Source organism: Drosophila willistoni (assembly GCF_018902025.1).
Source record: "Drosophila willistoni isolate 14030-0811.24 chromosome 2R unlocalized genomic scaffold, UCI_dwil_1.1 Seg200, whole genome shotgun sequence".
NCBI classification, from domain to species: domain Eukaryota; kingdom Metazoa; phylum Arthropoda; class Insecta; order Diptera; family Drosophilidae; genus Drosophila; species Drosophila willistoni.
In genome coordinates, this window is record NW_025814051.1 from 6,894,958 (window position 1) to 7,181,819 (window position 286,862).

At 33.3% G+C, this 286,862-nt stretch overlaps 30 protein-coding genes, 3 long non-coding RNA genes and 1 pseudogene across 43 annotated transcripts; 13 read left to right on the top strand and 21 right to left on the bottom strand.

The window, feature by feature from the left end:
- Positions 1-41,077: 41,077 nt before the first annotated feature.
- On the bottom strand, positions 41,078-91,984 carry LOC6643679. 2 transcript variants are annotated; one of them, XM_023176515.2, is made up of 8 exons: positions 91,963-91,984; positions 83,920-84,016; positions 53,008-53,216; positions 48,567-48,702; positions 45,021-45,154; positions 42,187-42,309; positions 41,928-42,126; positions 41,078-41,772 (listed from the first exon to the last, which is right to left on the bottom strand). In XM_023176515.2, exons 2-8 carry the CDS (start codon positions 83,987-83,989, stop codon positions 41,417-41,419), a joined length of 1,227 nt encoding a protein of 408 aa, XP_023032283.1. In that variant the 5' UTR covers positions 83,990-84,016; positions 91,963-91,984; the 3' UTR covers positions 41,078-41,416. The 2 variants fall into 2 exon arrangements, with proteins under 2 accessions (XP_023032283.1, XP_046866918.1); XM_047010962.1 differs by having other exon boundaries at positions 41,078-41,799.
- Positions 91,985-98,691: 6,707 nt separating this feature from the next.
- Positions 98,692-102,227, bottom strand: LOC6643680 (ubiquitin conjugation factor E4 A). Its single transcript, XM_002066379.4, has 3 exons — positions 101,381-102,227; positions 100,935-101,314; positions 98,692-100,873 (listed from the first exon to the last, which is right to left on the bottom strand). Exons 1-3 carry the CDS (start codon positions 102,132-102,134, stop codon positions 99,002-99,004), a joined length of 3,006 nt encoding a protein of 1,001 aa, XP_002066415.1. The 5' UTR covers positions 102,135-102,227; the 3' UTR covers positions 98,692-99,001.
- Positions 102,228-104,223: 1,996 nt separating this feature from the next.
- Positions 104,224-106,557, top strand: LOC6643681 (retinol-binding protein pinta). The gene is made up of 4 exons (XM_002066380.4): positions 104,224-104,412; positions 105,172-105,512; positions 105,579-105,951; positions 106,026-106,557. The coding sequence occupies exons 2-4, from the start codon at positions 105,196-105,198 to the stop codon at positions 106,287-106,289; spliced, it is 954 nt and encodes a 317-aa protein (XP_002066416.1). The 5' UTR covers positions 104,224-104,412; positions 105,172-105,195; the 3' UTR covers positions 106,290-106,557.
- Positions 106,558-107,960: 1,403 nt separating this feature from the next.
- On the top strand, positions 107,961-109,458 carry LOC111518764. Its single transcript, XM_023176372.2, has 3 exons — positions 107,961-108,065; positions 108,127-109,216; positions 109,281-109,458. Exons 1-3 carry the CDS (start codon positions 108,007-108,009, stop codon positions 109,389-109,391), a joined length of 1,260 nt encoding a protein of 419 aa, XP_023032140.2. The 5' UTR covers positions 107,961-108,006; the 3' UTR covers positions 109,392-109,458.
- Positions 109,459-109,571: 113 nt separating this feature from the next.
- Positions 109,572-110,896, bottom strand: LOC6643683 (40S ribosomal protein S2). The gene is made up of 2 exons (XM_002066382.3): positions 110,819-110,896; positions 109,572-110,436 (listed from the first exon to the last, which is right to left on the bottom strand). Exon 2 carries the CDS (start codon positions 110,433-110,435, stop codon positions 109,629-109,631), a length of 807 nt encoding a protein of 268 aa, XP_002066418.1. The 5' UTR covers position 110,436; positions 110,819-110,896; the 3' UTR covers positions 109,572-109,628.
- A 3,794-nt stretch (positions 110,897-114,690) lies between these two features.
- Positions 114,691-119,491, bottom strand: LOC6643684. 2 transcript variants are annotated; one of them, XM_002066383.4, is made up of 7 exons: positions 119,161-119,491; positions 118,986-119,079; positions 117,450-117,597; positions 117,157-117,355; positions 116,605-117,087; positions 115,336-115,548; positions 114,691-115,272 (listed from the first exon to the last, which is right to left on the bottom strand). In XM_002066383.4, the coding sequence occupies exons 1-7, from the start codon at positions 119,314-119,316 to the stop codon at positions 115,048-115,050; spliced, it is 1,518 nt and encodes a 505-aa protein (XP_002066419.2). In that variant the 5' UTR covers positions 119,317-119,491; the 3' UTR covers positions 114,691-115,047. The 2 variants fall into 2 exon arrangements, with proteins under 2 accessions (XP_002066419.2, XP_015033624.2); XM_015178138.3 differs by lacking the exon at positions 117,450-117,597 and having other exon boundaries at positions 117,157-117,386; positions 119,161-119,488.
- A 40-nt stretch (positions 119,492-119,531) lies between these two features.
- LOC124460353 lies at positions 119,532-125,375 on the bottom strand. Of its 2 annotated transcripts, none has more exons than XR_006954276.1 (3): positions 125,115-125,375; positions 124,272-124,487; positions 119,532-119,652 (listed from the first exon to the last, which is right to left on the bottom strand). It is a non-coding gene; the product is annotated as an uncharacterized LOC124460353 (long non-coding RNA). The 2 variants fall into 2 exon arrangements; XR_006954275.1 differs by lacking the exon at positions 119,532-119,652 and adding an exon at positions 122,270-122,383 and having other exon boundaries at positions 125,115-125,373.
- Positions 125,376-127,105: 1,730 nt separating this feature from the next.
- Positions 127,106-131,680, bottom strand: LOC6643727 (SWI/SNF-related matrix-associated actin-dependent regulator of chromatin subfamily A containing DEAD/H box 1 homolog). The gene is made up of 8 exons (XM_002066384.4): positions 131,426-131,680; positions 131,187-131,347; positions 130,391-130,959; positions 129,993-130,325; positions 128,658-128,925; positions 128,451-128,597; positions 128,080-128,382; positions 127,106-128,016 (listed from the first exon to the last, which is right to left on the bottom strand). Exons 1-8 carry the CDS (start codon positions 131,538-131,540, stop codon positions 127,384-127,386), a joined length of 2,529 nt encoding a protein of 842 aa, XP_002066420.1. The 5' UTR covers positions 131,541-131,680; the 3' UTR covers positions 127,106-127,383.
- Positions 131,681-132,004: 324 nt separating this feature from the next.
- On the top strand, positions 132,005-133,913 carry LOC6643728 (probable splicing factor, arginine/serine-rich 7). Its single transcript, XM_002066385.4, has one exon. The coding sequence runs from the start codon at positions 132,119-132,121 to the stop codon at positions 133,721-133,723; it is 1,605 nt and encodes a 534-aa protein (XP_002066421.1). The 5' UTR covers positions 132,005-132,118; the 3' UTR covers positions 133,724-133,913.
- Positions 133,914-134,378: 465 nt separating this feature from the next.
- On the top strand, positions 134,379-136,675 carry LOC6643729 (3-ketoacyl-CoA thiolase, mitochondrial). Its single transcript, XM_002066386.4, has 5 exons — positions 134,379-134,515; positions 134,791-134,957; positions 135,454-136,227; positions 136,292-136,446; positions 136,513-136,675. The coding sequence occupies exons 1-5, from the start codon at positions 134,497-134,499 to the stop codon at positions 136,592-136,594; spliced, it is 1,197 nt and encodes a 398-aa protein (XP_002066422.1). The 5' UTR covers positions 134,379-134,496; the 3' UTR covers positions 136,595-136,675.
- A 1,065-nt stretch (positions 136,676-137,740) lies between these two features.
- LOC6643730 (translocon-associated protein subunit gamma) lies at positions 137,741-138,768 on the bottom strand. Its single transcript, XM_002066387.4, has 2 exons — positions 138,502-138,768; positions 137,741-138,426 (listed from the first exon to the last, which is right to left on the bottom strand). The coding sequence occupies exons 1-2, from the start codon at positions 138,647-138,649 to the stop codon at positions 138,002-138,004; spliced, it is 573 nt and encodes a 190-aa protein (XP_002066423.1). The 5' UTR covers positions 138,650-138,768; the 3' UTR covers positions 137,741-138,001.
- Positions 138,769-139,149: 381 nt separating this feature from the next.
- On the top strand, positions 139,150-140,626 carry LOC6643731 (enoyl-CoA delta isomerase 1, mitochondrial). Its single transcript, XM_023176399.2, has 4 exons — positions 139,150-139,211; positions 139,556-139,794; positions 139,855-140,001; positions 140,063-140,626. Exons 2-4 carry the CDS (start codon positions 139,570-139,572, stop codon positions 140,528-140,530), a joined length of 840 nt encoding a protein of 279 aa, XP_023032167.1. The 5' UTR covers positions 139,150-139,211; positions 139,556-139,569; the 3' UTR covers positions 140,531-140,626.
- Positions 140,627-140,639: 13 nt separating this feature from the next.
- LOC6643732 (ZZ-type zinc finger-containing protein 3) lies at positions 140,640-141,753 on the bottom strand. The gene has a single exon (XM_002066389.3). The coding sequence runs from the start codon at positions 141,681-141,683 to the stop codon at positions 140,640-140,642; it is 1,044 nt and encodes a 347-aa protein (XP_002066425.1). The 5' UTR covers positions 141,684-141,753.
- A 271-nt stretch (positions 141,754-142,024) lies between these two features.
- Positions 142,025-143,166, top strand: LOC6643613 (hydroxymethylglutaryl-CoA lyase, mitochondrial). The gene is made up of 2 exons (XM_002066390.4): positions 142,025-142,098; positions 142,151-143,166. Exons 1-2 carry the CDS (start codon positions 142,036-142,038, stop codon positions 143,087-143,089), a joined length of 1,002 nt encoding a protein of 333 aa, XP_002066426.3. The 5' UTR covers positions 142,025-142,035; the 3' UTR covers positions 143,090-143,166.
- A 5-nt stretch (positions 143,167-143,171) lies between these two features.
- On the bottom strand, positions 143,172-146,466 carry LOC6643614. The gene is made up of 4 exons (XM_047010961.1): positions 146,288-146,466; positions 146,096-146,221; positions 144,191-145,958; positions 143,172-143,453 (listed from the first exon to the last, which is right to left on the bottom strand). The coding sequence occupies exons 2-4, from the start codon at positions 146,167-146,169 to the stop codon at positions 143,220-143,222; spliced, it is 2,076 nt and encodes a 691-aa protein (XP_046866917.1). The 5' UTR covers positions 146,170-146,221; positions 146,288-146,466; the 3' UTR covers positions 143,172-143,219.
- Positions 146,467-146,757: 291 nt separating this feature from the next.
- LOC6643615 (oxygen-dependent coproporphyrinogen-III oxidase) lies at positions 146,758-148,373 on the top strand. The gene has a single exon (XM_002066392.4). It carries the CDS (start codon positions 146,944-146,946, stop codon positions 148,123-148,125), a length of 1,182 nt encoding a protein of 393 aa, XP_002066428.1. The 5' UTR covers positions 146,758-146,943; the 3' UTR covers positions 148,126-148,373.
- A 1,881-nt stretch (positions 148,374-150,254) lies between these two features.
- Positions 150,255-151,155, bottom strand: LOC6643616 (small ubiquitin-related modifier 3). Its single transcript, XM_002066393.4, has 2 exons — positions 151,038-151,155; positions 150,255-150,882 (listed from the first exon to the last, which is right to left on the bottom strand). Exon 2 carries the CDS (start codon positions 150,788-150,790, stop codon positions 150,500-150,502), a length of 291 nt encoding a protein of 96 aa, XP_002066429.1. The 5' UTR covers positions 150,791-150,882; positions 151,038-151,155; the 3' UTR covers positions 150,255-150,499.
- Positions 151,156-152,977: 1,822 nt separating this feature from the next.
- Positions 152,978-154,879, bottom strand: LOC6643617 (U1 small nuclear ribonucleoprotein 70 kDa). The gene is made up of 2 exons (XM_047011105.1): positions 154,769-154,879; positions 152,978-154,692 (listed from the first exon to the last, which is right to left on the bottom strand). Exon 2 carries the CDS (start codon positions 154,607-154,609, stop codon positions 153,197-153,199), a length of 1,413 nt encoding a protein of 470 aa, XP_046867061.1. The 5' UTR covers positions 154,610-154,692; positions 154,769-154,879; the 3' UTR covers positions 152,978-153,196.
- Positions 154,880-155,350: 471 nt separating this feature from the next.
- On the top strand, positions 155,351-174,662 carry LOC6643618 (protein cup). The gene is made up of 8 exons (XM_023176470.2): positions 155,351-155,372; positions 155,460-155,949; positions 156,626-157,504; positions 162,314-162,949; positions 163,006-163,759; positions 163,835-164,115; positions 164,291-164,783; positions 174,067-174,662. The coding sequence occupies exons 2-8, from the start codon at positions 155,464-155,466 to the stop codon at positions 174,078-174,080; spliced, it is 3,543 nt and encodes a 1,180-aa protein (XP_023032238.1). The 5' UTR covers positions 155,351-155,372; positions 155,460-155,463; the 3' UTR covers positions 174,081-174,662.
- Positions 158,514-160,522, bottom strand: LOC6643619 (probable galactose-1-phosphate uridylyltransferase). The gene is made up of 4 exons (XM_002066396.4): positions 160,175-160,522; positions 159,941-160,110; positions 159,662-159,867; positions 158,514-159,258 (listed from the first exon to the last, which is right to left on the bottom strand). The coding sequence occupies exons 1-4, from the start codon at positions 160,191-160,193 to the stop codon at positions 158,583-158,585; spliced, it is 1,071 nt and encodes a 356-aa protein (XP_002066432.1). The 5' UTR covers positions 160,194-160,522; the 3' UTR covers positions 158,514-158,582.
- On the bottom strand, positions 165,954-168,380 carry LOC6643620 (polycystic kidney disease protein 1-like 2). The gene has a single exon (XM_002066397.3). The coding sequence runs from the start codon at positions 168,300-168,302 to the stop codon at positions 166,089-166,091; it is 2,214 nt and encodes a 737-aa protein (XP_002066433.1). The 5' UTR covers positions 168,303-168,380; the 3' UTR covers positions 165,954-166,088.
- On the bottom strand, positions 171,225-172,878 carry LOC6643701 (serine protease inhibitor 27A). The gene has a single exon (XM_002066398.4). The coding sequence runs from the start codon at positions 172,744-172,746 to the stop codon at positions 171,406-171,408; it is 1,341 nt and encodes a 446-aa protein (XP_002066434.1). The 5' UTR covers positions 172,747-172,878; the 3' UTR covers positions 171,225-171,405.
- On the top strand, positions 173,928-174,662 carry LOC111518775. Its single transcript, XM_023176472.2, has 2 exons — positions 173,928-173,994; positions 174,067-174,662. The coding sequence occupies exon 2, from the start codon at positions 174,067-174,069 to the stop codon at positions 174,286-174,288; it is 222 nt and encodes a 73-aa protein (XP_023032240.1). The 5' UTR covers positions 173,928-173,994; the 3' UTR covers positions 174,289-174,662.
- Positions 174,467-176,461, bottom strand: LOC6643702 (protein cortex). Its single transcript, XM_002066399.4, has 6 exons — positions 176,286-176,461; positions 175,869-176,226; positions 175,627-175,809; positions 175,190-175,558; positions 174,974-175,123; positions 174,467-174,913 (listed from the first exon to the last, which is right to left on the bottom strand). Exons 1-6 carry the CDS (start codon positions 176,388-176,390, stop codon positions 174,636-174,638), a joined length of 1,443 nt encoding a protein of 480 aa, XP_002066435.1. The 5' UTR covers positions 176,391-176,461; the 3' UTR covers positions 174,467-174,635.
- A 797-nt stretch (positions 176,462-177,258) lies between these two features.
- Positions 177,259-178,204, bottom strand: LOC6643703 (non-structural maintenance of chromosomes element 1 homolog). Its single transcript, XM_002066400.4, has one exon. It carries the CDS (start codon positions 178,135-178,137, stop codon positions 177,430-177,432), a length of 708 nt encoding a protein of 235 aa, XP_002066436.1. The 5' UTR covers positions 178,138-178,204; the 3' UTR covers positions 177,259-177,429.
- Positions 178,205-178,353: 149 nt separating this feature from the next.
- LOC6643704 (sodium/hydrogen exchanger 6) lies at positions 178,354-187,013 on the bottom strand. 7 transcript variants are annotated; one of them, XM_023176412.2, is made up of 15 exons: positions 186,531-187,012; positions 184,587-184,711; positions 184,332-184,520; positions 183,972-184,261; positions 183,764-183,905; positions 183,215-183,523; positions 183,040-183,151; positions 182,820-182,973; positions 182,696-182,747; positions 180,975-181,010; positions 180,625-180,824; positions 180,450-180,558; positions 180,238-180,384; positions 179,355-179,380; positions 178,709-178,746 (listed from the first exon to the last, which is right to left on the bottom strand). In XM_023176412.2, the coding sequence occupies exons 1-14, from the start codon at positions 186,811-186,813 to the stop codon at positions 179,363-179,365; spliced, it is 2,166 nt and encodes a 721-aa protein (XP_023032180.1). In that variant the 5' UTR covers positions 186,814-187,012; the 3' UTR covers positions 178,709-178,746; positions 179,355-179,362. The 7 variants fall into 7 exon arrangements, with proteins under 7 accessions (XP_015033622.1, XP_023032178.1, XP_023032180.1 ...); XM_023176413.2 differs by lacking the exon at positions 178,709-178,746 and adding an exon at positions 179,138-179,160; XM_015178136.3 differs by lacking the exon at positions 179,355-179,380 and having other exon boundaries at positions 178,354-178,746; positions 186,531-187,013.
- LOC111518766 lies at positions 183,493-184,346 on the top strand. Its single transcript, XR_002724070.2, has 3 exons — positions 183,493-183,560; positions 183,632-183,686; positions 183,759-184,346. It is a non-coding gene; the product is annotated as an uncharacterized LOC111518766 (long non-coding RNA).
- Positions 187,014-187,175: 162 nt separating the features above from the next.
- LOC111518770 lies at positions 187,176-188,510 on the bottom strand. The gene is made up of 2 exons (XM_023176450.2): positions 188,131-188,510; positions 187,176-188,070 (listed from the first exon to the last, which is right to left on the bottom strand). Exons 1-2 carry the CDS (start codon positions 188,324-188,326, stop codon positions 187,406-187,408), a joined length of 861 nt encoding a protein of 286 aa, XP_023032218.1. The 5' UTR covers positions 188,327-188,510; the 3' UTR covers positions 187,176-187,405.
- An 83-nt stretch (positions 188,511-188,593) lies between these two features.
- Positions 188,594-190,618, top strand: LOC6643706. Its single transcript, XM_002066403.4, has 3 exons — positions 188,594-188,790; positions 188,973-189,452; positions 189,517-190,618. Exons 1-3 carry the CDS (start codon positions 188,725-188,727, stop codon positions 190,525-190,527), a joined length of 1,557 nt encoding a protein of 518 aa, XP_002066439.1. The 5' UTR covers positions 188,594-188,724; the 3' UTR covers positions 190,528-190,618.
- A 2,879-nt stretch (positions 190,619-193,497) lies between these two features.
- LOC6643707 (cdc25-like protein phosphatase twine) lies at positions 193,498-195,763 on the bottom strand. Its single transcript, XM_002066404.4, has 2 exons — positions 195,388-195,763; positions 193,498-195,317 (listed from the first exon to the last, which is right to left on the bottom strand). Exon 2 carries the CDS (start codon positions 195,295-195,297, stop codon positions 194,017-194,019), a length of 1,281 nt encoding a protein of 426 aa, XP_002066440.1. The 5' UTR covers positions 195,298-195,317; positions 195,388-195,763; the 3' UTR covers positions 193,498-194,016.
- Positions 195,764-223,303: 27,540 nt separating this feature from the next.
- Positions 223,304-226,043, bottom strand: LOC6643713 (pickpocket protein 11). The gene is made up of 7 exons (XM_002066405.4): positions 225,746-226,043; positions 225,198-225,458; positions 224,626-225,136; positions 224,225-224,364; positions 224,029-224,159; positions 223,723-223,963; positions 223,304-223,664 (listed from the first exon to the last, which is right to left on the bottom strand). Exons 1-7 carry the CDS (start codon positions 226,024-226,026, stop codon positions 223,403-223,405), a joined length of 1,827 nt encoding a protein of 608 aa, XP_002066441.1. The 5' UTR covers positions 226,027-226,043; the 3' UTR covers positions 223,304-223,402.
- A 17,990-nt stretch (positions 226,044-244,033) lies between these two features.
- LOC6643714 (zinc finger protein Elbow) lies at positions 244,034-277,208 on the bottom strand. Of its 2 annotated transcripts, none has more exons than XM_002066406.4 (3): positions 276,918-277,208; positions 246,185-247,013; positions 244,034-245,231 (listed from the first exon to the last, which is right to left on the bottom strand). In XM_002066406.4, the coding sequence occupies exons 1-3, from the start codon at positions 276,984-276,986 to the stop codon at positions 244,429-244,431; spliced, it is 1,701 nt and encodes a 566-aa protein (XP_002066442.1). In that variant the 5' UTR covers positions 276,987-277,208; the 3' UTR covers positions 244,034-244,428. The 2 variants fall into 2 exon arrangements, 1 of the variants encoding a protein (XP_002066442.1); XR_006954278.1 differs by lacking the exons at positions 244,034-245,231; positions 276,918-277,208 and adding exons at positions 251,004-251,446; positions 251,502-251,569 and having other exon boundaries at positions 246,951-247,013.
- Positions 251,155-253,076, top strand: LOC26529195 (annotated as a pseudogene).
- On the top strand, positions 263,827-264,381 carry LOC124460358. The gene is made up of 2 exons (XR_006954279.1): positions 263,827-263,903; positions 263,979-264,381. It is a non-coding gene; the product is annotated as an uncharacterized LOC124460358 (long non-coding RNA).
- Positions 277,209-286,862: the final 9,654 nt, after the last annotated feature.

Genomic DNA, 286,862 nt, shown 5'->3' on the forward strand with positions numbered 1-286,862 from the left:
TTTAGGTGTTTGTTTCATTAGTTTATACTATGTTAAAATTAATTAATTTTAAATTGTGATCTCTTTCCGTTGAAACCATTGAAAACTTTTCGTTTTTAGGAGTATGAATTTGCCTATAATTATCGATACTAAGCTTAATTAGAGATACCAAATAAAACAAGTGTATAAACATACATAAATTAGAACCATAATAGGTTCGGTTTAAAATTAACACACATAGCCCTAAAGATAAAATTAGTTCATAGGCGGATTCAAGGTTTTGGATTGGGAAAACTTTGCTCTTTAAAGTATGCAATTGGACGTGAAAGTATTCATTGTTTTTTTCAAACTTATAACTTTTCATATGCCTTGTAATTAAAAAAAAACTGTCTATGAACAATATATTTGCTTTAAGAATTGTATATTTTTCACCACAAGACATTTCAAAACTGCATTATATGTTTCAAAGCGGAAATTTATAAACTACTTATTGCATATTTTAGGGAACAAAGTTTCCCGACATAACACTAAAAACCATCTGTAAGTATTAATATTCTCTTTAAAATTAATTGGATTTTCAAAATATATTTTTTAATACTTTTTGGGGTAAGCTCAAGTGAACTAATATGTTTATGACCTCATTTTGATAAACTTGTTTAGCTTATGTTCAATTTTTGGGGAAACATCAACGGTTAATTCAATGTGGTCCAAGCATCTGATCAATTGTTTGCCATTCTATGGAAAAAAATCAAATAGAGAACCACAACAACTAACCCACAATTTCTTTTACTCTTTGTGCAGCTGGGACTATGGTGAAACGAGCTTCTATGGTTGATTTATTTTACATGTCACGACATAAGCGCACTTCCCCAAGTGCTGCCAATCGCAGCAGCATCCCCATGAATCTACCCCCTCAGCCCCTCCGACATCCCTTTCCTTTCTCTATCAGAAAAAAAGTCCCTGCAAATGTGACACGTTTGTGTGTTTTCGTGCGTGTAATAAATTTTTTATATGCATTGCGTACAAGCAAAAATAATGCTAAATTCTTAATCGACACCTGTCAATAAAGCACTTTTTCTTTACTGGGATTGATGTGCGTGTGTTGGCAGTATTTGCTTTGGATTTTTGCGTACACACATACACATACATATATGCATGTATGTATGTACGTATATATTTTATTAATATGCCTCCCATGTGCTTAATGCTTTGTACACTTTCTCTCTTTTCTTTTTGCGGTGTGCTTGTATATATGTACAGACCTCATAGATGGGGTTTGACAACTTGCCACAATGGCTTCGTCGTTATCGTCTTTCCCGTTTCTGATTAATATCTGGTTGTATTGACAGCTGAGATTTTGTATTTTATTTGGCATGGGGAGAAGCTAGACAGAGTTAATAAAACGCAGAGTGACATGTTTTAGCTACGCTACGTGCGTGAAATTCTAAAAAATAGAGAACAAAAAAAAAATTACAAAAAAAAAGGCGAATACGAATAAAGAAAAATCCTTTCGCCAGTCTTTTTCCATTGTGTTAGGCTTTGAGTATTAAATTATTGTCAGCATTTGTATATACATATATACATATATATATACTTATATATATATTTCGAGGTATATATGTATACATATATTTTTTATTATTAAATATTCTGCACGGTATGCAAGTTTTATACAGAAACAGAGCAAACATAACTCATACGCCGTGTATTCCGCAATAACCGCAAGGTACTTTGTTGGGATAAAAGCATGAGGAGGAGGAGGAGAAGAAGAAGGGGGCAAACAAGTTGACCTCGGCACTCGACCTGTTTGGTTTGGGTTGAGCCGAGAACACTGAACACTGGCCCACAAACAAAGTCTAATGACAGAGATTTATGCTGTAATTGCATTCAGTCGCCGGTAAAAGAGTAAGCAATTAAATTGAAGACCAGAAAACTGAATTTTATATGCTCTTGACATTAAGAAACTTCCAAATTTTTTTAGATATATTGTAAATTTGAAAAGAGAACATTTAGAATAATTTCTGATACAAAACGATTTTTTCATTAAATTTAAGGGCAGAATAAAGTCTTTCATCTTATATTCAACAAATTTAATCATCAAATTTAATCCCAGCAGTAGTCGATAGATAAGTTGCCTAAATGACCGAGTTAAAAAGGCAACCCTATAACGACGATGTATGGATCTAGCTCTCTTCTAAGTCGAAGGCCATAGTTGTCTAGTTCCATAAAAAAATAGTTAGGTTGATAGGTGATGTCCTATACTGATAGCAATAATAAATTGATCCTTTAATTACCGTCTTTTATCCTTTCAGTTTAAGTTTAACTAAGTTTAAGATATATCAACTACATCGATATCCATTCTACTAACTTAATTCTATAATTCCTAGGTTATATTTTTATTTGGTAGGTCTTGTTCCAACTGATAAATTTGTGTGCTAGTCTTAATAGTAAACTGATATAATATAAACTTAGCAAAAGAATAAGTGAGACGTATAATAATTAGAGACTTCTGAAAAAGGTTATTTCATTGAGGTATTATATATTTAATTCGTTATGTTTAAATAATAATTAAATGTATTCGAAATGAGATTCTTTTTTCTAATCATGTTCTACACATTTACCCTTCAAGTGTAAGTTAACTCTCAGTTAAAGGGTATTGCAGTTAAAGAAGAAATGCGGCATAAATAAGCAGTAAAACCAATTATAAGTTTTGTTGTTTTGCGGCTATTGCAATTGCACATTTAACATTTGCCCAGTGACATCGGGCAAATGGCCGGGCACAAAGTTTAATGAAATTGAAAATAAATGAGAAAACATTTTACACGGGTGCAAAACTCGTTCTGATTCTTTCGTTTTTAATTGCAAAATGGCAAAGTTAAGCGTTACTTGCATAAGATGAGATGAGACGAGATGAGATGAGAGCGAGACGTAGCTCAAAGCGAGTGCATCCACTTCCACTTTCTCCCATTAGCAGACTCAAAAACAAATGGACAAATTAGCATAGTTCATGCATCCGTTTACCCGGCTTCCTGCCCCCCGTCCATCCCTTACCCATTCCAGTCCTTCTATTCTCATTTCAAAACCTGATGCTTTCACACGTAAGCACTTCATTTAGACTTCATTGCACTCTTTGGGAGAGGGAGGAAGAGAAACACTGGAGTGGAAGAGGTTTAGGTACGTGGCAGTTTATGGGTCAAGTGTTTATTACGCCCAGGGGCGTGGCTCAAAGGCGTTTGGCTAAATTGTAACACATTGTTCCAACAAACAGAGGCAAAGAGAGAGAAAGAGAAAGAGAGAGATCTTGTAGAGCTTGAGGAAAAGTGTTTTGTTTACTTATGTAATTGTTACATTTCCTGTAGTGCCAGAAAGTAGGCAACACATTTTTTCCTGTCTTACTGTCGCTGCTGAATTGAAACTGGCTTTAATTGAAAGCTAATTGTGCGATCATGCGTAACACTGACAAATGCTCACACACACAGATAGTCAATCAATCAATTGACTTAGAAAGTAACCGAAACTATTTATTGAATCTTCTAACATCATTTGCCAGAGTGACTAATTAAGTGCAACCATCTGAAAGAGGCAGTTCTGCCCTCATATTCTCCATTTCTGTCCACAAATGTGTCGTTTGTCGTTTCCTTTCTCTAATAATTGCAGTTAATTGAACCAAAATTGTTATTTGCCATGTTGCAAAGATACATTTCTGTCTGTCTCTGACTATACCTATCTCTCTTTCTCTCTCGCTCTCACTCTCTCTCTCTCTGCGTGATTCAGTATGCCTTCGGCTTGCCTTCTGTTTCTACATAGGAAAATGTAAGAAAAATATTTGTAATGAATTGATTGGCAAACAAATTGGCCTACCAAACGATAATTGAAATTTTCCTATATATTGGCAGCAACAACAACAATAAAATAGCACACAACAACAGCAATAACAAACATTTTAGGCCCAAAATCAAGAAACTTAATTGATAGTTTTTACCTAAATTGATGTCAACATAAAATGTCGCTTCACTATTGGGCTTGGATAAGTCAGTAGAAGGCAGAAACATTAAATGATTAATTCATTAATTTCAATTTATTTCAAGAGGTCCTCTCTTCCGCTGTGCTTAAATAACAATTTTCCATTGAAAATATTTTGTTGGCAGTAATTCCACAGTGTCAAACCGCCAGACTTGTAAAAATCGGTTTTCATCAAACACCATTTAATCCTTTATTTCATTACGTATTAACACATTTATTTATTTTGCTCACAGTCTGGCATAATTAACTAATTAATTACGAAAGTGATTAACGAGTAAAACTCCCCAGGCATAGAATGGAAATCAATTTATAACGGCTTCTTGCGCTTTTCATAACTGGCAAATTGAAAATTTAACTGAGCAAAACGTCGCGTTAAGCGACTTTCAAGTTCAAAGAGGCATAAAATGACACAGCGCAGGAAAATGAATGCATCCTTTCCATTTTGTTAGTCTAGCATGAAAATTAGTTAAATCTCTTTGACATTGAATGAGGTAAATTATACGAAAACTTGTCGATGTTCTTAGAAACTTGATGAAGTCCATAAACACAGTGAGAATAAAGAGAGGGAGAAGAAGAGGGAGAGAGAGAGACAAAGAGAAGAAGGGGTAGAGAGTTATTGAATGTTATCTTCAATACGTATCCAACTTTCATTTTATCTGCCTCATCAACGTCACATAAAAGTCGTAACAACCATCATCTCCACCTTTAGTTGTTTATGTATGATATTATTAGATAGCCCACAGCTTTCCAGACAACCAGAAAAAAATAAAAAGAACCTTTATCAAGCATCAGATACAACTACAACTATTCGTAGGTTGCTGGCAAAGCCAAATTGGCTAATTAACTAGAACAAAAACCAAGCAGAAAACACACAAACACACACACAAACCGAATTGTCTTCATATCCTTAGGCCGTTTTTGTGACCTACCTAACAAGCTCATCACAACCCCAAAAACACACACAACAACAATAACAAGGATATGAGACAAAAGACCGAAAACCTAATGACAATAATTTGGCAAAACTCTCAGAGACAATAAAATAAATATACTCACACGCCAGTTGTTGTTGTAGCTGTTGTCCTGTATTTTGTCACTTATATGTCATTCGAAGTAAACTTTTTGTTAGATTTTCCCATTGTCTTTATTTTTGTTTAGGGGATTACAAAAAGGATACGTGGTGGCATTATGAACGGAAATCAACTGTTTCCGGTCCCTTTCAATTTGAAATGGAAATGAAAATGAAAATGAAAATTTGTGCATTATTTGTCACGTATTGCAGTAGGCAAATAAATAGTTTGCATTGGCCAAACACACACACATATGTATATAGACAAAACAACCAGCCGTATACGTGATGTTATTTTATTTGCAGATGATGTTCATCATTATCATCATCATCATCATCGTTGGCATTATCATGCTCATCATTATTGGCAGTCAGCGGAAGTGTCGAATGCAATGTCATTGAGCTTTATTGTTTCACAAATCGAATTCATTTGTATTATTCGCGCTTCGATAGTCATTTCCCGTATATACAGATGTAGAGAGCGAAAGAGAGATAGACATAGAGCTTAATTTATACAATGCTTATATCAAAATTCGACCACGAGTATACAAAAACAAAAACAAAACTTTATTAAACTCTGCACTGCTTTTAGATCTCGATTCTATGCATAATCATCTCTAACTTTCATTCAATTATAAACGAAAAAAAAACCCATCAACGTTATAGCGAGGGTTGGTTTTAAGTCATTAATTATTTAACTTTTTGAGTTGCTTATTTCCTACTGACATTTTTAGGGAACTATCTCCTTCACTTCACTTTCACTTTAATTGCCATCAATGACATTTGGAACGAAAGTGCTTGACAGCTTCTTTTTGTCTATTGTATTATAGGAATCCTTGAGGAACTAAACTATTGGAAACTAAACCGTTTGTATAGAAAATTGTTTATATTTTGAAATAGGGTTAGTGAGCCTTAATCAACTTCTATATACCATTTCCAAAGCAAAATAATCGATAACAATAATCAGTATTACCTACATGAAATTAGATAGTTTCACACCTTTTAATTTTCACCGCATTTTTTAGATGATATAAAACAGAATACTATGTACAATATAAGGTTGTGCTTCAGAGTGGAATGATTCATCTAGAATCCACTATAGCGCTTTACTAATTATTAATTTACGATCCAAATTAAAATATTTATTCTATTAGTTTTTGATAAGTTGCAAAGCTTTTCATTTGATGCTCATATTTCTTACCTAGACCTTATTAAACTACTGAAAACCTAATTGTAACATACAATACTATTTTTGGATATGATTCTATAGAAAAAAGATTTCATTTACCTCATAATCAGGCCATAAATATGGCTCCCAAAATCAAGATTAACTTACTTAAACCTTAATAATTTCATTCTATATTGATTGATTAACCCAAGTCCTAAGCAAGGAAACCCTTGGGCTAAACAGCTACCAAAAAAAAAGCACAACCTATCCTTGTCAAAAGTTAATATACCATAACGTGGCCATAATGTCATAGCAAAAAAGCTAAAGTATCACAAAATGAGTTTATGTTACGTTTCATGAAAGTAAAATAAAAGGGAACAGGAACAGGGGAAGAGTGTTTGCATCCCTTTGGCAATGGATGCTGGGGCAAAAACAGGACCTAATTGCTTGACGGTCTTCCATCTCTATTGTCCAGTATCCAAAAAAAAAAAGATTCATCTAGCCACTGTTTGTGTGTGTATGTGTGCACTTTTTTTCTCTTTTTTCTAGCATGTGCCCCATTTTAAATGGAATATTGAATTACGCCTAATGGCCAACTCGCACACAATGCCCTCGGACGACAAAGAGCTCAGTAATAACTGCAGAGAAAGAGAAAGCAAAGAGGAAGAATTATTAAAAATAGAGAAATATTTTAAATATTTGTCAACCTTAAATATTTTACTGCACCCGAACACACAAAGGCAGGAGCTCAAAAACTATGGGAGTTTATTTGAAAAACGAACTCGAACTAGGAAAAGAAACCTCTTGAAATGTATTTACTTGTCTGTGGCCTAAAAAAAAAAATAAAAAAGTTGTGGTTGAATCATGACTTATTTTAAAATACTCTATAGGCCAAGACATTAATTAGAATCTGAATTGCCCTTTCATACAATAGATTTTGATGTCATAAAGGTCGAAATGTATTTCAAGCTAATCGCTATGATTTGTTTTGCAGTTCCTTTACTTTATAAAAATATATTAAAATCTTTAATTGAATCGTAAATATTTACTACAGAATATGTATTAGTTTTGAAACAAACTTTTGGTAATTTCTTAAATAGATACAAAGTTGAAAAGAGGTCTTTAAAAAATATGTGCAATATAAATATTTAAAAAAAAAAACAATACATTAGCAGCTTATCGACACAGATTTAAGGCCAAGTGAATCTAGTTTAGGTAATAGAACTTTAAACTAATAAAAATTTAGATCGATTCAATTCGACTAACATCTCCAAAATCAATATTTTGGATGAAATCTAGAATAAGTTTCAAAACTTTAATCTAATATTGTGAGCTAAAATCATTCAGTAATGTTTTAACATGTTATATTCAACAAAGTTCTTAAAAATGCATAAATACCTCATCATTTATCAATGTAATTTATGGGTAAAGGATGCCCTCCAAGACCTTTTCTGTGTGTCCTTCACCAGATCTAATAGAAGAAGCTTATTGAGAATTTCGCATGCCTTTTGCTTGATGGCATAATAAATATTTCGCTTGGCCTTTAGTAAATAGTGCAAACAATGAAGTCCCAAACTAAGACCAAGCTGGAACTGCCCACACACATATACATATACGCAAACACTCATACACACACACACACACACATACACATAAACGGAAGTTCAATATGTTTGTATAGGGTCTAAAAGACCAGAAGCTAGACAAAGGTAGCTTCAGAGGACATTTTTCCGCTGCCTTTGTCAAAGGGAATCGGTTTTTTATGCCACATCGTTCAATGCGTTTGTTTGCTCTCTGCCTCCGTTGCTCCTTTTGTATGAGGACATTCCTTTAAGATCTGCACAAAAAAAAGTGAACCACTTAATGGCAATCAATTAGCAAAGATTGAACTGGCAACCAAGCGACTCATAAATAGTCCAGTTCATCTTTTATCCTTTTTTACAAGTGTTTACCTTCAACGAAAGAAAAACAGAGGAAAAGGCGTTTAGGTTTTCCCTTTTTTTTCCACACTGTAAACACTAACCAAAGCAAAGAAAAAATTTGATGCTGGCAGGGGTAAGGTGAGGTAAGAGGTGCTAAAGCTAAATAACAAACTTGTTTCGGTTGATTCCTTTCTTTTCTCTTGCCACAAAGTTTCAATGACAATGGGCGGCCCCAAGTATAAAAAAAAAGAAAGGAAAGGCAGGAAGGAAAATGCTACGCACACGGAAGTTGCCTTTTCATCGAGTTTGCCGTCTTCTCACAGCATTCTTGTTTTTATTTCTTCATTTTCTGGATTTTTTTCAGCTTTTTCGCATTTTTTGTTCATCTTTATTTTTTAAGGTACTTTGTGTTGAAAAGTAAATGAAGCCGTATTTGTTGAAGGGCTTAGGTCATAATAAAGATAAATGATAAGCAAGTGATAAGACTTTTTTTCTTCTTTCTCAAAAAACATGAAATAAAGGTGGCCCAGGTTAGGAGAGACAGAAACTTTCCAGCTTACTCTGGTTATTTAATATGAGAAACGAAATGGATTTCGTTTTTATGAATAATTAGATTTCATAGCGAGAAAATTTCTTTATATAAAGCGATGTCTTTTAAGTGAACTACAATGTCAGTAGTTTTTTTTAGAACGCTTTAGGTTTCTTAAATATTAATATTGTTTCCTCTAAAAGAATATGAGGATATTAATTTTAACTTGGTTCCTAGACCCAGAAAAGACTAAAAATCTTGAAAATACTTGCCATCAGTTGTATGGAAATATAAACTGTAGTCCGATTTAAACAAAACTTAGTAAAAGGAGTCAAAGTGATACGTACTTAAGGCGAGTTTGCTTCCATAAATAAATTTATCGACAGATTGATTCAGTGAAAACTATATATTATAGTATATTATACTATCTATGGCAAATAAAAAAAGAAGTTTCATATTTTTAGATTTTAAATTGAGGTCAAGAGTTTAATGAAAACACGGACAGGCAGACATCCCGATTGAGAATGTTTATATTTTATGGGTTCGAAAAGGTCCCTCTGCACAGGTAAAGAAAGATATTTTAGGGAATCCCCAAATATATTCTTTTGGAGTAAAAAATTTCTAAAAATCGTATATCTGATATGAGACAATGGAAAAGTTATATTGATTCGATTTCAACCTAAGTTTTTTATGTTTATGACAAAGCTGCAACCGAATACTATAGAATTTTAATCCAAAATTCGATGTAACAAAGTAAACTGTTTACTGTATGCCAACTACTAAAAATGTAAAAAAATTTGCTGCCCTTTTCTAAAGCTTTCTTACCACAGTGCCAGTGCGTTATTCCTTATCAATTTCTGTAATACAAAACACAGAGCTTGGATAATATTTTTGGCAAACAAGCGCTAATCCTTTGCAATTCTTTGGGTATATTTCTTTCTCTTTTTTTTGCCTTGTCGTAATATTACAAAAAGACTTCTTGGCGATAAACTTAGCTGTTTTTTTTCAGCTGTTTGTGAATGGTCGGAAAAAGCGGCTTAGAGCAAGCGAAATTCGATTATGAAAAGTAGGGAAAAAGGTCATAAACAGGAACACACAAAATTGAAATAAATGATTTGTTATGCGGCACAAGAAAAAGTTTTAATAAAGTGAATGTTTTAAAATCTGTAAATGTTGCCCGAGGGCAATTAAAATCCCCCCCAAAAATATTCCAGAGAAGACCAATATCCGGAACATAAAACAATGGTCCAATGCCCACTAACTTTACTTAATAGCCACCAAATATTTGCCAAACAAATATCAAAGAATCGCCCTCCTAGCCCGACTTTGGACAAATCAATTGATTTGTGTCTTGAGTCATTCCTACCCCCCACACAGCTCCACACAAGTCTTCCAGGAAAATGAGAAGCCACCCTCGTTCAAAATACTCTGACTCTAGGACTTATGTATGGAACTTTCGACATCGTCATGCTTACAATTTACTTCGATTTCCATGGAGAGAGGGGGGGAGTAGAGGGCGGCATATCTGTATAATGTATTAATTCCGTCTAGTTGAAGAGGGGGGGATCCCATGGATATGGATTAGGGGAATGTGACTTGTACTCTAATAGAGGGTGGGTGCCTTGTAATAAAATTGCAAATTTGTCTATGCGTCTGGCAAAGTCGTTGGCCAAATGTCAAAATTTGTGGCTATTGATTTGACTTCCTTTCAGTCGTTCGTTCGAATGGGGGGAGGGATATGTGCGGAAAGAATCTATTGATTTGATGACAGGGGTGGAAAACTATGCGTCGTATATAGAGACATATATCTGTTGAATTGACAAATTTCTAGTTGTCGTGTGTGTGCATATTAAAATGCATTTTAAATTTGTATTCCTCTGAACTCAAAATGGGGTGCAATCCTAGAAAAGGGCGACCAATATGGCAGGGGTGCTAATAGCAAGATAACCATTAAGGATTTAAAACTAAATTGCTTGGAAGTGTGGCGGATGTTAAGTAGTCCAGAGATATGGTAAATAAGGAAAAATATCTTAAAAAATTATGTCAAGCAGTTGAACCAATTTATACTACAAGAGGGTTGAATGTATTAAATAAAGTGTATAACTCAAGCAGCTTTAAAATTGTTAAGATCCTAAACATATCTTAGAGTAGTTTCAATATAATTTCTTATAAATTTGTTTTGGAAATGTTTAAGTTTCATCTTAGTTAAAAACAGACTTTGGTTTTCGATAATAAAAAAACACTCACATTTGGAATTTTAATTAAAAATATCAAAGAAGCTAACATCGGCTATGCTCTTTTATATACCCTTGCAGTCCTTGGTAATAATTTTACATGTTCAAAATTTGTTTTCTGCAACTCAATTCATCTATATACAAACAAAACAATTTTACTCTCTATTTTACAATTTGTTCTTCTTCTTCCCAAAGCAAAGCAACGCACGCATACACATACAGTTTATGTAGCGTTGCGTCTGTGTGTGTATGCATGTACTCCGTTGATGACGAAAGACGTAGTAGACAGCAAGCAGCGCTGCCGGCAGAGCTGGGAGCAGAGCCGATTATTATATTGACTGTAACTTGTGTTATATTTGTCCGATCAAATTCAAATTTTGGGATCTGGGGTTTTATATCACATATGTAAATTTCATAGCATACTCCAATTTTAATAAAAATGTTTCTTCTAGTTCTTCTAGAGCTATATGATATAGTGGTCCGATCCTGACGGTTTTCATACTTTATTTTTCACGGGTAATAAAAAACCCCGAAAACAAATTTCAGCCCGATAGCTCTTAAGACGGCTGAGTAAAACGCATACGCACAGACGGACGGACAGACGGACATGGCTATATCAACTCAGCTTCTCATGCTGATCAAGAATATATATACTTTATGGGTCGGAAACGTCTCCTTCTGTGCGTTACAAACATCTGACCAATTTTATAATATTGTGCATTAAATTTATATTAAAAATGGTTCTACATTACTGTTCCTATATTTTATTCCCATTGCTTTTAAGCAGTGCTGGATTAGCCATCTAGCAGGATAATCAAATACTATCCGAGCGCTGTTAAAAGATGTGTGAAAAGTTAATTCAATGTTCGTTGTTATATCAAACTACAGTAAAAATTCGGCAAATTATTAAGAACTCCTATTTAGCGAATCTGCAACTTTGCCAAATTTTAACCGATTTTCGAAAGTGATATGTAATTTTAGTGCTTTTAAATTTGAATTTTGAATGACGAGATCAACAAAGAATTCCAATTAACCTTAATTTCTTGAAGCTTTAATTTAACCAATCTTTGGTGTACTCGAATAAGTCTGTGTATTTTTAAGTTGGAATAAAATTATAAAATTAGAATTTAAGCCTTAAGAAATAAATGTGTGTAAAATCATAAAATTAGACTTTAAGTCTTAAGAAATAAATGTGTGGCCAATTTTTGGGGGAAAAAAATTGTGATGTCAAGATGTTTTTAAAAATCGGATCGAAATTAATTTATTAAAATATGCAAGGACTAAACACCACTTTAATATGTACTGAATTGCTATCAAATTAAGATAGAACTTTTTGAAATTTGCTGGAAAATGGCTAAAATACTTTTTGAGGAAACTACATAGAATCTCCAAAGATTTTTTGAAAACATCTTAAACAACTCTAACTTTGAGAATCTCAATTTCTGTTCAATTTTTGACCGATTTTAAAAATGCATATATCAGTCTTACTATTAGACAATAAGCTTTAAGTTTGCATACGCTCAAAACTAAAATTTGGCCAATTTTCGTAAAAAATCATGATCAGTAAAGTAAAGTGAAGTCCCTATTACTAAAGTATCTTGAGTCAATATATTAGGTTCTAAATTAGCTTGAAATTCTTAAAATTTTAATAAAATTAAAGCTTAACTAAATTTGTTTACCATAAAATTTTCCAAAATATTTTGTCTTCTTCTGCAGATTTGTTTTTGCTATTACCAATCAAAGACACATCAATGTTTTCAAAAGTTCTGGCGGGGAACAAAGAAAAAAAACCCTGTCAACCAATTTACGATTCTAATCCATTTTATGTTCCAGCTGTAACATCGAGGATATCAATCAACGCGGAAAAAAGAGTTTTCACTAGAGACACTTTAAAATTCACAGTAAGAGAGAGAGAGAGGTGCCCAGAGAGGGAAAGGATGAGAATTGGCGAATGTCTGGAAAAGTAAACACTTTAAATGCGATTGCTGTCACTTAGTTGATGACTGGGGCCGAAAACTTGAACCTGGACCAAGGGCTATCAGTGGAACATACACACACCCACACATATCTACACACACACACACACGTCACGCCTCTGTGGTACCGCCTGCCGCGTTCTTGCACCATGTCAACCAATGCGATTTACGACCATTATTCAATCAGTATGACTGTTTGTCATTTTGTGCAAGAACCTTTCTCTGCTTTTTATTTTTTTGTCGTTAGTCTCCTGGCTAAGCGGAGCAAAGCGAGTGCGAGAGTGAGGATACACACAAAGTGATGGGTGCACAGTGGCGGGATGAAGTCAGCTTGACGCCGTCTCGTCTGTTGCATTGGGGAAAAACATTTGCTTGACGACCGACTGGGCCAGAGGCATAACTAAAAGGGGGGCCATTAAAATCCTTTTTCTTCTTTTCCTGGAGACAAATAAATAAAACTCATTGTACTTGTGTCTCGGTAAAATGCATTGAAATGCTTCTCACTTATGCTAATTCACAATTGTGTGTCTAGGCATCTGCCATTTAATTGTGGGTACTCGTGTCCTGGCATCCTTCGTCCTGGCATTCGCCTTACGCCCCACCCGTGCCGTCCTGCAGTCAGTCAACGTTGACGCGCGCTTTTAATGCATTCTTATGTCATTTTTTTCACTACACTGCACTCGAATGTCATTTCTTTTGTGTGTTTGGTTGCCAGAAACAACTCCCTTCCTTTTGGCTCCAGCCGCTGCTCCGCTCCCTTCTAGCCCTTGCATTACTTTTAATCCACATTGGATGTTGTACTTTTCGCTTTTCATTCATTTTATACTTTTTAGAGTTGTGAGACAGAGAGGTCTCCGTGCCGCCACACCAAACTTGAAATTGTGGGCGCAATTCATTTATGTTGACAAAAGGGTTTCTTTTTTTTCATTCATTTTCCTCTTTTCATACCCTCTATATAACAGAAGGCAGAAGGGTTTATGTAAATTCCATTTGGTTTTGTTTTCTGAGGAATTTAATTATCAGCAAAACATATACTTTAGCAATTTGTGTATACCATTTGAAGAAAAGTGCTTGGAAATTCTGATGTATGTTAATTTACATATAGTAGGGTATCTTAAAAGTCGTCTATACAACTCTATTTGGCATTCATTTTTTTTTTTTTTTTGCTTTTATGGTACCCAATTTGGAGTTTCTCCCTTTCTCGTCATATTCACAACATTTTTTCTTGGCCATTTTGGTTTTTGGCTCTTGCTCGCTTTTTGGCTTCACATTTTGAAGAGTTGATGCCTTGCGCTTTTGTTGCCGTCCATTGTCATTGTTGATGTTGTTGCACTTCGAGTTGTTGTTATTGTTTTTGAATTCTATGGCGAACAACATATGACACGGGCAACATGGAATGTATGAATATACATTCATACAAATATACAAACATATATGTATGGTATGCATGTAGATATGAAATGAAATGGCAACAAGCTGCAGCTTAACGTTGGCGCGTTAATTGATTTTGATTGAGATACCAAGCACGGTTGGCTGAATCTTTTTTTGAGCCATAAACGAACCAGAAAACAGAAAAAGAGCACAAACACATACAAACACACGAAATGGCGAATAGCGCAGAATAAAGCAAACGTTGGTTTAAACAAGAATATGATACAAAATAAAAACAAAAAAAAGAGAGTCCTGGACTATCTTTAATCGAAGTTTGCATACCCTTGACAGGCCTTCTCTATTCATATTTATAGATAGAAGAGAATAAAATAGTTAGGGAAATAAAATACAAGCAGTTTTTCTTAATAAAACAACTTGTTGTATTCAATTATTCTCATATCTTGATTTTTATGGCTCTAGCTTTAATAAATGTTTGCATTTTCTAGCTAGATCAGCGCATCTAGTGGCAATTCAAGGACTGCGAATAATTGTTGAACAATTATTAACCTTCTGAGCACACAATAACTCAAAAGTTTCTTCAAAACAATAATGCAACTTTTACAGCCTCTAGCACACTTTAAGGAGCAAAGTATCCCCCATTTTACAGGCTGTGAATAGGTCAAAGTAAAGCACAACTAAAGTAGATATATCCTTATTTTGTTAGGGTATACAGAATGCAAGTGAAAATCAGATTGATTGTGAATAACAGCAAATAGAGAAAATATTTAGTAACGAGCATTCACCGCGTTTCACAATTTCATTTCTCCTTATTTTTCTCTATCAATAACTCAATTAGAATGGAGGTAAAAGATATTTAAATAAGGTACCTTTTGTATATAGATACTTCTTATTTCAAACATTTGCTTAAAATAATTATAAGAAATTCAAGTAAATATTTCAATAAATATTCTCACATTAAGACTATAAATATTTTTCAAGAATCTCTTGTCTGCCATAATAATCTTGACTAAGTAGACAAGCAAAAAAAGAAGAAGCTCAAGCCAACCTCGGCAATTTGCTGTGGCTCAATTCTATCCAACGTGGTCTGCATAAACAGAGGAGAAGAAAAAAACAAAAAAAAAAAAAAATTCCAAAAAATAAGCTACATAAACTCGCTGCTCAAATTAATACGAAAAGTTTCTTGATTATTTGCGAATTACCTGAAACAGGAACAAAAGCAAAAAAGAAACAAGCAACAACAACAGAAGCAGCACGAAGAAGCTGCAAATGTTTTCCGTATTTCGCAAAGACAAATTCACATGGGAAAACTTTGGGTCAAAGGAGAGACAACACAGAAAGTAGTCAGGGGACCCTGAAATGTCAAGTAGTTGGTCTAAACCTGACAGAACACACGGCTGGTTAGTCAAAATAACCAACAAAATACAAAATACAAAAACGAAAAATGCCAAAACGAAAACGGGAATTTTGTCTTTGACTCAGTTTGGCGGCTTGTTGCGCGTGCCATTTAAAATTGTGCAACCGTGCGTATGCGTAATGTTTTTTCATATGAACTCCATGGCCTTAACAACTCCTGGGCCTTAAAGTGACAGCCAGGGAAATTGAAATTCAGGCAACACACAAGACCCAGAGAGTTGGACTATATCTCAGTTGCGATGAGTAGAGAGTTGAGTTTAGTTGAGTTGAGTTGACTCAACTCGATGCGACTGAGTGCACGAAATGATGATGTTTTAATTCTTTCGGTTAACCAAACTTTGAAGCCGAAAAATCTTTGCTGCAGCATCTCTCAACTAATTTGTATGCCAGGCAGCAGAAGTCGTTAAGTCAAAAGTCGAGTTGACTGACTTGACTCTCGACGACTTGTCTTTGAAGTTTTTTTTCACAAAATTTCTTCACTGTTTGCTTCTGCTTGGCAGAAGTGCACAAATTCAATTAGTTTTCGCTTTTTTTTTGTTTTTCTTTGGTTCGCTTCGTTGTTGTTGTTGTTTTCAGCTAATTAAAATGCCGCACATCATTTACTTGAAAATGCATTTTAAATAACACTTGAAAAACAATGTGACAACGTGCCATAAAAACGCATTTGCAGCAGCAGCAATTGCAATTGGCAAAATGTTTTTTTTTAATTAAAATTTTTGCCTTATATACTTATTTATGTATGTACATAAAACTTGATATACCATATATGAAAAATGAATATGGAAACTAAAGTTAATGCCTTTGATTATGCTTGAGCATAATTTAATTGTATGATACACAAAATATAATGAAATTATTTGAGCAGAAATCAGTTTTGCAAGAAAATTTACTTCACTGAATAATCATCATCATATTTCACATTTGCATTTTGTTGTCAAAAATTTCATATGCAAGAAATATTTACGTATTCCCCTTCAAGTCAATATGCAAATCAATTTTATAAAACCAAAACACAAAAAAAATCTTAAAAAATAAATTAAGAAAATAAAAGCACGATTTTTGAATACCCTAGATTGTAAGTTACAATATTTAACAAAAATTATATTATTATCTATGTATATCTTTCTAATATTTTTAGGAATATAACTTAATTTTTTAACATTTGATTTAACCCCTTTGAAAAGCCTTTTTAAAAGATTGATGTTGTAGAAGTCATATAATCATCTTTTGTATGTAAAGTAAGAAACGATTACTGATCTACGATACTATACAATTTATTTAGGCTTATATAAAAATTACATTAAATAGACTTTTTTTTAGATACCAATATCATTGTTTCACTATATTACAAAATAACTATAAACATTGTAATTCACGATATATTTATAGCCAAGAAATAGTTGTAAAAAAGGTTATCCAAACAATAACTAATTACCTAATGTAAAGAGCTTTAAAAAAAACTACAAAAATCATAAAATTAATGCAAACCAAATAGAAATTTTAAAATTCTAAATTGATAGCCAATAATGTTCCATACCAAAACTGTTTTTAAGCCATATTTGGCCATAGTTTGACTTTTAAAATGACAGATTTGAGCTTGTTTCAAATATTTCTTAAAGTTTTCTAAAGTAAAGTAAAGTTTATTGTTTCGTTGGTTTAATCCAAATTAAAAATAAATTTTTAACTGAAAGTTTTAAAGATGTATTTCTTTTAAGGGGCAGAAGAAGATCTGCTGTTGCCTTCTCTTTCTTTATGCAAAAGCAGTGTATTATATATTTCTGTATAGGTGTATATCAAAAGTAAACTTCATCTAATAGCAATTAGTTATGCAAAGTAGCTGTAAATCTCATACAAATCCCATGCCATCACATAAGGACATAAAAAAGGAGAAGCAGAATTTTATTACTGTTCATTTTTATTACTGCTGCCTTGGCAGAAATCAAAAAACCCCTCCCACATGACGCATCTCGCATCCCTCAGCTCGCTGCTCGCTCACTCACTCAATCAGAATCCCAATTTGACTCCTCAACCATTCAATCTGGCAATATCAAATGCTTTGCGTGTCCTTTGCAATTTTTCTCATACATCAATTTTCATATTGTGCAATATTCTTTGCCCACTGGAGGGGAAGTAGGGGCAATGGGAGTGGGTGGTGGAGCAGCAGAAGAAGTCAGAGCAGCGGAAGGAGGAACAGCAGCAGCAGCAACAACAGCAACAACAAAGGCGACCAACAATTTTGTTGTTCCTTTTGTGAGCATTTTACGCACGATTTCATTTACATTTGTGTATTTCGGGGGCTTATGTTTTTGGCTTCTTTTCTTTATTTTTTTCACATATATATTGTACATATATTTTTATTTTTTGTCTTTGGTTACTTGAATTACGTTTTATCAGTTTTCATAAAAATGAATTAAATCTCAGCTGTTGAGTAAAAATTTCCTTTTTATATCTTCTTTTGCTTTTGTATTTTCCATTAAATAAATTTCATGGAAAAAGGTTGATTGGCTACACTGGCAAGTATATAAGCAAAAATAGAACCCAAATAGAAGCAAAAAATCAAGAGGAATCGGTTATTCTTTTTATTTGGTTTTGCTGTTTAAAGGATATTCTTTTAACTTGTTTTTTTTTAAATCAACATTGCTTTTTTTCCTTAAAAAATACAAAAAAAAAACAATAAAATGCTTTTGGTATTTTCTGAATTTATACAATTATTAAACTTTGTTATTTTTTTTACTTAAAAAAAATTAAATAAAATTCCCTTGATGATTTTTTGAATTAATACAATTAATACTTTTTGTAATTTTAAGCAAACGATTTTATATATTGTTATACATAGGTAAAACAAATGATGAATACAATAATATATTATTTTTAAAAGCGATTATTTTGCCAAATAAAATAAGCACACATTTGGTTAAAATGAATTAAATAAAATATTATAACCAAATGTGTACTGGAAAAAGAAAACTTTGAACCCAAAATGCTGGTTTTATGTCAGAATATTTAAAACGAATAAAAAATGTTGTTAACTTAATACTCTGCTTGAATAAAATAATTCTTACAATTATTTTTGTGTCGTTTAAAGAATATTCGTTTGAAATCCATGGTAAAAACTAAGCAGAAAATTGAAAGATACAACTCGATAATTTTTAAAAAATATTATGATTTATTATGACATTTGAAAAAAAAAATTTGTTAATAATTTTAAATTTGGTCTTGAATCTTATCTTATTTAATAAGGTGAAATAAATTTTGTCGAGTCATTAATTGAAATATAAGGACATTGTATTGCACAATTTTAATCATATTTAAATAATATTGATATAAATATGTTTCCATAAATTTGAGTTAAAGTTAGCAGAATGTCGTTGATTTGTTGGAAACAAGAATAATTTTCAGATGTCAAATTAGATTCCTTTGAAATTTGGTATTAAAACTTATTAAAATTACCAACAATTACAGGATTTTACCAATTTATTTGCCTTAATAAGGATTTTTATACTCTAGATTCAGTAAATTTATTAACATCTAGAAATGACCTAATGATAAAGCATTACCAAAAAGTTCACGCTTTGGCTTTTGGTATTCTAAAAAAAAACAAATTGTTGCATATAATTGGGTACAAGTTCTGCTAATGTTTTTCTCGGAGTATTGGCTAAAACAGAGCATCTTCAGTTCGTAGACAATTCTTTGGATTTGGCACTTAACATTATCTTCATGCCCTCCGCAACAACTTTATCCATCCACTTGTTGTTATATTATTTATTACACGAATATCTTTGCCACATGCTGTGCGCCCAGGGAGGACCCAGAGCGAGTGTGAAGTGTGTCGGTTGGGATTGGGGGGGTGTGCTGGAATTGGGTGGAATGGTTGAATGATATTTTTCGGCTGGTTCCATATTGCACGTGTGCTCTTGCCCTGTCTCTGTGACATGGTGGAGAGAGTTTCTTTTTATTAAAATGCCTTCAGGCTGGCGTGACATTGAATGTGACAGAGTCATGGGGCGATGAAAGTACACACACACACACCCACACCCACACACACACACACACACACACACACATTACTAAATTGTTGCTTTAAGTGGCAAAATCTGCAGAATGTTTGACTAATGGAAGTTCTGTTAGTTATCATTTTGGCTAATGAATGAAACAACAAGCCCACACAGACATTTCAATTAAAAAATACAAATGCAAAAATTAAAAAGAAAAAAAAATTCGCATAAACTCGCATTTGTACATTTTGATTAGTAGTGAAAATTCATTAGACCATAATTTCATTTGCATTTGCATTCATTATGGAGCGAACTTTTCTCTTAGCCAATTAATTTGTTGGCTGCGGGCATTGGGCAACATTTTTAAATGACTGAAAATATTATTTCAGTCAATATTATTGACAGCTGTGGTATTCCGTATAAATTTGCATATATCATTTAGAGGTTTGCTCTAAACTAAAAGTGTTTACCAAATAACAAACAATTGACCACATTTGGTTACTGGATTATTATTTGGCCAAAACGCGACAGTTGAAATTGGCAAAAGTTGCATTGTCAATGGTTGGTTGATTGAAGTCCGTAGTCCGTAGTCTCTCTAATTTAGATGTGCGTGTGGTAAATAGAACTTTTTGTTTATTATAGTTAAATGGATAATAAATATGATAATGTTACGATTACACACACAGACACACACACATAGACATAGAAAAGATTTATAATGATTGGTTTTTATGAAAAACAAAATGGCAGGATAAACCATTTTCCATCTATTTTACATCAAATGTTAATGGAATATGGTAATCATATAATTCAACGTTTTGTAAAATGATTTTTCATATTTAGACTAAAATTAACATGATTAAATTTTTGGATAGAGTGTTGGAATAGGAAGAACATAAAATGTTGTCACAGAGAAAGCAAAATACAATTTATTCGCTTCGTTCTTTTTAGCTTGTAAAGCCATGGAATCGTAGACAATTTTTATTTTTTGATGTTATGCTTTTGATCTTTCAAAATGTGCTCAAATAAAAAACTCAAAAAAAACTCTCAATTTCTTCTTAAATTTTATTGTTGAAATTAAAATAGTACAAGTCTTTGAATTAAAGCAGTTCTAAATATATTTAAAGGCTTTAAGGCTCTGCCTTTTAATTACTCAGAAAATTTTAATGGTAAGTGCATTGCTCCAAAAAGTAGGCAACTTTTTTTTGTATATGTATTATGTCTCTAAGTTCCACCAACTGAATTGATTTTATGTTAAATTTTATCAGAAAAGAACTTAAAATCATGATTAATTATAATGCTCTTTGTTTTTTGCGATTTGTATTGCCGTTTTTAAAAACATGTGTCAAAAAACAAATTTAACAAATTTTTTTTTAATTAATAGTTTGTTTTTTACAACTTTTTAAGAGAATTTTTTGTAAAGTTTAAATATTCACTGAAAATTTTTATCTGGACATCGACCTTTTTGACGATAAGCCGGGTTTTGATATTCACCTAATATTATAAATACTTATTCAATTTATATAGGAAACGAACTGTAAAGTTTATATAAGTTTTTCTTTTAACCAATAATCTAAACTATTAGAAACTTTAATTTCATTAATTTTTAAAAGGAAAACTGCAACTAATTTTATAGTGGAAACTCTTGTTGTTGGATTAAATCGAAAATAGGTTGAGCGATATGAGGAGTCAGACAACCATTTATCTGCGCCACATGCAAATGTTGAGGTCTCTTCATCTTCTTTCAACTTTCTCTCTCTGTCTCACTCACTCTTTTTCTCTGTTGCTTTCTCTTTGGTTGTGTGAGAAAAACTTTTGACTGCATTGTCGAGAGGCGAAAGCGCCAAAGAGTAAGCCACACAGATAAAACTGACATGAAATGGGTAAAAGTGTTTGAGAGAGAGAGAAAAAGAGTGAGTGAGTAAAAAAAAAGTTGCAAATGTCATTGTCATTGTTTGCGATACAATTGAAAAGTATAATTAATTAGACAGACGCAGTGTTGGTCTGCACATGCCAGTGGGAGTGAAGCATAAGAGGGACCTTCGGTAAAGCGGCTTAGGGCCATAATAGGACAGTGAAGAAGGTCCCGATACCGTTATGTCTCTCAACCTGCACAAATCCCCAACAAAAATGGACGAGAGTCAACGCATTGCAGTTGCATATACAGAAGCGCACACAGATAGAGAGAGAGAAAGAGAGAGGGGGAGACAAAGAGGGAGCGAAATGAGAGAAGAGACGAGCTGGTGGAGAGGTCAATGGTAGAACATTGTTGCCTGCAGTGTAATTAGCATATTAGACAGCTCAGTCAAGGAGGATGAAGCCGGCAGAGAGAGAGAGAGTGAGATAGAGAGAGACAGTGTGGGCTAAATAAAGGTGTTCAACCTGACCCATTCAATGCAATTAACGTAAGGCGGCATGAGCTTGAACAGTTAGCCCCGATTCCATTTCTGAGCATTCAACATTGTGGTATGGCTCTGCATTCGTTGATATGACAATTCGGCCTACGAGAGTGTGACAGTGTGTGCATCTGCTGCTGTATGTGTGTGTGTGTGTGTGTGCATGCAATGTGTTTTGGGAAGAGGAATGCAACTATTTCACACACATCAGTACAAATATTTGACAATGCAGTAACTGTATCTAGAATTGTTTAATGTACATTTTGGAATCAAAGGTGTAGCCAAGGAATCATTGTCAAAGGGTTAAAATAGCATTCTATAAAGTTCTTAGATGACAAAATCACAATAAAATCAAAAAACAAAATTCAATGACAGGCAAAAAAAAAATATTTAAATTCAATCAATAATGCCTTTTACTGATTATGTGGTAAAGGAAATAATCGCTTAGTGCCATCACCACTAGAGGTGGAAAATAATCTATGCCTACCATCATCGATAGTTATCGATTGTTATTATAGAAACATACAAATCAGAGAATACTTTTTTCACCAAAATGTCAGATTTTATTATGCTAAGAGAATTTTAAACGCGGCAGTTCAGGCAGTTAAGGTTCTTAGTGTTTTAAAGCTCTTATTTTTAAACAAAAGTTTATCTTTGTCTTTGATTGATTTAAATTCATTAACCCTATCTACATATGTATGTATCTATTTCGGTTTCAGTCTTAAAATATTGACAGATTTTCCCAAGCAAAAGTTAGTGGTATCAATTTTCTGCGAAACCTTTTTTTGTATTTCATATTTTTACCTACGCTCCTGGTTTCATCAAGCTGCTATATGATTTATATCCTGGCCAAATTGTTGTCCTAAATTACGAAATGGACCAAGGGGTATTTGCTACGAGGTAGCCCTACTTGGGCAAATAGCAACTGTCTAATGTCTTCTTGCTTCTCTGTCTCCTATGCCCACTCCGGTGTCTCGTTATCATCTTAAGTTTTTGGCTTTAGGTTGGCCAAATTGAATTGTATTCCCTACAGATGGCAGAAAGGGACGTGCAGTAGGTGTAGATGAAGGTCGATTGGAGGTTCACCAAGTCAAATATAATGTTTGCTGTTAAATTTATAGACATTTATGCATATAATTTTACACTTTTGGATAGCAAAGCCAAGCCCGACCGCACAATCAACCAAAAACAATGAGATAAACTGGCAGTGGGGATGCTATAGGACGAAAGGCAATGAAAACAACAATGTCAAAAGGATAACCAAAATAACAATAAAATGCCACAACGAAAACAACCGCAGCAAATACCAAACTATCCAAGCAAATGGGGCAAGGGTGAGGCATAGGAGAGACAAGAGGACCAATGTCCATGGTCTCATTGAGGCAGGATAACGCGCCAGGATTGCAATACGCGACACTTGCAGCGAATGTCCTTTTCAAGTGAAACGTTTGTGTTTTGTTCGGTTAGTTTAGCAAGAGGCAAACCAAAGAGTGGCCATTGAGAACGGTGGCGGGGAAGGAATGCCAAGGATGCGTTTTATTTCTATTGGGGTCATCGCGTTGAACGCGTCTGGTTATTGTTCAGTTGTCTGACTCGTACCCCAAAGGAATAACTATTTGTTTTCAGAGAGAGTTCTTTGGATTCTTAATTGTAATGCCCTTTTGTTTGGAATGTTTTTTTTGTTCTCGTTTGTTTTTTAACAAAAACAAAAAATTATAATTGATGACAAAGATAGCAAATAGGAAGGGAAGAAAAAGTTTCTAGACGATGAAAGTGTAACAAAATTCCTCCCTTTAAGGTGAAAGACTAATAAAATAAAATTAAACATTTACAGCTGAAAACAAAAGAGATTATAAGTAACACAAATGAAAGGAGAACTTACAGGAGATTAATAAATATTCAAAAACAAAATTCAAACTATAAAATAAATAATCAAACAATATTTTGATTAAAATTTGAAGCATTTTAAAGAACATTAGATTGCCATTTGAAATGATGTTGAAATAAAAGGTAGGCTTCTAAAATCATGAGCAATTATCCACTGTTAGGTATTAAGCCATAATCAAAGTTACATATAAGCCACACAATAGGTTTAAAGGGCATTTACGTACACTCTTATCATCTTCTTAATGGAGAATGCTGTATTAGCTTTCCTTCATATATGTAAGTAATTTCATATGTGCATACATACATATATGTATGTATGTTCATAACAAATGGCCCATAGCCCAGATAATCGCCTTACAAGATCAAAAACAACATGAAATCGAATCGAATCAATGATAAAAACGCCTTGCTCCTAATTACACACAATGGGCAATAAATAAAACATTGACAAATCAAGATGTTTTGTATCCCTGCTGCTTTGTTGGGGTCATTTCTCTTTCTCTCCCCATCCTATTAAACGACTACAAAAGAACCACGCCCACTCACAACCCCACCCACCCCAACACACAAACAACATTACACACAGAGCATAACAAAAGAGAGCAAAGTCAAAGCCAAAAATCACTTCATTATGGATAAATTTTTGTTATCATTAATCTTCCACAAGGGAAAATACTTATATAGCCTTAATATATAGATTGTGTTGAGAACCCTAAGCTAAATTAACTAACTGATATAACTATGACATACTAAATGTGAAAACTTTGGCAAGGAAAAAAGGTGGTTGAAATTTAAGCAGGATTGAAAAAGATCGGCCGAATTAATCTTTACTTATTTAAGTATGAGTACTAGTATAAGTTATATCCAAAAACTTCCTTAAAAATGCTAATCCACTCATTTTAAAAGAGGAAAGCGTATTGAGTGTATGATATAAAAAGTAATACAATATAAATATGTGTATTTTAAGATGAAAATGAAAACTCTCCCCTAAATGTTTAAGTGGCCGCGAACTCTCACTCTTTTTTCACTGGGATTTCTTTTACCCGCACCTCTCTTTTAAGTTGAACCTGTTGGCAGTTTAGAATGCAAAAAGTGCATTTCAGCAGGAATTTCATTTTTTTTTTCTCAAAAAGCTTAATGGACATTTTATAGCACTCTCTAACATAGTGAAAGAGGGGGGACAGGAAAGCGGCAAAGGAAAAAATAGACGAAGAGCTCCATGGAGGAAGAGAGAGAGAGAGAGACAGAGAGAGAGATGAGGAGTCAGTCCTGGTTCCTGGGACCATACATCATTTTAGCATTTCAAATACGTAGGCACATAAAAATCTCTTAACACCAACTGGCGGAGATGGGCGAATGCATAGAAAGAGAAAGAAAAAAAAAAATGAAATTGTAATTCAACTTTAGTGTTTTTTCAAACTGTCTGCAGGCGGCGGGGAGTATGTGATTTTGGTAGTCTCAGCAACTGTGTGTGCGAGTGTGTGTGTGTATGTCTGTGTGTGAGAAGCAAAGTTGGCTTTCAAAATGAAAAATTGAATTTGTTGCTTGTTTTTCCCGCACCCCACACAAAAGCCATGCTTCAGTTGAATGTCTAGCTCTTAAATTGAAACGCTCGTTACGCACACTTTTGCACTGTTTATATGCGTGAAAATTCGCCTTGATTTATGCAACAATTGCCATGCCTCAAAAAATATATAAAGCTTTCCACTCATTTTTGTTAACTTTGCCTTTAGTTGCCTTTGGTTGAGTTGCATTGTAAAGATATATAGTTAAGTTCAAAGTGCATACAACTTAATAAAAATGAATGTGCTTTCTCCCTCCTTCTGTCTCTCTCTCTTTCTCTCTCTCTGTCTCTCTGAAGAACTTATTCAGCATGTGAACATAATTGAATTTTATGACTACAAATTTGCCAGTAAGGTGAAAGAATGTAAGATAAATTTTAAAATTTTCGTGCTCTGCAATATGTAAGTGTAAACAAAAGCTCTTTAACACTACACAAAATATAATTTAGTTTAATTTAAATGAAGATAATGTTAAAAAAAAATAAAAAGACTCAACCAATTTTGTCTGTTTACTTTATGACATTCTTGAAATTTAAGTCAAGCCTTGCTTTTAAGCCCGCTGGAAGTCACTTTTCAAAACAAGATTATTTCAAAGGCAGCACAAAAAAAGGCGAGCAGTTTGTCTTTATACATAATCTATTTCAAAAACCACAAAGTTCTATCATCAGCCGACTTTGCTAAGGAACTCGAGAATTAAAATGGCTATATCATGTCTTCAACGCTAAAACTAGTTACACAAATTTTGATATAAACATTCATAGAGTTGTATGGTTTGAAAGTATAAATAGATTGTAGTTCATTAGATTGTAGTTCACCTTTCATTAAGTGAGTGAGATTAAGTACCTTCTTTTAGGAAAGGACCAGACTGGAATAGTCGAAAGTACTAGTTTTAACTCGTAATGCTGTCTTACACTAAATCCAACTCCATGTGTGAATTATAATCGACTCAATTGTTCATATTTAAAAGAACATTACTTGTTATATCAAATTGCAATTAAATTGATAACATAGGACAATAAAAAATTAGTATAAAATTTTACTTTTTCGTCATTGCATGGATTTTTTGTTCAGTTGTTTGTTTATTCATAAATTTATATTTGTACGCCTAAACGAACACTTTGGCAAACTAAAACATTGATAATATAATTAAGAATGGTTCAGAGACGAACCTTTTGAATATTTATTTTCATATAAGATTAACAAAACAAATATTTTTCTTTAGCTAAAACTTCTTCACTGTACAATAATCACAGCCGTGTGCTTGTTTTATTCCAATCCATATCCAAGACTTCTCCCAATTGGTGTAAAACTATGTTACTCTGCAGAAAACAACGAAAACAATTTAATTAAGTTATCCTATAGTTAAGTTATAAGTCGATTCAACTTACAATTATGGTAGAGGAGACAACTTAGGAGACCCACAAAGAACAAAACACATCCAATCACAATAACTGACTCTGTACTAATTATTTCCCCGAATGCATTTACATCTTGTTTGTTACTATCTAATAATACGATCGATCCACCTAAAATGCACAATATTCCTCCAGCCATAAAGACCAGAATGAGTAAGTACATAAGGCACTTGAACATCGCTTGTATTATTATTTCTTTAATATTTAAAAACTTTTGAGTTCATGCTGTGTGCGTTAATCCACTCAGGGCAAAGGCTCTCGAGAAACTAAAGTCATGTAATCATACCGAGTTTGAGAATAAACGAAACAATAGCCTTATCGCTTTGTTTTCTTTTTTTTTTTTTGTAACTATAATCACTGAATTGATTGCTCTGTTTTTCAAATTGTTTATCTCACAAAAGCGTGCTGGTTTTGTATGCCTGATCTTCAAGAAGTGAGTTCAAGTTGAGATTGAGAAGCAAAACGAGAAGTACATAGCCAATCATAATATTCTGATAACTTTAAATATAATTGGTGAAAGAAAACAATGAATCAGCTTCATATTCATCACTTGATATTTAATAACAAATAAGTAAACTAACAACAAAAAACAATAAAAATCCTTTTCCAAAAAGTAATTGCAGCGAGTTCTTCTCTGTAGCTATAAATTGTCCGTTTGCCGCAGTATAAAAATTGAGGCTATCCATATAGACAATCAATCCAATCATAGAAAATATTCAACCAGCTACAAAGACCAAATAAACTAAACATAAAAAGCTTTTGAACATAGTAGATAAAAATAAAATCTGTTATCGTATTTTATTAATACTTACTTAATTTTGCGTTAGAAATTGTAAAGGCATTAAAATCATCAAGGAAAGCCGAAATTGATATAAACTATATCTTTAATCTGCCCCTTGGCTATCCAAATTTGGATATATTATAAATAGAAAACTTGTTAATATTTCTTCCATTCAAATGTGTCATAACTTCTGACAGCAATCATTCATAAATTATATTTGGTTTTTCAAGAAAGCGCTGGCTTACTAACTGATAAACAATTTAAAAAAATCTTACTCATGGCTTTACTTGTACCATTTATTTTGTATTTATAAGTTGGCGGGTTTCTCTGGTCTTTCGGTTTACTACTGATAAGAGGATATGAGAAATAAATTCATATATGTTATTAAGTACTCATAATAAGTATTAGTCATAGCGTTTGAGAGTCATTTGAACCAATTTTTTTTGATCATAGTGATATAATTAAGCGATTATTTATTAAACCCTTTAACAAACAAATTTCATTCATCAAATTGGTATAAAAACGATCTTTAAAAGAATAGTTTCAAAAAGATTTAAACAATCAAGCATCAGCTTATATACATTTTTACGAATAAACTACAATAAATTATACAAAAAAATTTGATAATTTGTATTAAAAAATATTTTCCTTATCAATATCCCCCATTGGATGTTTTATCTAAAAATAAACCAAAAAAATTTGTGTTCTGTGCAGGGCAATAAAAATCGAAAGTTTTGTTGTAGGAGAGAAGTTTAACTAGCTACAGGAGACCAAAGAGAACGAAAAGAAAAAAGTCAAACAGACTGCTGAGGGAATCCGAAAATCAGTTTAAAAAAGGCAGAACTTTCTTTGCTATTATGTTGTTTATTTATTTTTAACTTTATTTTTTTTTCTTTTTTTTTTTTTTGGTTTTACTTTTGTAAAGTGCGTCCCACATGGCGTATGAAAGTTGGCAACTTGTTCGCGTGTTTCGCACTAAAGGAAAAGAGAGGAAAAAAAATGCCATGGAATGGAATGGAATGAAATGAAATGAAATGCAAAGACAGTAACCAAGGGAATTGTTAAAGAAAAACGAAAGAGAAAGAAGAAAAGCAGGAAAAAAATTGCAGTAAGCTATGCAAATTTGTTGTTGTTTTTAGACAAATCAAAGCCAAAGAAGAGCGAAAGCAGCCACTCCTGTTGGATGTGCTGCTGCAAGGAGCAAGGAGATAGAAGCTGTTCTTACTGTGCACAGTAAGATTTCCTTTCTCTTCGGTTATTTTCTTTTTGTTTTGTTATCCCTCTCTATTCTCTATGTCTGTGTGTATGTGTGTGTGTGTGTGTGTGTGTTCCCCATTATATTCTGCATGCTTTGCATGGCGCATTGTCCTGTGGGATTCCTTGCCGCTTTTGTTTGCCCAGGCTCCTCCTCGTATTGTCCTTGTTTGCTCAGTGTTGCTACTGCTGCTGCTGTTAGCAGCTATTTGTTTGATTGTGGAAATATTTGCATGCAAGTATAGTTTTTATTGGCACAACGTTGACACTGATAAGTTTCCCTCGGGGGCTTAGCAAGACGTTGCCTCTCACTCCCACTCATCCAACTCCAAATCCCTATCACCCTCTCTCTCTCTCTTCCTTGTTATTTGTCGCAGAACGTGTGTATGAAATTAAATAACAACAACAACAAAAAATATAGCTGAAGCGAGCAGCCAGTCAAGCTCACTTGAATATTAATTAATGCTTTTGGGTTTCATCTGTGTTTTTTTTTTTTTTTTTTTGTTTTTTGTCTTTGTGTTCTGTTGCTTTTCCTTTCTTTGGTCTTTCTGTTCTTTCTATTGCCCCCTTTTGGTTTTTGTCATTCGATTTGCATAATAAACATTTTGTCAGAATTTGTCCAGAGGGAAAGTTGCTTTCCCATAAAAAGTTATTGAATTTCAAGTTTTTTCAATTCAACGGTTGGCAAAAACAATTAGAAAAAGTACAAAACAAAAAATGCGAAAACAATCGCTTCAAACAAAGTTAAATACTTTGATCAATTTTCATTAAAGTTAATAAAAAGTTATTTACCAATTTGAAATACCAGTCAGAGAGAAACCAGTAAATTTTCCAATTAATTTTCCAAAAACAATCGCACAAAAAAAGAAAAAAAAAAAAAACCACAAACAAATGATAACTTCAAAAGAATCAAAGTAAATTATTCGACTCATCGATTTCCTTTTTAAATTTTAAGAAAATTTTGTTACTAGAATACTATTAAAAATTATGCATATGTTTGTGATGTAGGGTAATCATAAAGTCTTTGAAATTTTGAAAAGATAGTCAACAGACTATTTCTTTTAAAAGCAATAGTAAATAATATTCTTGGGGAATCCTAGGAGTAAAATTTATATGAGTGTCCTAGGTGGCAAATATGTTCATCAGAGGCAAACTATGTTTATACAGAGGACATATAATATTTTATCATCATTTTTACTCACTCAAATCCATGTACATTTCAATATGTACATATGTATATGTTATTATACATTTCATTGAAAATGAAATAGCTGAGATGAGCAAAATATGTATTGAGGCCGCAAGTCAACCATCCAAATTAGGTAGCCTTAAATTTACTTCATACTAGGGAAAGAAACTAAAAAATTAAGAGAGTCCTCATAAAATATCTTCCAAAAAGATTAAAAAGGATTGAAATTGATTGATTTAAATTTATAGCATCCGGTGTAAAATCAAGTATACCGAAAAATCTGAGCTGCGCATTATAGAGTTAAAATAAAATAAGAAGTCTGAAACTTGTCGAACTCATAATATATTCAGCAGCAAGTTATTTCATAAAAAATTTTAAAACTGACTCAATTAAGACCTGAAACAACCTCACAATTACGTGATAAGTGTAGACTTTATTCCAACTAATATGCCCCTTTTACAGTGCAAGGTATATTTTTTCAATTCAATTTCTATTCACGCCCTCCGGCTTGGGCAACAATCTTCAATTTCAAAAAATTAAAATAAAATAAAAAATAAAAATTGAAAATATAAAATCCGCAACACGTATCAGCTGATAAGCACGCACATGTCACATTCACAAACCCCCTTTTCACACACACACACACACCACACATGGACAGACACCCACGCACCTAATGAAGTGCGCGCTAAAAATCATTGCATACTTATGCGCGCAATTTGGCATCAAATGCCAGAAACAATTTCCATTTTGTTCAAATATTAAATAAGAAAATAAAAAAAAAAATTACCACACAAAAAAAACACAAAATGATTATATAAGCAAATGCGCAGGTTTGCCAAAATTTTTTCAACAAATAAAAATAAATAAATAAATTACACCGGCTCCCAAATGCGAGTGTATATATGTGTGTGTGTGTGTGTTGGAGTGCATTTAAAATTTCGCACCTGTTTTGCGTTGAATAAATATTTGATTAACCAGGATCTCAAACAAAAACAAAGTTTCCCCATTTACACGTAACCGAAAATGTTGATGATTTTTGTCAACTAACTGCCAATGTGTGCGTGCGTAAGCGTACATATATGGTTACATATGTATGCATGTGAGAGTATATGTGTTTATTCGTTTCTATTCAGTCGCGAGATATGCAATTTTAAATTCGAGAACGAGAATGTGGTTTGTGTGGGACGTCTGACGAAAAAAAACTACGAAATGTGATTCCTGAGTGAATGGCTGTCTAATGAATGGACGCATACACTCACTCACACATATGCACAAGCAACACTGTGCGTGTGAGTGAGTCTGTGTGAGGGCTTGGTCTATTTCAATTCCATTTTGCTTGCTAACTAACAGCCCAACTACCATTTCGAAGCCTATTTTTAGTCAATTTCTCTTTCACTTCTTTTGAGTTTCTCTCGAATTGCATTCCTTTTTTCGTACACTTTGTCTATTATTAGGGTGAGGAGTTAAAAAAAAAATAAAACCCAATACAGTGCACTGTTTTACCATCGATTCAATTTCAAATGATTGTTTGCTTTGTGATTGTTTGCGGTCTTTAAATTGGTATTGATTATCTTTGTTGTTTTTGGCAATGATGAGTTTAGTTAATCCCTCGATTCACTGCTTTGCAGTAATTAGTAAAATTATAGCCTATCAACAAAATGTAAAAATGTGTAATTCGAGATTCTAAATAAAGTTTTCATAATTGCAGTATAAATTTTATTGTATGCCATAATATTTAATATCTTTACTTTTTTTATTTGAATGCAAACTGCAAATTTAGCATGAGAAAGTCTTAATCAGCTATCAGATATCACATTTCATCAAAATGTACTTGAGGTAAGCCAAACATATTCTCATTTCTATTTAATTGGCATAGATTATTTCACACTTAAGCTTAAAGCCGAAAGCTTATTTAAATTTACAATAGACACAACAACCTTTGAAGTGAAACTCTGCAAAAACTCTTTAAAATATTTTCTGCTACTGCTATTTATATAAAATTTGTCTACACTCTTGAACGAAAATTTCACTACAACCTTCTTGAATTTCAATTCGTAAATTTTATATACTCGACCAGCCACAAGGAAAACTTTCTTAAAAATGCACATTTCACTTATCTTGCGTTTTACACTTGACATTTTTCCTGTCTAAGAGAGAGAGAGAGATCTAGATAAAGTAAGAAATAGAAAGAGAGCAAGATAGAGCCAAAAAAAAAGAGAGAGAGAGAGAGAGAGTCAACTGTTCACCTTTATTTTTTTTTTGCCAGCTCAAACCACTGGGAAAAGAAGCATAGAAAATAATTTGTTTATTTGTGAACATATCTAACTATGTTACTTACATGAAGCTGCATTTCCTACATCATCCTCTACATTTGACTCCAGCCAAAACCCCAGTCGACCCTAGTGTTGAACTTTTTTCTTGCCCCATCCCTTGTTTGTTTTTTTGTTGTTATGCCTTTGATTTTGATTTATGTTGCAGCAACCCCACACACCACACACATACACATACACACTCACACACACACTTACACACAGACATTGCAAATGAAGCTGAGGCAGAAGCCTCCAAACTCAGACCTAGGCAACCTCATTTGCTACTTTGTCGCATCATTTCACCACACAGACATAGACATAGAACGGAAGACAGAGGATGGAAGCCAGTGGTTGGTGGGCGAGGAGTGGCAGAGGGTTTTGGAGTATAGTGAGTAGAGAAGACAAGCGAAACGCGTAGACTGTAAACCAAAACCCAAGGCATGCCAACGCCTAGTTGGAGTTGAGGTTCTGATTTTTTGTTACCCCTCCCTACTCTAAAAATGTTTTTGCGTCTACACACACACACACCATATAAATGTGGTGTGAGTCTCAGCTTACTCACATTGTGAGTGTTTACGCCTTATAAAACGCAACATTTTCTGTAGAGGACGACATTAGAATTTCGCTGGCATTTTGGCAACGCGACAAACTTGCTTTTACCCCAACTCGAAAAAAAACACGATTGTTACGCTTTGTTTGACTTAAATTTATGTTGATGTTTCTTTTACTATTTTTCTTGCATTTTCAAAAAGTACAGGGTATAATAGACTATTCAAAATGCATTAAGAGTAAAAAGTGAGTTTAACTATATTATACAAAATTTAGCAAAATACTTAAAACAACACAAACATTTAGTAAAAATGTTGCTCGATTGGAAAATTAAAATTATAGTTCAGTCTAACTGATATGTTTGTGAAATTTCACGGCTCCATCCTTCATTTTAAATGTGATTATTGGTCCTTTGTGTGACCTTTGGTCAGCACAGAAAAAATTTTTGGCAGATAACCTCGTGTGTCTCCATCAACGATCCAAATTGAATCCACTCATCATAATTTAGAGCATACTAAAGGGTATTCCAAAGACGATACACTAATTTAACATGAGAATTCTTCTTTATTTTGGCTTCACCAAATCATGGTTTGAGATTTTGGCAGACAGTCTGCCATTTAGTCTAGTAGTATTTTAAAAATGTTTTAATTCTGCCTGAAATAATAATTTACACAGCAAACTTTTATCCAAAGAATTATCGTTGTTGATTTTGGCATTCCTGCAATATAATTATGCTTAAATTCACAAGTACATATTTTAGTTTTTTATGCTTACATATTTTTTGTTTTTAGTATGCATTCTTTTTTGTACTTCAATTATTATTTATGCTGGGTTTCTTTTTACGACTCGCTTGCGATCAGAGTCTGTATATGCGAGTAGTTTCAACATACGCCTATCAAACTTGATTGCTAGCCACAAAGAAAAGAAAAGAATATGCCATAAACATTCCATGGATATTTTTTTTATTTTTTACGATTTTATCAATTCATTCATAAATTTAAGCAACAAACACAGAAATTGGCACTCTTGGGGTTGCTGTATATAGAGAGGTTGTTAAAGCTTAAGTAAAGCCAAAGGGCAGATTAAAATATATTAAAAACTAAATGTAAAAACAAATATAAACCGACATCTCTCTATTTATGTGGCCATTGGTCAGAAGTCAGTAGTAATTAGAGCTACAAAATAAAGCTGGACATAATCTTGCACACATAAAATGCATAAAGAAAGTTGGTTTTCAAACTCTGAAAAAGAAGAAGACAGAGATCAAAATTCTTTAGAAAAAAGAGATTGTATTTATGGTTTTTCTTTTTCTTTTACAAAGAGAGAATATGCCATTAGCTCACGTTTGTCGAAATGTGGGAAAGAGGCAAAAAGAGAGAGAGAGAAACTTTTATATTTCCAAGTTGAAGTTGACTGACAAAACCTCAACATGCCACTAAAAGCATAATCATGCACTTAACTAAAGCCCAGGCCATGTTTGGTAAATGTGTGTGTGTGTGTGAGTGTGTGTGGGGTGTTTGTGTGTGTTAGATATGTCAGAGGTTAGTGTATAGAAGGGGTAGCAGGTGTTGTAACGCACGTAGAACTTAAGTCATCATCATATAAATAAAAATTTATGAGTGCGTGTGCATTTGTGTGTGTGTTCAAGTGAGTATGAGTGTGTTTGTGTGTGTGACCATATGCGGTAGACCCAGAAGTCATGTGGTGAATGTAAGAAGAGAGGTTAAAAAGGTGGATATGCGTGTGAATTTGTTAAACAAAAAAAAAAACCCCAAAGGATATTACTTTATTTGCACCTATAACTGTTGAAAGTTAGCTTACATTTTTTTCAGTTTAACTTTAACTAAACTTGTTTGTATAAAGACGGCAATTAAAGTGCCTTCTTAACCCTCTAATGTCCAAGAGTGCCCATATCGGTACTTTATGAACTCATTAATACTGACAATTTTTTATAACATTTGTGAAATTAATTTATGTTAAAAAGTTTGAATTGTTTATTCATAACTTAACTAACTTTTCAAAACTTTCAAAGCAGTATTAGTTCTTTTTTTTTTATCATTATTATTAGAGGGTTAAATAAGAACAGTCTGCATAGGAATTATTACCTCTTAAGTTACTTTTTAATTTCTTTCATTTCAGGTGCAATGGAAAACCCCCATTTAATAGAGTATTATGTTTCTATATGCCACATTTTGTCAGAAACGACTTAATGCATTAGTTTTGGTCGATTTAAACCACTAGTTTCATCGATTAGTAGCATTGCTTTTGTGGTTTTCTCTGAGTACATTTTCCTTTGAAAATCCTTATCTGGATCCATTTGCTATAGATATTCAGGTAACAGTACACTCTATCCAAAAGCACCCATGAATGAATCAATTTTTAATTGTTATCTGCTCATCGCTTATTCATACTTATTCCAGGTAATAAAGAAAAATCAGGACGAGATTAAAAAGTCTTTTTAATGGCCTATATTACATCCTTAGACTCCAAGATTTACGTATACCTCAGCCATCTTAATGAAGTATTATGCATATAGAAATAAGAATCGGTTTGAAAAATAGGTTGTAAAAGTTGATCAACAATTTGGAGGTAAGGATCAAAAAGAACCCAAAGACAGACGTTACATTACATGTCGATCAGTCGATCAAAGAAGCCGTTAACTTATTGAAAGTAGCAAGTCAATATTGTGGAACTGGAGTATTGATTAAAGAATAAACACAGGCCCAGCTACAGTTTTATAGTAGATTTTTAAGTATAAGATTTGATTGTAGAATTCTATATTATAGTATATTTAAATGAATGAATGTTTCATGTCTCTCGAAGTTTTGTTAACTCTTTTGTTGTATTTTTCGTCATAATGTTTCTGATTCTTGGCTTAAACTCCATCTTCTTATTATACCATACACCCATAGGGTGAAATGGTATATTAAGGTCGCCAAAATGTATGTAACAGGCAGAAGGAAGCATCTCCGACCCCACAAAGTATATATATTCTTGATCAGGATCAACAACCGAGTCGCCACCAAATTTGGTATGTAGACTCGTGTAGTATGTAGAGTGATCAAGTTTATTTCAAATTTTTGCCACGCCCCTTTCCGCCCCCGCAATTTAAAAAAAGGGTTTATCTCAAAAACTATTCCAGCTAGAGACACCATATTTGGTATGTACATATATTCGCTTTGTAAATGCACACATTTTGTATGTATAAAAATTTTGCCACGCCCTTTTCCGCCCCCGTAATTTGAAAAACTTGATTAGTTAGTTTTTTACCTTATCCAATCAAATTTTGATCAAAATCGGACAAAAAACAGTCGAGTTATGCATATAAACGTTTTTCCATAAGGCCGGAGTTGGCTGGTGGGGGCGCTAGGGTGCTCGTATGATTGAGTGAGCGAGATACTAAGATATGCTTGTAAAAAGCATGTGAAAATGCATTTGTTTAATAAAGTTAAAATATATGCTTTACTGGTGTATGGTATACCTAAGTCGGCGAGACGACTTACTTACTTCATTTTTTGTATGTCGTCTTACGCTCCGTTTTTTACTTACTATTTCTGATCAGCTTTTCAGAATGTCCTGATTCAACTAGATAAACTGGTTAAATAGGATTTCTAGATAATTTTTACAATATCGTTGATTATTTATTCCCTGTAATGTATAAGGAAACACTTAATGGTTATATATCTATATGTGAACTCTTAACAATAATCTTCACTCGATCTTCTGTGCAGAATTTAATTCTATATTTTTCTATTATCACCTGTAAAATAAAAGACATTTAGGAATTCTAAACTGGATTTTCCATCGCCTACTTTAAAAAGTAGTATCCTTAAAGAGGCTAAGCAATAATATCAGTTTCTTCTTGTTTATAAATTTATTCCCTTTTGATCAGAAGATACATGTCTTTGCTAAATTTACAGTCATCACGATGCATCGTAATGATAAACAAAAACCAAAGATACACATGAATATTAATATTTCTCCTTTTTTTTTTGAATTTTTTTGTGTAAATTCCCCTTACAATTATACGATTCATGGGTGTCCCTAATCGCATAAAATATTCAAAGCATTTGCTTCTTGACTACTATTTAAGTCTCTCTCTCACTCTACTCAATTACAACTTTTACTTTTTATTTCAAAGATCGTGAGTCCTACTTAAATGTAAATTCAGTTTCATGTAATATGAGAGGAAACTAACAAAATACAAAAGCCGCTTGCCAAGCTACTTTTCAAGTTAAAGTTATTATCCTGAGGGGATGCAGTGGCAAGAGAGAGAGAGAGAGAGATAGAGAGAGAGAGAGCAGCCACTTGCAGACTTGACAAAACTCGGCAGACTTTTGAATAAATTTTCAATCTCCAGGACAGCAACGATTATGAATATGTAAGCAACATCATGTTGAATGTGTCTCAGGATGAGGTTGAGTGTGGCGAGGCGTCGCTAAGTGAAAGAAAAAAAAAGCCAAAGGCAAGTTTTCCTTGAAGAACATTTTTAAAAGCCGCTTAACTGTTTTCTATTCTTAACGTTTTTTCTTTTCAATTTTATTTACACTTTTTTTTCTGTTGATGCTTGTTGATGGAAAGTTTTTGGTAAACTGCAACAACAGAAACAAGTAAATAATGTTTTTTTTAAGAAACTTCTTAAGTCTAAATGGTTTCTGGCCTGTTTTTATGCACCCATCATAGAAAAATCACTCAAAATGTATATGGTTCAACATTTATAGTCACACTTTTAAAAGTGCAATAAATACCTTTTTCTATTTCCTTTATTTTTTAAGAACTACGGTGAAAAAACTTTATATTAGAAATTTTCAATACGTTCACAAAATTCCTTAAAAGAACAAACTTGTGTTTAGAGAAGTTCATTTTTTTGATTTGTAAATACTTTTTAAGTTTGAATAGTGAAAAGATTGCCAATAACCTCTTAACTTTATCGTTTATTCGTTTATTATTAAAAGTTAAAAGGCTGTCAAATTGAGACATTTAATCTAAATGTGGGATACAAGTTTGCTCCAGTGTAAATACTTTACTACGATAAAATAAAATCTCGATGAATCCTTACCATAGAGATTCCAAATGACCCACCCTACAAGGTATAATTCATTCGCAGGGAATAAATTATATTTAATTACTACCTATAATATAACAGCCTGACAGTCTCGACAGCAAATGATAAAATCATCAAAGTCATTGGAAGGTTTTTTTAATTCTAATAATGAAAGCTAAAAACAGAAACAGATATGTATCAATGGGTGATATGATATAAAGCTAAGTTATTCTTAAGCATTTCATGTCAGCTATGTTAAAGTCTACAACCTTTTTCTTTGATAATGATGAATTTCAAAATATAAATATGAATTAAGCCCTTTAAATATAGTGATAACAAATCTGCAATTAAATAAAGACAATTAAATTTAATGTCTTTCAGTTGCTAATCAAGAGAATTGCCACAAACAAAAAAAAAAAAAACAAATAAAAAAGAACCAAGCAAAACAAAAGCACAAAAAATAACGAAATTGTGAAAAAAGAAAATGGGCAAAAAGAAAAGAAAATAGCAAGTGGCAGCAATATCTCTTTGTGGTCAACCGCCATTAACGTTTATTACACCCACAAATCGCCAACAATGAAACCACAAACTGCCAACAAAAACCAAAAAGCATACACACACACACACTTACCACTTACCCAGACACACACATCTAGAAGAAAAAAGAGAGAAAGAAAGCGAAAAAATATAATTAAAAATAAACATTACGCAAGTAGAGACAATGAAAAGAAAACCAAAAAAAAAAAAAAAGAAAAGCAAGCCAAAAAAAAAAACTGTGCTAAAGAAAATGTGTAATAAAATAAAAACCAAGCAGCAAGGTGAAAATTGCATTAGACAAGGCAAGGCAAGGCCAGGGAATGAACGTCCACTCCAGTGAGTTCAGGCGAGTGTCCTGGCTACTTAGCACTCAAGCTCCAGCATTTTCTGCAGCAGCATTTTAGGCGCTTAATTGAGCGTTTTAGTTATGCTAATTGTTTGTGTGTGTGTGTTTGTATAAAAGAAAGAACCCAGGACAGCACAACAATCAACTGTGAAAACAGGGAAAAGTCTTCAGCCCATTTCACATTTTATTGTTTGTAATTTATTTCGAGAGAACTGAACACATTTTGATGGCAGAAAGAGAGAGATGGAGAGGCTGTTAGATGGTAACAAAATGGCATCAGGTGGGCATAAGACGTTGATGAATTTGTGTTAATTAATTATATTATTATGTTATGTTAGTGAAATAAAGCAAAAGAAGTAATAGTTATCATTACAATTAAGAAGAAAACTTTACATATGTATAAATACAAGCGAATTAATGTTGAATAATTTGAAGAAAATATTATATAGCTACCTAATTATAACAATCGAAAAATAAACAAAGACAATATCAAGCTGTGAATGAATTGTCTTGCAAAGTACAATGTTATTAACTGGGTCCAATTAAACGACTTTTAATATATGTATAATGGTTCATTGTAAGCATAGTTTGTTACTTCCTAAGTATGTAGTCATTTCAAATTTATTCAGTTTAGCCATATCTCCGGACTCTTTTTTATACAGGTCACAAGATTTTCTGAATTACTCGAAACTGAAAGTTCATTGAATGTTAGGAGTTTTTGGAAAAAATTAAACAAATTAAGCGAATGAAATTGTCATTGAAGAATTCGTTAGCTAAATTTTTGAGCTGCCTGGCAAGTTCAAAAAACAATTGTATCAGTTAAGGATATGATCAAAAAGATGGACGTTGTTAATGAAGGCTTTGTTACTCATTTTGTTGTGATTCCCAACTAGTTTAAGCATTGCAAATATGGTAGGGCCATTCCAATATAGAGTTGGTTAGCAAAGTCTGTTGAAAAATCTTTAACAATCTACTCACCTTTTTCTGCTACCTTTGAAATAATCTTCTTGAGAAAATTGACTACAGCATGGTTTGACTTACAAAAAAACACAAGTCAAGTTTTCATTGGCTCAATTTCTTATGATCTGATTATAAGAAGGGTTTGAATTCTTCAAGAATTTAAAGAATTGCATCAGCTGAATATTAAACAAATGTTTAGATGGCGAAGATTAATAACACGTCCACGAAGGCTTTATAGTAACCTGATTGCAATTGATAGGGAACGTTAAAAAATTCTTATTACCCATTAAATATTTACCATATACATTTACTTAGTTTTTTTTTTTGTTTTGTTTTATTTTGATTATCTACCGTAAATACTTATATTTATACATTTTCTCCTTTTGCTCTTTGGTTGTCTGTGTCTGTGTGTATTTGAGTGTGTTTCTTTTTTTTTTTTTTCTTGAATCATTTTTCAACTTTCACGCATTTTTCTTTCTTTATTATATACAAGTACAATACATACATATATACTTTGACATACATATATAGGCAAATATTTTTTAAACTTACAATCTAATTGCTCTGCTTTCGGTTTTTGCCTTTTTAATTATTTTTTTTTTTCGTTTTTGGTTTGAAATTACATTTAGGCATAGTATATATATATATAACTTTATATAGTACATATACATATAAATATCAATTTAATATAATTTATATAAATAATCTTGATTTTAATATATATAAATATATATAGATAATAATTGTAGGGAACCAAAGTGAAAAGCTTAGCACAACATTTTACTTTTTCGTAAATATTTATTCAATTGCGACGAAGATGAAGAGTGACATGAAAATTGAAAAATTGAAAACATATTGGTAAATATTTTTAAAGAAATCTTTTAAATTAATCTTCGATTTAGAATTCACTTAATTCAATTCGTTGAATTAAAGAATAAGAGACTTTGTCTGTATAAGAAGTATAATATTATGAAAAAATGAGCAAACCATTTGAAAGTTTTGAAATAATTTAGAATCACTCTTCATCTTCAATTCCGTCTGAATAAACTTTTAGCTCAGCTGTTCTTTTTTTTTGTTTTTGTTTGTTAATAAATAGCTTTTTCTTCATTTTGTCTCTCAAAAATTTTTGTGTATTGCATCTTTCTTTTTTGTTTGTTTCTCTTTGTTGTATTTTGTTGTAAATGCATTTGAAGTTACTTTGAGCTAGCTTGAAACGAGTGTGTCTCTGTATAAATGTGTGTATTTCTGTATATATGTGTATTTGTGTGTGTGTAGGTATGTATAAATATTTTAGATACATTTTGCAGTTTTGCTTTTTAGCTGCTGGGTCTGGGCCTAGGGCTGAACTTTCACATTCACCATCTGCTTTTCGTACTTCTCTGTCCTGCTCCCGCTCCTGCTCACTGCGGCTTCTGCTGCTGCTGCTGAGCACTTCCTTTTCCATCCCTGAAGTGTGGCACAAGAGTTGCATGCGAATTGAATCATGTTAATTGCCTGATGCATCTGCTGCCTGTGCATCCTTTCCAGCTGCACGGGGCCAACACCCGTTGGCATTGTCGTCGTCGTCTTTTTGTTGTCCTGACCCGCATGCCTTGCATCCGGAGGCTGTCGACATGGCTCAGCTCATCCATACCCCTTCCATGCCGCACGCGTCTCGTCTCGAATTCCTTTGTTACCGACACTACTAATTGCTTGCCCAGTGTCCAACTGAGTAGTGCCAGCAGCGATGCACTGACTGCCAAAGATTGACTAGGGCAACCACTGGACGAGCTAACACCTCGCCAAGCGGCACCGCCATCCTCTACACCATCCATACCGCCATCATCATCTCCTTCGCCTGAGGGTACAAAATGAAAGAGAAAGTCTAGCGAGAAATAGAAAAATGATGCAGGCCATGTAGTCTGGATGGGTTTTCTTTGTGCTTTCGGTGTGTGTTAATGTGTGTAGTATGTAGTATCAGTAGGAAACACGCTAATTGGCTGCTCGACTTACCCTGCAATTGGGTCAAATAACTATTCTTTTTGCTCTGGAATTGCTCATCTTCGTGCAGTGTATACTGATCGTATAGTTCATCGGGACTCACACGATTACCATTAGCCCCATTGCCATATTTAGTGAATGGATCTGCCTCAAGTATGGTCTTCTCTGTGGTCTTCCAATAGATATCATGCAACTGGGCACTGCAACGAAGCTAATGGCCAAAAACTCATATAATATTAAAATCTTAATTCATTTGTTATGTGAGATATACCTTTAATTTGCCATTATCAAAATGCTGATCGGTAACCACAAAATGAATACCTACAATGGCGGTTTCCATATCATTGCGCACATCTCGTATTATCTTATGATGTCGTACATGAGATGGATTGACCTGAAAGTGAGAATTATTGGAAATTAATAAGTAAAATTTAATTCAATTCCCCGGATCGGATCGGATCTTCGACTGCAGAAGTCCACTGTAATAAAAGTTAAGTTAGATTAGAGATGTTCTATTACAACTAAATCTAGGTAAGTTTCCTTATGAAAACTTTATAGTAAACTTTGAAACCTATTCAAGGTGAAAATTAGATGTTCCATTGAAAACAATGCTTAATTTGGCATAAATTTCCGCTAGGCAAGAACCGACAATGGAAAATTAAATAATAAGCGCAGCCAGCTAAATAATTAGCTTACGAACACACACAACCAATATATAGTGATACAAATTCACACACGAACCCACACACTAACACACACACACACACACACACTTACAGTCATTCGTGCTTAGGTTCAACATCACTCAACGGCAAACAATGCTTATTGATGCTGCATAATAGTCAGAGAGATGTGGTTCGTAGAGGGCCAAGGGAATGGGTGCCAACAAGGCAACAGCAAAACAAAGCTCCTACACATGCCACACCCTCACGTAGCAGTCACCCACACTACAAATATATGTGTATGTATGCATGTCTGTATGTGGACCACAATTCCGCGTTCGGATTGAATGAAAAGGCGCGCATGGCGTTGAATTGGTTGTCGAATTGAGTTGGAAGAGTTTTGGCCCATGTTTGGTTGATTGGATATACGAAGCTGTCGCTATTTCCTCCATACCGAACGCTTCACTATCCTCTTCACCTACCACAAAATGCGCTTAAACAATAAGCCAATAACAGCAGCAGCAGCAAGAACCACATATATTGGCCAACCAACAAACAATCAACAAACTAAAGTTCTCTTCCAAAAGAAATACCTCAAGAGAGACTCGCCAGCTATTTTCCCTTGTTTCCCTTCCTTTTTTTTTGCTTTCTATTTTTCACAGGCAAATTAATTTGCAGCCATAAAGTCAATCAAAGTCAAGGGAATGCAGGAGCCAGGAGGTGCAGAAAACTAGGAAAGGGCACTAGGGAGCTAGGTGGGTTGTTTTGGCTAGTCAAAGAATTTATTTTAAATGCCAATGCGAGGAACAACAACAGCGAAAAACAGCAGAGAAAACACCTGACCAAAAAAAAAAGATGCGAGAAACGTGACCCAGTTTTGGAATGAAATGGTATTGGCATTCCAATTGAGATTTTCTTCTCCTCTAAGCTGAACACCTTTTGGTATGCAATAGTTTTCTCCTTTCTTTGCGTCATGGTGTGGGTGTTTATGTGTGTGCGGGTGTGGGTGTCTCTATATAAAATGACGTAAGCAATTCAAAGAGGAAAAGTAGCACATTGTTATTTTTAATGAGCAAAATCAAGTTTTAAGTAAAACTGTAAGCTAATATTACATCTTATTTTAGTCTATACTTATTAAATTTTATTCCATTGGGTTTTTATAAGCAGAAAAACAACAAGCCTAGTTAATGCATTCCAATTTGTTTACTTAATATTCTCGCATGAAGAAGTTTAATATAAAATGATTTTACTTGAGAGCATTTAAAATGATTATATAAATCCGTCTTGATGCTTTTACTTCTAGTCAGAATTGCCATAAAATTAGTCATGGGACTATATAATACTTTTGATCGGATTTTTTGCTCTACTTCGTTATAGAAACGATGGTTTATTACTCTGTTGCTCGAGTGGGGTCTATATTTCCTCAATAAGTACAAACATTAGATTTTGTCCGAAATTTCAAGTCCATAATTAGAATTCTAAAGATAGCTTATAGTGCACACAAAAGGGTAAAAAAAAAGTTATTTCCAATTTAAAATCAAGTTGATTTTGTTAAGAGCCGTAAAGAACCATTTATAAACTTGAACTCAAATATTCAAATAAATTCAGAATCCATCCTCCATCACATTATTAAGCTATAGTACATAAACTAAAAAGAAAATTTGAGATGATTCAGTTCACAGCTATAAAACTTAATCAAATTTTCTTGACAAATCAGGTCTACAAGATGAAATCAAAAACTTCATAAAAACTGACATAGAAATCCTCCAACATTTTTGCCAAAAACTGAATGTGAAAAAAAATCTCAAAGCCAAATCTCAACTGACTCAATGCGCTTCTTTTAACTTACGCTCTTCTAACGCATAAAATTGCTGAATTTTACTAGCCAAAGCTTCTGAATTTGTTATTCTTGAAATGGGGGAAACATTTTTTGTGCAATTGACACTTACCGCCTTCAACATGCATTTAGTGGGCTTAAATCAACATTCGCAAACAAACCAAAAAAACAAAAAGTGAGTGGGATACTCGAATATGCAAAACTGTGAAAATTGTTCCGCAAACCGAAAGGTTTTTACCATTCCCAATTGCCACATTGCATGCATAAAACTTTGCCTAAAATTTATTCCACATGGCGAGATGGTGTTTAGTGAAATGGGCGTATGGGATTGTGGGCGTGTCAACATACAGTGCGTTGATCTCCATGACTGCGTATGCTTTTCTGGTAATTACAAAGCAGCGCCCTTAACCATTCTCATGAACATTCCAGCATACACCGGATCGTAGCCAAAAAAAACCCCAAAGTCCGCCCTCATACCCACCACCTACGTACATACATATATACACGCATAAATTCCATGCAGATGCCTAAAACGCTCGAAAAACAAGAAAATTGTGTTTGCATAATTTCCAGACGCGTTCACCATTTTTGGTGGTTTCCACTCACCTCTTCATTATTCACCGTCCATGTGAGATTTGCCGCTGGCCGGGAATGTCGCGATGTGCAATTACCTCGCAATATGTCGCCAACCCGGTATCTGGGACGTATACCCGTTATGAATGGTGCATTATGTGGTGTCTCTGTAAGCGGAAAAGAGATACACAATGAGATACTGTAGATAGAGTAAGAGAAAGAAAGATAGAGAGAGCACGAGTGCATGAGTGCATGGCCATCGATTGTCACTGTATTTTTGATACACTGCAGGTACCAAAAAAGAGAAACGACAAAACCGTCGTCATCCTTCCTCCCGCCATCTGTCTGTCTGTCATATTGGATCTGTGTGCTGGAATTGCGTTTCATGTGTGTGTGAGTTTCCTCCCATTTTGTGTAATGACAATCGGAGACCATCCTACATACCCATACATATGTACATGTACATGTGTGTACACTGAACATACATGTGTGGTAGTATACCCTTTTCATAATTGAATTGCATTTTTGCAAACTTAAAGATGTGTTTTTAAAAAAAATGTAATCATTTTGAACTGATGATTATAGATATGATTGTATAAATAAAAAATAGTTAGAGACAAAGTATTTGAATCAATTTTGTATTTGCTTTGTACCCAATGGTGTTAAAGAGATAGACAGAACAAACATGAATTGCTTTAACTGAAATCACTTTAAAAAGGTTATTTGGATCCGTCTTTTAGATAAACAATAGATGATATATGATTAAAGCCAGAGGGCCGGGGCTAACTTCGACCGCGTCAAAGTTTGTATACCCTCGCAACATTTTTGGTAACTCTTTCCTTACCTATAGCCATCAAAGTGATAAAAAACGTTTAAGCTAAAAAGGCTAATGTTTGCGAAAGAACGGCCTACAATCTTAGCATAGGAAATAAGGAAGATATTGATCAAAGTCACTGTTTTCCACCGATCGTTCCTATGGGAGCTATATGATATAGTTACCCGATCCTTATCAAATTTGGCACAGTCATTAACAGGTATATTAAACTAACAAATGTTTAATTTGAAAGCAATCGCGGCAAAAGTAACGAAGTTATTGACAAAAGTCACTGTTTTCGAAAGATCGTTCCTATGGGAGCTATATGATATAGTCACCCGATCTTGATCAAATTTGGCATAGTCCTTTAAATGCGTAATTAACTCACCAATATTAAATTTCATGACAATAGCTCAGAAAATAACGAAGTTATTAAGAAAAGTCACTGTTCGTGACTTTGCCATTTGTATGGGAGCTATACGATATAGTGATCCGATCCGGCTGAATCCGAGATATACAACGCCTGCAGTATATACAAGCCTACATGCAAAATTTCAGCTCTGTAGCTTTTACGGTCTAGGAGGAGTTTGCGTTGATCCAGACGGACGGACGGACATGGCTATTTGAACTCGTCTCGTCGTGCTGATCAAGAATATATATACTTTATATGGTCGGAGATGCTTCCTTCTATGCGTTGCACACTTCTGACCAAAATTAATATACCCTTTTTGCAAGGGTATAAATATGACTCAACATTGATTCAAAACGGATCAAAAGAAGGGGTCATAAGAAACTCATCAAGCGAAGCGACCATAATGTGAGCTTATTTATGACTATTTTTATCATATTAAGTATATCAAAAACGATTGACACATGATCGCAAATTTTATTATATTCAGAACGAATTTAAAGTATTTCCTTTCTCTGAACAGTCCTACCCAGCATTTGGAAGGTTGATTTAACAGAAATCACCTAAACCAGTTTATTTGGAGTCCTCTTGGTTAGTAAAATACTTTTATTTTGGAATTTGGTTAAAAAACGACAGGACTCAAAATGTGTCTCTAAAATGAATGGTATATGATAGAAAATATAATTTTACCGATTTTTCTATAAAACTATTCGTAAATGATTGCAAATATGAGTCAAAAAAAAAAATCAAAACTGGATTAAAGACAAAAAAGTTATTTAGTGTTGAGAACGAACTTATTTATGACTCTTTCTAGAGTAACAAAGTCTTACGAGTTATTTGAATAACTTTGGCATTGATATCAACAACATCGGAACTATGACTTTTTAGTTATTTACTTGTTGTCATTCAAAACGAAATCAAAAATTTGGTTTTTTCATTCATATACGTTAGTTTTAATTGCTCTAATTACTCGAAGATATGGAAATAAATTTATTTCGTCTTCACATTTATACAGACTTCTGGTATCTTTAAACTTTGTTAAATACACTAAATCTAACAAGAATAATAGAATCGTACATATCAAAGTTTAACAGAATCTACTCCAAGAACCATTTATCTAATCTAGACTTAGAAAATAAACCGCATTTGGTCTATTTGTAGCATTTAAATGTAAGAAAACTGATCTGAAAATAAACTGTAATTTTCAGAAACAAACTAAATACATTTCCATTAAGACTTTTGCAAAGTAATTTTCCCACATTTAAGTTGCTTAAACTTAGAATAAAGTCTCACAAAGGCAAATACAAATATATTGCATGAACCGACTGTCATATGTATACTACCAAAAAAAAAAGGAAGCAGACAAGAGTCAGTTGGCCAAAGTTCAATTGACCACGACCAAGTCATGTGTGTGGGTGTATGTGTGTGTGGGAAGTGAAGACATAAAACTTAAAAATAAACTTCTAAATGTTTAAAAATGTTTTCAAGAAGACATCCAAACGTCTTGGAACGACAGACAGACAAACACAGACAGAGCACAAACAAATTTACTGGCAAACGAGATGATGAAGGATAAAGATCCTTATTTAAGCAAGCAAACATAATAAATGCCAAATACGGAGACGGTCAATAAACTGAGTAGCTCTAAATATATCCTGCCATGTCTTCATCACGTTGCCAGTTTTTATTTCCACAAACTTCTACTAAAGTGTCTATCTCAAGTTTGTTGTGTTTGCTTTTTGTGGCTTACAATGTGTTATACAAAACAAACTTTATTTCTCAAGCTTATTTAAGCTAATTTTGTATATTTAAAAAGGAATTAATACAAAAATATATATCTAATCACTTTTTATGCTTATTACTTGAGTTTATTCAACTTAAGGAAAGAAAAACTATTAAGGATATTTAAGTTAACGAACTAAAACTATGGCCAAATGGTGCGAAAGTATAATACTTTTTTATCTTTTGAATTTAATTGTATTCTCCAGTCAGTTTATTATATTTGAAGGCATTTCATTTTCAATGAATTTTAAGCCCTGTTTTTGTTCTCATATTATTTTTGGCATTGTTAAGACAGAAAAAAACCCAACATTTAAATTTTGTAAAACACAATAAATTGCTGTCAGTTTGCTGTGTAAGGGTTTCTCTTAAGTAAAGAAAATATTTGGTTGAGAAGATTGGTTTCAGATGTCCATGGAGTTGCCATTTGGGATCTTCTACCGTTTTCCTACCAGAATAAGCGTTTCCGTTTTAAACGGCAAAAAGATATGGTACTTATATTTTTCTCTTGGCTTTATAATTCCAGTTTCATTTTGTTTCTTTGGTGGGTTTTATTTTGGCTTGTTTTTTTACTTACCAATAACTTCCAATTCGGCTGCTGCTATTAATGTATGAAATGAGGGCGCATCCGCAGATACTTCGCAACTGTATTTACCGGATGTTGCCATTGTTACCACATCGAGGACCACTTGGCTCTCGTTCGAGGACATGCGCTGCAACATAACAGAAAGAAAAAGAACAAATTTCAGTCCAGTGTATGGGTGTGAGGAAGTGGCGCAACGCGAAAAATGAAAAACAAAAATTGAAATAAATTTGTTAAAAAATACCCAGAGCAAACATAAATACATACGAATATAACTATATTTATATACCATATGAAAAATTGTCCAACAAACGCAGAATGTTGAATTGGTTCCTGGTTGCATCTCTTTTTCGGGACAATGGAAATAACGGGTGGCTATTGAATAATTAAGGTTCTGTATAAAAACACATTTAAATTGTCCAACTTTATATGAGGCTTGACCCATATGGCAATTACAAGCTATATTCTGTATGCATATATACACCTATATTTATGAAATCATCAGAGAGCCTTTAATAATAAAACCAGAAAAAATAACACCTCAGTTGAAGTGCCTTTTTTATAATTGTTGAATGGTTTTTTAATACTTATTTATTGTCTTGTGTAAACAACATGGCGTATGCTTAATATACCAAAAGCTATTGAGAACTATTTTATATCAAAAATTGACCACACTATTGTAAGGCCCATAATCTTAATCAACTCTTTTAAAATGACAAATTTTGATACCCATTACATGGCAATTTTATATATAAACTAGCGATCATTTCAAAAAAATAAGATCTAAAGCAAATTTCCAATACACAAAATAGCGAAAAGTTTTGGCTTCAGAAAAACGTTGTTTAGTAGTTTTTAGCAAAATAAATGTTTATTCTTTACTGGATATAAATGAAAATCATCAAAGATAGAGTTTTATTTTTTAAAACACCCAGAGGCAATTAATCCAATGTTTTATCAACAACAATTTCAAAAATTATCACTACGTTTAATTGATCAAAATGTAATTTATATTATAGATCTGCATTTCCAGCTCTACTGTACAGTACATAGTTTACTTTTCAAAGAAATACTTTACTCTTTTTTTACTGTATCGAATATTCAATTTTTCAGAATGATAGAGTACAATATTTTGACTGCTCTCACTTAGAGCAAGTAGTACTTGTACTTGTCGGAAGTATGTACAATACTTTGCCCCGATTTAAACATTGTATACTACACTAAAAACATGTATTCATTTTTTAGAATGAATGATTCAATAGAACTTTTGAATACAATCATGCAGCTGTTCTATTTATAAAATAATATTTTTTACCTCAAATCGATAAGATGCAACAATAAGATACAACATTGTAAATAGATAGTATATATATGCTTTTCAATCCCCTTATTTTAGTTCAAGATCCCGCTAAATATATATATTTTTCATATATTTTAACCCAGTTTACTCTTCAACTTAAGCAAATGATTGTTAAATTTCTTTCCACTGCCTTCTAGAAAGTGCATAAAGTCTTCGGTGTGATAGATTGAGATTCATATTTAATATTTTTATAACATTTTTCTATGTACATAAAATGGTGGCATGCATGTTTTATTTGGGTTTTTATTTTATTTTATTTGAAATTTGAAAACAAACATTTCTATTTCCATTTAACGTTCGCAACGTTTTTTTCAACTATTGTCACATGAAATAAAAGAAAACGTTGAGTGGAGAAAGAGAGAGAGAGATAGGGAGAGCCGGATTTAAAAAATAAATAAAAATTGTCAATGTATTTTTCTTTATATATGCCTGAATAAATTTTTCGAAAATTGTGAAACAAGTTAAAAATGCCAATATTTATTGAAAAATATTGCCAAGTACGAGAAATGGCAAAACAAAAATAAATATAACTATATATTTTCAATGCATGTGTGTACGTATGTGTATATTGTGTTTGTGTGTGTGTGTGTGTGGAGTGGGAGTGGATAGGGGGTTTTCCGGTTCGTAACTGCCATCAAGCGGAAGTTAAAATACCGTGTTTTGATTTGATTGCGCATTGAAATTTCTCATGTGTCTGTTGGCCCTTTGAAAATCTCCATCTAAATTCAACCAGGTTTTGGTTAACTGAAGCTTGCGAAATATAAATGTTTTACATTGTTGTAGCCGCAACGCGTTTAGTTTAATTTTTCGTTTGCCCTTTGTATAGACTAACACACACACACACACACATGCTCGCATAAATCTGTGTGTACTCGTCCTTTTGATTGTCTGGGTAAAAGTCATAAAAACCTTTGCCTCTGCCAAAATTCAAATCACAAAACTATAGAAATGTTTAAAATGCTATTGAATTGGAGTTGGAATAAATATCAAAAAGTCACATTTACACGCTTCTATTTTATTTAGATCTTTTCCAAGATAGTACCTATAAATATAGCTTAATAAACTTAACTATAATTTCAATAAATAGTTGTACATATTTTTTAAGAAAATTTTGTTTAACAAAAGTACAAGTTTCATTGGGTTTTTGAGAATACATGTGGGACTATGTTGGGTTTCCGTAGAAATAAGTAGTCCCGTTTGATTTATATTTAGTTAAATGATAATTTTATTGTAGATTATAATTAGGTTTTAGTAACTATAAATTGATTGAATTGAATGGTACTTGTTTCGTCTTTCTTTTTAATGAGAGCGTCGTTTCTCATTCGTCTTTACACGTCTTTCGTCTTAATACTTCTTTTAATACACGTCTTTCGTCTTTAATACTTCTTTAATACACGTCTTCTCGTCGTTGGCTCGTCTTAAAAGTGTTCTTCGGCGTCGTTTTGTAGCAGTATTGCCACATCGTCGTTTTTGTGGGTCGCTTGCCACCTCGTCTCATATGGATCGCTTTCCACACCGTCGTTTAACAGCTGTTCTGAGATAGACTGGCCATTCGGCGTTTCCAGCCCAACCCCACATACACATACGAATAATTTTAATTGAAGCAATTCGAACACTTTCGTTTAGGGTTTCTAGTAGCCTTAAAAAAGAGTAGGAGCTAATTCAATGTTTCTTCAAAAAGTCCTTGGTTTTGAATATAGTATAAAATATTTGAACTTAAATCAGAAAAAGCTAGACTTTTAGAGATAACAATAACGATAACAATAATAATAGCAACTGTTACTTCTTTAAGAAGGCTAAATTGATTTGATAGAGAAAAAAACTATATTCACATTGCTCATAAAACATTAGAATGGCAGAAAATATTAGAGAAATCGAAATCATTGTTTGTAAGCACTTATTTAGTTGAGCTATATCAATTTTTGAAACAAGTGTCTTGTTTAGTCTCTTTAGTCACAGTTTAGTCTCTTTAGTTCATTTTTTTTATTTCTCCCAACCAAGCAATGGCAAAAATTTACACGGTTCCAACTAAACCTGCCACTTAAGTATGTATCTAATATTGTAACTTTACATTAAATTTTTTTTAGCAGAGTTATGAGATTGTTAGATTTAAGCGTTGATCTGGAAAATATAAATACAATTTAGTTTCCATGAAGATATAGTATAAATTGTTTCAAGTGTAAGCTGTTAGTTTTTTACGAGCATTTCCCCTTTGACATGCTTTGTTGCACTTCAATAATGGAAGAGAGAGAAAAAAGAGAAAGGATGGATTTCTTTTTACGAAACCATACTAATTACAATTTCAGACTCGTTTTCCAAAAGGAAGAAAACATTTCCCCGAAATCAAAATAAAAAAAAAAAGAGTCCTTAAAAAAACACTCGTTTGCTCTATGAAAATTTGTATTGTGGTGTGTACGTTTGTGTGTAAGTGTGTGGTAGTGTTTGTGATGTCGTTTCAGTTGTTATTGTTGTTAGTTTTTCTTTTACCCACTCACTTATCCCACTTCCTCCCCCTTACCAGCACTTCAGTTGTACAAACATTCTCGCGCTTGGTGGCATTTGTATGCCTCTTCTCTGTTTATTTTTTGCTTTGAAATGTGGCCTGAGCACTTGCCACATGTGATTTTTGTTACTTTCACTCCCAGATTTTTGCATTGCAACACACAACACTCAGATGTTTGGATGAGGGGGTTGAAATAGGGAGAAACGAGTGTAAATATTTGCTAGTTGCTCTTTTAAGCTTCATTGTTGGTTATCCTCAAAATTTAGTTGTCACTGTTTTCCTCGTTTTGCTGCAGAAAAAGAAACTCTTAAGTGACAGATTGAGGATAATTTACGAGATGACATGTCAAATGGTTGAAATGGAAGTGCAACCAGTCCGAAATTTTCACCACAACGTCAAATGTGGAAACTTTGAAACCTACTTAAGGTATGTATCTATCAATATCTCTATTTTCGGAAAACCTTTATTCCGTTTTTTATGCATAATCATCGTTTAACAATTTCCTATTCCGTGGTTACAGTAAAAGCTAATATAAAACTGTTTCGACCTATTAGGATAGAGTAGTTTTTACTTACCCGTACTTTAACACCTGGAAAGTGAAATACTTTCATTGGTGGCGTCTCTTTTGGTGTATATCTGTAGAATTCCCTTCTGCCCTTATACCATTTTACCGAGTATAAACTGTCATCTTCGATGTCGTAAAAGCATTTGAGTATAGCCTTCTCGCCTCGGCGCACAGCGTGAGGTACTCGCACTCGAACATCTCTCAAAGCACTGCTGTAATCTGGAAATAAAAAAAGACAAAAGAGATGATAATAGAAACAATTGTGATGTTAATATTAATAAAAACCTGTTTCAATTATGTTTAATTATTTAAATCTATAATGCTGTCAACACCCTGGCCCTAAGCAAACAGAGCCACTCCCTGAGGGTCTGTATCAACAAAACTCAACGGGCAAACATTTCTCATTTTTAATTTACAATTTGCATTTATTTTATTATCAATTTCAATTCCAGTTTTCATCTCTTTTTTAACGGTGCTTCATTTTTTTTGTGCAATTTTTTTTTTTTTTGTTTTTACGGCATTTGGGCATAATTTATGAGCAACATATTTTTTAGGTTGATTTTTATTATTTTGTATTTTGTTGTTGCTTTTTTTTTGTTTTGTTTTTATTAAATAAAGGCCAAACGGGCTTTTTATTGACTCAACAATTCCCACGATATTTGAGATGATTTTTATTTGCCTGCACGATTTGTGTATATGCATTTGTATGGGTATGTGTGTGTGTGCTAATGGTATGTATGTGCATATATGTATGTATATTCTACCGTTAGAAAAAACTATGCAATAAAATTTTAGTTGGATTGGAATATAATGAAACCCTTTGTGATTAATTTCCATGAATTGTTTTCCTTATTATGCCCTTGGCTTGTATCGAATAGTTTCACATACTTAAAGATCAAAAAAGTGCTAAATTATTGTCAATATAATTAATAAAATTTTTCCTCTGCCAACTCATAAATGAAAACAAATTGCCCTTAAAAGTAGGCAATGCTTTAAATGTTCATTGATATCAACGTTCTTGTTAAAAGTTCATATAATATTCTCTATAAAGTTCTCTTTTCACACAACTTTAAATTTAGAGTATATAGAAGTAGGTAATAATTTAATACTTCTGAAACTATTGACATTTTTTCATTTTTCTTGTTGCATTGCATTTAATACATAATCTAGTCCACTCACGTATTGGCATTTCTTTCAGCATGATTTCACACCGCAAATCTTCAACAGACAAACATATATACATATGTATATCTATGAACATAGGAATTATTTCTACTCTCATGTATATGTATATCTATGCATATAATATATATATTGTCGAATGTCTGTTGTCTGCCACTGACATTTGTACACATGTCCATTCGCTTGTTTTATTGCCACAACGAGAACGAGTTTTGAAGGCCGTGAATTTAACGGGCTGTTGTTGCATTATAAATCAGCTTACACAACAGACAAAAGCCAGGAAAAAAAAAATCCAGGCAAATCAACCAAAACCAACCCAAACCCAAACCGCCTTTGCTTATGCCATGAAATATAAATAAATTTTTATTACATTTTGATTTGTTGATGCCTGATTAAGTGTGATGAGATTAAAATATATCAATTTTGAATATCATAAAATGCAATGAACAAAACAAGATTTGCCGATTATATGCTTGTCAACATTCGAACTTAGCGAAAGCCTATAGAGTAATTGTCATAAATATGTATATGCAGCTTTTTGGTTTTGTTCTTTTTTATGTTTGGTATGTATGTGCATTCCCTTTCATTGGATTCATTTTCATTAGTTGTCCTCTTTTTGGCCATGTTGGCCTTGTCTCCATTTCATGGCAGACTAAATAGACAAGGTTGTAACCATTCCGGCAATAAATGTCCAAACAAACAGGCAAACCAACTAACCAGCTCAAAGCTCCAGCCCCCACATTCTCATCATCATCATCAACATCAGCCAACATCGCCACCAAAGGGGCCAACAAGAGAGAAAAAAGGACTTGCAGTTTTGTATGTTGCCATTGCAAATCCCATCAAATAACTGTAATTGCAAAGTTTTTACAGCTAGATACGAGGGAGCACGCCTACCACCAACCAACCGGACGGAATCGGATAGCAGCAAGAACAATGCACATGCAACCCAGCCATTTGTCTACAAAACTCCTCCAGCTCCAACTAACTCCGCCTCCGCCTCCTCCTCCTTCTCCTACTGCTGCTGCTTTTACTTCTGGGTAAGCTTCCTCCTCACAACGTGTGCAATAAATATGAATAACGAGCACAACGTGAGCGGCACACAAAGTAAAAACCAAAGGGGACTACTCCCCAGACCCGCCGAACCGGGTCCGACTCCTCAGTCCTCAGTCCTCAGTACTTCTTAGTCCTTAGTTGGTGGTTGGCAGTGAAATGACAGAGCCACAGAGCAGTGAGGGTCTCCAAGCCGATTCAAACCAAGTCCAACCACCTCGTGGACGACACGCGGCGGTAAATATTTGTTTTTGTCTAAAGGACATGAGGGGAGTGGGGGCGGGCCAACTCTCGCCCTTTACTTGTGTCTAAATCTTTGTTTATGCAACATGCATGGCATAATTTAAGTAGTCCATCCTCATTCGAGTCTGTCAAACGAATGTCCAGTAAAATGTTGACAAAAGGCTGTGATTTACACCCATGCACATGTCGAGTAAGGGCAAGTGTTGGATGCAGTTAACAGATTGCTTAGTGAGCCTGTGACTAAATCTGTCTAAGGATTAGCTAAAAATGAAACAGAAAGAGCAATCAAATGGGTGTTTTGTTTGCTACTGGAATAATGATGTATGCATCCAGAGTCTAGCAACGGTTAGGAATACAACTAAATAAAACCACAATACAACAACTTATAGCACAAAACCGATATGCATAGACCAAAAGCGTCTCTCTTTCATATATTTTACATTTAAATCCCTTTAAAGACTTAGAGTTTTTACAAGTTGAGCTATAATAAATTGTCATTTAATAGCATTGACTTTAGTTTTTTGCTTTTAGTTTTAACTTTGTAAATGGCTATGAGACTTAAAAAATTTACCTGTATTTTCGTAAAATACATTTTCAAAGTTCATCGAAGACACATTTAAAGTTTTAATTCCTTGGTAAAATATTAACCATTTTAATTTGGATTTTCAATAAACTTTGCCCAAACATTCCAAGATTGCGTGTTTACTTTTCAAAAATATAGAAAGTCTGAGGATATAGGGGCCTACTTCTTTTATAAACTCGACAAATAGTCATACAATTAAGTAATGTAAACTTTATGCTATTTTCTATGCTCTATGCTAACAAAGGTTTTGTTTTTCTTTTTGAGAATAAACTTTATATAACTTTACATAACTTTATGTCAATAAGTTAATAATCTTTTGCTCTTTACTATGGAAATAGCAAATTTCAAAACATAAGACCATGATTCTCCCAGTTGATCTAACCCTATAATTTTGTTTATTTTTTGAATTCTTAACTTAATTGAATTGTATTACAATATTGGTGAAACTACTTTGAATAAAGGTTTCAAAAAATAATAAATAAAAATTAATAACTCAAGGGAAGAAAGATTTAACTGCAAATGGTACTTATAATACTTATAAGTAATGATTAAGTATCTTGAATAAAAATTGTTTGCTAGACCTACAATCTTTTTAAAAACTTGTGTTATTTCTCCAATTTGTGGGCGTAATATTATATGCACCTTTAAACCCCATTTAACTTTAAAACTTGCAACTCAATTGCCATATGTCCTATATTAAGATGCCATTTCACTTATGCTTCTTAGTTTAACCAATTTTAAACTGCTCGATTTGCACTTCACTTGACCTGAAACTAACCTCAACCTCAGAAGGTCTTTTTGAAAGTTTCTAGCCAATTGCAAATTAGTTTCCACCTTTACTTGCTCTCACAAATTTTGGCCTTAGTTTTTGGCAATGTAGAATTATGACACATTGTATCAAAGATATTTTTCAAAGGAAAAGAAACTAACAGCTTACCAACTGCTAATTGAAACTTTAAACACCAGAGTGAAAGTTTTAATTTCAGGTTATGTTTTTTTTTCTATTACATACAAACACTCACATAAGTAAGTAGTAAGTATATAAACTCTTGGAATGAGGGATGCTTCACTCTCTCGCCTCGCCTCCTCAGGCCATATAATTTCTTTCCACATGAACTCTTGCGAAGCAACAACATTTGCCTGGCTGACCACACAGTTTACACGAACAAGAAGATGAAACTAACGAAAAAGTATAAGTCCTGGACCTGAGCTTGAGCCTGAGACTGGGAGAAACTTTTGCAACGTTCAAGTTTATGAGCTTTTGGCTGTTGGAATGTTGCATAATGTCAAGTTGCACTTATGCAACAGATGAAACATGGAGTAAAAGTTGAAGGACGAGATGTTGGAGACGAAGAACGCGTAGACCATGATGAGGAAGTTTTAGCTATTTAAATTTTCTATTAGCAGTTGGGTGAAAGTTCGCTGAGAAGTTTCAAACTGGGTGGGGTATGCTTTTTATTTGGGGGATGGGAGGGAGAGCAGAATGGGTGTTACTTTTATCAAGGGGCAGCTGCCATTTCACACTTTTTGCTGGCGCCAAATACATCATCATTTCCAGTGACATTTCGGAACCATAAAAAATTTAAAATCGCATCAAATTGTAACCGGAGATTATGGAATCAGGTCTCAAACACTCGCTCCCTTCCCCCATCATATTTCTTAGCGCCCAACCATATCAAACACTATTAGTGTCTGGATGGAGTTCAACGACGACTTTGTGCAGTCATTATTCAATCAGATTTGACTGTTGTCTGGCTTTACCGACTTCACTCATTCCTACAACCCCAAAAAAAAAAAAGAAGAAAAAACAAAGAAGGAAAACCAAAAACCAACTCCTACTCCATCCTCCTAAATAAAACTGACTCACTGACTCCACTCTAGTGAGTCGACATCCATCCAACCACCCAACGACTGTTTATTCAAGCGGACTTGACGCCATCGCGTCGGGGATGCTCAATGGTTGCTCTGTCAGTGTCCTGTTTTCTGTTCTTGTCCTGAGGGTGGCTTGAAAAATTGTTGACAATTTTTGCTTAATGCATTTTTATGTCAGCTTTTCCCCCTCGTTCTTTTTTTTTTGGTCCTGCATCCCAAACACACACAGAGAGAGACTTCGAGCAGAGACAGACATGTGGGAAAGTCACCATTACTTCATTCATTTCATGCATTTTTAGCACCAAACCCAAAAACTTCAGCATCGTATCGTCGGTCGTCTCTCCCTGTTGTGTTGTCTTTACCGCCGCCTCGTTGGAGCCATTCAGTAAAGATTCTGACTGTGACTTCGTTGTTGCCGCCATTGACTATGGCCACCCACCCATAGAGCTGCTTTGTGTTGATTATGAAATTTAAGCACAAAAACCTTGTGCCTTTTGTCCCCTTGTACCCTTATCCCCTTTTTACCCATCATTCTTTAAGGTTGTCGGTGTGTGCATCTGTCGCTCGGTTTGCTGTTTGGCATTTAATGGCATATTTTCCGGTTTTTCCTGTGGCAGACACTTACGGCTTTTGGTTTGGTTTTCATTAAATTTAATGCATTCTTTTCTGTAATTGTGCACAGCTTGTTAATTGGAATTACCAATGTTTAAATTACTTAACAGTTAACATAAATTAAATATATGAAGGGCAACTTTGAAGAAAAATTTAACTTAAAATCATTATCATTTCTTGATTCACTAGTTTACGGCAAAAATGTGCCTTTAAAACGATAAAGTGTTTGCAATAATTTGAGGTATAGGGATTTATTTGTGAAATTCCTTATCAAGTTATATACAAGTTACAAATATTTCTAGGTGTCTCGTGAATGGTTTTATCTAGCAGCATATATCGAAGGAATATGTTGTTGAATCATCAATATCTGGTTTGTGGTGTAAATTTTATAGGCTAAAAATATACATATACATATGTCCAAGCTAAAATGGCAGATATTGTTTCCGATTTTATCGAAAAATTTCCAAACCTACTACTTCTATTATTTACCTCATTGAAATTATTTTTGGTATAATCTAATAAAAATACCAACCAATTAAATTCATTAATTTCCAAACCTTAAGTTTATCAAACAATTCTATGTAACTGAAGTTTGTATAACACCTCGAAATTTCGAGGAGAAAGTTTTTTTGGTAAACATGGTAAACTTTTTTTTTTTTTGTTGTGACTCTAAATTCCTAATTTCAAATACCATTTTTTTGAGAGTAAGAGAACTAACAAGCTATTGAGTTCATTTCTAACCTTCAGAAAAATTGATTAAACTATTTTGAAAATAAAAGGAATACCTAAATTTTTTCGTTTTCTGTAAAACATAAGAATTTAATAAGCCAATAATTAATTAATAAAAGTTAAAAGAAATTTATTTTTGCAATTGAGATGGATTCCCTTTCACTTAATATAAACCACAAGTCTGTTATCTATTTCATTATCCAAAATGCTTCAATTTATCTCGAGCCATCTGGTTCACACCGTCTTCTTCATTTACAGTCAACGAATTTTCCAGTACCTATCGTTTTTTATCCCGCCCGCCTTGACCTCTGCACCATGACGTTGCCTCTGTCTCTATGTCTACAAGGAGAAGCCAACTTAACAACCTTGGCCATTTATTTAAAACTAAATAAGACAAGCATCGCTAAATCGCCAACTAAGCTCATAAAACCAACCCAACGAACAAGTGGCCAAGTGTAAAGCAACATGGGAAATGTTCAAAATAAAAGAAAAGAAATAAAAGTGAAAAGACTGAATGAACGAATGAAGAAACGCAAAGGGAAAAGCGACTGGGCAGAGAGGTGAAATAGTATGAAAAAGTGCAAAGGATCAAACAACTGAAAGCGAGACACACACACAAACACAGACACAGAGTGTCTGACCGAATAGAAAGAAAACCATAGTGAACAGCATTTTCTGTGTCGCTCGACGGTTTTCCCTCGCTCTTTTGTAAACCGTTTCTAATCTAACACTGAAAATTGTGCAAGAATTTGTTGCAATGAGCTTTTTATTATCCATTTTCGCCTTTTTTCCCACCCCATACGCCCACTCACAGTAGCACGCCGTTCCGCCTTTGTGTATACCATACGATTTTCGTTACCTTTTCCTTTCTTATTTTTTTTGTCTTCCTTGGTGGAGGTTTTAGCACGCTTTTGCATTCCTTTTACCTGGTTTGGAAAATTGCAATGCCAGCATGTTCGCTCCATCTAGGTGAAAATTTATACTCTGCATTGTGTGACCCGCCTGAAAAATACTTTCCCAAGCTCGTCCCATACATGCATGGGCGAAAAAAAAGCCGCCTTGGCCAGACGTTCAAATTATTTGCGGATTTGTTAAATTTTCGACATTTTTTTCGCCCTTTCTTTCCTTTTTCTCCTCTATTCCATTTGCTTTTTTCTTATTTTTTTTATATGCATCTATAGAAATTCCACAATTTGTCGTGTCTGTTAAATGGTCGTTAAAAAGAAAAGGGTAAACCAAGGGCTTTTGGCTTGTTGACCTGTAAATAACTTGACTTCAACGAAGAGATTAACATTTGGGAGATATTTATATGAAGAGATAGTGGAAATAAAAATGAAAATTTGTAAAGTAAAACTTTAAAGACTTTGAATTTAGAGCATTCTGAATAAAGTCCAATCGGGGTATAGATGAAAGTATTAAGGTATTTGTTTTTTTTTTTTTGGGAATGCACAATATAGTTCCAAACTCAATCAAAATAAAGGAGAAAAAACTTTTGATATGGAATTCTTAAAAACTTTTAAACAATTTTCGGTTATGCAAACACAAAAAGGAACTTTTTATGCGTTAGTTAGTTATGATTCCCAACAACTTTTAGCATTGGCGACATCTGCTGATTGACTTAAACTTACTCTATATTGGCTTAAATAAATGACCTCGATTCTGTTCATTTAGAAGATCGAAGATTTGTATAGAAACGAAATTTATCTCATTATCTAATAAATGATTTTAGTCATAAGCAAAGTTAGGGTTAGTAAATAAGCACGAATTGGCTATCAATTCCAAAAATAGGTGATAATACGAAAGGAATAAAACATAAACAGAAAACATACTAACCAAAATTATGTTTAGGTCAAACTAAGCACAAGATTCCTAACATTGGCTGACATTCAAATTTTATTGATAGAAAATATATAATCTTTATGGGTTTGAATATTTATTTGTGCGTTAAATTAGATTATAAAAACTTTGAGCTTATGATATTATTGACTTGTAGTAAAGTTGCTAATCTCAACATTCTCTTAATTAATTGAATTTTCGTTTTGGCAATTAATCATCTCTTTACTCCAAATTTAGATGCATATTAAGGAGTTTCTTGTAACGTTTCTTTTATTGTTCCAACTAGACAAACAAATCAAAGGCATTAAGACAAGGGAAGTCAATAAATTGTCTGCACCCCCTAGCATGTCCCCTTCTCCAACCACCCACTGACACAAAGACAAGCCAAATAGAAGCAGAAAATAATTTCGCCCGAAAATTTCCAACTTTACTTAAGTTGTATTGCCATTTCTAGTTGAACGCATGTCGCTTTAATTTGCAATTTCCATTCATTTTGGTTCTCAATATTAAATCCTTGCCGATTTCTAGACAATAAAGCACATTGAGTGCATGTCGAGCATTAATATATTAAATGAGAAAGAACGGGTCGAGTCTGTGCCAACCCAACAGTTCACCCTGTTCCAGGCCAACCCCCGGCTAAATCATATAGAACAATCGATTCCTAACAAGAGCTCTACCACCCCCATCGCGTGCCTCTGCCAAATTTTGGCTAAAGGAAGTGATGACAGGCAGCCAAGGAATAGAAGAGAGAGCCACGACGTTTGGATAGATGGGAGACGAGGGTGAGGATATGAGCTCTATTGGCTGGCAATCAAAACGCATTGCCAATCAATTGATTTACACAAAATCCCTCATCCCCGCCCACACCACACCACACACACTCTCCCATCGAGCCCAATCATGTTTGATTTGCAAATAGCTGTCATTGGGTTATCATAATGTCACTCACAGAAAATCAGAAAACCAAAAAAATACCACCAGAATGCAGACATGTCTCCATGTTCCTATGGCTGGCCATGAATTTATCTAACTAAAATTTTAATTGCATTTTGGTTACAAGCCAAACGAGTGCAAAATTTATTTTTACTTGCAGTTAAATATTTATTTATTTTATAGCTTTTGTCTTTGACAGCTTTAGGCATCACATAAATAATTTAATATGAGGTTTTCTAATTTTGAAGCAAGCTAAATTTATTTTCGTTCAGGTCAATATCACATAAAATTAGTTGGAAATTGGGTTAAATAAATATTATCATTTCTATGTAAACTTTTAATCACAAAATATATCTACATACATACATACATATACATATTCATTAAAATATATTTAGAAAAATTAATTAACTATTTAGAAATTCTTTGAATAAATTTACAAATAAACTAAATAAATTTTGAGTCTGAATAAACAAAACTATAACTATTCAAAAATAGTTTATGTTGGAAATGGGAACCTAGGGAGTGACAGTTCTGTTTTGTCAGCGGAATAAAGAGCTTTAAAGAACTATCGATAAAATTTGAAATCCTTAGATGAAAACGGAAGACATTTCGTTTGTAAGCGCTGGCATAGTTCCTTATCAGGAACTAGTACTTATTCAAAAGATTTTAGGCACTAGAGTTTTAGGCACTAGACGTTAGACAATCTCATAAATTTCTGTGAGTCGAAGGTATTAATTGTAGAATGAATAAAGTTCCATATATATTTTTAAATTAACTATTCATGTTCATCTAATTTATATAAAACTTTGATTTGCCCGTGAAGAGGTGTTTCAGTAGACAAAGGTGTTTTGTCAAATAAAGTAAATTTTTACTGCTTATGTCTTCAAGTTTTAAACTTAATACATGAGAAGCGATTTCTCACCAATTCTTTATATCAAATTTCTTATCCGATACTTTATAAAAATGAGAAGACTGAAAAGTCTCCCTCATATCGTCATGCTTTTAAGCCTTATGATAAAATGTCTCATATATCATAATTATCGTAAATCTGTTTAGCATAGAAACTACTCTAAAAATTATACATACAACAACCCTCTATTCCCTTCTTAGAACGCTTAATTTTCTTATCTCTCACTCCATGGATATGTGTATGGACTCATACCATTACCACCACCATCAGCAAGTCGGTTGCCGGTATTAACCCCCGTATACGTAATTTTTAATTTACCATGACATAAATCGTATAAAACTGTCAAAGTCACTAAAAGCAAAGAAGCAACAGCCTGTCCATCCCCCCATGGACTAGTCCTTATATACTCTCTGTACTTCCTGTTTTTCTACTGTCTCCTGTTTGGAGCACAAATTATGTCTCAAAACACAGAAGGGTGTCGAAAGTCAACAGAGAGACAACAAAGGCAAAAACAAAAATAACAGAAATATAGCAGCAAACACTGAAGGAATTGCCAGGATGCCAAGCCCCAAAACGAAAGCCAAAGGACATACATTAATAAGTAAATCTTCAACATGTGACGGCTATCAGTGGCATTTCCGTCTCCGCACCCTAAAAACTCAAGTCAACTCAACTGAACTGAACTGAAGCCATTTATATTTTATCTTGCCGTTGTCATCGGAGGTTCTCTTGCTTCTCTAAAGTTCCTCCATTTGCCCTGCCAAGAGTGAAATGAAGTTGCCATGTTGTGCAGAGAATTTCTTCAAAATGTATCCTCATTTTGCTGTGTGTGTGTGAGTGTGTTCTGGCTTGTCACCACCGGAAGTTGCAATTCCTGTAGTCAATGCCTATAAATTTAACTTGGTCTTTTGTAGAATTTCTTGGTCTGATTGTTGTTCTTAGAGTTGACCATTGCATGATATGTTTGTAGTCTGCATTTTCTGTGGTTTGAGGTTGACTTAACACTATGGTTAGCATTAATTTAATTAGATGAAAGCCATAAAAGGAAGGAAGTGTATATAGTAAGTATTAAGAAATGACTTAAAGTCATCATATGTCTTTGTAGTTTCAATCTCTGTTTACTAAGAAATTAAATACACTTTATGGGCAAGAAGAGGCTTTACCTATTAGGTGTCCATATTTCAAGTAGATTTTTAAAATGGTAAACAAAGTATATTATCTTTTATTCTTGCCAAATGCATTGGTCTGGTTGTGTTTGCGATTCAAAAGACAAAAAAATTATTATTGAACAATGCAAAACAATAAAACCATTTTACAACAAACAGTTTAATTGTTAATTCCATGCTGGAATAAACTTCAAACTATAAAAAAAATTTAAATTCAATCTCTGTCTATCCCAAATAAACAACAAAAGCAAAGAGATTCAATAAAATTTATTTTGACAAGGCCTAACCGATTTTTAGTAGAATTTTGCAGCAATTGTTTGAATATTCATTTCAGTCTGTCCCTCTCTCTCTCTCTTTCTCTCTCTCTCTCTCTCTCTCTCTCTCTCTCTCTTTCTCTCTCTCTATCTCTCTCTCTCTCTCTGCTCTCTCTCTCTCTCTCTCTCTCTCTCTCTCTATTTCTCTCTGTTTATATCTCTACTAACCATTTTTGTTCGTTTTACATGGTAAAAGTAATTTTATTAAAACAATAAAGCGAACACACACTAAACTGATAAGCGGCTCATATTGTTGCCTTTAGCAGAGGCGCACACACTCAAAGTACAAAGGAAAAACAGAAGCAGGTCCTTGCTTATCTCCATGGTATTATAGTATATTTATATTTTTTTTTGTGCTCTTTCCTTCGTCTTTGTTGAATATTTCATCACACACACACTCTCATCCGCTCATTCGGTTGTAAAATGCATTTGATATTAGTTTATGTATAATCTTTGATATGTTCCAAACAAAAGTTATTGGATATTACCCTGACAAGAAATTGCATTTTTCTTTGGCTTGTTTTGATAAATAGCTAAAGCTGTTTTATTTATAAGAAAACATGGTATTAAAACAAATAAATCAAGTTAGTTTTTATTCAAGAATATAAATTTTACAACAATTTAAATGTCAAATTTTTCTAAAGTAAAATGAAAGAGCGGAATATTAAAAATAAATTAATGTTAATATGGCAAAATAATTTAAATTTAACGCATTAATAAGTATTAAAATCCTAAAAGAAAATGGCAATTTATGACAAAATAAAAAATTAAACATTATACATATATTATAATTTTTAGTAGAAAAAATATTTAAGAAAGATTTAAATATTTAAGAAAACTGCTTTGCAATCTCTCCTCATTTTTGCCAAAAATCGTAGCATTTATTTATTTTGTCCAAACAAATAACTTGTAGTTATTCTATAAAATCCAGAGTTAAAAATCAAAAGGATGTTCGTTTAAGCTAATTATTATATTTGATCATAGGAGATTTATGTAGTAAGTTGAATTCTTAGAAGATTTCCCCTCTTTCGTGAGATTAAGTTCGAGTTTGTCGTCCCCCCCTACGCAAAATTTTAAGTCAAATTGCTTTACGAATTTATTTAAAAAGCAGGAAACTAATGAAAAATGTAAATCAGTAACAGTTTTTGTACTTTTAAGTGATTAGTTTCTACTTTTTTCAAGTTTACGTGAGATTTTCGAGAGTGTGTTACCATGGTAGGATGTGACTTGATTTTCCTGGAGACCTCTTACCCCTTCGAAAGCTTTCGTAATTAGGGAATGTCTAACACTGTTAATATTTAATTTTAATTTTACATAATTTTTTTTTTTGTGTTTTTTTTTTAAGAAGGCGTTATTTTAATTGGCTCCAATTTTCGAATTGTAATTATTTAAGTTAATTATTTGCTTTAAAAAGAGGAGAATGACACAAAAAAACACTCGAAGCATTTCTATCTGATTTTTATGGCAGACCTCGAATAATAAAAATTCAAAGTAAAGTGCCTGTTTTTCTTTTCTTAATTAAGATCTGATACTTTTCTGGCAGACATGTCAAATTAATGGACAAAATATGTCAACTGCCATTAAATGCATTTGGGACTGATATTTCAATGGTTAACTTTAAACATGCAAAATACATATATTTATATAAGTTTGGACAGGTTACTATTTTAAATACAATAAAAGCAATTTTTCTTCAATTTTGAGAACATTGCATTAACATGAGAGTTAATTGCAACCCACTTAACTCAGGTCAGATGGTTTTCTGGATCACTCGAACCAAATAACTTTTTTAACTTCGCAGAGCCATAAAAAAAAAAAACAATATTAAGGCACTCAACGAAATCAGTTTAAATGAAATTAATATGCCAGAAATGTATGAAGCATTTCACACACACACATACACACCCACACACCACATACCACACACATATACAGGCAGAAGCCACACACGACGAAGTTGTACCTCTGATAAAAAATGTGCTGCATAATTTTTGGCGTAAATTGAATTTGGTCTTTCAACAAGTGTGTCAGTTCAAGAGGGGATAAAAAGCACATGCGCATGTTAATTTTTCTACCTGCTTTTTTATGACAGACCTCTCATACTTTTACTTTATAGAGTAGTCGTATTATTGCATTTTTTATAAATAAATAAAAAGCGAGAGTGATGTCTATCAAAAAGTGCAACATGCATTAAATATTGAACATGCAAAAGGGAGAGACAGAGACAGAGAGGGAGAGAAAATTGAGTACCAAGACTAATAAAAAACGGGAGTCGTATGGTGCACTTCCGGTTACACACATCAACAGCAAATGCGTCTTGTCAGTCTACAAGCCAAACACGCACACAAACACATAGGAAACGATATTTGTTGCCAAAAAAAACATAAATAATAAATACGCCATGGAGTAGTAAATGTAAATGCGCAATGAAAAATTCCATAAATTCAATGGCCCAGCTGCGTTTCCCTTCATGACATTTAACACTTTGGCAAACAGGCAGCGAACGAGTCAAGTCAAGTGCGAAACAACGAATGGGAGCAACTGAGGTCCTCCTCAAAGCCATTCAAATGCACTTGAAATTCTTAAAGCAACAGCTGTGACCCTCTAATGGCAAACAGTAGGGATATTTTCACCCAAAAACAAATATAGAGATGAAAGTGTGACAAGCTCTCTCTCTCTCTCTCTCTCTCTCTCTCTCTCATGTCTCGCTGTCTCTTTTGCCTCATTTCATTTTCAATAAAATTTTCTCGTATTCCCGAATATCCCTCTTCCTTTTTCTCTCTCTCTCTCACTTTTTGCCTTACTTTCAAGCTTACATCTCTAGCCTGTAATAGAGATGTGGGTGGGTGGGGCAAAGGGGTGGGCGTTGCTGATGGCCAAATTGTTGTTAGCCGGTGTGAAAAAGCGCCAAAGCCAAATTAAATAAGATTTGTTTGGCTGCCGTTCAAAGATGCCGTAACCAAAGTCAGGCAGGTCAGGACGGGCCATATCCTTCACCTAAGTCCCCTAGCCCTCTCCGCCACCGAAACTGTCTATCGTTTTGGTTGTCGTCCTTTTTTGGTTTTAACTTTTGTTGATGGCAAGGACTTAACGCCGCGCATTTTAATGAGTCTGGGAGGCGTGGCCTCACTTTCGGTTTGTTTGCCAACAAACATGCGTCAAGTTCAAGTTGGTCTACAACGACAACAAGAACACAAAACAAAAAAAAAAATAAGGAAAGTTTTTATCATGACGTCTTGGCCTTAATTTCCACTTTTTCCACAGTCTTTCCTTCTTCCGTTTGCCACCCTCTGGCATTCTACCTATTCATCTATCTCTATCCAGCTTCAGTTTTCTTTAGCCACAATGTGTCGCCTTAGACCCATACACGCCCCGTAGGAGCATGTTTGTTTGCCACGTGGCCAGAAGAAAAATGTGTTTAGAATGCGGAAAAGTTGTTGAAAATTGAGTTTTGTGTGCGTGTATGAAGTTTTATTCATTGATTTGTTGCTATGTCAATGTGTGTACGTGTGTGCATGTGTGTGTGCTACATATATATCACATGTGTGCATGTGTATGTGTGTGGTTTCCTTGAGCCAAGGTGTGCAAAAAGTGAATTGGATTGAAAACAATAAGTATGAATCAGAGAATTCGGCTATTGCCATAAGACCTTATCCCTAAAAATGTTAGCGAAACTTCAAGTCTTCTTTTTTAAAATGGTTTTTACTGTAAATGTTATCATTTTCGAAAAGAAATGATTATTAATATTAAAAATAACATAAAAGTATTCAAAAGCTCCTTGGAATAAGATTTCAGTCTAGTTGTATCTTGAACTATTAACCTTTTGAAAATATAGATTTGTCAATATACATATATCTGAATATTAGATTTTCTAAGTCAGTCATTAACTTAAAATCATATTATGCAGAATTTTTGTTTACAGAAACTATTTTCCTATCTTTAATTTTATTCGATCAGTCCATATTTAGGTCTATAATTTAATCCTACATGGCAAACCTTTCGTGCTTCATACCATCTTTAGCTATATAATTGAACTAATTTATCAGCGTGAATATAAGGGAAGTTTTTTATTACCTCAATTTTGATTCTTCACATAAATGTAAGAATTTTTTTTCCTATGAAATATTATTTATAAGTTAATTTTTTTAACTCTGAATCTTTTTCCCTTTATATATCTGAAATTCACAACAATTTATGCCCTTTGTAATTCTAGAGTATTTAGCAATACGATAAGGCAACTTAAGCTTATCATGCAATACATTACCTAAGTAAAATGTAATGTTAAAGAAAATTAAGGCAAGATTTTTGTGTAGGTTTAAAAGAAAGATAGATCTAAAACACTTTCTCATAAAGTTAAACCTTTTTTATTGTGTAGTTCTCTTCAAGCTCTATAAAGATAAAAAAAAATTACCCAATTATTGGTCAGAAAACAAAAAATACACCGATGAAAAACCTCAAGTTTAATCAAATTATCATTATCAGATAACTCAATGCGATCGATAATTATCGGCAAGTAATTTTTACAACATTTTCAGGACAAATTTCATTGGAATTTTAGTGATGGGGAAATTTCATTTTATATGGCATTAACACATATACATAAAAAGAAACGCATTACACATACTTAACTCCCCATACTCCTCTACCCATGCCTTCTTTGGTCGTTGAACAATTCAAAGTCAATTCCAAATTCGAATGGCAGAAACAACCGAAAAAGTAAGCTCGCAATTTCTAAGCTAGTGACCCATTAGACGTAGTGCCATTCGATACGTACGTGTTTATTGGCAACTCTTGGTTTTTACGTTCATTATTTGAGGTCATAGCAACAACAAAATTGTGCAATAATTTTTCCTCGTGTGTGTGTCTTTGTGTGTGTATGTGTTTGCATTTGTGTGTTTTGTATGTTTGCAAACTTTGTAAGAATCGAAATGTCGACAAAACTTCGACTGCAGAAAATTTAATCAATAACTTTGATTATTATTATGGGTGCAGCGAGAGGGGTAACGGGTATAAAGGTGTGGGGGATGGGAATGTACCTACAAATGCCAACAAGTTTATTAATTTCACAAACACACAACAACAACAAGAACAACAACATACACAATTCCCATGTGACGCTCCACACTCCTTTTCTTTGCCATTATTTCTTGCTGTTGCAGTTCACGTCCTGTTGCAGTATCTCGTAAATTTTTTAATAGGGAAATATGCATGTAAAATGCTTTCATTAAGTTTTTATTGCTTTGCCAGCACGTGGATAAGGTGACGGGCTGAAAATATTGTAGAGGAGGGAGGCCAAGAAGGAGATGCCTTTTGTTGATTGCCCAGGACCTGTGAATGTCAGGCAATTTCATATGTGCAAAAGGTGATATTGTTATTTAATATGCACCCAAATACACACCAAGGATAGCTGAAAGAAGCACTGAACGTACACAAGGCAATAGCGGGAGCCAAAAGAAAAACGGGTTTTCTCATATGAAAAGGAAATGCAATGCATATTGTAGTGATTGTGGGATAGTAAATGGAATACAAAAGGAAGATGGTTGTAGCTGCAAAACAGCAACAGTGAATTTTACAAAACACTCATATATATCAAAGGATATATGATACCTAAATTTAGGGAAATGCTTATATTAGAAAAAATGAATTGAATTAAAAGAATTCATAAATTGACTTCTGACAGGACTGACTTTTGACTTGAATTGACTCTAAGTCAAACGACTCACAATGTCGAGTAACTTCTCTGGAAAAATGTTAGAAATTCAAATATTTAAATCAATTTGTTCTAACAGAAAAAATGCTAGAGATTAAATTTGAATATAATGTGACAAAACTCGATTCCTTTTTTATTTTTATTTTTGACTGGTCCTTAATCCTTTCTACTAGGTGATTAGTGCTGTATATAATTTCAAAATAAAATGACTTAATTTTAAATGATTCCACATTAATTGATAGATATAAACAGTGTGAAAGTGAAGCGTATATATTTTCATCTTTAGCTAGTTTTCCTACACTTTTTTCTTCACTTTTCTACCCATTCAACCTTATATCCGATTAGCTTTACTTAGCTAATGGTGTAAATTTCAAGCACAATTGAAGCCAATTGCCTTCACAATTTCCTCTACACCGCTTATTCTCTTCCTTTGTCCTTGTTTCCTTCACTTTGACCTGACATTTTTAAACGCCCATTGCAAGCAAGCCAGAAAAATAAAAAAAAAAACTGATGGGAAAAGGACGACAGACTGTCCAACGATGTCAAGATGGGGTAAATTAAGTTGAAATTAGCAACGTTTAAATTATAATGAGCGTATAAATGATTAATTTGGTTTTACCGAAATTGATAAAGTAAGTCCTTCAATGCTTAATTAACTTGGCTTCTTTTGGACATAGAGCCATGGTTAGATACGACACACACACACACACACAAAAGACAGACAGACAGGGAGAATTAAGCTAATTGCTTAACTAACGCCTACCTAGGTGACACCTGAAGGAAATCTTAGAACATTTTCTTACCATTTAGGTTTTTCATTTATCTCCTTCTTGTCTTGCCCCTCATACCAGCAGTCTCTGTGCCTCAGATGTCTGTCAACGTAGACTACAAAATTAAATTATCTTTGTTCAATTCCCAAGAGAAGACATTGTAAGAGGAAGGCATAGCAGAAGAAAATGAACAAGTTAGTGGTCGGTCAATGGCTTTTCAACGATATCTGCTTATTTTCACAATAATTCTATTTGTCCATTTGATTGCAAAGCCAAACAATACAGGGCTAAGAAAATAAGTTCTCCATTTACCAATTGTCATGCTACAAAAAGGACCAAAAAAAAAAAAAAATAAAATCACCAACAATACAAAGTACAGAAAAAAAACTTTCAATTACTTTAACTAATTTATTAATGTTGTTGAAAATGTTTCGAGGGATTTGGTATCTTGCTTTTCTGCCCTGTCTCCATTGTCTCGGCATACTTTACAAATACTTTTCTATAAAAGGCAAAACAACAAAACAAAAAAAAATGAAACTGAAGATAATCATAAGCAAGTCGAGCGTATAAGAAACGAAGAAGCAACGCTGTCTAAGTAGATGAGGGTTAGACATTTCATTTTAATTAAGTCCAGCAAATTGTTGAAATTGTATCTAGCGAAATATTTCAATATGTTCCTTACCACATAAAATCACAAGTTAAATAATTTATGTTTACCACAATTTGTATACCCTTGCAAAAAGGGTATATTAATTTTGGTCAGAAGTGTGCAACGCATAGAAGGAAGCATCTCCGACCATATAAAGTATATATATTCTTGATCAGCACGACGAGACGAGTTCAAATAGCCATGTCCGTCCGTCCGTCCGTCCGTCCGTCTGGATCAACGCAAACTCCTCCTAGACCGTTGGAGCTACAGAGCTGAAATTTTGCATGTAGGCTTGTATATATTGCAGGCGTTGTATATCTCGGATTCAGCCGGATCGGATCACTATATCATATAGCTCCCATACAAACGCCAAAGTCACGAACAGTGACTTTTCTTAATAACTTCGGTTTTTTTTGAGCTATTGTGGTGAAATTTAATATTGGTGAGTTAATTACACATATAAACGACTATGCCAAATTTGATCAAGATCGGGTGACTATATCATATAGCTCCCAAAGGAACGATCTTTCGAAAACAGTGACTTTTGTCAATTACTTCGTTACTTTTGAAGCAATTGTCATAAAAATTTATATTTCTCAGTTTAGCATAACTATTAATGACTGTGCCAAATTTGATTAAGATCGGGCGACTATATCATATAGCTCCCATAGGCACAATCGGTGGTGAACAGTGACTTTGATCAATAACTTCGTTATTTCCTAAGCCGTTCTTTCGCAAATATTAGACCTTTTACTCAAAAAACTTGCAAGGGTATACAAACTTTGACGCGGTCAAAGTTAGCCCCGGCCCTCTGGTTTTTTTTTTTCAGTTGCTATGAGAGGATAAACTGAAGTATATTTTTTTAGAAAATTAAGACCCAATTTTGTCTTATAGGGGGAGATAATTTTTATGATGTTATGATGTTAATTTGTATAAAAAATATTTACTAATTATATGTCATAATTCTCTTTTATTTTTGATTTGTTTATAAATATATATATATCTTTGAAGCTAAAACTCCCTTGCTCTTAGGCAATAAAAAATACTTTGCGTATACGTAACTTTTGTGGTTACGCCGGAAAGCTCTAAAACTCAAGAGTCTTCCATCTTTTGGATCAATTCGTTCTTCTAAACACTATAAAATTAGTTTTCGATAAATTTTCTTTCCACTTTTAAAAAATTACGATCCATTGTCTTGATTTCTATAAAAAGGATTCATAATGCTTAACCTTAATTAAAATGAATATACCCATAAACATTTCTATGGCTACAGGGTATATAAATCTTATGTTCTCAGCCTTATGAACAATTACAATTCTTCTCTTCTATTCTGGTCTTCTTCTTCGTTGCAATTACCGTCATTAACATTTATGGTGTTGACCTCAAAAAACAAAAGCTGCCAATGGAACAAGAGAACCCGTTAGAAAATTAAGTAGAAAATTGCAAAAATTAACAACAGCATGACACTCACACACAAACACACACACACACAGACAACAAAACCAACAACAACAAAAACCAAAACCAAATGCACAAAAATTTCATTCTTCTATTTCCTTCTTCTCATGTTGTGGCTTGTTGGAAAACGACAAAAAAAAAACGAACAGTTTTCTTTATTTTGTTTTTTTTTTTTGTTGGACTTTGCCAAAGGGAGCTTAGACTGCTTAAGGAAAATTAATTAAAAATAAACATGGCACACGCTTGTACTATAGGAATGTCGACCAAAATAGACCACAGGCAAAATAAAGAGTCAGAGTAAGGGACACGTAGAAAAAGAGAAAGAGAGAGAGACGCAAAAAAATAAAACCATAGCCAGACAAATAAGAAAAATGAAACCCAGTCTCAATGCCAATCCTCGACCGGACCAAAACGGACCAGACCAGAGCAGTCCAGACCAGGTCCAAGCCAAATTCCAGCAAAAAGCTCACGAAACATTTTGCGGCCACAAATCCGAGACGATAAGAAAATAAGTAGCAAGTAGAGAGTGAGACAAAAGACCACACCTACCCAACATCTCTAGCCCTAGGTAGGACTGAACGTAAGCACCAAAAGTATTTAGTAATTACGTCAAGGCAAGAGAACGAAGAGTATCCGCCCCCTCCGCTTCCGCAAAAGGTGAAAATTGCATTAAAAATGTTTCGGTCTAATTTTTTTTTTTCTGTTAGCGATGACAAAGTTTTTAGGGAATTTAGTAACAAAGAAATGAAGGCATAAGAATTTGCCTTTTAATTTGTATTTGTCATTTGTATAATTTATTGTTACTTTCTTATTATATTTTCAAATGATAAATGAATTTTCAAAATTATTCATATCGTGGGGATTTTTAAATGTATCGTTCAACTCTCAAGAACTAGACTAAGTAAGTAAGTTTGTTAATAATAATTAGTTTTCATGATTAAGAGGCAAAAAGAGGCATTCTTTTTTAGTCTAATACAATTTCTGACACTCCTCCTAGAGCCTTCAAAATCTTAATATTAAATTTGTGATGTATCAAACAATGATTATCTTGAAAGTGGTATTAAATATGGAGGCTTGACTCTTACAACAGGAAACTTAATATACCAAATTTTGCTTTTTTTTATTGTGAAATGTTTCTTCTCACGTTACCATCTCTAATATTAAATAATCCTAATATTGTAAGCATGCGAGGTTATAATGAAAAATATACAAAAGGACCATAATACAACTCGATTTGGCGCATTAAATAGGCATGTGGGAGAAACTTGTTTTTGGTGCTGAAGTTGTATGTGTGTGTGTGTGTATATAAGTGTTGGGGTGTATGGCTAGGGAAGGACCAGACACATGAAAACTTTAGCACTCAGGAAACAGGAAACTATTGTTTTGCGGTTCCAACCTCATGGCCTCAACGGTAATTGTCCCTACCGTGCTATACACCATTTGATGTTGTTTTTGTGTATGTGTTTGATATGATATGTGTATTTGTGTGTCTGGGTGTGTGAGCCATGTCAAATTGTCTGATGTTTGATGCATGTATTGTACAACCATGAAAGAATTGGGGTTTTATTTTTATGTTCATTCAGGTAAATATGCCTTAGGGAAGGCTTTTTGTATAAGTAAAAGTAAAGTTGGACAAATGCAATTTGTGTTTTGAGGTCAAGTTGAAGCAGAAACAAATCTTGGTCCAGTTTTATTCTAGAATTAAAGCTAAACTTGAAGTTAAAGTTTTAAAGTTTTTTAACTTTTTGATTTCAAATGTTTATATGATTTTAAAATTTTTTCAACGTATCTTAAGACCTGATGTAAGCCCTTTGAAGACATTCTGTATCTATGGTATAAGCCTAGTCACTTGTCACACAGTTTCCGAGAAGAGGCTAAAGTATTGTATACTAAATGAGGGCAAAAAGGTAAGGATACAAGGGAAGTCAAAAAAAAAGGCAGACAAAAACAAAACAACCTAAATGGCAGGCACGTTAGAAGCATTTATCAAGGCATCACAGATATACACACACACACGTGATGCCATGTGCTAACAAGAAGATGAGCATGTGATACCAAACTACAACTCTTTACCCTTCCATCTGCCATCTAACCGAATTCTTGCCAACAAAAGTGACAAAGAGTCGAAAATTTCAGTCACGCGAAAGGATTGACTGCCATTTGATGTACATTCTCTGTCATTTAAGTTTCTGTTGATAGAGTGACTGATAGATATATATGTATATAGATATATCTATATCTGAATCTTGCATTAGTTATACACTCACTTTGATGGCACTGATGCCTTGGTGCCTGTTTTTCTTTTTTTTTCTCTTGCTTTATTGACATGTGTCCTGCTGTTTGGGGACGAACGCAAAGATGCAGATAAAATTTAAACATTAAAGTCAGGTGAGATGGCACCACTAACTTCTTTATATATATATTCATGTCTCTCTGTCTGTGTGTGTGTGTATGTGTGTGATTTATTGAATAAATCAGTTTGGCTGTGAAAGTGCCCTTACTCAAACCCTTCTAAAATATTTATGTGTATGCTTGTGTGCGTGTGGTTTTCAAAATTTATGTTCTCGGTTGAAATCAAAATCAGTCCCTACGAATGGCGGCGAAAGCCGCAAAAGACGCTGGCAATAAAAAATCGAAAGTGTGTGTAAAACATTCGCAGGATGAACTTCAAGAAGATGCGACTACAGACTTAACGTTCCATATTTGTATACTCTGTAAGCCATAAGCAGAATGTAAGCATATTTCCGGCATATAAACTTGGTTTGCATTGACAGGCGATTCAATTGAGACTTGTTAAAGATGGATTTTTTCTTCTTCAAGGGCTGTGCCGTTTAAATAATCTAATCTAATACTTATTTACATAAACATATTTTTAGGTCCTGGCCTCTATTTGGTAGATGCTTAAGGAAAGTAGAGTATTCAACCAGCTTCATATTTTTTTTTGAGAAACAAGTAATTTATTGCCTTGAAAATATATGAAGTTATAAAAATTTGACTGGAGGCAAAAGGATAAAATATCTAAGTTCTAGAAAATTAATATTCTTAAATAAATTGTAATATATGTATTTCTGACGAATTAAAGTTTTTTCATCAAAATACGAATGATGAAGATGTAAAGTAATCTTGGTTGTAAAATAGAAATGAAACTGAATTAGAAATATTGAGAAGGCTTAAAGGTAGAATGTTTGTGATGCATATTTCAAAATTTCACATTTTTATTGTATACTCTAATTTACAAAATTGATATGCAGACTAATCTCAACTGTATAAAACGCATAGTTTTGATAGGTTTCACAAGAGTCTCAAAAACTAATTTCAAGCAGGGAAGCTTGACTAGAAGTCAGCGAACCGTTTCTAATTTTAAGAAGGTTTATGCCAAACCATGCCAGCAATTTTGTCCAACCGAATCTCTGATAATTTGAAATGATTTTCCACCCACACAGAGCTTCCAATTCATGTTCATGTCGCATTTTGTCAAACTAACACATCATTTTCCGGTGCATGCTTACCTGGGAAAATCACACAAAAAACAACAAAAAGAACAACAACAACAAAATATCAGCTTTTAGATGTTTTCAGAAAATGGTCACATCAAGCACGCACAAACACACACACACGTATGCATTGAAATTGTTTCCTGTTATTATGTAAATTTGTTTGCAGCTGCGTCCAGCGCCTGAAAGTATGCAATAGGAATTTGCTCTCTCCCATAGGAGCTAAAGCGCGAGCATCCAAAATTGACCTTACCAACAATTAAGCCGCTTAACCCATCGCACCAGCCCAACTCGCTAAGTCTCCTCCCTGATACTGCTCCCTCTCTTTTTTTCCAGATATTTGCCCTCCCCTTCGAAACCTAAGCTGGACACTTGGAAAAGCGGTTGGAAAAGTTTTTTCCGGTTTTCAATTTTTGTGTTTTTTTTTTTTTTGCTCTGCCTTTTTGGTTGGCATCGAGATTTTCGTGCATTTTATGTAACTATGGAGGAATCATGTTAACCACCATATCCCATACACGTTCATTCGCTTAGCTCCACTTCCTCCTTCTCCTCCATCATTCCTATTCCAACTACTCTGTATAGAATTTCAAATTCAATAATAGTTGGATTGTTGGCTATGATTTTTTTCTTTTCTTTTTCAACTACTCATACCATTTATATACATATGCATACATACAGAAGGAGAGACGAAACGAGTCAAAAAATTCCAAATCTCCAACTACTCACACTCTAGAGCTTGAGTTTATTCATATTTTGCTACCATTGATTCGCCCGTTAGTTTTAAGTATGCCAAGCGAAAGGCAAAGCCAAGTCAAGCATCGTTGTTTTGAAGGGCTTGAAGCTTGGATACAGGTATGGGGCAGTGGAGGGCGTTGCATTCTCGTTGCTTGTCTCGAGTGCAGTGAAGGGAGGTGACATCCGGTTCATGCTATGCAATCCTCTGTAATTGGTTCGATAATATATACAGAGATTGATTTTTTTTTTTTTATCCCCCTCTTTTACATTTTTTTTCTTTCCACTCTTCAACATTGCTTCCATTGAGCTTTAATTAAAGGCAAAGAAAGGTATACCAAAGAAAGGTATACCAGTGGCAGTGGGTTAAGGGAGAGAATGGTAGTAGAAGAGTGCAATAAACGGTAACGATGCCAGGAAAAAGAAGTGAGATAAGGAAGAGATACTAAACGTCACTTGACGTGACAATTTGTGACCTGGTTGGTTGTTTGTTGGCTTAACGCTGAAGACGAATTATAACTTTCATCGGCAAAATATAGAAATAAATGATTGAAAGATTAGACTACAAATAAAATTTAATCAATAAAAAATTCACAAATATTAATTTGGAAAACTCATTACCAATTTAAGCCTCTGAAAGAACTGATTAAATCACTGATTAATTACTCTTTGAAAGACAATGAATTGTTTACAAAGATATATAAAATTTCACGATAAGCTTATTATAAGCTGCATTAATCTGATTTTAGCAATATGTATTTGATTAACATCTGAAAGAGCTCTACCTTTTAAAGTACATAGAATTTCTATCATAATTTGATATACGGGCACAAATCACAATGTTTTTCCCTTTTAGGTAGTCATTAGTAAAAATTGTTTTACACGGAAATTTTAAGCAGGAGTGCATCTGCTTGAATTGGCAGTCCAATTATATATTTCAAATGCCGATTTTACTAATAAATTAATGATTTGAAAAAATATATAAATGAATTCAGTTCTACCAATTGTTTTTATAGTTCTTAAGAGTTTCAATACAACAGAAAATACATTAAAAAACTAAAAGAAAAGTTCTTGATTTTTTAAAATTGTTTTCCCTATATTGCCACAGCTTTATAGTCACTCGAACTGCTGGATCTGCGGAGCTAATGAAGAAGGATCTAGCGCTTAAAATATAGGTGACCTTTATATAAGTATACATTTCATTCATTTCCAACCTTAAAAATACTGTACCCATTATATATATAAGTATAACTTATGTAATATACCCTGGCATATTTTTGCCTAGTTCAATTATTTTGAAGTGTCTACTGGTCAAGTCATTCTTTCTTAAACATATCAAGTTACGTTAATAAAAGATCACATTCTATCACTTCATATAAAACTACTTGTCGTTCTATTAATCCGGAGTCCGGACCTGCACATGGTATTACACATATCACAACAATATGGAAAATCAATAAAAAAAAAAAAAAGTGAACATAAAGTGAACAATCAAAACGAATGTCTACCGCCTATTGCAATTTAATTCTCATTTACAGTCAATATAAATCACATTCATATGATAGCCACTAATTTCCTCTTTGACTTCCCCCTGACTCTAATTAAATGTCAATTTCCACAGGCAAAAAAAAAATACAAACCAAACACAATAAAACATTAAGACACATTACCAAAAACAAAAAACCAACAATTGTAATAACAAAATTACATTATTTTATTATTTCCCCCATGTGACAAATTTGCAAGGGCGTCAAGGTTAATAGAAAACATTAGAAGAACAACATAAAGCGGAATATTAAAGCAACGACTTCAATATACCCTATATTTTAGTGATTTTTTTTGATTTGCTAACTTCTAAAATTTTAATTTTTAAATAAAAGTTCTTAAGAAAGACAAAGGTAAACTTTCTTTAAAGGAAATAAAAGCAGGTTTGGATATAAAATGATTTTGAAGCAACAATATATATATTAGCCATCTTTCACTTATGAAACCAATATCATAAAAAAAAAAAATTGTTTGCCTTCATATTGCAATTGCTTTACAGGGTATCCAAATGAGAAATACAAAAACTAACAGTTTGTGTTTGTGGTTATTAAACCTATATCAAGTGCTCCACCGATTTTCGACCCCGACCTAGACTAAGAAGTAATTAGGGATTTGAATTTGTGGGTTGGCGACAATTCCCTTTGTATGTTGCAATTATTGTTGTTGTTATTGTTTCGAGTGCGTGGTGAAGATTCTTATCGGTTACCTTGTGTAAATTGTGTGTGCCTGAAAAGGTCCCCGAAGAAGGCATTTGCTTTTGCCTTCTTTTTTGCTCCGTTTGGGTTTTTATTTTTTTCTGGGGGAGTTAACTGAGCACTAGACTTGTCGTCTACATGGGAGTGCATTGAGTTTGCCCGATAATGGCAGATTAATAAACGTTTTTGTGTCGACTTTGACACAAGGCTACACATTTTGTTCAAGACATTGATGGCGTGGGTTGTGCACAAAACTCGTTCCTAAGTTTATTGTTCCTCTGTTTTTTATTTTTTTTTTTTTTTTTGCATATGTACATGCATATAACCGTAGGTTTGCCAAAAGGTTTTTGGCCCCACAAATTCAATGCACGTGTCCCGAGTGAGCAACAGATTTTTGCAATAAGAAATTACAAAGAAAATTGCAAAGAATGCAAAGGTTAAAGTGTTTTTTACAATTTGAAAAAATGAGGAAAAATCAAGTTGATATGACAATTTTCTTTATCTATACCTAACTTAAAACTTATTCACCTTTATGAATGAATTCTGTCGTACGTGGCACATATTCTATAGACAAAGAACTCTCGAAGAAATACAAAGAAAAGGATCTTAAACGACTTACAATAAGAGTTCATAAGTGTTCATTTGTGCTATCACCGCACAAAATTCTTCAAATAAGCACAAAAACATAGTCTAATACGCCGTTCCACCTGGATCTTTAAAATTTATGCATTGAGAATCTTTTTTAAAAAATCAATTGTCATTTAAAATAGCTAAAAAAAAACATTTTTATATGGCTTCCCAATTGTTTACTAATCTCTGATTTTGTCAGGAGAAACTGTATAGATAAAATTAGCTCGACATTCTCTAAGAAAAAGGATGCATAAGATTATAATTAATAAATGTCGAAACTTTCAATATGCCTATCTTGAGAATGACCTTCTTGAAATCACACCTTGCCTTCAATCATACTCTTAAGAACAAAATCGGGTTTCGCTTTGTTTACTTTTAATTTTTAACTAGTTTAAGAATTTAGGAAATGGAGAAACCATTGTAATTTTGGACTTCATTAGTGAAGTTTGCTGATCATAGAATTTGTAGAATTTTGCAACAAACTCTAGCCATAGCCATACCATGTCTTTAACGCTAAAACTAGTTGGGAATTGCAATCAAAAGAAGCAAAAAAAGATTGCCGAAGCCTGCAATATCGAAATCCGAGTTCTTTAGCAAAAACTGCTGATGATAGAACTTGGTGGTTCTTGAAATAGCTGTACAGCTTCTCACCTTTTTGTGTTCCCTTTGGAAAAATTTTCTTTTAGTAGATTGACTTCGAGCCGGATTAAATGCAAGGTTTGACTTAAATTTCCAAAAGGTACGACCTTTAATCAGATAATGGTTACCATAAATATGTTTTTAAACATAAAATATTTATTGAACAGCTCGCTCTTGTATTATGATAAATTTATTGAAGACAAAAATCATATGAATTAATTTTTCTAAACGAGTTTTGCAAAACATTATTATTTTTACCATTTTAATAATGGTTTTAAATGGTTTTTAATATCAAATGACAAACAATGCACAAATGAAAATTGATGTTATTGAAATGCAAATGCAAAGCAATCAATATTTCTTAATACTTATATGTATATTCATATATAATCTACATGTATGTACATATATTTTTCCATTTTCTTTTGTATACATTCGAAATATTCATACATATATTTTCTAGTTGGAGTATATATACATACAACCTATATATATTTTCATGCGGGTCGCACACGTGCGAAAAGTTCGTTCATAATTTATCAGCATATTTAAACACTAACGGCATGTTATTGTTTTAAAAACACACTAATTATCAGGGTGGGCAGGATGGCAATCAGGCATATCCTACACAGTTTAGCACTAGAATATATGCAAGGATATATACGTCGATGGCATTGTCTGTTGCTGCTTTGGCTCTTGCCAGTCTGGTAAATAGTTAATAAACATTATTAATATTTACGTGGCAAATTCCTGGCGCACAATAGAAAATGGTTGCTCATATACCCCAACAATACGCACACACACACACACACACACACACACATACACACACGCATTGATACATACACATACATGAAGCGAAAATTACTCTGGCCACATTCTGTTATGCACCTGACGACCCGACCTCCATTCTTATTACTTCTCTCCCATAGTAGATTATGTCAGATTTCTACCCATTTATCAATAATGCAAAATTTTCTGATGCATTTCGCCTGATCCCACAATCGGCTGAAAAAAAACCCCATTTAACTTTATTGATGCATTGCTAATTTTATACTCTAACAATTTTATAGCTTTGAGTTTAGTGAAAAGAATAAATGAGGTTTAAAATCTGAGTTAATGAAGTAGTCAAACTTTAAAATTACTGGTTAAGGTTCGGAATTTGAGACAAAATATAGAACTTAAATGATGAAAAAGTTAAAGGTAATTATTATATTTACAATTATAATTCAATTGGTTTTAAAATGTCAAGATCTTTAAACTACCAAACTTCAAGAGATCTACGTTTCAATGGCTTTGTACGAATATATATTTATTCATTCGGTCGCAAGAAAACACGCATGTGAAGTGTTTTTTAAGTTCTCATTCGATTATTCGATTTTGCTTGTTTCAGGAGAATTTGGATAACTGAATCTTTTGTATTTGAATGCGAGTAATTAACGAGTTTTCAGATTATACAAGCTATTGTTTAATAAGAAAAAAATTATTCGTTAACCATAATCGTTTCCATTAAACCCGACGAAACTACCTTTCAGTATTGCTTCATCAAGGGGGAAAAGAATTGTAGATTTAGTAGGTCTTCATTGAGCCACCGACTAGGTGTTATTATTTAATAAGAGAGAAGACATATCCATTTAGATTACAGGACAAAAAAGGTGAGATATATCTATCTAAAATTTCAACAATTGATAGTTTTAAGTAATTTCTCGTGAGAAGAATAAATAGAAACGGCTATCGCGTTAACCTTTAAAATCATATTTTCACTTTTAATGCAACTGTTTGACAGCAAATCAGTTATACAAGAATGTTTAATTTCTTAACTTCACTTTGTGTTCAATTTTACACTCATTGTTAATGTAATTGATTTTTAAGCTATCTTTAGTAAAAATGCCAAATGCCGTGTTTGGAAAAAAAAAATAGAAACGGAAAGTTTTAAGCACTTTATAAGAAACTAACGCCCATGAAACCTAATAAAATAGATCAAATTATGAGGGTCTTAAGGCCTGGTAGATATATCGCCTTCAAAGCTGAGCACAGCAACAGAAACTGATTTTTATGGTTGAGGTAGTAGACATTTTTTTCGTCCAGCACTGTAAAGTGATTGTTTTATTCTTCATTTTTAAAGCAAAAAATCAAATTGAAATTCTTGTTTCAATCTATCTACATTGCAGTTTAAATTTTGTGGAACATACAGACAAGAATTTAGCTTTACTCAGAACTTTTCGACTAATTTAATTAATGAGACTCTTTTTATAAATTCACAACTGTCTTATAATTTTTCTATCTAGTTACAAAATGTCATGAAAATCAGTATACCCCTTGCAAGGCTATTAATATGTATATAAGGTTTATATTTTATGATTTATTATTCATTTTAATAAAATGATTATAATGCACTTTATTTTATTGTCAATGCATTTTTCATATGAAATAACGTGGTATGATAAAAACTTGTACTACATTGGAAATGTGCAAATTTTTGTAGCAAAAATTTTTCAATGGCCAAATATAGTTTAAACGAAATATTATACCTAGTGATTTTTTTGTAATTTCATTCTTTTGTTTTTGATGAAATTGTGAAATTATTCGAATGAGTTTCTATAATCGGGCAATTAATTTCAATAAACAAATTGCTCAAAAATCAAATATACATTTCATAATTTTAAAGGTCATTGACTAAAAGGGGAAATGCACTCTATTCATTATAATTATGGATATATATATATTTGTATGTATATATTTGTATACATATTAAATTTATTGCTTAATTCATTTGGTTTTTGTTATTTCGCATAAATTTTAATCACACCGTATTTCTAGGACATGAAATTTAATTACACGTAATTAGCATAATTTGAAGTATAAATTATATTGTGCAAATTAATATGCATAAATCTGTGTAAAACTTTTCATTGCTTTTATATTTCATGTCCGATTGCTCTTTATTTTGTTTTCTTTTTTTTTCAAATCTTTTTTGTTGACATTTCATGAAGATTGACGACAAGTTTTTAGTCGAAAATTGCGATTGACTCTTCATGCTAATTGGTACTCTAATTGAACCAAATTGATCACTCAGATGGTGAATGACTCTGAATGAGTTTTAAGTATTCATGAATTGAAATAATTTTGTCAGTCACAGTTCGAAAACATTATTTTTTACTTACCAATTGTGATTGTCACCAGCAATGCTATTGTGGCCAAAATAGTTTGATAACAATTATGTGGAAACCTCATGTTGATTGAATTTGTATTCTATGCGATCTGTAAGAAACGATATGTAATTAGTATTTATTGATTGTTTTATTTGGCTTTGGTTAAAAATATTATTGAACTTTAATCCAAGATGTATATGTATATAAAGACATACGTATAAAAAAAAGTCCACTGTACATGTTTCTTTGAGAGGCCTTTAAACATTCAAAGTTAGCATAGTAGAAGTTTTGGTTTACCCCAAGACTTATAAAGGGACGAAGTTTTTTCAAGGGACCAACAGTTATTGAGGTTTTCCATTTAGCGGGGTACGATTTATCGAGACTCGACTGTAATCAGAATTTCGATTTTGGTGTTTTATATTTGCAGTAAAATTGATTAAATTGTTATTTTATTTTTCTTATTTATATCTCAAATAATTTTGGTTAAAGCTTCACTATCTAGTGAAAAAAAAAACAAAAGGCGTATTATAATTATAATTCCTTTTTTTCGCTTGCAAACTTTTGCTTTCTTCTGCAAAACTTTCTCAATCTCAGAGTTCGTGTGGAAATTGTTGTCTGAATTTATGATATTACATAAAAGCCTTTATACCTACCACATCAAGTTCAAGCAACTTTCATGCAAAGACCAATAAAATACAAAAAGAAAAAGCCAAAAAGTGGAAAGGGGAACACCACCGAAACCTCCCCCGACCTAGACAACAACCAACATCAGTTCTTAATGTGTTAAACTTTTGGCTGCAACTCAACTTGAGGGGGCTCGTTGCAGCAGTTAACTGGTCAGGATCCTTTTTGGCAGGTGTGCCAAAGTGAGTTTCGCGTTCCTTGTAGATTTTTTTTTCGATATTTTGTTAACCACAGAAAAAATTTGTATATATTGAAAGCAATTTTGTAATCAGAACACAAACAATTGCTGTATAAAGTAATAACTATAAAGAAAAGTGCAGCGATTTTCTATACACAGAAAAAGTAAAAAACAAAAAAAAAAACACTTTGCCATTACACAAAAGAGCCAACATACGAAAAGCTGAACAAAAAATGTTCATATGAGAGAAATATGCACAAAAAAACAAAAAAACAGGAAGAAAAAAGACAAAGAATCGGATTATAATAATCTGCTTTTTGGTCAGTTCTGGGGGTAACATGGTAGGAAACTTTAACAAGTTGTAATCCTTTATGGCAGCAAATTATATTAGGGTAAGCATATATCTATCTTATATGGCTTCTAACCTCCTTCCATCCCTTCTCCCCCCACTCAGAGAGAAGAGGTCCTTATTTTTGTTTGCCTTCATCTCTCTTTCTCTCCCCCTTTGTATGCGCATTGTAAAATATTTGTTGTCTTGTCCAGTCCATTAAGTTTTTGCAAAAACCTTTTCTTAATTGCTTTAGCTTCATTAAGACCAAAACTTTTAACTTTTTTAATTTATGCATTGACAAAAACTTAACCTGAACCGAGAGTTACAAACAAAGGCCAAATGCCTGTTCTCACTGCGATAAGACCTCAGTTTGGTTGAGTTTGGCTCAGTTCAGTTCAGTTTAGACCAGGTCAGCCACACACACAGACACACACTCACACTGCAAATTGCATTCGCTCTACCCGCCGCTTACTAACACAGAGAGCGAGAAAGAGACAGAGGCAGTGAAAACTACTAACAGATACCAAAAATTGCTCGCTAGGCAAAAGTGCTGCATCTTTTCTTCTTTTCATGTCTTTTTTTGTTTTTTAATTGCTTTTTTGGGGCTGCTTCTTTAACCGTTTTCCTTTGAGTTGACTTGACCACTTGGCTGCCATTTGTAAACTATGCCAAAAAAAAAAAACCGGGGCAAGAAATGGAAACAAAACAGAACTGGCGAAAAAAATTTGTTCCATTTTGGCCAACTGCTTTTATGGCAGTCAGGCTTTAAGGGCTTTACTCTAGACGTAAACAGGATTATGGCACGTTTTTACGAAGCTATAGTTAAACTTTGGAAAGGAAAGGTAAAGCAACTAGACAAATTTCTCGAGTGAATTAAATCGAGAAAGAGCATATCAAAATTGGACTTCCATACGCCTTGGATAATGTTACAAAATGTATGTTATTCAACATAGCAGAATGTGACATTTCTTTGGAAGTTTGAAACTACTACTTTTGAGATCCGTTTTAATTACTTTTAAGAAGAAACTTGTTACCTTCTTTTACAAATTGGTCAAAACTTTCTGAATTTGTATTAAAATAACAGATATTTAAAAATTGTATTTTTTCTTTTAAAATTTATACAATTTTGAACTGTGAAGATGTGAAACTGCGGCCACTAAAAAACGCTTAAAGCTTTGGACGATAAAGAGAGTGACTATATTCGGGCTCCTTCTTAAAAAAAAAAAAAAACTTTTTGTGAGGTGACAAAGTCAAGTCTAACTATTTCTTAGCCAATCTGAATGAAAATATCACATTCGAGGGGAACGTTAATAACCTATAAGACAGGTAAGATGTTAGAAGCCGAAGGTCAAAAAAAATGTATGAAAACCCCTTATATTGGCCCTCTTCATATATTGGCATGCAGTTCTGACATGCAGTTTTTTTTTAGTTCAACGCGGTTTACAATTTCTTGATAAGATTTACACATATACACCTATGTGTTTAGTAAGTTTAAAGATTTTGAAAAAATTTACTTGGAAGTCAAAAAATTCAGAATTAAAAGTTTCATTCTCGATTGTTTCAAACTTATTACCAAAGCTAAAATATAGAGAAAACTATTCAAAAAACTGTCATCAATTTAAAAAAAAAATTTACGTTTTATTTTTGGCATCTCAAAATAATTATAATTCTTTACTATTAAAAAAAATACTTCAATCTGAAAACAAAGTGTATTATTTTTTTTTAGGAAACTTCATTGACAACTTCCAGTATCTAGAAGTTGTCACATATTAAAAGTAACCTGATTTTTTTGTTTTAAACATTAAAAACTCAGTGTTATATTTGCTTTATGGATCCAGTTAATTTCAAAATTGTCAATAATATATTTAAATACAGTTTAATAGGAGTCTTTAGCAATATATTGTTCCGATTTTAAGACTAATCAGATTCAAAATATCTAATTAAAAAAATTGTATCAACTAAAGTATAATTCAGTTTTCGTTATGACAATAAAATTTCAATTGAACTTGTTTTCATTTAATTATTTAGCAGTTGATAAAAACCAATTCAATCAGAAAGGCATTTTCAATTTCAACAACCAATTAAATAACATAAAAAGAGTCAATTTAATTTATGTTGTGAAATATTGTAAGCATTCCAAAAGCTTCGAATATCTTCTACCAACTATTTGTCGGATTTTTACAAAACAGTTTTAGCAATCATTCGAATGAGACAAAAGAAAAGCCAGGCAAAATGTTGGTAGTGAATGCTACTGCATTGTTGGGTGCTAAATCAAAAGGTAACTTTAAGAGCTTTGAAATGGCTTTTACCATTGAGATTGAGAGCAAACAAGAAGACGAGGAAGTTTTGTGAAAATTGGTAAACAATTTATGTGGTCAAATAAAATGGCAAGGAGTATGGAAACGTAGTTGGAAAAAGGAAACAAATTTATGGCAAGAGAAAAAAAAACAACTCTAGCTATGTATAGGAGTAGGTATGTGGCTCCAATAACTGCATTGAGATAGAGATACTGTTAGGGAGCTAGGATATAAATTACATGCTTAGGCGAGCCACTCATGTTGTGCTCAGTTCTCATATGCAAAAGACACAAACACACACACACATACATACTAGAAAACGGAAGAAAACTTTATATATATGTGTGTGTGTGTGAGGTTTTTTTTTCTTCCTACGGATTATGAAATAAATTTCCACATGCCACAAAATTTTCACAACCGCAGAAAACTCGAATGCAACTTTCTAGGTAGACCAAAAGACTAAAATGGAAAGAGTAAGTAAGTGTATGAGTGAGGCAGAGAAAGAAAGAGAGAGAAAAGAGTAAGTAAGAAAGGGACAGAGTCTTTTCCACTCAGCGAATGCCTGGGTAAATTTATTATTTGTTGCTGTTGCACTTGAGATGCGGCAGACGCCCGAAAGTAGGCAACACAAATCCATATACACATATACAAACACACATACATACAAATATCGATATATGGGCTCTGGCCACTACCAAGAGAACCAAAACCTAAAACTCTGAACCCAGAAACCCATCCAACCATAACACCAACACCAATACGAAAAAACAACAACAACAACAAATTTACATATGAAAATATTTTTCAATCGCCCCAAAGGTTTTTCCTTCTCTCCATAGCAAAAGAAGTAGCAGCTCTGATATGGACAAAGTTTTGCTTATGGGCCACAAGAAAAAAAAACACCCATACACACACACACGCATAGGAAAAACAAAAACTTTATTCCATGCGAAATTTGTAAAGTTTTTGCCCGTTTTCAATATTATAGAAGAAAAAAAAACTTCCCAAAAGATAAGAATGAAGAATTGCCAATGTGGCAAATATAAAATATATATAAGTTCAAATAGGCAAAACATAGCAGAATTCAGCTCAACTGGAGTTTGCACAATGATGAATATCAAAAGTGACATTATAGAAATTGCAAAAGAAAGAAAGACAAAATACTTTCGATATTGTAAATTCATTCTTTACCCATTTTTCAAATGCATTATCATCATATTTTTGTGTGCGTTCAAGTCATTTAACAAAAAGTCAATTTGTTTTGACTAATCTTCAAATTTAAATTGGGTCAAAGAAATTAATGTTAAAATGGTTTTTTGATATTAACATGTAAGGTTAAAGTTTTGACATGTAAAGTTCAAGTTAGGTAAACAAAGAAAAATTTTTGGCTATAGGATTAACTTTTTTGTTTATTGCGCCTGTTTTTTTTCTCCAATCTGTTCTTACCCCTTACCCTTAGCAGATTTCACAATTGCATACACAATTAAAAAGCTATGAAATAAAAACAAAAGGAGAATAGTGAAATAGTGTCGAAATGAATGAAAAATGTTTACTCATTGCATCTTCTCGGATGAAATTTGACTTCATTTGTTTTCTTGTTTCCGTAACTCGCTATTTCGTATACAAAATTATTATTATTTTTTTAGAATATTTTTTTCATTTTGAAGTCTTACTTAAGAATATAATATAGGTTTATTAAGCAAATGCACTACCTGCAGGTAGAAATTGACCACAAAATAGTGCTTGTAGGTAATCAAATCTGTATCCGAGAGAGAAATCAAGACGTTAATCTGAATACGTTGGAGTATGAGAGGAATTTCTCTTTTAGAAGATAGGATACAGGCTCCCAGGCTATGCCATTGTATTAACGGGGGGACTTGCCAGAGGAGAGAGGGAACTTGAGGAGAAGTTATTTTGTAAGCCATGCAACTCTGCGGAGTTAATTGGTTCATTCTTAATTAATCTCTCGTCACGTTTGCCTGTGTGCTAGGATGACATGCCGTCAACTAACGCTCATGTAGAATCTATGATATCATAATCAAGTCATTTAAAAAACGAAAAGTATATTTATGAATATTTATTATACCATGCACTCAGAGAGTGATGCAAATTGTATGTAACAGGAAGTATGAAACTTTTAAACGCTTCATACCCTGAAAACGGCTTGACGACTTACTAACTTAAATTCCGATTATCCTTTTTGTTAAATTCGTATACATTTGTGACAAAAAGGTTTGTCTATTTAAATCCATTATCAATAAAGGTTCTGCTTAATGTTACATTTCCATGATACAAGTTAGAAGAAACACAGGATTCATATTTATTGAAATAAGTCAAATCCACTTTCATGGCAATTGGTGTCAAATAATGTCAACCAGCAACGCCTTAAGCTAAAAAAAATTTTTTTACAAACTATAAGCAATGGATAGCAAAAAAACAAAATCAAATTAAAAATTGTTTATGCATTTAGCTTTATATCAATTTGAGATAGAAGAATATTTTTAACCTCAACCACAATTCAAATAATGAATTTCAACTTGCAAACAATGAGAAAAAATTTGCTACAAAAGTATTAATTTTTTTTTATATATTTTAAATTCTTGGAAATGGCATTGAGGACCATCTTTAGTTCAAAATATCTTTCAAAAAGCGAGTCCTTCAAATGCATATTGCATACTTTAGAGCGCAAACGTCGTCCGTTTAACATGACTACAAAGATTTTAAGTAATGTACATGTTTATTCAACTTTAACAGATTTCATATATAGATTCTAACTATTTTTTCATCGTTAAATTCTTGGTTTTAATAAAATGAATTAATTAAAAAACTTTATGAAGGAAAAGTTTTTCATAATTCACTTCTCTTCCAGGAAACAAAATCCTACCGAAAAAAAGAGTCTTTTCTCACATGGAGTGAGGTTAAACTAATTAAGCTACAGGTAACCACCAGAGCGGCCACAATTGGCAGATGAAGATGGAAAAAAAGCGACGACACGGCAAGCAGTGTTAACCCCACCAAAGAGAGAGACAGAGAGGACCCAAAAAGAATAACACAAAAAACCATCCCAAAGAAAAATAAAAGAAAACGCCATGGCATAAGAAGAATGTGACGCCGTTGCAGGTGGCAGTAAAAAATTGTTGAAATTTCTTTAAGAGAACAAGATACATGGCTGGCAGAGAGGCAGAGAGACAAAGCACAGAGGCAGAGGATGGTGCTAAAGCGAATCGGTAGCTGGACGTCTGCCCGCGGGTCATGAGCACCATGGATCGCGGGGCACAGCTCATTAAACGCCTGTCACAGTTTTCCCTTTCCGTACGTTTGTTTCGCCGTATCACGTTTGTTTTTTTGCTCTCGGTTCTTTTTTCCTTTTTTTATTTGGCTGCTTGTTTGCCCTGTTTCGGTTGCAGGATGGATAATCCCGGCGACAACTTAATGTGCCTCTCGGCTGTGCTAAATAGCTTTCATTATTTACTTTTGCCACATAAAAATTTACGCGAAAGAAAGTTTTTTTTTACCCATCTCAGACGAAGATTGGGCAAAAGGAATACATTTTACTTCTCTTTACTTTCGTTCTACTTTATTTTTTTTTTGTCCTTGTTTCAAAACATTGCAAAAAAGTTTCTCAAATTTTTTGGCCTTTAAGGCCTGGCCAATAAATCATTCCACATATCAATCAGTCAATCAAATATTGATTGTTCCATTTTTTCTGCTGACTAAGCTACACATCCCCTATAAAAGAAAAAAAACCAAAAAAAACTACTATGCTATGTATTTGACATTTTCCATGAAACGAACCGAAAAACATTCTGTGGCAGAAGGATAGAAAAAAGCAAAAAAAAAAAAAAAAAGCACAGCAAGAACTCAAGAAATTGTTGCATGAGAGAAGCAACTTTTTTTGTTGCCGTTGTTATGTGCAATTGACAAGTTTTGTTTAACGGAAATTGTGAACGGACACGCCCACTACTTGCTTTTGGTGAAAGGTTATCCTGGCAATTGGCTTTGGCTATTGATGATAAGTTATTCCGGATGAGATATAATCATAAGTTATATAAAATTAGCAAGTCATGCAGTAATAGCTTAATGGTTTAAGTCCATCTTTAAGACACTTTTTTTATATATAAAATCACATTAAACTAGTAGCCCAATTTAGTGTTCAGGTGGCTTTAAGAAGGTAGGAATTTTACTTTGGTAATAACAAAATTTAACAAAACTAGTTGCTAGTTTTTTTTGAAAACCAGCTTTATCATAGATTTGAGAAAAATTAGATGTCACAAAGTCTTTTTGACCTTAAAACTTTTAAAAAACCACATATCTTTAATCAAATGAAACCAAAAAATATCGGCAACGGTTGAGGACTCAGCGCATCATAATTCATTAGAAAAAGTTCATTTTGACCCCTAAGTCTCAGTTTTGCCTGCCTAAAAAATTGTTTAAAAAACAAAAAATGTCGAAACAAAAGAATGGGTTTAAAACATATGATTATTTTCTCTCTCGAAAATTCTGTGCTACAGATATGATCTTAAGCAATTAGATAAACATACATATGTATTTATATATATTCCCACCTTTTTGATTTTAAATAGTTCTCTAGTTGCAGTTGCAGTTGTATTTTTTTTTTCGAAAACTTTTAATGGTAGTCACATGACTGCAATTTTATATGGATGTGCACATTTTCTTTTTTTGGCATAAAACAATTTTTATGCAATTTTTGGTAGATTTGTTTATGGTGCAGCAGCAGCAGCAGGAGCATAAGAGAAAATCCTTCGAGCTAAACACATGCGAGTTTCCGTTTTTCTTGTAGTTGTTTTGTTTGGTTATTTTCTTTTTGCTTGGTTTCTTATCTTATTTCGCGTATCACGGAACTCGTTAAAATCACCTTAGAACACGTGACTGCACACAAACACACACACACACAAATACACACGCACACCGTCCGTTACTCTGCGATAGGCAGACATAAGAAGCAACAGCGTCTTCACACACCAAAAGCAACAACAACACTCACAAGAAGTAGGAACATGGACATGAAAAATGTACCGGGTCCTTGGTTTTTGGTTTAGTAGCAAAAAATCGGAATGGGCCAATGTCAAAACATAAGAACAGTTTAAATTGCATAAAAGAAAAAAAACAGAAACCCGAAAACGAGACAAGCACAAGAGTACAATCTGTGCGGTTGAAACGTCCTCCTTTTTTGACGATCTTTTTTTTTGTTTTTGTTGGACGAAAAATGTGAAATATTTTTTTTTCTTATTTTGGGTTTTGTTTCGATTTTGTTCACGCACAAAATGTTGTTTCTACGCACGTCTTTACGCAAAGGCAACGCAATGAAAACTGCAGCAGCACCATCGAGGACTAAACGAAGCGAGTCCTTTGCACAGATTTTCCAAGACGAAGTCTGACGAACTGTAATAATACCATTCGGCCAGCCAATACGAACAAAACGAGTGTCGGCCATACGAAGGTGAATTCACGAAGGGGGCTGACTGAGAACGTTAAAGTGTGTCAGTCAACAGTTAGGGGAAAATTGTGCCCAAATGCAAAGGGTTCAATGAAATGCAATGAAGATATTCACCACGGTTCTCAAGTGAAGTCGCAAGCAGTATTAGGGGAATAGTAGCAAAATAGCCTTAAGCAGTTGATTTCCCTCGGTTTAACTCAACACAATGCACTGCTTTATGCAGGGTAATACATCAAGCAGTGAACCTTAACACTGCTTTCTAGCCAAATCCATATAAATTCTGGAAAACCATTAATTCTTAAGTTTTATAGTTTCTTTTTTGAATTTAATTTTTATTTCTTAGCTATTATTCAGAACTTGTCACAAGAGTTTAGAAATCTCTTTTTTTAAATTTACTAAAAATTTCAATCGGAATTCCATATTTTATTTTTTTCTTGGAAACTTCTACTTGTACTTGTAATCCGAAATTCATCGCCTTTGGCCAACTATAATTAATTATTTATTATATTTCTCTAGATTTCGACCTTTGAAGTTAATCAAAAACAAAACTGGCAGACTTCGCTAAAGAATCCACAGTTGTAATGGCCATACAATATCTTTAACGCTAAAAGTTGTTGGGAATTCAAACTACATGAAGCGAAAAAAGAACGGCAAAGCTTGAAACTGCAGATTCCACCTTTTTTGTGTGCATACCCTTGGGCGTCAGCTGAATTAGTGTAAAGGGCTTCGCCTTAATCAACTAACCGTCGCGCCCAAATATTTTGTAATAGTATATTGTACTATATGCAAAAAAGGGGGTTTACAGCAAGTGTAAAACGGCGGGCCTTACGTTTTAAAATCTTACAAATAAATTAGTAAGATTTATTGACCTGAAGCCCCGATAAAACCCAGTTTTTAATTATTTATTATAATATAATTATTCATATTTTAAGAGAAAAATGTTTTCCTTCAAATAACTGTAAACTTTATTGGGCATTAAACAGAACAATTGGTTTAGGAAAATCCTTAAGAACTCAGACGAAAAAAGGAAGTTTTATATAGAAGATTTCCAGTTCTTTAATCCTATCTAGTCATGGTGTTTTTTCTTACCACCAATTTAAATAGAATGTCCTCGACTCTAGAGCTGAAATATTTCAATACTTTTAGTCAATTTTATTATGTTTTCAATACCATTATTAAATTTTTATTGAATTGAATATTAAATCGTCTATAAAATTTTATAACTTAATAAGATTTTTAAATTAAACACCATATATTGGACAATTTTGACAATGTCGTTCTCGATTCGACAAACAATGACGGTCTAGAATTATTGTATTGTTTAGTCACTTTTGGTTAAGTTATTGTTCAAAAAGATACATAATCTTTCCTCTAACCAACAAAAAGAAATTGCACGATGTAGCTCTTTAAATAAACTTTTAGAAAAAACAGTTTGCCGTCAAAAAGGAACATTTTAGTTTTTTAAAGCTTTGGTAAATCTTCAACACCTGTTAGACACATTATAATTTTGGCATACAAGCTATTATAAATCAATTCCAAAAATAAACCTTTATATACCTTTATATACATACATACATATGTACATATGTGGGATTTGTGCCCACTAGAATTTTATATATATGTTGTTATATTTAGTATATTATTTATTTATAAGATAGGATATAATATGTATGAAATGGATTTCAAAAAACTTAATTATTTAAATGAAATGTTCTAGCTTTGTTTCGTCGTTTACACACACGTCGTCGTTCGTCGTTTTCTCTAGAGTCTAGACTCATCGTTGTAGATTTTGCCTTGCCACACCGTCGTTTCTGTTTTCCTTGCCACCTCGTTGATCAGCTGCTTCGTGATCTGGCCTTACAGCGCTACCATACCATCCCCACATAAAAATATTTGAATTTTTATATTAACCAGAGGGGCAGGTCTAGCTTCGACGTCAAAGTTTGTCTACCCTTGCAACAAATGTTTAATTTGAAAGCAATTGCGTGAAAAGTAACGAAGTTATTGACAAAAGTCACTGTTTTCGAAAGGTCGTTCCTATGGGAGCTATATGATATAGTCACCCGACCTTGATCAAATTTAACATAGTCGTTTATATGTGTAATAAACTCACCAATATTAAATTTCACGGCAATAGCTCAGAAAATAACAAAGTTATTGATTTTCACTGCTCCACTGTTCGGGACTTTGCCATTTGTATGGGAGCTATATGATATAGTGATCCGATCCGGCTGAATCCGAGATATACAACCCCTACAGTATATACAAGCCTACATGCAAAATTTCAACGGCTCTAACGGTCTAAGAGGAGTTTGTGTTGATCCAGACGGACGGACGGACGGACGGACATGGCTATATGAACTCGTCTCGTCATGCTGATCAAGAATATACTTCCTTCTATGCGTTGCACACTTCTGACCAAAATTAATACACCCTTTTTGCAAGGGTATATCAAGTTTTCCGTTTGGAAAACATAAGATATTTTAAAGTTTAACGCAGATCTCTCTAAATAAGGATACTTATGGCGACCACTGTGTAACTCCCTACAATTGCATAGATCCAAACAAATTAATTGAAGTTAAAATAATTGAAGCAATATACGGAATTTAAATTACACATTCCTTAAATTATCATAAAGCAGTAAATAAAATCGAAAATAAATTATATTTGTATAACTAAAATTTTAAATTAAAATTTGAAGATCTTCTTTGGTTACCGCCTTGAGCTAAAGTTGACAAGTAGAAGACATATTTTTATGACTATGACTTAGAAGCAGGTTGGCTGACACTGGTTAAGGCCAACTGACACTTATCTGTCTAAAGCAACGCCACCTACAACACATACATATGTACATACATATGTAGTTTGATTTTGCCTCGTTTTTGTTTAGAAATTAAAATTATTCTCGTAATTTAAATTTTAAAGATGCATATCCTCATGTTAAGCTCCTTTATCCTAATTCAAATGGGGCTAATGACTTTATTGTCTCCAGTTGTCTGCATAATTTATATTTGTATTGCATTATTTTTAACCCTTGGAGACATTATTGCCCATGTACGAGAAAGACCTTGCCAAGAAAATCTCTGCAAAATGTTGTGTATGTGTGTGTGTGTATAAAGTCTGGGTGCAAAAATGGGCGGTTGATAATGGCTCAGGCTAATGAACTGGAAATATGCTGCTTGAGTTCATGTTATTGTTGGCTCTTGCCTGTTGGCTGTTGCTGTTGCTGTTGCTATTGCTGCGGTCATCAGCATAATTGCAAATTTTTATGATTATGACAATTTGTTCTTGAAGTGCCATTTCTGCCGATGGCAACTAATTTACCGTGTACATTTGCTTGATAATTCTCATTCAAGCGTTCTATATTTGTGTTGCATACATAACTTGTCCGAGTAATAGGCTTTTATATTTTTTGGCATAGATTTTGATTTACAATTATGTTGAACCAAACCCAAAATAAAATATGAATTGTTATCCAGCCAAAAAGACGCCTCGTAGTCTGTTTGGCCACTGCTAAAGAAGTTATGCATGCAATTATTCTATATAACTAGCATATATATTTAGTTAATATCATATTTTATTCGCCAAATAGTTTTGGTATTTGGTTTGAAATTTCAATCAAGCACACCTAGACCTCGCTTTGGGTCGTTTCGTTTTGGGTTTTTTCGAAGTTGCGTCGCTGCTTTATTAGTACTAATTTTCACTGTGCGTCGTTATATTCTCGTTGTTGCTTTGTTTTGAGTTCGACTGTTTAACTTTTTTGTGCCATTGTGGCAACGCCAATATAAACTTTAACCAACATTGCCTTTAAATTTTTGGCAGTTTTACGTTTTTCAACATCTAGCTTACCTACTTCTGTTTATAATTGCGTCTTGCTATCAAAACTCGGGGACGGTTTAGTAGAAATGTTCGTAGAACAGGGTTTAACCTCCAAACAAATTTTAAAAGGGATGGGCTTGATTGACGAAGCAATGGAGAATTTTTATATAAAACGATCCTGACAATGACAAAAGTTCTAAGGCGGTAGCTGCAAACATCAACTGCTACCAAGAAACTAATTTAAATTTACAAAAAAAGCTATTCACCAAACTCTGGACAAATTTTTGGTATTTTCATAAAGATAAATAATTGAATAGGTTATTTTGATTTAATGGAAGCAGTTTTTTTTTAATGAATGAATGCAATAACATTTTGGTTTTTAAATGTTTACTTTGTTCAATTTTTCTTTCTAGAAATTAGTATCTTCATAGCCCGGGAACCTACCTGTGATCTTTCCATGGTTGCCTATAGAAAATCTTAATTCACTTTGCGTAGTTTCAGTTTGCGTCGTGTTTTTTTGGAACGTATCCCCAACGCAAAGCGAGGTCTAGGTGTACCTGATTGAATTATAAACTATTGAAATCCAGCAGCAATTGAAATATATCTAATCATGAAATACCTTAAGGTAACTAATCTGTATCATGTATGTATTCTAAATCATGTATTTTAATCCACACTTTCTATATTTATACTTATACATATTTTTCAATTGTCTTACATTAATTGGAATATTATTAGTTTGAAAATAATTCTCTTCAAAATGTGACAAATCAGAAAAAAAAAAACAATATTTAGATTAATTTATAAAAAGAAATGTGAAAATTGGAATCCCGAAACTTTCCAATACCTCAAGACCGAGTTTCATGCTGCTATTGCATAGATAAGACTTGAAACAATTAAAAATGTTTACAAAAATTGTCTTAAAGCACTTAATGAGATAAGGAATCATCTTTTAATAAGAACAAAACTTAGTGCCGGGTAGCCATATAGCAGATAAGCAAATGGTCGAGCGAAGTTAAGAATTTATCGATTACTGAAAAGTTGATTAAATGTTGATTAATTCTAAAAATTTCTAAAAACTCCTAACTTTACGAATCCGTAAAGTAGCCAAATTTTAAGCGATTTTCGAAACGGAAATATGGGTAATGAATATGGGTAATTGAATCGATTTTCAAAAGAGACATATCAGTGAATGAAAATGTAAATCACGCTTTTGAGAAAATGCAATTGAAAAGCAAAATATTCAAATAAACCATCAAGAAGCTTTAATTTAGTCAATTTTGGAAGTATTTGAAAAATTCATATCTTTATTTTCAAGTTTCAAGTAAAATCTCAAGAAAGACTATTGCCAATTTTCGCAAAAATTTTAACGTTTACATTTGTTTAGAAAAAACGGATCGAAAACAATTTTTTGAAGCATCCAACTGCTTAATGTCATTTTAAAATGTACTACATAGAAATTTTTTTCGGGTATAACTTATTAAAATAAATGAGAAATTGCCCAAATTAAAGGTTCAGAAAAATACTACCTATTTTATTGACAAAAAAATGTGTTATTTTTTTCAATTCTAAAGAAAAATCATTACGAATCGTATTTAACCGATTTTCGTTATTGCTTTCAATAACTCTCTAATTTGCATTACATACCCCGCAAATTGATATTGAGGTTTTTGAATTGCTACAGGCCCCGCATGGGCTTAATCCGGAACTGACAAAGATTATTATTAAATGATAATACAAACTTACCGCTCTGAAACAACAACCGACACAGATAATCTGCAAAAGTCAACTGAGAAATCTGAGAGTAAGAAGCAGTATATAAAGCCAATCAAAAGCTGAGGTTCCGAAATTCGAATTTATAAAGTTTGAGCAATAATCGTGTAATCGAGGCAACGCCGTCTTTAACTTACCAAATATCTCAGACTAAATAGATGACAATCATTAAAACAACTAAATTTTACACTTACAAATTTTATTTGATATTTATTTGATATTTATTTGATATTTATATGCCATCCTTAATGATTTTTAAATGTATATATCTATATGTAAATATATATCAATAAGATGCTATAACCACAATAACAAAGGCAGATTCAAAAATTAAAAAAGAAAAAAACAACCCCATAACAAAACAAAAAAGAAAACATTGAAAGAAATATTAAATGGGGGCGGGACACACTCCTCGTCGTCTCTAACTGTACACACATATATAGTTTACGGGATGGACAATGGAATTCTTAAAGAAAAAACAACATTTTACTACTGACCGATGGCAGAGCTAACTCTTTGGTAGTGCCTACACTTTCATCTCATTCAAAATGAACTCAACTCTTTGTACGTGCTGCACTGCGTTTGCCTTCGATCCATTGGTCAATTTCCAATTTAAGAGCCTCATTGGATTTCACTTTATCCATGGTCAGGGGTGATCGATTAAAGGGATCGGTTTGATCGCTCAGCAAATGACGAGCAATGGTCGAACGATCGACAGTGACATTGGAACTGGGTAAAATAACTGGATCAGTCATTAGCGTGGAAATAATTGGATCCAGATACTCATCCGGAGCATCAGCTAACAACTCTTGCTCTTCCTTATATTGAGCTCCCATTTTTTGTACCTTTGCTGCAAATTCCGACATGTCACCAATCAATTGACCACCTCCAATGCGTATTAGAATATTTTCGGCATAGCTAAACAATTGCTCACTATACGAGCGACCATCTTGAGATACCGCCAGACAAAAACTTTCATCGCTGCTCAAGTTGATATAGATATGAGAGATTTCCAGCACTGTTTGGGCTGGATCAAATTCAAATTCCTTCTTATTCTTGACCTTAAAACGTTCCTTGTGGGGACCAACCAAATGCAGTAGGAAATAATTCAACATGGAGGCAATACGATCCACCATGCTGTTATGACAGAAAATGCTCTTGATTTCGGTAGTCAACAATTTCAAAATATTGATAGTATCACGTCCCAAAATATTATCAAATCGTGCCAACATTCCCAAATGACGAAGATTTGATATTTGCTGTTGCCTTTCATTGCGCGACAATTGATTCCATTCACCATTGTCCTGGGCCTGTTGCAATTGCTTGATCTGCTCCAAATTGGACAGCGATTCATCGAGCAGGAAAATGGCATCGTTAATTAATAAATTTATGAAACGCAAAAACAATGGCGGCTCTGTGGCTTCAATATTTTCTTCGGCTTCTTTGGCCAAATGTCGAAATGATTTAACATGCTCCTCTTTGGTCCATAGAAATTCCATTATGGCATACATGGGACGACGATAATTGAATTTCTGTTCAAATTGCACCGATTGCCCAGTCATTTCGATGCTAACGAAAACATGCAATAAACTTCTCACACATTGCTTACGATCCACATGACTATCAAAGATATTAGTTACAAAACTCTTAAGATTCTGATCATATCCTTGTGTTGGCAATAGATATTCCAAAGCCTCGGCTAGTTTTGCTCTCAAATGTGGATTCTTTACCAACTCGGAACTGCCCATGAACAAAAGAATCATCTTAAAGAAGGCATCATGTGAGGATTGATACATATGTATCGATTCAGTACCATTCAATCTGCGACAGAAATTCAAATAAGCTGCTATATTATCAATAACAGCCTCTGGTACTGATTTCATGTATGGAGCAACAAATGGCGGTGTAACCGATAGCAATTCCAAATTTCGTAACATTTGTGGTGAAAAATTACGCTTATCCAGGCATTCTTCATAACTTTCACGAGGCAATAGAGCCACTTCCGTTAACCAAATGGCTGAGGCTTCAAAAAATTTCAATATTGTAGTATCAGAATCCGGTTCGGAGAGAACATTTCTAATGCACAGAACTCGTTGCCGTTGATCGAGTAGCATACGCTCTAGATTTTTGACCAACTCATTGTTCGGATCACCTTGTACTAAATCTTCATAGGCTGTTTGACTGTTTTGAAATTGACGCATTTCCTGGGTTAAACGCTCAATACACGGCCGATTACCCAATTCGAAACATTTATGTGCCATATAAAAGATTTCCGTTATGAAATGATAATTTTCTGCCGTGATACGAGTTTCACCATCATCAATGGGCAGCAGGCAGCTTTCATCATAGGCTTTTAAGAGATTAACACCTTTGGCAGCACGTTCGTCATCTGGAACAGCACAGTAAGTGGGATCCACTAGCATTACCTGTAAATTGGTAATATATGTACAATTTTAATTGGCCCATTTTATACGCCCAGAGTCTTACCTTTAATGAGGGCAAGCAAAGGGGGGCACACAGACGCATAAGGATCGCACACAAATTAATCATAAATGCATCACTGGCAATACTATGAACAGTTTGCTCAAGATTCAGATTCATGGTGCTCCACAATTGACCTCGTGATACATTGGCATCCAGACAATGGGCTATCCATTGCAGAGTTTTCTTCTTGCTTTCGGGAGAGATGACTAGCAATTGTTTCACTACATCGAATATCGATTGCTGATGATGTGATAAAAGTGTCCAAAGACCTGGATCCGTTTGTTGTGCGGTATCACGTAGGAATTCAAAAGGACCAAGCTGTGTTTTAGGCAATATGGAAAGGCAAAGTAATTGTCCCAGCAAAGTGTCCATATAATCGCCACCTAAAAGAAAGAGTAATTTTTAGTAGTAGTACCACAGAAAAATGCTTCAAAACTATATACACATACCTTTTGCCTGGGGATTGGGTGTGAAATAATCAATCAGCAATTCACCCAACACGGCAGCACGCTTATCACTTACAAAATAACCCAAAATAACAAAAAGTTGTTTCTTAATTGTTATTAAGTTATCCTTAGCTATTGATTTTTGCAGATCCATTAGCATAGGATAAAATATGGCTTTAAGATTACCCAAAGCCTCCAGATGATCAACATCTTCGAGAACTTTTAAGGTGACGCGCACTAGAAACTCTTGAACACTGGCATCCCGTTCATCGTATACTTCAAATAATTGCTTCCACTGTTGGCCAAATATTTGGGGTGAAAAGAGATCCGGTTGACGCATACAAGTGCTAGCATTGTTAAGAATCATTTCCAGCAGTTTGCCAGATCCGGGCTTCTCCTTCAGTTGCTCACATTTGCTAAAGGCTCGATATAGATAAAGAATGGCATGTGTTTCCAAGGCTTCATCGCTCCCCGTTCCACCCTTGCCAGGGACTAGATACTTCTGGGTATCCGTCAACATGAGACGTTCAAATAGTGCATGGGCAATTAAGTCCTCAGACACCAGATCCTCACTGGTGTCGACCACGACATCGGCTAGGCAGAGTATTGGCCTTGAATCCGTCACCACAGCTGGTGCTCCCTTGCTGTCCAATGTGAACAATAGAACATCTTCAATTAGTCTCTTGGATACGCCTCCAGTTTGATCGGTTCGATCCTGCAGGAGGGCAGCAAATGGATTATCTTCAGTGCTTGTCATTTTACCGATCTCTGGTCAATGTGTTTTAATGTGCAGCCTACGAAATATAAGCTGTTTTTTTCTGTTTCCAATTAAAATTCTGTTTTTGTTGTTGTTGTGTTCGAGAGTCTAGTGTGACCCTTTGTCTTACCAGAGAAAAATACCGGCAATGTAGCAGTTAGTGATGAGCATTTAAAACTTTAACAGTTTAAGACCTTTTTTTATAGCAAAATGATTAGTTGTTCAGAGTTGGATTTTTTGTTCTCACAATTTTTTATCTTGTTTAATGTTTAATTCATTAAAAAATACAAATAAAAAATAATATTTTACTTTTTCATGTTTAGAAGGTCAAATTGTATTATCTAAAAATTTTCGTAATTTAGATAAGATATATTTTTACTTTATTTAAGCTTTTCAAATTTATAATATTTTCTATACAAACTCTAAAAATTCATTTGACTTTCTTTCGTAAGATAAATCTTTTCTTAAACTTTAACATCAGTTTGTTCGTTTTATCGTTGTATCAGGCAAAAAAAGAAAAAATGAAGAGGAAGGAAAGTAAATTGTCACTTTGATTTTATATGTTATATATAAGTCAATCCTTTTTTTGTCTATCGGTATTTAGAGTATAAACCAATGTCTCATTTTCACTGACTAAGGCGTTCAAATCGTTAACTGAATCAAAAATTCTGCTTAATTGTGACAAAATGCATACAATGAACAAAAGTGCGACTAATTGATTAGCAAATCGCGTAAACAATAGGACCATTGAAAAAAAAAATATACACTGTTGGAAGGCTTGTGATCATTTTGTGTGTTATCTATTTGCCTTTTGGATTGATAACTGGTTGTGCCAAGGACATTAAACATTATAGACCTGGCTAGATTTTTAATATGGCTAGAAACTGTCATTAATATTGTTGAAGACGCTGGTTCTCACATAAAGCTTATTTTAATATCACAAGGCTAGGAAGTTTCTCAGATCATTGTAGGAGTCGCCATTGGAGTATCTATTACGGCTATTTCTACGCCATTCCATTTATCGATTGGCGTTCGAGCACGAAAAATCTATGGATAGTTTTATCCTTTAAAATTATTTTTTGATCATTTGGAATTCAACGAAAAAGAGTTGGTAAACTGCGCACAAATCCCGAGGAGACGGAACAGGAAAGTTAGGAAGAACTGTTTAAGTGAAAATCGAAAAATAATGTTTTATTTTATGTTTAAGTTTTACATTTGTTTTCTTCATTTAAATTTACCGACCAGATGCAGTCCTTATTTTCACTTTGTAAAGTCCTGTATTATATATTTGTATTTTATATACATATTTTATATACATACAGATCTTAAAACTTTAATTCCTAGCGATCTTTTACTGCATTAGTTAGAGGTTGCATACGATTAAATAATAATAACTAAGCATAAATGGGTACTGATTATATAAATATTTCCATTGGCATACAAAATTTCCGTATTATTATCTTAAAATATAATCGTCTAAAATAAAAGAAATAAATAACATTATCAATTTGTTTAATGAGGAGCAAATATGCACTGGATTAACCTTCTTAATCAGTAAAAAAATATATACAATATATGTACATCAGATCAGAAATCAACCACAGAACAAATTCCTCAATTAAAATCAATGAACTCAATTCAAAATACATGATGCTAACAACAAAAAAAGCAGCACCTGCAGGCCTAAAAAAAACCTTAAACTAGGGCAGGGTGAAAGCAAAATCATTTGGGTGGGGGGGAAATTGGACACCCAAAACGTCAATTGCAGCCGCATGTACCCAAACCAACAGAAACCAAAAAAAAAAAAGAAATGAAATGAACAAAAATTAAATAAATCCAAAGCCAATTAAGACAATCAATCGCAAAAGCCACCCATAAGAAACATAACTACTGGCTTTTGCAGCAATTGGCGCCTCCTGGTACACGCCAATCCCTCCCCTCCCTCGCCAAACCACTGCAATCGCTGCTGATAAAAAAAAACCAAACCACTTCGTGCCTTCTTCAAAATCGGCTTATGATCAACAAGTGTTCGAAAAGAAATGCAGGCACGATGGGAAGTTCGTTGATTTTTTGTCCATGTTATATCAGTTTGTCAGTCGATGAGATATTTTCAAACGGTAAACATATACACGCAATGCCATTAGTGTAGGCTACGAAAAACAAATACACAAACGAAATAGACCAACCGCAACTCAAGGCAATTGCAAAACAGGCATATCGGATTACCATCAAAGACAAGACTAAAAAGTTTAACGATTTTTCACGGAAGTTAGTTAAGGTGAATATTTTATTAATTTATAAGCATTTTTTTGATTATAATCGGTATTTAAAGAAAAATGAAAAACCAATATGTTTACATTTTTAAGTGTATAGCAAAAATTGGCTTAGGACAAAATATTTATTAGTTTTTTTTAAATAAAATTAGAAAAAAAAATCAATAAAAAGCATTTAAAGAAATTGCGTATAATATAAACATTATTAAATAAAATCAAATTGAAAATTAATCCTTTTTAACTGACAGTCATTTTTAAACTAAGTAGTAAAACAGGATTTACCTCTAAAGTGCAACATAAATAAGGTAAACTTAGATCAAATTTACTTCTAAACCAGGAATATTGTAACATTTTTTACAATGATAAATTTGAATAAGGAATCGCCGTTTTAACTTTTTGTCTTTGGCGCCAAAACCTCCTTGACAGATCCACGTTGAATAATAAATCGCTTACAAGTGGAAAACAGTAAGGTTTTAATAATAATAATTAGAGTACATTTTTAAAGACTATTTACTTTTAAATGCAGTACACTCTATGTATAATTTAGTTATAAAATTTTTTAAGGAATATTTTTCGTCATAAATTTCTATATTTAAAGTTTAAACGTTTTAAAGTTTAGTTGGGGGATCAAATGAAATAATATTCCTAAAAGATTTCCCCTTTAATCTTAGCTTCAACCACTTGTATTTTAAACTTCCTTCGTTTAGAATAATTAATTCGTTTAATATTTCAACTAATGATTTCAATATTTGTATTCCTTTCAGCGTTTTCTTTTTTGTTTGCCCAAAATGAGTATTGAACGTTTAAGGATACGACCATTACACCCGGCATTACAGGAAATAGCCATTAAGGAACTGAATGAAGTGCCGCAACGTCTGAGCGAAGATATTGCCGCTCTAAGGGATTGGATATTGAAACAACCTCATTTGCGAGCCTGTACAGATGATCAGTTTCTATTGGCTTTTCTTCGTGGTACCAAATTTAGTCTGGAGCGAGCCAAAGAAAAGTTTGATCGTTTCTACACATTGCAGGCGTCAATTCCAGAGGTTTTCAACGAAAAACGTTTGGCTACAGATCCCTTGACCTTGGATATTATACGAATGGGGTAAGAATCGAATGATCTTTAGAAAATGTTGAACAAAATTATCAATCTTTCTTTTATTTCTGTTAGTATTATTTTACGTATACAACGAGATGCTGATGATGCAGGACCATGTGTGACCATTATACGTGCTGGTTCTTATGATACGAGAAAATATAAATTTCAGGATATCATACGAGTGGGCTCAATGTTTGGAGAAATTATGATGTTTGAGGATGAGAATGCTACAGTTAGTGGTTATATAGAGATCATGGATATGGCTGGCATCACGGGAACACATCTTTTTGCCCTTCAGCCGCAATTGCTAAGCAAATTTTCAACTTATGCCGATGAAGCAATGCCAACACGTCAGAAAGGGATACACTTCATCAATGTACCATCGGCGTTTGAGACTGGTTTCAATTCCTTGCGTGCCTTATTTCCTGCTAAAATTAAATCACGTGTGAGTAGAGAGATATGTATATGTCTTTGTGAAATAGTTCTCTTTTATTAAACTAATAACTTTTATATTCCCAGATCTCTGTAAGCTCTGATCCAGATGCAATCTTTGATATTGTACCTCGTGAATATTTACCCAAAGAGTATGGTGGATATCGTGGCACTATGCGGGACATTAGTCTAGAGATGGAAGCAAAACTACTGAGTTATGGTCCTTACTTTGCCGCCTCTCAACACTTTGGGTCAGATGAAAAATTACGCGAATTCGGTGATCATGCAAGGAGTAAACAGCGTTCTTCCTTTGGTACTGTGGGTTCATTTCGAAAATTGGAAATTGATTGATCAACAATCTACTAAAAATGCGAACAATGGATTAAAAATTTAAGTATAAGTGATAATTATTGATTATTTATGTGGTTAATCTTATCAGAAAAGGTGGCCAAAGTAGGTGAAGCAAAACTTAATTTGGGTTGTAACCATAATTTTGCGTTATGCATTGTGCATGAAACGTTTTTCCAAGGTCAATATCGAACCAAGTTTAGATCTTTTGCTTTGACGTTGCAGTTTTTAAATGTCGTTATATTACATGAAATGTAAAATATTTAAAATCCGATTTTATTTAAAATTTATTGTGTTAAATAAATAGCACAAAGTTGCAAAAAAAAAAAATTTTTTTGAAAGGAATAATCTGATTATCGGGCACTCGATAATATTTTTATTATCTACAATTTCATCATTTGTTTATTTACAACTTGGAGATACATTAAAGTATTCTGTGAATGAGTTGAGCATTGTTGAGTCAAAAAACAATTGCGTGAAGACGTCTTCAATACAAACGCTTCTGGACTTTTTTACCCAAAAGCAAGGTATAAATCTCAAAGCGTGGCTTTAATAAAAAAAAATTAAAAACAGACAGTTGCTCCCACGTCATACAAAACTCAAAGTAAAAAGTTATATTTTTGGATAAACTTTTTTACTTTTACACATTTTAAAAAATAGACCAAATTCATTAATTAAACTGATATGCCATTGAGATATAAAAGAAATGTTCGGACCGGATTTCAAATCAATTTAATCTTTTAATGTTTAGGTTTTAAGCCTAGTTTAAGATTTTAAGAGTTATTATAACTAGTTTTGAGAATGGACTTTTAATTTGTGGGGTGAAAATTCTATAAATTTGAAAATATATTAGTTTTAGAAAACTTGATTAGAACGATAATCCAGAATATCTACCAAGATACCAATTAACCCAAAACCAGAGGGCCGTTTGAATACCCTTGCAGTCAAAGCGGAAACACATTTTATATAAAACCTTTTATGTTCGGGAAAGAACGGCCTATATACAATCTTAGGTTATATGACAACTATATAATATAGTTGACAATAAATTAGAAAATAACGAAGTGACTCATAAAAGTGACTGTTTTCAGCCGATCGTTCGTATGGGAGCTATATGATATAGTCACCCGATCCTGATTAATATTGGTACTGTCATTGATATGTATACAAAACTGACAAATATTAATTTTTTTGACAATAGCTTAAAAAACAAGGGAGTTTTTAAAAAAAGTCATTGTTGGTTACTTTTCCCTCACAGTTTGTGAAGGAAAAGTCCGTTTGTATGGGAGCTATGTGATATAGTGATTTAATCCTGCAGTAAATAGAAGCTGATGGCTACATGAACTCGTCTTGTCTGATCAAGAATATATATTCCTTTTATCGTCGGAGATGCTTCCTTCTATGCGTTGCACACTTCTGACCAAACTTAATATACCCTTTTTGCAAGGGTATAAAAATTAGTGACTTTTCCTTTAAACTAAACTAACAATAAAGATTACACCATATTATTTGGCTTTAATTATCAAAAGACAAGTGAATTTTTCAATTTCGTTGGAGATAACGTTGGCCAGATAGGCAACAAATCGGTATTAGAGCTTTCTAAGAAAAAATACCAAAAAGCTTAAACAGCTGATATATTCAAAGCTCTTTGTAATTTCACCGATTGAAGTAAATTTTTAAAAGAGTGCAAACGCATATATTTTTATTCTATTCAATTCAAATGGCTGACAAATCGACAAGTATTGCTTTTATTCACGAATTAAACGAAGATTGCCTGCTGTAAGTACTGCAAATCCCACATCTAGACAATTCCTTATCTAATTGTGAACATCTGTTTTAGTTCGATTCTAGAGTATCTGACTTTGGAGGATCAGGTGAATTTGTGGCAGGCTACAAAATCTGCTATTCCTGCAAGTCGTTTAAACTCTCTCATCACCTACAATTGGCAAAAACAAACTAAACATATTATAAAAAGAGACATTTTCCAAGAGCATTTGGAATATTTAGATGATTACTTAAAATGCATAAACGAATCTGTTGAAGAACTTGAATTGTCTTATCTACCCATTGAACTTGTTGAAATATTTCGTCAACACAAATTTCCTTATATACAAAAATTATATTATTACGCCGATGAAGAGGATAATGAAAATGGTGACAAGGATATTGCCTTACTTACAGAAATATTTCCATCCTTGAGGTCACTTGTTTTGAGCGGGATGAGCACAGGCCTTTATATTAGTAAATTTGAAAATTTAAGTGAATTGGATTTGGAAGAATGCGTATGCTTGAAACCGGATAACTTTCTGGATATTTCTGAGCATCTCAAATTAAGGAAATTAAGCATGCAAGTTCTAGCCAGCAATGGACCCCTTTTCATAAAGGCTCTGCCCAATTTGCAGGATATCGAAGAACTTACCATAAGCATGGATCTTCTTACCGAAACGGATACAGTACAAATTCTACGTTTACCTAAATTACGTAAATTGCGTTATAACAGCGATATAGTACGGCATATACCATTTAATAGCATTGTCGAAATCCGGGGATTGGATATAATTCGTGCTACATTCCATGATTCCATTTATATCTGCAATCCAGAAATTTTTCCTAAACTACAGAATTTACAAGCCCTCAGCATTATCGAAGACTATGGCTGGAATAGAGAAGATCTTATGAAAATCCTTCAATGCTTATCCTCTCTAGAAGCATTGCACTTGATTGAGACGGAAATTCTCCGTAATGACGAGCATCTTTGGGATGTGGTCCGCATTTGTCCAAAACTTAGATTAGTAAATTTAACCAAAAATTGTTTTTACCAACAATTTTTTACCTCTGAAAAAGAAATAATGGAAAAAACTTTAAATGGACGCAAGGAGCGATTGCAAGTGAATTTATATCAAACGGATTTAGGTTTAAATACAGATATGGTGAGTTGTAGAAGGTTTGAATAATAACAATTTATGTTATCGGAAATATTTTGTCTTCTTGCAGATTCTGGAGCATTTTCGACATCCCAAATTGAACGTTACATATCAGGATATGGATATAGAGCATTTAGCCGAAAGTGATATACAAATCGAGTTTAAGCCTTTGGCAGTATAAAGTATTTTGAGGATCACTATGTAGGAGATAAGGCTGCCTAGAAAAGTAATTTGAATCCATTTCAAAAATGTAATCTACCTCTTGAAAATTGTATTATGTAAATAAATTTTCCCATATCCTAACAAAAACCCAATAGAAAGTAAATTTTAACTCCACAGATATATAAAACACAATACAAAGTGTTGATTAAAAGCAGTTTCTTTTATTCAATTCAAGAAAGAACTCTCTAATTGTCGCTTAGGCATCGGCGTGCAGACGAGCTGTGGGCTTGGACAAGAAGTCAGAGTATGCCTGGTATGGGGTAGAGCCCAATGGCATTTCCTTCCACAAATCTGGAGTCAGATAGGCATAGGTCTTGGCAATGGCCGCATAAGTGGCCTTGGCAAAGTTACCCAAAGTGCCGGTGGAGCCACGAGCCGATGTATAACAATCCTCAATACCAGCCATGGTCAACAGCTTCTTGGGAACGGGAGCCGAGACAATGCCAGTACCGCGGGGAGCTGGAATCAGGCGCACGGAGACGGAACCACACTTGCCAGTGACCTTGCAGGGCACGGTATGGGGTTTACCGATCTTGTTACCCCAGTAACCACGACGCACAGGCACAACAGACAATTTGGCCAAGATAATGGCACCACGGATGGCGGTAGCAACTTCCTTGCTGCACTTAACACCCAAGCCAATGTGTCCGTTGTTGTCACCAATGGCCACAAAAGCCTTGAAACGGGTACGCTGACCAGCACGAGTCTGCTTCTGCACAGGCATAATCTTCAAAACTTCATCGCGCAGAGATGAGCCCAAGAAGAAATCGATGATCTCAAACTCTTTGATGGGCAACGAGTAAAGATAGATCTCCTCCAAAGACTTGATCTTGGCATCACGGACCAAACGGCCCAATTTAGTAACTGGGACCCATTCCTTGGAATCCTCCTTGCCACCACGTCCACGGGCGCCACGTCCGCGACCACGACCGCGTCCTCCACGGCCACCACGAGAGCCAAAACCACCTCGGAATCCACCACGGGCTGGAGCAGCGTCCGCCATTCTATAAGAAATACAAAAAAAAAGAATGTGGTTAGACACGTTTTTTCAAAAGTATGATTACGCATATATTCAAATGTTTTGGAGAATCAGACACCTTTGGCCATCTTTAGGCAAATAAATGCCTTCTGGTGGAAACCGCAAAAGGAAATTCAAATAATCATCATGTTAACTATCAACACATTTTTTTCGTTTGTGTCTCGACGCCATTTTGAAACACGTGGTTAGGTCAACCAACGAAATATTCATTTATTTTATTAGCCTCATTTTAACATTCATGTTTCAATATGTCCGCAGTACACATAATATAGTACTCAATTGAATACAATCGATCTAAACGCTTTAATTTACTTTTTTCACCATTTTCTTAAAATTATTTTTCTTACTTTGTAGGTTTATTAACTGTATGGGGGAAAGACAAAAAACCAAATGGCCGATTGTAGGGTAGAGCTGGAGGTGGTAGCTTCGGTATTATCGATGTTTTTCTAAAGTATCGATAATTGTATCTTTCTGGTATTTTTTTTCTCCAGCTCTAATTGTAGGGCATTGTGCTACATTTTTGGAACCAGAAAAATGGAATGAAACGATACTTTTCATAAAAATGTCCGTTATAATTTTTATCCGATTTTAAATAAAAACATGTCATTCCACGGTAAATTAACCTTCTTTCGTAGTTTAAAAAATTACTTTAGTACAAATTAGTGTCGCACAAAGTACCAACAAATTCCATGAAAAATTCAGATTATCAATTATCTCCAAATTGAAAGATGGCGCTGAATTAAAAAAATGCTATAGTGCTCGTATGGAGACAGAGCTACTTTTTGTTTATTTATAAATCTATTTCAAAATAATATTGGAATATGCAAAAGCATAAATAAATAAAAAATTTTAAAAAGTTAAAAAAAATAAAACAATAGTCGAGGAGGTAACTTAACTTTAAAATATAAAAAAAAAGCTAACTTCGGCTATAAGTTTATATACCCTTGCAGTTCTTGGCAATAATAAATTTACATGTTCCAAACTCTTTTTATGTACATAACTGAATTCATCACTGCACAATAAAACCTTTAAGGTATCACTCTGTCCCTTTTGAATTTGCTATATTCGCAATTTCTTTTTCTTCCCATAAAAACTATTTGTATGCGCACGTGGATATTATTATTATGTAATAAAAAACCGAAACGACACAAAAATAAAGCACAGATTCGAGACAAAGATACATAATACAATACATTTCATAGGCAAAACTTCGACTTTTTGATGCTCTGCATTGTATTTAGCCAAAAAACATTAGTAATTTTTATTCAAAGTTTTCATAATAACAAAAATGATTGTAGCCAAACTAGTAAAAGCACTCGGTGTTATCTTAAAAAGTTTTATTTAAAGCATTTTACATAGTCTGGTTGTTTTTTTTCTCCCCTCAATCAACAACAAACGACTCAGAATTCGTTCTTCCTGCCTCAACATTTGTTTCCTCGATAATCCCACTCCCACATCTGAGATACGCAATTTACCCTTTGAATTTAAATTATTGTATTGGCTATTTGTGCCAATAAAATTTTAACATTTGCACTGTGTAGTTATGTCTTCTAAGTGAAGTATTTGAAGCATATGAATCAGAGATTATATAACTTATTAATAATTCTTCCAGCTTTATATTTCGTCAATAATACTGGGGAAACTCTTAATTCGTCATCCACTTTTCCACAACATTCAATTGCCTCATAAAAGTCACTACAGAAAATGCCAATTTAGCCACCTTTTGGTAAAATGAAAAACAAAACTGAAAATTCCGATACACGAATCAAAATTTATACTTTATATTACCTGGATATTGGTTTGCATGCAAATGGGAAATATGGATCCAGCTGTAAAACCAATCGGTTGCTGAGCATAATGAAGAAATTGAATTATAGTAGATTTATAGCGACGACTCGATCCTACCCAATTGGAATGAAATATGGCCAATGCCAATCTATCGCAGTCATCTATGATTAGGTCGCAGGTGTAACAAAATGGAAATGTCTGAGCGATCAATGCTATTATGAGCACAACCCGTGACAATCCGTTCCAGAAGTCAGAAAAGAATAGTAGAGTGACTAAGGTACAACCCAACATAGTGCCGATCAGAACAAATTGTATAAAAGTATTAATTGAAAATAATGATCGCATGAGGTCGGCATATCAGAATAAAGAGAACAAATGTAAACTTTATCTTTCCAAACCTCATTCAATACATACTTGAATATTAATTTATGATGCGTTATGCATTTGAGTAGTTCCTTGTAACTTTCCTTTTCTCCCTCCTCCGGATCTGTATGCAATTTACGAACTCTTTGTCTTAAAATTTGCAAGTGCGCTCTCAACATTAGACAATAATTGATATTAAAAACATCCACCATCATTTGTTGTTCAAGCTCAAATGATAAAATGATACATTGAAGAAAGAATACTATCCAAAAATTTGTCGTACTGGTACGCCAATTGATGAATGGATTATAGTCTGGATATGGTAGCACTTCAATTAGGGCCAAATTCAGAAACATTATGCCACCATATGAGTGGTAGAGAATTGAGTATATAATGAAGATCAGATTACATCGTGCAACCCAATAGCGAATGCTACAACGATCTGCTTCATCTGCGCAAAATTCATCCATGCGGTTCATCAGTTTCTTAGCCTTGTCATATTGCGATAGATATATATAAAAATTCGTAACTTTTAGGGAACATCCCACAATATTAATAACATCTGTAAGCAATGATAAGAACTCGGTAGGACTAAAAGATGTAAAATATTTGACCAAACCCGTGATTATTCCAAAAGGCAAATATATAATCCACAACAAGATTACGAATCCTCTAAACATCATATACAATTTTCGACCTTTCGATGGCGGCAACCAACCAACCACAGTCATTCCATACTCGAAATATGCAAAGGATTCTCCAGATGACTTCATATCTTGCGGTCCAGGATTTCGCAATAATTCAAAAACCATTTTGTCTAGTTTTAGTTTTCTATTGATAAACTTCTCCTGATGTCCTTAGGTAACTGTGGACAATTGTTGGTATATACTAGTATTTATGTCATTTACTGGTGCCAATGGGTAAGCAACTTTCTAATCAATTAGCAACACTTGTGTTCACTGTAGAAGTTTACCCACAATTAAGCGGAATTGTTTATTCAATAAACGGTTTTTACTTTACGTTTACATCGCAGGCAATTGGTATGGTAGAACTGGTAGCTATACAGATTCTCCCCTCAGTCTTTGGATTATCTAAAGGGGGCCGGTGAGAAATATATCAGAAGGCCCATTAATAAAATTATAATATGAACACAGGCCGACATGCCTTTTGGTGAGGTTAACTTGAGAGAGTTTCTTAACCAATTAGGGTACGCTGATTCTAACTGTATACTCAGTTTTTGCCCACCACATCCTGGTTTTGTGATATCAGGGGATCTGGGGTTAGAAATCAGGTTAGCAATCAAAAGTATACTATAGAAAGTTAAAAATTGTTTTTCTACATTTTTAACAGATTTAAGAATATCCTATCGAAGAAAAATAGCTCTTGTCTGCAAACAATACTAATAAACAATTTGTTAGATGCATACGATTTCAATAATTCTTTAAAATTAAACAACAGCAAATCCTTGGAATTCCTAAAGAATATTTTTTAGTTCAAACTTTACTCATTATGGAACTATATCTAAAGTGTACGATATTATACATTATAAATAAGAAGCGCCTCTTTGATATTTTGTAAATGGTTTTTAAATCATACCTTATATATTAAAAGGTGAAAATAATAACGTTTTTAGTATAAAATTTGGTTTATAATATATAAACTTTATATTATACTATAAAATATTGCAAAAGAAGGTCATGTGAAATTATTCCAACGAATTTTTTTTCGAAATCATGACGTGATGGACAAAAACCGAGTAGAGCCGTGATCAGCACCCCCAAGTTTCTAAAAGAGACCTATTGAACTTAAAACCTACCTCTTCCGGTTCTGCTTCTGCTTCTTTCACCAATTCCCTTACCAGCTTTATCTCTGCCTGCTTTACCTTAGCCAGTCTCTGCTGAATATAACTCTGGCATCGTTGCCTGAGGTGGACTTACCTGTTTATTGAAATTGAACTACCTCCAACACCGCCTCTTCGTCCCTGTTACCCCTTTAAAGGCTAGTTTGGAAGAAAATTAATTAAAAAAATTATTAAAATTATTGATTAACAAAAAGGTACAACAAAAAATTTGACTAGCGGTGATTTATTACACATAAATATTGATTTCACATAAAAATTGAGCCTTCTAACATCCGAGACGATGGATGATCTCTCATTCTGATACTGGTTAGCATAAGGATTGTGTGATTGTGTTAGTGTCTCATCTATTTCAATTTTGTTTTTCCCAAAATTATAATAAATATGTCTTAACTCTAGATAAGAATAATGGTAAATAAGAAAGTATTGCAGGCGAACAGACCTAAATGCAATTTGATAACAAAATAATATGAAATATAATATAATGTCTTGCAAACAAATTGCAGTGCGCCTGCCAGCTCCGATCCCAATCAGATTGCTCTTGTTGTTGTTGTTGTTCCTTTTCTTCTAATTATTTGTGTGGGTATAGTAGAGTACTGTATTGCCCGGCAATTGCCAATGAGAAGCCTTCAATTCAATCAATTGCAGCAATGTTCGACGTATGGCTGCTGCCGAATCGCCAACATTAAGAAAAGCATCACGCACCAGAGCCATCAAAAGTTCCAATTGTGTTGGTAACTGTTGCTCCATATCCTGTCCAATGCACGTAAGGACGTAAAACAAACACTCGATCTGCAAAAGTTTCATTAAATAAAGGTTCCTTCAAGTTACTTATGATCGTCCTTTAAAACTTACCTCGGACAATGAACGCACAGGTGGCCGTACACAATCTTCACAACATTTCGATAGAAGGCTAAGTAATACCAAAGGCGGTGGGGTTCCTTCATGATGGGTCCGCAGTTGAAGTTGTCGGCGTTTTAATTGGCAAAACATTTCCGTTAGAAAGGCCATAAATGCGGTAAAACGTACACGCGATGGCGACTTCATGCCTTGTATGGCAAACAATAACTGAAAATGCGAAAGGAATACCGATAAAATAAAGTTAAAGAATATTGTTAACGTATCAATCATAAATCTCTTTAAATCTGAGATACTACGTAAAAGTTACTAATATCTACTAGAATCATGCTAGGTAATCAATCTTAAACTGCTAAACTTTCTCCTACTCAAACAGATGCCAGAGATAGGCTATATTTGTCCTAAATGAATTCAGAATTCCTCAAATTATAAATTTTTTAGTTATACTGGAGATGACCTATATCGTCTTAAATTTTTTACCATATACCATGGCAAAAGAATAAATAAAAGTCACTCTCATCTCGAAAGACTATATCAAATCCACATTAAGGGGTGTCCTATTCAAGTAGAAAGGAGTGTATATTATTATTGTGTGTATGCACTATACAATGCAATTAAATTTTAAGACTATTTGCGCTCAAAATCTTTTACAAACTTTACATAAAAAAAAAATTATAACTCAGGTTATTAGTTCTTAGAGCCGAATAAATTCTTATTTTCAAAATTTTGTATATTATTGAGATATTGGTTCTATTTGCCCATCCAAAGCCTGAGCTAAGATAAATATGTAAAATATTTAAAATCAATAAGATAAAATGAAGATTCAAATTGTGCTTTTGCCTTTTTATTCCTTTAGCAAAAGATCCTAAAAAACCTTTATCAATAATCTCAATACTTTTCTAATGGCATTCTAAAGAATATTCACGTCTTGGTATAAAATGTCCAATAATATGATTAAGAGGATTATTATGTTGGCAAAATATTTCAATTTTAATTAAAGTATCTTTGAATTAGATTTTGAATTATATTTACCGATGCCATTTGCTTAACTCTTAGGCGAAAATGGAGAATATAGTTCAAAGACTGGAGTTAGATGCAATAAACTTTTAGATCTTGTTTCATCCTCCAATATTTCAGACTACAATCAGGGAGGGGTCTAAATTACAAAATGTGGGGAAACTACATAGATCTACGAATTGGATTCCTAATTTGCTTTGGATGAGCAATCTCAGTTAATTCTTTATATTCTACTTGAATGCCACTCACCTTCTCCCGTTCCTGATACCATTGTCGGCATGTATTAAGCAATGCCTCCAAAAATGTCTCCTTCTGCTCTTTGGCAATGATATTGAGACATAAACGTGAAATGGGCAATGCAAATCTGCGGCTTTCCACCGCTCGTTTAATAAACTGTGATGTCAATTCCATGAGGCAACGGGAATTCAATTTATTCGGATCCTCGAGTGCTGTATCAATGAGAGCTTGAATTTCTGGTGTAAATTGTCCAATATCGGCCACTTCACTGCCCAAGCCCAGACCTAAGCCAGCCATGCCACGAGTCAAGGCATCAGCCGAGGATAAGGATTTCGATCGTTGCAATGCATTGCCATTCAAATAGGGATCCAGGCCATTAAGATTCGCCTGATAGGGTTGAGCATATAGATTGTTATTGTTGTTGTTATTGTTGTTTGTAACATAGTGTTGCTTCTGTGTCCTTGGCTCTGGTGCAAATTTGACACGATTTGTTGACTATAAAGAACAATGATTGTAAATGAAATTGAAAATTAAGTTAATGTTCTCCTAATAACTCTTACTCACATGTAATATATTTCCACTAGATGGTGAATTCATCAATGGCAATTGAGTGGTCAATGGACTTATCGGATGGGTTACCAATATCGAACGATGATGACCAGCCGTTGGCATATTACCCAAAGACATACCCGCCTGACGTCTATATTGTTGCTGCTGTTGCAGTGTCATAGATGGACCATTTGTTGGATATATCAGAGATGAACTGGAAGAATGTTGTATATTGTAGTTTAACTCTGCAAGGAGATGGGAAAACCCAAAAGCGGAGAAGGTGACATTAAAAGTAGTTTGTGCTTTACCGATTATTAAGTGCCTCATTCGCCGACGTTGGCGTTGACATTGTGAACTCCTGGGCATTTGCATTCAATTTGTTGGGGGCGACACCGACACCGATACCAACACCATTACCAGCACCAATACCCAGACCCGCTAATTCGCCGCGTACATCTGATAGAATCAATATATGTGGGGTGTTTGGGTGTGTAGGATATATCACATAGGGAATATATTTTGATGATTTTAAGGACAAAGGACAGGGTGTGTATTTGTGTTTGTGTGCGTGTGTTTGTACAGTATGAGGTATGGATTGGGTAGAGGAGGTATATGAAAAAGAATATACAAAAGAATAGAAACAGATTTCCGCATAAATACATCATATTTTAAAAAAACTTATGCAAACAGTGCAGCAGCCGGCTTAAAAAAAGGTCATTAAATAGTTTAAACTTGTTTTCGTTTAACTAAAAGTACTAGCAAATAATTTTCTAAAATATTTTTCATCCTAAGCATAAAAGTATAGAATTTTAAATCAAGGTTTATTTGTAGAAGTTTTTGATCGATTAACAGTTTATTTCACTGTTTCAAAATTATAGCAATTTAAGGGAAACACATTGATAGAGTGAAGTTGTTATATGTACCTACATATATAGTAGTTTATAAATTTATGTCATAATCAGTTCCCTGTTTAGGTTCTCTTAACTTCTGAAAAATTTAAATTTCTGGAAACAAGAATGAAGTACATTTACTTACATTTATATGAGTTTTTAACTTTAATAATTGTATATTGATGTACTTATATTTTATCTCTATTTGAAATATCTATTTATCACTTCCAATATATGTAAATATTTTATAAGGCATAACTAGAATAATATCATAATAGATGATAGATGAATAGACGAATTTCATGACTAATCACAATCAGATTGAAGAAATTTAACTACATTTAACTTTTACATACATTCAAACATAATAATTTAAATACTAAAATGAAAATGCCCCAAAAACAATAATGTACTTTTTAAAAAATTCAGATATTTTATGCTCGAGATGTAATTTGAGGCAAGACGCCATAATAAAACAGGTTAAAAGAAATGAACCGAGCATCAGAGACCTGGATCCTGATCTTCTAAGCTAAAAGTACAAAAGCGATCTTAAATCTGTATCAAACTAAATAGTTTTACAACAAATTCGAATGAAACTAAACAGTTTTGCAACGAATTCGGATTAAGCATACTCTGATCTCTGAGTCCATGTTTTTATCGGTCTTTGTAATTGCTAGAAACACTTCTTAAAGTGTTATTGCTGGTTTCAAGTGTCCTCTTACAGTTTTTCATAAATTTCACTTTAAATATGAAATTATTTGACTTCTTTTACTATTAATTGCCTTGTTTTATAAGTGTTCGTTTCATCAAGGAAACTACAATTAAACAAGCATTATTTACTTCAAATTTCTCAGAGTTCTGTGGAATTCTTTGTAAATCAAATAAAAGTTATACATATGCGTTCTTAGGCCCAAGCAAAATGAAAGCTTACAATATCAAAGAAAAATAACTTACTTGGCGGTCTGTATATATCCATAGCTGGTTTTCCACCACGAATCTGTCCAGTTCCAGGCACATTAAATGCCAAACTACGCCTTTTATTTATATTCTAAAGAAAAGAAAATTGAGTTGAGAAAATTGGCATAGAAATATTGTTTTTTTTTTTTTGAATTTTTCTAATGAAACTTACCTGCTGATTTGATGTGCGTACAAAACTTCGCTCTCTGGATATAACGCCTGGCATTAGATTCGATTGAAAATCGGGCGACTTGCGCACTTTTCGAGCATCATTCTGTTGATTGTTATTTAAAGTGACTTGTGTTTGTTGTTCCACTTTTTCAGCCATTTTTTCTTTTGTTTTTTGTTTACTACTTCTTCTAACTGTTATTAATAGGTTTTGTTTTTTGTTTCTCACTTTCTTTAGATCTTTGGTTGCTTATTATTCTTGTTCTGGTTTTTTATATACGTTTCTTCTTCAGTATTTGAGTAAATTTGTACATATCACAATATTTGTTTTAGTTTTTTTTTTTTTTCTTTTCTTCTCCTCTCTTTTTTTTTGTTTTTAGTTTTAATACAATTTTTGTTTTGTTATGTTTTCATTTTTCCTCTTTGTTTAAAGTTGAATTCGTTGGCTTATATACAAAACAAAAGTAGGACCTCTTCCTTTTGTATATTGCTTGGTCTGAAAATAGAAATTGGTTTTTGCATTTAGATGTCTTTTTTGGTTTCGTTTATCTTTATTTATAGGTAGTCGTCCTAACATGTTCACCTACTCATTGAAAACCTTAATGTGTTGTTTTTTGTATTTCTCCTACCTATAAGAGAAACCCATGGATCAGTCTACCTGCTTCTACTCTTCAGTTTGAGACTCAAGCCCAAACAACCGGCTTTATATCTACGCGTAGGAGTGCATCTGGTTTTAGCTTCGACCAGCACTTCAATCTCTGTATACAAACGTTCCGTATGACATCAGCTTAAAAGCTAAATGGCTTGTCGAATTTTTTTTTGTGTAGTGATTCAAGTACCATAGATTCGTGTGGGTACCCAGGTACATACATAGGTACACTATAAACATGTGGGTGGTTTATGTGTACCTAACTGATCAACACATACAAGTTAGAGATGCAAAACTATGCGACTATCAAATATAAAGATCTATTATTAAGTACTTAAGGTAATTTTTTTATACTCAAAGGGTAAAGGGGCATATTAAGATGTTAAAATGTTTTAATATAAGAAATATACATACGTATGACTTATACTATGTGTGTATGTACTTATATATGTATGTATTTTTGTGTTGAGATAATACATTTGTGACTTTATAAGTGAATAATCCAGGCCGTACTTAGATCATATTTTGCTATCACATATGAAATGAAATATGCATATTAAATTAGAGATATCTTTATTTAAATACTAAACAATATTTGTTTTTCGATCTTGACTCATAACCTAATGAGCCCTTGAAATAAATTTGAACCTCAAGAAAACTGCGTCACAACCACTCAAAATCTCTTCTCATAATTACATAGATTATAGTAATTTAGTTAATTGTTTTGACTTCTAGGGCTTCTATTAATATTGAACAGCAGTAGATCTACTTACTAATACACATGTGACATATCTAGTTTGGGTATTTAAAATGAGAAAATGGATCATTAATAGACCATTTATCTACACCATTTACGTATTCAAATATTTTTAAAAATAATTACTAATTAGTAGAGTTTTACTGATCTACATAAAAAGATACTTTTTTGCCGTCGGAATTCAATTCCAAATAGTAATGGAATACAAATTTTATGGGATTTTATGGGTTTTTACAGATTGAAGTAGCATTTTATTAAAAGTTTTCCATTTTTTCCATTATGCCCCATAGAACTGTAGTACTGTTTCTTTGGAGGGATATGCAACTTAAGTCGGGGTTCGAGAAGTCGTGAACAAGAGTATTATGTTTGAGTAAGTTTCCATTGAGCCACCGACTAGATCACACTAATAAACAAGTACATAGATAAATAAAATATATGTGACATACAAGATCGTTTCATAGTGGGCAAATGTCATTGTAATCTTATAATAATGGAGCAAAAGGCTTTGAAATCTTGTACATACAATACATCGTATCATTTTTCAGGGCATAGAGGAGCTTTTTAATAATAAAAAAAAGGGAGACAAAATATTGAAGTTTGCCTATAGATTGTTTTAGTTTAAACTCAAACTTGTTAAAATAAATTTTGCATAATTATTTTGACAAAAATACAAAAAAAAACTTTTCTTTTTATCAAATTTAATAATTGGCTAAGCCAATAAGAAGCTTGGGTTTCTTTTTATAGGGGAGACAAAATTGTAGAAAACATTCTATATTCCTTCTACTTTTTAAAATCTAAAATATCTTAGAAATATGTTTAGGATAAACATATTAACCAAATACAACTATTTTGCAGAGAATTATAAAGGTTTTTTAAAGATTTTTTGGGATTTGACAGCAAAGTTCTATTGAAGTCTGATTTCCCCAAATCATTAATTTTATTAGAATACAAGATCCTTAAATTGAAAATATTACAAATTTAAACGTTTCCAAATTAAGAACTAAAGAACTCATTAAATAAGTACAGAACAAACTGTATTCAGAACAAACTTTTTGTTTTTACATCCAAATGTACATATGTATATCAAAATACACAAAACAACTGTTTCTAAAGTAAAAAATTGCTAGAAGGGTATACAAAGGTCAGGTTCTATATGAATCGAAATGTCTTAAAGATCTAATGGAGCTCTCGAGGCCATAAATTATCGTGACTAGTGTCTTAGCTATATTAATTGTGACAGGTTGATACATCATTTAAAAAAAAAAAAAAAACACTACATATTTGATTCATCTTAATGAATGAATGAGTAATTGTAAAAAGCAATTTCCAGCTGAGATCGTGGAAAATCATTACAAAAACAAAAAAAAGCAATGAATAAAATTATATCGATTTGCCTGTATGAATTAAAAAAGCAAAAAAAAAAAAACCCCTTCTAATAATTTCAATCTCTGGTTTTAATGGTAATCGTAAAGAGTATAGAAATAACTCACCTTTTCAATGCAAACAAAACTCTTGCCAATTTACAAGTATTTTGATTTTCGTTGTTGTTTAAAGAGATTGTTTATATCAATCTCTTTCAGTTTCTCTCAAGTATTTCTCTCTCTCTCTCTCTCTCTAAATATCAATGAGAATAGTATTTTTGTGTCGTCGTTTCGTTTTTGTTGTTGGTGTTGCTTCTTTTTTGTTGTATTGTTGGTATTTTGTTTATTGTGGTTTTAGTTGTTTTTTTTTTTTTTTGTGTTGCAATGTTTTTGTTCAATTCGTAAAAAGATATTTATCTACTTTATAGATACGCTCTTTTGTCGTCTCGTTTGATTATGCCTGGCATGTGCCACAAGACAAATAAGAAAAAAAATAATAATAATTAAAAATTACTATGAGGCAATGCGATATGCCATATATGTATGTATGTATGTATATATCAATAAATTTATAATCTAAGCGAGTACAAAAACATATGAAGCCAAAAAAAAAAATGTACATTGACTAAGAAGTTTAAAAGTTCTTTAAAGTTTACGATAAAATGTTGAATATAAACGAAGATATACACTTAAGAAAATTAATGGTTTATTGGCAAAAATCGTTTTATTAATTTAAACTTGTAGATGTAACTAAATATTAATATAGCTTAAAAATTTCCAGCCTAGCAAATAAAGTCATGCTGACTACATTTGAATATTAAATTGGAATTAACATCGAAATTTACACTGATACGAATTTAAAGGGAATAATTTCAAGAAAGAGTTCTCAACTCTGATTTAGTTTAATTAATATATTCTTATTAAAACGTTACACTTTTTTGCAGAAAGATTTTCATTCAAAAATTCTAATTTAGAAAAAAATAACAATTACGTTTATAATTACACTCCCAATAATTAAGGTTCAGTTGGTTGGAATTGCTTATTACCATGATTAAATAGAGTTTTAAAATTTATATATTTTTTATCTTGCTTTCTTTTTTTTCTTGCTCTAACTTTCAACGATTTGTTTATTTCTAGGGAAATTTTTTATATAGTTAAATCCAACAACTATAAATACAGTCGATTATGAATACAGTTATCATTCGATATAATGAAAAACGTTTTCATTTTGCAATTTTTTAGAATGTTTACTCAAAGAAGCGTTAAAAAAATGGACTCATTATATTCTTTTATTTTCTTATAATGATCTTTTGAATTTACAATGACAAATCTAGTAATGTCAAAAGGTAAACATTTTACTTTAGTAAAATACTTACTTTAGTACTTTACTCCTTAAAGTATGCAATAGGTTGCTAAAACTTCATTGTTATCAAAAAGATATATCAAATTTGGTTTGCCAGTAGACTGTGGTAGAAATGTGGTATAATTCTAGACAATTAATCTTAAACATCCAACAACATTCAAAAAATCACAAAAAAAAAAACGATATTATGGGAACTTTCTTTCTTCCCTCTCTACTAGGAAATCCTCTTCGATTAACGCATTCGCTGTTTTTATGATAGGATTTTAAGATTCCCATAATCGCTGGAAAACGGAGAAACTGAGATCAATCTGCATAGTGAATTTTTAACAAATACTTATAAGGAGTTTTTTAACATATAATGGCAAACTCTAATATAATAAACAGAATTAATACTGTGTACTAGCACTGGAAAAAATCTACTTCATTTTATATCCAAAATTTAAGATTCGACTGTGTTGAAATTTAAAAAATAATTTCGTTCTTCTAATTTTATAATTTTGAACAATTATTTGAAATCAAAACTCATATTCTCAAAAGGTTTTTCTCTTCACGATTGAGAATTTATAAGTATTTTTTCCAACTTTAGAGGAGAGCTTGCACTCCGAAGTCGTATGAATAATATTTTTGTCTTTATCTGATATTCACTTAGTTTAGTTAATAGTTTCACACAATTTGTTTTCAATAATTTTCACACAATGTTGATATTTAGCTGGCATTTGTTCAGTTTAGAATGTGCTATATCATATCATACATAAGTACTGGTATATTGCCAAGATCAAGTAGGTACATATTTATTTTGAATCTATTTTTTCTCTCTGTGCACACACACACAATGATACACACGCGATGACACGCAGTCACAGATACAGCAGCAATTGATTGTCTGTCTGGCTGACTGGCTCTCTGTTGTTGTGGATGATGTTGACGATGAACTATGTATGAGTCAATGTGAGCGGGTGGTGGCCGGGTAAATAAGTATACGCACCGTTGGACTCGATCGTCAGCTAGCTAGCTAGTTTTTGCTATCGCTTATCTCTTTTGTCGTCTATTTTTGGTTTGTTGCTTTACGCTCTTGTTCTCGACAATTGTTAATTAGATTTCTTTTTGTTTTGTATTTTCCTTTTGAGGTTTTTCTTTTCGCATAGTTTTCGTTCGTTTTTATTTTTTTTTGTTTTGTTTTTTTTGTATTGTAGACCGCTCGCTACTCAGATACATACATACATACATACATACAGAAATAATTTGTTGTTGTTTGAAGATTATTATTAATTTATTTTTATGTTTTTTTTTTTTTTGTTTCTTGCACGCGCTACTTTTTCCTTCTGTTTTCAGTATTTTCTTTTAACTTTTGTTCAGAATTTGCGTTGCCAAAAATTCTATAGAGAAAAATATTCTTACGTACACATAAATTTATTATAGATGACTATAATAGAATTCTCTATACATTTAGCAGGTCTATTGCATTTTGGTTTTGTTGCTTTTCGAGGCACGCCTGTGTTTTCTTCCGTTTCCGCTATGACGTAGTCTCGCGAGAGTTCGTCGCCAGCAAAAAGGAAAAACAAAAAAACAACGAATAATGAATATTACTAGAAATTGGCCTGTTTGACTATATTGTCTATTTATAAAACTAATTCTTTCGGCTTGCCTCGAGGCTAAGAGACCATACATACATATGAATGTAGATACATTACACATACATACATACATATTTAAACAAATGTATGTGTCTGTGTACTTAAAAGAAGAAAAAAATGAATCACATAATAGCAGCAAAACAAAAAAAAAACAAATTTATATACATTTCGTTAGAGTTAAATAGAAAATTTACCAGTTTGGGCCCTCTCACTGAGCACATACATATATTTAAATTTAGAACTGCAATTCTTTCGTTTTCTTCGCTTGGCTTTTAACTAAATTGTTGTTGTTTTTTTCTGTAGTTTTCTTTACTATGTATGTTCGTTGCAAAAAAAAACAATTTTGTTTCTTTTTTTTTTTTGATGATTCGTTTTGATTTGATTGCCGAATTCAGTACGAATTGTGAAACAATATAGTTAGATATATTTTATTTATTATTCGCACGTATGTATGTATATATGGGTATGGGTATATATATATATATAAATATATATATATATCTGTATGAGTAGTTCGCAGCGTTTAAACTTAAAAATTAAATCATCGGCGCGATTCTGCGATCAGTTAAAGACTGAATAACACAAAAACTTGATGAATCGTTGCCGCTGCCGCAAAGCGTAAAAATGTATAGATAGAGAGAGAGAAAACGCGAGAGAGAGAACAAATTATGATCTGATAAAGAGAGTACATGAGAGAGCTGGGAAACGAAATGAGAGAACTAACGCACTTAGCCACGCCAATATGACACTATGAAATGGAAACAGACCCACATGATATCCCACCTAATGGATACTCAGTCAGTCTGTCAATTTAATAAATTAAAGTCTCATAGAGTGGACATTTTGGCAAAAAGTTCTCAAGATGGTAAATATAGTTAAAAAAACCAAAAAGAGGTACCTCGCTGTTTGAAATTGGAAGAAATTTATTCTGGTTAATGTTGATTACTAGAAAGAAATAGCAAATTAATACATTAATTGTTTAATTTTATTAATATTAAATAAAAAAAACATTCCCACAATAAGACTAGCAATCCAAAAACCTAAATATAAGTTAAAAGAAAATCTTTTTCCAATTTAAATATTAGCACGTGAATGAAAATCAGTCAAAAACGATTCGCAAAGATAATTTAATCTTAATCAGATTTTTTTTAAACTGCATTTTGTCCAATTTCTAGCTGATTTCAAAAATTTGTATACTCACATATGTATATACTTATTTTGTCAAAAAAAAAAATCTAAATCTAAATTATTCTTAAGGTTGAGACCAGAATTACATCTATGCTGAATTAATTTAAGTTTCGGAAGATCCTGCGTCGTGTTATCCTTGCTACGCCTTTTTGGTTTTTTTTGCATTTTTTTAAACTTTAATTTGTTCTTAATAAAAGAAAATAAATAGCAATAACTCTTTCGTTTTTCAAATAATAATTTGTTTAAAAAGTGTCATAAAAACAGGCTCCCATACAACAATATCCCCTTAATAGTTTGCGTAACTAAAATTTTAATTTAAAATTAATTTAAAAAGCATGAGATATTACTTTCAAAAATCGATTAGAATTTGGCTACGTTTCAGATTTGCAAAATTGTGAGTTTTTTAGAAGTTTACGAATTTTTATCAATTTACATATTTTTTTAAGATTAAACATAGTGTTCATCAGATATAAATATACAAAACAAAAACATAAAACAAAAATAAGTCATAAAGATTCATATGACAAGTATTGCTTAAAAGTTGTGGTTTTGAAATTTCCTATTCAATATTTTTCAGCGTTGTGATAGAAAGGAGTTAGCTACTAAAATCAAATTTTTGAAGCAAAAGAATTTAAATGTCTTCAATGAATTCTATAGTTTACCAGATTGATGAAAAAATATACACACATACAACTGTACTTTGAAAAATCGACAAAACTCTACGATCTTTACAATTAGTTTACACATAATACACGATAGGATACTAACATATGCTTTTTAAGCTTTAAAGCATCTGTCATCGTTTTAGAAATATTTGTTCGTGCATTGCCCTTTTCATAACATTCTTAAGCATAAGAAGCCTGGCACTACAAATAGTTTTGATTTCACATTTTGATTCATTGACAAAACACATTAGCAAAGAAAAACAAACATTCCTTTAGATTCAAAAAACAGCTGGCAGTTAATCATCAATTGATTTCACAATAAAAACACATACTTTTCAGCTGAATTTTCATGTTTATAATATGATAATTTAATACAATATTGATTTTTAAAATTACGTGGAAAAAAATCACACAAATAGTTTACGTTACAAAAGAAAAAAAAAAAACAGCGTGCTAAAATACATACTATGGAGAAGATTTTGGAAAACAGGTAAATAATGAATTGGTGTGTGTGTGTTTGTGTGTGTATGTGTGTGTGTGTGTGTAATCAATAGCGTTATAATAAATATGGGAGGATTAGGACTTAAGTGTTTGTTGATTGGTTGTATGGTTACTTGGTGGGCGTTGCCAGGGAATTATTAAGTGAATTATTTAGTTGTTCCTCTTGATCCTTATCGAGACCCAAAGCCAAGGTCAACAATTTTACCACACAGCGCTGTTCATGGACATCACCCTTGTCACCAGCTGTCGATGTGATATCCTTTTCTAGTTTTAGCTTCTCTTCGGCAGCCATTAGTATACCCTCCTCAATGGTACTTTCCGATATTAAACGATAAATACTAACTGGTCGCATTTGACCCATGCGATGACATCGATCCTCGGCCTGTTTATCATTATATGGATTAAAGTCAATATCATGTATTATGCAAGTATCGGCTGCGGTTAAATTAATCCCCACACCACCAGCCTTGGTTGACAGTAGAAAAACAAATATATTATCATCCACATTGAAATCGGTAATTAGATCTTGTCGCTCTTTGACAGCCGTACCGCCATCCAAACGACAAAATCCATGCTTTCGTATTCTCAGATATTCCTCCACAATGTCCAGCATCATGGTAAATTGGCTAAAAAGCAATACACGATGTCCCTCCTCACGAAGTTTGGGTAAAATCTTATCAAGATAACTAAATTTGCCAGAGTCAACGATTAAATGATCGGGAATTTTTACATCATACAATTGCTGTCAAAGAAAAACAAAAATATTACCAACTATAACATCTAAAATCAATCAAAATTATCTTACATATTTGTTGCACAGCTGATATACTTGAAAATCTGACATAACAGCCAACTCTTCAAATATGTATTGCTCATTGGTTTTCTTATAGGAACTGCTACTCGCCAGACGTTTGGAAAACACACGCAATTGTTCATCGGTAAAATAGTGACGCATCAGCAATGGATGATTGGCAATTCGACGCATTTCCATCATTATGGCAATGCCAGCTCGATCACTGCTACCACATACAACACCTTTGTTATTGGAATAATAGTCAATGAGTTCATGATAGTATTGCTTCTGTTGGCTACTCATTGGAACTTTTTCCTTTAAGCAAAAAGCAAAATAGTTAAAATCTATAATGAAAACGGAAAAGAAATTGTTTGCTTTCTTACCACATAGCTAGTCTTCTTAGGCAGGTTTTTAAGAACATCTTTTTTAAGACGCCTCAATACAAATGGTTTCATTATACGTTTAGCCCTCTGTATTTGTGTCTCTTGGAATTGCGATACTTCCTCCTGATCGCCATCACTTTTACCTTTCTACAAAAGACAATAACAAATGATGTTTTAAGTGCTTTTAAAAATCTTCTTTTCACTTACTTTGACAAACAATGTTTTGATATCTTCAATGCTTTTGGCAAAAAACTTGGGCATTACAAAGCAGAGCAAAGAGATTAATTCCAAAAGATTGTTTTGTAATGGTGTACCAGTTAATAAAATACGTTTTCCAGCATTAATTGTAATTAAATTGGCATAACGCTGTGTTGTCATATTCTTTAACATGTGAGCCTCATCAAAAATGACATAGTGCAGCTTACAAACACGAAACATTTTTCGTTCCTCTGGTGTAGAGCCAACTATGTGGTAACTGCAAATAGAATTAAATAAATATATAAACATATATGTGAATGATTATTAAGGGATGTTGCTTTCATAAAGCAATGTTGATTAAAATCTACCTATCGCCCCAAGACTACTTGAAATGAAGTTTTACTTAATACTTAATATTATACCTTAAATTAACGTCTTGAATGGTATGTTATAAAAAAGAACAAAAGAAAACGTTCTAGGTACAATTTGTAAACCCCTTTTCCCAAATTTTCCAAGAACTGTGCAACTAATAAATATATAAATTATTTTTTAAGATTGATATGCTAAGAGATGAGAAATATAAACAAATCTCATTTTCTCTTGTAGTTTTTGACCAATGCATAGGATACATTTTTAGCAATTTTTAAAAAAAGAAAAATAAACCGACTAGATGTTATACATGACTAAAATAATCAACGGTATGTATCGTACCCGATCAAGTTAGATTAAGATTTTGTGTAATTTAGTTTTTAATAAGTCAACGGTGAAGTCATTTCTACTAATTTACTAGATAATCTATATTTTTGTGTTCCCTCACGTATCTACCCATACCTCGAAATGTCAATATTTGGAATAATTTTTAACTTTTTCAACTGTTTATACCCCCAATTAGTAAATCTTCCGAATTGTCAGGAAATTTTGATAATTCTTAGTCTAAAAAAATGCCCCTCGAATTTACTTCATTTTCTTAGATTAAAATCTTAAGTTTTTGATCAGACACTCTACGAAAATCTTTTCTAGATCCGTACATCTTTTCGTGTTATCTTTCTACCTCTAACTACAGTCAAAATCAAAATGACACTTAAAAAATATATAAAACAAAACAATCCTATTGAAAATTTAGAACTTAAATGCGAGTCTTATAAAAATATGATATACGAGAAATTCTAATTAAATTTAGTAGTTGAAATTAAAATATAAACGACACAAATTGCTAATAAAAATAATAGACTGTTATTCTCTTTTTTTATTATTTACCTTTTCTTGTTAAATTGGTTTTGCCACTTTCCAATTCTTAATATTATTTAAACCTTAATTCTTATGCGTATAAAAATGATTACTTACGTTGTTAATAGAACATCAAAACCTGTGAAACCATCCTTAGCAAATTTCGCACGCATTCGACGCCTTTCATCCTGAGAGCCATGATATTTCATAACAACCAAATTGGGACACCAACGTTCAATTTCGGCCTCCCAATTGTCCAATGTGGATGAAGGTACAACAACCAAATGCGCCGCCTTGCTTAGGCAATTCTCTTTAAGATAAGCCAGAAATGCTATGATCTGTATAGTCTTGCCCAGACCCATTTCGTCGGCCAGAATGCCATTCATTTCCTGTTTATGCATCACTGTAAGCCAATTTAGGCCAATTATTTGATAGTCAGCCAACTGTAAGCTAGGAAATCAAAAAAAAAATTCATTTTCTTAGATCAGTTAATGGGAAAAAGGTAATTTTCTTACCCGCTTGAAAGAATTTTTGGCTGTTCGACTATGCCAGCGCCATTCGCTATTGCCGTTTCGAGACGATTAACCATATTGTTGCATTTATTTAAGATTTCAGCGACTGTATTTTGCTTGTTAATCAACTCCTGGGCATAATTAAGCAAATCCCCAGACATTTTGTTACTCTCCAGCTTGCTGCGTAATTCGGACCAATCGTTGAATGGACGCAATTCCATAATGACAGCTGCTTTCTTCTCGGACAACGTTTTCACCGATTGCAATTCTATTATGCTGGCTGAGTTCATAAATTGGAATACTTTTTTACGTTGGCCTGTCATCTTGGTGGACATCTCAGTGTCACTGTCATCACTGTCATACACTTGATCCTTGGATTGTTTAACATCTTCATCACCAGAATTATCAGCATCGGAGTAATTGTTTGTACTGGATTTGGTTCCATTTGAACTGGGCTTCATTTTGGGTCTATCAATGGGACCATTTTGATGCTTCGGCCTGCAATGTTCCCTCAGATATCGTATGGAGGCAGCCACATCCCAATTTGTTCGAGATAGTGACTCTTGAATGGCCTAAAATGAAACGTAAAATAGTTTCAGTTTTAATTTGGTTGCAGCAAAGTTCGCGCTAAAGTAAACGAATGTCGATTAATAACTGACCTATGTATATCGATAAGTCGATACACTCTCATTGCCACTACCTCCCTAACCCCGCGCGCAAAAAAGAAAACGAAACCAACCGATCGCATCATGATTTCTGTCTCGTGGGAAAACCTTTATGCTATATTACTTCTACATACCATTGTATCATAATTTGGCGAGATTTTAGCAGCTGCCATGTAGCGCTCCTCCTTTTCCTTAACCGAGAGCTCTATTTTGGTTTTTTTCGGAGTCTGGCTATCAGCACCGTCGCTATCGCTGTCCGCCATCACCTGGATACGCTTCCTGCCTGGCAGACGCTCTGAAAAATATGTTATTCCCCCCCACACACACTTAGTATTCAAAATCATTTGACCTGACTAAACATCCACAACAATACCAGTTTTACTTTGCGAAGCTGGGGACGATGCATTTTTGTTAATGCGAAATTGCCGCAAATCACTTAAACTTGATGACGCTGATGGCTTGGACTCCGACGTTTGGCTGTCCGACATGTCTGGGCAAGACGTTTGTTGACAAATTCCTCAATCTTTATTTACAATTGCTTTGTTTTTTCTTGCAAAAATTTAACAATTTAACATCGACTTCTTTTCCTCGTTCGCACCAGTATGTGTGTCCGATATGTGTCAAATTAGTGTATATCGATGCCTTGCCGGCCATATGTCCCAGCCAGTGTTGACATATTTATGAAAAAGCATTTTAGCCTTTTTACAATGCTAGCCAACGAAACTCACAATTTATTTTCTATATATATATTTTCGTCATTTACTTAGCTGTTTTATTTTTAATAGGTATTTGGTAAATTGGTATTTTTTTTTAAATTTGTGATTAATGAAAATTATTAATTTTTCATTCATTTCGCCTATTTTTTTTGCTTTAATGTAATTAATATAGCTGGATATTTATTTTGTTGAAATGTGACAACTCTGTTCTGTAAGTTCAGCCCTGCCAATCGATTTTTCTAGCGGCGGCTACCGCGGCGGCCATTTTACCGAAACGTTTGGGCAAAAATATTTAGTTGCAACGAAAACTAAGCAAAAAATTAAGCGAAAACGGTATAATAAGCATAATCATGGCTGGCGGTAATACACCGCGTGTGATCCAGGTGACCAATATTGCGCCGCAGGCCACCAAGGATCAGATGCAAACTCTATTTGGGAACATTGGCAAAATCGAAGAGATACGCTTATACCCGACCATAAGAGATGTCTCTTGTCCGGTGCAGTCGCGGATTTGTTATGTGAAGTACACGGATACGACAAGTGTGCCGATTGCCCAACATTTGACCAATACGGTTTTCATTGATCGAGCACTGATTGTTATCCCAGTGCTGGCCATACCCGAGGAGTATCGGGCACTGGAAATGCTGAAAAATGGCACCATAGTACCTGGTCTCCAGAAGCCAGATTCCAAATTACCTCCCGAGGTTATTAATCGCATTGAGGGACAATTACCGCAGCAGGTAATCAAGACATATGATCCCAAATTGATTGAATTCAATTTGCCGGAATATCCAGCATTGCCCTCATTCTACGATGCGAGGAAAATTGAAGAGATCCGTCGTACCATCATTGTGTGCGATGTGAAGAACGAATGGCGGCTGGATGATCTAATGGATTGCTTTCAGCGGGCAGGAGAAGTGAAATATGCACGTTGGGCGGAGAAGGATAACAAGACATATGGGATGATTGAGTTTTGTGAACAAACCAGCATTATACATGCCCTGCGTATGCAGGGACAGGAATTCAAAGGCGGCTATTTGAATGTGTATCATTCAACGTACTCCATAACCAAGCCGGAGGCGAAATCCAATGAAGCAGCACAGGCTGAAATCGAAGAGGCCATGACCATAGTAAAGGAGGCCCAGAGCATGATATCGGCAGCTATTGATCCAGTCATTGGCATGTTGGCCAAGGATAAGCGCAGGCGATCACGTTCACGGTCCCGATCTCGTGATCGTCGAACTAGCCGCTCCCGATCGCATCGCTCGAGTTCACGACGACGTTCCAGCCGCCGACGCTCGGGCTCCCGCGAACGGCGTAGTGTCTCACGCACGCGTCGCTCCCGTTCGCGCGGTGGTAAGCATTCATCTAGATCACGGAGTAAGCGCTCCAGATCCCGACATCGTCGCAGCTCATCACGTTCTCGTCGCTCACGTTCACGCGGCGGTGGCAGCGGCGGCGGAGGTGGTGGCAGTAGTGGCAAACCATCACGTTCCTCCCGTTCCCGGGGTAAACGTTCACGTTCCCGTCACCGTTCGCATTCACGACGCTCACGCTCCCATGGCACCGGGAAGCGATCACGCTCGCGTGAGACTAGTTCTCGTTCTAAGAAATCGCATCGCGATAAGCGTTCCTCACGGTCACCCAGATCTAGAAGCAAACGTAGTTCACCATCACCTCAGCCGGTAACCTCAAGCAGTAGCAGCAAATCCCGCAAAGATGTTATATCCAAATCCACATCATCCTCGTCATCATCATCGAGACGTCGTGATCGTGACCGTGATCGCGATCGTGACCGTGAACGCGATCGTTCGCGTTCTCCGGACTCAAGGAAACTAAAATCCATCTCCGAGGATTTGGAAGTGAAGAGTTCACGCTCTAGCGCCGACTCCAAGTCAAGGAAATCTATCAGCGTTGAGAAATCGGACAATATGGATATATCTAATTCTCCATAGAAATTTTACAAATTTTTTGATTACATACAAAACTCTAAAATATTAAGTAAATCGTAAAACAAAAGAAGTAAAAAAAACTTTTGTCCCAATTGGGATTTTTACTATCTCTCTGTAAATCTTCCTTTCTCTAATTATTCTATAGCTTCATCCCCTAAACCAAGTATAAAGAGACAGAATTTAGAATTGAAAATTTTTGCATTTTTATTGGCTTCGGATTCTAATGGCTTATTTACAGTAAATTAAATTTGGAGTACTTTTAAAGGATTTCACAGAATGATTTAGGACGTTGACAGAATAATTTCCCCATGATGAAATCGACATTCAGCCTTTATTATTTAGTTAACTCTTTCAGGACTAACATAAGATGGATAGACTGACCAAATATGTTAAATCATAAAGACACACATATTAACGGTAATTACTTCAGGTCCTAGTCGTCCAAAAAGGATTCATTCTTCAATTTTCCCTTAAGAGATATAAAAATATACAGAAAATTAAGTAATAAAGTACTGCAATTGGCAATATTTAAAACAAGTCTCTTTCAGAGTTAATAACCCGCTCATTTATTTAAATCTTTGTGCACTAAAAGAGCTTTTTGAGAGAATCAAGAGAATCGTGTGCTCTCAAAGCTCCACACGCTCCGCCATATAAAGAGTCAGTCGGCCAGATAACAGACCAGAAGTCGCGATTTAAGCAACAGAGTAAAACATTAACAGCGTTGGATAAAATTGTAGTTATATTATATTATTAATAAAAGTGAAATTAAAAGAAAAATGTCTGCTGTAACAAAAGGTATTCTAAGAAATAACTGTGATTTTTTTTAAAAAATGGGGTTAAATGGCGTCAAGGGCGGAACGGAAAACATTTTTTTTTGTGGTTTTCACGATAATGAACTTTGGACTTGTTGATGTCTTATCTGCATCTGATGCCGCACTTTCGCCCCCACATAGAGGCACGACTATGAGCCGGTTAGACTTTGGACCTGTTGAATGAAACAGAGAGGAAAAAAAAAACAAGAGCAAAACATTTTGTGAATAATTTATTGAAATTGACCTTTCAATTTATAGGTATTTACATTGTGGCTGCTAAACGTACGGCTTTTGGTACATTCGGCGGCTCCTTGAAGGGCATCAATCAGACCCAATTGCAGACAGTGGCAGCCAAGGCAGCTCTAGAGTCAGCTGGACTCAAGGGCGAGCAAGTGGACACGGTTATTGTTGGTAATGTGATTGCGGTAAGTGAAAATGAGAGGCTGTTGGAGACATATCCCAAACTCTACAGACACAGGGAGTAAAAATGTCATGGACTCTGAAGAGGTTGTCCCTCTGAAGGAATGGGTTACAGATTTTCATAAAACTAGAATATGGACTAACTTATGGGTTACGAAACTCAAAATTAGATGAAATCTCATATGACTTCAGACAGAACTGTAGCGAGAATATACGGAACAGTAGCGGATTAACTTATATTTCATTTGCTTTCGTTGGTTTCTTCCCTAAGTCCGAACCGGGGAGCTATTTCGAGCCCCCTAAAACCTTAAATTCGGGATAACACACTAAACCAGAAAACCCCTCACAAATAAATGCACTTACTATTCTTATATGATAAATAAATAATAATTAAAAGTTGTTATTGAAGCCACGACTCGTTGATAAGATAAAGTTTATTTGTTGTTTTTTGGCAATCTTTAAAATATTAATCTTTTTCTGTTTCCTTTTTCATTCGGGCAGTCCTCCTCCACAGATGGCATCTATGTGCCCCGTCATGTGGGCCTCAATTGCGGTGTGCCCATTGAGAAACCAGCTTTGGGTATCAATCGTCTATGTGGTTCTGGATTCCAATCGATTGTGAATGGTGCCCAGGATATATTGGTTGGCGGAGCCAAGGTGGCTCTTACCGGCGGTGTGGAGAATATGTCACAGAGTCCGTTTATTGTGCGTAATACGAGATTCGGAACAACTCTTGGCGCCAATTACAATTTGGAAGATGCTTTGTGGGCTGGTCTCACTGACACCCATTGCAAGCTACCCATGGCTTTGACAGCTGAGAATCTTGCCGATCAGTATAAGATTAGCAGAGAGCGTGTGGATGAGTTCTCATTGTTGTCGCAAAAGAACTGGGAAAAGGGACACAAGGAAGGTGCCTTCAATGCTGAGATTACACCCATCAAGCTAAAGGTTAAGGGCAAGGAAGTTGATTTTGTTATCGATGAACATCCACGTCCCAAGACCACCATTGAGGGATTGAACAAATTGCCATCGTTGTTCAAGAAGAATGGCGTTGTGACAGCTGGCACAGCTTCTGGCATCTGTGATGGAGCTGCAGCTGTTGTGGTTGCCTCCGAGAAGGCCATTAAGGAATACAATCTGAAGCCTTTGGCTCGTCTTGTGGCCTTCTCCTTTGTGGGTGTTAAGCCAGAGATCATGGGCATTGGTCCAGTTCCAGCCATCCAGAATGTCCTTAAGGTTTCGGGCAAGAAACTCGAAGACATTGATCTGATTGAGGTACGTTAACAAACATGAAAAACTTTCCAAAACAAAATTAATCTACATTTTATTCTATTTCCAGATCAATGAGGCCTTTGCTGCCCAAACCTTGGCCTGTGCGGATGCTTTGAAATTGGATCCATCCAAATTGAATGTTAATGGCGGTGCCATTGCCTTGGGACATCCTCTGGGTGCCAGTGGTTCACGTATAACTGGTCATTTGGTTCATGAATTGCAGTAAGTTTCAATTGACTTTATTTTTTACAAATCTGAGACCTAAAAATGTTCATTCTCTCTTCTCAGACGCAAAAAATTGAAATATGGCATTGGTTCCGCTTGCATTGGTGGTGGTCAGGGCATTGCCTTGCTCCTGGAAGCTGTCTAAATTGAAACCCATCTCTCAACACCTGCCTGCATTTATTTTTAGAGTCTTTTAAAATTCAAATAAACAAAATATAAATTATAAGAACGGTTCAGTTTTATGAGATTACAGATACAGATCGATGAGCAGTTCTTATGTGGTTTCGAGTGATAAATTAGCCAAGGATATTGAATGAATTGACAATGACAATATAAACATTAAATCCAAGCCAAAAAGAACCATATTAATCTGAAAACTACATAGCATGGGGGGATGGATTTCTTTATAAGGATAATTTTACGTGATCAGCACGACACAAGGAGTTTATATAGAGATGTCCGCGCGCGTGGAACAACGTGCTTTCCTCCTAGAGTATAATATACTTTAGTTCAGCCGGATCGGATTCCCAGAGATTTTTAATATCAAATTCAAACCATTACTTTAAAAACGCTTTTGGATTTCTCAGTAACTTTGTTTTGTGGCGGAAAAATTGTTATAAAAATTCAAATTTGCACGTTAAAAGTTTTCAATAATGACTATGCCAAATGTCATCAAGATCATGTAACTAATTCTATAGCTCATATAGAAACGATCGGTCAAGAAACGGTCGGAAAAACTTTTGTGTTCCTTATGTAATTATTATCAAACTGATTAACATAAATACATACAGTCGAGTGATAATTTAAAATAACAAGGGAACTGAGTTTTTTGCGAATTACAGAGGCTTTGATTAACCCGGTTTTCCACTCCAACGGAGTTTTTCAAGGGACCAGCGGTTATAAAATATTGAGCTTTTCGATTTAGCGGGGTACGAATTTTCGAGACTCGACTGTATATAGACTAAAATCTGCCTACTAAATGGGCTCTCCCAAATATTTGACTTTTTACATAAAAAGAGTTTATTAAGTTTACTCTTATAAGTCGGGAAAGAACAATGCATATACTTGCAAGGGTATATTAACTGTGGCCGGTCTAAAATTAACAGACCACTATACTTTTCGTCTTAATCATGAGCAGAAAACATTCATTTGATATTCAAGCTGCCACGTAATATAAACAATACAATATACATTAAGCAAATTGGAGTTCATGTTATCAATTGGGTAGTTTAGAAAGTATAAAAAAGTTATATGTTCATTTGAAAATCTCAACTGATTCGAAAAAATACAATTTTATGATTTAATGTGTGTGATTTAATTATTGTAATGCTTAAAGCACAACGATCCCGACAATGTTTTCTCGCACAAAAGTAATTTTTATACAATTTATTTTGTTTTTTTTTTTTTGCGAATGGAAGGTTTTTCTTTCGTTTTTCAGCTTTCTACAAGAAAGACAACAATCTATGTATATAAAAATTTCTATGGAATCTCTTAATGTTTACATGAATTTAAAAAAAGAAACATAATCAAATTAATATTACAATTTCTTTGTTCAGTTCGTTTGAGCGCTTGTGGAGAATAACGCCAAGGCACCACTGGCCAGACCAATGGAGAAAATGTAGTTGACAAATGGTGAAATATTCTTTAGCAAAAAGAAGCTAATGAAAATGATGATAGCCAGGAAGAGGGCATTGTTATAGAAAATCGAATACGTGGTGGCTTCATAGTCAGCCACTTCGTTCTTTTTCCACAAGATGCGTTCATCCTTTTCCTTGCGGGTCACCTTCTTGTCATCACCCAATTGACGGTTAACCTCACGGGTCACAGCCTCCTCGCGACGGCTGGCAATTTTGTGTTTCAACTGGAATTTAATATTTTTGTAGGCAGTAGCCATCAAATAAGTGCTTGCTGCGGTGACCAACACAAACAGAATGGAGCTGGGCCACAGGTCCATGTTATGAATACGCCAGAAGAGCCCTAAAAAAGGTATTTGCAAATGAGTTTCATTCATAAATTGGTAAGAAAAAAAAAAACCAACAACGTGTCACTTACAAATGGGCACAGCGGAGACGATAAAGGCATTGCCATAGAAAAGGGCAGAGGATTTGGTGCTCACATTGCGGCTAAAATCCTGCAGCAGTAGCTCTTCCTCCTTGGTGAAACCAGAAGATTGCACTTTTTGTTGTTTGCCGGAACCCATTGTAATTTACTTTAGTTTATACTTTTCACACCAAATCAAAACCAAATCAGAGTGTCAGTCTGCAGAACCGCTAGTGAAAGTCGCCAACGTCAACCACTCACGAACAAAACACGAATGCAACCCGAAGCAGGTGACGTGTAAAAGCGGGTTACCGAATAAGAAGCTATCGATATTACATCGATTATATATACTATCGATACTATCGATTGTCCAACTATTTAATAGTAGTAAAAAAAATTGATATATACTTTTAAATGAAACAAAATCAAGAATATTATATTTAAATTACGAAACTTAAGCGAAATTTTAATCATTTTTACTGAAATTTACTTTGAAATAGGCATTTCATAGATTTATGTGTCTATAAGAAGTATCGATCTATCGCAAGCACTTTTACCTGTCGATACTATCGATCGAGGATTTTCTAAACTCTAATCGATAGACATCGAGTTGTCAAAATTTGTTGGTAATTTTATCGAAATCGCGATTTGGTCACTCTTATCACACAGCTGATCAGTTTCTGATATTTGAATTTTCTTCCATCTAATTTTCTTTTGCAAAAGTAAGTTAATTTACCACCTGAAATTTGGTAAAATATTAGTAAGATGGTTTAGTTAATGAATCTTAAATTATTTTTTTTATTTTTGATTAAACTTTGTTTGTCCTACACAATGCAACTGATAAAAAAAGATTCTTGTCCAAAGGTCAATTTGAATTATTTTTGCCGATCTTGTACCCTGTACAAATACTTAACAAGAAAGAATATATAACATGTAGAAAACAAGTGGATTTACTTAAAACTTGATCGATTTTCATTTGTATTCAACACATGAACTTCAATAATAAACAGAACAGTTTGTTCTGCCCATTGTTGAATTTTACTTAATCTTTCTTTCTTTTACTTAGAAAACTTTCACAAAATGCTGCGTTCAAGTCTATTGACCTTAACTCGGATTGGATCCAACAGGCTTATGTCCACTGCCGCAAAACTAACCACAGTAGAGGTTAATGATAAGACAGGAATTGCCACTCTAACCATGTGCCGCCCTCCAGTAAATGGCTTAAATTTGGAATTATTGAAGGATCTAAGTCAGTCTATTGATGAAATTGAAAGCAACAAAAGTCGTGGCCTTATACTCACCTCAGTAACTATAGAAAAAACTCAATGATTTTCCTTTTAATAACAATCCATGTACCCTTTCTAGTCCAATCCCACCATATTCTCGGCTGGTCTGGACATCCTGGAGATGTACAAGCCGGACAAAGAGAGAATACGTGCCTTTTGGACCAGTCTGCAGGATGTTTGGTTGGCTCTCTATGGCAGCAGTGTACCCACAGCAGCGGCAATAAATGTAAGTCGGAGAAACTGCTGAGCCAGTCATGATTGGCTATAACTACTTGTTTCTTTTACAGGGCCACTCTCCAGCTGGTGGCTGCTTATTAGCCACTTCTTGTGAATACCGTGTGATGCTACCAAAATTCACTATTGGCCTCAATGAGACACAATTGGGTATTGTGGCACCCAAATGGTTTATGTCTTCATTTCTGAGTGTCCTGCCCCGTCGCATAGCCGAACGTGCCCTCAATCAAGGACGTATGTTTACTACCGAAGAAGCTCTACAGGTGGGCCTAATCGATGAGGTTGCCAACACCAAGGAAGAAGCCATCGAAAAGTGTTCCGCATTCATCGGGTCCTTCGCCAAAGTCAATCCCTTGGCCCGTGCTCTTACTAAACAGCAATTCCGTGCCGCTGATTTGCAGCAATTGGAAAATGAACGTGTTCAAGATTTGGAAAAATTCTTGTTTTTCGTCAATCAGCCAGCCGTACAGAAAGGTTTGGGCCTGTATCTCGAAAGTCTCAAAAAGAAGGCCAAGAATTAAATGAAATTTAATTATACTTCGATGCATTTTTGTCAAATAATTTTTTTCTACCTTTTTATGCAATTATAAATCCTTAAGTTTAATGTTTAAATGTAATTACAAGTTAATATTATGTATCAGCATCCACAACCACATCATGGGTTATATGCTCAAATCTAAAATTTATCAACTGATCGGCTAAACAATCTCCACAGAGATTTAATGGACAATAACAACTATTACAGCGCCAATTTGTACGTGTTACAGCGGCCTCTTCACACTCAGCACACTTGGGTGCTAAGGGATCAGGATTATAGCCATCCATGGACTGCAATTTCTCATCCCGTATGCCAGTCAAGAGTTTTACTTTTAGTTGTTGCTTACGCTTCGCCTCTGTATCAATGCCCTCAGCATCGATGGTCTCCGATTCGCTTTTGGGTTCAATTTTGACTAGTGACGACGAAGTCGGAGATTGTAAAGAAACTCCATGCAGGTCGTCCAGAAATGTATAATCATCTTCAGGCATTTGCATGGTTATATTCTGAGCCGGAAAGAATGTGGATTTACGTAAATGTAGTTTCGGTTTACTCAAACCGGGTCGTCTGTGTTTTGGTATACGTCCTGGCACTGGCATTCCGGCATCATGAAGTTTTTGAAAGTATTTCTGGACACGACTAAACACCTGCTGGGGCGTACGATTACCCAGAGCCTTGGCTATTTTGCCAAAACGTCGCATTTCTATATCCTCGGGTGGATATTCAATTAGCAGCTGTTCCAGACGGCGCTGCTCATCGTTTGTCCATAAATGGCTGTGGGTGCCACTCGCTTTCTTATCATCGACACCAGTGGAAGACTGATCTGGTATTTGTGAAGCGGTGGAAAAGCTGGGCATTGGCTCATCCTTCAATGAGGGCAACTCTGGTAATGTGACTGTTGTCATATAATTGTCTGCTATCAAGGGTTCATTCTTGCGCAGCTTTTCAAGCATTAGTTCGGGATTCTCTAAATATAGTTTTCGGGCTATTTCCAGTTCGTCAATTTGTTGGTGGACACGGATACGTTGAGCCTGAAGCACAGCAATGGTACGCAACAAATTCACATAGTTTTGATTACCGCGCAGAGCTAGATGCTCCGTTTCAAAGTGGAAAACATCATTGTCGTCGTCGTCTTCCATTTCAATTTCGTTGCCACAGATCCAAAAAAGTCGCCAACGTTTTGTAGCAATTGGGATGGTACAAATTAATAAATTAGTGATGGCAAATAATTGTTAGGCATTCACAGGGTGATTTCTCATCGATCGCTAACCATAAACAAGTTTTCTACGCAAACTATTTAAATGAATCTATTTAGTAAATAAAATGTAATTACATTTATTATCCAAAAGACAAATGTGTGTGATCTTAAATAATAACTATATCAATTAAACCATGACGTTTCACATATAAATTTTGTATATCCGAAAATAGATATGTCTAAAAATATCGATAATAACCGTATCGATCGATAGACATCCATACGTAACCGAAATGCAAAAATTTCCACAATTCCTTAAAACCAATTGTTGCTCGTTAGCCTGGTCTATAGCCAAGGTGAGCCGTAAAATATATAGAAATTGAATGCTTTTTGACCACTTTATTATAGCGCACGGCCGTAACACAACAAAATGTGAACACTAATTCGAATCGCATCCGTATTGTGGAGGTGGGTCCAAGGGATGGCTTACAAAATGAACCCAAATTGTTGCCTGCAGCTACCAAGATCGAATTAATAGATCGTTTATCGGAGACGGGTTTAACCAGCATTGAGGCCACTAGTTTTGTGAGTGCCAAATGGGTACCACAAATGGGCGATAATACTGAAGTTTTCCGTGGCATCCGTAAAGTTCCGGGCATTAGTTATCCCGTATTGACTCCGAATTTAAAAGGCTTTGAGAGTGCCCTGGAAGCTGGAGCCGAAGAGGTGGCTGTCTTTGGTGCTGCATCGGATGCGTTCTCGTTAAAAAATGTAAACTGCACCGCAGCCGAGGCCATTGAACGTTTTCGTCCCGTATTGAAGGCAGCCCAGAAGCACGGTGGGATTCGTGTCCGTGGTTATGTGTCAACTGTAGTTGGGTGCCCGTATGAGGGTGCCATTTCCCCATTAGCCGTGGTCAAAGTCGTTGAAGCTCTGCACAAAATGGGCTGCTACGAAATCTCCTTGGGCGACACCATTGGTGTGGGCACACCGGGTAGCATGCGACGCATGTTGGATGAGGTGGTTAAGGCTGTGCCTCCGGAGAATTTGGCTGTTCATTGTCATGATACCTATGGACAGGCTTTGAGCAATATTCTTGTATCCCTCGACTATGGCATTCGGGTGGTAGATGCTTCCGTTTCTGGTCTAGGTGGTTGTCCCTATGCTCGTGGAGCTTCAGGCAATGCAGCCACTGAAGATGTCATCTACATGTTGCATGGCCTTGGCTTGGAGACAGGTGTCCAGCTGGAAAAATTAATTGGCGTGGGCAGATATATCTGCTCCCAGCTGGGCAGACCAAGCGAATCCAAGGTTAATCGCACCTGGAAGGGAGCCACCACCTCCTAATAATTGTGATTACAAAGGATCAGTGATTTATCCCCAATGTAAACGATGGCATTTACTAGAAATACTTGAAAATTGTTTCATATTTTTGTTATTTTTTTTATTGTTAATGGACAAGCATATAATAATTAAATTAGAATTTTTGCGCATCCTTCATTGTGTATAACGAAACATCACCGGAGGCTAGACTAAGATCAGCCAAACTTTGATTCGAAGGTCTTGCTATATGTGAGGCTTGTGCTTGTCCTCCACTCGGTAGTTTCATCTTGCCATCATGACGCAGTACAGTGGGCTCTACGGCAGAGTTCAAATATTTCTGTATTTTCGGCACATTTGGCATTGGCATGGGTGTACGTTCATCCACCACCTGTGAGGAAAAACAAGAAGGGAAACTTAATTAATTATAGACAAAACATTTGGAATGTAAAGGGTTAAAGGTTGGAAGGATTCAATTTTAATCTGGTACGAAACAATCGCAAGATTCCTTACTCTTAAATGGAATAAATAGTTTACGAATATATATTTTAATTAGTTTCATTCGAAGAAATGGAATAACAAATCCCAAAAATCAAAATTTATATTGGTTTAATAAACAAATCCAAACTATATTGAAAATTTAATTAAGAATATATAAATTAGAGAGCTGCATGAAAGATAGAAAAATCAAAGTCAAAAGAATCCATTCGAATTGAATTCAAATGAATGAATGACTACCACACAATGAAATGAATAAGTGTGAATATTAATGTTTAATGAAAGGCAATCATAGCAACTCATTGTCTTGCTCATTCAATTCGTTTACTTGAAGTCGACTTTCAAAGTCTTTTAATTCATTCATTTCGTTTTGTATATTGTTAACTCAACTTAATTTTTCTCTAATTCATGCAGCTCTCTAATATGAATCGATTGAATTATTGGAGAATTATGAGAATAGTTAGAATAGATGATACGATTGAACATATAAAAGAACAGATGATAGCTAATTATTAATAAATTTCCAAAGATAAAAAGTTTAAGTGAAATTGCCTTCAAACGACAAATATGATCTACTAGAAAACATTTACTACTATAAATTATATAAAAGAGATTAGACGAGCAACTTACATGCTTAGTTTTGGAACCAATATAAGCCTTCTTGGGCAAACGGCGAGCTGTGGTACGATCGATTCCATCGATCTCTGACATATTTAAAGCATTCATCATCTGTGCCTCATCTTGGCGGGGCTTTTGTAAATGATTATTATGTTCCAATCCCTTCTCCAAGTCGGTCATCACCTCTGAGCTGAATTCATTGCCTGTCTTATGGAATTGACTCATCAACGGAGCAGTCCCAGATTTGTGAGTGTATGCACGAATCGGACTAACAATATGATCATATGTGGGTGTTTTTAGTTTCATTTGATGCCGCATGGGTATAGCCGATGCCGTTCCCGATGATTTTGTTGGAGTATCCATGAAGAACTTCCTTTTCGGTTGTTCCATTTTAATATCAAAGCGATCCATGCCTGAGGATGATGGAGTAAGTTTCTTTTGGGCCAGAGGTGATGACTTAGGTTTCGATCGAGGTGATACAACAAATGTGTTTTGTTTAATTAACTTTTTGGGTGACCCAGTTGGTGTAATAGTAAAGGTCTTGGGTGACTTTAAAGTGGTAATTTTTAGTGCAGGAGCAGGAGGAGCCTTAAATAGAACTGTTGTAGGTGAAGGGGCGGCGGCGGTGGCGACAGAGGCTTTAGGTGAATGCGTGTTCTTGGCAGCACTGCTGGCAGCAATATATTCCAAACCCTTTTGCATCATATATTCCATTTCTTCCATGGTATTGTTTAAATTAATGGATCGTGAATTTTCTTTATCATCTTCCTCCTCCTCCTCCTCCTCTAGCTGCACAGTAATATTCTCCGATTTAATAGAAGTTGTGGCCTGTTCATTCTCATATTCCTCATCCGAGGAGGATGATAATTCTATAATAGTATTTTCCATTTCACAGTTTTCTTCAGTATTAATAAGTTCCTCGATTTGTTTTTGGGGCGTGGCTTTAGCTTGGCGTATGGCTGCATCTAATAAGTGATCTACACTCACACTACCAGCCTCAGCCTCATCCATGCCAGCTACAGATGTATCTGTAGCTGTCTCATAGCAACTGCTCATTGTAATATTGGTCTTTAATCCTCCCATGGCGGTTTGGAAACTGCTCATCAACGATGAACCATTAGTGGATGATGCATTACTGGAGGCATCTGCTTCATTTGCCTCAATAATGGTTGATGGACGTAATAAGCCAACCATTTTGACGGGGGATGTCTTCTTGGGCATCAATCCGTCTTGACTGACAGATGAATCACTGTCCCAAAAACGAGAAGGTGCCTCAACATCCTCCAATAGTGTGTGCTCCACACCTTTTAGAGGACTCTCCATATCGATTTGTTCCTGAGTGCTTATATCAGCCATTAAGCGATTTAATGCTTCAAATTCCTTATTATCATCTGTAAATTCCTTTTGAATGAATTTTTGCTTATCCTCGCTTTGTAGATAATGAAATAGAGTGCTATCTGGATCGGATACACTTTTATCACACATTCGTTCAATGGCAGCGAATGTATCATCTGGCAATTCCTTGCTCTGGTTTCGCTCTTTGGCCAAATGGATGATCTGTTCCTTATCACCGCTGTGCAGATATTGAAATAAAGTGCTATCCGGATCGGATCCACTTTTATCGCACATACGTTCCATGGCCGAGAAGGTGTCGTCGACCTCAAGACTGTCGTCGGACTGATCAAGTGGTGGATTCATTTCTGCCTTGTGTATTCTGTAAGGACTTTCCTTTGCTTGCTGCATTATCTCTGCAGCTGGGATTATCTTCTTAGGCGGTGAACTGAAATACGAATGAATTGTTATACGTTTTCTTTTTCTCTCGGTTTTTTTCAATTTGTGTCATGCAAACAAATTCATCTAATTTTATTCTACTTGTCAAACATCTAGCAAGGTCGAGGTATATGTGCAGGTATTTACCGTTCCTTTAATAGAAATTTGCACAATTTTTCACGCCATGCCGGATTATTTTGGAATTTTCCAAGATCAGACATGATTTTAAGTGTTTTTTTTTTTGTGTCGGCCTCCTTTATCTAAACACGACGCCTAATTGAAGAAAATGCAGATACATCCATTCAACATCGCACGATCATTATCATTAGAACTACTTACTTTTATTTTCCTTTTCTATTTTGTAGATAAATGTGAAACCATTGAAATCCACAGTATTTGTTAAAAAGATGCCTTTGTTTTGTATTTTATTTTCGTTACAACATCAGTGATCGCTTCCTCGTTTTGTATTTTTTTCCTTTCTTAGCATTTGAGAAATCGACGCTCTGACAGAGACGGGTAAATTTGAAAATCGATACCATCGTGGTTTTGTCAGTCAGGGCTGCAAAACAAAAGAGTATTTTTTGTGGTATATGCCCGTATGACACTTTCGATAACGATAGCAACCCTTTTAAGTATTTACTGTTATCGATGACAAGAATTATGCACTTCGGCTCATCGGTTGCCGTTCACCTCATCGGTTGGAAGTTCCATGCTTTTGCCGGTTCGGTGTGGTTCGAAAGGGTATTCGTTGGGTATTCACTTTTTGTGGTGCGATTTATTCTTCAATTTCGACAACATCGCCATCGAAATCGATCTATCGCACTTTATAAATTCCATCGATACTATCGATGGAGCCATCGATGGATTTCCCAGCTCTACCCCACACCACCCCTATGAGCACCCACAAGATCCTAATGCCGGTTGCCAAAAGATAACAAAAAAAAAAAGATTGTGTGAAAAATTATTTAGTTCTAAATTAAAGTAGGCCAAGCACAATGAATGCTCTACGGCAAAGGCTCTCTACTTTGGTGTCATTGAGCACATTCCAATTGCTAAGACGAACAAGCAGGAGGAGCCATCAACGTCTCTTTGTTGGTGGTTTTATGCTGGCAAGTAGTGGCTTCGCCACACTGATCACGTACGCAAATGCGGCGGCGCCCGATGATGCATCAAAGGTCAAGCGTAAGTTGAATGTGAACCGTTTCATGGCGGAACCCATTACGGATGCCAATGTCCTGTTGGAGGATCCAGATAACATGCGGCATCGTGTGGAATTGCTAATTATGGAAATTCAAGCGGAATTCTGTCGCTCCCTGGAAACGGAAGAGATGAATGGCCAGAAATTTATCGTAGATCGTTGGCAGCGCAAAGAAGGTGGCGGCGGGATTACTTGTGTCCTTCAGGATGGCGATGTATTCGAGAAGGCTGGAGTGAATATTAGCGTCGTCACTGGTTGGCTACCACCACAGGCAGTGCAACAGATGCGTGCGCGTGGCAAAAATCTAACCGAGGGTAGCAAATTGCCTTTCTTTGCCAGTGGTGTCAGTGCCGTCATCCATCCCCGTAATCCCAATGTGCCCACCATACACTTCAATTATCGTTACTTTGAGGTAGAGACTCCCGATGGCCAGAAACAATGGTGGTTCGGTGGCGGTACAGATCTTACCCCCTACTATCTGGATGAGAAAGATGCCGTCCATTTCCATAAGACCCTGAAAAATGCATGCGATGAACATGATGCCACCTATTATCCCAAATTCAAGAAATGGTGTGATGAATACTTCCGCATTAAGCATCGTCACGAATGTCGTGGCATTGGTGGAATTTTCTTTGATGACATCGACGGCCCAAATCAGGATGCCTGCTTCAATTTCATTTCAAGCTGTGCCCGTGCCGTCATCCCCTCCTATCTGCCCATTGTTCAGAAGCACAAAAACGATGACTACGGCAACAATGAGCGTCAATGGCAATTGCTTCGTCGTGGCCGTTATGTTGAATTCAATCTGATCTATGATCGTGGAACCAAATTTGGACTCTACACGCCAGGTGCTCGGTATGAAAGCATTTTGATGTCTCTACCTCTCCATGCCCGCTGGGAGTACATGCACGAGCCCAAGGAGAAGACCAGAGAAAGTGAACTACTTAAAGTACTTAAAAATCCCAAAGATTGGGTCTAAACGAAAATGGGTAGTTGTCAGCGGCTGTAGAGAGACTTTTATTTTAAATATATTGGGAAATGGTGCCTTTTTATCCATATAAATCTAGATATATATATGCAATATTATTTAAATTAAAAACTGAATACGATCAAAATTGTTCTTTGTATTAAAATTTGCCTTGTTAACTAATTATAATTAAGAGAAGCAAAGTAAAGAAATTAAAAATGTGTTTTCTTCGACTACAAATTTACGGTTAAAACAAGAAATATTTGTATATTTTTTATCGTTTATGAAGCGGCATATAATTTTTTTTTACAAACATGGTTAATGTGGTAATAAGTAAAAATTATTGTTCAATTTTTTTTATACACAACTTTGTGTGCATGTAAGTCCGCTTAATCTAGCTGAAAATTCTAAGTAATAGTTTAGAATGTTTTCTATCCATATATATTATTATTATACGTTTTATTCAAAACTAAAAAAGAAAATATCCAAATACAAAACAAAGTCTGAAATTCAGCGTTACATGATGTACATATTCTCTCCTTATTTGTGTAACACTTGAGTATGTTGTTGGTAGTTTCGGCGAGGATAATGAAATGGGTGTGTGGATAACGGTAAATGGCTCCTAAGCCACTGCTCCAATTCGAACATATGTATGTAGAAACAGCTTTTATAAAAATGATGAAATATTATTTTTCAAACTATTCGCTTTTGGAAGTGCTCTGATCACAAAAATATCCTTTAAAAAGAATACAAATGAAATTTTTGATCCAAAATATAGTCGACTGTTTCTTTTAGCAAAACTGAAATTTTTCTTAGAGAGAATCCCCAAATGAAGCAACGAAGGAATTGTTCATGAAAGAGATGTGCCTGCAGCCCTGGATTTACAGTGGTGTCCCAGTGAGGCAGAAATTTGGAAGTGGGACAATTTTATAGATCGAAAATTATAATTTCCTATATAGAAATATATATAATATCTTATATATATCTTTCAGCAAATAATTAATCTAAATCTCATTTCTATTATATTTAAGAATTTTATTAAGTTAGTTACTTTAATCCGTTCACAGTTATGATAATAATTAAAAATACGAACGAGGGCGGCGTTTACTAACAGGGGTGGAGTTGGGGATTTTTAGACGTTATTCAATATATGTATATACATACATACATATGTATGTAAATGTATGTTTGTATGTACATAGCATAATATTTGAAGTGATATATTCCCTTTTCTTAATAAATCAAAAAAATGAAGCAAGTTTTAAAGGAAACAAATGGTTTTAATATGTCTTATCTCAAATTAACTTTTTGAGCATGTTTTAAATCTATGAGATTCAGGTTTAAAATTAAATTTTTAGATGAGCATAATTTGTTTACATATGTATGTATGGCAATCCTTTTTATTTTTGATATTCAAAAGAAAAACTATACATATTCCACTTTGTAAGTAAAATCGATCTTAGATATTGAAATTATAAAAGTTTTAGAGATGAAAACCAGTTTTTGGGCTATGTATTATATCAATTTTGAGTTTAACAAGAAATGAAAAACATTTCATCATATTTTGTAAACATCTTTTCGTTTTATAAATATATTGATATGTACTACATACATATGTATGTACATATATCCAATCCAAATTGGACTTTTGTCTAGTTTCAAATTAAAGTTATTAGAATCTAGTCTAACTATTTAAAAAAGTACAGTTTACACTATTAGTCATTCTAGAATGCTCTCCGGGGATGATGTCATCATATATGTGTATACTTATCAAATATTTCCCATTTATATTTTTTAAGAAGTGAGGTTATGATATTGGCTCGCCATGTATTCACCATGTATACCGCTCTGCCTGATTTCTTCAACATTCAGTTAAGGTCGGGTCAGTCTCGAATCTGTGTATGTATACCCATTTACACATACACACAAACACAATACATTTACGTTTCCCCCATAGCACACGCATATGTATATATAAGTCATTGTGTATGTATACTATCAGAAACCAGAGGGATAAAAGCGGGAAATTCGCGCCAGCCGGCGAAACAGCAAAAAAAAAAAAATGCCAAGCTACATTCACAGGGTATTTTTTGTGTAGGAGGAGGGTGAGGAATAAATGAAAAATTTAGACATTTTTGGTATCCTTTTATCATAATCGTAGTTTTTATAAGAATGCTTTATTTTTTCAATTAATCTGCCGGACAGTTTTGTATAAATTGTATTTGTTTTTTTTTTGTTTTGTTTGTTTTTTGTTGTCGTTTTCAGTATGATAGCAAAGCGCGTTTGTTGTTGTTTAGTGTTTTTTTTTTCCTTGCTTTTTCTTGTTTTGTTTGTCATAAAAATGAGGTGTAACTAGGAGCTTAACTATGTATAATATATATTTTATTTAATAAAATGCAACAATGATGCTGCCTCCGCCGGTTTGCTGTTGATACACCTCTATAGTGTCACCCTCCTCCATCTCCAGTGAGGTTGGAGTATCGTTCTCATTGATCGGCTGGCCATCGAAACGGAAACGCACCACCTGCATGGAGAGTCCAGCGCGGTCACAATAGGCATTCATTAGTTTCCTCAATGGTGTATGCTTCTTGATTTTAAACTGTACAACGGCATTGTCTTGGCCCAAAACTTTAAGATTGATGTGTTCCGTTTCGCCAACTTTCTTTTCATCAGACATTTTGGCTGTTTATTTGTTGGGCTGATTGCAGCAGGAAGGAAAATGAGAATATTAACTTATTATGGAGACCACTTCTAATGATGCCGGGCGTGCTGTACGATAAATAGAGAGTGAGAGACAATTGTTTTAGCAATAGACGAGACAAGACTGCGGGGGAGGAAAGTGAAATAAAAGTAGGCACCGAAAATTCTGTTTTAACTATGAAAATTACTTTTATTTTATATAAACACTTTACACAATTGTATACCTAGTGTACGATAAGCCTTCAGTCTTGCGTGTAATATTTGTAAATGAGCGTTTTTCGCTGTTTCTTCTTTAAGCGGCTTCTTTCTGCTACACACGCCAAAAAATGGTTGTCACTAATATATCGACAACTCATTTATCGATAGCCAAATGCTGAAAAATATCTGCAAAAGTATTTTGGAATTTGCAAAGTAAATCCATTTAGTTTTAAAAATGCAACCGAGAGATTGTATAAATAATTTGATGCTCAATGCGGCTATTTTCAACAAAAATGTGTGCACAATTTTCTGAAAAACGGAACATGTAAATTTATTAGCAAAAAAAAAATACCAAAAATTCAGTTAGCAAGACTGCACAAAAATACCAAGAGTTTGTTACCATAAAGCGATCTAAGAAATAAACATTAATATAATATAATACATACGTAAATATTCTTAAGAATACAAATATGTAAATATTAAAAAAAAAAATGAATAAATGTAAAAATGTAGCTCAAAGCCTTGTAGCTATAGCTAGTTTTTAGTGTTAAGTGTAATTTTAATTACCGCCCAACTTTTCATGTTTATTGAATTTTTCACTTATAATATTATTCAAATAACTTACAATGTCAAAAATGTCCACAAAAAACACAAATTTTTCGCATATTTTTAAAAGATCATATTTTTGCCTCTATCAGGGCAACAATATACCGTTATTAAGGGCATTTGAAAACAGAAATTTGCCGGCTCATTGAAAATTTTAAAAAATGTTTCTTTTTTTTTAGGAATAAGATATACTTACTTATAGAATTTGTTTAAAGTACACATTTCAAAAATAATTTTTTTGCTCAAATTTTAATTGTAAACGAGATGTTTATTGCTTGCTCTCAAGATTCGAACAGGTAAAATTTGGTAAACTAGACAATTTATACAAATTTGATATTACAACGTGGCCTACTTAGTTTTCGAAATATATGTTACATTACAATTTAATTTCCCTAGAGACACACAAAAACACAGAAACACTTTTAAATGCAAACCCCAATTTGATCCTTTTCCTTTTTTTTTTTTATCAATATCAAACCGTTTACTCCACACAACAAACCATGAAGAAGTCCTTGCTTCCAAATTGAAAATGTTACCATTATTTTTTACCAGATGAGTTGGGGGACATGGAGCAGATTGAAGCCCGAGTGTGCTAGGGATAAATCCCTTGACACAAAAAACTCTCTTTTCTTACCATAAATGGGAGAAGAAACTTCGAAATCTTACCAGAAGATGAAACTTACATTGTTTTGCAGTTTTTTGATTGAAATTAACTTACACACTTACAACCCATATTTAGGAGGAGAAGAATGGAGGAGGAGATGTATTTCTATCTCTGTGAGGAGCCATCACGTTTCTAGTGTTGGCCTAGAACGATGGAGGAACGGAACAACAACATATTAGTGAGATTTTGTGCAATTTAAACAACAGAATTTACCTTTGATGTAAGCTTTTTTTAAATTTTTTTCTTAACTATTATTTTTTTTTTTGTTTTTTTTTTATATACATAACTTTCTTACTTTTCGGAACTAATTTTCAGATTTTCAACTCTGATTGAAAACTGCAAAAAATAGAGAAAATAGAAAGGGCACGAGTTAGTGCAAGTTTTGCAATATAAGACATAAAAAAAAATACAATTATGTATGACAAAGAGAAATGAAAAAAAGACCCACGAACCACCATGGGCTAAAAAGGAGTTTACCAATCCAAGTGGAAATTCGTTTCTGCCATTGATACACCATCATCTGCATGATCATCATCATCATCTGGTTATTCCCGTTAACCCCCTTACCAAAGGTGGGGAAACAAACACATAACTCGAGGCTGGCTTTATTTTTAGTTTACTTACTTTTTTTTCATATTCATTAAATATGTTTAATTATAAATTTGTAAATGGGTTTGTTGTTGTTAGGTTAAGCTATGCACAATTAGTTATTTTTTTTTTTTCTTTTCTTCATGTTTTTTTTAGTGTAAAATGGAACCTGCAAAATGGTTTCTAGAGTAGTTAGCATGTGGAGCGAATAATTTTTTTGGGATCGTCGTCAAAAGTTTGTTTTGTTTTCTTTCTCTCTGTGTGTATAAAAGTGCATAAACTTGTCGTATGAATACCAATCCCATATCCATCCATATGAATCTCGATCTATTGACGCCACCAGTTCTGCTCTGGGCCATTGTCAGGAGTGGAATTCGAGTTGCTGTTGCTGTTATTGTTGTTGGTGCTGTTGTTGTTGTTGCGTCCAACAATGGGCGGCGGCGGAACACTAAACATATTTGGGGGAGGACGATATTTCTCCTCTTGCTGCTCATCGTCCGACTGTTCGCGTTTAACGGCAGCATTTTGATAGTCAAATGAGGGATAACCATCATCCATGGGCTCTTCTTTAATCTTAATAATGTCCATGTCACGGAAATCGGGTTTACGCTCTTTAACATCACCTCCGCTGGTACCACGTTCCCTCTCCCTCCTCTCACGTTTGCGTTCGCGCCTTTCCCGCGATGATTCACGTTCTCGTGACTTGGAGCGTTTCTTTTTCTTCTCGCGCTCACGTTCACGATCGCGATCACGATCCCGATCTCGTTCGCCTCCTCGGTCACGCCTGTCTCGGCGATCAAAGTCATCGGCGTAGCGATCTCGGCTGCCGGCACGACGTTTCCTTCGTTCGCGCGAACGACTGCGGGAACGGGCGCCACCAGCACCATTGCCGGCTCCACCTCTTCCGCCACGATCTCTGTCCCTATCGCGACGATCACGCGACCGTGACCGTCGACGACTGTCGCCCATATTAAATGCGGCACCGCGTCCACTACGGGCATCAAGACCGCGACCAGCACCAACACCACCCGCTACCCCGCCGCCTTCACGATCCTCACGTTCTCTTTCAAGCCGATAGCGTTCCCTTTCTCGCTCGTTGTCCTCGCGGCCAGAGTGCTTGATATTGACATCATTGCCACCTCGCCGGGTGCCACCCAAGCCACCACCTAGTCGTCTGGGAAGCCAACCTTTCACTGTACGGGCTCGCTCCACATCCACTAGAACACGTTTACTGTCAATCTTCTTACCATCGGCGTGCTTGTAGGCGGCATGCATATCACGCTCGTGCTCATACTCAATGAAGGCATAGCCCTTGGGTTTACCTGACTCCTGGTCATGAATAAGGACAATCTTCTTGATCGGGCCATAAAATTCGAATTCCCGGCGGAGCTTCGACTCCGAAGTGTCATAGTTGATACGCGCTATGAATAGCGTACGAAATGGGTCTTCTGTGGCCATTTTAATCTCGGTTGGATCCCACAATGCAATTTCACGTTCCAGCTTGTAGGCTACCTGTTCGGCTTTTTCACGTCGGCGTCGCTCCAAACGCTCCTGTCGCGTTTCCACCGTTTTCGGTAGCGGTGTATCCTGTGGGTCCTCAAAATCGGCCATAAAATTTGCCACTCCCAAATAGCCGCGTGATTTTTTCTCATGAGGCAGCTTGTCTACGGGAGGCATAAATGGTATGGGCTCCCGTGCGGCGAATAACGCCAAAAGATTTGGCGGTAGATACTGGGTCATTCTTGCTAGATGTGTTTTTTTGGTTTCCTATTTTTAGTACTTTTTGTTTTTTTTTATTTTGTTTATTACCTTCTTCTGGAAACCTAAGGAAAACAGTTTTTTTAGGTTATGGCTGGTTTGGTGTTTGCTGTCTCCCATTTAATTTAAGCTTTAACTTACCTCAAATATCCATTTGAATTGCCTTATATATCGCCGCTGCTGCTTTATTGGATTTTTTATGCTAGTAAAATCAAACAAAAAAAAACTTATAAAATTCGCTTTTTTTCTTCGCTGCGCTTGTGTGTGTGCAGCTAGGGATGGGATGAACCATACATCGATAGGTATATCGATTTCGCACCCGTTGTATTTTTTTAGCGATTGTCGAAGCGGTTACAAGTACAAGGGCTGCAAACTCGAAAATATTTAGCTGTGGTCTAAGACGAACTGGTTCGTTTAACTACTAATTGCATTTGAAATTGAATAACTTAACTAGAATGATGATGGCTGATTAAAGAGCAAAGCTTCATTTAAAATGGAATACAGTAAAAAATTCCTCCCAATAGTGATTAATTTTTGTGACACCCTGTACTGATCTATTAAGTATTTAAATACATTTATCCTACTCGCCCAAAAAGCTTGCCCATCTCTAAGGCAATAAACCAAATAACGGATCTACCGATCCGCCTCGTTTCCGACCACCAAACGTGATTCTAATTTTTGATATTTGAGTTTTAAAAATAATAACTATTTAATTTTCTACTTTTTTTTTTACCCCATTAACTGAGTAAGTATTATAAAAACAATTAATTAATTAATTATTAATTAATTATATGGATTATCAAACGATCATGGAATTTAAATATATACATAGACAAATGTCTAGTTTAATGCAAATGGCTGAAGTTCACGAAGAAAAAAATGGCGCTGGCGCCTTGGAAATGCAAAGTGTTAAAAAAGATGAAAAGCAACAGCAGCCCGAACCCAAGCACTTGGCCCTTTTAGCCGAAGATATTAACAATGTGAAGGAGACTGAGGTACTAACACCTGTGGATAAGACAAAGTTTCTGATGCCTCAGCCGCCACCACCGCCGCCGCCGACACCTGTGCAAACTCCCGCCAATAGGGCAGCAACTCTATCACCCCTCCAAATGCCGTTAGAAAGTGCCGAAGATGATGAGACAAATTCTGAGAAATGGGAAGATCCGTGTGCCCCCCCGCCGCCGCCTCCATTGCCAACAAACGCTTTGATATCATCAAGCATGGGTTACATTAAATTGACCGCTATCAAGCTGAAGGATGCCCTAGAGGAGGCAATTAGTAAACGAGAGACCAACAAGCAACAAAATGCGAATACAAAAGAGGTAAGAGATTCGAAATAAAGGCGGGATGGGCCAGGGATGGAGCAAAAACAAATATATTCATGTCAGATATCTATAGTTTCTGACATTTCAATTGGTTTTTTAATGTCACCTAGACAAGTTAGGAAAATTTAAGTTACAATTAAAGTCGTTTATTTGAAGTTCGATTCATTTTTTTTTTGTTTGGATTTATAATGTAAATTAAACAAAGTATTTAACAGATATCCATAAACCAAAAACCCAAAAAGATATATAAATGTTTAAACTGCACAGTAGCGGAATCAGTTTGGTAGGTTAAATGTTATTTAAGTTCGTAATTTTCATTCAATATTCAATAATAAAGTCTTTTATAGATGTCGTCGACTATTAATGAATTATTTGTTATCTAAATGCATGGCCGCTTGAGAATGGTTGCCCTTAAATCCGCTCCTGCCTAAAATGTATTAAAAATATAATTTCTAAACCTTTTTCTTTTGTTTTGCATAAAATCAGACTTGAAGAAAGTTGTTTTATTATTTATTATTTATGTATTTAAAGAGTTTATTTTCTTTTATTTTATTCTTTAATTGGATTATCATCTCACTAGAAGATGCTCAAAAAGAGATTTCTTTATATATTCCTATTTTATTATTGTTTTTTAGTTTTGTACTATATGCATATTTAATTCTTTTTTTTTTAGTTGAAGAAGATTAAAGGTGATACAATGGAAATGTTTGTCATGTCTACCGCAAGCATCACCAATTTGTCCTGCTGTAAGGATTTGATTTTGCATCCTGCATTCAATAAGCCTTTGTCCATTTTACAATTGGATAGACTACGTAAAATATCCCATCTGATGGCAAAACAAAGTGCAATTGGTAAACAAATTCTCTCCAAAGAGGCCATACCATTGCCATCGTCATCATTATCAGCAGCAGATGGTGTTGGTGATGATGGTTTGACTTTGCAAGTCCTTTCGGCAAGAGCATCGACACCATATACTCAACCCACATCAAGTATATTGTCCTGTACTGGTGTCAGTTGTGATTTAGATCACGAGTCACCCAGAAAAAAACCAACTGCAGCAGAAGCAACAGGAACAACCACAATGTTGGCACCACAAGAACAACGGCCAAAACGCTTAGCAGCTTCTGCGACTAATCCAAAGGCAACAGCACTTGCAGCAGCAGCAGCTGGTACACAAGGAATACGCAGGTCTAAGAGTGGAACACGCAAAACGGCAACCTCCACAATAACAACGCATTACGCTCGATCCGATCTAATTGATATACGTAATGGCATGTTCAATGCCTTGATGCATCGCTCCAAGGAGAGTTTCGTCATGCCACGCATCGCCACCTGCGATGACATTGAACTGGAGGCACGTTTGCGACGCATGAATCTTTGGCGTGTCTCGGATGGGCAACGTTTCAAGGCCCGAACAATTTCCAACAGTAATACTAACTATAATAATAATGAATGTATGCCTGCATTCTATAAAAATAAGAATAAACCTCAACTGATCAGCGATGAGTCCATTATACAAAGTCAACCGCCACAACCGCAAACCGAATTTCAGGTAAGCTTATCTCTAAATTTAAATATTTACTATGCATATATAATATACATATACAAATATTATATATACAATTAGTTATGATTAATATTCCAATGACCTTCAAATTGTTGTAAAAGAATTGGTTCTAATTTGTTTTTAGATTTGTTTGATTTTTACACTGTTAGATTAAAAATTATTTATTGGTCCAAAGTTGTTACTTTTTGAGGCAGAAAATCTGGCAGGAAAACTAAACTTTGAATGAAAACTTTGAAACCATTTATGTAATAGATCAAAAAACTTTAGAAAAAATTAACATGACCATATGAACAAAATTCGGGTGTCCGGTGCTAAAAATCGTTTAAATGTGTACCCAATTCAATTTTAAATTCTGGTGCTAAGATCCTTTTAAAGTGGACCCCATTCAATTTTGAATTTTTAGGTTTAGGACATATTTACCAAAACAATATAAAACCAAAAGGTTATAAATAGAATTGGATGCTACATAACCTTAAAAATGGACAAAAAATTGATAATTTAGGTTAGGATATCTCCCAAATATTTCTACAATCGGAATTTTCTACAATTGAACCCTCTAATGCTCGTGAGTTTTTAATCGATTGCCATAAAATAAACTAATACTGTTTTGAAACTTTTAAAAATATTTTTGAATTTTTATAGGAAGAAATTAAACTTTTAAACATAACTTAATATCCCAATAGATTTGAAAAATGGTCAGTATTAATGATTTTATAAAGAATCTAATTGTTGTTTGAGGCACTCCTAGACATTAGAGGGTTAAGCTTTGTATATTAGCTAAGCCAGAGTAAAACTATATGTACATTAAAACCTCAAATTCCCAAGCTATAGTGTAGTGTGAACTTTGGGCCTAAGTTTTGTAGGCCTGTGTTTGTTTTATTTATGAATCGATTTAGCTAGAAATTTCTTTTTTGTTGTTATAAAGTTTAAGTTTTAAGAATAGCAGAAACTAACGTTAGCAAGTAATGAAAATAGAAAATAGAAAAATTCTTAATTTAATTTTAATATTTTTATTAAAAAAAATTCGTAGTAACTGACAACAACACAACAAACAAAATGCTGATCATTCGCCGCTTAGTTTATCCTTGTGTAGATAATGGCATTTGCCATTAATTTCACGTAGACGCTGAGCAGCCTGTTCAGGTGTTAGATCCCTTTGAACCATGGCCAACAATTCGAAACCCACCATGAATTTGCGCACCGTTGCCGATCGCAGCAAAGGCGGATAGTACATGGCATGCAATGTCCAATGGGCACTCGAGGCATGTGCATGCTCTGGTCCTGTCGGTGCCCCATGCCAGCCCATCGAATAGGGAAACGAACATTGAAATAGATTATCATATTTTGTGGTTAACTCCTTAATGGTCACCGCCAGATTCTCACGTTGTCTCAATGTTAGATCATTGATGCGTTTGTTATTATTACGCGAAATTAAAAGGGTTTCAAATGGCCAAGCTGCCCAATAGGGTACAACAACCAACCAATCGGGATTTTCGATAACAATGCGTTCCTTTTTCTGTAGCTCCCGGTCCACATAGTCAGCCAACATGGGACGCTCATGTGTGCCATAGTAAGCTCGTAGACGTTCCTGTTTCAATTGTGGTTCTGTGGGCAAAAATGAGCATGCCCAGATCTGACAATGCGGATGAGGATTTGAACAGCCCATGGCAGAGCCTTTGTTCTCGAATATCTGAACCCAAGCGTATTTGGCACTTAGCTCATTAAATTGTTGAATCCATCTGAAACGAAAAGGATAAGAAATTAGTGGATATTATTTATAACGATTTTATAGAGAACATGGACAGATAATTAGTTTTGGTTGAGGAGTCTGGTCAAAAATCAAGATGTATTTTGTAATTTTCTTTAACATTATATGAGAGCTCAATATTTTGGGAGGTGCTCAGACCCCTCCCCTTATACATATGCCTGAGATTAGATCTGGATTAGAGCGTCTTAAGTTTTAACTTTATCTTAAGTATGCTTATTAACATTGGCGGATCTAGTTATAAATTCTAGAGGGTAAAATGGTTAATGCAGATATTTTAAGGGGGAAAACATTTCCCTCCCCTCCCTTCTCCTACGAGGATCTGTCACTGCTATTAATTAGCCAATCGAATCGAATCTTTATTCGTTTATACTCACTCATCAATAACCACTTGAATTTCCTTGGCACTCATTGTGGGCAAGGTCAAGTTTGATTTGGGATGAAAGCACATAACCCGGCAAGTTCCTCGTGCAGGTGCCACCTGAAATAAAGGATCATCGCTGCTAGGTGGCGTTGGCACCTGTTCCACCAGAGCGGGAAAATCATTATCAAACACGTAGGTGCTCCTATACTTGGGAGTTATCTGTAAACACATACAAACAAGTGTTGAATATAAATAGAGTCAAAAATATTAATGGAAAATTTCAAAAATTTACAATGCCATTTGGTCTCTCTACACCGGGACAAAGTGGATTTGTTGGATCAAAATCCGGTAGATCATTTTCTTGTGCTTTCTCCTGTTGGCCCGACCATGGACGGAGCATGCGATGTGGACACACCAGAACCCATTGGCCAGTCAATGGATTTAGTCTACGATGTTGGTGTTCTTGATGAAGAGACGAAAAAACTTTATTAGATTTTGGAGTGTATTTCTCAGTGAAACTATTTACCAGCGGCAACAAATTGCATCTCAAATTGTCGTATCAGTCGATTTGGAATCTGATTACAAACTGTTTATTATTTAGTTCAGTTGAGGTTCACGAGGCGGCAGAATGTCAACTGATTAACCATTTTTGTTTGCATGTTTCTTTGCTAAATTTGAGTTTCGTTGTTGTTTTAATGATTTCAGAAAGCGCACTGTTGTTTCCCCTCATTTATAGGCTCTCTCTTTTCTCCCGCTCCCTCTCTAGTTCTCTGCCTTTCTCTTTGTCATCGTTAATTTACTTAGGTTCACTTAAACGGTTTTTATCAGTTATTAAAAGTGCCTCTTCTCTCCTCTGACTCTCTCTTTTTGTGGATTTTCCACCCGCAGCAACAGCTGGTCACTGTTACGACTACTAGAGATGTGCAATTTCTTAATTATGCGATAGTCTTTTTTTTACAATTTTAATTTCAATTGGGCGCAAATTTTAAATATATTGTTTATAATCATTTATAAAAATATGTCTATTATGTAAAATATTAATACTTTGTTCATTTCAGTGCATTTATAAATTATTACTTTAGTAAATTTAAACGCTTTAAAGTGCAACTTGTTAGAAATAGGCAGTTTTAGTTTTAAACTTTCAAATAGTCGAATTTTGGGTTAATTTTAAGCTTAATTAAAATTTTATAATTTGTATCAAATATTTACAATATTTATTTGGAAAAAAATTATTTACGGTTCCTGGAAAATATTATTCTAACCTTGGATTTATGCCACCTACGGCTCCTGTGTTGAAATTTTTTCAATATTATATCCTCGAATATTTATTCAAGGACTACCCTTTCATAAATTTTTTTTCTTTGTATTAGTATACCAATCACTCTCATTGTTTTTATACCATACACCCATAGGGTGAAATGGTATATTAAAGTCGCCAAAATGTATGTAACAGGCAGAAGGAAGCATCTGCGACCCCACAAAGTATATATATATTCTTGATCAGGATCAACAACCGAGTCGATCTAGCCATGTCCGTCTGTCCGTCCGTCCGTCCGTATGAACACCTAGATCTCGGAGACTATAAGAGCTAGAGCCACCAAATTTGGTATGCTCTCGTATATCTCGTGTAGTATGTACGCTTATCGAGTTTGTTTAAAATTTTTGCCACGCCCCCTTCCGCCCCCGGAATTTACAAAAAACTGATTTTCTTAAAAACTATGTAAGCTACCGACATTAAATTTGGTATGTAAGCTAGCTTAATAGACGCGCAGATATTGACTATTTAAAAATTTTGCCACGCCCATTTCCGCCCCCGCAAATTAAACAAAACTGATTTTCTCGAAAACTAACAAAGCTAAAGTCACCAAATTTAGTATGTATATTGGCTTAGTATGCGCGCAGAATACATATATTTTAACATGTTGCCACGCCCACTTCCGCCTCCATAATTTAGAAAAAACCGATTGGCTCTTGCAATTTTTTGACCATCGCGATCAAATTTGGCAGACTAATAAATCTTATCTATTTCTATCAAACTACCAAATTTGATTGAAATCGGACTAGAAACATACAAAATATACGTATGAACATATTTTGCTACGCGATCCATAAGGGCAGAATTGGCAACGGCCAAACGGGTAGAGTGAGCGAGATAGCATATGCTATGAGGCATGTTAAAACAATTTAATAGACATACATTTGGATTTCAAAATTTTAAATATTTGTTTCACCTGGTGTATGGTATACCCAAGTCGGCGAGACGACTTACTTACTTCATCATTTTTCATACCTTTTTCAATTACTAAAGCTGATGATTTGTATTTCTTTCGCTTAAATATTTTAAAAATATTTGCACATTGTGGCTGTTTCAAATTTTACATATTTTTTGCCAATAACTTACCAAAACCGTCCACTGTGCGACAAAAAATATTTTACGTCTAATCTATGAAATCTAAAATTTGGGAAGAAAAATTTAGACCTCATGTTTTTAAGTTGTCCATTTCTTCCTCTATAAATAAATAATTGGAGATAAAAGAAATTGTCTTTGGAATGACAGAATACTGAAGGATGGTTTTATATTCATTTGTATACTAAAAAAATTATTAATTTTATAAATCTAAAAATCTAAATCTAAAATTCTCATAATTTGTATTCCTTTTCTTAGGATCCTGCTATTGTTAATCAAAGACGCATTGGCAGTGGTCGTTTTAGTCATACTAAATGGTCATACAATAATTTGGATCATCATACACAATCGTATATAAATCATAAATCACAATTGGATGATGTAAATGGAAAATATCATAATAATAATAATAATGCCAATAATGGTAATATGACCATGATGCAATTCTATGATAATGGAGATATTGGTAGCACGAAATTATCATCAAATGGACGACCCAATACTCCAATAATGGGCATGTCCAATAACCATCATCATAATCATCATCATCATCAGCAGCAAAATCATCATCATCATAATCGCATTGAGAATGAATCGTTAAAATCGAATGAATCTAGTGAAGATTTAAATAAAGCCAATGAGAATTATGTTAAACGTGTTATGTCTGGATTTTTAGTTGTATCCAAACCAAAGTCACGTGAACTGGAAGAAAAGCACAACCATCGACGTTATAGAAATCAGCAAAACGAAGAACCGGAATGGTTTAGTTGTGGTCCAACCTCACGACTAGATACCATTGAGCTATGTGGCTTCAGTGAAGATGAGCAGGAAGAGAAACACAAGGAGGCTCATTCTAAATCCAATGATTTGGATAGAGATGTGCAGAAACACAAGGTAAATTGTACTACATTTTCCATTTATTTGTTTATTTTAATCCACTTCCGTTTCAGTTGGATCAGAGTAAATACAAATGGACTCATCCGGATACCATTACACGCAATAAATTTATACCCAAACATGATAGCAACAATAACAATAATTTGGATAATATGAATAACAAACCGATGGCTAATGATAATATGATGTCAATGACTAAAGATAATCGTGCTCCTCGATCATATCAAAATCAAATCAGTCACGATAGTCAAAACTATCAGCCACAACCACATAAGCAATCCTCCTCGAACATCTCAAATAACTCGAAATTTATGTCATTCTTTGCCCCCAGCGAGAGGAGTGCCTCGTCTTCCTCATTGAATGAGTTCTTTAAGCAGGCAATGAATCACAATCCTATACATCAGACAACAACAACAGAGCTACCCAAGAGTTTGGGGCATATGCCATCGGTGGATCAATTGGAGGCCAAATGGCGTCGTAATTCTCTTACCCTGCCCCCATCACAGTCAACTAACAATGTCAATGGTTCTGATCATAGTAAACAAACAGATAATTTCCAAAAATTAATTGGTGCTCTGAATGTGGTCAAACCTCAAGTGCAACAGCAACAACAACAACAGAATTCTGTTCCTTCGGATGCCATATCGAATTTTATAATGCAACAGCAGCAATATCAGCAACAACAACAAAAGCAACATATACTCATACAACAACAGCAACAGCAGACTGCATTTTTGGCTGGACTTCAATTGAAGGCCATTTTGGGACGTGCTGATACTCAATTACTTTTGTTACGTTTAACCAAAGGTTAGAAACGATTTTCTGAAAGATATCGCTTGAGTTTTAATATCTTATTTAATGGTTTACTTTCCTTTATTCTAGGTGAAATCTCTAAGCACGGTCTTTTAGTCCAATTGGCCAATCCTCGTCTTTCTAATATGGATCGTGAGGCAATTACAGCTGTACTTCAGTTTACTAATACCCAGCAACAGCAGCAGCAACATCAACAGCAACTCGAGATGCTCTCCAGTACTGTGATTGCCAGTCAATTGCAAAATCTTCATAATTTGGCTATAGTGCAGCAAACTTTGGCTGTCAGGCAGCAACAACAACAGCAGCAATTGACTCAACAACAGCCGCAGCTATCCCAGGAAGATTTGCAGGTAATATATATATTAGTTTGGTAGCTTGGCTATAATTTGTAATCGAGAATTGTCTTAAAAAGTCTTAGAAAATAGATTAAAACGTTGACCCAAATAGGGGAAGAGAATTGGAGGTCGAGGTCAAGGTCTGCCCCTTTTTACTTAACATGATTAACCAATAATTTTCTATTTACAGGCCCATGCCAATATTATAATGCGTAATGCAGTAATGAAACGTAAAATGGAGGAACAAAGTTCAAAAATAACTCATGGCGGTTCAGCAACAGTAAAGCAACAGCATCAACAATCACGAGGTTCCTTTTCAACTGCCAACAATAATTTGCATGGACAACAACAACAGCAGCAGCGTAATTCACGTCAAGAGACATCATCGAATGCCTTACTCAATGCCTTAATCTATGGCAATAATAACTATCAACAGCAGCAACAACAACAGCAACAATCATCGCATTCCAATTCACGTCGTTTTGTGGAGAATTCAAATTCTCAAGGATCTGCGGCTGCTGATATGACGCGACAGTCGCATTTTCCGGCAACAGCATCTTACCAACAGGCAACACAAAATCAACATCACCAGCAACAACAGCATCAATCGCATACACGCCACAACAACAACAAGCAGATTCAATCTACTCATCAAACTATGGCCATGTTGCCAAGTGGAGGAGGTAAGTGCAAGTGAAATTTGTGAATAAAATCTTTGAATCTTATATACAGTGACTTGACTTGCTAAAATATCATTCCATATCATAAATCAATTTTTTTTTTGGAATCTATATGAATTTGGGTTTTGAGCTGAAATTGACAAACATAACAGTTTATTAGGGTTATTTGGCGCTTCGTTTTTTGTAAAGGTCTTGGAAAACGTAACGTTTAATGTGACCACTTAAATGAACAGTTAATACATTGTGTAACTTTTGATAAAGAATACATTTAGTTGGGATTTAACGTTAAAAAGTTATAGTTGGTTTTTCAAACAATTTACACTTGGTTTTTATTTTAATTAAAAAAATTTTTCCGAAAAAAAAACAACTTTCATTAAATATATTTTTATACCCTTGCATTTTGGTCAGAAGTGTGCAACGCTAGAAGGAAGACCATATGAAGTATATATATTCTTGATCAGCACGACGAGATGAGTTTATATAGCCATGTCCGTCCGTCTGGATTAACGCAAACTCCTCCTAGACCGTTGGATTTTGCATGTAGGCTTGTAGATACTGCAGGGTTTGACTTTGATCAATATCTTCGTTATTTCCTATGCTAAGATTGTAGGCCGATCTTTCGCAAACATTAGCCTTTTTTGATAAAACGTTTTGCCACTGTGACGGCTATGGGAAAGAGTTACCAAAAAAGTTACAAGGGTATACAAACTTTGACGCGGTCTAAATTAGCCCCGGCCCTCTCGTTATAAATAAACCTTTCTGTAGCACCAACAATTTTGATTGTTGTCCAGATTGGTTAGGATCTTTATTATGCCTCCTAACTTCACCGTTTATACGGGAGCTGTCTGATATAGTAATCTGATCCGTCTGATTCTGTACTTACTTAAAAAGTACTTACATACAATTGTGTAAATTAATTGATATAAACGAATTAACCGCGATAAGTAGTTAATCGATTTTGCAAGCTATTTTAGTTAACATCGAAACCATTTCTTAGCGAGCAATAACTAACTTTTGTGGTTAGAAAATACAATAAAGTTTGTCTACTACGAAGTTAAGTTTATTATCCAAAAATACCCTACGAAAATACTGTCGTAGGACACTAATCCTTTTTCGAATCTTATAATAACTCGACTGCGTCCCAACTTCTTCTATTTAGAATGCAACTTTTAAAAAACATCATTGATTAAATTTTAGAAAGATTTTTATCATAATCCTCTTAGCAAATTAAAAAAGTTTTTTAGAAACCATTTTTAGCTTCAATTTTTAAAATATTGTTTACAATATTCTACCCAAACCTTATGCACATTAATTAGCACTAAATGTAACTTTCTTTTTCTCCTTGCGATACATCTCGGGAATATCTGAATCACTGGTATAGCTCGAATCCGAGAGAGGTTCTAGATTACCATCTTTATCACCGAATAGCATACGTTCCAGCAAATTCATTTGGACACGCATAATGGAGACCAAGCAATAGGATCTCTCCAAGCTCACCCGATAATTCAAATTTTTCTCATATTCAGTGAGCTCCTCCTTAATAATGATACGCCGCGTGTTGGCCTCATATCTTTCCTGATCATCCAGCTCCCGTCGTATATTCTGGGACACGGTGCGATTATTTCTACGATAACCTTTACGCATGCCAAACCAATTTCGACAACAACTCCACCAATGGCCATATTCCAAATGAAGAAATTGAATGAAATTGATTTGTCGCTTTTCTTTTTCTTTCGCCATCTTATCGACTTCTTCGAAATAGGCAGAAATTGTAGAGGCAAATACATTGATTAGAATTATAGCGAGAACAAAGACCAAAATGAGATATAAAATGACACCAACTAATGAGCCACCAAAGAACATATCCGCCGAATTCAAATGCGATGTAAATCCCATAGCAAAACACATGCACGAGACAATGCTATTTGTTAAATAATAGAAATTTAGGCTATAATCGCCATTAATTATCGATACGGATATACCGAATGCCATTAGAAATATTAGTATAATAACAGCCGTACTTATTAACGCTGACCAGGCCACATATAGAGTTCTTGTAAAGACTTGAAAGACGGAGGCAAACTGAAAAACTTTCCACAAACGTATCGTAGTCAGAGAAATGAGAAAGCCCATGACAACCAGAGTAAACAGAAATAAACGGATGGGACGATGGAAATCATAAAATTCCGTTTCGGCCGCCTTTTCCACTATATTCAAAATATTATCCACTTCTGTGCTACGCATTACGGTTAACATTAATAGAAAAACATTAAGTAAACATATAATTATATCCAATTGATTCCATCTCTTGCGTATCTCTCGTGGATCAAACCATATCTTAACCACCAAAGCACTCATAAATTGAAGAAGAGCAAGAAAATAAAATATTACAATTATAAACTCCAAACTACTTTGCTGGTGCAAATCGGCTATTAGAAAAGCGCTTTCCAGCTTTATAGATGGTATTTGAATGCCAAATGCTGTATTTTCCACCAGCAAGGTGCACATAGTGAACATATTGGCATCGGCATTATATAACGTGAAATCCATAAAAAGAGCCGATGTATTGTAATTTATCCAACTGTAATCCTTCAAATGTTTCAAAAAAATCTTGTTGTCTTTCTTACTTAGTTTTAGGAAGGCTACATAGCCATTTAGTTCGGGATACGTATGAAATGAGCCATAATGTTCAAAATTTAATAATAGACCATTTAATAAACTTGGATTATGAACCAAAGGTTGCCACGGTTCATAAATACGCCAAAATTTCTCAGTATAGTGTATACGTTGATATGGCAATTGCCATTCTGGTAAAAATGTCCGAACATCCCATTCCGGGGCATCTAGACCTATATGATTATCGACAGGACGAACTTGTCGTAATCTCACAACGCCCAACATTTTGATTTGCTCAATTGGCTCCCAGGCATCGTGATGATTTAAATTCGAATCAAATGGATTAATCAATGTCGTCTCAATGTAATCATACACCGTATTAAGATGATATATTTGATTTAATCCCAAGGTACTAGATTGATTTTCATACAATAATCGTTGAACATTCCTTATATTATAATATAGAATGACATCTTGTTGTACCAAGACAAATGCTAATAGCATTATGAAATATGAACCATATATATAAACATCTTTTGCTATAATATGATATTTTTGATTTAACTTTTCATTACGATGTTCCTCAGTGATTTTCAATTGAGAGCGTAAACTTCTTAAACGCATCTTTAAATAATCGTAATGATTATAATGTCCTGTCTCTGGTTTCTCCTGATACTGACGTTCAAGTCCCCATGTGGCCGCATCAATTGCCAATACCACAAACTTAATGGGATCAAAGAACAGAAATTGTAATAATAATATTAAAACAATGGTATTAAGCATTGTTTTAAACATTTTCATCTCATGTTCGAATCCAGAAAATACACAAACCATGACCAAGCTTACTATTAGCACAATGACCGTTACCACAAAGAATATTATGTTGTTTAATCTGGTGCGATTCATGTTTTTAAATTGTTTTGCAACTCGATTTATCTCTATAATCTTACGTATGAGCTGAGTTGTTGGATTTTACAAAGACTACTTTGTGTGTGTTTTATTTTTATTTTGGTTTTTCAAAGTATTTGTCATAAAATTTATCACAATAATATTGAAACCTGACGCACGCCCGCGTCTAAAAATAAGTTTAAATGCAAGAGCAGTTTTTCAGAGGTTTTTCAAAACATTTGCCTAGGAAAATCTTTTTGCAATTTCTATTGATTTCGAAATCTGCTTTCTATATGAAGAGAATGAATATCATTAAATTGTCAAGTGTTTGTGTCTATAAGAAGTAGTCCTTAAATTTTCGTACTTTTCTTGGGAAACTTTATAACTTTTACAATTGAGAGTTTAATATAAAAGAGAAAGTGAGATAGTTAACATGTTTAGCTTTAATAGTTCATAACTGTGAGAAAGAAAAGATGTTAATTTTTAAATATTTTAACCCTGTTTTAACAAAAGACTGTTAGCACTTACGTGTTAAAGAGGGAGAAAAGATTGTATTGGCTTCTTTAATCTTTATTCTCAAAATTTGTTCACCATTTCAAGACACTTTGTCTCACAAGGAGAACTTCAGGTATGCGAATCACCGATTTCTATATTTTCCTTTTAAATCGCTTTTAAAGCTATAACTTCAGATAAAGCAAACAATTTAAATTTAAAAATACAAAAACTATATTTGCAAGAATTTGAAAGGATTTACCCTGAACTAACTAATACGTTGAACACTTTAAACATGTTACTGGTTTTTATCGTACAACAAATAGTTAAATATGGTGAGTTTAGGTGTAAACTTGGAGTTATCTTTCGTCAATATTAACAAAACAAAAAGTACATGTATTTACATGCCGTCTGAAAAGCAGTGCAAATAAATAAATTTTCTTAAGTGCGCTTTCACGCAATGTTTATGAGCTGATTTAACGATCTCAGCAAACATTTACTTAAAAGCAACAAATACTTACATAAAAAAGTACCATAAATATGTCATTGAATGATTTTAAACTTGTGAGAGTAGCTGAGTGAAATTATATAGAAATCAAGATGACTGTTTTTTTCGGGTATTACATGTTGCATCAGTTAGAATGAAAGTCAATCTATATATAGATCTCTTTGCTTTAAAAGTGGGTAAAGGAATTACCTATTATGGCGTTAGTCAGTCTATACGTGAAAAGAACGTGACTTTTCGAGAATTTCCTTGTGATCAATTGCTTTTTAGTCGTAGTCTCCGTTAAATCAATGTTTCTTTGGAAACTATAATGCCTGGAGGGGGTACGTCAGGTGGTTAGTTAGCATAAAATATTTAAAAAATGCTTTTTAAAATATCTTTTTGTATTAGTTTTGATAAAAAGTGCTAAAAAACCAAGCGTGTGAATAAAAAGTCAAAAAATCACAATTAAATAAAAAATTTTGTGTTTAAAAAACTTCTCTAGATATTATTTAGTACTGCTAAGATAAATCTAGAGTCGATTTATATTGACTATAACTTGGGTTCAATTTATCCGTTCTTATTGAATTTTTATGATATGATGCTAAACTATCTCATTAGTAGATTTTTTTGTAAGGATACTCCCACTCATTCACCGATCGTATAACAATTAATGATATGGTGATCCGATCCGGAAGATTTTCATACTTCAATTTACCCAGGTTAAAGATTGCTTAAATAGTAGAAAGAGACAGAAGACGCAAAGAAAAGTAGCATACAAATTTGCTATAATTCTTAATACGAAAAATTACTTTAGTCCTGATTAGAAAGCTAACTTCGGCCAATTTTCTTCAAAAATTGTTTTTTCAAATATCCTTGAGAGACATTTGTAAACCTTTATTTTATTTTAATAAGAACTTTCATTGAATAAGCTGAGTTTGTCAAATGTTTATTTTTATATTTAAGGATATTTCTCACCAAGAATTAAACCTGTTCGATTGGGTGTGTGCTATAGTCTTCCAATTGTCTTTATCTCTCTTCAAATTGGGTTCGTGAAGTGAGGTGCCTAATCTTTTCAATGACTAAAGAATGCCAAAACTTATTTATTTAGAATTTTTTTCTGCGGCTGATCAAGAATACAGACTTTGCTTCCTTCTTTCCTTTTACTTACATTTTGTCAATTTCAATAGGTGCATGGTGAATTTAATTCACTTTCTTTTATGGTTTAGGAAAAAGAATATTAGTTGGTCTCATGGTATGTCGAAAAAATATATACAAACATAAGAACTGATTGAAATATTTCTTACTCTATTTAGGCGTACCTATTACTTATTTAAATCGAATAAGAATTTTCACGAAACACTCAACTTGTAAAAGTTTCCCAATAAAAAAAGAGCAATTAATCAGTATTTATCGTTCCTGAATACAATTTGTATATGTTTTCCGCTTAAGAATTCGTTTTCGTATCGGCCTATAGATAATTCTTTTGCCATTTCACACTCACCTTCCGGTTTGGATCCAATCAATTGTGAATTTCTAATTAATAAATTAAGTGTTCATTCACACTTGATTGAGTTTATCTGAAAGCAATATAAAGTGGATTTTCTTAAAGACTTGGGAATCTATGGGATGTGTGTGTGTGTGTGTACATTTCTGATGTGTCATGTGTTATTGATTATTAGTTTTGGTTTTTTCACTCTTAAAGTCAAATGTACACAATGTTGGGGGGCATTCCCCAAGTCGAAGTCGTTTAGGTATTTTGCATCTCGATTGTTGGTTGCTACTATTAGGCCATTGTTTTGTTTTCATTTTACAATTGTTTCGTCAAGCACGACTTGGTCGGGTCGGGACTTGTTGGGTGTCCATCATCATGTTCGTCATCTTTATCAGTAAATGGAATTGGAATGGGAATACACTTATGATTACGGGTAAAAAAAAGCGTGTCAAGAGCAAACCTCATAAAATCCGTCTCAAAGTTATTTTTTTTATTTAAAATACGTTTTTTTTTTATTTGTTTGTATTTGTTTTTTTGATTTTGAATTAAAATAAACATCAAGCAGCATGAGCTTTTGTCTGATTGATGGAGAGGAGCAGGCGGGATGGGGCTGGGCGGTGATGAGGAGTACTTATAATCTAGCTTAGATTTTAGGCGCTATGTGGATCATGAACTTTGCCAGCAAATAGAATGTTACCAGTCGACTCCTCCTCGATAAAGAACACAAATGGACGATTTACGTTAAACTCTTCAATGACTATGGAACCTCCGAATTTATTTTCAATTTCCACGACAGTTGCCGCATATGCTTCAGTGCCCTTCTCATTGACATCGATGCCGGCTTTTTGTAATATATTCGATACCTTCACCTTGCCAGCGACATCGGCGCCTCGTGTTAATCCTGGCAGAGATGCGGAATCCTCAAAAATCTCACGTATGCCAAGACCTTGTAATGTTTCCTTCATGTCACGCTGATAATCGAAACGGAATTTTGGTAAAATTACTTTAACCTTAACCTCTTCCATGGCCCATTGAGCACTCTTGAGTTCATCGTTCTCCAAATTATGGATCAAGTCGAAGATGCCATCGATTTCATGGGGCAATAGAACAAATAGAGAATTCTTTCCCTTATAGGGAAGACGTAGAATTTGTGCCTTTAGTTTGGCCGAGTTGTGATAGTAAAAGTAATCCGTCTGCTCCATGAAATCGGCACGAGTTTGTTCCTCCGCCTGACGGAAGAAGACTCCCTGATAGGTATTGACAAACTGGCGACGCCATTCACCATTAAAGTAGATGAGATTTGTGAGGAGCATAACACTATTTCTCACATTTTCCGCCGTGACCAATTTGCGTAATCTTCCCTGAGTGATATTACTGGCCCAATCATTGATGGCGGATGCTGCTGTCTCGGGTGCCCCATTGAAATCTAAAGCCTCCACTTCACTGTCATAGAAATGCTTCAAAGTGGCCGTAAATTTCTGCTGCGTTTCGATGAAATTGTCCGTAAAGAGTTTTGTACGCACATTCAATGTATTATGCACTTGATTTTCCTTCTTGAACGAGTTTAGTGTCTTGCGATAGAATTCTCTGACATTATTCTGTGATCTGATATCCGTTTGAGTATCAATTAGTTCACGTTGTGTCTGGGTATTTGCTCCAGCTGCCTCCGAGAGCAGGGCCAACACTAGTTTAATAGAGAATGGTGATATAATCACATTTTGTGCCGATGTCTCATTCTGCAAAATAGTTGTTAATAGACGCCAAGAAAATTGATCATGGGAATCACTACGAAATGGCACAAAAGTATCGATGACACCGAGTGCCGTTGGGGAGGAGGAGCTGTCCCCAGCCGCTGCTAACCCTGGCCCAGGTGTTGTTGGCAGAGGCACCAAATTGGTCTGAAATACGCCTTGCGGTGTCGTTACCGTCGGTACACAATTTCCATTAGCACCCAAAGTGATTAAAGCCAGCCAGGTTAATAAGTTTATCATTTTGACTCCTCTTTGGTTTTTTTTTTTTCGCCCACTTTCTTTATATCCGCTGTGATTTCTTTTAACTGTTGTTGATGGCGATCGAACGGTGGGAGTACCGTTTAGCACGCAGTTCCAATTGAGAGTGACTCAAAATGTTGAGAGAAGCAAAGTCTATATAAAAATCAAAAAGCACACAAAACCAGCTTCCAAGCTGGCTTCTGTATATATATATGTATATCTGTGTGTGTGCGAGTGGGAGTGCGAATGTATGCGTGTGTGAGTCCCAAAGTCATCTCCGCTTAGAATAGCGTCACAGTAAATTCTTCTCATTTCTTTTATTTGCTAAATTCTCGATATATACACAAAGTTGGAGGATTACCGTTGTACTATTCATTCTCTTTACTTTTATCATTTGGACGTCATCGAGTGAGTATGCTAAAAATAGGGAATTTCCAAAAGGGCAAATGATATACATACATATATGGCAAATGTTATAAAATTTGAATTAATTTTCTTTTTTTTTTCTTGAATTATCTGGCAACTCTGCTAACGACTTTTAATTAGTTAAAGTTTAAATTGTTATAAAATGAATTTATATATTTTTTTTTTTATCTTTTAAAATTGTATTCACTGAAAATAGTATTTTGTTTACATTTTGTTGCTAAACTTATTACATAAAAGATCGTTACTTCTTTAATTATTGAGAAAGGTCTTCTAATAGTTTTCGTAATTATCCGTTAATAATTATCTGTTCGGCATAATGTTTTACAGTTTTTTCAGAAATTAATACAAACCTGTTAGCAGTTTTATTATTTTAAAAATCGTTAATAATTACAAAATAAAGTTCGTTTCACTAATATTGGATGGGACTAATATTAGACACCTAGCAGTGTGGCAACTCTGAGATTCAGTTGACTCAAGCAATGTGGCAACTCCTAAATTGAACAGTGCTGCATAACATTTCTGTTTGCAGCTCTCTCACTCTCTCTCTCTATCTTTATCTCAGCTGTTTGTTAAATAACAACCCGGCACGACATTTTCATTGGATTTTGATTTCATGAATTGTTTTTAATTTGCTGCATATGCCATGCAAATACGTCGTCCTCGTGGTGTGACAGTACCTCAGTTAATGGTTGTTACTGCTATTGGATTTTTGGGTGGCGTTTATATTTGGAAGCCATTGATTTTGCGTTACAAAGAGGAGAATAAGTCAGAAAGTTCAAAAACTGCCCCAATAGAAAGTGCTGCAACAACGAATCAAGCAAAGTCTGATTACAATTTAAGAGCTTTTTATTGGAAATAATTGACTAATTTCTGCATTTATTTTTGTCTTTTTAGATGAGTTTCATTAATGGGATTAAAAGGTTTGCCTCAACAACCGTTGGCATGATGGCTATTGGCATCGGCTCAACTATTCTTGTTTTCGGCACTCATCGTCTTATAGTTAGTCCATATTTAAGTAAAAAACGTCGCCTTGAAGCTGAGGCCTGGGCCGAATATATATTTCAACAGGAATTGCAACAACAACAAAGCAAACATAACACCAACAACAACCATTGACGGTCAATCTCCCACATCTTCCACTGAAATTGAGGTCTTAACACCTTCTAACAATATGTAATCTTCTATGGCATAGTTTTGTCCAGAAGAATGGATATTATACACTTGATTCCCCCTTTTACAATTACCCCATCCCCTCCACCCCCGTCACTCTAAAAGAAATATAATTTTGTTATAATTAAGTTAAATAATCACATGAAAGTTTATTGAAAGAAATGTAACTGAATTGAAAACACGAACACAAACGAAATGAAAATATTACAAATATATATATATATAAAATAATAATAGCTAAATAAAAAAAAACACAGTTTATACATTGAAATTTAATTAAAATACAAATACAATTACTTAAAATGATTATAGAGCCCAAAGGTTTCTAAGTTCTGATGTTTTTTTAGTTTTTGTGTCTTTTGATCAATCTCTTGTTTCTTTGAATTTGATGTATGGTGAGAGGGATAAAAATTCCAAACCGAAAACGATTCATCAACACCGCCAGTTGCCAATTTGGTACCATCTGGACTCCACATCAAATAGAGGGCACCACGATCACAAAAACCCACTATATCAACAACCCTATTCAATGATGCAAGCACCAAAATCTCATACCTAGTTTGGCCTTTATCTTTAAGAGGAATTCAAGATGTATATAGATGAGAAGTCGGCTACATATCATTACACTTACCATTACGAATAATATTAACCAATAGCTCGCCAGTAATTTTACTGAATGTAATTGCACGGATCTTAATATCATCATCTTTACGTTTGTAACTGGCGACAATTTCACGACGCGGCACATGGACAATCACAAGTGAGGCAGGACAACGTTCCGCTAAAGGGAATGTCACAAAACTTATAGAAAACCATTCGAATAAAGAAATGTATTGTATGAACTAACCAATAACCAATTCCACACCTGTCCAGGGATGCCAATCCAAGCACACATTACACGTTTCCATAAGTGTTTTCCAAATAACCTTATGTCGGCGATAATCAAAGACAAAGATATGTCCATTTGCATCCGCAATGGCCAAGTAGCACATGCATGGTGAAAATTTGAGCATTGTTATTTTATAGTTTTGACTTTTCAATGTCTTTTGACCCATATCGGATAAATTGATAATCATTATGTGACCCGATCTTGTGCCGCATACAACTTCTTTACTATTATGATTCCATTCCAAGCATGTTATATAACCCACTGAGATATATTTGCCTTCAGTCACTAGGAATTCCACTTCGGTCTCAATTTTCCAAAATTCCACAACTAGGCACAAAAGAAAATGCAATGACTTAAAGACACATTGGGTTATTTTGTTTTGGTGTAAAACCAACCTGGAAATCCTCCATCTATATAGGCCATGGCTAAGTATTGGCCATCTGGGGAATATCTTAAAGCAGTTGGACACTTGACACCAAAGACCATGGTAGTTGCATCAGAGCCACGCCACACCATTACATCCTGACCAGTGGAAATTGCCATTTGATTGTTTATGGACCAATCCACCAAATTATTATCTGCATTGGGAGGTAACTTGTTTGTATTCAATTTTTTTTTTTTTTGCCGTTGTTCTTACCAAAATTTGAATACAATTCCGGCAACTCATGCGTTGCATTGGCATAGGCCTGGGGACGGGCTCGTGGTCTACACGGCCAATCCTCATAATTTCTAGAGCGTAAATCTAATTCAGACCAAGGACTAAATTGTAGCACACGATGTTCCCGCATATTGAATGTATTACTCATAAGTGAAATGAAACTATTTTGACGCCAATAATTAGAGTTTAGATAATTTGCTGTATTAAGTATATCCATATCTTCCTTGAGTTCAATGTACTTGAGATTAAAATCCGCATCTTGGCGCCTAAAACGTTTGGGTATAAAACGATCACCACATTTGAAGGCCAATTGGCGGGGTCTTAAATTTGTTTCATTCTAAATATTTAAGAGATATTATTAGAGGAAATCTTCTATTAACAATTTTTAGGCGGCACCTTATAGACTTCATGCTGCCAATCTTTGCGGCGTTCTTTTGTAAACGGATTAGAGGACTTTGGGTCCATTACATAACTATAATTAAAACTTTCACACAGACTCATAACGTTGCACAGACAATACAGAAATATTGAAACTGTTTTCCTTACTACAATTCACATAACACGAATGACCAGGAGATAGAAAAACAGACTAAAAAGAATAACTGTAATGTAGAAGTACTTCAAACTAGAAGAAGACTCAAGAGCGTAGCCAGGATTATAATGAAGGGGAGGAGCAAACATTTTGTTAGTTAATTTTATTATAAATTCTTACAAAAAAATAATAAAACTGTATTGTTAACTGAGTTGAATTGATACTATAAATACTTTAAAATTGCATTTTAAATTGGTAGAATTCCTTAATAATGTATAAATTTGAATGTTGCAGCGGTAGAGGAGGCTGCGACACCCCCTACCCCCATGCCCACTTGGCTACAACCTTGCCGAGGGTTTCCCAGAAAGTTAACAAAGATTATTTACCTATAAAAATCCTGAACTTTTTATAGTTCTCGGAACTTAATTTTCGATTTCGGTTTTTTGTTGAGCACTTTATGTTGCGCTGTTCTTAAAACAATCTTCTATCAAACTTCAAGCAACTTATTAAAAGACCGATTGACTATAAAAGTCAACGCAAACGGTATTTTAAAATTTTTTTTGTAAAACACCCAAAAAAAAATTTTTGGAATTAAAAAAAAAGGAGTTTTTTGAACTAGTTCGTATAGCTTTGCAAAAATGGTATATTAATTTTGAAGGAAGCATCTTCGACCATATAAGACGAGACGAGTTCCAAGGCTATGGCTCCATATGTCCATCATAGACCCTTAAATCTACAGATCTAAGATTCTAGAATCCTGCAGAGGTTGTATATCTCGGTTGCTATAGGATTGTTTTTCTCAGTATAAAAATCTAGTAAAGAAAGCATTTGCAAATCTTTTAATAAGTAGTTGTTGGGATTTAATACGTCTATTTTTTTTTTCGATTAAAATGATTACTAAATTTACTTTGTTCTTAACAAACTAGACAAAAATACTTAAAGAAACATTTCATTGACATTTAAAGTATATCCTGTTAGAACTTTTACAGTTAATCCTAAATATCTCTTTTATGAGTTAGATCGACGCGTTGGTGTCGTCCATAGACTATTGCAGGCCGGACAATGGGAACGCCTTTGCAAATATTTATGAATGCAATCACGATGAATTTGTTCCTGACAGGAGGCACATCTAATATCCCATAGTACCACGTTGTTACAGAGTACACATTTCTTGATTGTCCCTGGATGATTGGTTAGCAGATAGAATTCGAATTCAACGAGACTGCGTGGACCCAGATAGATTTTGTCATCTTCAGCTAAAAAATAGCCCATTTCACACCATTTGTGTAGCAAAACCTGTAAGCGATTCTTTTTTGGTGGCTTGGCCGATGCCTCAAAACCCAAATCTTTATACGCTCCAGTCCAGGGTATAGAACAGTCATCCTCTTGAGCTATTTTGTCCAATAGAATGGAAAAGTATTGATACTCGACAGCAGCCATAGTGCTTAAGCCAACTGCAGAATCTGGTGTCGCATCGGTTTTGGCATAAACCAAATATTCCTTGCCCTTGATGGGATGCTTGATGAATGTCAGCGTTTGATTATATTCGCCAATGGATTCATCAATCTCCTTAACAAACGTTTTCAGATCCTCCAATTGGGATGGCTTGCGAACATTATGGTGTTCACATAATGGTGTGAGTATTTGATCAATCAGCTCATGGCTAAGACAACTATGATTCTTGCAGGCACGCAGAAATCCAAGTTTTACCTCCATTAATAAAAAACGACGTAGGTTTACTTATATCAGCTATGCTGAAAATTGAGCGCCTTAGTGATGACAAAAAAGGAAAAAGCAGTCAGCTGTAAGTTATCGACAATTCAATGAGCGCCAACTATCGATAAGTTAAGCAAATTTAAAATACTAATTATTTTTTTCTTTTTTTTTTTTATTTTACTTACAAATAAAATAGCACAACAATTAATATAATCAAAAGGACTTTTTTGCCTTTCTATTCGTACAATATACTGTTAAGAATTTTTAAATAAATATTGAAAGACCATAAACATGTATACGACGGTGGTTCGATAAGTATTTAGCCTCGTCGCAGCATAACGAATCTATTATCGTGAATAACCTTTTTGTAGACTAACTTCAAAATTTCAGTCAAATCCAAAATATTCGTTTCTCATTTGTAGACTAAGTACTTATCGGACCGCCCTCGTACAATTATTGAAGAAGCAAATTACTCAATAAATTACAATTTTGTTTTTTTTTTCTCATAATATAGTAGTAGTAACTTGTAATTTATAACTTTTTGCCATAAAATCCCAACAGACGAATTCTTGTTGACACCGGACTTTGCACATGTTCCATAATTTCCATCTAAGTGTGTAGAATATCATATATGTATTTATATTTTTTTTGTATTTTTTTTTTTGGTCAACAATATAATTGAGGTTCATTACAAAAGTTTGCCGCAATTTCAAAAATAAAAACAGAGAGAGTATAATAAGATTATAAGAAAAGAAGCTGTATTACGATTATTCAGCATTTTGTTAACATATTTCTAATAGTTTGATGATATCCCTCTTAATTTATATATGGTATATATTTATTTTTTATCGAATCACAAGCAAAAGAAAAACTAACACATAAGTAACTAATTTGTACATATTTTTTTTCATTTTCAATGAGACCAATTAATTAACAACAAATAAAAACTAAAAAAAAAAAAAATAAATGAAAACACAAAACATAAACTTATAAATTATTATTTCGATGCTCTTGTGTTGAAACCTATAATAGAAAAGAAAATTGAACAAATATTTATCATATACAATAATAATAAAAAAAAAACAAACCATTAGATACCATAAAAAGCTGTTAGTGTTGGTTCCAATTATATACATATATATTTACATATGTATGCATATATATTGTACAATAAAGAAATCAATTAAAAAAATTAATAGAAAAAATTTCGTACTTACTTGGGGTGTTAGTTGCATGTTAAATGCTAAGAAATATATAAAAATAAAAATCATACAATTTTTAAATACACAACAAATGATATCCTAGACTATAATAGTATGTATTTTTGGTAATCGGACAGACTTCTTTCTTTCTTTCATTCTTTCGGTATTTGTGCGCGTTGAGAAAATTTTGTATTTTAAATAAAATGTTATTAGAACGAAAATTATAACAAAATAAACCAATTACATAAAATTATTAGTAACAAGACTGAGCTCATTTGCAATGTGATTAGTTTCGTTTAAAATGTTTGACTTGGTTTTTAAATTTATTTTGTTGTTGTTGTTGTTTGTTTTAAAGTGTAAAGTTTTATGGCAACCAAAAGACAAATTGTTTAAAGAATAGTGAAGTCCACATGAGAGATTTGGTTAGATGAGTTATTATATTTTTTGGTTGGTAAGGAAAGACAGAAGAAAAAGAAAGATGCAGCAGTTAAATAAATAAATTAATATTTTTTTTTTGCTAAAGAGAAGATTGTTACAGTTTTTGTTTTGGTTTTGAGTTAAATGTATTTAAATAGCATGCAGTAAATAGTAATTAACAATAAATTAATAGATATATACATTTTTTTTTTGTTGTTATTAGACTAGAATAATTGTTAAATAATTAAGAAACAAAATAAATATTAGATTCCCGAGAAGAAATAGATAACAATTAAAAAAATTAAACTAAAATTAAATGGAAATCACATTTTTCTTTTTTGTCGTTAGGTAGTTGGTTTCATTTTCTAAACTATTTTTTTATTATTGGATTAGTCTTTGTTATTATTATTTTTTGGCTTCATTCAATATTTCTGTAGCTAGCAAGTAGATTGTGAGTATCACCAGTATATCGGATACTTACGCGACTTAAGGAGTTGCGACGACCAGGCGCCTGGCCACCACCAGCTGGTCCTGGTCCGCCGGGTGTTTGACTTGTAAGACCGTTAACCGAATCATTGTCTATGCAAATGTCGGAATCAGAATCCACACGTCTAAATTCACCGCCATCCTTTTGTACAATAGAGATAAAGCATTTTATTATCTTTATCTTTTATATATCTTTCAATCACTCACCTGTGTCAGCTGCTGTGTTGTTGTAAGCAATCGGGCTATGGGATTGCAACAATTGGGCAAAGTTTCCAACAATGTTGGCCGCGAATGTGTCAGCAATGGTTTCATAAACCTAATAAAATTTACATTAATTATTGCTTAAACATGTACGGTATAAAATTTAATTAAGTATACTCACTTGGTATCAAAGTTGCCCCAAATTCTGGCCAATATGGCCTTCTCATGGCTATTACGACGATGATGATGACTGCCAGTGGCTCCATTGCTTAGGCTACCATTTGCCCCCTCAATTGGTGTATCCAAAATCCCATCAGTTCCTCCACCCGAAATGCGCGTCTTGCCGCGTCCACCTTCCATATCCTGCAAATAACCATCAGACTAAACCAAAAAAAAGAACTCTCATTTAATATAAGTTTTTTTACATAATCTCTCATACATATAAATCATACATTTATGAATCTAATAAACTCAAAACAAAACAAAGGTAGTTTATACATAAATGAGATATATTTCATTAGTAAAACATACCGGAGGCTGATGTGAATTATCCATGGAATTGTATACCTTTTGGGTTTATTAATGGATGCAAATAAAATTTTTCGTTTTGTGATTTTGAGCAGAAATTTAAACACAACAAAAAATATATATAGAAAACATACGTTAAAAAACGGAGTGAATATGCATTTGATTTTATTGATATCCTTATAGTTCTACTCTTTAAACTCTTCTATAGACTATGACTATTTCTATCAAATTCTTTCTGTTTATATAAAAAACAAACATATTCTACTTTGGGCAAGACTTGAAACAGGGATCGAGAAACATTTTGAAATATAGTTATATTCTTTATTATCTAGATCAGCAACTTAAGTTAAGATCACTTTTTTCCTAGCGATCCTTGACGATTAACAAGGTTTGGATTTTGTTGATAATTTTGGGAAAAGTGCTAGGACTTCCCTTAAGCCCAATTGGAATTTATTATTGGGTGACTATCTTAATTATGAAATTGATCTCTATGTCTGAGGGTTGTGGCCTTGAAACAAAAAGTTAACGATTATGACATCAAAGAAAAAGTGTTAGACTTCCTTTTTAGACCTATTTAAAGTTGATATTGAATGACTAATTGAATAAAATGACGTCTTCCTATGAGGATTGTCGACTTGTAACAAAAAATTCAACGTTTTCCAAAGTTGCTTTTGTTTTCTGATGATCAAGATAAAACTTGTGAAGGCCTTGGTTCAAATCTGTTCATGCAACTAATTAAAATTTTTATTTGTATTACTTATATAAGTATAATGATATGAGCTTGCTTTGCTTGGAATGGCATTGGCTCTGTCCCTATGATAAATGGCTTTATGGATAGATATGTTTATCTGGATATATTGAAAAAAAAAAACATGCTAACAAACGCCGATTGGAAATGCCCATAAAATAGTCATTTCAACACGACAACGATCCAAAACATTTGAGAAGGCATGCGAAAGATTGGTTTGCATCCAAAAATATCGATCGTTCAGTCTCCAGGTCTTAGACCGATCAACAAATTTTGGGCAGATGTACAAAACAAAGCTAGGCTTTGTCAATTGATTCAGGAATCATGCTCTCCTATCCTATGTTGTCAGGACCTTATCGATTCCATGACCTGCATTTGCCGTTCTTAAAAACAAAGGCTATACAACTTAATATTAGTCTGTATTGTTATCTTTAAGTTATTTAATTAAATAAGCTCTAGAAGCTTTAATCAGAATCACGGGCAAAAAATTCCATTTTGCACTTAATATAGTTTTCATTTTGATTTTTTCGTGAAAAAAACACGTTTGCAGTCCCTAAATATGTAATTAGAATATGTTCTAGTTAATTCCTAAGAATGCATCAAGAGCATAGACAGCTTAAAAATAATTAGCAACAATTTCAAAGATTTAAAATTAAAATTTTTTATTATCATTCTTTTTTTCGGATCTTTCCCTTGCTTTATTAGAAATTTTTCTAAGGCCCTTTACGTGTTGAGTCTAATAGAAATTTTGCAAAAACCTTAGACTTGTTTAGTAGTTTTTCAAAGATCTTATGAGCTTAAATAAACATTTATAAATGTATAACTTAAGTATAGTTTTAAGTTACTATAACTATAAAGTTCAAACATTTGAAAACGTTTTCATTCCTATAGTTTTTTCTGTTATTTTTACTATAATCTTTTGCTATCTTTAATGTCGATCTTAGGGTTAATAGATAAGATTATTTAAAATACTCACACTATGTACTTGATAGTTATTTAATTGTTCAGTCTCATCATCGACGCCCACACTGAAAATTGGAAAAAAGCGTATGTATTTAGCTTACCCAATTAGATATATATCTTTGATTTTTATTACTTACGGTATGTTTAACCAATTGAGCAAAAAATTAGCTGCCCCACCCTGTATAATAACCGTGAAGATGACAATCAGCGATGTCGCGGTTAACATAGTTTGACGTGCATCCGACACAGTGTTCCGGATCGCTAAAGCAAATGACATGGCACCACGCAAACCTATAAAAAATATATATATATTTTAATTAGTCATTTAAATGTGTTTGTTAAGAACTTTAAACTTACCAGCAAAGAAAAGCATATGTTGAAAATTTGTTGATATTTTTGGTTTGCGTTTAATATTTAAGAGCCAAGACAAAGGATAAACATTGACAGCTCGGCCCAAAGCGGCGCAGATCTAAAAAAAACAATAACAAATTAACATTTAGAAGTATTTTTCGATTGATTAATTATAACTTACAAAGGCTGTTATAATGAACCCGGCATCAAAATGATGTTTAGGGAACGTAAACATGGACACTCCAATATATGAGAAGATGAAATTCTCAGCCAAAAAGTTCAAGAGCTCAAATATTTGTTTAGTGCGTTGCCTTGAATCCTCGGACAAATTGTTATACGTATAATGAGCCTGACAAATGCCACAGAATAAAACAGCCACAACGCCGGTTAATTCAGTGGCCTCGGCCAACAAAAATGTGCTATAGCTCATAAGGACAAATAGGGCCGATTCTAGTAAAGGAAAATCACGTACACGCGTAAACTTGGTCAAGTGTGGCAAGAGTTAAGGATAACAAATTTTCATAAAGGTAATAAGTTATAAGTAAAATATATACAGATGACCAAAAAACATTAATTTGAATCAAAAATTGCCCAACAGAATAGCAACAGAGATCTTTTTCACTTAATTCTAGACTTAAATTGTCCAACGCAAAGTAAGTAGTTTTTCTAAACGTTTTTTTTGCCATCTGTTTATATGTATATATAATATATTTATGTACGAAAAGGATATCAATGCTGTAAAACAGCCCATGGCGGCGCCTATCAAAAGGGATAGGAAGAATATGGAAAAGAAATCACTCATTGAACGTAAAAACGCAGTGGTTTCGAATTCGCCCGTATTTGAATAATGTTCTCCATAGTTTTGTATGGCCCTGCAAAGAGAAGAGAATCAAATTAAAGTCCAAAACTAAAAGTCATCCTTAGATCTTCAAGCTTACCCGCTAAGTACAATAGCCACAGCATCGTTTAATACAGATTCACCCAAGACCAATGCATAAAGATTAACATCCACACGCAGATCATTGAATATGGCTAAAATTGTTAATGGATCTGTGGGTGATATTAATGCACCAAAATACAATGTATCCAGAAAGGATAAACTGCTGCTTAAATATTTTGGCATCAATTTCGCACAGCCATACATAACGCCGCCAATTAGAAAGGCTGACAATGTGGTACCCACAATGGCAAATGTCAAAATGGCACCCAAATTGCGAAAAAAGTATTTCTGCAAAGATATATAGATTGAACTTACGTTAATTATGTTCATTTGATTTTACGCCAAATAATAATAAAACCTTTTTTAAACTATAGCCAGCATAAAAGATAATTGGCGGCAAAATAATATTGAAAAACACTTCCGGATCGAATGTGGCTTTCAAATCAATTTCATTTTCATCCACATCATGAACTTGTCCACGAAACACATACGCATACGTCTTAATTCCTTCCGGTAGCTTGGTTGTATTCGTTTGATTAACAGGATACTAGAAAAAGAACACAGAAATTCCTTTTTTTTCATTACTGCCTAGCAATATTTAATGTAAACTTACCTTAAACCATAGCGTGTCGGGTGGCAATTTATCGGTATATGTGGGATTACCTTCAGGTTCCACCTGCATATGTACCAGAGGGGTAGAAGAGCCGGCATATCGCATTATGGCGCCCACGATTAAACCTAGAAAAAATCAATATTACATTAACTCATGTATCTAATCTAAAGCAGATAATAGTTTTTTCAAGAATAGAAAAGTCTTTTGTTTAATAAATTCTTTGTAAATGCATCTTGTTGTCCTTATAACGATTTTATTATATCGATATGAATCTTTTAAGATAAATTATTAACATTTAGGAACATTTCTACTGAAAGTTTTCTTCAATATAGAACGCCAGAAAGTAAATTCTTCACACAAAGCTTGCAAATCTTCAAAAAAACATTGAAAAAGAAAAAATAAAAAGTTTTGTCTGAGAACCAAGCAATAAAAATGAAAAATACAATAAAATATCTTAAAAGTTAAGATAAGAAGGTTTATTCACATTTTTTTTATTATTTTTTGTTATTTAGAAGAACGCTTAAGGAGAAATAATAAAATTTGGGCATTTCTTTTTATAAAATGTTAATATAATCAAAGGAATACATTTAAGAATAACGTTTCCAAAATTTATAAATGATGTTTTAAATATTTATTAACTCAAAAGGTTATTGAACCATCTTTTTGGAAATATATACGCAGTTTTATTGAAATATTGGAATTTTTCTAAGATAAAATTAATCAAAATAATATATGAAAATAATTAATGCTGGATTAGCCAGATTAGAAGATTTATGATTATAAAAAATGACAAAAATTTAGTCATTCAAAAAATGATTAGAAGAAAATATATTTTTTCTACACGATATAGTGCTTTAACATTTCCTATGTCCTTAAATTTATTAAAACTTGATCAACAATCTTAAAAAAAATAAAATATTGATCAATACCAAAAAAAATTGAAAAGCTTAATGAGGCGTGAGTTAATGGCCTGACCTATCACAAAATACGATTAGTCATTATTTTGTTGATTAGAACTTTCAAGAGTAGAAAAAAAACCAAAAAATAGTAAATATAAAATCATATAGTCTGGTCTCTGACTTGGCTAAAAAAAAATTCCTTTTTGATTTATCAGCAAACTTTTGCTTTCTTGAAAGCATTTGAAATTTGCTTATCTTTTATAAATTTTTTTATTGAGTTGTATATTCATTGCACCCTCTTCACCCACCACCCACTTCTCCCTCATATTTTTTAATGTTTATGGCGATTTACTTTATTTTTACAATGGGTAAAACCAATTTAGATACCAACTGAAAATATACTTATATTTTATGAATACGTGCTCATCATTTACATACGTGAAACTAATGAATTTGTTTAAGTGTTGGTTGGCTTTTTCGGTTAACCTGTTTATTGAATTGTTTCATTAGCTTTAATTAAGCCCAATACAATCTTGTTGACTCTTTCAATTGAACACGAATGCTATTTTTTCTTGCGATGCTTTTTGCTTACACACAACAAATTACAATCATTTTATATAATGTGATATTAGAGACAAAGGCGTAATTGCATTTTCAAAGAGGTGTGAGCAAAAAAAAGCAAAAGAAAAGGGGGCGGTGGATACTAACATGACGCATTGGGGAATTGTAGGTGATAGTAGAAGGAGCGGACTATGATAAAATGCCGTCATGACAAGGGCACGGTTTTCTTCCTACCCATTGAACAATATGATAACAAAATCATTTTAAACTGGTTTAAAAACTTTATCAGAGTATCCCAAATATGTTAACAAAGACAGTTTATTCCTTATGATTGATTAAATAGATAGTCCGCCCTCTGCACCACCCGCACTACGACCCTGCACACAATCGATGTCACACACAAAAAAAGCCTTGGCCATGACAACGACAAAACAAAAAACAAAAAAAAAGAAGAAATTTTAATGTATATAAATTTTCTCTTTACCATAAATGACAGCCAATCCCGTCTCATGTAACCAGGATACACGATGATGCTTGAATAGCCAAATTGTTAACACAGTGAGGGCCAAAAGGAAAACAAAAACCAAAAGATCCAGACTCTGGATACGATGATTCAAGGTGGCCTTGGCATCTAGAGCAATATCCGTATCCGTTGCCTCACATCCTTGATGGCAGATTAGTCCAATAAGCACTACTCCTGTTATAAGAGCAATTTTCCAGCGTTCCTGTGGCCGGCATGTGTGTGCTTTTGATGAACTGGCTGCCATTGTTTCTATTTTCTATATGTCACAGCTGTCTGGTCGCTCTGTGTTGGGGGGAGGGCCTGGGAAATCGATTTTGTAATTGATTCCGCGCACACAACTTGCACTGAGTGAGTGCTGTTGCTGTTTGTTGCAGGGCTGGTACGGCCCGCAATCAAACTTAAAGCTTCTTTTCAATTTAATTGTTTAGTTTTCTTTTTGTATTAACAATTTAATTATTATATAAAATATAATATATGAGCAATTTTGAAAAACTTGCAATCATCTTTGCCACTTTCTTTTGAACAATGAAAACAACAAAAGTTCAGGGCTGCAGAAGAATGGTATCGATATTTGCAAGAAATTATCGGTAAACATTATCAAGTAAATAGAATAAATGTGGGGAATTTTAATTTATATTATATTAAATCAGTAATAACTATTAAATATTAATACAGAATTTTATTTGTTTTAAATATTTTGTTAATTACTATCGATATCAACAGGCAAGTATATTTATCGACTGTGACTCCCTGGTTTAGGGTAACCAAATTTAAAAAAAAATCGAAGTTAAAATTCAATTTGTAACTTATAATTAGCATAATAAAATTTATTTAATCTAAGCGGGCTCCCTTTTAACAATTACTCTATTCCGTTTGCTCCGCAAATGTTCCTTTTTATATTTGGCCAACACTTGCATTATTTCCAATTTTGCATCAATTTTCAAGTCCTCATCCAGTTGATCCAAGTCCTGAGCAATTATCATGGCATAATGATAGCAAGAATTTGTAGGAAGTTGGCTACTTAATGTGGGCATAAGGTGGCCTGGGGCTGCCACCTCCTGTTCCTTGATAGATGATGAACTTTGTTCATCCTCATCGTCCTCAGTATTACTAACAAAATGAAAAATTTCATTGGTGATCTCTGGGGTTCTTCGTGTTGATGGAGAAACTGCCGTAGGAGCCTCAGTCGCTACTTCTAGCATGGACTTGGCTGCCTCTAGAGGATCCAGCGATTGTTCAAAATCGTCCTCGGACAGTTCAAAGCTTCCATCGCTGGGGTTTGCCTCATTGGCAAAAGAAGGGTCTGTCTTTAATTCTTTTCGCCCGCTCCTTGATCCCCTGGTATTAAGAAAAGACATTGCTGGCATGAACTTCCAAGCGATGGTGTCAACATCAGCATCATCGTTGTCATCCAGATTTTCGCCACGGTTGAGTGTAAATAACCTATGCCTTTCCGCCACATAATAAGACTTCATATTGTTCCACTTTCTCGATAAAACATCTGTAATAAATGCATTATTCATTCACTCAAAAGCCACAATTTGTAATTGTTTACTTTTACCTCGGGTTAAATGTGGATTTTTCGAACTAAATTCTTCATACGAATTGATTTTCTTGGCCAGATCATCCCAGAATTTGGCTTTCCTTCGTTTATTATTAAAATTGAGATTGGATGGATTCCATATATATGGCGTTGCTTGAACATATTTAATAATAAAATTTAAAACATCGTCAGTCCAAACAATTTTTGGAGTCATCTTTGACGTGTTTGCATTGATGTTGAGTTGGTAAATTGAAACTTGGTTTTATTTTATGCTGTTCATTTTATATTTCGATTATTATTGCAGTTTAAGCAGTTAAAAATAATAAATTATAACAAATTGTAAACAATTGTCGTTTATAAACAAAACTCGTCATTGTTATCGTTAACTATCTATCGATACGTAAGGCAATCGATTGAATACATCGACTACTCGATAGCAACATACAAATCTATCGAATTTCTGAAAAATATCGATAGCCAAAGTCTCAGTTTTTGTGTTTTGTGTTTGGGTTAAAAAAGGTGGACAGCACAATTAGTCATCTCCATAAAATTAGTCATCGCTTTAATTGTTATCATTTCATTCTCGGCATTAAACATTTAAATCGTAGTCTTATGTCCAAGCGCAAAGCGGACGGCGCCGATATTGAAATGGCTGCCCCAGCAGGGAAAACTGTCCCGGTAAGTTGCAACAATGCTGCTTCTTCCTTTTTTCTTTCTTACTCGCACTTATGCGTGGCGAACTGAAAAACAATTTGGCAAGTAGGCCATGCATGAGTGAGAAAAAGATAATAGGAGACAAGGACAATACAAAAAAAGAGCAACTGCTAATCATGTGTGTTTTTTCCCCCTCCCCAAAAAAGGATGATTTTGCGATTAGTCTGGAGACACCGGCTGAGGACTACAAAAAGCTAATGGAGACGCACGTTCAGATTGATGAAATTGTCGATGATAAAGTCACTGAGCAAAATTTTGATCGCATTGGACAGTCGGCTCGTGACGTCATCTGGAAATTGCTATTTAATAGCAGCCAAAATACCACTGAGGCACAATCAAAAGCCGAAGAATTGTTGGATAAATACAAGTCCGATGCATGCTTCTATGCCCCGTGGCCGTATAATGAATGGATTATCAAGTTGCGGGATGAAGTACTCAAGGAGAATCTCCTAGAATTTTGGAAGGATAGCATAGTTAAGAAACAATTGGGTCCCTGCTGGTCGGGGGATTCGGATCTATTCGATGCCGATGATTTGCCTCCCACGGAGTTTTATGCCAAAGCTGGTTGCGTGGCGCCATTTGCCGATAGTTTAGGTAGATCCTCCAGTGCAACAGCCGCCAACGCAGTGAGTCAAATAATATTTAAAATTCCAACAAAACAAATAAGAATATTGTACTTTCATAATAAAGGAGGACTTTGTAATTGGTTTGGAGCAACCTCTGAAAGACTATCAGAAACTCATCGAGACCCGCGTCCAAATGGATGAAATTGTTGATGATGCCATCACACAGGGTAACTTTGAACGCATTGGTCAGGCGGCACGTGATGTTGTCTGGAAATTGTTGTTCGATACGGAAGAAAACAAACCTGAGGCCCAATCCAAAGCCGAGGAATTGCTGGAGGAGTATAGGACTGATGCATGCTTCTATGCCCCGTGGCCGTACAACGAATGGATTGTCAAGTTGCGGGATGAACTACTGAAAGAGAATCTTTTAGATTTCTGGAAGGATAGCATAGTAAAAAAGCAAATGGGTCCATGCTGGTCAAGGGACTCGGATCTATTTGATGCGGATGATACACCACCGGTGGAATTTTATGCCAAGGCCGGATGTGTGGCCCCATTTGCGGCAAGTTTACGAGTTCGCGGTGAGGTCCATGACGAAGAAGGACATGAAAATGCCGAAGATGAGGAAATGGCAAATGAGGAGGATAATCTTGCAGCTAGCACAGGAAATTTCGAAGTCGCAATTAGCAAGGAAACACCATTGGCCGACTATCGTGACCTAATGAAACGTTTCGTTCTCACAAAAATCATCGTACCCGATGATATTCATGAAAGCAATGTCAATAAAATAGCCAAAGGCACTCAGGAAATCATTTGGCAATTGCTCTTTGAGAACCCAAACCCAAGCCAAGAGGATATGGATACGATATCCGAATTGCTGCAAGAATATAGATCCGATGCTAGCTTCTATGGTCCATGGAGTTATAATGAATGGATTGTCAAGCTACGTGATGAATTATTGAATAAAGAACTAATCCAATTTTGGCGCGAAAAAATTGTGGAATACGAATTGGGTCCAATCTGTAATCGCGATTCTGATTTCTTTGATGATGATGATCCTTTACCTTTGGAATATTATAATAAAGCTGGCTGCAAGGCTCCCTTTGATCCCTCAGCAGCCAATGATTTGAATTAAAAACCTAAAAATCTCTCTAAAAATAAGTTATATGTAATTTCACATATTATTGCGGAATAAAAAAAAAACACATGTGTTTATAGTTTTGAAATGCCCAACAATATTGTCATTAAAAATTTAATTTCAATGAAATGTTTTTGTAAAAAAGAAGTAAAAAAGATGTTTATGTATTTTTAAATTAACTACTACTGACAGCAACAACAAAATTAATTTTATTTTCCCATTGGAATGTCAAGTTTTGCATAATTATTTTTTAAACAATGTATTAAATTAACTTTTTATGTTTTACGGCTTAATGTAGTAGATTGATTTTTTATTATCAAAATTTGTGGTTTTCCAAATAAATAGAAAAACCAAAGTTTATGTTTCTTTTCACCCAATTCTGCATTATATATAAAAACATTAAATACAAAATATTTCTTTACTATTTTTGACTTTAAAAAAATATTTAATTATATATTCTAAATAGTTTTCTTTAATATTTAACATGATTTTAATTTGAAATACTTTTTGAAAGTTTAAAATTAATTTATAAACACTTTGAATTCAAATAAATTTTACGTATGTACAATTTCATTTGAGGTGGAAGTTTTTGTTGCCTATTTTGTTTTGTTTTTACTATACTTTCATTTTGCTTGACTTTTTCGGTCTCTTATATAATATTTGTAACGCATTTCCCATTGTGTATAATAAATAATATAATATATATGCCCAGACCAAGCCAACATAAAATATGTTATCCGATTTTCAGAGGACAGTGCAAGAATGGAGGCTGCCGCCGAGAGCGAAACAGACCAGGTAATATTTCATTTTTATTATCTTTCTCTCTGTTTTGGCAAGTGGAAAGGAGCATATCGATGGGTGAGGTGAGACAAAAACATGGACAAGGTAAGAGATTTTTATTGAACCATTGAGAGGGTACATATATTTTAGTTTAGTTCAGGTGCTTTCCATTCACACCTTATTTTGGCTCAAAATTTGTGATGTTCGCAGAATGAGTGAGAGTCGGTAAGTTAAGCATGAGAGACAAAGTGGGTATTAGTACTAAGTTAATCATTTCATCTCATATATCGATGAATGACTTGTTCAACTTCACCACATTTTAGATAATGGTCAAGCACAAAATGTTCTTGGTTTTTTGTTAGTTTAAGTCTAAAAAAGCAGCGATTTTTATTTTCTTAGGGATAAGAAGTGGGAACATCACAGTGTGATCTTCACTTTAAAAGAGGAAACCAGTTTAGAGGATCATAATAATAGATTTATTTTCATTGTTAGTACAACTATTCAAGAATATGTTGCTTAAGTTTCACAATAAAATTCCAATTAGTTCCGATGATATGATCACTAATTTACGAGAATCCTAGCTCGAAAAGTTAGTGACGAATCGATCTAAAAATTGGTTTGAATATTGTGTGAAATATAAACCAAAACTCTAGAATGATATTATTAAGTAAAATATATTTTTTTATGTAAGAAGGGTAAAAAAATGATATAAAAACAACATTCAAAACATTCAATTCAACTTTTTTAGTAAAAGTTTCGTTCATATTCTTAGAAAATAGGTTACTAACGAGAGAAAAAAAATGAATGATTTCAAATCAAAACTCCAGATGTCCCTCCAGCAATCAACTCTGATGGTGATCGTCAACGGACATCAGCCTCTAACTCCATCACTTCCGGCGGAAATGTCATCAAAAGATTCAAAAGTGTTGCTCAAAATAGTAATAAACTACACTTAAAGTTTAAACGAATTCTAATAATTCTTTCACAGTTAAAAAAATCTCAAAAAACACTCGAATTTCGACCTTCTAAACTGTCTTAAGAATGATTTAATTAACCAAACTACAAGTGTGAGTATGAATACATTCAAAAGTCCAATCGACTCATTCGGTTTTTGAAAGATCTTACAAATCAATTTACTCATTTGAACGATTTCTTAGAAAAAAGTAATTGATATTCGAAAAACGAATAGAGTTAGGTATTCCAATTTATACCATTTTCTTTGAATAATTATTAATGGAAAAAGGATTCTATGGTTATTAATTTAACTTTAAATCTAGGGAATATTAAGAGTTTCAAAGTAAGCAATGACCACGCCTTGTCCTTCATTACAAAACCTTTAGAATATTTAATATGCATTTTAATAATCAATAGATTAAGAGATTTGAAACAAATGTAAAATAGAAAGTAATCAAATTTCTTTACAAACTTTAAAAAATGATCAACTTATAAGAAGATTTAAGAATCACCTACATTTTTTTAAGTTTTTATAAAAAGATTAAGTCTTCTTTATTTTATTAAAAAAACAAAAATGTAAACGTGAGCATTAAACTTTTGCTGAATAAAGTGCAATAAATATTTTTAGTTAAATTTATTGTTAAATGGTAAAATAAAAATTCAAAAAAAGCTTAAGCTTATAAATAGAGATTTTTATTTATTTTATTTATATGTTTCATTAAAAGGTTAAAAAAATAAACTAAATAAACAATATCTTTGGTCCATAGTTTTTTTTTTTGTGATCTCTGCTAAGTATTACATATTAAATATATTTACTATTATAGCCTTAATTAATTTAAGAATTCAATATTATTTATAATTTTAAATGATTTAATATTTTTATATATTTTTTTTATAATTTGTATTAATTTAAGATTTGAATATTTTTATAATTTTAATTAATTTAAGAATTCAATGTTATTTGCAATTTTAATTAATTTAAGAATTCAATATTATTTATAATTTGAATTATTTGCTTTTTTAAGAGTTTGCTAGATTCCCCAAGATTATGAAAGATTTTTGCTTAATTTTAAAGACTTTATCTTGCAATTGATTAATATTATAAATACATATATTTTAAATCACATATCTAAATATGGCCATTTCATTATTTTTATAATCATTTCATTAGATTACATTAAATTTTTTTTTTATCAAATTTTGCAAATTGCCCAAAAATAAAATGAAAAATACTTTGTGACCAAAAAATTCATTGTATAATTTAATCTAATTACACTTAATTTTTGTTCATTTCTAATACATATACATATTCTTAAAAAAAAGTTATGGATAACATTTTTCACATATATTTAATTTAATTATATGATTTAATAATAGAATTTCGTTTGGTGTTTGTGTGTGTGTTTTTCTTATTTAACGAAACTATTAAAAAAAAATGCTTAAACAATTTTAAATTTTATAATTAATCAGACGTTTAGGATTACTTTGCTATTTAGTTAAATTAAATGCCAAACACAAAAAGAGAAAACATTATTACAAAATAAACTTAAAATTCAATTTTTTTTCTGATTTTGTTTCACTGACTAGAGAAAGGGGAACACAAGTAATCAAAACTATTAACTTTTCACAAGAAATTGGCGGACAAACGCAATTAAAAAGAACACAAAAAACTAACCAAAAATTTTCGCCCTGTTATTAAAGTGTGTTTTTTTTTTGATTTGGTTGTTTTTAAGGTTTTCTTGGTACTGACTTTCACTCGGCATAGAGGAGACGTGATCGCGATTTACGTAGGGTACTCGAAGAACCACCAATGCCACTATCGGCACCACCTATATCCTCACCATTGTCTCCACATTGCCACGATTTGGTTTTGGCGCGAAAATGACGAAATTCCTCAGTATGAGCTGGTGCCAACATGGGCACATAGCTGCATGGTTCACACAAATGGCCATAAAGACTAAAGAACTCCTTGTAGCCATTGTGTAAAAGATATAGTTCTGGATAGTCAAGAGCTGGATAATCATTACTATGAAAATTACGATCATTCGAACGAAGAAAACGCAAAAGTTTCGGTCCACGTTCCGATGAGAATTCACAATGAAATATATAGATCTGACGTTTTGGTTCTATATCCTGTAATTCTAGTGTGGTCGATGGAAATGCTTTCTTTATTTGAGCCTTGGTATACAGATTCAGGGCGCCACGTATATGTCCGCCTTTATACTCATAGGGATAACGACAATCAATTATCTTATAGATGCATTTACCCAATTCCTCATCGAGTTCACCATTGATAAGTCGGGCCAAAGTATCACACGATATGGTCTTTAAATCTTGATGTCTCACAGCTTTCTGTTGAAGAGGCAAAGCACACGGTTTGCTTAGATCACCAATAAGTTGAGGTTGCTCATCGTCCAGAGCAGTAAGTATATCGGCATCATTCATAGAAGCAATACGTCTAAGAACCGGTTTGCCATGCGGTAAGTTCCCTTCTTCTTCAACATTTTCACCCTTATCCTGGAGAAGACTTAAGCAACGACGCGCCGAACGACGATTTTGAATGGGACACACATGATGATGACTCGTATTGCTGGATTTCTCTGAATTCTGTTCCATTTTCAATTGTCCACTTATAAGACGATCTAAATTATCTGGCAGGGGCAATAGGACATCATTTTCTTGATTTTCTACATCGAACATTGTCATATATTCATCATCCAGAGAGTTGCCGGAATCATAGCTGGACAGACTATGAAAGCTACGTAATGTGGAGGATTTTGGTGTACCACTTATACTCGTATCCAATTTGGCCACACGCATAGTTTGTGCCAATTCCGTAATGGGCGATAATTCGCTTCCATTGACAATTTGGCGCTTAAGCATACGCTGCAAGGGCGTTTGCGCGCCAAATCCATTTGTTGCCTTGTACCGCTTGGCAACATGTGGTAACTTTTCTTGATTTATGTCATCATTGATCTCGTCGAGAATATCAAAGTCCTCCTCATCGTCAAATATCATTCGTTTGCTTGCCATTATCTTGTCTGCTTGTCCAGCTGTAAATTGATTTTCCATTAAAAAATCAGCTGTAAAATTTTTTACATCTGTACTATAACTTTTGCTTACCTTCTCTATTTACGCCTTTCTTAAGATAATTTTCATAAAATTTAATTTGTTTTTCTTTTTAAGTCGAGTTTCTTTTTTAAGATGATGTTGCATGTGGAGAAGAAAAAATATAATTTTCACCGTCTTCTTTCTTTCTTACGTTCCTTCCGCTTTGTGATCGTCGTTGTATTTTTGCGCGCTTTTCATTTCTCTTTCTAGTGACCATTTATTCTCACGCGTGAGTCGTGAGCTCAAGTTCATGTAAACAATGAGCGCTTTAGGGATGTGTCCAAGGACGATAGTTTTATTCTGTGAAAGTTCCTAAAAAAAATCATCTGTGATTTAGTATGAATAAAAATACTATATTTTCAAATCTGTGTATGAATAAAAATACTATATTTTCAAAGCTGTGTGTGTTAAGTGTTGTAGGATTTATTTGAAAGTGTTGGAAAATTGCCAAACTGCTTAAAATTGATCGATCGATGTTTATGTGTTTGGTAATCTTAAACAATTAAATTTGACTAAACATGTAAATTAAATCAAATGAGTTGTAGATAATAAAAAAATATTGAAATTAATGAAATTTTATGGCCATTAATTGTCCCTGACGGTTCTATTTTAGTGAAGCTGTTTATTAAACATTGTAGAAAAGTTTATTGCTGAATTTTTGTTTTAAAATTGCTTAACTTTGTAAATCATCGATAAAGAGTTAAGCTAAATCTGTCTTAACTGAATACATAAATTGAATTTAAAGTTTTCTTTTTTATTGGCAGTTAAAGGGAACAAAATTGTAGATCAATACATAATATCACAAACTGAAAAAAAAAACTGGTTTCATCTGAAAAAATAAAACTGAAATCCAAGTTGCTTGGCATCAGTTGAATATAAACTGAAACGGTAATTATCTTTTGACAGCACTTAAGCTGAATTTGGTAATGACAGTCACACTAAAGATCGGGGCAAACGGGCCGATAAAAGCGGCGCTTTAACTTAACTGACAGTTAAGGTTAAAACGTGGTCGATTAAATTGACAGAATGCCAAGTCAAGCCAAGCCAAGCCAAGCCAGGCCAGTTCAGGCCATGCCAAAAGCAAGCTAGGTTACCATTTTAACTCAGTGTGTAAAAATGTTTGTTGGACATGGTTAAAATTGTAGTCTTGGTGTTTCTAGAGCATAGACGAATAAGATTAATGTTTTGATTGTTATTTATGTGGGGTAATTTGAGTGTTGTTTGCATTTAGTTTTGTCTCACAGTGTCGTTAATAAATAAAAACACCAAAATGTGTGCTAATTCGTGAGTAAATTTAAAAAATAGAACTAACTAAAGCCGGACTCGGGAATGTAAAATATAAATAAAGAAGGATTTTAAGCTCTTGGTTTCAAAAAGATTTTTCGTTTTAATTTCTCCCAAGAAATATTACCACCAATATTTTGTATAGATGTTAGTTTTCTTTTCTTTTCGTGTTAGCAACGCTTTAACAACATCTTAAACATTGACAGTCAACTCCTAAAATATATTGCATTTTGTGGGCAAATGTCTTTCCTCCTGCTTGTCGGCCACGATTAGTAAGTATGTAGTTGTCGTGGCCAAAACTAACCAGGCTTTCTGCCTTTCTGCCTCTTTAAGCAACCAACATCATTTTAGCCAAACCAAGCAAACAACCATCCAACTAACCAGACGTGCAATGCGGCAAACGCGACGCTTACAATTATTAATTTGATACGATATAATTGACATGTTGCCGATGCCAAAAAGGAAGCAGCACCAACATGCAGACAACTTGGCCAACAAGCTAGCACTAAGCCAGAAAGCGAAGCATATTAACGCCATCACTGGCATCCAGGTATTGAATGGTCTGTGGTCTTGATTTTAGAGATGACATTGGTTAACCGATATCCATAAGCACATATCCATTGAATTTCTGACGAATTAAAGCATTTTCAATGCGTCTTTTTTTGAATTGGACTGTTCCAAATTTTCTTAGAAGTATTTCCAGATATGTACATATGTACTTTTATGTTAGGTTTTTCAAGTACTTAACAACTACATATATAGCCACAAAACATTTAAAATAGATTTTAATAAATTACAATTTACACAGATGAATAAAAGTAATGATAATCAAATGAAATCGAGAAACCAATTTGTGATTATTTTATTACCTTTAACTTCATTTCAAAATATTTGCCTTTTCCAGATAATTCAAAAAAATCCAAATTTAAAATATAACCATTATTTAAAAAATAGAATAGACAATTTGTAGTTCTTACTTACAATATATGAAAACCATTTTTTCATAAACTTTTGACAACTTTTGACTTCTGTGAACTTTTTTAAATTTTGGGCTTAAAATTTCTTCAAAGAAACAAATACCAAATAATTACCTCACAATAAAGTTAAGATTAAGGAACAAATTTAAATTACATTAAACAATTTATTAACTTATGAAATAGTTATATATTATTTATTAAGTGTTCATACTAAGAGTTCTATATTGGGAAAAAGTTTAATATTGCAATTTAATTTAAGATGGTTTTCATATATTGTAAAAATTATAATATAAAAGTACATTATTAATAATTAATTTTTATTCGATTAAATGCAAAATTGATGAAAAATATTCTCGTATGTTCATAAATCTTAAAACTTTTCTTAATGGTTAAAGAAAATCACCTGGATGTTTAGTAAATTTTTATTTAAACATTTATTTGTCAAAGGTATTAGAACCTAAAATTTACTAGCCAAGTGAATCTGCTTACAATTAAAAACTAAATGAAATGCGGGAGATTCGGAGACGTCATGACTATATGTTGCCATATTTCTTTTTAATTTTTAGACCCAAAAACTCCTTCACAAAGTCTCTTTCGTTTTTTAACCATTCTAACATATCTAAACTATGGTTTTATTATTCAATTTTTCCAACAGAATTTGTAATTACACTTGAATTAAAAATCATATGTGTAAATGGTTTACTTGTATCTTATATATGTATTTGCTGTCATGTCTCTCACCTCTAGTTGGATGCTCCAGCTGAAACACCAACACCGACTCCCGTTCAGGTCCTCCCCTTCTCTCTCTCTCTACTTCGCTCTATGTCTCTTTATCCATTTGCCACCAATTCGTGGTTAACTTAACTTCAACGTTGTCTGGTAAGGCAAGGCAGGCGTGTAAATTGTTTTTACTTAATCGTTACGGACACAAACGCACATGTTGTTGGTCAGGCTGCAAACAACAACGGCAACAACAACAACAATGTTGCCGATCTCCTTTGATATCTCTTTGGTCGCTTGTGGCGCGCTTTTGGTAATTGCCGGTTCGTCGTCTGGTTGGAGCTTGAAGCTTCTGTGTTACCAGCAAAGCAGCTTGTGGAAAATTGTTATTTGTTGTTGTTGTTGTTGGTAGATTGTTGACCAACTTTAGCCGGTCAGACATGCAAATTTTTCCTTTTTGTAACAAATACCAATTGCATGAAAGAGTATATTAAGATTTTTTGGATCATTAGGATCATTAGAAAAAAAAACAAAAATTTTAAGAAAATTTCTAGATATAATTCGAGATATGTTCTTATCAACAAATTTTAAAACAGCAAAATAATTAGCAACATAGCAAGCTGTTAAATGTTTCCAACATAAGTCTGTTAAGTGATTAGCAACATATGTTGCTAGCAGCACCATGATACATGTGGATGGCAACATAGTTAACAGATTCTGGAATAGTTTGGAATGTTGGAATTTTTGCCTTTGCAGGGTATTATTAAGTCAGTCCTGTCTTATGAGAAATAGTTTTCCTTTTTTTTCCTTTTTTTTTTTTGATTTTTTGGTTTTTAGTGTACTGTTTTTTTAGTGTGTCTAAAATGTAGTTGTTTGTTAGTTTTTTATGCAAATTTTCTTGTTTCTTTTGACAAATTGTCTGTTCGATTTAATGATGGAACGTATGCATGTAGGTTGGCCAAAGGAGGGTGGGGAGGGGTCGATCCGTTTGGATCGGTTTAGTATACCGTTTATGTGCATAATTGTGTGTAGTTATGGATATGGATATGGTTTTAACAACCTGTCGTTGCCATACAAAAACTGATTATTTCAGGCATAATAGGTGTAGAAAGTTACAAAACAAATAAATGAAAAATATAAATGAAAGGTGTGGACTTATGATTGATAATCATTTTAATGAAGCAATTCATGATGATTACTAATGTCATATTAACGTAAAGAAAAGCTGCAATGTTACTATAGTAAGTTAATTACTCAAACTCGGTGGAAATTTCTCTATCGTATTTCCAATCATATATAACACATATGTAGAACCGATATCTTATACCGATTTGCTATTTCTTTCACCTTTCAAAAGCTTCACAAGAAACCTAAATTTGTTTCTAAACTCTTTTGATATTAAAAAAAGCTATATTTTATATTTTCTGTACCGAATCCATTATTCAAAATTTTCTTTAAGAATTCACTATGAAGAATTAGAGGTTGGTACTACGAAATTCAATTAGAGAGACGTCATAAACTTTGAATATTTGTATTATTTTTTCAAGTTTTGAATTGATGTTTTGACGGTTTACAAATTTGTGCTTTAAATTAAAATTAATGCTAAACCTGCTATTAAATAGCTACATTATTGTTCTTATAATCCATTATGTGGGAATTCCTATTAGTCAATCAAAAGACTTAACCTGGAAACCGTTTTCCTAACTAAAGTATTCCGCATTTCCAAAATCCTAAAACACAATTTAAACGAAGATTCTGAATTTCTGTGTGAAATTTTCTTTTTTAAAATGTCAGGTTGAAGATCAAAATATTTTTCACAGCTCCAGGTTCCATGGCTGGTTGAATGAGCCAAAAATCTGAAATTTGGAATGACTGAGTCACTGCAAATGATTTCCACAAGGCGACAAATATTAGACAAAAAACTGAAAAAAGCGAAAAGGAATTTAGATCAGATTTAATCTAGGATTAAGAAACTAAGTAGGTAGGTATATATTTTTTTTTTAATTTTTAAAGTTTCTATCTCTTACCATAAACAAACCATTTTCTTGAATAATCATACATACTAAATACTGACCTTGTGTTTAAAAAACATAAAAATTAAATATCGTTGGCTTTTTTCAAACAAATATTAAATTAATTTATTAAATTTTTTGTGCTGATCAGAAAAATATATACTTTCTTTATAAGAGTTAAAATTGGACAACTGTTGACACTATTTATTAAAAATCTCTCTTTGATGAAGTTGAAATTTGGTTACTTTCATAAATGTTAAAAATCTTTAAAGATTTTTTTATGTTTACTTTTTTTTTTATAAATTTAGTTGTAGGTACCTTTTCACTATTAAATTAAAGCATTTTGATAAAATACTTAATTTGTTGCCATGCTTTCCCCTTATGCAGTCAAAAAACCAACTACATGGCTAATTTGTATAATTATTTAATTCCCTTTGGATGGGCTAAAGTAACAGTAATTACCATGTACTTGCCCCTCTTTTGCATGGGCCAAATTGAAAACAAGTACCAGAGAGAACAATCAGGTTGAGGACCCAAAGAGAAGACCCGAGACCATTGATTACATTACATGATATAGGCGGCGGCAATTTCAACGTATGAGTGATATAAATGGCTTCATAAAATTTTGTAACCATCATTTGTGGTTCAAAGTAAATTGTTTTATCAGTCGGTTGAATGTGGCTTGCAGCTGCCTTTGCAGAGAGGGCAGAGCGGAAATAAGTTGATAAGAGCGTTGAAGAAAAGCGAGCAGCGATGATGATAACATCATCATCATCATCAATATAGCCGGCCGCCTATGCAATTATATAAATTATAGAGATGCTCAGGCGAATTCTGTTTCGTTTAAAATTAAATTAGTATTATGCACATTTCTTTCTCTCTCTCCCTCTCTCTCTCTCTTGCCTGCTTCACCCTTTTTGATATAGTCTATAATCAGCTTTTAGATGATGCAGGCCAACTTGTTCATAATTGGCAGCTTTTTCAACCATTTCCACACCATAGCCGCCGCTGGTGTTGCACCTCGATCTCTCCCGCAATCTATGCGTATCTCTCCCTCTCTATCTGTTAATCATTTTCGATATGGCCAGTAATTATATATGTATGTGTGCATGAAACTTGGGGAGAGATTGAGCCCTCTTCTCTGCCCCAGCTGCCTTTTTCATAAAAAGATAAGATTTCAATGGTTGGTTTCAGTCTTTTGAAGTGTTATGACCATAATTGATTGGTTAAAGCCATTAAGTTGTAGTTTTCCTCTCCGTGGTCCAAGGTGTTAGAGTGGTTAAATGTGATATAAACACGAGACAACGTGTAAACCCTTAATAAGCATCACCTGGATATTTTATAGTTTTAAATTATTATTTTTAAACCGTATTTTTTTTATTTAGGTAGTCACTGAAATAATGAAGCATATAGTTTTCCATACAAGTAAGAGGAAAAAATATAAAGAAAAATTAATCGTAGGGCATATTTAACTCAAGAGAAAAGTTGTAATTTTAATATGATGAGGACATCTTCTTCTATTTCTCAAAAACAACAAACAAGGATCAACCCTTTATTACTTACTTATCAATATTTTTGTTAAAAACTCTCTTCTAGTTCCGCCTGCCCATGCATCTGCATCTGATCTTAGAAAGATTCCTTATTTAAAATAAGTCTTATTTATAAAGGAGTAAGAATCAGAGAGTGTTAGTATCGGCAGACTCTGTTTAAGAGCTTCGAAATTTCAATACTACTAACTAGTTGAGAATTACAATTAAATGATGAAAAATTTGCAAAGCTTACACTACCGGAGTTAAAATAAAATCCCTACCCTAAAATCTTACTATACACAAATACTAAAAGAAGAATAATAATGGCGGTGCTTTTCAAAGTAACAAAGTGAATTTGAGCGATCAATATATGTACTTACAATTATTTAACATTTGTCTAATGGTCTAACGTTTGATTTAAAAGCCAAGTATCATATATTATCAATGTGGGAATGGTCTGGCAATCCTATTCAGCCAGCCCTAGTTCAGTCAGCTGACTCGAAAAAGCGCAAGACAATCTGGCAAGCCGGTCAGACAGAGAAGTATTAAGAAGACGAAGTTTTAAGACGAAAAGACGAAAGACATTAAACAATTAATTATAATTATACCTACTATTATCTAAAAACCGATTATTATCTTAACATTAAATAAAACTATTATAAAACTATAACCGGGACTGTGTTTATTCGCAAGACAATACCCCAGTCCCACATCAATAGTAATTAATTCTTATTTAAGGCCAATTTGGTAAAAAGAACTTCTTGAAGTTGTCACTAGAGACAACTAATTCAGTGATTTTGTTAATCTAGTATAAAATTATCACAATGCCCAAATGAAAGATTGTATGGGTCGCAATCCAGGCAAATAAACGGGAAAGGCTTAACATAAAAAAAATAGTTCTCTTGATTTTATTTAGCAGACTTTGCCAATAATTTGTCATAGCTGTTCACCAAAACAGACCATTTTAAATTATTTGACCATAATAATATAAAAGCTAAGTTCCTGCATATTGGACTAATATATTTCGGAAATCACCTCTTTGATTAAATTCAATTTCTATAGATTACAATAGAGCCTTGACTATTTAAATTACATAAGTCAGCTTGTAAGAGACTCGAACTACATATAAATAAAACACTCGACTTGTAAGAAGATTAAAAATGAATTCAACAAAGGCACACTTTAAATATTAAATTCCACAAAATAATTGTAGAATATTAAAATTAATAACTTTATATTATATTTAAAAGAACATTACGTACACTTCTTATTATATTTAAAAAGTTAAAAAAGGTCTTACTACATTCAGGAGTTATTATAAGTAAGGATATCCATGGTGGCTAGAGTCGAGTCTACTTTTAATGTTAGAACAGATGACAACAAAGTGTGAAGTATGATAATCAGAAATAAGTTTAAGCTGGAAAGTGTTAGTTGTTTAGATGGCTTTAAAAGTTTTTTCTGGTCTAAGATTCCCAGTCCTTTAAAACTCATTTGTTGGCTATTATCATATTAATAGGGTCAGGTCATATACCTAATGTACCTGACTAACGAGATTCTTATGACTAATCACCATGAAGCAGTGTGGAATCGATCATACTTAATGATTTGCAATCTTAGAATTGGGTCTCAGTTTTCAGAACAAATTCGTGTTAATCGTATAATCAAAAAACCATCTAAAACGCAATTCAGAAGATTTATTTATCCCTGTGAAAATTCCCTCTTGGTCCTTGGCTATAACTATGAGCTAACTAATTGGCTCTACCGAACTATTCACCCCTATTGTTGTTATCTCATAATCACATTAGCTGCTCCTTTTATTTTGGTATTTGATGATTCTAATATACATTCTACTCGAAGGCTTTTGATATGAACTAATGTTATTTGCTAACTACTTTTCCGAGTATTTAATGGAATTGTTCATAAAAACAAAACCCATATGTGTACCTTCCTTAACTAAATATGAAAATTGTAGAAGAAGTGATTAGCTTAACGAAAAATTGCACTAAAACAAAAAGCAATTTTTATTTACCCAACGTGCGGAAACCCATTCGCCCAGTTAAATAGAGGAAAAGAGTAAAAAAAAAGAAGCAGAAATGAGCGCCTAACAACTAACACGAATTTAACACTAAGGCAGTGCCCGCCAATGTAGCCATCAGGCGTCATGCAATGTTTCCAGCTAACGAGCAAAAACAACAGCAACAACCAACAACCAACAGTAAGAGCAACAACAACAACAACAACACAAGCCAACAAACTACCAAACTGCCTTCTCTCGTGGTAATCAATTTTAAAATTTATGACAAAATTTGCAGCTTTAAATTATGCCATTAAGCACGGCATGTAACTCATATCGTCAGCCTGATGGCGGCTTAAAACAAGAAAAAGCTGAAGGAGAAACATGTTAACTCTGCCAGAGTGTAATTGTGTGTGTACCAAAGTGTGTGTGTGTGTGCCCAGTGTGTGTGTATGTGTGTATATATGTTGTTGGCTCATGCAATGGCGTTTGCATTATACGCTCGTATTTCGCCACATTCAACAACGAGCTGCAGAATGACGGGTGGCCATAACTCATACCTCATACCCTCCTCGCCCTCCTCCGCCCACCCCAAAAACCTCAAGCCCCAACCCCAGCTCCGGCTTCAGCTCCAGCTCCAGTCCCAATCCCCAGACCCAGAGAGTTGAGAGTCGAGTTGGAGTCGTCGTCGTCGTCGTCGTCGTTGTTGTTGTTGCTGTAGTCCGCAGTTGGTTGCAATTACAACTGGACACCACATGCTACAGCTGCCTCCTCTCACCCTCAGTGTATGTGTGTGTGTGGATGTGTGCGTGTGTGTTTGTGTGTGTTAAATATTGCAATTTATCACGCAAATGCGTTTTTCAATTTTAACATGCCGCCAGGCATCATAAAAACGTTACAAACCTACAATATGAGCCAACACACACACAGACACACTCACACACACACACAGCAAGCAACAGGAAGAAGAATGGTTGAAGTGGCAACAGCATAGGACACAAAGACAAAGGACTGAACTGGCCTTTCAGGAGTCAGGAGCTTATCGTCATCATCATAGTCACCCAACCAACATAGGAAAGTGGCAAAAACCAAAAGCCTACTCCCCATCCCATCCCATCCCAACCCAATGATGACCACTCTCTCACTTGAAATAGGAGTAAGAAGAAGTGCTTCTCGACATGATGATAAAATATTGATGAAAATTTTCATCATAATCATCATCATCATCATGATGAGGATGATGTCTGATGATGCTAATGATGATATTTTTGGAAGAGGGAAACCCAAGGCAGAAGAAACTCAATTTAATAACTCTGCAAATGGAATTTAAGATGAATCAATATCAATGCTTGCAGCCTAATTGAAAAGGTAACCAAAGGGGGAATAAAAGACTTTATCCATACCATTTGGTTTGCTAGAATCTGGTAATGAAAGAGACCGCAAAGAAAATGAGTGTATGACTTGTCAATAGACCAAAAAAATGGGTGAATAAATGATTCATTAAAAGATAGTATATTCTTTACATTCAAGAGACTGATTAATCGCCTAATTGAATCCAAAAACAGATACTGAGGTGAAGAAATTAGGTGAAGTTTCTTTTCCAAAAATTATAGTGTCAAAAAATTCGATATAAAACACCAATTTCACCCCATAAGTGATTTATTATATCGCTCAAAATCTCTAACTGATCGTATCCTATTAAAGAAAAGGAAATGCATGGTAAATTTTATTTTCGTAATTAGTATCACAATTTTTAAAATGATTAAAATTGACCATCTTTGGCATTTTTCACATTTCACAAAATATTTCTTTTCTTTATTTAGGTAAGCAAAATATTAAAAAACATTTTTACATTTTATGTATTACATATTTTAGTATATTATTTACAAGTTAATACTTAGCTTATTAAGAAGTTATTAATATTTTAGGATAGCTTAAAACGTCAGGTAGCCCCCTAATTGTTTTTTTTTTTTAAACGTTTTTTCAAGAAATATATTTTTAATTTATCGCAGGAGTTCCAATTAAGACTACGTAATATTTAATAATGTGTTTATAAATAGTTAAATTTATAAAAACTATTGCTTAATCTTAGGAAATCCTTAAATAAAAAAACAGATCCGGTAGCTTAAAACGTTTTGTTCAAAAATCATTGCAAACAAACGAGTTAAAAACATGGATTAAAAACGGGAATGAGTTACTGAAATCCAGTAGTGTTTGCCTAAGTCGATATAAAAGTTATAAATTTTTGATAAAAATTACGTAAATAATATTAACGTAATTAATTTGGGTCTAAAAATTGGTAATGTGTATTTATATGTAGATAAATCATGGACTAACCATTTGTAACAGAAACGAATATCTAAATTCATGAAGTAGATAATCTTATATAAATACATTTACATATATGTAGTATTGAAATCTCTAAAAAATTGTATAATGCTTGATCAAATTTAATTTACTTTTGAACCGATTCAAAAAAAAGTCTTTGTAAATGTCGTAATATTGTATTTGAAGTTAGAGAAATGGCTTACGCAGTGTTTGTACTACCTTTACATAAGAAAATTTATTAATTTCTTTCCAATCTTGCATAAAGTAATAATTCAAAATGAAAAGCAAAGTGTAAAAATACTAGCTTAAAGTTCTTTGACTTCTCCGAAAACATTATACAGATTTTCTCACATTTTTAGAATATTTACTACCATAACAAGTATAAAATATATATAAACTATACATATATATATATATTTATATAGTATTGGTATACCCTTAGGTGCATAGAAATTGAAAATATGATGAAATCTGAAAGCTCAAAAATTCACCCAAACATGGGTGTGACAAAATTGTAGCTACAAAAATAGAAATATCTTTTTCCTAGTTCACATTAAACTCATATGATCAATAAATATTTGGGAACTTTAAGAGGTATACGCCCTGTTGCCATGACTGACATAATTAATCGTCATTTAAGGGAAACCCCATATTGGTCGTATATCGACTCGTCTGTCTCATAGGAAACTTCTGTCAGTTAGTCCTTAACCCAAGTCCAATTATCAATGCACAATATTCCCTTTGTGTGTGTGTGTGTGTGTGTCTCTTTGGTCCGACTGGTCTGTCGCTATGCCTGTCATGAAATGTCAGGACATTTTGTTTTGCTTTTTGTGCAATCGGCAAATAGTCATAAAATGGTCGAGGACCTGCCACCATAGAAACAACATTGTCAATGGTTGCCAATGCTTTCTGGACATGTGATTGGCGGGGAGGGATTGGAGGGAGGAAACTGGTCAAAAGATACTTGTATCAATTGGTCTGGGAGCGAAAATCTGCGTATTTGCTATTCAATCTATTGGTATGTTTGGCTTCAGGCTTGAGTTTTTTCCAATATCAATTTGTTAGACAGTTTTTCTTTGATTTCCAAACGCAAAACAGATTAATTGCACTAGGAACTATACATATTTATATATAGTATTGATATACATATATTGATATACCCTCAGGTGCATAGAAAAATTGAAAATATGATGAAATCTGAAAGCTCAAAAATTCACCCAAACATGGGTGTGACAATGATGACTAAATTTTATTTCGATTAGATAATCGTTCCATTTATATACATAGAAAAAACACCATCATAGCGAACGCTAATGAAGTTTATTATACAATTTTATGATACTCTTAAAATATTGTATTTTAATGATTAGTCTAAAATAACAGCAGTAAAGGCCAAAAAAAAAAAAAAACCAATATGTTAATTGTCGCTGTTACCCTCAATAAACGTAAAGTGGGCGATGAATTTATATTGAAATAACATTTAAAAATTCATAATAGTCAACTTTGGCGGGTCCAAGTCCATATAATCTGGTATTTGCTTATTAATAACACACCAGAAGTAAATGCTCTATAGATGGGGCAAAGGCATTTTTATATTCAATGCATTTTGTAACAGTTTGTGAGTAATTTTGGTAACGATTTAATTTTATGTGTGCCTGCTTTCCTTTTTGAAATAATTTTAAACCTAAATGGGCTTAGTTTTTGAATCGTTTTGAAATTTGCATGTATTTCAGACCAGTGTGTTTTAAAAGGTAATCAATTTGAAAGCGAATTATAAGGAATTTTCAGTCTACAAGTCAAGTGTAATTATTTAGAAACGGAAGCAAGATCAGCCATCAATCTCGACATCGTCTAATTTTACTTCATTCTATTCATTTCTTTTTGGATGAGCTAGGCGATCTCAAACTGAAGAACTTAATCGGATTTGGAGTAATCGTATCGTATCGAGCCACTTTCAATTTGGATTTACCTTACCCGCCATATTCTAATCTTATGAAGTCTAATTTGACTAAGTATAGATTTTAAAGGCACTAAAGCCATTATAAATCCTTAGTATTTTCTGGAAATTGGTCAGTTCTACAATCGTTGGTGGACCAGAGGGGTTTCCCCTCTAAAGACCAAGATTTTACTGATGTAACTGGTCAAATATCGTTTCAATAACGACAATAAGCTAGATTTGCCACTGCCTGCAATATGGAATCGGTGTTTCAAGTTTCAAGTCAGTTGGAGATTGGATTATAAAATGAAACACTTTTTTATATCGTTTAGATAGCAAATTAGGTAGGCGAAATGGTTTAGGTATGAAGATTCCGATATATTCATGTGTTAGAATGTCGAATTTTCAGGCAATTTGAGGAATTTATTTTTTGTCTGTAAAATTACTTTCAACAAAACAAAACCCAGATTACACTGAATCAATCGAAAGTATTAAACTATAGAACTGAGAATGTGTAAGTACATACCTCTTAAAAACGATGGAGAACTTGATTACTTAAAATAGATACTGTTAAAATTGTTCTAGAAACGCTTTAACTTATTTTGGTAATAAGAATGCGATGAAACTACCAATTTAAATTGCTTCAAAACAAATTTCGAAAAAATTGTTAGAAAAGAATCTGCAATTTTTCAGTAAAATAACAATAACCGTACTATAATGAAATAATAAACGGCGATTTGCTTTCAAAAATCGAGTTTAAAAAAGTTGTATACCCTTCTTAAAAGTATTCATTTTCCTAGCCAATGGTGTTATCAAATAACAAGGACTTGAAAGTAAAGGACTTTATCTACATAGTTTTAATGGAAACAGTTTTGAACATATTTTTAAGCATTTATGGATTGAAAGTTGATATAGTGTGTTAACTTTTGGAATAGAAAAAGTACTAAATCGCTCTATTGGATTTACCCTAGAAATTCTCGTACTTAGCTTGAATAATATTTAACGATTTATTAATGGATAAAAGACTAAAAAGTAAATCTTAGAAGTCCAAATTATTTATAAGCCATATATAAATATTTCATAATAATTCTTTCAACCAAATAGTTAATTTACATAATGGTTCGCTCAAAATTGGTTGGCTCAAAGTTAACTATAGTAACAGATGTGTAAGTGTATTAACTATTTGATATGTTAAACAAAATATAAATAGATACATATACTAAAACTGAAAAAGAAATTATTTGGTTGTTTATTGACGCGTTTGTCATTTCGTTAAACAAAATTTGAATATTAAATTAACACAATATTTAATGTCAATGAAATGCGCACGCATCGTAAAATTCACTAAAATATTTTTATTTCAAATTGTCTTTCTGTCTCTTTGTGTGTTGTTGCTTTTCTTTTTTTGTTTTTGTTTTAGCATTTTGGTTAATTTCTGCATTTTGTTGTTAATTTATTGTTGAAGGAAGATACAAAGCAAATATTCTTACGACTCTTTGTATACCCTAACAAATTTAAAAAGATTAGCTCAGTAGACCTCATTAGTTTTTATTGAAGTATGAAATATAATACATATATGTATGATATTATGATTATAATAAAGAAATTTAGTGTGTTAAAGGCGATCAAATTTAAATTTTTTAGTCATTTTTTTAATAAGGTTGAGAAAATTCCTGGTATATAGGAATGTTAAACTATGTTACTATGTTAAATCCTAGAATTATAATAAATTTTTTAGTTTTTCACTTCATTTAGCTGTAATTCTCAACTGGTTTTAGCTTTTGAGAACGTTGAAAAACGAACATACCCCATTAAAGTAAGTGTATCCATATGTGGTCAGCGGCATCTTTGTGCCAGCTTTTGCGTGTGTGTGTGTGTAGATTTTTTGGGTGTGAATGTTTTGGGACAAATTGAAATGTGTTAATACGAAATGCTATGCATAATTTATAAGAAAAATCACAATTTGCCGCTGTCTCTTGCCATCATTTTCAGTTGTTATTAAAACAATTCTTTGCTCCTGAGCCACTCACAATGTCAAAAGACATTAGCATCATTTGTTTATTTAATTTTGTATAATTTATGTTAATTGTTTGCAAAATGCTCAAGCAATGACATCGGTCACGATATATCAAAGGCATAACAAAAGATATATGTAGTATATGTATATGTACATAAATGCATACATATCAAATACATACCTTTGTATTTAATTTTATAACCAGCCTAGTTTGTTCTCATTTGTGGATAGAAGCTATTGTAAGTCGCTATTAAAACTATATTTTATTAGTTTAGATTGTATCAATGTATGTACATTCGTCGGCTATTGTTCACATCTTTCGTCACAAAAAACATCGTGTGTGTTTGAGTGTGTTTGTATGTAAATCAAGCAGGAAATGCACAATAGATTTAATTATGTTATTTATGATACAACAACAAATGTAATCTTTGAAAGTTTATGATATCAACACAGTTTGTCACAGTTTATTTGTCTGGCGATTTGGGAGTGGTGAATATTATTACACTAACCGAGTTATCAGATGCCTAATAAGTCAACATATAGAGCTTATTTAGTTGGTTAGTAATTTAATATGAGACGCAACACATTAAAAAGTGTGGAAAAAAACAATAAATTTTTATTGTTACAGATTCGTACATATTTTTATATATTCTAAGATTAAAATTGTGTAAGTTTTATTTCCTAAACAAAGCTTCTATTGTATTCTAATGTACTTTTTATTTTTATTGCAATATAATGTACTTTAATTTTTGATAAAGTGTTGAAAAAACACAAATTACTCTAATTGTTTATTTAGTAGTAGTAGTTTATTTGTAGATGTACAAATTTTTATTTCTTTAAAATCTTAAAGAATTCTTTAATTTTGGAATATTGATCCATTCTAATCCAAGAAGTATTCATTAGATTCTCCAAAAAGTGTTGTAAACTTCATAAATAAAACAAGTATTTATTGTTAGAGATATATATTATTATTCTATTCACTTTAAGAGTTTTTATTTGAATAACCAAATTCCAAATTTATTTAAACAACCAAAATTCCGTTGTTTCCTTAATATACTTTTATTTATTTTATTATAAACATTTTGTGCAATATTTTAATCTATATTTTTAATCTAAATTTTCCAGGTAATTTGAGACATTACCTACAGAAAGGTGTAAACCTATATTAGGGATTTTTCTCCTCTTTTTTGGATCTAAAAGGTAGTAACACGTTCTGAAAAATTTATGTGGTCTTTCCAGAATCATTATGATAGGATTCATATCTTAAAATTCATATCTTCTAATGTTTCTATTAATATACGTATATTTCAAAATTTATATGTGATATCAAGGATTAATTGGAAGGATATTGGAAACATCTTTCATCTAATTCTATCATAAGTCTCGAGAGCTAATTTCTAAAAGCTATGTAAGATAACATCGTATTTTTTTTAAATCTCTGCTTTTAGGTCATTTTTGTCTTAAAACTCTTGATGCACAACACTTTTTGACAAAGCCCACATTAATCTGAAAACCAACAGAAAAAAAATTATTGTAAGTATCTCATTAGGAATTATTATGATAGGATTAATGTGTTAAAAACTTTCTGATGTCTCTATTAAAATATATTTCAAAAGCAAACTTATTGTAAGTATCTCATTACTTTTGTAAATACTTCTATGAAAGTCATTATTTATGTCATGTGAATTATTAAAACCATTTCAATGTGCTGAATAAATATGATCCATATTTCAATCACGTGCAATTAATGGATAAGTTCGAATAATCAGTTGTTAAACCCAATCAAACTGTCAAATTGTGCACTTTCCATGCACAAATTATGGATTATTTGTTTTGTTTTTTATATTTTTTGTTTCATTTAAACGATGCCAATAAAGTAATTAAAATAACCACATAAAAAAAGAGAAAGAGAGAGCAAATGAAAAAAAAAATTGATAATTAATTGTGACACAATTTTTATGGCATTGCGTGTTGACAGATTTATGTTTGTTTGTTTTCGAAACAATATTTGGTGCGTTGTTGTTGTTCATATTTTATTTAAATGTATATGTGGTATATTTTACTTAATGCTTAAATTACGTCATATCGTGACATGTTGGCTTGTTTTAAGACAATAAATTATAGTCAAACATATTTGAATTATGCAAAGACCTCGCCTAATGCCACAAAACCAAAACAAAAAAAAAAAAAAATAAAAAAATCAATAAGCCTAATTAAGTTTTTAGGGAATCAAAATTCTATTAATTTTTTTGCAATGTTTTTACTACTCAAATGATTGATTTTGTTGTACATACTTAGATACATATATCTAAAAATATGTATGTACTTAATTTAAATTTGTATAAAGCTTAATTGGCAGGGCACCTATCGTCCATATTAGACATGAGCATTTGCATACAAAACAATCAGCAAATACAATAATAAAAAATAAATAAAATAAACTTAACATTTTAATATTTTAATGCGCATTTTATTTACACCGCAGCCCATTTATATATGTCAAACAGTGTGCATAAATCAGTTTGACAGCTGCTGCTGCTGCTGCTGCTATTTGGTGGTTTGGACGGGGGAAAGGAGGACAGGTGTATACAATAAGTAATGGATGCTAAAAGGTTTCAATGATCGACTGAACGAATGACCTATAAAGAGATATAAAACTATTAAAATTCAGAGATGGGCTTAAATAAGTTTCTAATAGACCAAATCATTGATAATTAAGTTAATTTCCTGTTATAGTGATGGAAAAAGTCTATTCTGGACACAACATTTTGTCACATAGTCTATCAGTTTGTAGACTTTTTGGAGTATAAAAATTGGATAGTTACTACTCAAAATAGATCTAAAATATTGATGTCCATTGCCTGGATTTGGCTTGGTCTTGTATTTTTCTAATTTTACTAACTTCTGTAGTTTAATAAACTATAAACTCAATTTTCAGGACATTCCTAAAGACAAAACTCATTTTTTTAAGAGTTTTGTTGATGTTAAATTTTAGTTATATCTTAGAAATCGGATTTAATATTCATAATTTTTCTTTTTGTTGGATAGATAAAACTTCAATCTATAACATTAACTAATAAAATAATCTTAAGATTATTAAGTATTTGACAGTTTTATTTTAAATTTTAAACCTTTAATAAGAGGTTTTACACAAAGATTTACTTAAATAAATCCAAAATAGTATAAAAATTAATTTATATTTATTAATTCAGTGACTTATTTATGACATTGTTCTTGAGAATGTAAAATCAAATTTATAAAAAATCTCTTGCAATTAGAGGGTATTTAAATATTCTATATTGTTTTGGCCAGATGTATGTATTTTACAAACAAATGTCTCAAAGACGTAACAGTCTGTCACTCAGCTCTCGACTGAATATCTCCCAATCTCCTCTCACATTCGTCTCTGTCTATCTACATATATTTCTCTCTATATGAGTCTCCCTTGACTGTCTTTCTGTCTATCAAATGGTGCGATTGATTGATTTATGCATGCATTTAAGTTTGATTTGTGATTTTTTTTTTGTGTATTTGTTTTTTTTTTTTTACACATTACATACAACAAATTGTCTTAAAATGGCAATCTTGTAGATGGAAATGTCTCAAATATTTATTATTTTTGATGTTATTACTGATTGTGAGTGTGGAGCATAGAGAAATATATATGTATGTATGACAATGTTTGGTAAGATGGAAATTTGCATACAACTTCCGCTCTGACTGTTTCCGTAGCCAAAAGAAAAACACAAAACTGTTTATGAACCAAGAGTTTTGTGTTTGGCATAATAAATATATACATACATACATATGGCAAAACAATCTTTAATGTAGATTCGACTCAACACAAGAGGAAATACACTATTAGTAGAAAAACATTAATATTGAATATTTCAAATATTTAACAAAAATTAGCAACCAATTAAAGAAATTTTAATTTACTAAAGTTGGCTTAAAATAAATAGATTAATTAGAAAATACAATTTATATTTACAAATAAGATAAGTAATTAAAACGAATACTAATCGAACCAAGGTAAACTTTAAAAATCTCATTTATAAGGTCTTTTCCAGTATTCCTTTTTGGATTTATTTTTAGTTAAAAATTTTAAAATGTTTTATTTTCTCAATTTTAAAATATTAAGCATAGAAGTATGTATGTTCAATAAATTATTAAAGTAATCTGGCTATAAGAAAATAAAACTATTTATGACCAAATTGTAAGTTGCAAGACATTGATTTAGTTTTGAATATTGTACCTAGACTTTGTGGGGACAAGACTAAATTAAATAGTTTTTTAATAGTATCCATGATAGTTATAGAAATTTAAAGCTTACCAGAACCAAATATCTTTTATAAATGAACTTCTAAGAATGGTTTATCTTAACTAGCCATTAGTTGATGTACTTTAATGTGTTTTTAGAGTATTCAATATTATTTATGACTAAAACATAGAAAATGATATTCAGCATTGGCTTTTGACTTAGCACTTAATCATAATCAACTGTCGCATAACTTCCAAAGCCTCGACAAGAAGCCTACCTACCATACTACCAATCAACCTACAACCTGGCTAACCCACTAACGGTTATTTTCATTGAAGCTGCTCGGTTGCTTTGCAGCGCTCCCAAGAGCGTGTCCAACAGAATGAGACGAAAAAAAAAGAAAAATACAGAATTGTGTACATAAATCAAAAAATGTTGACGGTATGATTATGGCAACGGAGCAATAAGAGTCTGATTTGATTCATATATTTTGTGTTTTTTGAGGGTAGCCTCTTTTTTATGTTGTGTTAGTTGTTGGCATTTGGGGAGTGAAAATCGTGTCCAAAGGTGTTACAGACTTTGACAGTTATTCTATAAATTATGACAACTGACAGCTACATTTATAAGCCACAACTCTTGCATTATGCATAAATATATAATTTGTTGATACATAGCAACAGCAACAATGTCAGCAATAACAATGGCAAATATATATATATATATATATATATTTATATCTACTGATTGAGCTCAGCTAATTAATTTGACCGCATTAAAAATTTATGCAAAGCAATTAACTTAAATATGACGATGGTCAGCAAAAGATAAACCAAAGAAAATTCCCAACAATATTGTAATAAAACTGAATTAATTGGCTTTGAGGAAAAAGACAACATTTTAAATTATAAAATGGAAAAAAGGGTTTCATTTGGCTAAGGTCGAAAGTATTAATACCCTTTCAGTTTTAAATATTAAAAGATTTAGGTATTTAAGTTTTCAAATGATAAAAAGGTTGATTAATAGTAGTCACAACATCTTTTCGAATATATTATAACACTGATTCATTTAGTTTTCCAACTTCTCTATTGTTTATTCTGCCTTATTAGCTGTTCTAATATCGACTTTTGAGTATTAGGGATATCGGGCTGAATAAAAGTTTTGCTCGTAGTCCACATAGTTTTAATAATTAGATGCTAATCGATGGTAAAAACTTTCACTATAGTTAGAATCATGCGGAATTATCAATAAACGAATGTTCAAAATAATTAAACATTAGTCTTATTTGAATTCTTTGGGTAAAATATCTATGTTATGTTTCTAATGGCCTGTCAAACAGTTGAAATATATATATAAACAAGGAAATGTATACGTAGATTACTGGGGGATAACAGAAGACCAATAACCTCATGTCCTGCGAGTCTATAAAATAGCTTAAAGGCTCCAAATTCTTATACAGAATGATCTTGAAACTAGTCTCTAAATGGTCGATACAATTTCAAAACTTCTGATTGCAAAATATGCTTAAAAAATGCTTTTATAATATTTAGTGTAAGATACAAAATTAATGTACCTTATTTAAAGAGTATAATTACATAGACTTATAGCAACACACACTAATGTGGATGTAGGTTGAATTATCTGTTGGAGGCATCGTAGTAATTAGCATAATCATTGGGTGAGGTAGTCAGTCGTTCAGCGGTGGGCATCCATCTAGTTGAATATCGAACAAGCAATTAGAAATTCTATCGACAATTCCAATTTAATTATACCGAGCGTATAATACTTTATAAATTGCATTTTATTTAAAATGCTGTTTTTCATCTTGATTGGAATAATTGAAAAACGAACTAGCTCTACATCTAGCCGAACAATAAATTTGAATGTTGTAAATACATAGTTTATTATAAATTTAAATACTTTTCCGTTATACATTAAATATAATAATAACAACTTATAGATTTAATTTTAATTAAATTAAAGAATCATGAACAAAAATTATATCAAATTTTTTGAATAAATACTTACTTATAATCTATATAAAATTACTAATTAGTGTAGGAACTTAATTATTCTGAAACTATGAAAATTAATAACAGCAACTAAGGCTAACAATTAAATTAAAGTAAATTTGAATAGTTAACCATTAGAAATTAATATTTTATTAATGGCAAGTGGAATTTATCTAGTTCTGCAATAATATGGAGCTGCCTTTCGAGTGTCATTGATAAGTACTTGAACAATCGAAAAACCTTAGTTTATTAATTTGTAAAATTATTATTATTTTGATAAATTGAATTGAATGCCTAACTATGAACTGATGAGCAACGTTTACAAATAGTTGAAATTGATTTTGAAAGTTGGCCTCCTCTACCCCAAAGTTATGGCTATATTACGGTGCACATAATGGCCAGATGTCTCTTTCATGATAGCCCAATGGCTTTTAGCACCGATTGGATGTATGTATACCAAAATCGTTCCATAAAATCTTTCAATTAGTACTGCGAACATCGCAGGATCAATAAGATTGACTATGAGAGAGCGTTTGATCTCCGTTTCTTTTCTTTTTAATTTTCCTTAAACTTTTTAATGAACATTTTTTGACTTCAATGTTCCACAGTCCATTTTATAATATCTTTATATATCTTATTGATTAACTACTTGCTAGAAGTACCCCACATAGTTCTTGCAAAAGTAAATGTTTGATAATTTGATTTGAAAACATAAGAACCAGTTACCAAAGGCATTCAAATAATGAACTAGATTTTACTATGCAAGACAAGTTCTCTAAAAATGAATAAAAATAACTGAAACTGGCTATCAACAACTGTTTCAATCTAAATATAATAATTCACAATTTGCCATTAGCTACCATTAAGATATTCAACATTTTTAATGGATTCGCTTTCATGATTCACGGCCTCTGTTCAAAATGTGTGTGTGTGTGTGTGATTGAGTATTTGAGGGGGCACAGCATCTCAATTTGTGTGTGCGTCGACTGGTTCACTCATTGAGCAATTTTAATTTTCATAAAAAAAAAAGAATTCCACATCTCAGACGACAGATCTCAAGTGAGCCGCATAGCCATCACCCACCCACAAAAATTGTTTTCTGTGGGAACACGCACGATTAATAAATTAAATTAAAAGACACACGAATCGAGGCAGAAAGCAGAGTGTATATATGTATATATATCCAACTAAGTATAAACGGATTCTGAAAGTGAAATGGTTAAATAGTGAGGCCCACATTATTCTAAACATGTGCCTTGAAAAATGTCGCGACATGCTAATAAAAATATTTCGTTTCTTTAGTTTATTTTTCTCCTTTCTCTTGACTAGATTTATATTTGCTCTTAAGGTGTGTGTGTTTGTGTGTGTGTGTGTGTGTGTGTGTGTCTGTGCATTTGTTTAAGTTTTTATTTTTGTTTATTAGCCGTCGGCTAATAAAAATTAATTTGAAAATACTTTTAAAATGCTCTAGGGGAAAATGCTCGGTTTTTGGGAGTGGGCATGGGCCTGACATAGGCGTTGGTGTTGGAGCTTAAAGATTTTTATTTATTTGTTTTTCTAATTTGTGTTTCTCTACACATTATTTCATCCGAAATGTTTTGCAGTATTATACATGTCTCCCTGTATATACGTAAATCGGCATATAGAAATACTAATGTTAAGTACGTTGTATTTTGTGCGATTTATTTATGAGTTCTACGACTAGCTGGTGTCTTATTCTATTTGAAAAATGGCCTAAATATATGACAATTCTTGTTTTGCTGTTTTAATCACTTGTAGTACCCTTTAAATTTGAGTTTTAAAGGGTATATTAATGATGAGTAGAAGTCAAAATAATTTCAACTATTTATTTCCTTTCATTGAGATGGATAAAACTGATTCTTATCTGATTTCGCCCAATTTAGATCTTTGCTTGGGGTAAGGATTCCAAAAGACCCACAGATGAGTGAAGCTTTCAGAACAAATTGTGTATAGCTAATCGATTTCCGAAATTGTCTTCAGAATATATATAAACTTAACATTAATCTAAATGCTATAAAATATACAAAAAGAAAAACAAAAGAAAAAATTTATTATTTTTCTATTAAGCAAGTATAAATTAAGAACAAGTAAAAGCAAGTAAAAATTAAGAACAAGTAAAAAAGATGTGATCTTTTTATAAATAAACAACTATATCAGAAATTCATAGAATATTATGATGAGTTTTACCTAAGACCTAATGAGCCTAAAATATACATTTTTGAAGATTTTATTTAATTTTAAAAAAAATTTGCTGAAATTTTTGCTGTTAATAGTTTAACTTAGTTCACTTTCAAGTTGTATTTTAATACTGGTTACTCTTCCTCTAATTTGAATCCTCGTTTGGCCCTTGATTATGTTGATATTATAAAAGCAAATTGAGGTTTTCCTTTGTTTTTATAAAAAGAAAAATTCCATAAAATTTATTTGTTTATTCATAAAATTTCTATGTAATTTCCTTGAACCTGAAAGAATATCCAAAAAATTAAAAAAGTTTTATAGGTGTAATTCTCAATTGGATTGATTTGCAATGTCTGGGGATAAGAAAACTTGGTAAAATAAACAAAATGCGACAATCCTATGCACTACAACGCTTAACAAACATTTAATTAAAACTAACAACTTCAATACGACAAACTGAATCTTTAAGACAATAAAACATACTTTTTAGAAGGAGAACCAACAGATCTGGAAACATTTCACTACTTCCATATTAATTTATTTAATTTAAACTTGTTTAGTCAATAATAATTGAAAAGTAGTAAACTAAAAAGTCGATAGATAGATAGTATTATAAGCCAGTAGTGGCAGAAAAATAAATATCCATTTCTGGACCGTTCCTAGCGAACTCACGTCGCTTGGACATTGGCACAAATTGTGGCAATCGAGTTCTATTGGCAGCATTAGAAATGACTAGTGATTCATTTTCATCCTCATCTGTGGAATGATCCAAACGGTGTCGCTTGGCAGATCCTGCTGCATATGTTGTTGATCCCTCATCCAAAGGTTGTTTTCGCCTCTTTCTACGAGATGACATCCTATCGGATGTCCTATTGGAGCTTGGCACCTTCAGATTCCTTCGATGTCGGATGGAGATTCTCATTTTGGTCATATACACAGTCTGCAATACGTCTAAGCAATCGCCACAGACTAAGGTGCAGGCTGTCAGTTCATTATTTACTTTTCGGGCAAATTTTAATAATTTCAGTGAGTTGATTGTCTTATGCGGCTACTGGAGATAATGATTACGAAGGCCGCAATAACGTTTAGCTTGCTCAGCCACTACGGATGATCTTCCTGTAGGTGGATCCATATTTTGTGTTTTAATTTTAATGAATTTTGCTTTGAAGCTGTTACTTTGGATTGCTTAGTTAAAAGAAATATGTGCTCGGCTATGTTAATTATTGTTCTTCTAACTCCTTTAAAAATATCAAACCACGGAAGTTCTTTTATTCACAACATCAGCATAAGGAGTTCCAATCTCCATGCCAAAACCTTAAGGTTAGGTCTTGGGAAATACAATTTAGGTAAAGAGAAAAAGCCTAATAAAAAATTAGAAAACATCCACAAATTGCACGTTGGTTTGAATTGCCAGAAAGGTGCCCATAAAGTGCCCAATTGAATTCATTGAAATATTCATTTTGAACTTGTCACTTTAGTTTTAAGTGTTTTCATATAAAGTTAAGGGATTATTTAGTAAAATTAGTACTAGGTTTAAAATGTGTTACAGCTTAACATTTATAAGTTATTTGTGTTCTTTATACAGGGTACATAGAACTCGATGAAAAATGGAAAGTATTCTTTTGTCCTAGTTTTTTTTATTATTAGTTGATTACTTGATGAAATACATGGTGATTAGCTTCTTTGATTTATGATCTTGTTAGTGCCAGTTGCTTTTTAATGTTATGTAGAAATACTCTTTAAAATCTTTATGTCAACAAGATATGAGGTATAAAATGGGCCTGCACGAATTGTGCACCAATTGGTGCTCTCATTTATAAAGTAAAATTACTTTCTCAGTAGAGTTTTTCTTCTCGTTTCGTCTTGTGTTTGTTTTCGGTTGTTAAGAAGTATTTCGGTTTGAATTTGAATGAGTTCCAATAAGTTTTGGTATAGTGTACTTCCCATTTCGATATCTTCCTATAACTTGCATGTAAGAAAATAGCAATAAAATTAGAGTGCCTAATTTTCTTGGAAATATTGTGAAATATATTACAATTTATGAGCGGAAAGTGCATATACGAATATCTATATATGTAGATGATTTATGCTAACATAATACTAAGCATGTATATATATATAATTTTTTTTTTTAAATCTTCTACATCGAATGAATTTCACCGCCATACAAATGGAATTTATTTTCGTCACACAAAAGCCATAAACAACTTAAAGTGAAACGGTTGAGGGTCATTAACTCAAATCCCGCCTGCTTATTTCAAAAACATACACATATGAAACAGCTGTGCCAACAATTTGTCAGCCAGCATACTATATAAATATGCTAGAAAGGTTTTTTTTTATTTTGGAAATCAAATGTTTTAAAGACTTAACCTATAAATACAAAAGATATACTCACTTATTCCTGAGTGATCTTTCATTGATGACCAAAATATAAATTTCAAGCAACAATTTTTGACAGCCACACGACAGCGAGTAGAAGATCTGAACTCTCGAGATCAAAGAAAATTCAAGATACTGAAAATCATATTATTAATATTTTATTTTGTTGACTTTCACATATTTTTGGTTTTATGATTTGTTACCAATGACAAAAGTCATTAGATGTGACAACAGATTAGAATAAAGTATTTGCGGAATGCTAAATACTTAAGCTTTTGAGTGAAATATTTTGAAAAACGAAAAAAAAAATAAATAAACACTTCACAACAGGTTTTCAATTATATTGCTCGAGCTCTTTGCAATTGAATTCATTTCTATGTTTACCAAAGTGTGACTATCATTTAATTAGAGCAAATCAATTGCCACCAGAGTGTGTTAATTAAAATGCATTTTTAATTTGTAATCAATTAAAGTGGAAATGTAAGACTAATACAGCTTGATCTAACCAAAGCGAATAACTAATTTGAGTCGCTTTAACTTGTACGACTTGGTCATGCGATTTCAAATCGAACTTTTACATTTACCCTAGTTTTGTATGATCATTTGACTTTAGAAAATAAGCTATAACAATTTATTTAGATTAATTTTTCTTTTAATTTTAATATATTAAGCATGTATATATTAAAGCCAAATTGTTTGTCCTTGATAAACTTTTTCAAGTTTATATTATTATACATATATATATGTAGATATATTTTTCACACTGTCAAGGTAACATTCCTATTTTAGTGGTCTGTCGAAATATTAACCTCTCAAATAATTCTTGACTATTTATTGAGTCTTGGGAGTCCTTTATTATTGATAAATCCTCACCTTGTCAACATGTCTTTATTAAAAATTACTAAACTTTTTAAGCCGAAAAAATCTTTTGTTTTAATTTCAATCCAAAAATATTCTTTATATTTGTCCTCGGCACATTTCCGCCAAAAAGATCGTAAGATATTCGAGTTAATATTTAAATTATTATTTTTTTTTGCAATTCTAACCAATAAATTGATAGTTATTTATGTTTGATAAATAGTTCTCTGAAATATTTATAAGTTTATCAACTTTTAAATAAAGAACGAAAATATAAAAAAGACAAAGTTGCTTCTTTAGTTGCGTGTTTATGAAAATTGTTTATAGAAATGGTTAGCCGACTAATCATAACCTCCTGTGGGGGATAGTTTATCAAAAGAGTAAGCTTTAACTACACTAAGCGCCATAAGTATTTGGACTATTTAATTTCTTTTGTTGTAGTGATTTTTTGTGAAGCTAATTTGAAGATTTCTAACATTAAAGTTAATCTAAAGACAAATTCTTAGGCATTTGAATAAATAAATTGATTGGTTTATTTTTTTCAATTTTCTGAAAATTTCTATTGCTTTATTAATTTCTGAAATATTTATAAGTTTATCAACTTTTAAATAAAGAACGAAAATATAAAAAAGACAAAGTTGCTTCTTTAGTTGCGTGTTTATGAAAATTGTTTATAGAAATGGTTAGCCGACTAATCATAACCTCCTGTGGGGGATAGTTTATCAAAAGAGTAAGCTTTAACTACACTAAGCGCCATAAGTATTTGGACTATTTAATTTCTTTTGTTGTAGTGATTTTTTGTGAAGCTAATTTGAAGATTTCTAACATTAAAGTTAATCTAAAGACAAATTCTTAGGCATTTGAATAAATAAATTGATTGGTTTATTTTTTTCAATTTTCTGAAAATTTCTATTGCTTTATTAATTTATTAATAGACAAGGACCAAGTTCTACAGCTAAAAAAATGTATATGTAAAAAATAATTGTTCTAAAACCCAGAAATTTTTATAAATTTTTATTTCATTCAAAATACAGTAACACCTTAATATAATTTACTTTAACGAAAAACATACTTAAATTAAAAAAATGTATTTTATTAAATTTCTTGAATATATTTTGAGTTATGTAGAGGTTTCGCTGCTTTTGTAGCCACAATCAGCTTTTGAAATTTAAGTAAAATTAACTCAAGTTCAAATATTTATACCCCCTAAGTACTTTTCCCATTAACGTACGTTCAATTTAACAAGTTCACATCAAACACTTCAAATAGTTCTTTAAAGTTCATAGTTAGCTGTAAAGGATAGGCAGGTAACTGACACTATTTTTTCATAATTCATTTCCCCTTTTTCTATATAGAAGTCAAAGATAATAATTAATTATTGTTAATAAAAAGATAAATTAAATATGCTGATATAAGATCAAATTGTTTATTAAGCGATTTTATATTTTGGTTCCACAAATAGGTATAGATCATATTTGTGTCAATGAGAAAGCCCAAACGTTTAGTTCTCCTTTTCAATGATTACACCGCATTCCGGAAAGATTTGTTGTTTCTTATGCTTACGTCTATCCCGGCAACTTCCACAAATGCGCATACAGAAGAAATAGAGAAACTCGAGAAAACTCAAACAAGAGATTCCCATAAAGAGACCACAAATGCCGCCACAATTTGATATCAAAGTGGAGACACCAAAGAGAATAGTTCGTTTAATGGCTGTAAATTGATTTTCCTTAAAGTAGACCGATAAACGCGAGCCTCGGGCACTACAAAAATGGTTAATAACAATAATAATAAAAATCAAGTGGTGTTTTGATAACTCACTCAGTATGCTCATATTCCTCACGGAAAGCTCGTATAGTTTTGGCCAAGTCATAACGTGCTCGGGATATTTCAAAATTATATTCCAATGAAGTGCAAGAGGGCATGCAATTGCAACTGAGTTCGGCATTAGGATCGACCGACTGTTGGGCAGTTTCATTTTGCAAAAGTGCAGTTAGTTCATCCTGGGCGGCGGTATAGCAAGGTATATCATCTAAGCCACATACCGGAGTACCCAAGGGCTCTTTTGAAAGGTTGGGGAACAAAAATAGTTTCAAAATCAATAAGAAAATAGAGCTAATGACTCACTGGGCATCCAAAATTTGGCACATTTGCATTTCGATACTGTATAATTGGCCAGACATTCAACTTGGCAATTAGTTTGTGAATATGAGCGGAAGAACCTCAAAGTGCGTTCATCATCAAAGAAGCATTGACGTCTAACAGTAAAGGGTAAAGGTGTAAAGATATAGAAAATTTATACTCTAATTCATTTCACACTTACTTGTCAGGACTAATTTCATGTAAATTATCCGTAGACATGACATAGTTGGGTAAGACACTGACCATCACCTCATCGCCATGAGGGACAAGTATGTAATTACCTGAGGTGAGGGGCACACTCTCAGGAGAATTGAGGAACACCTGTAAAAAGTTTTTACATTTGACTCATACAAAGGCCGATATACTGATGCAAAATGAGGTAAATGTGCCCCCTAAAGTATGCCATAATTATTTAAAGATACATTTTTGTAGCTAATAACTTGCCTATAATTATGAAAGATATTTTTTGTTTCTTTCTGACACAGGTCATTCCAAAAGATTGTTAACGGTTGAGAAAAGTGAATTCTTATGCCTTTAGCCTTTAGCAGCTTAAAGTATAATTTCCACTAGATAAGCACTTACCTTATAGCCTTGCCTATAGCTGCGACAATCGTAATCGAAATTATGTTCCAATCCCTGCAAAAAGGCAAAGAAACCATTGCGTACCGATGAGAATACCGTTCGCTGTGGATATGCATTCTGCAATTGATCCACATAGCCCGTATCTAATGACCAACTGCCAGTGATATTATTCAATTTGGGTAATTCAACATCAAAATAATTATCAAAATTCACAATATCTGGATCTCTGTAGCTTATAAAATTCTCATCTCGATAGATATCCTTTGGTCTTAGGCCATTGAATTGATAACAAATTCCCTCATCGGTGGCCACAAAATCCAAAAGTTTATCACAAAAATAGAATCTACCGTTCCATTTGCAAAACGGAGCCGTGACATTTTTCGATATGGTCAGTTCGATAAGTGTATCGGTAACATCAACTGAAGGCGGTTGCAATTGCGATATCAAGGGCATAAAACGATTAACGACATCCGCATCACAAATATGCATAGCAGCAGCCATACGAATCAATCTGCAAGAAACTTTGAAATTGAACAACTTTATTGATTAAATTTTTCAGCATTCGACTCAACTCGTCATTGTCGATTTCTGAGACATTGCCATTCTTATAGTTTTCCCACATGAGACGCGAAACGTTGGTGAAATCAAACATATTTCGTTCCATTTTTATTTCAGGGCAAATGGTTATGGTCGGAAAGGGTATTTGATGCACTGGCACCAGAGTCTCATCGAAACCCAAAATTACCGGTGAGTCCTGCCATTTGAGATACGTATCCCAAATAAGCGATATGGCAAAATATACCGATATGCAAGTGAATATCAACCAATATAATCTGTAAGACAAGAACAGAATTACTTTATTCCAATTTCAGTAGAGCTTAGGCAGATCATTCAATGATAAATAGAGGAGCTCTTTGCTCCTTAAAGTATGCAATCGGGTGGAAAAGTTACTTAGTTAAATTTAGAAATTATTTACAAATCAAGTTTTCTTCGATCAATATTTTCTATCCACATAACGTTCATTTCATTGTTTTTCTCAACGCAATTCTTAGACTACTTATTGCATACTTTAGGGAGCAAGGTTGTTGGATTGCCAGTGCAATTGTGTGAATAAACTCACTTCTCATAGATTGGCCTGTGAACCTCGAATATGTAGCGAATGCCGTGTATTGTTGTACTCTTTGAGTATTCCAAGAGTAAACCCTTACAAGCTGACAACAGACTGCCATAACGTATTCTCGACTTGATTATCACATCACTGGGCACATCGCTTAAAGCTGCCGAAGCAATGCTAGCACGCTGATCCATACCAGGTATGGTTAGCAGCTCTGGCCCTGGCAATATATTGCATACTTTCTCCTCTACCTCGACCGGTTCACCTTCACCTTTAGTTTCGGCCATATTCCTGCTGTACGAAAAGCAAGTGACCAACTAACCCAACATGCACGCGTTTCTATCCTTTTATAGCTGACGTGACACTTGTATAAATAAATTACACAATAACAAAATAAACTTAACAAAAACAGAAAAAAAAAAAATGGAAAACTAGGTGCGTCTTGTGGCGCCCCTGGGATGTGCAACAATGAGCTTTGGGATATTATTTCATGCGTAGCTCCTCCTGTACTTTCATTTAATTATAAATTATGGTCAAATGTATATGACTATAAAAGTACTTAAAGCAGGCATTCGTTTATCTTTAAATTATATGCACTTGAATATTTATTTAGCCACTTAAAAATGTACACAAATTTTTATGATTTTGACCATGCAAGTCAAGGTTGAGGTAGGGTAGGGCATTATCAATCGTTAAATATTTAAAAGCCTATTGATTTATGAGCGTCTAGAAACGATTTATGAGCTTAAGAACTGGTGATCTCCGGCTTTGAAATGAGGAAACTTTGACACTTAGGGTTTTCTATGCATATTCAGAATGCTATGGACCACTCTAACCGCTTTCCGCAATTTCAGAATTCAATTTAGTATTGATGAAGAAGCAGCATTTGAAATTGTTGGTTGGGTCAATAAGTCCGAATTTTTTGGAAATTGCCTAAGTAAAACGACTCCTCGGGCATAGTTGACAAGCATATTATTATATCATATTCTTATAAATTATAAATTATATTGTAAAAATTCCTTTTTGCCCATGGAAAATTGTTAAGTAAATGTTGTATTAATCAATGACACAATTCTAACTTTTTGGAGCCTGTTAATAGGTTGAAAAAAGATGAAAAGAGGTCATGAACTCATCGAGATCTTTTAAAGTATCAATAAATTGTGTTAAAATGATTAATGAAAGCAAAACTTAATATATTCCATAAAAATAAAGAAGAATTTTACCTTTGTACATTGTTAAATACTTTTCAAAAGTAAAGAAAAATTAAGTCAGATTAAATCAATTTTTTTTACTATAATTTTAGCTTTAAAAACAAAAAGGGGTGAGGGGAAAAAACTGAAAAAAATATTGTTGTCACCCCATCCGTATGATATGGCATGGCATGGCATTGCTTACATTGCTCTTTCACTCGAATGCTCGACATGGTTTAAACATGTTCCTGGAATTTAGTGGCTAACTTGCGCCTTTTATGCTGGAGCGACTGAAGTGATCAGGCCGGCCCGAGCCAAGTTGAAACCAAATGGTGGTCACATCATCGACATCCATCGGCAGCATCGTCTGCATTCGTGCGTGGTTTTTGTTTGATTTTGTCTGCGTACTAGTTTGCTTTTGGTGCGGTCTGGTTATATGTTCCTACTCCTCCTCCGTCTCGGAGCCTGCGAGTTGTTTGGCACTTATTTGGCGACATTGTCATCGATATAAAACGTTCGTTTTGTTTGTGCATTTTGTGTTTTTTTTGGTTGTTTTGGTGTCTGTTGGTCAAGAGGATGGCATCCGTTGCGCATATTTCGAATAGTCAGCCAACTCTTCCTTTCCTTCCTTCTCCTCTGTAGCCATGCCCCTTTTTCTAAATGTGTGTGTGCATATACGGATCTGGACTTTTTAGCATTATCGGAGTGTGTGCATCAGCATTTGGTTTCGCGTGAAATTCACTCACGACTTGTAATTATTTAATTTTATTGTCTTTGTTTTTTTTTTATATCGACAACGCCCCTGTTTAACAGGGCAAAGGGGGAGAAGGGTACAAGAGTGCCTACTGTTTAACAAGATTCTCAATATCAGATCAAATGTGTGTTTCTCTTACAAACTGCACTAAATTACTATGTACATTCGCGATATATATATACAAACACGTATACATTCTGATATACAGATATATATATATACATATATTAAAAAGTGACTTGGAGCGTTTATATGGTTATTAATCATTAGGCTTGTAGAGATAATTATCGGTTACTAGTGGGTTTTACATACCCTTAAATGAATTGATAAATGAGCTTAATGAGTATGGGACTTATTATTGAGCCAGACATTGACGTAAATGCCAAAGTCGTAAAAAATAAAGAAAAAAAAAATATTCCTATACCCAAATAGATAAGGTTGTTGTTAGACTTGTTTTCATTTTATTCAACAATTTATTTATCAATTTGCAACTTTAGTTATTTCTTTTTGCTTACATTTCATTTACATTATTCACAATTTAATGGGCTTTATAACGAATTCTCTCAAAAGTTTTTGTTCATTTATTTGCAGTTAGATATTCTAGGACAGGGGCGGCTTAATGTTGTTATGGGCCTTGGAAGGCCAATCTTCTCTTATTGAAATTTTAGCGTTTTACGAAAAAAAAGGGTCGTATGTGACAGTAAATAACTGTTATTTGCTACTGACCTTTGTTCGAGCTCAAGTGGTGGATAGTTGCATCGTAAAGTATGCAATAAATTCAGTTGTTGAAATTCGTAAAGAAATTTAGGTGCTTTGTTTAGGTAAAAATTTGTCTATTATATTTTATTCACCGGCATTTTATTCATAATAGACTTTTCCAAAAGTTCAATATATAATTTAAAATATAAAACTGAAACATAAAGATACATTTATTTTAGAATATTGCATATTTTAAGGGATACATTTCTGCCCTTACACATCCCTAGATTTGTCATTGCTAAAGCGTCTTATAATTTTTGTATGAAAAGCAACGTAAATTTTATCCAATAAACAATTTTTGTCTTATTAGAATAAGTCACAAATCAACTGAGCCCCTTGCGGTGCCCTAATCCGCTCCTGTATAGACATGTAATCAAATTGACGAATGTTTTCCAAACATCACAACATTCAGACAAATGTACATACATATGAAGATATGTAGTCACATTTTAGCAATTCTTTTTGAATAATTGACGCTGTGTCCTCATGGATGATACAAATTTTTTATTTTATGTTGTAAATTATGAAAACGTTTGGAAAAATTAAAAATTGAATATGAAACAGTTTGTCAAAAAATGTTCTCCCCAACCCATCAACAAACTAGTTGAAATATAAAAATAAATACGACTAACATTAGATTGATAAATAAATAAATGCAATATTGCAAATGTTTATTTTTAGATGACTTTGACAACAACAAAAAAATAAACATTTATTGAATTGTTCAAAATGAATTACAATTGCCTTTGTAGATATTTTAGGTTTAGTAATTAAAATTTGATCAACTTGTTTCACCTTTTGCGTACTAAACAGACATTTTTTTGATATGTTACATCTAATTGATTTAGCTATTTGAAAAAATAAAAAAAGTGCTCTAAAATATATTTAAATGATAGTATTTTTATAAGGAACTCCTACTGTAAGTTGCAAAGTCCTATATTAGCATGAACTTAAATTAGTTATAACTGAATTTAAAAAATGATGTGTCTTTTAAAAAGTATTCTTGTAAGAAATTTGTTGATTTGTATAATATTGACTCAATTATAATTATTTCCAACGCTAAACTACTTTGTATTAAAAAATTGTGGTATTTCAAATAAAAATGTAATCTAGCAAAACAGGAACCAACAATTTTACGATCTCAAAGTAACAAATGAAAAGTAGATATATGAAATTATCAGTTTAATAACCAAAATTTGCTGTTCTTATATTAATAAATTATAAAGTAGACTCTTACTAGAGTATATTGAGGTGCAATCTCTATCAGTCTGAGCTTACAAAATTAACATATTTTCCATTTCCTCCAAAAATGGATGTTGCCTGTTTTGTAAAACACAATTTTCGTGTCATTATTGATTCTTCAATTACGTGTGGCTATATTTCTCCAAAGAAACTTTCAGTTACATATATCAAATGGCTAAGCGTCCTGGCCAATCATATATATACATATGTATGCATGGACGTTATGATCCCATCAATTTATAAGCAACGAGTATCTACATACATACAGACAGACAACAATTCATAAGGCTAAAAACGCTGGAAACTCTGATGAATAACTGTTATTCGCTTCTGGCCATCGTTTTCTCTATCTCTTTGTCTTTTACATTTGTTTATAAATTATGAGCCAATGCCAAAAGCTGACTGCATCTGCTGATGAGTTGCCTGCCTTTCACTGACTCCTTGGGTATATATATATATATGCCTTTGCTCCTAGTTGTGTGCTCCTCTTTCCATCTTCATCCTGGGCGCTCGTCCATAGTCGTCTCCTGTAATAAATCAAAAGCAGTTTCGTCTGCAATTGTCTGTCTTGGACTTGGACTGGTTACTGTCTTTCGGTCTATCTGTCTTACCTGACTCTGTGTGTCTGTGTGTGTGTGTGTGTGTGTGTGTCTGTGTATGCAGTTGCAGTATCTTTTGCACTTGTAAGCCAAGGAAAATTTATGCTTGGTTTCACATTTCTTCGAGTTATCATTTGTTACGTAAATTATGCATGTTGAGCTCGAAGTCGAAGTTGTTTTTGCTTTTGTGTTGAATTTACGATTAGCCCTGGGTAAAAGTGGTCGGTCATCTTGTCAGTTAGCAATTACAAGTTCAGTCATAAGGTAAATACCTGGTAAGATTACAAAATGAATTATAATTATATACAAACAATGTACGCACACACACTTAGATCTCGAGCTCATTTTGTATTTTGATGAGGCTCGATTACGCAAAATTTCAATTATGAAAATTAACCAAAACTCCATCTACGACATAAATACAAATCTCTAACAATAATTAGATCTAATTATGTTTATAATTTTTGGAAAAATACCTTAAAGTCAATTGTCTATAGTTTCTGTGCTATTAAGTACAATTTAAATTTGATTGCCTCATTAATATGTCATTAATGATATTCAGTAAATTTGAATTACTCATTGATATTTTCTGAGATTTAACAACTTCATTATCCCTGCTGTTAAAGAACTAATTGGATTTAATTTATAGCAGACTGTTTTCGTGGATACTTTTACTATTTTCTTCTAGAAGTCTTCACGAATTAAAGTTTTAAGGAGGTACACAAAAGCCACTGAATTTAGAAAGAAGTCACAATCTAAGTTTAAAGAAAGGATCCTTAAGAAGACTTGTCGGGGCTCACAGGCTTTTTTACTTTGGGTTAATAGCAGCTTAGTCACTTGCCCGGCCTTTTCCAGTTTCAAAGGCTAAACTTAAGTGTTCTTACATGTTTTAACAAAATTTAGATTTAGATAGATGATTTAGGGCTCATACGGCCATCAAAAATATGACTAATGTCGAATTCGACCAGCTTACTGTAATTAAATGTAGAGTTTGGATATAGTTTTAAAAATATGACCTTATTCGGTAACGGGGAGTTTATCGGTTTTAAATATTTGTAAGTTTTTTATAAACTGCACAATTGTAAATTTATATAGAGTATGGGCCACAGAGACTTGTTTTAGTTTGCTTCTTTGGCTTATATTTCTTTGATTCTCTGGTTCAAATTTGCTTAGGTCGTGTTTTGTTATTGGGATCAAAGCATTCCAATTAACCAGTTATCTTTTTAATTAAATCAGTATTATTGATAACATCAACAAATTGATTCTTAACAAACATATGCTGTAAGCGATTATTGAAAGCCTCAAAAAATGTGAAAACATGTATAATCCTTATAAAATTTATAAATATTTGTATTTAGTTATGTCTTTTAAAAAAGTAATGGCTTGGCTGATTTACAGCTCATGATGTGAATATATAAATTAACTAGTTTGGCGATAAGATAAGACAGGAAGTCTTACGTTTAAACCTATCTTTTCTATGGAATATTATCGGGCAACTGTATCTTCTCTACGGAAGCTGTAGGATATACATAGTTGCCCGATGATATTCAAATTTGATATAGATGTTAAAGAGTGTATTCATTGAATGGTCTCTAGAACAAATTGAGTTTGGCTCCTTTATGGTATTTTTCAACAAAATGTATTACTTGAACAAATTTATAACAAATTTTCGTTCGTATTCTTATGAGAATAAAGGAATTGGTGATTAGTTTTCTAGAGATTAGTCTCCAAACCTCTTGAAAGAATATTTAAAAAGGTTTTTCCTACAAAACTTGTGCTTATCTTCCAAGGAAAAATATTCCTTCTACTGATTTTAAAAATAATATAATACTTAAAAGTGCCTTGTTTTCTCTATAGATTTGCCTCAGATTATCGATCAGATATATGTATTGATTTATGACAGAATATTTGACCGCTAAACATGCGGACTTGCTATACGATGGAGCAAATGCACAATCATTTAGTTTTAGTTGACATGGAAAAAATAAAACTACTTTGTATTGGATTAACGTAAGTTAGATTATATCCGTTGATAAATCTTGTTAAATTTATGTGGTAATTTATAAATATTTATTGACAAGAGCCATTTGAATTAGCTTTCATAAAACTGGTTGAAATAACGAATGAAATCTACATCGGGAAATCGACCTAAACACACGTAAGTAGCAACAACTTTATTAATAAATTGTTTGCAATTTATTTAATAACAACTATTTATTTAGAACAGTTGTTCTAACAATTTAGCATCTAAACTCTTTGTAATTTAAATGACAGTTATGACTCGAACAGTATATAATAATTAAAGAGTCAACTACTTAGTTGGATACTAAGTCAGGGCATACAAAACAAGTAACTAACTATTGTCTGTTAGTTTGAGTGTATGTGTGTGTGTGTGTGTGTGTGTGTGTGTGTCAACGATATATATCATGGGCTTACATTGTCATTAATAATGCCGCCAAGTTGGGCGATAGAATTGTGGCGGTGAATCGCCGTTTTTGTATGCCAAGCGAAGCTGGAAAACGCTCTCTCGCATTTGCGAATGAAGTGTACAAATTGCAATTTCTATGCAAATTTATAACAAATAATTACTGACAGCAATATTTCATTAATAATTGCAATGTTCGCTCTCTCTCTTTCTCACACACTCACACAAACATATAGTCACTTGTACAACACAATATTTTCGAAGATAAAATTGCAAATGCAGCCCAACTGGAACGTTGCACTTGGCGGAGGCAAAGGAGTACATACAATATATATGTATGTACATTCAGTCAGTATAGTATAACGACAAGTGCAGAGTAGTAGAAGTGGGAAACAAGTGGCACAGTGAGGCAATTAAGCTGATGACGTTGATAAAAATCAACAGCATTCGACGTTGCCATAGTCCATAATTTATAGCCTACAGGCAATGGCATCGGCATCGGCAACGGCAACGGCAGCAACAGTGAACTTACTGCCGGACAGTGAGGAAATTATCTATATATGAATATGTGGCGACACATTATTAAAAGGTTGCGAGTCTGACACTGTCTGTATAACATGTCTCATATCTTGTGTACAAGTGATATATGTGGATAGGTTAACAGGTGCCACGAGGTTTGTATCTGCATGTACATATTTACCCTACTACCTACTTATTTATAATTAATAGTTGTTTTAAAACAAATAAGTTAATGCTCAATGACCTAGTCAGACAAACAATATATATAGATAAGATTGCAAGATCCAAAAGAACTTTGCAAACTCTTTGAACTCCCAAGTTTGATATAACTTATTCTTAAACTTATTTCATAAAGGTTATTTTTTTTAAATTCTAAGTAACTTTAGTTTATTACACTCTAACTTTCATTTTATCGATGAGTTTTCAAAAAAAGTTAAAATATTAAAAGAATAGCTTGTATTTGTCTTAGTTAATTACCTAAATGGATAAATATTTAATTGAGTTCTATTTGATAATAGCCTATCCTAAGTTTTATCTCATTTTACGCCGTTGTTCGAGTTTTCTGACATTTATTTAAGTATTTTTTTAAACATTTCAAAATTGACGTAAAAGTGATTATCTGAAAATGAAGTTTCTATTATTTTCCTATTTGTTTTATTTTCGAATCAGTTATATAAAGACTATAAAGATTAATTCATTAATTACTATAGAATATTGAAAATTAAATTTATGTCTTAATATTCTAGTACATGCTATTTTTATTGTAGTCTAGACTTGTTAGTGAATAGTTCCGGCTTCTAAAACCTGCGACTATATTAATAATAGACAAATAATTATTTTATAGGAGAATTGTATTATACAAAACAAAGTTTAAACTTAATTACAGGTAAGTACATATTTTATTTTTTTTTTATATTCGAGGGCTTTGTTTATTTAATTAGATTACATGATATAGAATTGTTTTCTTTATACTTAAATGGAATGATTTAATAAAACATTCATATTTTGGAATTCTGATAATTACTGCTCCAAAATTTATATTATAAAAATTCCTATAATTTAAGAAACCAATCGAATATACTTGAAATTAATTGGAAAACTTGTTTTTATATTAAAAACTGATTATTTTATATTTGAACTTGCTAAAAGTTACAAAGTTAGTTTTAAAATCAGCTGCAAAACTTTTAAATTCAAGACTTGACCAAAAATTATAAAACAATTATATAACCATGATTTTGTGTTTGTTGGATAACAGATTATATTATATTTAATAAAGAAGTGCAATTCTCGAGTCTTTGGCAAAGTCAGCAGATTTTTTCAGAATTACAAAATTTGCGTTAGCAATAAAAAAGCTTTTCTTTTGTGCTGTCGATAATTACCCTAAGCCGATTAACACTTGAGGTTTAATTTCAATAAAGAATTTTATATCTTAAATTCACTTCATTCATCATTACCAATTTGCAGTTGAAAACGATCAATCTTAGTAAGAAATTAATGAATATATAATAAAGCAATAATTGTTAAATACAATTTTATTTAGGGGATTCTATATGGGCCACTATGATGATATTACAATCATCATACCATCATGGGCTTTAAAAATTTCTTTTGACAATCGCGCGTGCTAAGTGGTTGCCATTAAATCGTGGCATATATATTCTCGTTATATGTACATATATAAAATTAACATGCAACACGACAACAACTGATGACAGGAGCCGGAACGGGACAGCAGAGAAGTGCGGGCAGGCAGAAGCATTGCCTACTACGTGGAGTGTCAAACTGCCAGCGAAAATTCTTGACAACATTGCTGAACGGCGGGAACATTGCGCTCATATTTAAAATGGCCAACAATGTTGACCACAATGGGTCTGGTTTGGTTTTGGTACTGTTTGGTTTGGTTCGAGGAGGGCAATTGGAACTGAACTTCACTTCACTTCACTTCAACCAACCCAACCCAACCAACCAACTCTTGTGGCAGGCAGTGTATTTTTGTGCATGCTGAAGTCCCACTTTGTCTCTGCTCCTATCCCCTATCATCTCATGCTACTCCCTGCTACTTCTGACCGCCCCCTTCCCTGATGGCCTGTCAAATGCGTTTGGCGTTTCATGGCGGTCCCGGAGCTTGGGCCCATTCATTGCGTGCCTGCCAGCCTGCCTGCCTGCCTGCCTGGTTCTTCTCTTCGCATCGTCGTGGTTGTCGTGGACGCAAGTTTAACACCTTCAAACGGGCATCATCATTACCATCATCATCGATAAATGCATTTGCAAGCGCGCTGCATACAAACTGCTTGCTAAATTTATTTATATGTAATGTTCTCTCATGCATATTTAATGTCCACGCATTTTCGTTGCGCAAAAAAAAAAAAAAACAAATAAAAAGAAAAGAAAAAGAATAAATAAATATACAACAAAAAAAAAGCAACGATAAAATGCAGTTACCGTGGCGACCTCAACCTCCACGACTGTATAGCTCCCTGTATAGCCCCAACTTGCTCAACTCCATCTGGCCGTCTGTTCATGGTCCTTGTTCTCCACCAAACAAGTAGCGTCTGCTATGGCTTCAGCATTGGCCTCGGCTTCTGCATGAGCTGTGTATCTGCTTCTGGTTTCCAGATTCGAATATTGCCAGCTACTCAGTAAGTAGCTGTCTTTTGCCTTGTTGTTTGTCTTGTACCGATTGGCAGCATACGATGTTGGGTTCTACCTCTCCCTCTATATCTCTCTCTCTCTGTGTGTGTGTGTTTGGAGGCTTAAATGGTGTCCATTGGTGTGTCCGAAATGGCCTAAATGGTTTTAAGTTCTACCTTTACATTGTGATTATGTTATCAAGAAAAATGTTGTATACGAAATGAAATAGTTCCGGCTTAGACAAAATTCTTTGAATATCTCTTGAGAATGCTTAAATTTATTGCTGTAATAAAATGGGTTTAGTTAATTACTAATTACCAGTTTAGTTATCTGTAATTATTAACTAGTGCATTGAAACAAATTTAGAAACTGGTTCGAAATACTACATATATTCAAGACAGAATCAAAAATTCATCTTTTAGGTATAACTTTTTCTATGTTTAACGAACTGAACGAGAACTCTTAAAAATTATGTTAGCTTCTATATCATGTAGTTTTCTGTTTTGCTTCATTACTATTTCATTACAGGGTAGCTCAATTGTATTTTTTAATTGTTTTAAAAATTTCTTTTAGAGTAGATTAAAGTACATACTACATTAGTCTATATTCTAAACTTAAAAGCTTTCTCGACATTTTAGGAACTGCAGGGCAATAATGCACATACAGATGGTTTAAAAAACGTTTGAGACTTTATGCTGAACAAGAATATATAGGTATATAATTTATAGGGTCGTTAATACTTGCTTCTGAATATTCCCGTTCGAATATTCTCTTCAATGTTTGCAAATTAGAATAATGATAACAAGTGTGAAGTTCTTACTTATAAACTATGAAATTCCCTGTGATTCTTATCTGAAATATTTGAAAAATCCAATCAATTATCTTTGACAATTGTCACAGTTGAATCGCAGAAACTGATCCCAGATTACTACCAAATGAGACCTTGATTCAGTTTATATAGTATATGTATATTGAAATGTCAAAATATATTGATGAATTGCCAAATCACAGTTACAATATCAATCTACTTATGTATTAAAGCAATGGTTTAACAATTCTCAAACACAAAGTGTCACATTGTCTGTCTGGCTTGTCATTTGTTGTTCTATGTATATGTATTTTTTTTTCCTTTTTTGCTTCTCTCATATTCCATACATACATACATATTCACTGCTATATGCCAAGCATAACGACTTGTACTTTCAACATCTCAATGCTTATGCCCTCATGCAGGTCTCGCCTCACCCATACAAGAGACTCATAAATCAAAGTGACATGACCAACTCTCGGTCCCGGCATTAATATTTCAACACCATAAATGCGGCATCAATTCGCACACGGATGGATTGTTGTTGCAGGCGAAGGAGACGTTGACAGGAACACACACTCGACGCGAAACTGATGATGTCTTGCAGAAATTTTGTTGTGTTCTCTCTGAGTGTGTGTGTGCATAATAAATAATAAATATGAAAAGCCTTGCCAGCTGCCATATGGGGACAACCATCACTGCACCCAACACTACTCAACAAACAAAAAAGATATAAAAAAAACAAGTTAAAACCTTAAAATTTTGCACTCATCGTTAGGTCAGGCGAACTTTCCCCCCATATCTTAATCGTAAAGGAGTAAAACTGCTGCAGAATGAAAATCGTTTGCCAATCAGATACTCGACAACATATTTTACAACTGAATCCCCACCGTAAGATCTTTTTTCGGATAGACCTGAGATAGGATCGTATATCATTCTTGTTTATTGATACTAAATATCAGCGATCGTGTATACATTTATCCTATTCTGTATGTTCTAAAAATTTTGAATCTTAACAATATATAGATCCAGTGGGGAAAAACTAAGAATGAGTCTCTTTTTATTCATTATTAAATGTGGTTTAATAAATTCAAGTACTACAAATAATATTTACTGTAATATTCATTGTTTATTTTCATGAAAACCTAAGAATACCTAATACCTAATCGTAGCAATTTTACGATTTAATTTTTGTATCACACCTTTTTTCTTATTGATTGTTCTTGAGTCATATTTAATATAACCATATAACGTTATCCTTCTATTTAAAATATTCTGGCTGTTTAAACTAACTAGAAATTTCAATTTTTTAATCAGAAATACCCAATTAGATGGCTTGACTTTATAACATTCTGAAAAACATGTATTGCAGTATTTTTTAATAGATTTTATTTTATAGACGAATTTTATTAAGCATCAATGTGATTCAAAAGATATTTCAAGCTTAAAATTGATAAAGATCTTCGACTTTTTTACACAAAAGTATTTTTAAAAAATTAGACACCAAAACAAGTTTTATTAGACGTAAACTGTATATCAAATTATGTATTTGAAATTTTGGAAACATATTAATAATGAAATGAAATGAAAGCGAGAACTTAAAACAATAAACTAACAACCTGCATTTAAATTTTTGGGATACATCTTTTAGTTTGGATTTTATAGACTAACAAACTGTTTAAGGTGCTGCTTAAAGTAAGCCGTGAACCACTGTATGTATCTGCTTAGTCTACTCATTACAGGGTATAAGAGAAATCAGTATACTCTTGGTATACAATGTCCATAACGAAATGCAGCGCTTTGGGCATCAAATCAAATCAAGGCAAGCGTTGAAACATGCAACGATGAAGGAAAAGACAAGAACCAAGACACGCTCGACTAATTATGGAAATGTCATCAGGGGGGGAACAGCATCGAGGGGTAAAGTGGATTTATCTGTGAGGTCTATGCCGAAAAGGAAAAATGCATGCAAAATGCAAAATGCAAAATAACACAAACAACTACAACAACGGCAACAATAAAAACAACAAGCACAAAACAGGAAAGAAAAATAATACATATAGTCCGCATAATTTGCTTGCAATGCGTCAACACATGCGATAATTTCAGTTGGCACTCGTTGGGTAATTTATTAAACAATTTTTATGCTTCTTTTTTCTTATTCAGCTTTTGAGAAAAATTAAAAATTACCATGTAAGAAGGGAGTCTATGGCCGTGTATGGTTGGTAGTATGGAGTGGGGAGGAATGGAAAGAGGGGAGCTTAGGTGACGACAGACATTGGTTAAGACAGCCAAGCGACGCCTTTTAAGTGACAAAAGTTCAGCTCGTGGGTGGTAAAGTCAGACAAGAAGCCTCGACTCTGCATTCCCCCCCTATCTCAGAGTCTTTCTGTCTCCGTCATACACACAATGATATATGGTTTTGTCGGCTGTCATTTGGTTTTGAAAATTATTGTTGTGGCTTGGCACATTGGGTTTTTGGTTGGGTTTGCTTTGCTTTCCGTGCAGACTTTAGCTATGGGTGCCTCACATACCCAGGGGAATCCTTTTCGAAGTAGACTCTATTTACCACCAGACTAAATGAATATTATTCTAAAGGGTCTTGAACAATTGAAATGCATATGAAAGTAACTGCTAAACTTTGTTCTTGATGACTGCAAATGGGACATGTATTAGAATGTTTTGGATTGACAAAATTTAATAAATACTGGAACATGCCTTCGATTAAAATGCAATTTTAGAGATTTTTGGTATTTTCAAATTTTAAACCGTTTTTTTATGGTTTTGTATGGTTTAATGTACTAGTTAAACCTCATAGGGATTACCCAGAATTCTTGTTGCTTGTTTGGTAGACAAATTACTCGATTTCGACAAAAACTTCACATAATATGAGTCATCGACATCAAACGAATATATTGTATGGGAAATCGCAAGCCTCATGAGTTTTTAATCGATTGTCATATAATTTAATAAATAATAAAAACTAATAATTTTTAGAAAATTTAGAAAATTTATTCAAGTACAAAATAATCTTATCAAACTTTGAAACCTAAACTAATTTTGCAAGTAATTTAATATATGTTTTGTATTCATAATTTTAGAGAATAAGGTCATTTTAAGTCTTAAAGGGTTAATGAAAAACAGCTCTTATATACTCTTTTTAATTATTGTCAAAATAAAGCATTTTAGAAGCCCCTTTAAAGTGATAAATTGTCAAATAGGAATTTGTTTTCATTTAAGTGCTTTGAAACTAAAGAGTCTTGTTATTGATAATATAATTTGGTTTACATGGCGTATGAGTGATTAGATATCAGAAATTTGTTATTAAAGTTTAAATTTTTATCAAACCTTTCAACTCAAGTTCAATCTCTTGAGAAAGTTTATTTCAAATACAATACGAAAAGCTAAGCAGGTTGTCTGTATTACTTTTTTAAGAACCATAAGGTGGTTTTATCATGAGACATTGCTAAAGAACTTCAGAATTGCGATGACCATACCATATCTAACACCCAGAAACTAGTTGGGAATTATAATTAAATAAGCTAATGATTGTCTCTCTGTAAATAATAAAAGTGTGCTTATAGAACATACAATTTCTGGGTACTATTATCCAGAATTGTGTCTTTCTTTAAAAATAATTATTCACATTATTACTTATAAATGTTATGAAAATAATCAAACTAAAACCTTTCGATAGTTAACGCTATATGTAGTTAGGTTAATAAATGTTATGAAAATAATCAATCTAAAACCTTTCAATAGTTAAGGCTATATGTAGTTAAGATAGAGGCCAAAGAAGACAAAGCTTAGAAAAACTATAGAAAATTCGTAGTTGTAGTTTTTTTAAGGAGGACCACCTGTAGGAATGCATTTTTTTAAAAACCTTTTGACTTTAGTTTTAGTTGTATTTCAATGCAAACACACTTTCTTCCCTGTAGCAGAAAACTTTTCGGAAATCAAGAATGATATAGAGAGTAAGAGAGGAAAAACATGATTAAGCCTAAGCTGATACAATACAGAATTTGATTGATTTCATATGCCATATCTCATATAAGAATGGAGGCCTTGTGGCTTTAGCCACTGCAGTTACAGTGAGGGTATTCAGGTTTCATTGTTATGCCATCGAAATGGAACTCCTATCATTGTGTGGCTTTTCTTTTGTTTAGTTGTTGTTGCAGTTGCAGTTGCAGTTGTTGTTGCTGATGTTGCTGCTGCTGCAATCGTAAATTTCAATGAATTACGATTTTACCTGTTTTGCACTATGTCTGCATTTTAAATATATGCAGTCCCGCACACTTATCACGAAGGCACCAAGAAACAACGACAACGACAACAACAATAACAACAGCAAGTTGTTGTCGTATTTCGTTTCTCTTAATGGCTTACACAGTAAACTTCTTTCTTGCCAATTGGCTTCTTTAAAATTTACATGCCAAACCAAATGTATGGGGTAATATATTATTTTTCATTTTCTTTTTTTTCGCTTTGCCGTTCTTATCTTTATCTTTTTTTGGGTGTTTTTTTTTGTAGTGCCGATTTTTCATCTCCATTATTTTGTAGGAAAAATATAAATTTGCAAACGGGTCGAGAGTGAAAGAGGAAAAAAAAGAAAAATATTATTTTTTTGCCACCAAAATCTCGGAACGATAAATTTTTTTTTACGCCCAACCGACCCACGCTTTCTGGGTGACAAGTCCAGCTTGGTGGTCAGACAAAGGGGAGAGGGGTTAGGAGGTATGCACTCTGTGATAAATGGGCACGATGGAGGTGGTGGCTTTCACCTGGTGGTTGTAGAGAAAAACAGTTGTAGAGAAATGGCAGTGGGAGATCTTCCTTTTTTTCTCTCTCTCTATGTCTCTCTGCTTGTCAAAAGCACTGAACGTGAACATCAGTCTCTTTCCCGACTCGACCCTATAGAGCTCATCTCCTACAGTCCCTCTGCTCAACATTCTCAACACTCTTTTTTTTTTTACCCGTTCTTTACACTGGAAACGATTCTCGACTATATGTGGCGAAATGGACATTTATGAAAGAATTATTGATGCCAATGCCATATTTTTTATGATGGTGACCAGAGAGAGAGTGAGAGAGAGTGAGAGAGAGAAGGAGGAGGATAGGTCAGGACACGGTGTGGGTTGCCAAATGCCAAACTGTATAATACAATAAATTGTCAGGTAGGGCGGCTAGCTGTCAAAATGCTAGGGCATAACTCTCTGTTTCCCATGACCATCCCCCACAACCCACCGCCTCTTACTTTCCTCTCTCCAATCTATTGCCAAAAAAAAAAAAAAAATGTAGGAAGGAAAATTTTAATTTATCGACACCATATGTGGGCAGTAGAACTATTGCTATTGCCTCTGCTTTTGGTCTTGCTCTGGGTCTGTAACTTCTTTACGCTTTGGGGAGGGGAGGGAGGAGAAATATAAAATTTGATTTACAGCCTTTTTGCCTGGGCCTGGGTAAACGGGAAAGCAAACGGTAGTAGCTTCTAGTCTTTGTTGGCTTCGGGTATAATTTAGCTAGCCAAACGTAACCGTAGCTCGAATGTTATGATTTGTGTGCCCCATGGATATTCTATGGGGCTTGGCATTTGCCTGTGTGTATATATATATGTGTGTGTGTGTTAGTATCAGCTTTAAGCCATTAAGAGATACTGTTTTGAAACTGCTGGGGACAGTTAACACAATGTGACTATGGAAAAAATATGAAAGGTAATACGAAAATATAGAAATAACAGCACTGAAAATATTTACCAACTACACGAAATATTTCCTTAAAACAAATTTTCTTTGGTTAACATAAACAGAAACTTTCTTGTTAATTTTGTGCATAATTTGTTTTGTTCTTTGTTTCTATTAAATTTTTCACTTTATATTTTAATCATTTGATTTTTGTTGTTACTGATTGAGCGGACCCATTCAAAGAGCCAGGATTCTTAGTAGATTTCAAGTTCTTGAGATTCTAAAATATGGAATTATTAAAGTGAAAGCAAGGTAGATAAATTGTTTCTCTTATCTTTGATCTTTTTGTTTTCGTTTGTCAATCCTGGTAATAGTTATATTTTTAAAGATATTAAATGTTTCACAATTTCACACCAATGTAGAGGATACTTAAAAATTTAACCAAAGAAGATAATTGCGAACGTAATAGGCATTTACCTATGTATGTAAAATCCTTAACTAGAAGCCCATTGTGTGTTTGACTATGGCTTATAGGCCCTTTTTGTTAATCCTAATCTTATCCATGAGACCTTGATGAGCAACAGTGATCAATAAAATATACTTGATTCATTCTTTCAGACTATTTCGTTAAATTGGTTTACTATTACCTAAGTATAATGAAAGCTTTGAAATGCAAAAAGAAGTTTTTACATATATGTGCCGCCTAGAAAAATAATGACGTATTTTTTACAAAAAAGCATTTATTTCGCTTTTTATTATGAAGGAAAAATTTATTATGAACCATTTTCTAAAATTGTACCAAAGTTGTTATCAGCAATACTTTGTTGCACGAGACTCCTAACTGTTTTCATTCAAATATTTTAAAATAGTTGTTTTATTTTGCCTTAATTGTTTGTTTTAATATTTAAAATGCTGTGAAATAAGGTAATTCTTAATTCATTCTGACGTTATAAGTTATGTTAAAAAACTTACAAGATAAAAAAAAAATTGTGTCAATAATTTTTTATTAAATTACTCAAGAATAATGATCTTAAAGAAAATTTAAAAAAAAAAAGTTTTTAATGAGTATCGAATTAAATATATTGGTGTAGTCTATCCTTGTCTAAGTCCTCAATAAGTAAATGATTTTTTTATTTAAAAAAACAAACATTTTTTACGGTTCCTGATTCTGACATATCTTAATTTATGGCACTGGTTCGAAAAAGGGAACTGGTTCATATTAGACATGCTCTAATCGGCTGATGGGCGATTTTAAATACATTATTATTATAAATTGTATTGCTACTTTCTATGAAAGATCTTTCAAAGATTAAGATTTGTAAGTTAAACCAAATCCTAGGTGACTCGAAATAAAAATCCTCCAGGGGAAGGGAGGGGAACATATCTCGGTAACCCTTTCAAGTTGGTTCTATTTAAAGTCGACTTTAATTACTCATTAATTTCTGCGATGAAAGAAAAAAAAACTGCACATTTGGCATGGATAGATATATGGTTTTTCTTTGATTTATTGATTTTTGTTGTAGTGACTTAATTGAACATTAAAATGGTGTTCATAATACACATATACATATACATACATATAAGTTATTCATAGTTAATTATATTGTACAAGAATTTTACAACTTTAAGTTTTTTTGGACAATCTTTTCATTTCATTAATTGGTTTTTCTTTTCTTTTTTCTCTCAACTATTCATCTTATCGATTTTCTCTTCTTTATCTCTCATTTATTTTCTCATTTTGTTGTATTTCAATGTAATAAATAATATTAAAATTACCATAAGCATTAAATTACAAACATTCACACACAAAAAATGATGCAATTATGCATTGCATTTAGCCTTGGAATCGAGCTATTGTAATTCCGATTTAGATATATATATATATATGTATTTTAGTATATAGATAGTACAGATCTAAAAGCTAAACTGTAAACATTTGTATGTAACTAAAGTACATTAGATCACTAGCTTTTCGTTTCACGAGTGAGAAATTACAATTTTTCATGTAGTTGTTTGTTGTTTTGTTTTTGTTACTGGTTTTTGACTGAAATGTGCTTAAACTCACTACCTGACTACCACTACTATGGATGGGATGAGCCCATCCGTGGGCCATATAATGAATATGGAGCAAAGTATTGAGCCAAAGCAGGATGCGGCGGTAGACCGGGCAGGCCGGGTGGCGCCAAAGATGGCGGCAACATTGATGGCTTGCCATACGGATGATATCGCGCTGCCGCCGACAATGGACTTAACGGAGGTGTGGGATATGTACGCTGGAATAGCGGATGATTTGGTGGTATGCCACCAGCGGCCGCAGCACTTAACACTGCATCGGGCACCGAGGCTGTGTGTGTGCGCAGATGTTGGAATAGATCATCGGAGGTACCGAATCGCTTGCCACAATAGGCCGCATCGCTGCCAATCCATGAGCAAACGTAGGGCATTTGCGATGCAGCCGCCAGAGCTGCCAATTGGGCATGATATGAGGCAGCAGCCGCTGCCGCAGCTGCACTGCTCGATGAAGAGCCACCGCCACCGCCACCGCCACCTGCTGAGCCTTGTGAGCCACTTGATTTGACTCCTTCACCTCCTCCGCCACCTCCACCACGTCCAGCACCACCGCCAGCCATTTCACACTGCGGACAACCAGCTGGACATGGTTGGCCCGATGCCTTGTTTATATAGTGCGGACTGGCCGGACAGCCGGTGCAATATGGGTCACGGCATATATTTGGTTGTGCTGCCATCATCGTTTGATCCGTCAGGCCCTTGAGGCGGGCATAATTTAAATATGGATTCATGGCCGACGCTTTGAACATGGCATGATGTGGCGACATTAGCGAACTGGCCGTCATCAGATCCATGGGATAAGGGCTACCATAACCTGCAAGAAACAGAAAACACAAGTGTAAATGAAAATTAATAATTTAAGTTGAAAAAACATTCATGTAATTTATAAATTTAATTAATAAACCAATCCCTTAGTATGTAGCTCTAAAAATATCTATATTGATACCTGTTACTTCAAAAATTTCTTATAATCTACAAAAACACAATTTTAAATGGAACATTAAAAGTTTTCTTAAACTGAAGGAATGTTTAAAAGAAAGTGTGCAAAAGAAAAAGTTAAAGTGAATTTTTATAACCTTTTTGTTTGTTATTAATAAGGTTTAAATATATATAGTCAGTACTTTCAAATTTCCCTATTTTTTAATTCCTATAAAACATTAACCAAATTTATTATTTTCTTGCCAAAGTCTAAGAAATCAATCGCTAATAAATACTAAGCTTGAATGTGTTTTTTTTGGGATTGGTCTTTATTTCCCCATTTTAACATTTACTAAATTTAAAATAGGTTAAATTACATATGGATTTAGTATAAGATTAGTACTTGAAATCGTCAACATTTTTAGACTGTTGACTGTTGTTAGATTAAAAGACGTTGTGAGAAGCAATCGCGGAACTAGGTGGATAAAGTTTTTTATTTTGGCGTTTGAAAACGAATTAATAGGTTAATACCTAACTTTATAAAAATGTGACCTTAGGTGATAATATTCGTTAATTGATTAAAATAAACCGGATTAATTTGGAAAAACCTATAGGGATATACATTCAAAATATGAAGCAAAGCTTTTGAAGATAATTTCGGAAAAATATATACGTACGACTTAATATTGATTTCTTACTCTTACTTAAACCCTTAACAAACTTTAAGTAAAATTATAATAGTTTTTCAATTTCACACTCCAATTGTTAAACTCGAAACCTTAATTTTTAAGTTATTATGCTCTAAATTAAATGAAAATGTTTATGAATTCAATTTGGTCATGGCCTCACCTGGTGGATAATAGGATGCCGCTGCAGTCGCGGGGGGTCCTTGCTGGCTGGCCGCATGCAAAGCCTTCACATAGCTAGCCTCCTTTGCTGCTTGCAGTGCGGCGGCCTCCTGCAGGCGATTTGAACTGACTGCAGCAGCTGCTGCTGCGGCGGCTGCTGCTGCTGCTGCACTTGGACTATGCATTGCAGCTGACTCTTTGGAATTGCTGCGTCCTGGTGTGGACGCTGATGCAGGCAGGCCAGGACTGCCATTAAGTTGAGCAGAGACACCCATTGCTCCTGCTCCTGTTCCTGTTGTTGCCGCTGAGGTGGATAGAGTGGATGAGGTGGGTGTACGTCTGGGCGATTCTCGCTGTGAGCTGGCACTTTGGTTCGAGTCGCAGCGTTGTCCATTCGATTTGGGAGTCTTTACCCGTTGGCTGTTATTGCTTGTGAGATTTGTGGCGCCGCAATCGTTGTTGTTGTTGTTATTGCTGTTGCTACTGCTGTTGTTGTTGTTATTGGGTTCGTATGGCTTAAAGGTGCTGGGTGTTTTACTGTGCGCCGGCGGCAATTGTTGCTGTTCCACCGAGCCAGTGCTAACGCTGGATGAATGACTACTAACCGGTGAGGATTTATCGCGTCCGTTTTCTGCTGTTGATGTTGCCACCAAACCAAATGCCAAGTTGTTGCTGCTGCTGCTGTTGTTGTTGCTCCCGCCGCCCTTGGGCTGCATTTGCTTTGTGGCCTTTTCAATGTTTGCCGCCAGCAATTTGGGATTTGCAGTGTCCGCACCAATAGCGCTGCATGTTTGCGCCAATAGCGCCAATGGACTGCTTTTGTTGTCCAGCTGCAAAGGAGATGAAGAAAATAAAGAATGAATACCTACGTAGAAATATATGTACATATATATATATAAATGTTTTTGCTTTGAAGTTATTTTGTGTGTTGGCAGACTTGTATTCAATATCAACGATAAGATCTCATCTCATTTATTGTCTTTTCTTTGTGTTCCTTAAACACTTTTAGCCAAACCCGTAAGCAAAATGTTGCTTTTGTCTGATCGTAATCGCGCAAGCGACACAACCCAAAACAAAAAAAAGCAAACACTACACAAACAACTCTTACGATCTTGAAATACTCTAGAGAATTTTCATGCCTCCCTCTTCTCTTTGTTATTATTATAAATCAGTATTTATAATCCAAAAGACCCCTCGACCCCTCAGACCTCTATGCCACCCCACCGAATAAAAACCAATATAAAAGCGTATTATGGGGGAGGCCATTAAATAAAATAAGCCAAATAAAATGTTGGAAAATATACATAAATATTATTATGCTGTGCCAATGTGGTGCTAAAGACATACAGAAGAAAAACAAAAAAAAAATGGGGAAAGAAAATCTGCCAAGTTAGCTTGAGGGGCGCCAAAAAAAAAAGAAGAGACGAAACTTGTAATAAAAAATGTGGCATTAGATTAGGAGATGAGAATGAGGTTTAAGGGGAGAATAATATTTAAGTGTCTGTAAATATGAATTTATCAAAAGATATATATTTTTACATTTAAAAAGTAATGTACTTTAGATTGAAAGATATTAAAAAATCGATTTTATGTGACACAAGAAAACAGTTTAACTTGAATTACTGAAGACAAACATGAAATTCTATGAATATAATTAACTGAAAGACATTGCTTCTTCTGACCAAAAGTCATAAGATAATTCATTAAAGTGGTAAAGATTTGGCTAGTCTTTATAGTTGATTTATGTAGAAGTTAGTTAGACTGATAAGAAGTAAGAATAAAGCAGTTCAAAGAACGACAAAAGAATAAGGAATCTAGAAGAAACTAACAGACATTTAGTTAAATTATATTAGAAAATTAGTTGGTTAGTTAGTGAAAAAGTAAATAGTTAAGAAAATAAGTGTAGCATTTGTTAAGATCCTTAACCTAAACGTTTTTATAACCATGATTTAATAATCATATATAAATTTGCAGTCAGCTAACTAACTTTTAAGCGAAGAAAACAATTCTTTAAGTTTTTGAAATGATAATAGGTGCAAATTCACTTCTTATCCACCTTGGATTGGATTTTGTAAGAGATAGGATTGTCCAACGAAGACATTTCATTGAAATTAAAGATTAGATTAGACTATATATATATTTTTCTTTAACCAGAAACTTATCTCCGATTGGGTAAGAAATTAGTTTATTGTTATATCCATGGAAATTTAAAGAAATAATACAATAAATTTACTGCCAAAGTTCAGTTTAAATAAAATCTGTTAATTTGAAAAGCAAGTATAACACATCTATGTTATATGTATTGAAGTAATTAGACTAACTTAAAGTACAAAAGTCGCTACAATGAGTCAACAGTTAGTTAAATGCCCATCAACCATGCAATAGTTAAATATTGATGTCAGCCGTGAAGCGTTGTTGATTTCAATCATTACTAAATATTGTCATTATATCTGTTTAAAGTTGCATTAAATCGCAAAAGTCTTGGAAATATCTAATCAATCATTTCTGACAGTTTTGTTTATTGTTTATGAGAAATTCTAGAAGTAAATTAATATTGTTGTGCAAATTAATGGAATTATTTACATATAATTTTTTATTTCTTTTTAAATGATATCATTAAATATTATTATTAAATTATTTAATTACATTTTATATAATAGATTATAAAAATCATTTGAGTAGTAGTATTTAAATTTAAAATAAATTGTTGTCTAAATCTTTACTAAAACAAAAACGTTTACCTATCAATGAATCTGATTATATTAACCACAAAGTTAATTTTAAAAAAACTAAAAAAAATCTAAAAGACAACTTTTTAAGTTACATGATTGAATAATTAGAAGAATTTATATAATTTGCTAGTTGTAACCATACAAAAAAAAAAATTCCCATACAATTTGCAAATATCTCTCTGCCTCTCCAAACAAGATTTTATACGCTAACTAAGTTTTTTTTTCTTAATTTGGTAAACCCATATAATGAATGAGTAATTACAAGCACATCGAAAAAAAAACACACAATTATATGAAATTAAAAAAGTCGTAAACATACACTGCGTATACTTGACATTTGCCCTTCCCTAGACAGCCCCCATATCTGCCCCACACACACACAACACACACACCATTCACCCGATAGTCGTCACTTTTTTTTATACAAACGACCAACTTCCGTAGCTTACACACCTTAAAAAAAAACAACAGCAAAATAATAATAAAACAAATTAACAGACTGTAAAAAAAATAAAGTGAAATAAAATTACAAAATGCGGCCAGAGTAAAGTAAATCATGAACAAGCGACTGTGTTTAGTTTTGAAGTGTCTAATTAAATTATCCGCATTTAACAGGCAACTGTGACTTGATTGTGCAAAAGGCATAACTAAATACACACACATACCAACACACATGCAAAGCTCTAAGCGAGGGGCAACTCTGTACTTTTGAGATTATATAAAGAACAATGTTTCTAAAGGGATTTTTGGTTCGTTTCTTAATCTCAAATGAATCTTCTTGACTACTATATATGAGATATAAATTTGTGATCAGACGATCTTCTATTGAATAACTAAAACTTAAATTCTCTACAAATTTAACCAAGTTTATAATGTTCATAACTTTTGGGTTAACCCTTTAAATGACGAATCACAGCATTTTCAGTTCGAACTTATTCACTCATGGTTGTAGTTGTAATTACTGTTGCCGTTGTTGTTGTTGTTGTTGATATTCGTTTCACAAGGTGTAACATTTTAATTAACATAATATTCATAATTTGTAAACGGATGCAAAATGGAAGTCGAATGCCTGTTTTCATTTATATATATGCACATTATTCAATGGCTAATTAAGTGTCATAACTACATTTTGTATTTTGGTTTATATACATACATACATATATTTTATATTTTTTATTATATTAATGTTAATGGCGATTTTATGGCCTGCACTCAATAATCATTGTTGTTAATTAAGCTACTATAAAATTGAAGTTTATTTCACACAATTACTCTTAACCCCAACTTGGCCTAGTTAGCCACTAAATTTTTGTGTTTTTGTTGTATTTAGCTGCCCACCCAAGCAAAGGCAATTGACGTGCTTGACGATGAACAAGTACATGTACTTCTCATATGTATATGGCATACATATGAACATATCTACATATTTATTTATACATATATATTATACGGAGCTTCAATATAACAACTATTGTCCAATCATAAATTAAACAAACCCCATATGGCGGCGCACCCTTCCCGCAGTTATCTATCTATCCCACACAATATTATAAACTAAATCACAAAACATACATACATATAAACTGACACGTAACTATGCACGAGTATTAGGTATAATACAAAAAATCAATACAGTCAACTTTATCAATATACAGAGAAAAATAAATTATGACTAATAATTGTGCTAAAAGTCGAGATAGTCGAGTATGAGTGGTAAAGGAAGGGAGAAAGGGAGGCGACCGCAGAAAGGCGGTACCAAATCAGAGTGTGAATATATATGCCGATATTCAATACAATATATGCTGGGTGGCAATGTTGTTAATAATGTGTTAACGGAGTGGCCCATCAATACGCCTAAACAAATCAAATAAATAATAAATTGCTTATGGTATCAACACCAAAGGCATTGACTGTAAAAGTACCTCTCGATTTCTTACACAATGATCTATAGATCTTAAAAGATTTTCAGTGGAATTCTAGGCGGTTTGAAGGGACACTTGGGGGATTGTTTGAACGTGTAGAATGAGTCCTAAAACATTTTGGTTGAGTCTTTTGACAAAACTCTTAGTTACTCAATATAATACTTACATTCCAGAGGGTTAGCCACAAGTATTTTCTAATATTATGAGCACTTCTATAACTTCTTCAGATTACGAGTGCACATGTGTATAACTTAAAAGCACATAGTCAATCAAGTCTAAGGTTTTTATATTTATAAATTCCTTTTCTTCTTTTTCTTTTTGATTTTCTGCATCAGTTGGTTGTGGAGCTAAAGATGGGTCAACCAGAACCGAAACATTTGGAGCGCATGTTTTATGCTTTGGAAACGTATTGCGAAAATTTGGAAAAATTTGGAAGATAATATTGTACCGCATTTGCCATTGCTGATGGACCGACTTTTCGAATCTTTGGATAACAATAATTCGCCGCGCTTGCTGTCGCATCTACTGCCACGTCAGCGAAAGGACATATGATGCCATATTTTCCAAGAATTGTGACCATATTGCAGGCATATTTGGTAAAGGAGTGTGCTGAGGAAGCGAATTCTTAGCGTATTCAAGCAATCGATACATTGGCCGCACTTACCCGGAAGGTAGGAAAGGAAAATTTCATACCATTGGCAAATGATAAAATGGCATATTGCTTGATTATGTTGTCAGAGGGTCCAGACGATTCAGACTTCCGTCGCTCCATTTACAATTTAATGGGTGCTCTATCCAAAGTGGTCAATGAAAGCATGGCTAATGTGTTCCCCAAGATAATGGATCGTGTGATAGAATCTGTTATTTCTTCTGAAGCTATTCTGCCCATTGTTCAGGAAAATGCCGCACGCATTTGTACTTAGAGGGAGAAGAAAATAGATTTGACAGAGAAATCGATCTACACAATACAGACGATGAAGATGATGAACTTGATGGTTTTACAGCTGAAAACGATTTTGTCATGGAGAAAGAAGAGGCCATATTGGCTCTTAAAGAATTCGCAACCAATACCGGTAGTTCTTTTGCCCCGTATCTGCAATCAGCCTTCGAGAATGTGTACAAAGTGATAAATCATCCGCAAGACTCAATTCGTAAAGCAGCCGTGGAAACCATATGTGAATTTGTGGCCGCACTGCATCGTCTAGGTGATACTGACGGAGTAAGGCGGGCAAGTGAGATTGCCATGCCAAAATTTGTACAAATAATTCGCAAAGATGAGGAACGTACTGTGGTTATCCATTTGCTTGAAGTGATGACTGATTTATTGAGAGAGATTAAGACTGCGGCTGTCCCTTCGCAAGAGATAAGTGATTTCATCTTTAATTGTATTAAAGATGTTTTAAACGCAAAAATGGCATGTCAATTCAATGAACCAAGTGAAGCCGGCGATGAAGAAAACCCAGAGGATAGTGAATACGACGAGATGTTTATTGAGAATGCTGGCAATTTGTTTCCCATGTTCGGACTTGCCATTCAACCAGAACAGTTCTCATTGTATTTTTTCAGAATTTTCAATATCTTTACCAATAAGTTGAACAAGGTCAAGCGTAACGATTCTGCCGATCAGAGAGCTTTTGTCTATGGCGTTTTGGCCGACTCCTTTTAATCTTTGGGCTCCTGTGTGGTCACCTATTTTGATATCCTCTGCCCCTTGTTCATAGGCGGGGCAACCGACAAGGATGCCTAGGCTCGTCAAAACTGCTACTTTGGCTTGGGTGAACTGGTACTCTACGCGGAGGAAATATCGTTTGAAACATACCCTGTAATTTTGCAAACTCTCTCCAATGCCATATCAAAGGAGCTGAATCCTTCGGCAAAGGATAATATATGCGGCGCCGTGGCCCGTCTTCTGGTGCTTAATCATGAAGCTGTACCTATAGCTCAAGTTCTGCCTGTTTTTCTTAATCATTTACCATTGCGCGAAGATACCGAAGAGAATGATATGAATTTGAAGGCATTCCGTGTTCTCTATATGAAAGCGCAACCCAATATTGTAGACTTCATGGAACAGATGCTGGCAATTGTCATTGATGTTGTATATAAAAAACAGATGCCAGATAAAGAAAGCACAGCCAGTGCCATTGAGTTCGTCAAAGAGATCCGTCAGCAATACCCAAATAAGTTTAATAATGTTACCAATTCGAATCAGGAAGTGTTTGCTTGTGTAAATTCTCCGTAAAATGACATCCAAAATTTCGCACACCTTCTACCTTCTTACATATACTCGCACAGCATAGCTGCCAGTTAATTAGATGCATACTTTGCAACCGCAAACAGAACACCATGTATAAAAAACAAATAGTACGAAATGGAAAAAAAAAACATTTTTTTGTGTAAGTATGTATACTGTTAAAATACCTTGACATAATAAAGAAAACTTATGTTTTGAACGAAGTCTGAAGTTTTGAAAAGGTGAATAAAAAAGCAGTGATATAAAGATGTCTCAAATACGACTATCCATATCTGGGACACAGGTTAAAAACTAACTTATATATAGAGAAGATATTTTGAAACATATTAAAAGTTATTAAATTATTCTTACATTTTTGGGTAAATTTTCTATTTTTTTTTTTCTTTTAAGATTTTATATGCTTATAATAGTTTTAATACATTGAGTTATTATCAACTTTACTTTTTATCCGATATTTTTGCCACATTTTTTACCAAAAAGAACATATTGAAATATCATTACATTTTTGTTTTTTAAAGGGAAATAGTTAGCTGAAAGTTTACTTTCAAAATCCAACTTATGAAAAACAAGAAATATCAATTACTAAATATAATTCAATTCAATTATTTTAATTTTAATAAGTAATAATACTTTTTATGCATTAGTTTGATGGAGAAATTGGCCAAACAACATTTTTTAAACCTGGGTAATATATAAAAAAGGGGCTAATTGTAAAACGGGACACATTTCGCACTTTATTTTTAAATTAAACAATTGAAGTTTAGTTTAAATTTTTAAATTTTACTGCACTTCTATTTAAAAGAAAAACTACTAATAAGAACAACTAAAACTATAAAATAATTTTGAAATTTCTTTACGCACATACAAACTGAATGGAATTGCTGGCAGTAACCGTTACGAAAAAGTACAAAAAAAAGAAGACGATATAGGGTATCAAAAGTACCCTTAAGTACCGATAAGAAATTTTGCCATTTTTACAATAGTATCATAATAATTTATGGCATCCCATTGAGTGTTATAAAAGCTTCAATATTTTGTAGTTTATGACTTGCGCCAGTTGGGCATGGGCGTAATTACACACAAACACTCGAAGAGAAACTGTGAGAGAAAGGGAGAGCGAAAGACAGACAGAGAAAGAGAAAGAGAGTGAGTGAGTAAGAGAGATGGAGAAAGAGATTTATATATACATATATATATGTATATACAAACTGTACGTCATTATTTTCAATGTGTTCAGTTGGGGCCATTGTACAATAGTTTGGTGCGATGAGTTATGGACGTTCAACTCTTGCCTCAGTTTCGCAGTTTCTCCTCAGCACCACCAGCACCTCCACCACCACCACCACACTATGGTGCCATAATTTATGGCATGCGGCGAAATGGATTTTATTGCAAAAAAAACCATGTTTCGAGTTTATGGCTCAGTTGAATTGTAAGAGTGGGTAATATTCATTTCATTTATGTACACACTTATGAATATGACTGCATTTTTTCCACTTTACCTTTTTTTTTTGTGTCGTATTTTGTTGTTGTCGGCATTAGCCTTTTGTTGTGTAGTGTATTATGTATACTTGAATCGGGTAACTTTCAATCTTCAGTGTTATATTTTTTTTTTCTATTTTTGGGTTAAACAAAAAATAAACTGTGTGCAAGTGCCCTCGATTGATTAGCATTCAATTGGAGCCTATAAACTAATCAAACTACATACATACGTATATACATACGTATATATATTAACTTTGTCATTGTTTATTAGGCCAATTTTATGATCAATAATTTCTATTAACTCAATTACCACTAATTTAGAAATGGCCATAAACTTTTATGCTGTCAAATTGTTGATTATTATATACGTTTTATATTACGTAGTTAATAAATGATAGAAAGCATATATATTCTTGAGAATCAACAGGTAAAAAGGCTAACTTCTTTAATTATATGACCAGTAGCTATATTTATAAACAATTTCATTAAGATTGGACGACAATTAGACAAGAAATTAATTAGAAATGAAGTAAGATGAAAAAATTTGAAATATCTTGATTTTTTTAGATTTTTGTAATTAGATCTGTTAATATATAGCACTTGTATTTAACAACAAAAAAGTTCAGCCCATTTATAATGATAAGCAGCAACATGACTGGCTAGCAACATAAAAGCCTAGCAACATTTCCAGCTGGCAACATGACTGGCTAGCAACATGACTGGCTAGAAATATGGCTTACTATCTTCATGGGTTTCTTACAAATAAATAAGCGATTATAAACACAAAAGCAATATAAAATAAATGATATATGCCCAGACATATTTTTCTAATCCAAAAACTGCCTAGCAACTTATTGCCTATAAACCAAGCTATATACAAATATAGATGACTGGCAACATTTCTATGGCAATTTCTTCTTTAATAAATTTCTAACAATTTGCCTTTAGTTAACTAAATCGATTTAAAATGCTTGAGAGTTTATTCGGCTTAACTTCAAAGACTTTTGACAAGCTTTCAATTGATCTTGGCTTGTTTGCGGTATATCTCTCTAACTGTCTGTGTCTTAACCCCTCTCCAGTCCATCTTCCCCCTTTCCATTTCACTCTTCTGTTGAACTCATCTGTAAGCCACTGCTTTTAATTGTTTTTGAACAACATTTCAACATTTTGTTTGTCATATTAACATAAAGTATGATTTTTCAAGTGGCCTTCAAGTGCGTTTGGTGTGATCAAAAGACACTAAATTATTATTTATATATATTCACGATTCATGCTGTCAATGCGTACGCTTCGCGTGCCTTCATTTGGGTTTTCGTTTAATAAATTTTTATGTATGCAAGTAATGTCTATCTAAATGTTAATAAATTGAGGGTGAACACAGAGTGAGAAGAGAGAAAAGAAACGACTTCAATATTGTTTCAAGTGTGTATATACATTTATTTGTTGTTTATCATACTTTGGTTACTTTGGCCCAATGTGTGTCGATGACTCTGGAGACGTGTTGATGTGTCAATGTTGAGTGGGGGCCCTATCAAAATTAAAGACAGGCAACGGCAACTACTTGGGCCATTATTATAACCATATAAATGAAAGAAAACTAAAAGGAAAGCCGAAACATTGGATATGACACATTTGGCCCTCCATAAAATTGTTTAAGCCATTTGCATTTTTTTTTTTTTTTTGACACCTGGACAATAAATAGAGACAAAGTGTTGTGCAAATAAAACTCAAGTTGATGGTGATAAATGCTTACTCAGGATTTGCAACAAAAAAAAAAAAAAACAACATTTCATTTGCATAGCTTAAGTTGTTACTGTGAAAAAAGTTATCTGAACTTGGTAGAGGAAAATTAGCACATTTTGTTTTCAGTTGAAAAAGTTTGAGTCATCCAACAAAATGTCTAAATAGAATAAATGGCTTTATAAAGTAATTATTATTAAATATTAAAATTGAACTAAATTTGTTTTCATAGTAATATTTTGAATATTCCAAACTATTCAAATAGGAGAAAAGAGGAGAAAATCCTTGCACTCTGGGAATATGTCCACGTGTGCCTTTTAGTTCTTACTTCTGATGACTATATAAGAACCATTTAAGCCTTTTTAAGATTGCATAGGGCAACACCACACAATGTTGATTAGAAAACCCAGCAAATTGATGGCTTTCTTCAGTTCAATCACATTTTAATAATTCAATTACCAATTATTGGTTACAATTTTTCTTGGAACTGACTTATTTACCCATTGAAAACGTTTTGCCAACCCTTGCAAGAACTTAGCAATTGGTCGACAATATGTATTTATAAGGGCTGATGAATAATCTATAGACTTAATAGGGTCACATAAATTACTTTTTTTTTAAACCACGTCACGTCAACGATGGGCTAAAACAATTACCCAAACAATCTATGACCGACTAAGGTAATTGCTAGGATTTTGTCGGCTTGCAATTCTAGATTCTCGAATACCCTTTCTCAAGTCAATAAAGTAAATGAAACCAAGGTTAAAATGCATATAATATACACTTACGTATATGTATTAACCAAATGATTTATGTAGCAATAAAATTTATCTATAATGAAATTCAGTTTCCCATACCAAATGGGCATGTATGTGGAATGCAATTTTCAAAAACATTTTCCTTAGCCGCCCAGGAAGCTTTCCCTGCTCCCAAAGCATTACGATACAAAAATAGCTGCTATAAATATGAATTACAGGATAAGCATAAAAAGCGGAAATTGTGTGCCGCCGTTCACCGCCATTCATATCGTCGTCTTCGTTGTCGTTGTCGTAGTCGTTGGTTGGTGTAGTTGTCGCTTTGCATAAGCCAACCAGACCTACTTCCTTTTAACCATAACCAAGCCAAGGCAACCAAAAAAAAAAAAAATAAGAAACCTTAAGGCGCTTTTCCAGTTTTTGCCGCAGGGGAATTATAAAATAAGCGATAAAAATTGTATAAAACTTTATGCAGACTTGGCAAAATATTCCGTTTTGTCTTTTACTTTGATACCCTAGATTCAAGAAGTACAATTTTACTTCAATATGTCTAAGAAACCTTTGAATTTAATTTAGATAATAATTTAGAAAGGTTCTAAAATGGAAATATTAATAGGAAGTAAAATATTTCTAAGCCTAACTTTATTTTTAGAAAAGTAGTTTTAATAAGAAAGTTTTAAGAGAGAAACTAGTAAGATATTATATTAAACTATGTTCTCACTTTAGAACTGAAATAATTTCTGGTCTTTCAAAAATTTTCAATTAAAAATGTCCTGTTGATTCCATATCCAACTATTTGCTTTTTAGATATATTTTAAAGTTTTTCAATCTTATTTTCAAGTGGAAATTACTTTTAAAACAGATTGAAAACAGGAGAACAGCTTTGATTATCATTATTTCTACGAAACCTCTACCTAACCTTATATTTACTCATACTATAGGGTATTAAAAAGTCGATAGTTCCTCTATGCTTTGCACACTGTTGTTATAGTATATGTATTTATTATGTACATGATCTTTTTCTCAGCTGTTAACACCTTTTTTTTGCCATCGTTGAGGTTTTAATAAATATGCTTAGTTTGCATGAAAACGTTTTATTACTAACGAGGCTAAATTCTTTTTTTTTCTTTCTTGTATTTGATTCATTGGCAAATTTGAGTTTCGATTTCGCTTTTTGTTTTCTTTTCTTTTTCACACAAAAGAAGTGAGAAAATTGTTTTCATGTCACAAATAAATAAATGCAGAAAAAAGAACTTATATATATAATTTTTTTTTTTGTTGACTCGTCGACAAGTTGTTAGTTATTTTTTTGTTCTCGTTTAGGGGCAAACAATATTTTTTCGTCTATGTTTTCTCTTTGTGTGTGTGTGTTTTTTTTATTTGACACATTTTTGTGTACCTTTGGCAAAAACCATGACAGCAAAACAAAAAAAAAAGAAATATGATATCGAAATGGAAAACCTAAATTGATAATATTTCGAAATCAACTAATGGGATTTTTTTTTTGCAAACTTTACTTTTTTTCAGAGTTTATTCTGACTTTACGCTTTACTTAAGAGCATTTCTTTTGTTGTAGTTGTTTTGATTCATGGATTAAAGATTATAAAAGGATTTAGGCCACATTAATACTTAGTTAACTAATTAAGCTGTTTAATATAAAACAATTTTATGATAATTTACATAAGAGGATCGGTAATGTCGCTTTGTTTTTTAAGAGAAAGATAATTGCTTCTAAAATCTAAGAAGATTAGCTTAGAAATTGTTCTTAGAAAATGGCTCCAAGTTCAATACCTAATATACAATTATTATACTTAATAGAATTCGGCAGAAATTTATATTTTTACCCCTAACTTTCGTTTAGATAAATTAATAGAAAATTCTTTCAAATATTTTGACTTAACGCACTGTAATAATTTTGTCTTTCTAATGATATCTGATATTATTGGATGACAGTTGACCCTGCCCGCTATGCATATGTATATGTCTCTCAGTAGGTTTCAAATTCTAGAAACTTTCATTGAATACTTTGCCCCTTTTTGATCGAATGCACATGCCAAACAAAAACCAAAAAAAAAATGGGGGAAAAAAACACCAAAAACCACAAATTGCAATCCAATATGCCTGTTAGTTTATTTTCAAGTCGGCGCACACAAAACACAAAACGCTGTCACATTAACTGTCAACTGCTGCAAAACTGACACTTGTCATATTGACAAGTGACAGCGTCATTTGACTGTCAAACTCAGACCAAAAGTAAATATCATACAACTTGTGTGTGTGTGTGTGATGGACGAGGGGTGTGGCAGGGGTGCATGAGGGAAGAGGGCAAAAGCGAATGAATGGTAGAAAAAATAACAAAAACCGAGGCCATCTCTAGCTTGGCATAGAGTTGCCACTTAATTTGACACAACCAAACACACACATAGAGACATAGCCAAATAAACACGAGGCAAAAGCTGAAGTGCACTTGGCGTTAGACAATGTTGCAATTGCAAACGTTGCATGAGGCTCTGAATACAATAACAACAACAACGAGAACAACTGCAATAACAACAGCGACAACTAAAAACTGTCAGCCATATCATTGCAATTGTCACAGTTGCATTTTGTTGTCACTGTTGCATGTTGTTGTTGTTGTTGTTGTTATTGTTGCTGTAAATGTTGCTCGAGTGTGTGCTTTTTGAGTGACACATTAATGCCATTTTCATGTGTCACTCTTTCTTTCATTTGAAGTCTCTAGACCGATTCAGTAGTGACAAAACGCAGACGAGGTGGATCAAATCATGGATGTAGTCCTTTATTTTTATCTAGAATGGGCGGGGTTATGATGAAAGGTTTTCTTTTTGATTTCTTGGACTTTTACATTGCCGTAATCGATATTCAGATCGTTTAGAAGGATTATTTACTTCTTGATCTAATTAAGTCTTTATTTTCTACTGACTTTGGGCTAACGATTAAGTTTTAAAAAACCGCAGAAGCAATTGATCAATCCAAATACTCAATCCTTTCCTTATAGCAAGAACTTGCTTTTTATCCAAGAAATCACTTCAAAGGGCCATAAACTTAAGAGTTCATTATTAAATCAAGATCTAAAACTCTATTTTTATAGACTTTTTAGAAGTAAGTGTACCATGGATTGTTTTCTCCTGTATTATCGATATTATGGGCAATCATCAATCATTTTCCATCATCATAAATTCTTTTCTTTGTGATCCTTGAGCTGATAAAATTGTCAGATTGGTCAAAAGGAAGATGTTGGTAATTGTATATAAAATAATACTACTACTAATATATATTGTACGGACAAAAAAAAACTTAAAATTTATTTTAATTTAGTTTAATTTTATCAAAAAAAAAAGGCATTAAAATTCGGATTTAAAATATGATTTTAAGAACACTTATATTTTCGATGAAAAATTCGACTATAGTCGATGATTTTCACAAACGATCCTCAAAAGAATTGATAAAAACGCCCAGCAGACTATGACCTGGGGTCCTATTTTGAAATAGAATACCCTAATAATTTAGACTCTATAATAGTCCGAATATGTAGAATAGGCCAGAAGTATTATAGATTAGTTTTATCACTGAGTCAAGGGTTGATTTGATATAAACTAAAAAGTTAACTTCCTCTTAAAAGCCAACAAAAGGCAGACGTGTCAGTCACAGATATATATATAATATCTAAAAATAATTAAATACCTAATCTAAAAATAATCAAGCTATTCTCTGGCTACAACACGTCTTGAACTATTCACCAAAAACAATAAAGAACTATTAGTCAAGCCCCTCCTAAGTAACGCCCATGATTAGATATAGATACACTCTGAGTAGGCTGAGTGAATGCGCTTTGGTGACTTTGCCTGGAAAACTTGGCTGGGGTCTCTAGTTTAGTTTAGTTTAGTTCAGTTGTTGGTTCGTGTCTTATTTCTCTGTTAGATTTCATGTCAGACTTTTGTCAACATTACGTGTCTATTTAGTTGTCAGTTTGCAGTTGTTATTGCCATTGTTGTTATTTGGCCTTTTTTTTTTTTTGTTGGTTGTTCATGTACATGTTGGTTGTTGTTGTTGCTGTTGTATGCAAACATTTGTTGTTTTTGGCCGCTGCATTCCGCACTTTCGTGCAAATTACTTTGATATGTACTTTTTCTTTATTTGCATGGCAAATTTTTCGTTGTTATGTGTGTGTGTGTTTTTTTTACTGTGGCATGAAGTGTGTCAAATTAGTAAATATGAAATGGCCATAAAAATGAGGTGGTAGTTGTTGGTTTATTTTTCCCACCGATTCTACAAACGGATATGGCAATTTGCTTTATTTTAATAACTTTAAGAACTAGTAAGTTGAAGTAAAAAATAATGGGTCAGTTTTGTTTAAATTTTGAAGCTCAAAATTAAGTGATATTACTTAACTTGAATTTTTATTGTCTTTGTTAAAGATGCCCAAAATATTATCTCTACATCTCAAGATATAATAAGACTACATAAAATTGCTATAAACTTCGTTTTTTGTTGTCTTTAACTGATGGCACTCCTTCCATGAACATACAGTGCGTATACGCAACATTTAAGTAATTAACCTCATTAACCTTGAGTAAATTAATTGCCAATGCCTTCTTTAACACATCCCTCACTTATTTCAATTTCCCGTTTTCATTTATAACTACAGATAATTTATTTTTTGTTATTTTTTCATCTCGTCTTTTGACTGTGTGTGTGTGTGTGTTTGTGTGTTGTCAACGCCAATTGGCATATTCCATTATGCGGCTCATCACTCAAAGCTACAAGAACAACACACAAACAAAAACCAAAAGGAAAGAGACAGAGAGAAAAAGAGAAAGAGAGAAAAAATTAAATAAAATAAATGCGATATTTGCTTTTACTTGAGAGACATAGCATCTCAAGGTTGGGCACTCAGTTTAGCAGCTGCTGCTGCTGTTTTCTGTTTTCTGAATGTGCTATACTGCGTTGTGTTTTTTTTTTGTGCTCTGCTGTGTAACGTGTTTATCAATCATACGCAATGTTAGCCTGTCACCTGCCATCTCTGCCATCATCAAGACTGAATGGGTATGCGTCAATTGTGGGCACTACACTTCCTCCTCCCTCGCATATTATGGCACACGAAACGCAAAAAAACAAAAACAAAAACGAGGCAAAGGTTTTATAAGGCCAACACATAAAGAAAATACTTATATAGCCATGTACAAACAAATTATTTAAATAAGCAGCTGTGGAGTTATTTAATGTATTAATAAGTAGCTCATTGTTTGGGCCTTTTATTATTATTATTATTATAATTTTTTTTTTCATTTACTTAAGCATTTTTGTGTATATGAGCTGGCAAACAATATTAACGCTTACTTAAGACAGATATCTTAGCACATGAACTAAACAAACAAACACAAAATGAATATAGTATGGTTCTCATTTGCCGATTCGTTATATGTTTGTCAAGATACAAAGAGACAAACAAGAATATGGTCCTAGAATGAATTTTCAAAACAATTCTTAAACGCTTAAGCATAAGATATAGACTACTTAAGGGCGTTCTTTTTAATTGTCGCCCTGAGGGGGAACTTTGCCTCCTACAGTATGCAATAAGCACGTTTAGAAGTTGCTTTTTGTGAATTATTTAAGAAGCTGTTCAATGTCCTGTAGATAAAAATTAATCCTCGAATCGAACATTCTTTATAGACTATTTTTAAATTACAAGACCAACGAAAAGTTCTAAATTTATTGGAAATAATCCAACCTTTAACATCTCTTAAGGTGAAAAGTTTTCCCCATTTCACATGTCTAGATCTTCATATGGTTATATTGAGGCCCTTTGGAAGTTTTTTTACTTTTGAGGCTATCCAATATATTTCAATCTACTTTTGGAGTTCGTCTTCCATTCCAAAGTTCCGAGAGAAAAGGATATTAGTATCATCCTCTGTATAAGTTTATAAGAACGCTTAGGGAAGAGATTAACTTATGACCTAATCATAACAAACAAAAAAATACCAAGTATAAACTATTCGTAGGTATTTTTTTTGCGTATATTGCTGTGAGTTCCTATTATCTATAAAAAAGAATTTTTACAATCTGATATGATTCTTCGTATATTCAATTAACGGAGATAAGTTAAAGTTTAACTCGAGTCACAGCCTTTTTTTTTGAAAATTATATAAATGATTCATATACATAAAAACTTTATAATTCAAAAGAAGCTAAAATTGAGTAATACTTTTTCAACTAGTTTCTCTTTATTATTTCTCACAAAATGATTTAAAGAAATTTTTATAGATTCCGTTTGCTCATAAAAAGTTATTGATAGTTAGCTTCAATATATGAAACATTTATCAAGCAAACTTTACGAAAATACATTTATCATTTTCTATCTTTTTTTTTCTCAGCTACAAAATGGCTCACAATATTAATATTCTCGCTTTCAACGCCACATTAATTTCGCCACAAATCTTATTCACATATTAGAAGAAATATTTTATACACTTTATTATGCCCCGTCATTTGCGTTTATGCGGCTACTCGATTGCCTTGCCTTGCATAATTTGCACAAGAAATATATTAAGAATAAAAAAAAGAAGGTGTCTGTCTGTCAGTCTGTCAACTGATTGGATGCCTTGTGCCCACTCGTACTACATATGTATATATACATACATGGCATTCATTAATTCTTACTTTATATTATTTTGCATTTTATTTTAATTTATTTTTTTCTGTTTTTTTGGTGTTTGCATTTTGATTTTCGAGCAGCAAAATCTTTAAGCTGACAGCTGACTAAATTAATTTGACAATAATTAGCATTTCAAGTTGTCAACGTTAATGAAATTCTGCGGTGAGTGCTAGAAAAAGATTTCTGTCCGTTGCGTGTGTACATAAGATAAATCCCATGACACTTTTATAATTTCAGCCATTGCATACGACAAAAACGCTGCAGCAGAATCCATTGGCCGGCTAACCGGCATCCTCATCCCAATGCCTGTCAAAATGCCAGCCCAGAAACAGAACAGCACAGACATGGAAATGAAGACGGAAACCAGAGCATGGTGCGGATGAAGGGGAGCGGAGAGAAAAGCAAGAAAGAAATCAGTTCGAAGGTGTCATTTGCATTTGCTGCGCGTTAATTATGTGTTATTTATAATTATGCGCCCCTCGGTCTACACATGCGTTGACATCGGTTGTCAGCATTGGCAACAGACTGCCGGACTTGTCCCACTGTCGGGATAAACTGATTTATTTTTTATACTCTTGCAGCGAAGGTATATTCATGTTTTAACTTAATTTGAACAGGTCAATAAATTTGAATTATCATATTTTTATCATGTTCTAGATGTTGGGTAATAAATTAGATATAATAGCTTTCTCTAGTCACAGCAAAGCATTAAATCAAAATAAGTTAACTAAACTTTGTTTAACTTATTTAGAGGAAAAAGTTTTAATTTGACTCAAATGATTATATGCTGAGGTACTTAATATAACTTTATCTTCTAGAATTTACCTAGAATTTGATGCTTTTCAATTTTAGCGCAAGCAACCGCTCATGACGATAAAATAATGTCATCTATAAAAATGTTGTAATTTTTTGGAAATAGTATTATCTTTTGGAGGGCTATAAAAAGGTTATGGACGGATCTAGAAAATATTTGTAGATGCGTTTAATCAAAAAATCAAGATTTTCGGTCATATAAAATATATGCTGGAAGTGCTTAAAGACAACAAATAATAATTTTAGGAATGCGAAAATAACTTTTAAACTTCAACAATTGGTCAATATACATATGTACATGCTAATATTTTTTAGCTTGCACACCCTTCATAGCCGTAGGAATAAGATGTTTATCCTTCGTGGTTAATACTATAAGAATGAATAATAAGGCCTTGACTTATTTCTATTCGTATAAATGATTCTTTATGAAAAATTTTAAAGCTAGCTCAGACATCACAAAGATAACTAATAAAATATGAAATTTCAACGGTATTTCCCTTTTTGTTTTCCTTGTCTCTTTCCTACTTTCAAGAAGAAAATGGTTATGGCTCTTCGGTCGTTTTGTAGGCTTTGCGTGTTTGATATGCATTCTTTTATATTTTTGAGTTTAGCAAGAGTTAAAGTTATCTAAATAAAAGTTTTGTTTAAATGAGTTCATTTAGTTGCTAAACATTTGTTTTTAATTTCCGCTTATAATTTACAGTCTGTATTGCCTATACAAATGGGAAACTTACACAGATTGTAAGCACTTTATAGGAAAAGGTGGTAAGGACTTATTAGCAAAAGTTATTTTATAAATAAAAGTACATAGTAATAACCAAAAAGAAGAGTATTTTAGTTAGCTTATTCAGTTCTTTGACTAAAATTGTTTTCAAGATGCAAAAGAAAGTAGACTTAAAAAGTTGAACTAATTCATTGGACTATCTTTTAGTTAATGCTTTATAAATGGAAAAAATTGGCGAAAATGTAAAAAGTATAAAAAATGACTTTTAAATCATTTTCAAACATAAAACGGCTTTACTTCACAATAGTTTTGGAACTACAATATAAATTGGAAATATTTATTTGGTAATTTTTAATGAAAGAGCTAATATATTTGGAAACAACGATAATATTTATTTAAAATCAAAAACGACCTGAAGCTTGATTATTTTAAATACAAATTCTTAATTTTTAGTGGTTTTAGTAATTAAAATTGAAGAAAAAAACAAATGTTTCAAAACATTTCATTATTAATCTGATTAATTTACTTGTAAATGTTAAATATCCCAAATTGGCTACTAAATATAACTTTGTATTCCAAGAATTTAAATTTAATGTATTTAATAGAAAATCTTACGAATTTGTATATTGGGCATGTATTCCATTTGATCTCAACTTGCACTCTTTCACTTGTAGCCATCACTCACTGTACGATCAAAGAGATAGCACAAGTTTTAGCTTTGGCATATATACAAATTGTTGTTGCACTTCCGTTTTGTTCCACTTTTTTTTTTTTCTTTCTTTCTTTCTTTTTATTATTTCTTTTGCAGTTGTTGTGTATTATGCTCTCTGTATAGTTGTGTTGTTGTTGTTGTTGTAGCGTTCATTTTAAGTCAACTCTGACATACAGAGAGACAGCTACCACTATTTTAGCACTCCTCGGCTTGGCAAAACTGACAGTTTTGTGTTGCACAGCTGTTTTTTTGTTGTTTTTTTTTTGTTCATTCGTATCTTACAGATACATTTTTTCCTCAATGTGTGTGTGTGTGTGTGTGTGTGTAGTTGGCCTGTCTATCCCAAAAAAAGAAAAAACTGAAAAAACAGTAAGTGAGTGACGTGCTGACGCCTCTCCTGCTCTCGCTCTTCGAACTCACTCACTCTCTCTCTGTCTCTCTCTACTAGGGAAGTGTCTATCTGCATAATAAAATGCGAAAATATGCAAATAGAGGCAAATATCGCGAGCAAAATGCAACGTAAACCCAACCTGAGGGGCAACACTGAGAGATTCTCTCCACAATTTCTATGTGTGTGTGCACCGCGAACGCCCTTTTTGGGTTGATTTTTATATTTCGCTGTTTCCCATTTTTTTTTGTTGCTTTTCGGGGTGCGCGATAAGCAAATTTCGCAAAAGTACGCCAAAATGACAGGGCGACAAGCCGAATAGACAGACAGCTGAATAAATGAATTGCAGAAGGTAAATTTTACTTGCAACACTCCGCGCTCAGCTAATTTGAATAGGCAACCAAACTGGAGATGGGGTGGAGTGGGGTGTGAGGGTAGAAGGTATTATTCCCTTCCATCTTCTGCCCTCTTTTGATGTTGTGATGATGATGATGATGCCACTACTACCCACACAAAAAGTGTGGAAAGCTTTTGTTCGCTTGATATTTAACACGTGATAACGTGAGCTTGGGAAAATTGCAAAGGCGTGAGATGTGCACCGCAACTTGCATTGTGTGTGCGTGTGTGTGTGTGTGTGTGAAAATGCATTTTCACTTTTACAGTGTGAGAGAAGACAAAAAAAAAAAACCGGAAGAAGGCTCTGTGAAGGAAATCTTGAAAGAGATTTATAGTTCTCTTTGAATTCCAAATTTTTATAAACATTTGGTAATTTTTTTTTGACATTTATAGCTTTATTTTTATTTATAAACTTGTGCTATGTTTTTACAAATTATTTTTAATGTTTTAATGTTAAATATACTTTTATAGTTATCATCGTTTTAAAAATGATTTCAATCATAAAAAAATTCAGCCACAATCTAAATAAGGAACTTAAGGATTTTATATACTTCCAATTTCATAACACAAATCTCTTGACTAAAGACTAAACATAATACAATAAATCTCCATTATTGTGCAGAGAATTTTATACAATTAAAAACCCTTTAGTTAACTTTTTTCTTAACATTTATTTCGTTACCAAATCCAACTGGCACTTGACACAAAATTGTTTCGCTTCTTCAATTTCCCTGGGCCAAACAAAAAAAAAACAAAGACAAAAATTGTTGAAAAATTTAGAAATCTATTACAAAGAAAATGGAGGGAAACAATTTTTTGACAGTAAAAGTTCATTTAAATACAAAATGACATATGTCAAAGTGACACCATTTTGATTGCTTGTTGGTTACAAATTTCCCTCTCGCTCGATCTCTCTCTCTTTCTCTCTCTGTCTCTCTCACTCTTAAGCTCTTGTCGTTGCCGTTGACACTTTTTGAACTCAACTGACACTACGTTGTGTGACACTTCAAGGAAAAAACAAAAAGGAAAATATAAGAGAAAAAGTATGTGTGTATGTAAATATATACAACAAAAATCGCAAGGTTAACGCAAATAAAAATAAAACAAATTAAAGACTATGTCAGAGTTGTTATTTTACGAAAATGACATGAATGTCATGTCACATGCCAAACAAGAAAAACATTTGGCATGAAGACTGACTAAGGCAGGGACATGCTGCTGACAGGCTTAAATCAAATGTAAATGTTGAAAATTAATAACTAAAGATGGCAAACAAAGACTATAAGCATATATGATTTTTTGACTTTAAAGTTGAGCTGAATGTTGTTTAAAGAACTTTGAATAAGCACGAATTATTGACTTAAATATTCCAAAACATTGCTATAGTTTGTTATATGTTTTCTTTTTTAAGAAGTATTAAGACTTAGATGCATTCTTAGAGAGAAAACTAACAATAAGATGGAAATAGAATAAGCTTACTTCAATGGATTTCTAAGAACTAGAAGTAATTCTCTTCTAGATCCTAAAAGAAGGTCTACTGAAAATCAGTTCTAAAAATGGATATAACTGGGACTCTCCTCCCTCATCCACATTTCCTTAAAGCTCAAATTTTTGTTGGTTTTAATCAAATATGACTAACTTGTAAGATATTTATTCAAGTATGATAAATGCATAAATGCGGTAAAATTTACAAAAATGTGTAATGAAATCCGATATCCTAATCCTAATCAATGTTAATAATTTTGAAATTCGTAAAAACTTTAAGAGTACATCTAAATTTGCAACAATTTCATGATTAAAGAACATTACGAAAGTTACAAATTCTAACTAAACACGGAATCTCTGTATGGAAACAGGAAATACAGAAGAACATTTTTAAATCCCTATAAATTTTGAAAGAATTCAAACGCCCTAAGAACTTGCCCCTTCCCTTTGAGTAAAAAAACCATCAATACAATTTAGTAACTTTCGATACTGAAGTGATTTATAAATCTTAATATATAAAACAACATTTTGTATTTCTTTTAAAAATCGATTGCATTGTATAGCTATTGCATTAATTTATAGCCCTATTTCGTCTTCAGCATGTTTTTGGAGTACAATTTTCTTATCGCAATCGGTTTTTGAAAGTGGATTGCCGGCTGTCGCCTGACGCCTGCCACTTTGCCCGCATTGCTCACTTTCACTTTTGGCTTTTGGTTTAGCTTGCAACCGGGCCCGGGCTGGACTGGGCCCGGCCACGAAGAGTAATTTGAAACGCTTTCCAAATGGAATGTCTCTCGAAAAAAAAAACCAACTAAATGAATGGCCGGCAATCAGACACAAGCTCAAGTGGCGCCAATTAAAATGATTAGCATCGCTGTAGAATATACATATAATAAATATATATTTACTTCTTTTTTTTTGTTTTGTGTATGTGGGAAAACCAAATAAAGTGTCGCCTCTAAAAACCAAACTGCGGAACCGAAACCCAAAACAACAACAATAGCTACAATAATAAATTTGATAAGACCGCTTTTGGACAGCTCAAAAGTTGTTTCAACGCATAATTGATGTGATTGAGATTGATTGTTTATTTGTTTGTCTTTGATTGAAAGGCAGCAGCAACAAAAAACGAATACCGAAATAAGAATCAACTAAAAATCAACCATGAAAAGGCCACACGGCGCCAGTTGTTGCCCATTTGACCGCTTTGTAAGCTTTTCATTATTACATTTTACTGAAAATGGAGTGGCGACCAGAGGCGAGAAGAATAGTCTCTGGGATTGCTTATAGGGGTGGGAGGAGGAGTGCCAGTGGTGGTGGCGGTGCTGGTGGAGATGGGGCAGACAATGGTCGCCACATAAACACGTAGAGCTTTGCCTTTTTGTGTGTGTGGCTTTGTGGCTTCTTTTGAAATTTGCTGGGGCTTCAAAAGCAATTTGTGTGCATTTAGTGTCAAATGTTGTTGCTTTTCTTTTATTGTATATATGTATGTATATACATATATTTTTTGGGCCCAAATGATACCCTAGAGACATGGCTTAAAAAAATAGGTATATAAAGCTCTTTTAAACGTAGGTAAAAGCAACGAATGGAATTGTGGAATTTTGTGTGTTGATTTACCCTAAGATAAAAGTATTCATAAGTCAAAGACAATTTGGTTAATTTGTTATTACACGAAAAATATAGCATAGAATGATTTTAAAATGTTTATTAAAATTAGCTATGAGTAAAAGTTTTATAAAAGTACATATATCCAAGGGTGAAATGGTCAACATATAATATAGTATTTTGATATTAAGTTACGAAACCATTCTATAAACACGTATTCCTTTCCTTGTGTAGGGTATAACTAAAGTCGTCTGCCAATTATTAAGCTGGGGTGATTTTTGTCATGATCTTATTTATGTGTGTGTGTGCTTAATATTTATATAGCATTTTATGGCAATCACTCATATGGTCAACTTAATGATTGATACCATTTGAAAACCATTTAATTTTTTAGAGATTACCAAAGCATTAGGCAACAGCTCGGAAATGGTCAAGCAAAATGTCTGGGATTTTTTTTGCTTTTTTTTATAGAATCATGAGTTTAAGGTCTTTTAGTGATAATATTCATATGTGGGCTTTAAAATACATTTGGGAAAATCGAACGGGATACCTAACCAAATGAAATTTAAGTATCACGTGGCTTTAAGCATGGGTTTTACTTTTGGGGACTTTTGGATTCTTTTTTTGTTCATTAGGCCATTTAATTGCATTAGCTTTAGAAAGTTTTTAAATTGCTACATAAATTATGAATAAACTATATAAAAACGTATATTAAGTATAATTATTTAGGCTTCAAAGTTCTGGTTTAATGGACAAAATACTTAAAAAAGGTTCAATCTTTTTATTAATTATTATATTAAATAATGTAATTATATTGTCTTACCAAAATGTCTTTCAAGGAACCGAATTTGTAGATCAAAATGTGAATCTTTGATCGTAGATAATAAGATTTAGGCTAGCTTTTGTGTAAATCATTTACTTAAAATACTATTTAGACCTTTCTAAATTTTTAGTATGCAAATTGGAAATTTTTTAAACTATGAATCACTTTTGAGAATTAATCATCTATAATTATTTCGTGTCTCTTTTGTTGCCCTTCCATTTCTATTTAGCTTTTGATCCACCCATCATTTCCATCAATGCCAATTGACATTTATCAGTTTGCACATTAATATGATTACTTCTATATTAATTTATTGGTTAATTTGTTGGGGCTTTTTATGATTATTGGTTTTGCTGTTTTGTTGTGCTAAACCCTCCCCCCAACCGACCGACCTAACGAGCGAGCGACTCAATTCGCACACAGAGTGCGATTATCGTGGGCCATAATTTGTAATTTTTTCCTCCATATATATATATCTTTTTTCTGTATTTTTTTTTTGCCATAATGCCTCTAAAAACTGGTTATTATTTTGCGGTTAAAGCGAGCGAATTGCAATTCATTATCATAGTTAGTGCCTCGCGTGCATTTAAATGAATTCATTGAGTTTCACTCATTCAATTTGTACAGACGTAAGCATTTACTATAGTAGCTGGATCAGGGGGATTTGGAATGGGAATAAGTATTGGAACTCTCTGTCTAGGCGTCAATGGCGCACAAATTGATGGGGCCAACAATTTAAGTGATAAATGCTGTTGCCGTTTAATTTTTTTTTTGGTTTTGTTTTGCCTTTTTTTTGTTTTGTTTTGAAAGAAACAAAGCAAACTACACAAAAAAAAAGAGTGGAAAAAAAACATTGTTCATTGTATTTATAGTTGCTTATTAACAAAATTGGCTCGTTAAATTTATGATGATGCCGTAAAAAGGGCAATAAATTTCTTAATGAATGCCAATTGTTGACATATTTTTGGCTTATATGGTTGGTTGGTTTATTTTTGAGTCTGCACTTAATCGATTTCATATCTTTTGATTAAATGCTAAGATAAGCTAAATCTATGAAACGCACTTTAATGGGCAAATTGATTCAAGATCAACATTCATTCGAATCAGTCGATTGTAGATAAGATTAACAAGAATATGACACGATATTCTTATAAGTAATGGGGTATTGAAACCGATCCTTGCCAGGGAATGGAGATTATTTTCTGAGAAAGGACTAAATCTTTTTCAATGATTTTGTAAAAATTGTTACTAAAACTATATGGAATTGAGTTCATGCTTAGAATAAGTAAGTTTAAAATTTAACTTGTTTCTTTTTATAAGCAAAATTAAAACTTCTTGGTGTGGGTCTGTCTGTTTCTATAACAATTTTTTCTACACTTCTTGAGCTATAGATACTAAACTTGGTATTTAAGCTATTTAATGATCCAAGTAGCATACATATATGCTAAAATGTCTGCGATCCAAACACTATAACATATTGAATTCAGCCAAAACCATCGAAGAGGAATTGTCATATACATATGAGACCTTTCTTTCCCCTTTGTTTTTCTCAAGACTTTGCTAAAACAACTGATGAAATATAAAATATTGAAGAAAAAGTTTAAAACTAAACTACAGTGGTATTATATTTATTGTAAAATATCTCTATACCCTCTTAACCCCTTTGTTACCTAACCTATTAGAACTGTTAGTGTAAACACGTAGATTAGTTATTTATTGCATCAGAATTTCAATTAACGTATAACTCTCTTTTTGCCCCCTTTTATTTTGGGTATTTCCCTTTCAAAACTTTTGTTGTTTAACAAATTGAAAATATTCCAAGAATTAATTAACACTTTTAAGACCAACTAAAGAAAAAAAAAACAAAAAAATACAAAAACAAAACCAACAAACAACCAACTATTATTTGTGTGTGTGCACAAAAAATTAACATGACAGCTCTAGACATGGCAATTTATCACAAACATGCTGAACAACTCTACTCATTGGAGTTACTCTTGGCTTTTGTTGTTGTTGTTGTTGTTGCTGGTATTTGTGCTGTTGATGACACTTTAATTAGAGCCACACGCAAACACAAAAGCTGACATATACAGGGAAAGAAGAAGAAGAAGTAGATAGAGTATAGGGCATCAGAGAGATACTGGAAATGAGAAATACTGCAAAAAGAGTGTGGAGCTGGCTTGGATAGGTAAGCGAAAGAGAGACACAGAAGGGGGTCAGCCTGAGACAGAGCCGTTATGTCAAGCGCACACTTTAACTGCCAACTGAGTAGTTGAGAGGCTGGAACAGTTCGAATTGTTGGAACTTCAACTGTAGTTATTGCTGTTGTTGTTGTTGTTGTTGCTGGTGTTGGCCTGAAAGTGATGGCAACGTGCGGTTAACGTGAAATGAATGTCCGACTACATAAATGGCTGCTTGACTGACACATTTAATTATATTAATGATGTTTGCGGTCATCTGACATTTGCACTTTATTCAATCCTTTTTATCATACCCTGTAAATATCATGCTTTTGAGGGTATAACTTATCCATGAAGGCTGATGATGCTTCTTATTATGTTGTTACTCAAAAAAAGTGTTGTGAAATGTAATAAAAAGTTAAATGGAAACAAATTAGAGAAGAAACCCCAAATTCTTAAAGGCTTTAATGATGTTTATCAGTTATATATATGCTTCGAATTGCATTTTTCAACACTGTTCATGCTTATTGTGCCACAATTTATGCATTATCAGTTAAGTTTACTTTTAATAGCATTTTTCAACACTTTTTCTGCGTCGCAATATAAGTGTGTCAGTTCAATTTGCCTTCATTTATGTTTTACAAGACGGCCATGCTTATTCTGATGCAATAACTAATATATTCAGTAGAGTTTTGAAAAATGTTCCTATTTGAATGCAAACATAAAAGAATATCTAAAAAATATAAACAATTTCAGTATTAACACTATTTTTTAAATATTTACGTTTTTTATTTATAGAAAACATCTTAGTTGACTATCCTTCTATCTAAGACTGTATAAAATTGTTTTTTAAAAAGAACAAATTTAATAGTATTTATATTTCTGATGAGTGCATGGCTTTCTATATGTATATTCATGTGATTAAGGCTCTAAAAATGTTAACTAACATATACAAATAGTCTTCATACATTAAAGAGTATATACTAGTCGACACACAAAACTTCCGTTTAACTGTTTTTCCTGTCAGTGCTCGTCTGTCATTTTAACTTGACTGGCCTGGAGATTTGACTTTCACGTTCAACGTCGTTTGTAGTTTGTTTTTTTCTCTTTATGTTTTTTGAGTTATTACCCAACACAGATCTTAGGTCTCAGCTTAGCTCAATTTAGGTGTCAGTTTTGCACACTTTTCAAATAATTTTTCATCCAATGTGACAGTAAATTATCAACAGTAAATTTTTTAGTTTCGTGTTTTGGTTTCATATTTGCGGGCATTTTGCTGTCAGGGCGCCACAAGGAACATGCATAAGTAAAATAAGCAACACAAATGATGACACTGACAGCTGTCAAGCTTAGTTTATTCGATTTTATTATAATTAATTATGAGCAGATGTCATTAATCATTGAATAATTTATAGATATTCAAACCACAAGAGAGGGGTAAATGGAAATGAAATACAAATATAACTAAAGTATAAAAAAACAAAACCAAAAAAAAAGGTTAGTCACTCATGCGGAGAAGACAAAAGTGTAAACAACAAATATATTAAAGATGACAAGCTTTAGATTAATCCTATATAATTTAAATTGGCATGAGGTTTCCAAAACGAATACACTGCAAGAAACTGTTATAATGGAAAAGAATTTAACTTCTTTCCTTAAGAAGTAGTTAAAACTTTTAATTACTGAACCTGAGCCAATGCCAAAAATCTATAAAATTGATTGGTTCATTCATTTGAGAAACTACTTTTCTTTAATATGCTTTTGAACCCCTTCTATTAGTCAGTTTTTAACTAGAGAAAACAAATTTTATTGAGCCATTCCGGTTCATAAACTATAAAATCTACCTATAATGGGTTACTAAACTAAAGTCATAACTCAAACTCATTTAACTTTTTTTGTTGTTTTGTTTATTTAAAATTCTCAAACGTTAGTCAACAACTTTTAGTCATTCATTAGTCTTATGGCGACACATTCAATTTTGTAAGTAGTAAATCTAACTTGAAAAATCCTTAATGAATGCCCACTCATCATTTGCCATAAAACGTTTCCGTTTCTTAATGCACAACACAACAAAAAAAAGTCTATACTCAACATATTAACAAACAAAATTTATGAGACCCCAAGGCAAAAAGAGAAACAGATCAAAACAGAGACAGGGATACTGTGTGAGAGAGAGACAGTAAAAGTAACGAGACTTTGACTCTGATTAACTGCCATAGTTTTCAGGCACCATGAAACGAATTTCATGCGTTTTGTGCAAACTGCATTTGTTTTCTGTCATTATAAATTCAAATTTGGCTCACCATAAATTCTAGTCAACAGTTTCCAGAGGTGTGTGTGCGCTCCTCAAGCAGACACATGGCAACGAGGTGGGGGGTGGCCAGACAAAATGAATTTACATACTTAGTTGATTCAATGTGTACAAACAAAACATACATAAATTAATTTTATATACAGATATTGGCTAAATTTATAGTTGAACAATTGTGAATTTGTTATTACGATGTTTTGTCTGGAAATTTTTTTGTAAGTAAACAGCTGATTCCACAAATACTTAATAGGCCAAAGAAGTAGGCAAATCTGAATGCCTCATATCGCTTTCAAATACCTTAACTAATATACTATGTATAGGGTATGTATAATTTACTGCAAATCTCCCACGTAGCATTGCTTTATTGTTGTTGTTAAGAACGAGATGTGAAAGAGTTTTAGAGCGATATAAGCTTATGGCAAATGCCATAATTGCTTTTCTGTCGACATTTTTATTATTTATGATATATGGCATGGCCCATAAATAATAATATCAAAACGTTTCTGATTAAATGCGCAAATGTTTTTGTTAGATTTTTCTATTTAAAAATTAATAGCACATTTCATATAAATAAAATAAAATTAGTATGCATACTTCAAATAGTTTTTCCAACCTATAGCAAATCAATATTTTATGCCTTGATGTTGAAGTTACGGAATAATAGGTTAAAATTAACTCAACCAAATGAAATGTGCAAATAATTCAATTATTACATTTAACAGCATGGTGTAAATTGTTTAAAATAATTATAACAATATTGTAATATTGCCATGATGTAATATTCAAAAAGTCAGGTGGGTCTCACGTTAGGAAAATATTTTTAAATGAGTCATACTGTTGAGACATTATCTAACAAGTAAGAGAAGTCTCTTTTATAAAATTTATATTTTTTCTTAATTTTAGTTTTAATTAACTAAATTAATTTATTAATTTTTAAATAAACTTTAATTTTAACTCGTTTTAATGCTGTTTTTAACCCATATTTGAGTTATTTTAAGTCTTACATGTAGCTCATAATTTCTTTTACAAAACATACATAAGAGCATTTTGTATATATAAAAGAGGCCAGGTTTGTATATAATGTCGAATAAACACTTGTATGTCAATAACCTCCAACTTCATACAAAAATTCCTGAACGACGGGTCGAATGAGTGATATGTTGACAAACGTTTTTAGCCACTTAGAAGCATTTGAAAATCAATGAGTTCTTATAAAAAAAAAGTACTTTTTGTTGGTTTTATTATAATTTACTAATAATTAATTATCAGTAAAAGTCATTTATCATGAACTTTTCATATAATTATATAATAGAAACCAACCAATTGTCAATAATTCATTTTAAATGAAGCTTCATCTTGAATTGTTTGCTAAGTAAAAATGTTTTTATACTCAAATTTTTTCTCAAACTTTTATATGGAATAAATAAGGCAATAAAATACCTAACGGGTAAGTTCATAGCTGGCTAAAAAAGAGTTTTAATTTAGCCAAAGTTTGAAACAAACTATTCAAGTTCAAGGACCAGCACTGTGGACTTGCCATAAACATGTTGGTATTATATAGAAAAGTTTTCCCACTTCAATTCACTCCATAAATTCGATAAATGGGAAATTTATATATATGAAAGTATTTAGAAAACTTTAATTGGCATGGATCTAGATATAATTTCTTTCCAATTGCAAATTTATTTCATTTACTAGGTGTACAAGGGAGAGGGAGTAGGGGGTAGGGAACTTACCGCTGTTGGTGGCGTTGCAGCTGTCATATAATCCGGCCTTAAATAATGATGATTGCTGGATTGCAGCATTTTATTATAATTTGTTAAATCCACTTTGACGGCTTTTTTTGTATCTTTGGTTGATATGGAGGAGCTGTGTGTTGTATGTAGGTGTTTGGAGCCTAACGGCAAATACCAATTAATTTATGTTAGTATGGGTATGTGTATGTGTGTGTGTGCGCTGCCAACTCGTGTGAAAAGTGGCGCCTGCGCCTTTTCTCTCCTTTACTTTATTATTATTATTATTATTATTATAATTATGTATATTTTGATTTGTGTTGTTGGTTTCGTTTGTTTTCTTTTTTGTTTTGTATTTTTCGAATTGTAATTCTTAATTAATTAATTGCATTAATAATTCAATTGTGACTTTCACGCCAGTTGCAGCAATTGCAGCAGCATAATAATATATTAATTTGTTGAAAATTCATTAAATATTTTAATTGCCTGACATCTTGAAGCGCAGCACTTTTAATTTATTTATTCTCCACCTTCTTTGTTGTTGTTGTTAAATTATTTTCCTGCTTTGTTTTGTTGATGTTTTTCTTTTACTCGATTACATATACCTATGTATATTTTCTTTGGCTTGGCCGATTTTTGGTTTCGCCTCGTTTGAGGCGCGTTTTAATTTGAGGCACGTACGTTTTGCTAGACACCAGGGAAGGGGCAGGGCAGGGACTGAACTGACTGACTGACAGACTCTCGAAAATTTTTCAAATTTTATTGATATATTTTTTTCCAAAAAAAATTATACAAATTATTTACTTCAGTCTAGAATTAAAGCACCATATTTTTTTCTTCTTGTTTTCTTTTTTAAAACATCACTCAAAATTATTTAGATTTTTTGAAAATATTTGCATATATTTATTTTTTTTTTGAAATTTTCACGTAAATTTTTCGTGGGGCACACTTTTTCTGATTGCGGGGCCAGAGAATCCGTTTGCAGCGCGCACGTACGTAGTTTATACGTGAAATACCAAATTTCGACTAAAAATCTATAAACAACATTTCAACTTTTGCTCATTTCTCTCTTTGTTTGCTCAATCTTTCTCTCTCGCGCTCATCGGCTCCATCCAACTATCTATAGTTGCCTCTCCTTCTTGCTCCTCTCTGTTGCTCTGTCTCTGTCAGAGTAGTTTTGCACGCTCTCCCGAAGTATTTAACTAAAACCAGTTCAGTTGTTGTATTTATATTTTTTTTTTTCGGTATTTTGAGTCCATTGAGACCGTTTTCATTTTCAACAAGTGTGCTTTTGTTGTTGTGGTGGCGACTCCACTGAAGTGCCATGCGCTCCAACTAGCCCAGAGAGCGTCAAGAGAGCCAGAGAGAGAGAATGAGATAGAAAAGAGAAAGAGCGCCAGAGAGTGCTTTGTTTGTTTTCGGGGCTTTCTCTTTGCTGAGCGCGCATGCTTTTTGCTGAGAAATGAAACAAAATGAGAGCATTTTAGTAGTAGATTTCAACAATTTAGTAGTAACTGTGTGGAGCAGTCATAAAAAGTAGTAGACGTAGTCTTATTTATGGGCATGATCATAAATATATAAGATCTTAAGTCAAATTTATAGATAAAATATTAGAAATTAATGAAAAAAGTTTCGTTATATGGATAGATAAGATATTTGTTAAGGTAGAAATCAAATGTTAATAGAAACCGATTTGATCATATTTATATATGTGTGGTTAATTATTATAAGCAGATGATTTGGTCATCTTTTGCATAGGTATGCATCTTCCTGGCTTAACATACATCTATATTATATGTGGTAAAAGAGTTGAGCTGACCAAATTTTATATTTATATTTATAAATAAAAACTTGTGAAGAATAAAATTAGCTTTTAGTACTATAATAAATCATTTTCTATTCGATTTTCATTCATTTTATCCATTTAATTATTTTGTTAATCGTTTTATCCAACAAAAAACAAAATAATATTAAACAATTTCAAATGTTTGCAAGAAAAAATTTAATTGAGAAAACACATAAAGGAAACTGATAATAATTTTCGTTCAAATCTGTTGAAAAATGTGGTAATAATTATTGAATTTAATTCCTTTGATTAGCATTTAATGTTTGTACAATTTTTATATGCTATTTCCGCACTTATTTCAGCCATTTTACGATCTACAAAAGAAACAACTGCCAAAAAAAAAAACCCATAAAAATGTTAAAAATAATACAAATCAGGCAACAATCGAATATATAACTCACATACACATATACATGTATGTACACCAATACAATCGCAAAGTAAGCTGGCAACACTGAACGACGCCCATTGGACGATCAAGATTTCTGTGTAGCCATTTTGGGTAATTTTCCGTATTTGTTGTTATTGTTGTTGCTGCTCTTTGGGGAATTTTTATTTGAATGCCTCGTCGGCCATAATTGTTGAAATATTGTGAGCGTGTGTGTGTGTGTGTGTGTGTGTGCGTGTGTGTGTGTGCGTTGGTGTTGTCCGAAGGGAAGAGGCGGTAGTCCATCCAAGTATTTAGTAAGCCAAATTTATGTGGTCAAAAGCAATAATAATTTCCAGATGCCAACAAGAAAAAAAGAGAAAAAATGGCAGAGAAAATACCGGAAAATTAAGAGAGAGAGAGTGAGAAAAAAAAGTGAGAAAATTCGTTCGAAAAGTTTTGGTCATTTTTTTTCCTCTCCATTTTTTGTTTTAATTTTATGAGCTGTAAACAGAAAACAGCTGCTGAAAATGAAAATTGATGGTGAGAGATTTTGACTGCGAGTTAAATACGAATATAAATGTAAAGTTAACTTTTCCGAAAAAATACACAAGTTTCTAATTTTCTTAAGATTTGCAATAGAATAACCTACAATAAATTAAAACTTCTTGTTGAGAAACACTTTTTAATCTCCATGTTTTTTACGAAAATTAAAGGTTTTAAAGGATCTTTTTTCTTTAAGAAAATTCATGTGAAATCTTAAGACCGAATTTGAGAATGTTTTAGATTACAAAGAGATTGTCCCAACTTAAAATAATAATATTAATAATTTAATCTATTTTGCTGTAAAGAGTTGTAAATTTCAGACAATCAATTTTAATTATAAATTAAATGAATAAGGCTGAAAAGTAAAATCAATTGTATCAATACAACTTCTTGACTGAATCAACTATAAAAAACTTATTTTCAACAAAATACATTTTTTGATGAAGTTCTTTATTGAGAATTGTCGTGAGATAATAATTAATATTTGTTCCAGTTTATGATTGGCTGTATTAAGTAAACTTATGTTTCTTTTTTTGACAATGACATCCATATATTAGGATTCGAAACCCCGATCCTTAGTTATTTAAGATGTCTAAGTGTTTGGCCACTTAGACAACTAAGGACTTTCAACAAAATAAATGAAAAAAAAAACAAACTATCGAAATTTTACTTTGAAAGACACTATATCTAGGAACTTATATAACGATTTATAATTTTTACTTTAACAATAAATAGTAAAAGAATATTTAGCATTCTTTTGTTATCATTTCATGTTTGTTCCTTTTCTGAAACAAATTTAATCAGTTATAATGATCAAAATTAGCTGGCGATTTTATGTAATCAAAGACGGCTTTTACCCTTGAACCAAGTATGCTAATGTTATAATGCTTCTATTTCTTTTTTCTAACTTTTTCATTCCTGGGACATAAAATTAAAGACCAACTAACAAACGTTAAATTAATGACAATATCTTTCAAGCGCAAATTTTGCCTTTTAAGCTTTAATCATTTCATGGCATAAGTTATTTAAATATTCATTAGTTTGTAGGGCTTTCCAAAAAGTATTATATATGTATATATATATATATATATATATATTCTCCCTTTATATTTTTTTTATTACTCTCATTAAACCGCCTTTGTCTTTATTGAATCAAGCATAGAAATGATTAGGCAAAATTTAATATGCAAAACGCTTAATGTCTAAATCATAAACCAAACACCTACCTAAGCATATATATATAATATAAATATATATATTCAAAATGGATATATAACTCTATTCTGTTTGGAACATCGTAAAAAAATCGTTAAAAAACCACAGAGGGAAAAAATGTTACCAAAAAAATGTCATAAAAACTCAAAAAAGAGAAATAAAATAAAATGCAATTATTCTAATCTTGTAGATGGCGCTTTGAATTTAACAATCAACATTTACATATTTTTTTAGTTCACTTCAGTTCAGATTGTTTCTTTTTTTGGATGATGCTCTCATAATGTGGCTCATTAAGAGGCTTTTGAAAGTTTTTTCGTTTTTTTTCTTTTGTGGGGGGATACTACCAAAAAAAGAGACGTTATAAAATCGTTATTTATATGTCACTTTAATAGGGCTGACTCAAAACGTTTTATGGATTTCTGTTATTTGTTGTTGTTGGTTTTGGTTTAACTATTCCACGATTGGCAAATTGATAAAATTTCATTAGATTTAATAGACAACATTTTTGGTTTTCAATTAACCACATTGAAATTCGTTTGCATATTGTGGGACATTTTTGTGTTAACCACAGAATTAAGTGGCCACAAACACATTACGAAAAACCGCAGAAACAAATAGCAACCCAGAAAAGTAGGAGGAAAAAACGGGAAATGAAATGTACCCCAGTTTGTCGTTATCCTTTTTGTTCAAGCCTAAATGGAAAATTTCTCCATCCCTTCTTGCGTGTCGCAAATGAAAAGACAAATTGGGTATGAGGTTGTTTTTTTTTTGAAAATGCGGGGGCATTTTCCGGTTGTGCTTTTTACTTTGGTTTCGTTTTTGTTAGCATTTTAGCAGTTCATTTATGCGAACAACAAAAAAGCACAAAGAGGCAGAGTGGGAAATAGACAAGGACTTTGGGACCTAAAAATGGTCACATGAGTGGTCTGTGAAGAGTGTCAGCTGGGATAACCTTTCTCTAATTCCACTTAAATTTAATTTTCTTTGAAATTTTCAATATTCAATATATATATGGCAATTTCAATTAAGAAAACAGGTCGTATACGTGTTAAGAATCTTTAAAGTCGTATAAATTGTTAATATGATTTTTCTAATGATCTAAGATGATAAATTTAATAAATGGCTCCTGAGGAGTGAGTTTTAGTTACTCATTTCACTTAGTTGTAATTCTCAAGTAGTTTTAGCGCTAAAGATTTGGTGAGGTCTTTGGTCTTTCTGAATACAGAACTTGTTTTTAGAAAACTTTCCACTTGATTTTCAGGTTTAGTAAATTTAAACATTTTAAACTCAAATGAAAAATATTTTGACTTGAGAGTTGTGATTTTAAACATTATTTATTGGTAGTTTTCACAAACATTAATAAGGATATGTGACTTATTTGCAATAATGCAATAAGATATTAAAAATACCTATAACGATATCAGCGTTAGATTTATTCAAAGAGTAGTATTGAAAATATTGAGGCTTAAGCTGCTGAACGAAAGGATTTACTTGACATTGGCATATATGTATGTATATAGTTATTTCCTATTATTTAAATCAAATGTAGAATGAAAGTAATGCTAGTATATGAAAGGAATCGCTCAGTTGGCTAACGAACTTCTTGACCTAGACATTTTATAATTGGATTTACAAATCAATGTTTTTTGCTTTAAGCCCTCCAAGTTTTCTCTCAGTGTTTAGATGGTCCTTTCATCTACTTATTCGCAACTCGACTGCAGTTAAACTGCCAAGCACTTTTAGCGCTCATGTGTGTGTTCCTGTCCTGTTTCTGTTCACCCATTTGGCCTTTGCCCTCTGCTTCAACTTCTTCTGTATGTTTGTTTGCCCACTTTCGTGTTGTATGAATTATATGCTCTACACTTTTTTTTCTTCATCCTTTTGCTTTTTTAACCCTTGGCATATTTTACTAGCTGCTTTACTTTTTCTCTCCTACTCTCTAATAAACATACAAACGCACTTATTGTTAGTGAGTTTGTAAATGTGTGTGTGTGTGTGTATATGTGTGTGTGTTTTTCTGCTCATATGTCGTCGACTCAAGTGCGCTGGCGAGTTCATAAATTTGCCCACTGGGGCGTATGAGTAATGTGCAAAGAAGTGTTTGTCGGTGTATGTTTGTATAGATATGCACACAAAAATGTGTGTGTGTATGTGTGTGTGTGTGATCAAAAAGGGAAAAATATGAGAAAAATGCTAAAAGCCATAGGCCAACAGGCAACATATGTTAGCATCAATTTCATATTTTTAATATATTTTATTCTATGCGAGAAGTTTCCTGCTCGTTAGCCTTCAAGGGTTTCATTCAAGTGTAGAACTAAAGGTTATTCTACGGTTACGCTAAGGGCAAAAACAATAAACTATATTTTGAGGTAAGAAGAGGAAATTACATATTTAAGATCTTTGTATGTGCTCCTGTTTAAAGTTTTCTCTGTGACACACGAGTTGAATTTATTGAGAACAAGCCATGAATAAAGAATTATTTTCCAATTTTTGGTTTACTTTTCCTATGACTTAAAACCGACAGTAAGTATTATCCCAATTTCAAAAGGAAATAATTTTAAGAGCATTCAACTTTCTATTTTTGCTTTATAACAAACAGTTCCTGAAGTTGTATACGTTATACGCCCTTATCCTAGTCTCAGCCTATAAGTATGCTTTACAAAATTTGGAGATTTGTGTTACAACTTTCTGAAGAATTCATTCCTTTGAGTTAAAAGCATGTCTACACATCTACAATCATTTTATACCTGGGTTATTTTTCAGTTAAACTCTCTTGCGTTACTTCAAAGAGTAACTTTTTACTTTTGTCTTGGGTCTTTTGATAAAGCCATCAACTTAATTGCTCTGCACTTTTATGTTTAGTTTAGCTTAGTTGCTCATATCCGGTTGGTCAACTGTTGACGTTTATCATAATTGCAGTTCATTTGCATGCTGAGAGGCAAAAGAAAAAGGCAGCTCACTTTTTCACATATTTTACCCTCCACCCTGTCACCGCCTCTCATGCGGCAACAGCAACTGTCGCCGTTGCTGTCAGTTCATGTCGCAACGCATTAGAATATGTTGCAGGTTCCCTCGCTCTCGTTTCGTTGTCATCTCGAAAAGGTTGCAGTTTCATATATGCAAAATGCAGGCGCGCGCGAATTTTTATCTTATGACAGCTGCTTCTACCGTTGTTGTTGTTGTTGTTGTTGCTGTCTCAGTTGCAGTTGCTGTTGGCCTGAAAAATATGTTGCTGTCGTGAATGTTGCTGCTTCTGTTGCTGCTGCTGCTGTTGTTTTCCTCTATTTCTGCCGCGTTATATGTTCTGCTCTGTCACTCTAACACACATACACACATGCTGCAGGCTCTGCCTCACACACACACGCGCATATGCATACACATTTACATGAAGGCGCCCCGAAACAAATGTCAGCTGTAAAAATCATAAATTTAATGCAAAATGCAAAAAAAAGAAAGAAGGAGCTCGTTGAGCTTCGTTGCGCTTTTACTCGCTGACAGGTGACCCTCCATTCATATAGCATTCTCTTTAGCAACTGTTTTCGTAACTGCGAGTATTTGTGTGATATGCATATGCATGAATGTGAAAATAGTTTCCCTCCATCTCTTATGCATTCGGTTGTTATCCTCAAAAGAACTCTCTAATACTCTTAGGAGTAATTATTTAAAAGAATCATCAGTCCTTTGATTTATTATGAACTGGACAAGTTTTGTGATTGAAGAACTATTTTAAAATTTACAACAAATAATAGTACATTATGTAAAATTCATTAACAAAAGTATGGAATATATTTAACGTTTTATCGATTAACCATGAATAAAGCAATAAATTGGTTCTTCATAGCTCTCCTTATCCTTTCGATGAAGCAATACTCCAAGAGAGTTTCATTAAAGATAATGGAATTAATTGTAGATTAATTAAGTATTTCATTTATTTAACCTGTGTAGAGTTCATTTAGGCTAATGCTTAACTCTAAATTTGAATTGCTTAAATAAAAGTTGTTAGCCATTAAAGGTTTGATAAGTTCAAAAACCATCAACAATTAACTAAATTAGCCAAAATAGCTCTCCAAAATATCTTGTAAATTCTTTCTAACGAGTTGACTATAAATTTAGTTGAAACACAAAACAAAATGTAATATTACAAAAATGTTCTTATCACTTTACCCAACTTAAATAAATTAATTAAAATGAATCACAGCAACAGAAATGCATAGGTGAATTATAAAATATAAAATATAGTATACTAGCTGTACCCTGCCACGTTTTGCTGTGGCAATGTGCATTGGCTTCGTCTCTATCATCACCGATGAAGTACATTTAAAGAAATTCATGGTCACTATCTGGGAAGAGGAGCAGGGCACCAGCTTTGTGATAGATTTGCCCGTTGACTTTGAAAGTTGGCATGAATTGGGTAGTGACAGGTTTTTGTCTACTTTTTATGTCGATATCATACTCGCACGGCTTTCGGCTGGTTCTATAATAATAATCCTCTGCCTTTGCCTTTGCCGCTAAGTCTCCCGTACCAATTCCCGCTATTCTTCTTCTGATTCTTTCTGCGCTGCGAGTACGACGACCCAAAATTTGTTTTTCAGGAGGCATTATTTCGTTGGTAACTTTTCGTTTGTAACTGAAACAGGAATGAATGAATTTCCTACCACGTGGTTGACATGTAACTGCCCCCGACTACTGCGGTCGATATTTATACGGAAAGCCGTTATAAAACCCATTTTATTCGCGCTCGCAAGTATAATATTGACATAAAAAGTAGACAAAAACTTAGCTTGAACCTGACTCCAGAGTGTGTCAAAATTTGAACGCAATCGGTTCAGCAGTTTCTGAATACATACCGATTGTAGGATCAGACAACATTTTTTTATATATATAGTATAGTATCTAGTATATTTAATGGACAAAACAAATTAACAAACTATTATAATAATCATTAGAGAGAGATGACTATTATATAATTATTATAATTTAAAAATTTAAAGCAAAATACAAATTTCACACATTTTTTTTGAATTTTTTGTCTTATATATTCTTCTTATATATTCAGATTTTTAAAAACCCAAAACAGCTTGAATAAGATTAGGCATAAGTTTTTGTCCCAAAATGCTGAAGTGAGGATGGTGAGGATTGGGACCAAGTTTTTTAATATTTAATTATTCGCAAGCCAACTACAAGCTACATTATATAAATCAGAGATATAGAATCCTGACAAACTGTGATCCCCAAATAAGGGTATTTTAAATTGCTGTTCATTTCGCTGCCATCTTCAAGAGATAGTCCAGAATCAATTGCTATTGTCTAAGTATTTCAGTATTCGTTCTATAATTCAAAACTAAATACGAATTTGATTAATGAAAAAACTACTTAAATTCTCTCCTTAAATTTATAAATCACATTCATTATATGCATTCGTGAATTTTTATTAGGACATACTGACATGTATGTTCCTAGAGAGGAATGCATAGTATGAAAGATATCACGGGGCTAATTAATTTTATTGATTAAGACTCGCAGTTTGCCATTGATTTGGTATATAGAAATGGTTTTATATATGCATATGCAATCTTCATCTCCATTTAAACACTAAATACACTCATAAATTTTCTTTTGCATATTTCTCGATTTAATAAATTGCTGCATATTAATTAGTTATAAATTAAACAAACCACACAAAGGCAGCCGCAAATGAGAAACCATAGAAAACCATATGAAAGAAGAAGTTTCTCAAAATCGAATCTTTTTCGTGATGATAATTAATGACTGTTAATTTATAACAAATTTTATATTTTTCTTAAAGAAAAGAAAAAGCAGATAAAAGATTCACTAAAAAAATTTACTTGGTTGCTACTTAAAATACAAAATCTAACATACATTTTGTGTGAAAGAAAAGTAATATATACACAGTAAAAAATATATATAAAACCAATGTAGAGCAACGAATTTTGAATACCCTGTAATAAGAAGA

Excerpts from the sequence above, each read along its gene's own strand:
- LOC6643618 (XM_023176470.2), top strand. The coding sequence starts at position 155,464 with ATGTCTAGTTTAATGCAAATGGCTGAAGTTCACGAAGAAAAAAATGGC. Across the intron at positions 155,950-156,625 it reads AAAATGCGAATACAAAAGAG|TTGAAGAAGATTAAAGGTGA; the intron begins GTAAGAGATTCG and ends TTTTTTTTTTAG. Across the intron at positions 164,116-164,290 it reads TATCCCAGGAAGATTTGCAG|GCCCATGCCAATATTATAAT; the intron begins GTAATATATATA and ends TTCTATTTACAG.
- LOC6643613 (XM_002066390.4), top strand. The coding sequence starts at position 142,036 with ATGCAAAAATTTCCACAATTCCTTAAAACCAATTGTTGCTCGTTAGCC. Across the intron at positions 142,099-142,150 it reads TAGCCTGGTCTATAGCCAAG|CGCACGGCCGTAACACAACA; the intron begins GTGAGCCGTAAA and ends ACTTTATTATAG.
- LOC6643615 (XM_002066392.4), top strand. The coding sequence starts at position 146,944 with ATGAATGCTCTACGGCAAAGGCTCTCTACTTTGGTGTCATTGAGCACA.
- LOC6643731 (XM_023176399.2), top strand. The coding sequence starts at position 139,570 with ATGCTGCGTTCAAGTCTATTGACCTTAACTCGGATTGGATCCAACAGG. Across the intron at positions 139,795-139,854 it reads GTGGCCTTATACTCACCTCA|TCCAATCCCACCATATTCTC; the intron begins GTAACTATAGAA and ends TACCCTTTCTAG. Across the intron at positions 140,002-140,062 it reads CCACAGCAGCGGCAATAAAT|GGCCACTCTCCAGCTGGTGG; the intron begins GTAAGTCGGAGA and ends TTTCTTTTACAG.
- LOC6643713 (XM_002066405.4), bottom strand. The coding sequence starts at position 226,026 with ATGGCCGAAACTAAAGGTGAAGGTGAACCGGTCGAGGTAGAGGAGAAA. Across the intron at positions 224,160-224,224 it reads CATGAAATTAGTCCTGACAA|ACGTCAATGCTTCTTTGATG; the intron begins GTAAGTGTGAAA and ends CTTTACTGTTAG. Across the intron at positions 223,964-224,028 it reads TGCCAAATTTTGGATGCCCA|AGCCCTTGGGTACTCCGGTA; the intron begins GTGAGTCATTAG and ends ACCTTTCAAAAG.
- LOC6643683 (XM_002066382.3), bottom strand. The coding sequence starts at position 110,435 with ATGGCGGACGCTGCTCCAGCCCGTGGTGGATTCCGAGGTGGTTTTGGC.
- LOC111518770 (XM_023176450.2), bottom strand. The coding sequence starts at position 188,326 with ATGACTCCAAAAATTGTTTGGACTGACGATGTTTTAAATTTTATTATT. Across the intron at positions 188,071-188,130 it reads AAATCCACATTTAACCCGAG|ATGTTTTATCGAGAAAGTGG; the intron begins GTAAAAGTAAAC and ends CATTTATTACAG.
- LOC6643707 (XM_002066404.4), bottom strand. The coding sequence starts at position 195,297 with ATGGCAAGCAAACGAATGATATTTGACGATGAGGAGGACTTTGATATT.
- LOC6643728 (XM_002066385.4), top strand. The coding sequence starts at position 132,119 with ATGGCTGGCGGTAATACACCGCGTGTGATCCAGGTGACCAATATTGCG.
- LOC6643701 (XM_002066398.4), bottom strand. The coding sequence starts at position 172,746 with ATGATAAACTTATTAACCTGGCTGGCTTTAATCACTTTGGGTGCTAAT.
- LOC6643619 (XM_002066396.4), bottom strand. Across the intron at positions 159,868-159,940 it reads TAGAGAGACCAAATGGCATT|ATAACTCCCAAGTATAGGAG; the intron begins GTAAATTTTTGA and ends ATGTGTTTACAG. Across the intron at positions 159,259-159,661 it reads ATTCAAGTGGTTATTGATGA|ATGGATTCAACAATTTAATG; the intron begins GTGAGTATAAAC and ends TTTTCGTTTCAG.
- LOC111518764 (XM_023176372.2), top strand. The coding sequence starts at position 108,007 with ATGGCTGACAAATCGACAAGTATTGCTTTTATTCACGAATTAAACGAA. Across the intron at positions 108,066-108,126 it reads TTAAACGAAGATTGCCTGCT|TTCGATTCTAGAGTATCTGA; the intron begins GTAAGTACTGCA and ends CATCTGTTTTAG. Across the intron at positions 109,217-109,280 it reads TAGGTTTAAATACAGATATG|ATTCTGGAGCATTTTCGACA; the intron begins GTGAGTTGTAGA and ends GTCTTCTTGCAG.
- LOC6643681 (XM_002066380.4), top strand. The coding sequence starts at position 105,196 with ATGAGTATTGAACGTTTAAGGATACGACCATTACACCCGGCATTACAG. Across the intron at positions 105,513-105,578 it reads TTGGATATTATACGAATGGG|TATTATTTTACGTATACAAC; the intron begins GTAAGAATCGAA and ends TATTTCTGTTAG. Across the intron at positions 105,952-106,025 it reads CTGCTAAAATTAAATCACGT|ATCTCTGTAAGCTCTGATCC; the intron begins GTGAGTAGAGAG and ends TTATATTCCCAG.
- LOC6643727 (XM_002066384.4), bottom strand. The coding sequence starts at position 131,540 with ATGTCGGACAGCCAAACGTCGGAGTCCAAGCCATCAGCGTCATCAAGT. Across the intron at positions 128,926-129,992 it reads TTTGATGTTCTATTAACAAC|TTACCACATAGTTGGCTCTA; the intron begins GTAAGTAATCAT and ends TTCTATTTGCAG. Across the intron at positions 128,383-128,450 it reads CTAAGAAGACTAGCTATGTG|GAAAAAGTTCCAATGAGTAG; the intron begins GTAAGAAAGCAA and ends TTTTGCTTAAAG.
- LOC6643703 (XM_002066400.4), bottom strand. The coding sequence starts at position 178,137 with ATGGAGGTAAAACTTGGATTTCTGCGTGCCTGCAAGAATCATAGTTGT.
- LOC6643729 (XM_002066386.4), top strand. Across the intron at positions 134,958-135,453 it reads TTGTTGGTAATGTGATTGCG|TCCTCCTCCACAGATGGCAT; the intron begins GTAAGTGAAAAT and ends TCATTCGGGCAG. Across the intron at positions 136,447-136,512 it reads CATTTGGTTCATGAATTGCA|ACGCAAAAAATTGAAATATG; the intron begins GTAAGTTTCAAT and ends CTCTCTTCTCAG.
- LOC6643680 (XM_002066379.4), bottom strand. The coding sequence starts at position 102,134 with ATGACAAGCACTGAAGATAATCCATTTGCTGCCCTCCTGCAGGATCGA. Across the intron at positions 101,315-101,380 it reads ACCCAATCCCCAGGCAAAAG|GTGGCGATTATATGGACACT; the intron begins GTATGTGTATAT and ends TCTTTCTTTTAG. Across the intron at positions 100,874-100,934 it reads TTTGCTTGCCCTCATTAAAG|GTAATGCTAGTGGATCCCAC; the intron begins GTAAGACTCTGG and ends ACCAATTTACAG.
- LOC6643684 (XM_002066383.4), bottom strand. The coding sequence starts at position 119,316 with ATGGCTGAAAAAGTGGAACAACAAACACAAGTCACTTTAAATAACAAT. Across the intron at positions 117,356-117,449 it reads AATGAGGCACTTAATAATCG|TTCATCTCTGATATATCCAA; the intron begins GTAAAGCACAAA and ends ACATTCTTCCAG. Across the intron at positions 115,549-116,604 it reads GGTATCAGGAACGGGAGAAG|TTATTGTTTGCCATACAAGG; the intron begins GTGAGTGGCATT and ends TCGCATTTTCAG.
- LOC6643714 (XM_002066406.4), bottom strand. The coding sequence starts at position 276,986 with ATGCTGCAATCCAGCAATCATCATTATTTAAGGCCGGATTATATGACA. Across the intron at positions 247,014-276,917 it reads CTGCAACGCCACCAACAGCG|CTGGACAACAAAAGCAGTCC; the intron begins GTAAGTTCCCTA and ends TCTCCTTTGCAG. Across the intron at positions 245,232-246,184 it reads GGCATCCTATTATCCACCAG|GTTATGGTAGCCCTTATCCC; the intron begins GTGAGGCCATGA and ends TGTTTCTTGCAG.
- LOC6643620 (XM_002066397.3), bottom strand. The coding sequence starts at position 168,302 with ATGAATCGCACCAGATTAAACAACATAATATTCTTTGTGGTAACGGTC.
- LOC6643679 (XM_047010962.1), bottom strand. The coding sequence starts at position 83,989 with ATGAGGTTTCCACATAATTGTTATCAAACTATTTTGGCCACAATAGCA. Across the intron at positions 48,703-53,007 it reads TTCCAGGTGTTAAAGTACGG|CGCATGTCCTCGAACGAGAG; the intron begins GTAAGTAAAAAC and ends GTTATGTTGCAG. Across the intron at positions 41,800-41,927 it reads TTATTTGACCCAATTGCAGG|ACTTTCTCTTTCATTTTGTA; the intron begins GTAAGTCGAGCA and ends ATTTCTCGCTAG.
- LOC6643730 (XM_002066387.4), bottom strand. The coding sequence starts at position 138,649 with ATGGGTTCCGGCAAACAACAAAAAGTGCAATCTTCTGGTTTCACCAAG. Across the intron at positions 138,427-138,501 it reads CGTCTCCGCTGTGCCCATTT|GGCTCTTCTGGCGTATTCAT; the intron begins GTAAGTGACACG and ends TACCTTTTTTAG.
- LOC6643617 (XM_047011105.1), bottom strand. The coding sequence starts at position 154,609 with ATGACCCAGTATCTACCGCCAAATCTTTTGGCGTTATTCGCCGCACGG.
- LOC6643732 (XM_002066389.3), bottom strand. The coding sequence starts at position 141,683 with ATGGAAGACGACGACGACAATGATGTTTTCCACTTTGAAACGGAGCAT.
- LOC6643614 (XM_047010961.1), bottom strand. The coding sequence starts at position 146,169 with ATGTCTGATCTTGGAAAATTCCAAAATAATCCGGCATGGCGTGAAAAA. Across the intron at positions 145,959-146,095 it reads AAATTTCTATTAAAGGAACG|TTCACCGCCTAAGAAGATAA; the intron begins GTAAATACCTGC and ends TTCGTATTTCAG. Across the intron at positions 143,454-144,190 it reads TTGGTTCCAAAACTAAGCAT|GTGGTGGATGAACGTACACC; the intron begins GTAAGTTGCTCG and ends TTTTCCTCACAG.
- LOC6643616 (XM_002066393.4), bottom strand. The coding sequence starts at position 150,790 with ATGTCTGATGAAAAGAAAGTTGGCGAAACGGAACACATCAATCTTAAA.
- LOC6643706 (XM_002066403.4), top strand. The coding sequence starts at position 188,725 with ATGTCCAAGCGCAAAGCGGACGGCGCCGATATTGAAATGGCTGCCCCA. Across the intron at positions 188,791-188,972 it reads CAGCAGGGAAAACTGTCCCG|GATGATTTTGCGATTAGTCT; the intron begins GTAAGTTGCAAC and ends TCCCCAAAAAAG. Across the intron at positions 189,453-189,516 it reads GTGCAACAGCCGCCAACGCA|GAGGACTTTGTAATTGGTTT; the intron begins GTGAGTCAAATA and ends TTCATAATAAAG.
- LOC111518775 (XM_023176472.2), top strand. The coding sequence starts at position 174,067 with ATGAGTTTCATTAATGGGATTAAAAGGTTTGCCTCAACAACCGTTGGC.
- LOC6643702 (XM_002066399.4), bottom strand. The coding sequence starts at position 176,390 with ATGAGTCTGTGTGAAAGTTTTAATTATAGTTATGTAATGGACCCAAAG. Across the intron at positions 175,124-175,189 it reads AGGTGTGGAATTGGTTATTG|CGGAACGTTGTCCTGCCTCA; the intron begins GTTAGTTCATAC and ends CATTCCCTTTAG. Across the intron at positions 174,914-174,973 it reads GGTTAATATTATTCGTAATG|ATAAAGGCCAAACTAGGTAT; the intron begins GTAAGTGTAATG and ends TTCCTCTTAAAG.
- LOC6643704 (XM_015178136.3), bottom strand. The coding sequence starts at position 186,813 with ATGGCAGCCAGTTCATCAAAAGCACACACATGCCGGCCACAGGAACGC. Across the intron at positions 183,152-183,214 it reads GGTTCATTATAACAGCCTTT|ATCTGCGCCGCTTTGGGCCG; the intron begins GTAAGTTATAAT and ends TGTTTTTTTTAG. Across the intron at positions 180,559-180,624 it reads TGGGGCAACTTTGATACCAA|GTTTATGAAACCATTGCTGA; the intron begins GTGAGTATACTT and ends AAATTTTATTAG.